This window comes from Lichenostomus cassidix, chromosome 10, assembly GCF_008360975.1.
Source record: "Lichenostomus cassidix isolate B80296 chromosome 10, HeHo_3.0, whole genome shotgun sequence".
NCBI lineage: Eukaryota > Metazoa > Chordata > Aves > Passeriformes > Meliphagidae > Lichenostomus > Lichenostomus cassidix.
This window is the reverse complement of record NC_139491.1, coordinates 257,718-519,415: the sequence shown is the minus strand read 5'-3', so window position 1 is coordinate 519,415 and position 261,698 is coordinate 257,718. Positions and strand designations below refer to the sequence as shown.

Here is a 261,698-nt window from a genome sequence, read left to right as displayed (position 1 = left end):
GCTTCAAACTGACAGTATTCAGTGGGATTTTGGGAAGAAATTCCTGGCTGGGAGGGTGGGGAGGCCCTGGCACAGGGTGCCCAGAGAAGCTGTGGCTGCCCCTGGATCCCTGGCAGTGTCCAAGGCCAGGCTGGACAGGGCTTGGAGCAGCCTGGGACAGTGGAAGGTGTCCCTGCCCATGGCAGGGGTGGCACTGGATGGTCTCTAAGTCTCTTCCCACCCAAACCATCCCACTCCCTCTGGGAGCTCAGGGCACCTTTCTCGTGCCCCATGTCACCAGCCCAGAGCCCTGTCCCGGCAGGGAGCACATCCTGTCCCTTGGGATCACCTCCCCTGCTCTGGGGGAGTCTCCAGCCCCCCCAGCCCCTCCTGGGACCCTGGGATTTCTGGGCTGCTTATTCCCTGCTGGAAATGAACATTTTCAGGCCCATTTTTGCTCATTTCCTCGTTCCAGAGCTCAGCAGAGGCTCTGGCTCAGTGTGAGGGCTGAGAGCTCAGTCAGGACTTTGCCCTGCCTGCAGACCAACATTAACTTTGTCCGAGGGATGATAAATCCTGGCCTCATACAGCACAATGCCCAACTTGGAAAATGAAGCATTTAAACCACAATATTGCAGTCAAATTGCTGGTGAAAATCTCTTCATGTTGGCAGTGGAGCTGGAGGGTCTTTGATCTCTCCCAGCTCAGATGTTGCTGCCAAAGAGACTTAAGCTTAAACTTCACTTTGTAAAATAGACTTTTTTTGACAGTTTCCTTTAAAAAAATAATCTCCTCCTAAGCTCAGAAAGCAGGGACGAGTGGGCAGCCCACAAGGAGATTTCCAACCCAAATAATGCAGGAAGGAGCTGCTTTTAGCTGCTTCTATTGCTTCTGTAAATCCTGGGCTTAATCTGTGGAGCAGCTGGGGGGGGGACTGTGGTGTTTGAGCCCCAAGAGTGAAAAGCTGTGGTGGGGCTGTGGCTGTGGCACTGTGGGGATGGTGAAGGGGTGGCTGTGCTGTCTGGGGCTAACATGGAGGTGGCAGGTTTGGGTGGCAGCAGTGCTTGGGCTGTTTTGGGAAGAGAAGGTATTGCTGTGGGTTTGGGTTTGGTGCTGTGTGACACCTGATTGAGAAGCTGGAGTGAAACAACACCTTCCTGGCATGTGGTAAATGGTTTGAAAAATTGCTGTGCCACCAATCTGTGGGGCCAAGGCTTTGGGACAGACACAGAACATCCTGCAGTGCAGAGCTGTCCCTGTCCCCAGCGAGTTCACAGCTCTGAGGTGGGACAGGAAGGCTCCTGCCTGAATTGAGCCCTCCATTCATTTTCAGAGCAGCTGCTATTTTTAAATGTCTCTTTTTCTTTTTCTTTTTTTTTTTTTTTTGTTTGTTTGGTTTTTGTTTTGTTTATTTTTCTGCCTGTGGATGACCCTAATTTTGGCTGAGGAGCTTAGAAAAGCAAAGAATGCAAGGTGACTTTAATCTTCTCAAAGTTCAGAAGTCCCCTGAGACTCCGTGTTTGACAGTGCTGCAGGCGCCCATTGCCCCCAGAGCCCTGGCTCTGCTTTGCAGCAAAGCTCTTGCAGTAATTGTGCCAAATTTCAGCATTCTGCAGGTTCACCCTGTGACCTTCCCAGAGGCTGGGGATTGTGTGGTGAGGGCTCTGCATGGGGAGGGAAATGGGATGCAGGTCAAGGGCCAGCAGGGAATCAGGGGTGCTGTGAACCAGAACATCCAGGGTGCTGTGTCAGGAGTCACCAGTGATCCCAGCTGTCCCCTGCAGCCCATGGAACGCTCTGTGTCCCACTCTGCTGTGACTAGTAATGGTGACACAGAGCCCTGCAGCAGCCAGATGTGTCTGGCACGGTGCTCAGCTCAGCTGCACATCCTCAAGGGCTTGTAAGTTCTAAGGCAGAATCACTGAATCCCAGACTGGAATGGGAAGAGACTTAAATCTCCTCCCATCCCACCCCTGCCCTGGTTAGGGACACCTTCCACTATCCCAGGCTGCTCCAAGCCCTGTCCAGCCTGGCCTTGGGCACTGCCAGGGATCCAGGGGCAGCCACAGCTTCTCTGGGCACCCTGTGCCAGGGCCTGCCCACCCTCCCAGGGAAGGATTTCCTCCCAATATTCCATCTATCCCTGCCCTCTGGCAGTGGGAAGCCATTCCCCCTTTTCTGTCACTACACTTCCTGATGGAAAGTCCCTCTCTGGCTTCCTTCTAGGCACCTTCAGGTACTGAAAGTCCTTGGCAGGTGTTGGCATTGGGAGCAAACCCTCAGTGCCAGCCTGGCACGTGGAATCCCAGCATGTGCCAGAGGCTGCCTGTGGTCTCCCCATCAACCTGGGCACCCCAGAAGGCTGACCTCAAAAACCTCCAGACAGACGGGAGTCTCATTTTATAAGAACATATACAGATCCAAACATGGAATATTTAAGCTGGTGTTATGCAATGGGAGCTCTTTTAAGTCGTGATTTGTAAAGGCAGTTCAGATAATTTCCTGAAAGACATTCTGCTAATGATTAATTTAGAATATGTTTAATTCAAGTTAGAGAGATCAAAGAGGGAGCGTTTTCCCTGTAATGCCATCCGTGGTTTCACACTTTCACCACATCCCAGGCACTGGGGGGTGTCTGGTTTGTCCTTCCCTGCAATTCCTCTGTGAAAATTGCAGAGGAAAGCATTCTGCAGGTTCCCTGCTGGTTTGGGGCAGGGAAGGAAGAGGAGCCTCCAGCAAATCCCTGTGAAGCTTGCCCTGGGAGGTGAGGAGGGACAGAATGTTGGGGGATGCAGAATCAGCCCTTCTCCTCCTGCAGCTGTGGCTCCGGGTGGGTCTGACAGTCCTTCGGGTCTAGCTGGGAATAACTTCGGATATTCTTTATGCATTTTCAGTTATTAGTTGTTTTAACCTCCTTGTCTTTGCCAAATGTCCCTTTAGCTCAGCCTGCAGAGTAACCTTTTCTGGGGGAAGAGAACAAACCCAGCATTTATTACTGCTTTATGTGAGGGAAGAGGTCCAGCCTTTCCAGCCTTCCCCACGCAGGTAAAATCCGAGCTGGGAAGGTGATCTGTGCTTGGCAGGTTTGTCCCACTGCTCGGGGTTTGTCCCACTGTTCCCAAGCTGCTGCTCCCACTTGCCTCTTCCCGAGCTCCATCCTGCCGCTTCAGTCCTCATTCTACAATTGATTCTTATCTCAGGAAAGGAAAGGAACTCGCTCTGGCTCAGGAAAAGGGTTTGGATTCAGGTGTGGTTGTTCCTCCCCACCTGAGCCCCTGTCCCGCAGCAGGGCGTGCAGCTGGGGCTGGGCAGTGACAGTGACAGTGACAGGCAGGAGTGGCGCTGCTCCGCGGGGGTTTAGCAGCAGCTCCAAAAGCCAGCGTTTGCTCCAAGAAAGGCCTGGAGGTGCTGAACTGTGTGCAGAGAAGAGCGACGGAGCTGGGCAAGGGTTTGGAGCAAAGGAGGCTCGGGGGGACCTTGTGGCTCTGCACAGCTGCTGCCAGGAGGGGACAGCCGCGAGGTCAGGCTGTGCTCCAGGAACAGGAGGAGAGGGAACAGCCTCAGGCTGGGCAGGGGAGGCTCAGATTGGGCATTGGGAAAATTCCTTCATGGAAAGGAATCCCCATCCCTGGAGGGATTTAAAGCCGAATGGATGTGGCACTTGGGGACATGGGCTAGGCGTGGGCTGGGCAGTGCTGGGGCTGGCTGGACTCGATGGCCTTGGAGGTAGCTCTGGTCACTCGGTTGCTGTGGTCATTCGGTTGCTGTGGTTTACTCCGGCCAGGGCCAGGAGCCAGGCTGGAGCTCGGGCTCCTCCAGGAGAGCGCCAGGGTCATCCCTGGATCTGCGGGCAGTGTCTCCATCTCCCGGTGCCGCTGCAGCGCCGGGCGAGCAGCGCGGGCTGTCCCGGGCAGGGTCTGCAGCCCGGCACGGCACGGCACGGCACGGCACTGCCGAGACCCCGCACGGCATCCCCTCGGTGCCACCAGCCCCAGGGCACAGTGTCCGCAGCTGCACCGCTGCCAACCGGCGCCAAACTCTGTTTAAAACACATTTGTCATGCGGCAGCAAGCCGCAGGAACGGGTTAATGCCACCCCGCGGGGCTCTGTGCCTGCTGAGCGGCTGTTTGATCAGATAATGCACTTATTTGATCAGGTAACGCGTGGGCTCCGTGTATTTGTCAGGAAGCGATGTGTTCGCGGTGTTTGCGGGGAGGAAGGAGGCAGTGCGGTGTCAGCAGCAGCCTTTGATCGGCGGAGATGCGATGTGCTGCAGGAATTGGCTCTGCCAAAGCTCCTCGGAGCTGCGATGGAAATCACACGGCAATTGTGGCTGCGGGAGAACCCTTAACCCAAACGTTAAGGGTTAATGGCTCCCACAATGGGCCATTTGCAAGGCAGCAGGGGCTTTGCAACCCCCAGCCGAAGGGAAGGGAGAGGAGCAGAGGTTTTGGGGGTGTGGTGGCCAAATCTCTGCCTAAGGACAGCCCAGGGGCAGAGGGGATGAGCGCAACAAACGCACCTTTGTTTAGCGACTAGCTGGGTCGGGAGATAAGGAAAGAAGCCGATAAGCAGATCCTGCAGGTAGGATAAAGCTTTTTGTCAGGGCAATGTCCTGCCTTACACAGCTGGCCCAGGTGTGAAACTTCCTCCCGGGGAAGTTTCAGTTTCAGTATCAGGACATTCCCTCGTAGGCCTGGAGGTTTTCTTCCCTTCTGATGGAGCATAACTGGCTCAGCTGCTCCTCGGGTGGGATGGGAGATGTTCCTGAGCTGGAAATGTCGCACGGGGAGGTGTGTGGGATTGACACCGTCCTCGGTGTCATTTCACGAGTTCCAAACCCCTCAAACACACCTTCCCCAAGCTCTGCCCTGCCACCCCCCTCCCGTGCTGTCACTGAGTCTCTTTGTCCTGCAGAGAGATGCCAAGGGCCAGTACCTGTTTGACCTTCTCTGCCACCACCTGAACCTGCTGGAGAAGGATTACTTCGGCATCCGCTTTGTGGACCCCGACAAGCAAAGGGTGAGAGAGAGCCCTTCCTGCCCGGCCTGAGGGAGGAGGGAAACCAGAGTGAGGCAAAGATCTGGAATAAAATCACGTTCAGGCAGTGGTGAGGAGCTCTTCCCTAGCAGCTCTCCCCCTCTCTGCTGCTGGGCCAGAAGTCTCTGGGTGCTCCGACGAGGTCTGTCCTTTGCCCAGGGGGCAAAGGGGTCATGAGCCCCCTGGGGACCCGCCAGGGAGGGTCTGGGGTGCCCCGATGTCCCAGCTCCCCGAGAGTCCCCGGCGTCGGGTGGGATGTGTGAGCCGGAGGGACTCTCGGGTCCCTGCAGGGCTGAAGCATCCCGGAGTGTGCAGAGAGAGATTGATGCTGTGAAGCGATGTGCCCTGGGGCTGCAGGACCACCTCCAGCGCAGATTCACGTTTTAACACCGAGATTAGGCCATTTGACAGCTCTGCGCCGAGGATCCAAACACTTGAGTGTTGCCTCGGGCGATGGAGATTGAGACAAGAACGGGAATGCAGAGCCAGAGCCAGGCAGGACCCGGCCTGAGGCAGCTCCCCTCGGAGCAGTGTCCTGCTGGTCCTGGGCAGTGCAGCAGGGCCAGAGAAGGGGCACAGACCCCAGGGGCACAGAGCCAGGGGCACAGCAAGCTGCAGTCCCAGCCCAGGCTCTGAGCGAGTCCTGTCACTTCCCTGGGGTCACCCAGGGTCGGTGCAGAACAAGCTCTGCCCAGGGTCTGTCCAGTCCCTCCTTGCTGTCAGAGCCCTGAGGCTGAGTGAGAATCACTGTGGGCTCTCAGCATAGCTGTTGATATCAGAGAGTGTTGTGCTCCCCACGGATCAGCAGAAGCCCCAGGACAATTCCTGCTCCCCAGGCTCTTCTGGCACGGCTGCAGCAGGAAGCAGCCAGTGCTGAGCCCGGAGCTGGGCACAGAGCTGCTCCCTCGCTGTGGGACAGGGCTGCTCCGAGCCTCCTGCCCACCCCACAGCTCCCTTCCTGGCACTCAGGTGGCTTTTCTCACCCAGACAAGAACCTTCCTCTTCCTCATCCTCCCCATTTTATCAACTCATGGCCATCAGGCTTTAATTACCTTCTTTTTCCTTTCAGCATTGGCTGGAGTTTACCAAGTCGGTAGTGAAGCAGATGCGGGGTGAGTGTTGCAGGTGTTCTGGGCAGACTCTGTGCTCCTTCCATCTTAGATGTATTCCCATTTTCTCCTGCCTTTCCCCTCTGGGGTCAATTCCCAGCCCTTCTCCCAGGAAAAGGTTCTCCAAAAGCTGTTCTGGTGGGTTGAGAGCAGGATTATCCCCAGCCAGCCCCACGGCAGCCCCCAGCACAGGGCACCGACCTCCATGGACAGGACAGGAATGGTGGGGATGAGGAATGAGGTTTGGGAGCAGGAAGTGGGTTAGGTGGCAGGCAGGTAGAGCCACTGGCACTTCCCCATAGCTTTACCAGGGACATCTGCCCTTGCCATGGTCACTGCAGTGAGCAGTGTGTCCATGCCTGCCTGCCCCCTCCTCTCCAAGGGCAGTCTGGGGGAGCAGGGCAGGCAGGTGGGAGCCCCAGCAGCAGCTGACTGCAGCGGGGTGGTTCAGGGATGAGGGGACAAGCCCTGCCCGTTGGTGACACTTTGTCCTTGCTCTCCACAGCCCAGCCTCCCTTCACCATGTGCTTCCGAGTCAAGTTTTACCCCACAGACCCCGCGGCGCTGAAGGAGGAGATCACCAGGTGAGGATGGGCAGCTGCAGGGGAACAGCCAGCCCTGGCAGGGGGGCTTGGTGAGACAGGAGCACATGGGCAAGCTTTGTTTTGTAGTCAGGAAAGAGCAACAGCCTTTGGGATTGCCCAGCCAGCCTGGATGCTTTGGGATCATTCCTTCTGTGGGGGAAAAGCATGGGAATCTCCACCTGCACTGAGTCAGCACCTGGAGCTGCCATGGTTGGTGGGGAGCACAGGCTGAGGGGGGAGGCCCTGGCACAGAGTGCCCAGAGAAGCTGTGGCTGCCCCTGGATCCCTGGCAGTGTCCAAGGCCAGGCTGGACAGGGCTTGGAGCAGCCTGGGATAGGAGAAGGTGTCCCTGCCATGGCAGGGGGTGGAACAAGATGGACTTCAAGGTCCTTTCCCACCCAAACCATTCCTGGTTCTATGCTTAAAGCCCCTGGCTTGCTCTTTGGGTGCCATCAGCTCCAAACCCAATTCCAGGGCAGAGCGCCCCGAGCATGGCACAGCTCTAACACAGTCACTGCTGCTCAGACTCCTCCACTTCAGAATCAGCCATCTGAGCACTGCCCAAGCACGTCCCTGGCTCAGGGTGTCCTCATTGTGCTCAGTCTGTCGGGGAGCTCTGAGGATCTGCAGGTCCCCTGACACCCCTGAGAGCAGCCAGCCGCGTCCCTCTGACGTCAGGAGCGCCGGGCGAGGAGCTGCGAGCAGAACTGACAGCTCCTCTCCCCAGCTGCTATCTTTAGGGGCTCTTCATGCCACTCTTCCTGCCAGGAGGAGCAGAGGACGTGAGGAGCACATGCAGAGCCATCGCTGCGGCTTGGGAAAACGAGCTGTGGCTGTGCATCTCCAACAGCCCTGGGCAGCTCTGCCTGGGCAGCTGGGCTGGAGCCTCCCTGAGGGCTTCTGGGCTGCCACCTTCTGTGCAGAGACATCTGAGAGCCTCCTCCAGGGCCTCCAGGGGCTCCACAAGATCTGGAGAGGGGCTTTGGACACAAGTCTGAAGCAACAGGCCAAGGGGGAGCAGCTTCCCACTCTCAGAGGGCAGTGGTTAGGTGGGATATGGGGAAGAAATTCTTCTCTGTGAGAGTGGTGAGGACCTGGCATTGGAGCAAGCTGGTCTGGGGTGTTCCTGCCCATGGCAGGCAGTGCAATACAGAGAAGAATTTCCTCCCAGATCTTATCTAACTCTCCCCTCTTTCTCCCCCAAGGGTCCAGGCTGAGAGCCCCATGCAGCTGCCCTTTGAGGTGTGCCTGCAAGCTGCAACCTGGGCTTAAAATTCACTTCTTCCTGGAATGAGTCCACTTTATTACCAGGATTTCTCTTTAATGTATTTTATCTGTGAAAATTAACAGTTTACCTCATCATAAACTCGGATTTGAGCAATGAGGCATGACCAAAGACTGCAGAGTGCAAGTCTGGTTATTTAAATTCATTTCTGAGCGCTCCATTTTGCTCCCTCACTCTATGACTTATGTTTTTCCGGCTAAAGGTTTTCCCAAACGCCACATGACTCAGCCCAAAATGTTACTTAGGTTTAAATTTATTTGAATATGTAATTTTTCCAGCATAGTTTGTCTTTTCCCTGGGCACAGAGACAGGGATGGGGAGTGCAGGAAGCAGCTTGCCCTGGGTGATGCAGTGCCGGTCGTGGCGAGGATGGAGGGAAGTGGGTGCATACTGAAAGGACACAGGAAGTTTGGGCAGGAGAAAATCACATTATGGGGAAGCTGAACATCCAGGGAAATGCAGCAGGCACTGGTGGGCTCTAGATGATGACAGATAAATTTTGCTGAATGAATGGACTCTCCTGCTGTCCCCAGGTACTTAGTCTTCCTGCAGATCAAGAGGGATCTGTACCACGGGCGGCTCCTGTGCAAGACGTCAGACGCTGCGCTGCTGGCTGCCTACATCCTGCAGGGTAGGGCTGGGTGACAGGAGAAATTCCCTTTTCCTGCTGCTTCCACTATTGCACTCAGAGCAGGTCACTGCACCTGCAATGCCCATGGCACCCAGCAGTGCTGGGCTGGGGAGGGTGAGGATGGCTGCTGGGCTGGGCTGGGCTGGGGAGGGTGAGGATGGCTGCTGGGCTGGGCTGAGGAGGGTGAGGATGGCTGCTGGGCTCTCCTTGCAAGGCCACACCTGCCCTGGGGTCACAGTGTCCCTGAGAGCAGCCCTGGGCTCACCCAGCTCCTGCCCTCCTGCCTCTTTTTCCCCCTGCTCCTGCAGCCTGAGGAATTGATAAATTTGGGACAGCGGCCATGTGCTGCCAGGTGATTGCCACATAAACAGCAGAATTAATTGGACTCAGTTAATGCCTGACAAATGATCCCTGGCAGCAGGAGGCACAGCGGGGTTGGAGCAGCATTCCTGGGGTGTGCTGAGGTCTGGGTGCTGCTGGGAAGGGGATGCATGCTGTGCTCTGGCTGTGCTGCTCTTCCCAACTGGATGTCTCTCCCACCAGCTGAGATTGGGGACTACGACCCAGGGAAGCACCCAGAAGGCTACAGCTCCAAGTTCCAGTTCTTCCCCAAACACTCGGAGAAGCTGGAGAGGAAAATTGCAGAGATCCACAAGTCAGAGCTGAGGTAGGGGAGCTGCAGGGTTGGTGATGCTCAGAGCACTTTTGGGGTTTTCACTCGGGCCATGGGCTGAGCCCTCACCCCTCACAGGTCAGATCCAGCTAGGGCCTTGCTCATGCCTCAGCTGGGGACAGCCCAGGGGATCTTCAGCTGGGGACAATGACCAAGCCCCTCATAAACCCCCTCCTGCCTCACCCCTCTCTGGGGACATGGGGTGCAGAGACCATCAGCAATTCCCATTATCCCATGTCACTGCCACATGGAGCTGTGTCCCAAAGGGACTAAGGGTGCCCAGGGAAGGGAGGTGGGTTTAACTTCCCAAAGCCCCATCAGAGCTGTGTCCTTATGTGCCAGGGGCTGCTGCCTTCTGCCCCCAAACTCTCCTTTCCTTTCCCCACGGTGAGGTGCATGTGCTGCAAGTGGGGAATTCATCCCCAAATTTGGCAGATGCCTTTTGGCCCTTCCCAGTGCTGCCAGTTCAGTGTGGCTCCTGTGGTGGGAGAGCATGGGCTGGGCTTCAGTGCTCCTGCTGATCCCATAAAAATCTAATGGGAATGTGCTGTGGCTGATGCTTCATCACTAACAGAATCCCTGTAGTGTTCCTTCACCTTCCTATCTCCCATGGAATATTGTTTTTTCCCGTTTTTCCCTCCTGCAGTGGGCAGACACCAGCTACTTCAGAGCTGAATTTTCTCAGGAAGGCCCAAACTCTGGAGACCTACGGCGTTGATCCACACCCCTGCAAGGTAAAACAGCTCCTACCCCAATTCCTTAGGCTGTTGCTGGGTTGGATTCCTCTCTGCAGCCAGTGATGATCTGCAGAGGTGCCAGGGATTGCCCCAGGTGTGTTTGTCACCTGCCAAACCCCAGTGGTTTGGGGGACATGGTCAGGGGGATGTGCTGGGGCCATCAGCCTTCTCCAGCCTCAGCCCCAACCCTGGCCAGTGTGAGTGCAGCGAGAGCAAACACTGAGCCCTGCCAGGGGTGTCCAGGGAAGCCAAAGGAAAGTGTTTTCAGTGCAGACAGCTGTGACAGGGTGGTCGATCCTCTCCTGCTGAAGCAGGGCTTTGGGAGGCAAGAACAAGGTCAGTGATGTGGCTGAGGAGCCAGCAGGCATTAATCTCTCTGTCCATCGCTCTGCCCTGCCCAGCCTGTAATCCAGTTTGCTGCTGGAAATGCTCTTTATTGAGTGAGGATGTCACTGCGTGTGGCTCTCTGGTCCCTGCTAATCCCATCACATGCAGATGGATGTGGGATATAAACAGACAGAGAATTCTGGGCTCAGGCAGTGCCTGTGCTGGGCTTCCCTGGGACTTTCCCTGCATTGTGCCACATAAACACACAGGTGCAGTAAACTGGGGGGATTCCCTGTTTGGGGGCAGTTTCTGAGTACCCAAAGGGTTGCTTTGCTCTGAATTCTCTCTAAACCAGTGGTCTGGCCAGCAGCCACCCATTTGTGACCTTTGCTGCTAAAGTCAAGAAATTGCCTTCCTTTTCAACTCCAATAACCTTTTGGATGTATTTGAGTTGCACTGAATAATGTTCTCTTAACAGCTAAGGGCAAACATACACACTTGTAGGTCTGTCAGCAGAATTCTGCCTAATTCATCAAGAGCTGCTGTTAATATGCTTGAAGGATCTGGAACCCAAAGTTAAATGAAGCTGATTCTGTTCTCTCTTCTCCAGTGGATTGTGGAAAAGTTTGGATGAGGCATTGTTTCCTCTCAGCAGGCACCCTCAGCTCAGTGTCCCTTGACTCAACCCTGTTTGAAGTTTTCATAGTATTCTCCCCAGAGTTTTCTCCCCAAAATACAAACACAAAGAAAGATCTTCCTTTCTTAAGCCAGGCTCACCTGAGTCCTGGGCTGTCCTTGGTTTATATGTAAATCCCTGTAGGGATGTGTGTGTGGATAACAGGGGTCCCTCTGTTTCTGTGTTTGACAGAATTTCTGGCCTGGCCAAAGAGAACCATGGGATCATGGGTTTGGGTTGGAAAAGTTCTCCAAGACCATCGAATCCAACCCTTCCCCAGCACTGCCAAGGCCACCACTAGCCATGTCCCTGATGGTTAGTGTGGAAAATGCCACATCCATGCATTTTTTTGAGCCCATGCAGGGTCCTGTGCCCCATTTAGTACCCCCAGCCCCTCCCAAGCCTCTGTATCCCCAGGAGTATAAATCCCTCTGCCAAGACTCTGCTGCCTTTCCTGAAGGCTTTCCCAGGTTTGGGAAAGAGCCAAAGCACTTTGGGCAGCCCAGGGCCTGAGCTGGGGCTGTTTTCTGCACAGACACCCAGGAATGTCCCTCCTCTGCCAGCTGGGGCTGCAGCCTCCCCAGGGGGATGGGTTTGGGCTTCTCCCCTTGCCCTGTGCAGGTGTTGGGTTGAGATTCAGCATTCTGCCTTTGGCCATTCAGCCTTGACAGTTGAGATGGACTTTTGTTCTAAGCATCCCTCAAAAGCCCTCTGGCTATCTGCTGGCCAAAAAACCCCCAGGGTGAATCCAGCCATTGCTGCTGCCCCACAAGTGTTTCACGTTTTGCAGTTCAGTCTGTCCCTGGATTTCCCTGTGTGCAGTGCAGTCACCAGTCCTTCCCTGGAGCCCAGTCCTTGGGGTTGGGTTAAAGTGCTGACACTAATTAGTGGCTTTGGACTGGCTGGATGCCACCCTGGGCACTGACTGGGCAGGGCTCCGAGGGAGGGAAGTACAGCCTGGGGTTATCATGTTCTGGGTTAATTGCTATATATAATATATATATATTTAGGACTTGGACGTCAGTGATCCTTGTGGGTCCCTTTCAAACCAGGAGATTCTATGATAGTATAATAAATAATTATAATAAACTATATCTATTATAGTAATTATAGATACTAAATAAGTAGTATATATCTATATAAGTAGTATATCTATATACTAAATAAATAGTGTATTTCTATGTAATAGCTATATATACATAGAGCAGTACAGTTACAATATGTACTATATAAATATGCATTAATTGCAACAATTGCAATATGGTATTATATGAATAGCATAAATCCTATATATGTCAGTATGACATTTAATATAGATGCTAACATATAACTGTCCTGTCCTGCTGGCAGTGCCCCAGCTGTGGGGCTGAGGGGTGGCTGCTCTCCCAGCTGTGCTCTCCCAGCTGTGCTGTGCCAGCTGTGCTGATGCAGCACTGCTGTTCCTTGCAGGATGTGTCTGGGAATGCAGCTTTCCTGGCCTTCACTCCCTTTGGCTTCGTCGTTCTGCAGGGAAACAAGAGAGTTCACTTCATCAAGTGGTGAGTTGCCACAGTTGCTCCATGGGTGTCTCCTGGGCTCATTATTCTCTACATTTTTCCCTATTAAACTTCATCCTCCCTGTCAGCCACATGCCAAATGCCCCCAGGCCCTGTGAGCCTCTCTCAGCTGGTCCTGGGTCACTGCAGGATGTCCAGTTTTGCCAGCGTGTCCCTGGCAGTGGCACTGCTGCCAGCTGTGTCCACGGGATGAGTCCCTGCTGACCCTCAGCTTCCCCCAGGCTGTCCCCCATCCCAGAGCCAGGTTTCTAAGCCAGGGCTGCTCCCACCACCCTGTGGCATCTCCCAGGATGGAAAACAGGGTGTGGAAGCTGCCCTGCTGCCATTCCTAGCACCGACTCTCAGCTCACTGTTATGGGAGCTGGCTGGGCTGGGTGGGCTCTGCACTGCTGTGGGCTCTGCACTGCTGTGGGCTCTGCACAGCTCCCACCTGCCTGTCCTTGTCCCTCCAGGAACGAGGTGACCAAGATGAAATTCGAAGGGAAGACTTTCTATCTGTATGTAAGTCAGAAGGAGGTGAGTGCTTCCCCTTCCCGTGGGATTTCCTGGGCACAGCATGGTCGTTCCTTCAGTGGGTTCCCCAGGAAAAGTGGCAGCAGCATCACCCTGGCCTGGCAGGGCAGGGACATGGGGACAGTGACAGTGGCTGCAGCTCCATGGCAGTGCCAGGGTCACCTCCCTGCTCCTGCTGGTGCCCAGATCTGAGCACTGGATCTGCCAGGCCTCCCCAGCTCCTGGCCATGCTTGCTTTCCCTCAGGATTGTTCCCAGGGTGCTAATTCATTGCTGTCATCCCTCAAAGTCAGCTGGAACTGCTCTGGCTGAACGTGTTCCATCAGCTGGAATTTTTGTAAAAAGCTGTGTTTCTGGCTGTTGCCAAAGGCTGGGGTGGTGGTGTTGGCACTGGAGCACATCTGCCCATCCCTCATGGCAGGTGCTGCACCAGGCTAATCCCTGTGTCCCAAACGGCTCCAGAGCAGGATCTGTCCATGCCAGTGCCACTCTCCAGCTCTGTCTGCTGCAGTCTTTGTGTGTGGGGTGAGCAACACTCCCTGTTCTCCCCCCTGACTCCCTGTCTTTCTCCTTCAGGAGAAAAAAATTGTTCTCACCTATTTTGCCCCGACACCAGAAGCCTGCAAACACCTCTGGAAGTGTGGGATCGAGAACCAGGCTTTCTACAAGTGAGTGCTGCTTTGTGGGGTGTCCTGTAGCCCCCATGGGTTGGTGCCCCCCTGTGTCACTGGGGTTGGTCACTGGCCATGTGGCACCTTGTCCTGGTGGCCCTGGCAGAGCCACCAGCCACCAAAAGCACCTCTGCCCTGCAGGGTCCTTGCTTTGCAGCTCCTCTCTGCTCATCCCTCCTCAGCAAACTTCTATCAGGAAATTGTAACTAATTATTTGGGATGAAGCCTGGAATGCCAAGCAGCACCATCCTGCTCATGCCATAGTTCACCCAACCCGCTTTGTGCTTGGTAATGAGTTTTATTTTAATCAGCAAGCTGCGAGACAGAGCGTGCAATGCATTCCCACCGGGAATTCTGCAATCAGCAGCTGCAATCAGCAGGTTTCGCTCCTCATTACAAGAACATGAAATGAAATTGCAATATTGCTTTACAAATCTCCCTGTGATTAATGGTGGCAGTGAATCACCACCGGGTTGTGCACCCAGCAGGTGGACCATGGGCTGGGCTGAGGTGCTGCTGGGCACTCCCGGGGTGAGGGGAGCTCCTGTGGGATGGGAGGAGATGGGATGATCCCTCTGGGGAGCTCCAACCACCCTGGCCAGGAGGGGCCAAGTCTGTCACCCCAGGCCATGGTGGAGCTCCAGTCCCTGCACAAGGATGTCACTGCTGGCCCTGGGGTCCCAGTGGGAGCTGTGGCCACCTCCAGACGCCTTGGCAATGGGTCCATCCTGGACATGCTGCCGGCAGGGATGAGCTGCAGGTGCTTCTGCCCTGCCAGCCAGTGCCACCCACTGCTGGTGACATTCCTCACCTCAAGGGCTCTGCTGCTGCTGGTTCCCAGCAGTGTGGGACACTCACACCACTCCTGGTGCTGTTGCAGGTTGGAGAAGTCGAGCCAGGTGAGGACAGTGTCCAGCAGCAACCTGTTCTTCAAGGGGAGTCGCTTCCGATACAGGTAAACCTGATAGCAGCAGCAGCTGCTGCATTGGATGCTTTTTGGAAGCACTTTGGGGAGCAGTTTGGGGCTGCAGCAGGCCTGAGACATCACAGAACCTTCCAGAGATCCCCTGTTGCAGTGTTGACCCCCACCAGGCCACTTCCACTGCTGTCTCTGTGTCACAGCTGCCACCCCCTCCCCAGCCTCACAGGACTGAAGGATGGGAGAGGAGGGGGATTTGGGGTTTGAGAACAACAGGCTGTGAAACAAATCACCACAATCCCTAAATTCCTGCTCTGAGTTGCTGGAGTGACAGCCTGGACCTGGGACCTCATATCTGCAGGATGAGACCCCCCAGTGTGTCCCCAGCGTTGAGGTGCAGTGCTGGCACCCTCCTGGCTGGCACAGGAGTGCCGTGTTGTGTCCACCCCATGGTGTCCAGCATCCTGTGTCAGAAGAAGCACAAAATGTAGTGGCAGAGGTGTCAGCCCAGCCCTTCCGAGTTCCCCCATCGCCCCTGTTCCCAACAAACATCTCTGCTTTCCCCTGGAGCTGTGGGGAGACACCCTGGGAAGGTGTGAGGGGAGGGGGCCAGGCTGTGCACGGTGTGACCAGGCTGTGCTCTTGTCCTCACCGCTGCTGCTCTTGACCTGCAGCGGCCGCGTGGCCAAGGAGGTGATGGAGTCCAGCGCCAAGATCAAGAGGGAGCCCCCTGAGATCCACCGGTGAGAGCCCAGCAGCCCCCAGGGTGCCCGGGGTGGCACTGTGCCCAGAGCACTGCTGTGTGCCCGGGGCGCTGGCTCTGTCGTGCCTCTGATCTGTCCCCTCGTGTCCCCAGGGCCGGGCTGGTGCCGAGCCGGAGCTGCCCCTCCATCACACACGGTCCCCGGCTGAGCAGCGTGCCACGAACCCGGCGGAGAGCTGTGCACATCTCCATCATGGAAGGTAGGACTCAGGACAGCTCTGCCACCACACCGGGGCTCAGGGCACAACACGGACACCTCTGTGCACACGTACATGTACACAGACACACACATGTACACACACATGTGCACAGACACACACACACATGCACACATGTCAAGCTGAGGCCTCAGCCCGTGGCTTGTCCCCAGAAAGGCTGGTGTGGTGTTTTGCCAGGCTGGAGGGAGGACAGCTGCTCTCCATCCCGGGGCTGTGTCACAGTAAGATGCACTGGGAAGAAGGGCTGACAGAAGCGAAACGCTGGGAGCAGATGTGAAGCTGAGCTGCCCCATGGGACTGGGGACATGCTGGGGCCGTGGCTATGCTGCTGGTGACAGCAGTGTCTGACTCCCAGTGACATGGCCGTTCCCTGCTCCTGGATAGCTGTAGGGCCAACCCTGCTCAGCACGGCCACTCTGGTCCTGGTCCTGGACTGCAGGCAGGGACAGGGACTGTTTGCCCAAGGGGCAAGATTTAATTCCACCCCGGGATCCCAGGGTTGGTGTCTGTGCCAGTTTTGGGCACGGAAGCAGACAGGGTCACCTCTGCCACCCAGTCACTTGTGACAGTCTCTCCCCCACGTGCTGTTGTGAGGCAGCCAGAGCATTAAATCACCTTTCACCATAAATCACCCCGAGCTGGTACCACCCCTTTGCTTTTGCTCACTCTCACTTCAGCTGGGTCCCGTGGGAATGCGGATGCCCAAAATAGTGCTGACCGCAGGGCTGGTGGCAGTGCCACTCGCAGAGCTGTCCCTGTGCTCCCTGTGCCCCTGGGCCACCATGGTGAAGTGCCTGGTAAAGATTAAAACCAGGGTCAGCGTCCACCTGTGGCTCATCAACCACTGCTGCCGGGAGGTGAGGGTGAGGGTGCTGGCGCTGGGGCCACGGCTGCTCTCCCGGGCCCTGGGCATTCTGCCGCTGCTCCCTGCTGCCCCCAGCCTTGGCCACGATGCTCCTTACGGCCCTGGGGACCCATTTGAGCCAGGTAATGCCGCGCCGCGGGGTCTGGGCTCTTCTGGGGTGTCCCACGGGGTCCCCATAGTCAGCTGGTGACCACAGCCCCGGGAGCAGGCGGGGTGCAGGATATGCGTGGCAGGCAGTGGGCTGGGGTCTCTGGTGCTGGGCTCTCCGGGTTCTTATTGCCACAAAGCAGCTCTGGTGGCAGGGCTGGACACAGATTTCCCAGGATTTTCTAGCTTCTGGTGTCAGTCCTGTGGAAGCAGATGGCAGGAGGGTTTGGGTCTGGGGGGCCAGCACTGCCCTCATTGTGGTGATGAGCAGGAGGACACCCTCAGTGAGTGTCCCCGTGTCGGGGATGCAGAGGGTGCCACAGGGAATGTTGCCATGGGACAGGAGAGCACAGAGCTGGCAGGGGGAGAGCATGTTTCCTCCTCACTGCCCGGGAGCCCCGGAGCTGCTGTGGCACTCACACCAAACGGGGCTGAGCTGGAGGCATCCGGGCAGTGCTCACAAACGAGAGGCTGCAAATCCCCGGGAATGTGGCCGGATGAGCTCCGGGTGCTGCCCTTTGCCCTTCGTGGTGACAACATGCCAAGGTGCTTTGGTGCACTGTGCTCTTCCCATGGGGACAGCTCCAGCCCTGTCCCTCTCCAGCTACCTGCACAGTGGCCCTGGGGACCAGCTGGTCCCCACCATGACCTTCAGACACCCTCCCTGGAGCTAGGGCCACTGTGATGTCAGAGCTCCTATCCCCTCTGCCTGCCAGAACTACCTGAAACAAGTCCCATGTGTGTGGTTTGTTGGAATTTGGAGACGTTGCTAGGGGCAGGAGCTCCTCAGAAGGAAAGACTGTAACTCAGCCTGGTATGGGGCTGGGGGCTGGCACAGGGGGCTGGCACAGGAGGTGGCACAGGGGGCTGGCACAGGAGGTGGCACAGGGGGCTAGCACAGGAGGTGGCACAGGAGGTGACACACTGCACATGCCACAGTGCCTGCTCGTGTGTGAGTGATGTTAAACTTTTGGTTTGTGGTGAATCTTTAGAGCTCAGAGTAGCCTGTGCTGCAGGGCTCTCCTGCACGTGATGAGGAACACGTTAACCCCACCAGAGCAGCACCACCCTCTCTTGGCACACCTCCCACGCTGGGATCTCACCATTCTCACCCCTCCCTGCACCCCCCGCGATGGCTGCACTGCCCAGCTCATTTCTGCTGCTGTCACCCAGCTCATTCCTGCTGCTGTCACCCAGCTCATTTCTGCTGCTGTCCCAGGCAGCTGCCTGTGCTGCCGCAGTGCTCCGGCTGGCTTTGCCAGAGGCTGAGGGGCCCCAGGCACTGTGGGCAGCTGCGAGGGTGACTGTCACTGTCACCTCAGGGCACTACAGCCCGCGGGTTTGTGTGCTCGGCTGCAGATAAGCCCGGGCCCTGCCGGCTAGCAGCCAGCGGCTGTCTGTGACAGTGACAAGCCAGGCGGGTGCCAGAGTGGCACCGCCGCAGTCACGAGTCGCGTTGAGGGGGCTGCAGGTCCCGAAGGACCAACAACAACAACAACAAGCAGCAATCCCTGGCAGCCGTGCCCTGTCCCCCGGGGGACACGGGGCTAGAGCAGGGCAGGAGGCTCCCAGCTGGTGGGAGGTACCCCCTGCACCCCACTGATTGTCCCCCTTCCCCCCTCGCTGTCCCCCCAGGTCTGGAGTCCCTCCGTGACAGTGCCCACTCGACCCCGGTGCGCTCAGCCTCCCACGGCGACGCCTTCGCTGGCCCAGGCCGGAGCGGCCGCGCCGAGAGCAGCGAGAGAGTGGCCGTGATCGCCGACGAGAGCTACAGCCCCGCGGACAGCGTGCTGCCCACGCCCGTGGCCGAGCACAGCCTGGAGCTGATGCTGCTGTCGCGCCAGGCCAACGGGGCGCCGTGCAGCATCGAGGAGGAGAAGGAGTCGGAGGCCGGCACGCCCGCGGCCGAGGCGGAGGGCGAGCTGCGGGCGCTGTGCCCGGGCGCCGGCGGCCTGGGGCCGGCACAGGCCCAACAGGTGAATAAGTTTGTTTTAAGTGTCCTCCGTTTGCTCCTTGTGACAGTTGGACTCCTCTTTGTTTTGCTCCTCCTCCTGATCGTCCTTACCGAGTCCGACCTTGACACTGCCTTTTTCCGTGATATCCGCCAGACCCCCGAGTTCGAGCAGTTCCATTACCAATACTTTTGTCCCCTCAGGCGATGGTTTGCCTGCAAGCTCCGCGCCGTGGTAAACCTGCTCATTGACACCTGAAGGCAGGAGCCACCACGGGGGCCTGGACCTGCCGCCGTCCCCGCGCGGGACCCGCCGGGGCACTCACTAACCCTCCCCTCCCGACCCCGAGCCCGGCCGGCCGAGGAGGCGGCTTTCCGGGAGGAAGAGGAGGGTGGGCGCAGCCCCCGGAGCCTCCTCCTCCCCGTGCCCAGCGCCGCTCCCACCCCCGGAGCCCGCACAGCACCTCCCGTCCCGATCTCACGCGCACGACTTGGGAAGCACCGAGCAGAGAGGAATTCCTTGCTCTGCCACCCCAGCAGCCGGGGCTGGCGGGGCCGTTCCGTTCCGCAGGAGCTTTAGCAATGGTGCTACTGAGGTTTAATTTAACACTCGTGTACTGTCACGGTATTAAATCCGCACTGTGCCCGCCGCCGCCCTCCGCCAGCCGCTTGGCAGAGCCCTCCCTGCTCACCGGAGCCTCCTGCGAGGTGACACAGCCGCCACGCTCTCGGGGACGCCCCGGTGCCCCCCCTCCCCATAGCGCAGCCAGCCGGAGCCCTCGCCCTGCTGCGGATTCGGCCCTTCGCTACCTTTTCAAGCCTTGAAGCATCGGTGCTCCCGGGGGCAGGGGAGCATGGAAGCCAGGGGACGCCAGGGACACGCGGCCAAGCCTGGCGCGGAGTTCTAGTGACTGTCAGATTTATTGGGAAGACCATTACCCTCCACCAGTTGTACCTGTTTTGTAAAAAAACCAAGCAAAAAGAACAAAAAAAAAAAAAAGAGACATTTCAAGGTCTATTTTAACAAGGAAATGCTATTTTGTTATCAAATCTAATCCAATCTTTTTTTACTTGACGGATGGGGTGACCGTGGGTGCCGGTACCGAGCGGTTCCCAGTGAGAAAATGGTTTTAAGAGCAAACACCGGGAGCCCAATGCCAGCTGAGTCCTGCTGGGTTTGGGACAGAGAAGGAGCTCTGGTTTTGGGACTCTTCCCAAGAGGACACAAGTTCAGGAGCACAGGTGACACCGAAGAAGCCGACGGACACCTTTAGCCCAACTGTTGCTAAGTGCAAGTCAATGAACCCGACGCATCACACTGGTGATGACACCTGCGACCCTTGGTCACCAGGAGCAGCAGCCCATCCACAGGGAGCAATAACAGCCAGTTCTGGTTAGGTTTGGGTGAGAAGCTGGACATATCAGCAAAAAAAAAAAAAAATTTAAAAAAAGGTAAAAACAGTTTAGCAAGTTTAATTTCATCTCAGGGAGAGATTTTGCCGTAAGCTGGGGCCATAACTGCAGTTTTACAAAGCCTGATGTCCATGTTGTCTTTGAGCATCCAGCACCGGGCGGGACGGTGACATTGTCACTGCAATAAGGGAGAGGTCCCGTTGGGGGCACAGCCCCCTGCCCAGGTCACGGCTGCAGCCACCTGCTCACAGCACGAGGCCCGAGGAGGGGCTGGGCTCCAGCCCTGGCTCCAGAGCTAGGCAGGACCCCTCCAGGAAGGCTCCAGGAGGTGGAGGAGCGATTTTTTTTACATGATAATCCTGTTTTATGCAACATAGCAAAATTAACTCTTAGTGTAGTGTTCCTACCTCAGCCCATAGTGCTGATGTTTCTATGCAGTTGTGCTCGTCCGGACGCTGACGTTTTTCACCCCAGGTTAGCGCTGCAGTGTCGTCCTTCCTCCTCCTCCTCCTCCTCTCCTCACTGCAATGTTCTGTGTGATGTGTGACAGCACAGCTCCATCCTTTCTGGACACATCCTCCAAACCCCCAGCTGGGACCTTCCACCTTGGCTTTCCTCGGGTAACGCTCTGTGCCAGCCCCAGGTCACCTCTGCCGTTGTCACCCAGCGTTTTACTGCAAAACCACGAGAATTGGTGATTTTTCGTTGTACGTTTTCCCGTCCGTCCCAAATCCTGTTGCGTGTTTCAGGCTGTTAGTTTTACCCGTCTTTCTATCAAAATGTTGTTTCCATAGGTTCTGAGATCAGAAACCCATCAATCTTGTCCTAGCATACTGCATCTTTCGGCAGTAGACAGTAAAATACCTGAAAATGTGAATTTCTTAGTTTTCATAAAGAAAACCTAGAGATTAACCTTTCATGTGCCAAATACTGTAAGTTACATCTTTTTTTCCTTCAAAATGTACCTTTTTCTACATATCCAATACCTTAGTTAGCATAAAATCATTGGTGCCATGAAAAGTATTTTTAAATTTAAATAAATATTTAAATATCATGAAAAGCAGAGTCGGGATGAGCTTTGTTCAGTGATTGGTTTTTCTTTATTTAAGTGAAAACTCAGCTCAAACTGTGAGAAATCTGGTCTTTTAGCAGCTTCTTACTGGAGTGTGGAGCATCTTCGAGCCACGAGAGTTCCAGAGCTGCAGGTGAGTCCCTCACACATCCCTGCACGGTGGGAGCACAATTTTACAAATGCACCCAGGAGTTTTGGGCCCCTCGAGACAAGGAAGGTACTGAGGGGCTGGGGAGTGTCCAGGGAAGGGAACAGAGCTGGGGAAGGGGTTGGAGCACCAGGAGCACCTGAGGCGGCTGGTGGGGCTCAGCAGGATTAATTTCATTTCCATGGAAGACACGGGTGCCAAAGGCAGTTTAAATGATTTATTTTAATTCTTTCAAAAGTACACTTCTGTCCTGAGAAACAACAGTCAGCTTCGGAACTGCTTAATACGGAATGAACGAAGTCAACGCAGAAAGTTACAAAATAATACAGATCTAAGGCACTTCTATTCTGTGAACACATGCAGGCGGCCGCTGGAATTGCCTCCCACCAGGATGTTCTGGCTGGGGTGCACAACGTTAATGGAGCACACAGAGCCGAGGCACTCCACGTTGCAGAAGGAGTGCAGCAGCTTGCCAGTGTCCTGGAAGACCTGGATCTGCCTGGGCTGTGCCATGCTGCCCACCACGAAGCAGTGCTCCTGCTTGGGGTCCCAAATGGCTCTGAAGCGGGTCAGCCAGCGGCCTGTGTTGCTGTTGTGTCTGCAGGGGAGGGAGAAGAGGAACATTCCTTCTCATCAACACAGCATTTCAAATCGTCATTTATATTTGCACCCTTGCCTTCTAAGCCTTCAGCACCTGAGCACTCACACTGCAATGCTCAGATCCCTGCAGTGGATCCCTGATGCAGGATGGGGCAATACCGGAGTGGTTTGGGTTGGGAGACCTTAGAGACCATCCAGTGTCACCCCCTGCCACTCCACTCTCCCAGGTTGCTCCAATTCCTGTCCAACCTGGCCTTGGACACTGCCAGGGATCCAGGGGCAGCCACAGCTTCTCTGGGCACCCTGTGCCAGGGCCTGCCCACCATCACAGGGATGAATTCCTTCCCAAAACCCAACCTAACCTTGCCCTGTGGCAGTGGGAAGCCACTTGCCCTTTTCCCGTCCCTCCAGGCCCACAGGAGTGGCCACAGTGCTGCCCTCAGTCCAGGTGTGCTCTCCTTACCTGATGGAGCTGAGCAGTTTGACAGTGGATGACAAGGACGTGGTGTCGTAGACCCTGCACACAAAACAGCACATTAATACAATGTACCTGAGCTAAAAAGACAGCCCTTCCCTCCCACACCAGGATCAGCTCCGGGGGCCACCCAGGAGTGTGGGATACAGGGAGCAGCACACAGCCAGCCTGGCCACAGGCACCAGCATCCAACTGGAATTATGGATGTGTTTGGTGGATCTGCTTTCAGCTGGAACTGCAGCCCCCTTTCTGGCAGCTCTTGAGGAGGGGCTGGAGAGGCCAAAGGCCAGCCCAGCATCCCACCTGCTCCTTCACCCCCTTGAATTTTGGGGATCCCACCCCCAGGGCAAAATTAAATTGTGTTCACAAAGTAACCAGGACAAAAAGAACCTCTAACACAAACAACCCACAGCACCTTAAATGATAACACGGTAGGCTACTTAGAGAAGAGGTGATATCATCATTATTTCAAGTACCAGCTGCAAACAAATTTAAGTTTCTGAGTATTTAGTGTTTGTGTTCACCAGCCAGGTGTTGGCTGGCTGTTCTTGTGGGTTTTGATTTCATTTTATAAAGATTAACAGAACCTGCATATTTTTACTGTTAAATATCCTGCGGGAAAATGAGAATTAGAAAAAAAACAACCAAACCAAAAAATAATTAAAAACTCATAAAAATGTTAATGCAAATAAATCTTTATCATTTTTTAAAAGTGGTAAAGACAGAAGGTTCTCAATGGTGGGTCATGTGGAGAGGTAATAATAGTAACAGCAACAATAATTATGACAATGATGATAAACCACCCAAACAGTTGGTATTTTCCATGAGGATTCTTCCTTCCACAGCCTTACCTCAGCTTGTCATCAGCACACACTGTCACCACCCTGCTCCCAGTGCCAGGTGAGAAATAGGCTGAAGCCACACTTTTGGTGTGTCCTGTGAGAGAGCTCAGGGGTTTGTTCCCCTTGGCCTTCAGGTAGCGAACGTCGAAAACACCAACGTCCCTGCAACAGGTACCACACACACCTAAATAATTATCCTTCATTTACCTAAAAAGCTCCAGAGGCACAGCAGGCTGTGTGGGAGCTGGCTCAGAGCTTCAATATCTACTCAAATGGTGGCTCCAAGGAATTTTGGCAGCACCAAAACCACCCCAACCAGTCCTCCATCAAGTCCCTCTGTCTGCCAAAGCCCACCAGGCCCATCTGTCCCCACTTCCAAAAGGTGAAGGGAAATAAAGCAAATCCCACCTTAAATTCTGCTAAGGACTGAAAACTTGTTTTCTAAAAGGACCAAGACAGCTTTGACTGTACACTGAGGCTGACAAACTGCTCACCTCCAGCTATCCCCAGCACACAGACCATAAAAGAACAGTTTATTTTGGGCTACGTACACTGAGCCAGCAACCAGGAAGTACTGTTTGTTCACGGGGTGCACGTGGACTGTCCGTGTCCTCCTGAAGCCAATGTCTGCAGAGAGCTCCGAGGACATCCCTGGGGTCCTTCTGTCCACGACAGCCACGTCCCCATCCCACTGCCCCACTATGGCAGTGGAGGCACTCTCTTCCAGGAAGTCGAAGGAGGAGAAGTTTTCCTCACTCCGGCAGACCTGAGCCCAGGGAAGGTCAAATGTCACCAGAACTAAAGGAAACACCCAGTTGTTCCTAACACCCAAACACTCCCTGGGCTATGGGCTTCATGCTTTCCCTTTTTAATTCACTAAAAACATGAGTGCAGCCCATGTGACAGCCTTACCCAGCCAGGCAGATAACCCTTCTATGAAACAGGTATGCTTTCCACAGGGGAAATAATTAGGAGATAATCAACCATCCAAACCAGGCCAGCAACAGCACACTCCAAATTCCCTGTCAGAGCTCCTAAAAGGCACTGTCACCTCTGTGTTCCAGCAATCAAAGGAACACAGAGGAACACTTGACCACACACTGAGCAAGGATTAAGGATATCTTTTCCTTCTCCAATGCTGCAGAAACTTTTAATCATGTGCAGAAATGTAAACTTGGAAACTGGGAGAACCCAGGCTGCCACTGGGTTTTGGTGAGCAGGAAACATCTCCCTCTTTTTGTGATGTTAACTAAAGGTTAATTCACACGTCCTTGTGCAAATAGCACTTGAACTTTCTCGATAATAAAACAAGCAAATGACTTGGTACAAGCAGACTAAACCTTCCCAGCAGTGCCCCAGGGAGATTTCCTCACCTCATCAAAGACAGCCCTGGTGACATCACCACAGCGCAGAGTGTCATTGCTGAGGGACAGCAGGTGAGCAGGGTTGCAGGGAGAGAAGTGCATGCAGTTGACCTGGAAGTTGTGGGGGTTGAAGGTGTGGGCTCCTTCCTCAGACCTGCAGCTCTGCAAAACAACACATCCCACAGATATAGGTGCTGATCAGTACAGTTATTTCTTGTAATTACTACAACTCTTAAAGCCAAGTCTCTGGTTTTTGAACGTTTTTTGGAGGACACAGAAGAAGGTGCTGGGTGAGCAGAGAGAGCAGCACAGGTAATACACACAGTGAGGCTGCTTCTGGTCCCTAATTAGGCAAAGCTGCAACTTCCTGCTGCAGTGGTGCCACTGCAGCCACCAGCCCTGGATCTGGACAGCATCACCTGGCTCACTGTCACCCACAGAGCTGGTTTCTGTTACAGGATGTGCCTTTTACATCAAAATATGGACACACTGAGTTACTGAGAGCTCAAGCTGAATTAGTGAGCCAAACTGCATCAAAGCAGAATCTCCTGTGTCATCTCTTCTAAAGTTTGGATCATTTTGTTATTTTAAAAGAAACTGAACAGGCCATTTTGGACCAAGTTCTGGTTCATTCCACAAATATAACACTGCTCTCAAATGTCAGAAAAAAAACAAGCAAGAGCAAAAGGGAAAGCCATTCTGGCAACTCTAAATTTGACATTCCCCCTGGTATTATCCCTAAGAATGGAGGAAGCCTAAAACACCCTCATGAGCTTGACAAAATGCCACCCCAGGCTGTGCCCCACCTGCACCTGTCCTGAAGCACACACCTGGTTCAGGTGAGGAGCACATCAACCACTCACCACATTCCAGAGGCCAATGTGCCCATACTTGTCTCCAGCTGCCACAAGGATGGTGCTTTCGGAAGGATGGATGGCCATGGAACACACTCGGGCTTTCACCACCTTCCTGATGTTCTCCTCGCTCAGCACCATCCTGCTCAGGCTCTCCTGGTACCTGGAAAACCAAAATAACAACCATCACCAAAACATTCATCAGAGAAGGAAGGAGGGCCAGACAACACCCAGTTTTGGCTGCTCTTTTCACGTTACCTCTTTATGTCAGGTGTGCCCCTGTCAGCATCATCCACTTTCAGCTACAGACAGAAAGAAGATATTTATCAGAATCAGAGCCCAAGTGAAATTACATTATTCAAAAACAACTAATTAAACTAATAATACCTCACTTATCCTCATCCACGTGCTCAGTAAGGCCTCTGTCAATTTACTGTTCTCCACCTGATCCTCTGGAACCATGGGCAAAGGTCCAACTGGAACCTGAGGCTGGGGTGATATTGGCATTTTTTGTAACTCAAACCAAATAAAACCACAAACAGGGTGAAATGGTACTTTCCCCACACCAGATACTTTGAGAACACATCTACAATAGGACAGGAAATAAGCAGTAAAACCAGGTGATATCATAACCTTATTAAAAAGATAAAAAGAATTTCACTGGCAGCTCAGATAAACTGCCTCCCTGGGTTTCTTCCTCTCCTGATACTCCAGCAAGACCTGTATTACAGATTCAAATCTATTCTATAGCTCCGTGGAAGATTTAAATTCCCATCTCTCAGAACAACATAACCTTCACTTGTTGTGCCATCACTGCTTCAAAGAGAAGGTAAATATTCCCCAAGAAAATAAACCAGATCAGAAGTTACAGTGAAATAAAAACCAGAGTAATAAACCCTTGAATTTAAGGCTGCTCAGCTCCATGGGCTGTTGACATGGACTGTTTTACCTGTGCATCCCCAGCTTCACTGTGTCATCAGCCTGGGCCACAGAGGGGCTGGCTTGCGGCAAGGCTGTGGCACCTGCTCGGGGTGACAGAACTGACCCTTCCTTACTGTCCCTGTGTCACCACCTCCCACATGCCTCAGGGTTCACAATGCCCAGTGTCGGTGTCACCAGCAGCGGTTTTGGAGAGCTGCTGTGCACACACACCCCCTCCAGCCTTCCCCATCTCACATATTCCTCCACTGCTGGCCGGGCAAGTGTCTCCACCAAGGGAATGTCCAGTGGCTCCACTCTGAGCAGCCGCATGGATCTCCGCCGGGTTGTTTCCTCCTCCACCTTTTTAGGCTTGCGTCTGTAACTGTAAGAACATTTCAGTTACAAAACATGAGTCCCTGCACTTGGAGACAGACCCAAGGGCACAGCTGGGACACCAGCCCCTCCTGGCCCACTGCTTTTGCCATCAGTGACAGTGAGGAACAACACCCCGAGCACTTTGCAATGCACACACAGGTCCCACACCTCTGTTTTCCACGCAATATATCCAGCTATTGTCTCTTCCCTTCCCAGCTCTCCTCATTTATTATCCATCCTGCCACTCACGCACCAAGCCGGCCTTTCCCACCTCCTCCCATCACACAGCTTATTCTTTATTTAGGCTTCAGCTCATTTTCTGCTGTACCTGACACTGTTTTGGCACTGCCAAAAGTCTTCTCACCTACATTTACTGGCTACCTTCTTCCTTGCACCTTCTTCACGTGCTCTTTTTTCCCACATCTTTTCCCAACATTTGTTTTCATCCCACAATGAAGGATCAAGGATATAAATCTCACTGACTTTTATTTTACCTTTTTGTGACACGAGATTGCCTTTTAGTTGCAACTTGGTTAAGTCTTGCAGCTGACTTAAAGAGAAAAAAGAGATTAATTATATATATAATGAGCATAAAGGATTAACCCGTAAAAATATAATTATCTCAAAGTTGCAACGAACTTATTGCAATTATTTATAATAAGAAAGAGAGAAGCTGTGGCTGCCCCATCCCTGGAAGTGTCTAAAGCCAGGTTGGAAGAGGCTTGAAGCAACCTGGTCTGTGGAAGGTGTCCCTGCCATGGCATGAGGTGGAATGAGAGGCTTTACGGTTCTTTCCAAACATTCCATGATTCTGTGATTTTCATGGCTTTCCTCACACACCTGCCCCAGTGAGGGAAGGGTTTCACACCAGGAGGGATGACAGTACAATTATGACACTTGAGAAGAGCAGACCCTATACAAACCTCATGCAGCTTTAGAGCAGCAAAGAATTTAGCATTTTCTGTAATGTTCTTTAGTCTTTTCCTTTCGTAAGCTGATAGGTGGGAGTATCCATCCTGCAGAAAGAAAAGTCAAGTCAGTTAGTCTGCATCATACAGTTCCATGGCTGCAAGAGCAGTCCCAGGCTCAGGGAATTGAGTCTCTAAACTGATAAATGAGTTTAAAGTGGTTTGATATATTGGTAACAAACACAAAACCATACAAATTGGGGTGGTCACGTATCAGCACCAAAACCTGTCCACATGGGTCCAGTCTGCTTTACAAAACTTACACTGGCATTAACTCTATGAAGAGAAAAGTGTTATCACTTTTTCTTTTTTTATATAATGAAAACAATAATGAAGAGACTCAATAAAGAACTTAAAACTTCAGTGAAAGGGTAAAATGAAGTTGGACACAGCCAGCCAGAGGTTAAAAAGGGAAAAAAAAACTATGTACAGATTAAAAAAACACAACAAACAAACAAACAAACCAAAAAAACCAACAAAAAACCACTTAAAAACTTTACTTTCTGTAGAGATAATAACCGGGGGCGGGTCACTCACCGGAGCCGCGTCTGCCCCGTCGCTGCCGTCGCTGTCCGCATCCCAAAGCCCGTCTTGGCCGCGGGCAGCCGAGCTGGGCCCGGGCGAGGAGCCGGGGGAGGCTCTGGGGCCGCTGATGGGCTCCGGGCACAGCTTCTTGCCGGCCGGGATGCAGCTCTCCGCGGGGCTCAGCAGCCGCTTCTGGGAGCGCGGCCAGGCCGCCACGGGCAGCGGGGTGAGCAGCACCCGCAGCTGCCGCTCCAGCACCGGGGCCGCGCTCGGCCGGCGCTCGGCGGGCTCTGCCTGCGGGGAATCCGGCGGGGGCGAACGGGGCTCGGCGGGGTCTGACTCGGGGTACTCTTGCGGGGGTGAGCGCGGCTCGGCAGGGCCCGACGGGGAGCATTCCTGCGGGGGGAAACGGAGCTCGGCGGGGCGCCGCGGCGGGACCCCCGGCACCGCCGGGCCTTGAACCCTGCCCGCCAGGCCCGAGCCCGCCCGCCCCGCTCCTCACCGCCCCCGGTTTCCCCCCTCACAGCCCAGCTCCTCTCGGCTCTCCTCTCCTGCCAGACCCCGGGCTGGCCCGTGGCCCCCCGCCCTCCTCCTCACACCCCCGCTTTTCCCCGGACCCCTGTCCTCCCGGCCCCTCTCCTGGCAGCCCGGCCATCCCCAAGCCCCGGACCTGCAGCGGCTGCCGGCTGTGCGGTGACGGCTCCTCGGGCTCCCGCGGCCCGGGCTGGGACAGCGCCATGGCGCGCGCGGGGCGGAGCGGCGCTTCCCGCCCGCACGGGGGCGGCCCGGCCGCGCTCCCGCCCTCAGCGCCTCACACCGCCCTCAGTACCCTCTCATCGCCCTCTCACCGCCCTGACACCGCCCTCGGCGCCCTCACACCGCCCGCGGCACCGCCTGGGGCACCGCCCGGGGCACGGGACAGGCGTCACGCTGCCGGAGGCCGGGGGGCGGTGGGCGAGTGGGGAGAAATTCCTCCCTGTGAGGGTGGGGAGGTCCTGACACAGCTGTGGCTGCCCCTGGATCCCTGGCAGTGTCCAAGGCCAGGCTGGACAGGGCTTGGAGCAGCCTGGGACAGTGGAAGGTATCACTGGAGGGGGTGCTTTAAGGTCCCTCCCAGCCCAACCATCCGAACTCGTTGCCCAGAAATAGCGGGTGAAATCCTCGCCTCCAGTCAAGCACGGGAATCGCCGGCCCTGCCCTGCAGGCACGGCTCCTCACACCCGCAGGACACACCGCGCTGGCCTGGGCGAGGCAAGGGCAGATCCCGGGCCCTGTGCCATGGTCCTGACAAGATCACGGCTTAAAAAGAAAAAAACAACTGAAAAAAACCACACCCAGGGCAAGGCTGGGCACTCCCAGTTGCAGGATCTGGAGACTCAAATGGGAAACTGAAAAACGGTCATTACCTTTTGCTTCCCAAACTCCCCTTTCCAGAGGAGCAGCCCAGCTCTCCAGCTCTGGAGCACTGAGGCAGCAGCAAGGCAGAAGGACAGAGGCAGCCACAGCTCGGGCACATGCAGCTCCCAGGATCTGTAGTCCCAAGCATGTCCCTGAGCAGGAGCACAGGCACGAGTGTCACCTACAGGGGAGGGTTTCTAAAACCACTCAGAAGTAGAAAGGGCCAAATAAACTGACAAGTTAAAAATATTTATTTCATGTGAGCTTTTGTACACGACAAATACATAAGTCCCAGAAGGTTCAGCAGCAGCAAATGAAACAAAAATTTAATAAACAATGATTCCATCTGGGAGACTTGCTTTCATCCAGTAACTGCATTTTCCAGTTACAATATGGAATACGAAGGCTGAAGGAAGCTCCTGGATTTGGGTTTGGGCAGTGCCATCATGCCCAGCTTCCCAGCAGCTCCCTGCGTGGCACCAATGCTGCAGGATGTGGAGCTGGCACTGGAGGAAGATGGAGCCTTTGAGCTCAGCAGCTTCTTGGTCCTTCTGTACCTGCTGTAGCCACTGCAAAAAGCAGAGAGAAGGTGTGTGTGACACCTGCCCCGTCCCCTGCAAGAGCTTGCACTCACACAGGCACCACCACTCCATTTTCTAGAGGACTAAACACTCATTTTGTAATTTTTTTAACACACATAGCTGCAGAACTACCTCTGAAATGCAAACAGTAGAGCTGTTGCTCTGGGATGTGCCCAAAGGTGAGCAGCAACAGCGACACTTCAGAGTCAGCAGCAGTAAATGACAGATATTCCAGTAGATGGGAAAGTGCCAAGGGTGGGACAAAACCTGCTGAGCTGGGAAAAGCCATTGGCTACAAAAAACGAGCAGAATGATGAAAAATGGGGCAGGGAAGGGGAAATCTTCACAAAGTGGCAGATCTGCCCTAGAAGCTCAAGACCAACCAACAGCAGATGAAGGTGTTGCCTTGCATGATAAAGTCAGAGGGAGAACTTGAATTAACAAGGAGTTGAAGTTCAACTATTCCACCAAATGTTCAAAGTTTTAAGACCTCTTTATGATTTCAAGCAAGGAATCTGGTCAGCCTGCTTATGCTGGCTAAGGCAGAACACTTAAGTTTAGTGGCCCTGCTTAGCTTGTGGCAGTCAAGTGTGAGGAAAACTGTTAAATATCCTTCCTCACCAGCTTTTTAAACCAAACATGCAGAAAAGCACAGCAGAGCAGTTCTTACCAGGCACCTGGATAATTTTAACACCATTATTTAAGCCGTACTCAAGAATCTGCAGTGGGGTAACTGCAATGCTGGGATCATCACCATGCTGCTGTGGGAAAAGAGAAGTGACAAGTGACCACAGGCACGTACCCTCTGGACTGAAACTGCTGGTTGCCACCAGCACTCGTCTTTTTCCTCTTGGAGTCCCTGGAGTTCGGCAGCCGTTTCCTCTTCCTCCTTTGGTTTGTGTTCTTGCCAAAATAGCTGGAGGTTGTACCTGCATCCTCTGCTTCTGCATCGCTCCCCAGGGAGCCGGTGCTCCCCGTGGCTGTGTCTGCACCCGGGCAGGCAGCATCTTCTAGACAGGCAGGGAGGTAAAACCAGTCAATCAAGGTATCACCTGGGCCAGTCAGACTGCCACCAGAACACACAGATGGTATCAAAACATCTGTCCTGGCTGTTCCACACCTCCTCTGCACTGCCCCATCCACAGGCTTTTGGAGATATACCCTGAATTTAGCTAGTGGGAAGGTAGCAAAGACTTTGGTATGTTCTGGAAGTGATTGCTCCCTTTTGGAATTAATAAAACTCTAAGAATTAGTTATCTGTGATCAAAACAAAGTAACTTCTGAATCAAACATGTGCTAGAGGAGGAGAGAAGGGCACTGAACAGGAAGTACAAGTTGAGGTACAAAGCACACCTGGGATGGAGTGTTCTGAGTACTTATCCATCACTTTAATTATTTCTGCACCATATTTCTCCAGTTTGTCTTCTGTGACACCGTCGATCTGCAGCAAAACCTCCATGTCTGAGGACAAGGTTTCTGTAACATAACAAAGTACCCCTCAGACATGTCAAACAAATAAATTTTTATAAAGATACCCCAAAGGAAATTAATTCCTTTCCATGCTCCTCTATGCAGAAGCCCCAAAGGACTTCTGAGAAACCTGACCTTACCTGCTATTTTCTTTAGGGTGGAAGTACTGAAAATATTGAAGTAATGCACGTCAAAGACTTTGCCCAGCGTTTTGCACGTGTCTGTAAGTTCACTGAGGCACTGCTTAACCACCTCCTCCCGCTGGGACATCTTTGCCATGGAAGCCTTTTGCCTTCTGATGGCACTGGCACTCTCAGTCTCGTGGAACTCCACCTGTTAAAAGGAGTCACCCATAACTCCTGCCAGGGAGTTTCTGCACACCTTGACTGCAGGAACACAGTACAGGAAACAGAAAGTATCCTTTGATGGACCAAAAAAAGCTGTTTACCCAAGATAATTTTTTAAAATAATTTTTCACAGGCTACTTAACAACCCCCAAGTTTCTTCTACAAAGAGCTGGCAGAGTTAGAGAGAAGGAAAACCTCCCATGAGCCCAGTTCCCAGATGGCTTCCAACAGAGGTCACTGGGGTAATGCTGTGGGCTCTGCCCTGCTCCAAACACAGTACTAATGCAGAGGAGGCATTGCCTCGAGAAACCTGGGACTGTTCCATGACCTTCCTAAGTGCATCTTCCATCAGATCTCACCCATGGCTAGGAAAAAATAGAGCAGTAAATGCAGAAGGGTGTGCTGGTCCTTCTTTCCTTCCTAGCCAGTTTTCTGTGGGGGTCAGAACTTTCCTTCATTGTCCAGCAGGAATCAGATGGGTGGGGGAGAAGAGAAAGATTTAAACCTCTCCAAGCCTCTCAAACTGACTTTTTGCCCCACAACATTATTACTGGAATACTGGACTAGGAATCACGTATATTGGATTCTGTTCCATGCATCCAGTAGAGTTACTTCAGGTGGAGGCAAACTGTGCTTAAGCTACCCGAGGGGATATGCTACAGGAAAACTGTGGCACCTTCCTTAAAACAATGCCTTCAAGAAATTGAATGGTTACACACCTGTAGTGAGCCATCCAGCACAGCCTGAGCTCTCTCTCCAAGAATGACATATGCCACTGCCTGGTCATTAGCTGTGATGTACAAATCCTCATCCAGGATCCTGTCCAGGACCAGCTTTCTAAACAGCCTTTCAGCATTGTGCCTTGAATAGGCAGCCCCCTTCCCAAATATTCCAGACTGAATCTTGGCACTAGTTGAACCTGTGCAACAGAAAGAATAAGATGAGCCCATGACCACAAGGCTCACATTTGTGTGCATTTACAGACCTGTGGGAGATTCCCAAGGCAGTCTATTCACATTTTTAAAAGTCTTTAAACACCAGAAAAACACTTATATTATCACTATAGCAACCTGGAATGCATTAAATTTTCAGTTTCATTTATTTTGGATCACTTACCAACAAGAGATTCTTGGGAAGATTAATTTTTCAAAATACATGTTCTTTCAACTGCCGGCTGGCATTGCACAACCCTCCTGATTCCCAGTCAGGGCTCTGTGCACCAGGTTATTCAGGAGTTTCCAGGAGAAGTGACTCACCTAAGAAAATGTCCACCATCATGTTCAGGGTGTACCTGCCAGAGCCTGGATTCCTCTTCCCATTCATCCTCCCCACTTGCCCGCAGTGCTCCCGTACAAACCGCACGATGTTCTTCACATCCTCTGTCACATTCCTTGATTTATAATCCTGTTAAATCAGACTTGATCAGGACGTGCCATTATGTGTTTCTGCCCTAATCCAACCTGACAACCTCAGTTTTCATTATTGAGCTTTTCTCAGCTGTGAATTGAGTTTGCTCCAAATAAAGAAACAGTGATTTCCTAGTTAGTAACCTACAGTGATACAATCACAGGGATTCTGGATGTGATAATACAAAACCAGTCCAACTGATTGTATATAATCTCCATGGTGTTATTTATGTAGAGTAAGGTGCAAGATTGCTGGGTAAATACTGGGAATCAAGGTAAATCATTTGGAAAGCATTCTTGTAATTAGCCTGTCATGCTCTAGAACCTACACTTCCAAAATGCATTTTAATGAGACTGAAGATGTGTTACCCTGGTCAAATTTGGTTCCCATCACAGCTATAATATAAGGGAATGCTTCAAACATGGCAATATCAACAGGTACAAAACTGATCAGGATCCCTCCCCTGCCTGCCTGCCTCAACAGCAGCCTTCCCTTCTGCTCATGCATAACCACAAATGTTTGGATCGCCTCCAGCAGTGCACACCTCACGTGGCCCTCATGCTGCTCTGGCAGCACAAAACTGCCCTGAAAACATTAGAACAGGAGCTGAAGGGATTTCCCCATAGCCATTGCAGTGGATCTGATATTAGGACCATCCTTGTGCCTCTGACAGGAACAGGAGCATCACAAGTCCATGGTTAAACCCTGAAAATAACTAGAAGCATCCCAAGAATATAGGACATTTATTCCTTTTCTCCATTTGCCTTCCCAAAGGTCACATAAGCTCTTTTTCATGCAACTAAATACAAAATCAGTTTAACAGCTCTACAAATAAAACTTGTGGGGTTCACCTTCTTTCTACTGCAGTTATCACAAATGACTTCTGGGTGATCTTTGCAGAAGGTGGGGTTGAAATTGGTTTCCCCGAAGTAGGCGAGCAGCTGGACACGGCGGCACTCAACCACATTCTCACAGTAGTGCACCATGCTGTACAGGTTGTTGAAGTGGGTCTGCCTCGTGTGGCTGTTCCCATCCTTCTCCACTGAAACACAGTAAATTCAGTGGTGTTTGTTAAAGCTGCACCTCTGTGCTTTCATGGACTGTCAGCCAAAACGCAATACTGGCTTTGCTTAAAAAAAGATGAGTGGGTTAGTACAGAACTGATGTAGGACAGGTTTTATCTCTGAAGTTCTAGAAAATGGAAAGGGAAATAAGCCTAGAATGACAAGAGTCAAGAGAAGGGTATGTGTGACAAGATGAGAGGAAGTGGCCTCAAGTTGTGTCAGGAGAGGTTTAGATTAGGTATCAAGAACAGTTTCTTCATGGAAAGCATAGCAAAGCCCTGGCATGGGATGTCTTGGATAGAGTCACCATCCTTGGAAGTATTCAAAAAACATGTGGATGTGGCACTTGAGGACATGCTTTAGTGGTGAACAGGGGGGTGGAGCTGGTCTGACAGTTGGACTTGATGATCTTAAAGATTTTTCCAACCTTAACAATTCCATGATTCTGTGAAGCAAAGTGGTTTTGAGTAAAATTAAGTACAAGTGATAAAAAGCCTGCTGTTGCCATCTGAATGAAAACCATCCAGGTAAAGATTTCCAGTTCTCCCCTCTTTGCAATACTGAACTATCCACGTCACTTGTAAAAGAGAAATAACACAGGCTAAATGAGACTAGTGACAATGTGACTGCTGCAATGTCATCTCCAAGTTCCTTGAGGAGAACTCACTCATGATGAGCCTTCTCAGCCTGGTCACATCACTGTAGCTGTAGAAGAGCAGGCAGTGAGACATCTCTCCATCCCGCCCAGCTCTGCCAGACTCCTGGTAGTAACCTTCTATGGATTTGGGAAGGGATGCGTGGATAACGTAGCGCACGTCGGGTTTGTCAATGCCCATTCCAAAGGCAATTGTTGCACATATCACCTAGGAAGGAAATTATAATGCTCTAGACATACATTATGGAAATTATTCTTGCAGCACTGCATGGAAAGCAGACAAGTGACCTGGATTAGGAAACCTGGAGGACCCAGAATGCCAGTTGTAACAGCGCCAAACAAGTCCAAAACAGCACCTCCCCTCCTGTCCAAGGTGCCACTCCAGACACAGGGAAAACCCCAAATTCCAATCTCTGCACAGCAGCATGCCACTGCACTGCTCAAGTCCTCCCTGCTGGAGCAGCACCCCTTTTATTCATAAAATTCCCAATAAAAGGTGGCTGCTGTGCCCCAGCAGGTCTGCTGGGATCAGTTTCAATACTGCAGATATTTGGTGGTAACACTGCATAACTTCCCTTTCATTTTCCAGGCCAAGAGGGATAAAAGTGCCCAAATTCTCTTCCCAGTTTTCATTCACCTGGCATCCTTCCTGGTTAACCCATTTCTGCTGCACGAGATCCCTGTTGGAATCAGTGAGGCCAGCATGGTATGCCAGGGCAGCCAGCCCCTCCTTCTGCAGGATGGCTGCTGTGGTGTCACATTCGTGCCGGGAAAGGCAATAGATTATCCCAGAGTCATCTGCAAAGAGATGGGAAAAGAAATTTGAGCTACAATACAGCTTTATTCCCTTTCTCTTGCTCAACAATCAAACCTGACAAGCAGATACCGACCTCTCCCTATTGGAATAAAGGCAGAAGTAAGGATATAACTGCTTAAATGTAGAACTCATTTTATTAATATCAGATGGTCTTGATAGTTTTTCCTACCCAAACTTCTGGGGGTTTTGGTGAGGTGGAATAAAGAAATGTTTTCCTCATCAGTATTGTGCAGTCTCAGGATTTAGAATACACTAACAAAAACTATAAAATTCAAGAGTTAGAGCAGTTCAGTCAATGTTCTCTGAGAGTACAGCACTGGAGAAGCTCTGAGGGGAGCTTGGTGTAGTCTGGTTGCAGCAGCAGGAGCTGCAGGACTCCAAAGTGAGCCTAGAAAGAGAGGAATCTCTGAAGATAGCTTCAAGGAGAACTACAGATAAGCAGACCAACACAATTAAACAATTAAGATATTGCATGACCTTTATGCTCTGAAGACATGATGCTAAAAGCGCTGGCAGGCTCCAGAAAGGTTAACTCAAGAGCATCACCATAATTTACTTTTCTATCTTAACTTGAATTCTTATCTTTAGAATGCACATAAATCTGATTCCCATTTTCAGTAATATCACTTTACCTCCAACTTGCTTTTCTTATAAATATATAATTATTACAGCATTATAAAAGCTTTTGCTGCCTTGAGAAGTGGTTCACCAGAAGGCTGTGAGCTCAATACTCACGGGGATGATATTTTTTAATCCATTCCAAGCAATCCATCGCCACCTTCTTTGGCTTCTTGGGCAACACGTCATATTTCAAGTTATGCCTGTTGAAGCTCATTGTAAACCTGAAATGTGACAGTTCATGGTGCTCATCAGCCTTGTGGGTACAGTTATGTTGTGTTAAACAGCTTCCTTCATCATGTGAGGAAAGGTTTGGCAATATTTTAGTTCTTACTTTAACATTTTGCATATACCTCCTATTAAATTCCATGCATGCATTTCATTTCATCAGCTACAGCTACACAAGGATTTCACAAAGGCCTATGATTTTTTTACTTTACTGCGTTTTTCCACTCAGAATTTCTGAGGCACAAACAAACCATTTCAGAAACCTGCTGAGCAACTCACACTTGTGGTTTCAGCATCTCGAGCTGGTTCAGGATGTCCTTCTGCACACGGGGGTTGGCAGTGGCAGTCAGGGCCATCATGGGCACAGAGTGGAACTTCCTGCGCAGCATGTTCAGCCGCTTGTAGTCTTGTCGGAAGTCGTGGCCCCACTGGGTGAAAAACAAAATTTAAGTGTAACAGAGTAAAATGCTCCAACTGAGTCTTTTGGCATTTGTAAAAACAAGTGGAGGTTTTACCTGGCTGACGCAGTGGGCCTCGTCGATGACAAAACGTGCCAAGAGTTTCCTGTCGTAGAGGTTCTCCAGGGTGGACATCAGTCGGCTGCTGGCACACACCTGGGACACATCACCAGGAACATTGGGACCCAAAATACCTGGGCTAAAACTGTCTGGCCTGACTCAGAATACAGAAACAAGTGTCCTATGCTGCAAAATTAACCTGCACTGCACAGGGGAATCTTCAAGGCACGAAGATGATGCCAGTCAGCTGCATTTTAACCAAGCAGCTGGTGTGGGATTCCCACCAGGTTCTGGGATCACCTATCCTGAGGCTCCTCATTCTGAGGAAATTTCAGTAAATTTAAATTACTTATGTCAGTAAACATGGGGAAAGAATGCTGAAGAAAAAAACACCATCAGCACACAAACCAGCCCCCTCTTACAAAGCTCTTGTGCAATAACATATTTTTAAGGCAGCATATAATGAAGCCCAAGGCAAGCTCTGACCATCTCCTATCACTCTGACAGTGCTGTATTTTCCCTGTATTACCCTCTTCAGAGCAGCCTGGATTTAGTATCTGCTGGACAGTGAGTAACACTACTATGTAGCACGATAGATTGAAATAGGTGGGCATGGGAGCTTGTATGAAGAAATTACATTGTACAGATATACTCAGTTCTCATTCTTGGCTAATTACTGACTGAAATTAGCTATATCCTTATAGATATAGCTATATGAATTATCTAAAACTGTTTAACATTTTTTGCCCCAGAAGCCTGCTCTGAGTGCAGCATTTTACACCTGACAGCAATCCCCCTCTCGTAGCCCCCATGGTTTTACACCTGATGATGAAGTACAGACCTTCTCAGGGGTGACATACAGCAGCTTTATGACAGGGTCTTTCTTTGACAACTGCATGTAGATTTTTGAGGCATCAGCATCTGTCCTGTCACCAGTCAGGTATGTTGCAGCAATCTGTATTAACAATATATAAATATATACATATTGAGTTGTAATATTGGCAAAACAGAAGAAGCTCCATATGTAGCCCTGCCTCTCATTACAAACCAGCTCCTAAGCAGTCAGCCTTGGGAACACATGTTTGGGAACACACATGTGAGCACCCTGGGCTAGGGAAAGGTGTCCCCTGGCAAGGGGTGGAACAAGATGAACTTTAAGATCCCCTCCAGCCCAAACCATTCTGGGATCCTGTGATCTGCACCTGCACTTCTGCTCTGTGTATCGTGTTTCCAAATGTGTTTAGCACCTCCAGAACCTCCCTAACTCAGGAACTCTTAGTGCTCATTCCCGCTGCAGTCAGGCTGCTCCATTTAGGTGAGTAATTGTAATTCTCAGGATCTCAGAGCCAGCATCTGCTCTGGAAAACACAGCTCTGACATCCAACACACTGGAGCAGCAATAAATCCAGTGGTCACACTGCCAAGACATCCGAGTTCATCCAATTTAGTTCTTCCTAGGCAACTTTCTGTGATGTTCACAGTGTCCATCTAATCAATTTATGCAGTTTATATTTGAGAGGCACAAGATTTGCTGTAAAAATTCAGATTTCTAATCCAGTTACCTGCAGTTTCACTGAATAAAACTGCTGGAACTTACATCTAAAGTCTTCAGCTTCTGAACCTGATCGATGATCAGTGACCTCAGTGGAGAGATAACAATAGTGACCCCAGCAGACACACAGGCTGGTAACTGGTAGCACAAGCTTTTCCCACCTCCTGTGAGGACGAGACAGAACACAGCAAGTGTTGGATATCAAGAGAAAAGGGATGGAGATCTATTTCTTACTTTCCATTTTACAGCACTTTTGGAAACAATACATTTCTAGCAATGCCTGCCACAAAGTGATGCCTGTAGGATAATGAAGAGTTACCATGCGAATTATTCTGCAAGGCAGAAATTCAATCCCCTCACTCAAAATATCCCAGTGCAACAATATTCCTGAAATCCTGCAGCCCTGGAATTGCAGCAGCACAAGGGCACAGGGGAAGGGAAAAGCTTGTCCCAAAGCTTGCAAAAGAAGCTGCAGGCCTGTACCCTGTGACAGGGGGACATACCTGTGGGCATGAGGATGAAACAATCCTCCCCCAACAGAGCAGCATTGATGGCCTCCAGCTGGTTTGTCCGGAAACAGTGCAATCCAAACTTTTTGTGAAATACATTCTTCATTTCTTCAGAATGGGGAAATTTCATACCTCTGAAACGCTCCAGTGCAGGGTTATGAACCACTGGATCTAGGACACAAAAAAATGTACTTAGAGTAAGTTATGACAGCAACTTATGGAAGGAATTGCTCCCTGTGAGGGTGGGGTGGCACTGGCACAGGGTGCCCAGAGCAGCTGTGGCTGCCCCTGGATCCCTGGCAGTGTCCAAGGCCAGGTGGGACAGGACTTGGAGCAGCCTGGGATAGTGGAAGGTGTCCCTGCCCATGGCAGGGGGTGAAATGAGATGATTTTTAAGTTCTCTTCTACCCCAAAACTTTCCGTGGCTCTGATTTTCACCTCCCCTTTCACCATGTTCCTACAGTAACCCGAAATGACACTGACCAACCCTGGCCCCAAGGGGTTTTGAGTTTGCTTCCACAAACCCATTTTATAACATTATGCAGTGAAAACGATTGAACAGCTTTGAATTAAAAACTGCAGAATCATGATTTAATTAAAACACAGAAACACCCTCCTTTCCGATTTTAGCAGCTTCCTCTTCCAGCAGCCTGAAACCCGCACAAGAAGGGAATATTCAAGTTTGGCATCAATTGGAGAGAAAAAAAAACCAAGATGACTTTGCAAAGAGGAACCAAAAGAAACTTTCACAGAAACAAAAGGCATTGATGTGAGCTGTAGTAGTTACTTGGTCTTAGATTGAAAAAGTAAATAATAATTTAAAAATGGAAAACCCCAAGAATCCTCATATAATTTACCTGGAGGTTTCTTTGTCGCCATCGAGAAACCTGGCTTCAGAGCAGGATTGGATCCCACAGCTGACCCTTTGGCTCTGGACATAATCTTGGACAGGAGGGATCTGGCAGGTGGCCCTTCCCTGACAGGCTGACCCAACGGCGTCGATGGTGCCTCAGGTGCTGAAACAGCCACCGAGCTCTCCCAGTCCTCATCAAAGTCGTCGATGTCAAAGTGATCCAGATCAAAGTCAGGATCATTTGTACCGAAGCTGTTCTCTGCAGGGCTGGCAGTGGGAGCTGTGCTCTGAGCCCTCAGGGTTGTGCTGGTCAGGGGGTGATTCCCAGTCCTCATTCCTGGACTTTTGTCCCAGCTGCTGTCAGAGGACTGCAGGCTGAGCCTGAGGGAAGCTCCCTCCCTACCACTTCCCTTGGGAAAAGGCAGCTCTGCAGTTCCTGGGCAGGGGAGCTCCTCAGCACTTTGCTTTGAGGCACAAGAGGTGTCCAAGGTTTGATTTGTTTTGGCAGAAAAGCTGCTGGAATGGACAGAAAGCACCGATGGGATGTTTGTGGATTTAGGGGAATTTCTGTCAGAACTGAAGCTCCAACTTGGAGCAGGACCTGGACCAGAACTACGACGGGCATGAGGGCCCTGCTCCATGGGAGATGTCCAGCTTCTAGGAAAAGTGGTCTTTATGCCATTTTGGTTCAAACTGACAGAAGCAGCCAGCAATTTTCTCCTGGAAGAGATGACAAGGGAAGGAAGAAGGAAAAAGAATATATTGAGTCACAAGCAATGAGTTACCAAGTTCTACAACATTCATTAAACAGTTTTGTCTCACTGCTATTAAACATATTAACATATGGTGGTTCCATCGTGTTCTGAGTCACCATGTTTGAAAATGATTTCAAACAAATCTAGGGAATAGAGAATACCACCAGAAGAAACTAATGACAAAATTACAACATCATCACTACAGACATAAAAGAACTCTTAAAAGCAAGGAACAGATCCAGGCAAGGCAGAACATTTTAAAAAAAAATCCTTAGAGGCAAAACCAGAAGTTAAAAAAATGCCTGAACCAAATCATAGTTTTAGGTACTTTCTAAAGACTAAGTCTGACTACAGCAATGAGAAATAAAGCAAGTTTTTGTATTGAGAACATTTACAGAAGCTCATAGTCCCAGTCCAGGAAAAATCTAACCAAAATCCCTACTCCTAATACTTTGTCCATGTGTTGTGCCATCAGATGATGCAGGAGGCAAAGCAGCAGGTTGTGGCAGCAATAATTACACTGGAAGATGACAAGTTCAGGGATATTAGGAAATCAACATCCCTGCAGTCAGCAAGAGGGAAGACAACATCAACTGGATGCCTGTGGCACAAGAACCAAGGAGGACACCTGGCAGGTGACATCCCATCACCTGTTTCTCAAAAAGCACCTGGTGCCAGGCACCTCTCAGACTGACTGTGGAACTGGATCCTTCCATCTGGCAGAACATGGTGACCCCTAACACGTGCAGCAGTTTGGGGCGTTTTGTTCCTTCCCTCAGTCAGCAATTTCTAGCTCTTTAACGCCCCTCCTGCCTCGTTCTCCAGTGTGCTGGGGACACCTGCAGGCAGTTCCCTGCTGCACACAGAGCTCTGCCAGCCTACCTGAGGTCCCTGTGCTGGAGCAGGGCTTTGGCACAGCGCAGGGCCTGCAGCTCCTGCAGGGGAATGGCATCCACCAGCTCACAGATGGCCTCCATGACTCCGTACAGCTGCGGGGCCACTGGCACAGCTTCACCTGGCACAGGGAGCAAGGTCAGCACAGGCATTTCCATCAGAATATGTGTCAAGAGGGTACCACGCTCCCAGAGGACAGTACATTACAGTAAGTCAGTCTAAATAATTTACTTCCAATATATTTTTAGTCCCTTTGCATAAAGAAACTATTTCTGTGTGCAGGAACTCAACAAATCTACATATTTTTGTCCCTTTTATTATCTGTCTATAATCCATCTATTTATGTCAATTATCCAGCTATAGATAGTAATTCTCCATCTGTTAGGTAATGCTCTTGGATTACACAGGATAATAAATAGTTGCAAACTATCCCCAAAACTGGAGATATGAAATTCCAAAACATTTTGTGTACCTGAATCCCCTGCACTGGGATCTCCTCCAGGATGTGTTGTTGGAATCTTCTCCTGGCTGGGCTCAGAGCTGCCAGATGTGCACCTTCCACCAGTGGGAGACTCTCTGAAAGTACTGGTAACACCAAAAGAAATTAATTATATCTGTATGTCTCTACATCGGATATCTGTAAGTTGAGGCATTTCCACAGAACAACAGGATTTAAGATGTCTGTGAAATATAAACTCCTGAAGGCTCAGGTAGACCCCAAGAGCTGAGCAGTCACTCATCCTGTGTACCAGTGTGGAGAATCTTGCTCCAGTAATTTTCTCCCATCCCACTACAAAAATAATTCTGCTTTTTTTCTGAAGTGAAAGTCACCTGAAACATCAGCCATAAAATTCATATTTGATAAAACAATAATTGCAACTGCCAACCATTAACTTGCCAAGCAGCAAAGAGACATAAACTCAATCTGTACCTTTTTAACAAGCAGGAGTTTCAGGTCTTTTTTTGGTACTTTGCTAATCATGCAACAGACAGATGGTTTTAGCAGTGAGCTCTGCTCACCTGATGCTTTGCACAGAAGGGGAGAAAGGAGGCAACTCCTCCTCGGGAGAGGGAGGGATGATGTCCAGGTCATCCTCCTCGAGTTCAGCAGCTGCCAATGGCCCGGTGACCTCATCCAGTTTTGAGGGGCTCTTCCCAGCCCTCGGGGGCTCCTGGCCCTGACTGCCTTCAGCACCAGCAGCTGCAAGAGAAGTGGATTAATATTGCTGGGTAACACTGTACATTCAGCCTGCTACAAACAGAAGAGGGGGAACATCAGCAGCCAGTTTTCAAAACACTTGTTTGACACAGTTTCTGACTTTTAGAGGACAAAACTTACTGCTCCCTTTTCTCTCCCTAAAAACAGACAGACAAAACCCCACAAACCCTCATTTAAGTGGAAAAGTGATACAGCTAAACCTACAGTCACCTGTCCCTGGCAGAAGGGAAACACTGAAGAGATCTATTTTTCTCCAATAATTTTCTATTAGAAGTATTTACATAAAAACATATTTCTATAAGAAGCTCCTATTATTTTAAATCCTAGCTTTAAAAGAGTGCAGACTCATCTGCAGGCACAGTCCCTATACTGGAACTGGAAGGTAAATGTACATGAATTGTGTCTTAAAAGACAAATCCTACCAAGAAAGGTCAATATCATTAACGTATTAAAATTAATTTCACAGAGAATGGAAAAGACAACAAAATATTAAGGACAGAAATACAGTTCACAAATCTTTTCACCATTCAGTTTAAGGCAGCATCTAAGAACACTCTTTGATGTTATTCAGTTGCATAAACATGTCAATTTCCCAAATAAAAGTCCAAAGTTTCAAAACACAGCAGGTAAGGAATCTAAAATAGAGCAGTTCTGTGGGACAGAGCTGCCAAAGCAATAGCAAGCAGGATTTTATGATCATAACTGAGGGAGTTCTTTTAGGGTGCTTATTATGTTTGTATTGAAAATGGAGAGAGATCACTTTTTCTCTTTTAATATTTCATTCAGGTATAAGATGACCTTATGTTTCTTCCATATGAATTTTAAAACTGCTTTTCTCTCCTCAACCCTTGCAAGTCATTGATCATTTCAGGAATGCCAGGTGGGAAGTCTTATGACTCCAGCAGACGAGTGGCTGCTACTCCTGCAGCTGCAGAACGCTTGCACTGCTCCCAGGCTGGGGTACCCAAAAGGAAATCCAGGAACCTAAATGAAATCCAGGGCTGCTTGTCAGCCAGGAGCACGAAACTCCCTCTGACTGCTGAGCAGCCAAGCTCTCTGTGTGCAATCACAGGTTTTGTTCCAGCTCAGGGGTACCTTCAATAACCCATTACCTGGGCGAGCCCCCGCGCTCTCCGCATGCCGAACGGGGTCAGCAGGCGACTCCTCCCACAGACTGTCCCCCGCAGCCGCGTTCCCGCAGGGAGCCGAGTCCTCCAGGCAGATGAGGGACTCCTGTGACCAAGGTCGCTGCTCGGCCTCCGGCGATGCCTCCCCGCCGCGGCTGCCGAGCCGCTTGTCCTGCCCCGCGCTGCCGGGCGGGCCGGGCCGGGCGCTCTGCCGCGGGGCATCCCTGCGGGGCACTCGCGGCCCCTTGGGGGACACGACGGGCGGCCGGGAGAACTTCTTTTCAATTCCCGACAGGTCAAAGTCGTCGATATCATCCCACTCATCGCCGATGGTGATAACGGCGCTGGCGGCAGAAGCGGCACCGGCCTTGCCGGCGGGAGCAGCGCTGCCCGCCCTCGCCGCGGGAGCCTTGGACGCCTCGGGAGCCGCACAGGCCGGCTGAGGGCCGGGGCTGCGGGGGGGAACGCAGCCCCATGACGGCGCCTTGCTGTCCGGCAGGGCCGAGGCGGGCGCGGCCAGGGAGGTGTTCACATCCTTGTCCCTCAGCACCGCGGCGGCGGCGAGGCCCCGCGGCGCCTTCCTGAAGGTGAAGCCCCTGCAAAGAGAGGAGATGCCCGTCACTCGCCGGCCGCTGCGGCCGCCCTGCCCGCTGCCCACAGCCGGTACTCACGGCGGGCGGTCGCGGGGCGGTGCCGGGGCGCGGAGAGCCCCGCGGGCCGAGTGCCGCCGCAGCTGCTCCCGCAGGTTGTTCTGCGGCACCGCCGCCATCGCGGGGCCGCCCCGCCGCCAGGGGGCGCTCTGCGCGGGACCCGCGTCCTGCCCGCGCCGCGCGCGCTTTGCATTCGGCGCCAAAACGCCTCTCGCTCCCGCATTGGGTGGAGGCGGCCGGGCGGAAGTGACGTACGCGTGCGCTATGGCGGAAACAGGCGCATGCCTCGCCCCGCCGTTTCCGGGCAAATGGCGGCGCTGCCTCAGGCCGCGCCCCGCCTCGGCCCCGCTCCGGAGCGCCGCTCGGTAACCCCGGGGAGCGATCGGCGCCTCACGCCGTCCTGGGGCGCGCTGCACTGCGCAGGGAGGCCGGAGCCCCTCAGCGCCCCCGCTCAGAGCTCACACCACCGCTCCTGTGATGAGGCAGCTTTATTGTCAGTGGCAGATTTCAGCGTGAAATAACACAGACGTGCCTCTGCTCAAATCCGGCTTCATTTCCCCAGCGCCTGTTCACACTCAGCACCGAGGTTCTCCCGTCTTCACTGACAGGTTAAAGAAAAATCACCCATTTCTTCTCTATGTGCATTAAAATACCCTATTTTTTTAATACAAAAAATACCAGACATTTCGTGAGAATTGATAAAGTGTACAAATCACAGCACTCATCCTTCCTTTAGAGAACAGGGAAGTTGCCTTCAAAGGAAATTTAAAAATCGATAAAATTTACACCTGGTGAATGCAAAAGAGCCACCTGCAGGACAGGGAGCTCAGTGTGCCCCAAGTCGGTGACTCTCTGGTTTCCCAGCACTCCAGCAGCCCTGCTGCTCCCCAGGTGTCCTGTCGGGACAGGAGGATGGAGCACAGCTGGGCACAGGCTGCCAGCAGCAGGAGGAGCCTGGCACCAGCACAGAGCACGGCTGTGGGGCCGAGGAGAGCAGGCATTGCTGCTGAGGAGGTGTGTGCAAGCCAAGGAAGCTGCCTGCAGGGAACAGCTTTCAGCAGGGAGCAGCTCTCAGCAGGCAGGCGTTCACCTCGCTCTCCCTTTCGTCACTGCAGCACTCATTGCAGAAATCAGAACACCACCAGTCCCTCCAGCCCTGTGCCCCTGTGCACTGCCCTCCTACACCTGAGGAATAGGGTAAGAGGCACACGCAGCGAGACCACACATGTTCTTGCCTCGTTCAATGAGGAAATACCTAAAAAAGAGAGGAATGGGTGTGAGTGAGCATGCCCTCCTCTGGCAGAGCCAGCCCAGCAGGCGAGGGTGGGGAAGCCCTGGCAGAGGAGCAGGCAGGGCATGGTGGGCACCAGGGCCCCCTTACCCCTCCATGCCCCACAGGCGGCCCCAGGAGTTCTTGACGATCCAGTAAGGAGTCCCGTTCTCCTCTCCATAGCCCACGGCCAGGACGGCGTGGTTCACCTTGTCAGGGGTGTGCTCACAGCGTGGGCTGCAGGGAAAATAACAGATGTGTGAACAGCAGCCTGGAATTAGTCAGGGATTAGTCAGGCCAGCAGTCTCGACTGCACTCTGCAAACAGAACTGTGTGATGCTCTGCACTCCCAGCTGTGGAGAGCAGGCAAGGAAGCCAAGGAAAGGAGACACTGCTGTGTTTTCCCACTCTGAAATTACCAGCCATTTCTGGAGTTAGGGAGTCCATGGACTTTGGAGCTCCTGCCCCACCAAGACAAGCTACAGTGAAAACACTGAGCAAAGGAATTTTCCCAATGGAAAGCAGCAGCTCTTAGTGATGGTTTGTTCTGCCCTGAAGTTCAAGGGTACTGTTCCATTTTTTGCACAGGAACAGCAAGCTCTTGGGTCTAAATATGTGTTTCCTCTAAATTTCCAGCTTTTAAACTGCACTTGCTGAAAGCTGCTGCCTGTGGTATGAAACAACACAGCTCATGCTACATGCTCCCACCTCGACAGCATCTATTTTTATACATTTTCAAACTGCAGCACAGGAAAAGATCAATAATCCCCACCTCAGATTTTCTTTTTTTCTACGTGTTAACAGCTGCTCTGGGCTGAAAGCACTGGAGCATCAATTATTCCATGCACTCTGACTTTAAATCCACCTTAGACTGTAAATCCACAGGATTAGTGCTCCTGGCATGTTCTTCAGACCATGTCCCTGCCCTCACAGCCCACACCTGCCCAGGGCTGCCACCTACCTCTGGCATCACTGGCTATTGGTTCAGCACAGCCACTGGAACCACCACCTGCTCCTTCCCAAGATCTCCCTGGGGCAGATCCCTCGGGCTCAGACTTTCATTTTCCCTGCAGTTCTAAGTGACTGAGGGTTCATTACTCCAAAGTATTTTTCTATTTCTCCAAACATGCACTCTCCCCTTTCCTGGGCTAACAGCATCTGTCCTGGCAGCCAGCTCTCATCTTTCCAATGTACAATGATCAGCCTTTTAGGTGGCTTTTTGCCCTGGCCATGGAGCTGACTCCACACTCAGGACTTGCTGGGTCACTTCATGTTGCTGTTTTTTCTCTCTGCTGTTCCTCCTACCTGACAGGACTGAGGTGAGGTGCTGCAGAACCTGCCCTGCAGAGAGCAGCAATGCAGGACCTGTCTAAAAGCTCAACCTGCAGAGGTTCCAGCTCAGGTGTGGGGCAGTGTGAGGGCAGCCATGTTCCTCACCACCACCTCTCTGAGCTCTGGCACTGGAGAGCTCCCCTAATACCATAGAAAATCCACTTTGGCTGGGGTTTGCCCTAAGCAACCAGATGTGTTCAGCTACCACAGCTGGGCTGAGCCTGCCACTATCCCAGCTCAGATATAGATCAGCCTACAACAGCCCCTCCAGTCCTGTGGTGAGCTGCAGAGAGTCTCCCAAGCTCCCTGACTCACTGACCTTCATTCCACCACAATCTGGTCTCCAGGCTGGACAGGTTCCTAGCAAGCAGCCCCTCCTCCCTGTGCTGCACTCTCATCCCTCCTTCTTGGGAACCAGTAAATCAAGGCTCCATTAGCTCATTTTTTTCTATTTTCCATTTAAAAGGAAGTGTGGGAATGCAGTGCAATGTTCCTGCATCCAGCAGGAGAAACAGGGATGCATGTGATTGCAGCCCTACACCTTCCCCTCACCCTCACCCGCCAGGTTCACACACTCACTTGGAATACACTCCTTTCCTGTAGTGCATGAAGTTACTCGTCACCTCAAAGGCAAAGCTCACTGGGTTGTGCTTCCCCACAGCTTCCACCATGCCGTCCTCATCATACTGCAAGAGAGGATCCAGGGCCATCCATCATCTGGCTGTGCTGGGACCAGTCCAGGTGCAGCAGCCAGGGCACAGGGGGATGGGTAACCCTGGCTTCCTGCATGTAGACAAGGAATCAAGTGCTGAGTTGTAAGATGAGAACTGGGACTTTGTCCCAGCAGGGAGGTGCACCCACTGTGGGAAGCAGGCAGAAACCCCGTGCCTGTATTTTGGCTCCAATGCTTCCTTGGTGCCACCTTCCAAAAGGTGTGCAGGAGAGCAGGAGTGTGCACAGGTGGAGCTGTTCTCTCCCAGGAGCACACAGGCTGCAGCTCCAGGTGCAGAGCCCAGCACACCTTGGGCATCCCAGCGCCTTCTTGGCACAGCCTGGAAGTTTGGAAAGGCAGCCCTTGAGGCCTTACCTGCGTGATATTGATGACGTCCTTGACAAAGGCAATGGCTTTCTCTGGCTGGAACTTGCAGGTGCCATTCTGTGGGGACAGAGAGGAGCTGTTGGAGCCTGTGCCAGGCCCTGCTCTGCTGCACTGGCCTGGGCTGCACGGGGAATACCTTGGCCCGGTACGGGTAACTGTCCTCCCCCATGAGCCCTTTGTTGTACAGGATGTACTCGAAGGCTTGGCTCGGCAGCCCCCTGCAAGACACACAGCCAGAGCACAGCTCAGTTAGGATGGCAGCAATTAATTAGGATGGTAATGATGAATTTGGATTGTAACATTCCAGCTTCTGCAGAGCACAGCCATCAACATTCCCCCCTCTGCAGACCATTCCCACCAGCCAGGGAGACAGGGAAGGGCAGTGTCTGCCCCAGAACCTCCAAGGCACAAACTCCACTCTGTTCCTGCAGTGTCTCCCTGCCTGGGATTTAGGCCTGGCCCACCACACTGTCTGGCATGGTCAGACCTCATTCTCCAGGAGCCAAATCCCTGGGCAAGAACACCAGGAGCCCTGATGGCAGGAGATGACCTGGCCCACACAGCACCAGCCTCACATGCTGAAAGGTGTTTTTTGGTGCCCTCTGCCCAGCCTGGCTGGGGGAGGATGAGGGACCCACATCTCCAGCAAGCAGCTGCTCCCTTCCCTGGCCACCTTCCAGAAGCACATCTCAGGAGGGAAGAAAAGAGAGCATAATCAGGGAGTGCTAATGTGGAAACGCCTAAGGAGGAGTCACAAGAAAAGTAAAAAGCACTGGGAGTGGCTTTGCTCAGCTCTGAGCATCTCTCTGGGACTGTTTATCTCACAGAAAACAGAAGTTGTTAAAAAGCTCAGTTCTTTGCCTTCTCTAGCAATGGCAGGAGGAACTTCTCAAAGGGGAAGCTAAGGTTTCTGTGGGTTCTTGTTGGTGCCATGAGATGCACATGATGCAGGGGAAGAAATCCCCTTGCTCTTCCAGAGCCCATCAGGGCCCAGCCCGTGGCTGCTGTGTCAGGAGATATTGAAAAACGTCTCAGATAAAAACTAGCAAATGAGGAACAACAGAGGTTGGGAAATGCTGGAGATTTAGTGAAACATCCTAACCTCTAGGGAGGGTGAAATTAAAATAAGTAACCAAATCCAAAACCGTTTCCCCTGGCACATTGCAGCCAATTCCAAAAGCTATTCCATGATGTGGAAGTATCCTGACACTAGATCTTGAGGAAGGCTGTCAATCACAGATTGTAAGATACTCTAATTTCCGTTTTCTGACCCTCTCTGACTTACCCACTGCAGCCATGGTTGTTGAAAGCCTGAGCACAATCAACCAACTGCTGCTCCGCCTGCAGAGAAGGGTTTTGAGTCAGAGATTATCTCACACCTGCATTCAGAGTAAGTGACACAAAAAGCAACCACAGAGCAGGAACTGAGAATTGATTTATCTGTGCACCTGGCTGTAACAACAACCACAGCACTGGTTTACCCATGCAGCAACTAGATCACCCACTGGGAGTCACCTGGAAATGGTTCCTATGTCCCAGGGAGGTGGACAAGGAAGAGCTGGACACAGCAGCCTGGAATGTCCCAGCTGCCAGAGGCATTCCTCCTCACCCCTGCCAGGAATCTGTTCCCCTGACAGAAGCACTGGCTGAGATTTCTTTCAAAGGTCAGGTTTGTTTTTAACATACCCAGCCCTCAGTCATTCTGATAAATTGTGTAAGTGGCTACTGTCTAGTCCTTCAGGAATATAAATCCTCTGGGAGCTGAAAAATCAAGTGTCCCAGTGTGCTGCCTGCAGCAAGAGGCCCCAGCCAGCTGGCAAGGCCAAGCACAGCTTCTTTCCTCACTCCTGCTCCCAGCAGCCTCCAGCCCCTCTGGCTTCATCCTGCTCCAAAAAGGACTTTGCCCAAGCCCAGGAAAATCTCTTACCAGAGAGAGCAGCTTTCCCGTGGCAATGGCAATAGCAGACTCCAAACAGCCCGTGGTGGAAAAGGTCCAGCAGCTCCCACACACACCCTGTATTAGCAACAGGAGAGGAACAGCTCCAGAATGTGCTGCAGGCTCCCCAGCCTCCCAAAAACACTGAGGGAGAGGGGCACGGCAGGAGTGCAGAGCCTCCACTCCCCACAGGCAGCTGAGCATGGCCATCTGCTCAGCCCTTGCCCAGGGCGCACGGCAGGCATGGAGCAGCTCCAGGGGAGTTCCCCTGTGACACAGGCACCCAGCACTGCTCCTGCCTGCAGCCATCAGTCCCTCTCCTGCCCTGCTCTGGGCATGTCACACACTCCTCACCTGGTTTTTCACGGGTGTCACAAAATTTCCCTTCTTCCTCCAGTCGATAGAGTCAGGATATGGCCCAGAGCTGCGCAGCAAGTTCCCCTTGGTGGCTGAGCAGTTCTGCAAGAGAGGTGGGAGGGCTGTACTCAGCTGCCAGGCCAGTGGCCCGTGACAGCCACCTTCCCCAAGCTGGAGGGATTGGTGACCAGCCTGCACACACTGGCCACTGCAGCAGGGAGCCCAGGGCCAGCTCTGGAGGGGACCACCAGCCTGTAACCCTGGCTGCAGTGCTCCGGCTGCTCAGGGAGCTGACAGCAGAAGTGACAGCTCAGCTAGAGTCAGGGTCAAGGCAGCTGGAAGCCATGAGGGTGGGGAAGAGGGTTCTTCCCTTGCTCTTACCCTGCTTCTGGTGGCACAGGACGTGACCTTATCAAAGTGGACTGCAGGCAGCACAGCGATGGGTGCTGGCCCAGGTCACTGCAGAAGCCCCACTCAGAGAGTACCCTCGACCCCTCCTTCCCTGCCCACCCATACTCCCAGCATTTACCTGGGGCTCACTCCACAGGTACAGCTTTTTAAACTCAGCAAAGGTCAGATCCGAGAACTGGTTCAGGCCCACTAGAATGGGGAGAAAGGGGACACTTTGCTCAAGGCGGCTCTGCGCTCAGAGCCGGCACGGGCCGAGGCCGGGCAGGGATCGGAGCTCATACTCTGGAAGCTGTGGTTGCCGGCGTTGTGCTCCTCGATGTGCCGTTTGTTGTCCAGGAAGATGCGCAGCCGGCGCGGGTACTCGTCCGGGCCGTACCGCCGGTCGTTCTGCGGGGACACGGCGCGTCAGGACAGCCCAACCTCCCGGGGAGCCCCGGCCGGCCCTGCGAGCCTCACCTGCAGCATCCAGGCCTTGAAGAGCTGCTCCTCTGCAGGACACAACGGGGGATCAGCGCCGGCACCGGAGCGGCTCTGCCGCCGCCTCCCCCCCGCACCGGGCAGCGCACGGGTGGCTTGGCCGGCCCGGGGCCGAGCTGAGCGGCACCGAGCCGAGCCGAGCCGGCCCAGGCCAGGCCGTGCCAAGGCGCCTCCTGCCCTCCCGGTGCCCACCTACCTTCGGCTGAGGGCTCCCAGGCGGCGGCGGGGAGCAGGAGCGCGGCCGCGGTCAGGAGCACGGGCCAGCCCATGGCCGGGCCGCGCCGAGCCGAGCCGAGCCGAGCCGAGCCGAGCCGAACCGGGACGGACGGGACCGAGCGGAGCCGACCCAGGACAAGCCGCGCCGAACGGAGCCGAAATAGGCCGAATCCGTGCAAGGGGGCGGGGCAGCGGGGCGGGCGGGGCTATTGAACTGGGCGGGGCAGCGGCACTGGGCGTGGCACTGGGCGTGGCTGTGACTTTGGGCGGGGCTGTGACACTGGGCGGGACACTGGGCGGGGCTGTGGCACTGGGCGGGACACTGGGCGGGGCATTGGGCGGGGCAGTCCCTCCCAGTGTGTGGTGGTTCGGCTTCATCCCGCCCGTAAAACTATCACAAACCTCGGTTCACCCTGAGATAGAATAGATTTATTAGCAAGAGGTAATCAGGAAACATATATTTTTACAAAAAAAATGGAAATATTTTTCCCAAACAAGCTGTAAGTTGAAATAGTTTTAGGGCTTGAAAGAGAATTCCCATACCACGAGGTATTGCTTACAGCAAGTGTTGTGTGAGTGGAGCATGCCTGCCACTGCCGGGGAACCGTGTCAGGGACTGTACAATGTAAAAAACCCAGGTACTATTCACAGAATAAGCACTACATTACTATATCCTGCTAGCGGGTGGTTAGCCAGGATTACAGTAGATGTAATAAAAACACTCGTCATCTCTAACTCTACGTCATGATACTCAGAGTGGGCACAAGGGCACGGATCTACAGCATATCAACAGGAGCTGGATGCAGCGAGGAGAGGCGAGGGGATGCTTCCATCTTCCCAACTTCGGAGGGACCGGGGCAGCAGCCAGGGCTCCCTGTGCCCAGCCAGCACGAGGGTGGCACACACACAGAGGGCAGCTCACACCGAGGGACAACGTTTAATGTGTTCCCTTCTCCCACTTTACAGAGTCTGCCGTGGGATGTCACCGCCAGCACTGTCCAAGGGAGAGCTGCTCTGTGCTGCCCCAGAGCCCCACGGGGACACGGGGACTCACCTGCCCCACAGGGACACAGGGACTCACCTGCCCCACAGGGACACAGGGCTCACCTGCCCCACAGGGACACAGGGCTCACTTGCCCCACAGGGACACAGGGACTCACCTGCCCCGCGGGGACACAGGGCTCACCTGCCCCACAGGGACACAGGGACTCACCTGCCCCACAGGGACACAGGGCTCACCAGTGCCACGGGGACACAGGGCTCACCTGCCCCACGGGGACGCAGGGACTCACCTGCCCCACGGGGACACAGGGACTCACCTGCCCCACAGGGACACAGGGCTCACCTGCCCCACAGGGACACAGGGCTCACCTGCCCCATGGGGACACAGGGCTCACCAGTGCCATGGGGACACAGGGCTCACCTGCCCCACGGGGACACAGGGACTCACCTGCCCGACCACCAGCCCCCCCAGGAGGAACAAATGACAGAAGTAACATCATCGAAAAGAACCCGGGACTCCAGCGAAGTGTCGATGCGTTAAACCTTAACCAGGGCGGGAAATCCTACGCAAGGTCTAGTGCGGCCTGGGGCGGGGGCGGATTGCTCGGAGAAGCACAGACTGGGAGTCACTCCAGGGCGTCCAACGGAACGAAGGGTATGTACAGTATGGTATAGCGAGTGTACACGGGCGGCCACCGCCGCGCTCAGGAAGGCAGTTTGGGCTCTATTCGCAGAGAAGCTTCGTAAAGGGTTTCCTCGTCCATCACAGACGACTGGTCCAGCAGGTACTGCGTCACCTGGGAAACGCAGCGGAGCCATTAGGGGCTGGCAGAGCACAAACCCTAATAACAGGCACCCCAAACCCTGATAACAGGCACCCAAACCCCTGAGAACTGAAGCACCCAAACCCTGGTAAACAAGGTTCCTGCGGCACAGGGTGGCTGAAACCTTTCAGCTCATCACATTTTGGGGGCCACCATGAGGCCAGCTGGTCCTGGTGGTGCCCGTGGTCGGACACACTGCTCCCTGGAGAAGGGGTGTTGCCCCTAAATAGCTCAGAGGGGGAGTCTGCTGGAGCTCCCACAGCTTCCCTCCATCCCCTGCCCCCTGCCAACGGCCTCCAGCCAGACATAGCCACCACTCCAGCATGGAGCTGCCCGGAATTGAAGGCTTTGGCGCTGTGATGGAAGAGGGAGATGAGGAGCAGAGCATGTCTGTAGCTCTGGGGACAGGGCCATACCTTTGGCTGGTGCTCGATCTTGTAAGAGGTTTGCTGGAACTGGCGGATCTCCCTTATGATGTGTGAGATCTGTCCAGGGATAAAACACAGAAGGTGTTCATGGCTCAGCCACTACCCAAAGAACCTGTCCCCATGTCTGGCAGAGCAGGGGCACCCAGCACAGCACAATGCAAAGGGCCTTTTTCTCTCTCCCAGGCATTAGCAACAACCCCAGGTGTCTGCAGGGGACACACATGGCTGTCTGGTGCTGTGCAGGTGAAGGCTGAGGGGACACAGACCTGGCCACAACCACATCACCCCAGCCCGGCCCTGCATGCCCACACCAACGAGCTGGAGCACTCACCATCCTCATTTTGGAGAAGTTCACCAGGCCATCCTCTGTGTAGTTCGGGGTGCCCTCCTCGATGAACGCCAGGTCAGTCAGGTACATGCCCAGGTAGGGGACACATGGAGGGTCACAACTTTGGGAACAAACCAAAAAAATGGAAAAGTGTTCCCTGGTGTCTGGCAGTGATTTTTTCCCTTTGCAGTCCCTTTTATTCCCATCTTTCCACATGCTGCACAAAGGAGCAGCTCAGTCCTGAGGATGGCTTTGCCAGCCACTGTGCTGGCTCAACAGGACACGCTTTAGTGCAGGCTCTGAATGGTCCTGGGAGCCTGCCCCACACCACAGGCCCCAGAGCAGCCAGCAGCAGCCATGGGAGAGGAGGAGAAGCACCATTCACTCACTTTTTCAGTGCCTCCCTCAGGTTCTTGAACCTGCCCTCCGACGACACCAGCTTCTGGAGCTTATCAATCAGAGCCTTCGTCTGCAAGAAACCAAAGTGCTGCTCGGCAGGGCCCTGGAAGAACCCCCTGGCACATCACCCCATCAGCTGTTCCTACACCTCCACAGCTACAACTGTGCCCTGGCCATCACACCTGGCTGCTGGTGAGGAGGCTGCGCTTTCTTCCTCCCCTGCTCCCACCTCTGCCCTCGCCAGCACCTGCTTTCATTCAGGTTTATCATTTTACAGGAAAAATGACTGCTCCTGGCTGAGAGGAGCCCACAGTGGTGCTGGCTCAGCTCCGTCTGGCTGTGCACCAGCAGGAGCCAGCTACTCCTGAACCACATACCTCAAACAGGAATTCATCCTGCTCATCCATAGCAGGGCCAAGGAGCCCAGAAAACCAGTTAAAGAGAGTCTGTGTGTGTGTGCAGCTACAGAGCTCTCTGGGACATGTTTAACTGCACCTCTGACTTGCAGGGTGGGACCAGTCTCTTCTCACAGGTAACAAGAGATGGGACAAGCAGAAAGGAGCTGTGCCAGGAGAGGTTTAGATTGGATATTGGGAAAAATGTTTTATAGAAAGGCCTGTCTAGCCCTGGCACAGCTGTGCAGGGCAGTGGCAGAGTCAATGAAGGATTTAACAAATGTGTGGATGTGGCGCCTGGGGACATGGTGGCCTTGGCAGTGCTGAGGGAACAGTTGGACTCCGTGGTCTCAGAGGGCTTTTCCAACCCAAACAACCCTGTGATTGCAGGAATAAACCTGACTCCAAGGCAGGGTCTGCCTGCCCACACACCACCTCCCTCCTGAGAACAGCCTGAAACACCTTTCTCCATTTTCCAAGTCTTTTTTGATGCCTGTCTCATGCTGCCCCAACACCATCCCACCAACCCTCCCAGAAGGGTGTCACCCCTACCTGCTTGGAGACCTTGAGCCAGGTTTTCTTGAGGCGGAAGATGGCACTGCGGTTGAGGGAGGAGGTGATCTCCAGCACGGCGTTGTAGTTGTGCAGGCAGCGGCAGATGTCAGCCACTGCCACCCACTTCTCGATGGCGCTGACCCGCGCGTTGATCTCCTCGTTCCGGATGATCTCCGACGCGATCAGGTTGCTGACCTTGGGGAGACACGGCCCAGCCTGAGCTTTAGGGTGATGTTGGGCACAGCTCCGTGTCCTCCAGCCTTGTAGCAGCTTTTAGATTTCGCTGCACTGCAGCAGCCCCAGAAGGAGCAACTGCACCAGGAGTTGCTCCAGCTGCCCCGGGTCCCCGAGGCAGGTGAGGCCCGTGGGGCAGGTGACCCTCACACCGCCCAGGCCCTGGGGCAGGGGGCTGAGCTGCCTCCCTGTGCCCATCCCCCTGCGCCCTGCAGCTGCACCTACATCATTGAAGTGCTTGGTGTTCTTCATGATGTATGGAGTCCTCTCATTCTTCTCCAGCTTCATCCAGCCTTGCCCGAAGAACTCTCTGCAAACCACAGTGGTGGGGTCAGCTTTTATTTCCCAATTTTATGGGATTCCTAGGCCCTGCAAGCTCCACTGCATCTGTACAGGATGGGGATCCCAGGGTCTTTGGCCTCCCACACTGCCAGAAAGGGACAATGTGGATGTGGTTGAAAGTGTGATGGCTGTGGGAGGGTCTCCCTGAGCCGATGACCTTGGGGACACTGGCAGAGAAGCCACAGGATCAGGACTCAAATCTGCGCTTGAGCCAAGCCTGGGCTACTGACAAAGCCCAGGGAAGCTTTGCACTCTCTGGGGTCAGCCCAGCCAGGCTGCTTGTGGGGCCCTGAGTGACCAGAGTCACCTTTCCTGACCCACATGGATCACTCACTCATATGGGATCTTCTTGAAGACCAGGTGATCCAGCAGTGTCAGCTGTTCTGCGATCTCCAGGGCTGAGTGGTTTTCAAATGGTTCTGCTTTGACTCCCTCGGCCTGTGACAGAGAAACAGTGGGAGCACAGTGAGAACTTCCACGTGTCATGGACACAAACCCAAGGCCAAGGTCAGGCTTCCAGGACAAAGTCTTTTCACCAGCAGAGCCAGGGTGTGCAGTGCCTGCTGGTCCAGAGGCACCACATCCCACACTGCACCCAGGCCGAGCCGTGTCCTCCCAGCTCCTCCCAGCCCTGCAAACCCCACAGATTTAGTCATGCAATCTTCTGGCTGTTTAATTAACAAAGCAGCCAGGGATCCCAGCTGGAGCACCACTGGCCCTGCCTGCCTGACCCTGCCAAGGGATTTTCAGAAAAGCAGGGGAGCAGGGATATCCCATCCCCACTGCCTGGCTCTGGCCAAGCAGCACTTGCAGGCACAGGGGCACTCGAGGTGTCCCCACATGGAGCCACCTGGGGTGACAGCAAGAGCCTGAGGTCCAGACCTTCACAGAGTCACTAACCAGTGACTGTCCTCAAACCACTCACAAAAACATTGTCACTGAGACCTGATCCTGGGTCATGGCTCAGGCCAGCACCCAACACACCCCCACAGCTACCCCACAAACAGCACTAGGACAAGGCTGGTGCCATTCCCTGCAACACCTCCATCCCTGCCACCTTCAGATCAGCTGCTAAAATAAACAAACCCGACTGACATCCCACCCAAATAAACCCCAAACAGCCCTGATGACACAGAAGAACCCCCCAAAATCAACACCTCCCCACACACAAGAGCCCAGCACAAGGCAACAGCCCACTGCACAATCCCTTGAGACAGGGATTGCAAAAGCTTCAGGGAACAAACACCAGCTGGGCTCCTCCACAGCTCCACAGAACATGCAGCTATGGGCAACAGCTCAAACAAAGCCTGGGGGGAACTGGCCCTGGTCCCCCTCAGAAGCCACCAGCAGAGCCAGGGGACAGAATCTTGGGTGTTTCAGGTGCGCTAGGCCAGTTTCAAGTGGCTCTTGCATTTTTCTGGGAACAGATTTGGGCTGGGTTTGTTTTTTTTCAATGCAGGAAGACAGCAAGTGCTCTGCAGTCATCCTAGAGGTTCTAAATCCATGGCACATTCACAGGGCTCTCTTCCTGGGGTGCAGCACTGATTCTGGCTGAGCCAGAGCGCATCACTTGGAACTGGAGCAGATTTGGGGACACAGAGAATGTGCCAGCCCCTCAGGGCTTTCCCATGTCCCTCCAGCAGGCACAGGGAGGTGTCTCTGTGCCTTCTCCAGCCATTCTGCAGACTGCAGGGGGAATAATGTGCCTGTGGGCTGGTTAGTGTTGCCTCTGCCTGTAACAGATCCAGCTGTGCTCACAGCTGGCCCCTCCCCAGAAAGCCTTTCCCTGCTTTGCAGCTGCACCCCTCACACTGGGCTTGGAGACTCACTGTTCCCCGAGCTGGCTGTGCCAGAGCACCAGGATCTTTCCACCACCTCAAGCTACCAGGGGCAGGGAAAGAGGGAAGGAAGGGATATTTACCATCTGCACAACCTCCTCCAGGGTTATCTGGTTGTCTCCTGGATCCTCCTGCGTCAAGGTCCTATGGCATGGAAAGACAGGATTACTTCTGGGAAGCCACCAGAGCCACACAGCTCCAACAGGGCAGTCCAGCTCCAAGGATTTGCATGGATGAAACACTCGGCCTGTGTTTCATACGAACACTTGAGTTTCATTTCTCATATTAAAGAGAAAAACACTCCTCAGCTGAGGCCACATGGCCCCACCTGTATTAGCCCTGAGCATGGGGTGGCACACACTGAGTGGGCAGAGCCACCCTGCTCAGCACAGCCCCTGCCCACGGGAGCCACAGAGCCACCCCAGTGCCCACCAGCAGCAAGGGCCACCCCAGTGCCCACCAGCAGCAAGAGCCACCCCAGTGCCCACCAGCAGCAAGGGCCACACACCCACTGCGTTCAACACTGAGCCTCAGCCATGCACTCGGGGGGTCACACCCACCAGGTCTGAGGGCTGAATGCAGCCAGCACCACCCATCCACCTCCTTGTCTTCCTCTCTCCTTGGGCACTCCCAAGCCCTGGCACAGTCCCTCCTGGAGCCCTCGTGTGATCCCAGGGGAGAGCAGGAACAGCCAGCAGCTGGCATGGTGTCCAGGAAATGCCACCTCCTGCCCACAGCCCTTCACCTGATGATGTTGGCAGCTGCTTTCCTCTCCTGGGTCAGGAGCTCAGGGTCATGGATGACCTCCTCCAGGAAGCCAATCACCCGGAACTTCAGCTCCTCATTGGTCTCGAAGTCCTGCCAAGGCCAGCACAGCCACGGAGTTACTGAGCTAGGAGTGACATTGATCCCAGCAGAGCTGCTGCCCACATCCAGCTGGGACAGGGGCTGCCTCTTCCCAGCAAAATGCCAGCACACAGGAACCAGCCAGGAAGGCACCAGGCCCACTCAGTTGGCATCACCCAGCCTGGGAGAGCTGCGTGACTTCCCAGTGACAACCAGTATGACACTGCTCCCACTGCCCCCATCACCAGTGCAGGGGGACACAGGGCAGCAGGGAAGGCTCCCAGTGCCCAAGCCCTGAGCCCATCCTGAGCACCCCAACAGGCACCAAACCCAGAGACTCCCCTTCCTCTGCACCCAGCCAGGGGGTGAGTGTGGATCCAGCTCTCCTCCTCTGCACCCTGACTGTGCAAACATTGGGATGTGACCCCTGATCCCCTCCTGGGGGCTCCCAGCTCCTCCCCATGGACACTCCTTTGCTTCATTAAAAACTAAATGCCAAATTGCCTTCTCAGCTGGAGCTTGGCTGAGCCACCCAGCATGCAGCAAGATTCCTGGTGGTAGGGAGGGAGGGAGGGAAGGAGGGAAGGAGCCCCTCACCCACCTGTGAGTGTTTGGACACCCAGTGCCGCAGCACGTTGAGGACACGGTTGGTGGCTGCTCTCCGGATCACAAACTCCTTGTCTCCGTTTCGCTGGTCCGTCGGGAAGCCTGAAACTGCCGGTGGCCTTAGCACAGCACAGCTCCCTCGGGAAGAGCTCACAGCTGCTCTAGGGCTGCCAAAGGAGCATCCCCCCTTCCCTGACTGCTGTGCCAGGAGGCAGTGGGACACCTGGGGCCACCTGTAACCTGCACATCCCTCGGGCAGCACCATGCCAGTGTTCCAGGACACAGCCTGGAGCAGGAGCTGGGCTCTGGGGACTCTGGGCTCCCCCAGCACAGCTCTTCCCAGCCAGGGTGTGCCTGGAGGGAAACCCATCTGGGAACAGTGGACATGGGCACCCCAAAGCAGTCCCTCAGGTACCTGCGCTGGCCAGGGACATCCTGCGGTACTTCTCCTTGGTGGGGGTGCCCTCGTTGGCCCCCGCCGTGGCGATGGCGAAGGCAGAGGTGGCTGACAGGGCGCTGCGGGTGCTGTCCAGGTCCCGGCAGGATGTCATGACCACGCCGTTGTTGTAGGAAAACAGCGAGAAATCTGCGGGAGAAGAAATCCAACATCCCCGTGGGCACTGCTGCTGCCTGGACAGACCCCACACATGCCACCCCCCTGACACATGGGCATCCCCCGGACCAGGACAGGCCTTGGCTCCCTCAGTACCTGATGAATTTTTGCACTTGATGGACTTGGGAGTCGTCGGAGATTTCGTTGGGGAAGCTTCAGCTTCTGCTTCATCGCTGTGGTTGGGATCTGTGTCTGACTCTTCCCTGACAGACACCTCTGAGCCTGGAAGGAACAGGGAATCCCTTTACACATGCTGTCCACAAATACAGACACATTTTAGTTCTTCACAATTTTCCCAACCCATTCCAGCTTCGTATGCAGCCACTATGTATAGGAAAGGTACGGAGTCTCCCTGTTTCTCAGAGATATTTTGGAATGGGTTTTTTCTTTGAGGTGAGGAGGTGTTGGATGGTGGTTTTTTTGGTTTTGTTATTGAAAATTACTGAGTTTTCAGGAGGCAGAATCTCTCCACACATGCACTTAAACTGACCCCTCTGGGCCAGAGCCCCCATCCCTAAACCCACAGGGACTCACTTTGCTTGCCTGGCAGAGACTCCTCTTGCTTGTCTGAGGCTGCTTCTCCTTCATCTGGGATTTTGTTGGGATAGCTACTGGACACGTACAGCTTGTTGATGTCCAGAGTGGTCTTGCTGAAGGGGGCCATGGAGGAGTACACACCAGCATAGCCGTTGGAGGAGCAGCTCAGCGCCGCCAGGTCCAGCGCCTTCCCCCCCGTGATGATGGGGATGTTGAGGGACAGCTTCCTGCGGCGGCTGGGGGACGACGACTTGGTGATGGAGAGCGGCGGCGGCGACGAGAACTTGCGGTTGGCTCTGGGGGACCTGGGGGGCTCCCCGTAGAGCAGCTTGTTGTTCTGGCTGTTGGCAAACAGCAGCTCCAGGGACCTTGGAGAGACAGCGAGAGGCTGAGCTGGCACCTGCCCTGCCTGCAAGGTCGTGGGGATCCCCCCATGGCACTGGGACCCTGGGGCATCCCCTAGGTACAGCAGAGCCACCGTGAGCCCTCACCACCCACCCAGGAGTGGGGACACCTGCAGAGCTTGGGTTCACTTCCTTCCCCTGTTTGGGGCTATCACAGCTCATGGCGAGCAGGTGACACAGTCCCAGGGGGGCACCAGGGCTGGGCAGGTCTGGGGCATGGAGACTGAGGGCAGGGGATGCAGGAGTGGTGCTACAGCCCCTCCAGATGCCACCATTCCTTTGGAGACAGGACAGGTCCAGGGACAGGGCAGGGGTGCAGGGACTGGGGACAGAGAAGGGATGAGGAGCAGTGGCAGACACCCCAGCCCAGGGACAGGACAGCTCCCAGGGAGCACTGCAGCCTCACCGTGCCGGGATGGCACTGATCGGCTTCTTGTAGATGGTGATGAGCTTGTCGAGGACGACGAGGGCAGTGGTGAAGACGCGGTAGGAATGCAGGAAGGTGTTGAGGAAGTCGATGCTCAGGAAGCGCAGGTCGGTCAGCCTCTCCAGCAGCCGCTCCACACTGGCATAGCGGATCTGCAGGACCTTGCAGGAATTCATCGTTTTACTGAACCTAATGTCAACATCATCACAATACAAGCTGGCATCAGACCTGCAGAGAAACAAGATATCTGTGGTTCCAGCCTGGAACGAAACCAAGAGACCATGGAAAGCGGTGCAGGAAGGAGCTTTGTTTGTACTGTGTGTCCCCATGGAAAATGCAGGTGGGAATGCTCCCAGGGGAAAACCTGGAAACCCACACCCTGGAAAGGGTGGAGTGCTCAGTATGCAGAGGGATGTGGACAGGCCACCCCAGGTGCACAGAAACCAAGCCCCTTCCCCTGCCTGGCAGCAGGAATGGGGCAGGGACACCCCCACGCCACCCCATCCCACCAGTCCCCTTATCCCACAGTTGTCCCAGCACAGCCCCTGCACCCCAGCACCTACAGGGACAGCAGCCCTCCCTTCTGGCACTGTTACCCCTTCTTGACCACTGTTATTCTTCTCTAAACTCTCTGTCCCAGGGAAGTCACAGTGGTTCCGAGGCTCCTGGCAGCGTCTGGCTGTCACAGAAGCTGTGTCCTGGCCTTGTCCACACTCACTTGATCATCTGGGGGACAGTGACCTTGGAGTTCTCCTCGAAGGCGTTCATCATCAGGCCGTTGCAGCGGATGTTGTCCACACACTGGAAGAGACACAGTGGGAGGTGGAGGAAGTCAGGTCATGGCTTTACCCAGAGCAGACACATCTCTGCTCCCTGCATCCCCACCTCTGATGGGAGACCAGGCAAGGACAGCCCAGCAGGTGACAGGGGGCAATCCCTACTGAACTGGGAGTTCTGCCTCTTCCTCCCACTGAGACAAATATCTCCAGGGCCTTTTGCAGAAAACAAATGAAGAGCAGGTTGGTGTTGCACCACATGTCCAAGTCAGAGGAGGAACCTTCATGTGCAGGAGGGCAGTGACAGGACAGACCCTGCTGTGTCACCTTCCTGCTCCTCCTCCTCCTCGTCCTCAAGCCACCAGACACCACCATGGCAATGGCTGGGCTCTGGGCACACCCCAGCTCCCAGTCAGCCCCCAGGAGCCTCTCTGCTGCCTCAGATGGGTGCCCAAGACTGCAGCCCACGGCAGGTTCTGACACCCCAAAGGTGCCAGGGAAGCTCCCGGGGTGCAAACCAAGCCCCAGGGCAGGTGGTGGGGCTGCAGTCACACAGCAAACCAGCTTTGGATGCCCAAACTGATGCCAGGGATCAGCAGGGATCAGCCCAGCAGGGATCCCATGGCAGCTCCCCATCCTGAGAACTCCCCAACCCCTCCTCCCTGCTGGGGCCTACCTGGCTGATGTCACTGGTCCATGCAGCCTTCTCCTGCCTGGATGAGGCCACGAGGATAACAGTGAAAGACGAGGCATCTTTCGGCTCCACCACGATTTTGAAGTCAAGGTGGTCGATGTCTTGTCCTGATGTTTTCGCTTTGGAACAGAAAAACGCCACACAGTGATTGGGAAAGCCTTTCCCACCCCCTCTCCCCCAGCAAGGGCTTTAGTCAGGTTTCAAGGAGATTTTCTTCAGCTTTCTGTGGGTTGTTGGCTGCCCCAGGAAGGTCAGGTCTAAATGTGGGTCTGCTTGGTTCACAGTAAATAATTAATCTAACTCAATCTCAGTCGTGGATTCCTTCAATCTATTGGCACCTGAATGTACCCACCCACCACGTACCGTCCTCGTCGGTGCTCTCAGGCTCCTCCACCAGCGTGCAGTCGATGAGTGAGATCACACCATTCTGCAAGGGGGCAAGGGGGGCTCAGCACTGGGACCCCGGGGGCTGGGGATTCCCCCATCCTTGTCCCCCACGCCAGGGATGGGGACAGGTCAATGCCCCCAGAGGACACACAGCCCGTGCCCAGTGCAGCACCTGCTTGCACTGGGAAAAAAAAGCTGTGCCCACTGGGATCTCTCCTTGTCGAACTGATCAACTAATTTGTTTATAAGTTATTTAATAGAAGCTTTAAATTTAATTTTCCCAAAGTCTGTTGTTGCAATTATCAGCTCTTTGCCACGGACTGTAATTCTTCAAACTGATAATTTAATGCCAGTAACAAGCAATTTCTGTAAGGTTCTTGCTCAATTAACTGCCAAACTTCCCCAAATAAACACAGGGGCCCGGGGAGTGACGAGAGGAGCAGGCAGCACTACAGACAGCCCGGGCTGTAATTCCAGTTTCTTCCAGAAGAGATTGTCAAGGTTTTTGCTGTAGATCAGGGTAAATTCTTTTATCAAGATCTTGTAGTTTCTCATCTCTCCCGTGACTCAGCTCTGACAAGGACCATGCGAGATAAATCCATGTGGCCACCAGCTCCCAGCCCAGCACCAGGGGCTGCACCAGGGGAGGGCAAAGCAGCCTCTGGACCCCTCTGTCACCAAGAGCCCGGCCAGCTCGGACCACAGCCAGGCCATCCTGTGTCCCCTCCCCACAGCCAGGGAGCAGCAGCAGCCCCCAGCCCCTCACCTTGGTGAGGTGCAGCTTGCCCCCGGAGCCGCGGGTGCAGATGATGAGGTGCTTGGAGAAGAGGAAGCACTGCCGCTCGCCCTCCTTCCGGAGCGACAGCGAGCCCAGCCGGCCGCGCGTGATCTTCCCCTTCTCGGACATGGGCACCTGGATCAGGGACCCTGCGGGGGACATGCCCTCAGCCCTGCCATCGGAGCACTGCTGGGGCACAGGTGCACGGGGACAGCACCCAGCACGTCCCCAAGTGCCAGGGCTGGGCCCAGACACCCACATTATGGTCGCCCAGCCCACCCTGTACCCCATCCCAGGACATTCCACAGGGACCCACAGCGTGGTCCCACTGCATCCCTGGGTGGGGAATCAGTAACAGCCAAAGTGTACCTCCTGCACCATTATGTGGAAAAGTGCAGTGACAAAACTGCCTAGAAGTGCCAAAACTGCCTGAATGTGATGTGCTTCTGATCAGTGAAAACTCAGAACTGGGTTATATTTTTAAATTTCACACTCACTGGAGTAGGGACAGGGACAGGGACAGGGACAGGGATGTGGGGCTCACGTTCACCACAGAAAGGGAGGGATGTGGCACCAACACTGACCTTGTCTGACAAAGGTCTGGCTGGTGTCCAGCAGGATCTCACACCCCTCGATGATCATCCTCTCTATTGCCAGGTTTTTCCGAATATTTTCAGTCTCACTCACTTCATCATGCATTATCCTGAAGGAAGGAGAGGAGAAAATTTGAGCTGCCATGGGATCTGCACAAGTTTTCCCAACCCCTTTGGCCATATGGTGGGGCTGCACCAGGTAAAACCAAAACTGAAATAATATGAAGGAAATTGCAGCAGTATCTGCCTAGACACAGCCAGGATCTCCAGAGGTGACCTGTATATCTGCCTGTGCCTCCAGGCTGATAAACACTGAAATGTAAGTGCTTGGAAATCACAAAATTCAGATTTAGGGCAGAGAGATCCCCCCATCACCAGCCCCCTCTGATATTCCTGCTCCTTGAGGAGTGGGAAAAGAGATGGAAACCCTTTACAGAAGTTAAAGAGTGCTGGTGAGCTTGGCACTGACACCCAGGATACTCCATTTCATGAGCTGGGGAGGGAGAGGATAAAAACCAGGGAATTACAGCCAATTCCCAAGTGCTCCTGTGGAGATCTGAGAGGCACTCAGCACCTTCCCATGGGGCAGCAATGAACAGAGGGCAGAACCAGACCCTCAAAGCCATCCCAGCCTCCAAAGCCCTCATTTCATCATCCAGGAGCTCTGGGAAACACTGCCTCTGGGCACAAGCAGCCAGGACCCATCCAGCCCCAGGGAGGGATCAGCAGCTCTCACCTGGACAGCTCCTCCAGCTTGGACTTGGCGTAATCCAGGCTGTTCCTCTCCACGTGCTCGTGGGGGGTGTGAGCCAGCAGCTCATGCAGTGTCAGGATGTACCTGGGGATCTGCGGCACAAGGGAGCAGAGGGGAGGTCAGTGGGGGGCACTGGGGACAGCAGAGCTCACCCTGGGCTGCTCCTGCCATGGCTGGGGACACCCTGACCTGAGAGGTTAAAGGCTCAAAGCTCCTTGTGCCAAAGCTGAACAGAGAGGGGAAACAATGCGGGGCTGTGCCCAAGACCCTGCTGCTCCCCATCCCAGTCCCAGAGCTGTGGGGTCACTGGGAAGCCACCAGCACCCAGAGTTGTCCCACAGTGGTGGCCCAAGCAGATCCCAGGAGCAGTGTGGGACACCAGGGTCCAGCCCCAGGCCACCTCCACCCAGGCTTTGCCTCACCACCATAGGATGCCAGCTGTGGGGATGGCGTTTGCATTGTCCATCCCCTTTCCCTGGGCATCCCGGGGCTGATCCTGGCTCCAGTGGTCACCTGGAACATGGGGTAGGTGAGGAAGGTCTCCAGGGTCCTCTCCTCACAGTCAGGCTTGGCCTCGTAGTGCTTGAGCAGCTTGTCGAAGTCGCGGTTCTGCTTGCAGTGGGCCAAGATCTGCAGGCTGTACTGGTGGTTCCTCACAAACTCCTGGTAGATGTTCAGCATGGGCAGCAGGATGTCAAACAGGTCGGCTGCAGGCAGAGCAGGGGAGGTAGGTGGGATGCTCCAGCCCATGCCTCGGGGTTTCTCACAGTGCTCTGATCCCTCTCCGTCACCCAGGGCAACCCCAAAATCTCCTGCTCCTTGTGTCCCCCAGCTCTGCCCAGTTCAAGTTTGAAGAGGGTCTAACAGGACACAGTGATCTCTCCAGCATCAGCCTCCCTGTGCACAGCTCAGCCCCACCTCCCACCGCCCAGCAGAACCAGCAACAGCAGAATTTGGTTACACTGGGATTTTTTACTCTGTGACTGATGTGACCAAGTGAGGACATGGTGGGCAATGTGCTTTGCTGCTGGTTGGCAAATGCCTGTGGAGTTACAGAAGGCGAAGGAGCAGCAGGAGGTGGAGGAGGAGGCAGCAGCACTCACCCAGCACCAGTGTGGGCCAGCTGGAGATCCGTGCCTTCAGGCCTTGGTAGAAGATTTGGTGCAAAAACATGATTGTTTCGCTGGAAGAAGAACCAAGACAGCACTAAGCCAAACCAAGAACAGACAGATGAGCAAGAGGCAAACAATGAGGAATTAGACAAAATCTGCAGCCCTTGGGCTGGCTGGGGGACAGCTGCTCAAAGCAGTGCAGAGGGATCCTAGAGGAACAGGGAATGATGGAGCTGCAGACTCCCAGGGAGCCCTGGCACTGAGCACCCGGTGCCCAGGGAGTGTGGTGAGTGTCCAGAGCTGCCAGGATGCCACAGAGCTCCCAGAGCCCAGGATGGAGCTCACCTGTTGAGGAAAATGCTGCTGACATCATCGTGTGTGATGGGAGGCTTCTTGGAGCTGGCAGCCATCCGCAGCGGCCGCAGGAAGTTGTTGACAAGGATGTGGAGCTGCTGGACATACTCAGCCTCAGCCTCCAGCATGCTGAACACCACCTGGTTCCTCTTGCGCATGCTGTCAGCATGGGGGGACCTGATGTAGTCCTGGATGATGGTCTTCCACTTCCTCCGGCACAGCCAGCCCCGCAGGAAGCTCTGCACCTGGGGGAGCAGCAGCTGGCAGTTAGGGACAGGACTGAGCCAGACAGCAACCCTCACTCGGCACAGGGCAGCTGGGAGGTTCCCTGGCTCTGTACCGAGGTGTGTGTGCTGCTGCCTTTTCCCGGTGCTGCTCTGAACCCTCCAGGCTGGGAATCCAACCTTTCATTTAAATACCTGGCACAGGGTGCCCAGAGAAGCTGTGGCTGCCCCAGCCCTGGCAGTGTCCAAAGCCAGGTTGGATAGGGCTTGGAGCAGCCTGGGATAGTGGAAGGTGTCCCTGTCATGGCAGGGGGTGGAACAAGATGAGGTTTAAGATCCCTTCCTTGTGTAATTTGGCATCCACAGCACATCCCACTCTGTGCCCAGCGCTCCAGCCCCCAGCACAGGGGTGTCCCCAGCACAGGGATGTCCCCAGCACAGGGGTGCCCGGGGCTGATCTGTTTCTCCCTGTGGGAATGCTGCTAGGGTGATGGCTTTTCCTTTGCCAAAATAAAACCTGCGACCACAGCCATGGCAGCAGGAGAAGTCGGAGGGGCTGGTGGTGCAGCAGCCAGCACTGGCAGGGACACCTCGTGCTCCTGGGAATGCCGGGAGTGCCCTGCTAACAGATGGGCTCCCACTGGGGCAGAACACATTTTCCTCCTAAAAAGCCCTGCTGGAAGAGGCACCTGCTCAACACCTCCTTCAGCCCCCCAGGGAACACGTCTGCTGTGCCTGCTGGGACCCCCCGGGTGCCAAACCTCGTCACCACCCACCTTCTTGATCTTCTTGATGTCGCTGTCATCGTCGCTGGGCGCGCTGCTCTGGCTGGCCTGGATGCGCTCGTGGTCCTTGAGCAGGGATGCGATCTGTGGGCACAGGGGTGAGCAGCTGCCCAGCACTGCCCGGGGCTGAGGGCATCCTGAGGGCATCCCACACACTGAGGACATCCCAGGGGCTGAGGACATCCCAGGGGCTGCAGCTGTGCCAGGGAACCACACTGGGTCTGTCTTAATGGGCATCACAGACTCACAGAACCACAGACCCACAGAGCACTTCAGGCTGCAAAGGCCCTCTGAGATCATCAAGTCCACCCAACCACAACACTGCCAAAGCCACCACTAACCCACTACTGTCCCCAAGTGCCACATTCACAGGGCTTTTAAATCCCTCAAGGATGGGGACCCAATTGGTGGACAAAGCAGATGAAGAAACTTGGAAAAGCTGTCACTGACTCCTCAGTACCCCTGAACACAGCGCCAGGACCGGGAACTGGAAATCCTATCAGGGGCCCAATCCAAACTCCATCCCTGTTTCCTGAAAAAGCTTTCACAGCGAGTCAATAAACACAACTTGGAGAGAAAATGGCAGAAAAATCTCGAGCATTTGCACCCCAAAATGTGCAGGCGGGGAGCAGCCTCCCTAGCCATGCTTCCCGCACATGTGGGATCAGAGCCATCAGCTCCTGGGTTTTGGTTTCACTGCTTCTCCCTGCACTTTCTCTCCCTCCTCTGCTCATCGCGTGTCCCACGGCCAAAACTGCTTGGAAAGTGACAGGAAAAGGCAAGAAAGCAGCACATGTGCCATCCAGAACGTGGGAAATTGGGAAAATATGATCTGAATTTTGATTTTATAGAAAAGAACAGAGGAAAACAGCTTGGAAAGAGGGTTTTCCTGGGAGGGGAACAATGTCCCATTTTGGACAGACAGGAGGAAAAAAGTGGGGTTTGGTGTTTGTTTGGAAAACACAGGAGCACAGCAGAGCTGGTGGCCACAGGCTCATGGTCACCAATCCAGCTTCTACACATCTGTTTCACCCCATTTCATTATATGCATCAGATTTTAGAAGAGATTTTAGAGCTTTTTGCTTTCTGTGTGCTCTCCCAGGGAGCCCTGAGTTCCCAGAATGCCCTCCACTCCTTGGGGTCAAGGTTTCAGCCCCAGGAAACAGGGGATACCCCACTGCCGAGCACCCCCTGTGCCAGAGAGCATCCCCCACAGCACCAGGCATCACCTTCACCGCTCAGCATTCCCCCTCTGCCGAGCACCCCCGGGCTGAGGAGCATCGTCCCCACTGCCAGGCATCTCCTGAGCCTCCTCCTCGCAGGTGCCCCGGGGACACACGTGTCCCTCTGCTGAGTCATCTGCGCACCTTGCTGCTGCCTGCCATCCCTGGCCCCGTGTCACCCTTGCACAGCCGAGCTGAGAGGGAACTGCCGCCAGAGCTCCCGGGACACACTGCGGGCTGGGGCTGCCCGGCTGGTCACACAGCACTGCTCAGAGCAGCGTCTGAGTGCTCACAGCACCGAGCACAGCGATCCCCTGGGCTTCGGGGGAGCCTGAGATCCCCCCTGCCCCACTCACATCAAACCCACCCTGCAGAGCTGCCTCCAGCTCTGGGATGCCAGCAGCAGAGGGATGTGGAGCTGCTGGAGTGATTCTGGAGGAGGACGTGAAGAGGGTGGCACAGGATGGTCTGTCAGATCCCTTCCAACCCAAACCCTTCTGGGACTCTGCAATACAGCGACTGTTTTCTTGGCTCACAAGATGCAAGGACCGCTCCCCAGTGTTCCTTGCCAGACTGAACCCTTCCCTGTTGCAAGAGCTTCCCAGCTCCGGGGAACATCTCGAGCCCCCCACACACACAGTGCCAGGGTGCCACAGCCACAGCCACAGCCACAGCCACAGCCACAGCCACAGCCACGGCCACGGCCACGGCCACAGCCACCTGCTGCACCTTTCCTGCCAGGAAAATCCCCACGGGAGGCGATGCCCTCGCCCCTCTGCAGGAGCAGGGCCAGCCCGGTGTCACTGAACGGAGCAGAACACACCAGCCGTGACACCCCCGGCCCCTCGCCCACACGGGGATGCCACCCGCCCGCCCGCAGGTCACCCCAGGAGCAGCGCGGGGCGCTTCACCTCGGCCTTGAGGCGCTCGATCTCGATCTCCCCGTCCTCGATCTGCTGCCGGAGTTGCTTGGCAACAGTCTTCTCCGTCTCCACGATCTGCAGGAGATGGAGGTACTTCTGCATCAGCGCCTCGTGCTCTGTCGCCAGGTTCCTGTAGCTGCAGCAGACACGGCCGTGAGCATCCCACCCCCGCAGAGCTGCCCTGCGCCCCCCGGACACCACCCCACCTCCTCCTCCCCGGGCCCTCGGGATCATTTCCCGCAGGGGGAATGGACCATGAGGCAATTCCTGGGAATGCTGCTGCTCGGACAGGGCCCATCCGGGGAGGAGATGGGTTCCCACAAGGGGCAAACAGAAAGGACAGAGCAAACTTCAATGAAATTGCAGGAGACAGAAAAGACCCCAAAATACCCGTGGCCAAACCTCTGTCACCTGCGACATTCCAAGAGTTTAAGAAGATGAAGGATGTGTGTGGCACAAGCTCTACAATGTCCTGCTCTTGGCAGGGGCTGCAGGGGATGATGTTTCTCCCATTCCCTGCACACAGCTCCCACCTAATCCCACACCTCACTGCCAACCCAGCACTTTCCTTCCCCAGAGAGGCACCTGCACAGTGCTGGCTCCTGACTGCTCTCCAGGGCAGGTGCACTGTGCCAGCACTCCCATGGGGCAGACAGGAGCCTGGACAAACCCCTTCCTGACCAGGTTTGCTATTCCAGGTGAATCCCTTCCCGATGGGCTTTGAGCCTGAGGGTGAATCGGGCATCCCTCTGGCACCAGGCTGGGACAGGCAGTGTCAGTGCCGGGGTGGCCGGTGGCAGGGGACTGGGATGGAAATGGGGACGTGGGGGGACAACTGGACACAGGCCCTGCTCAGCACGAGGGTCCCCAAGAAGTGTCCTGCTCTGCCTGCTGGCAGTGTCCAGCTCAGTACCATCCTGCCCACCCCAGCTGCCCTCAGCACAGCTTCACCTCGACCCCCCATCCACAGGGACACAGGGCACACCTGGCGTGAGCTATGGCTGCCACCCACTCGTCACAGTCCTTGGCATCCTCGGTCCTCAGCTCCAGGGTCTTCTGGTTCTCATGGTTGAAGTTGACGGTGAAGTAATGCTGCAGGGTGAGCACAGGGGTTATGGTTAGGCTGCAGACAGGGCTGGCAGACAACATTTCCTCACCCACACCTGGCTGGGGCATTGAAGAAAACCACATTTAGAAACACCACAAGCCTGGCCACGACATGCTGCCCTCAGCACAGCCATGCCACTGGCGAGGAAAATGTTCTGAGAGGAAATTCTGCTGGGCAAAGACATGGCTTTAGAAAAACCTAAATCCACTAAACCCACCCAAGTTCAAGGAGCTGCAGTCCTGGGCCTGCAACAACTGCACTGGGGATGCCTTCACCTGGGAAATGGGCAGAGTGGCAAGGATTCTGAGCTGGACCTGCATCCTCAGCTGCATCCACAGCTTAATGGTTGGGCTTGATGGTCTTAGAGGTTTTTCTAACTTTAACGATTCCATGATTCTATGATCCTTGCCTGCATCCCCTGCCTACATCCATAGGTTGATGGCTGCACATGATGGTCTTGGAGACCTTTTCCATTAAAGGTTCTGTGATCCCTGCCTGCATCAACAGATCCATGGCTGGACACAACAATCTTAGAGGTCTTTTCCAGCCTTAATTCCTTGATCCCTGCTGCATGCCTGTCTGTGTGGACAGTGAGCCCCTCGGGCACAGGCTGCAGCCCTGCAGCTGCCCGGGAGGTGAGGCCAGCAGAGCCCAGGTCCCTCGTGTGTCACTCCCGGGGGCTCCGGGGGGGTGGCCGCGGCGCGGGGCTATTTTTAGCCTCCCTTGACATTTGCAGTGTTTGTGCTAATTGTGTGCAGTGCCGCCGCCGGGTTTGTGCCGCTCCTCTGCTTCCCCGCAGTCTCCAAGGAAACAGGTACCACGCTGCAGTGCCGGATACTGCCCGGAATAACTGGGCTAAACCAAACCCGCTGGAACGAGCTCATCCTGACATCATCTGCTCCTCTGCTGGCTTTCATGAGAACCTGAATTCACAGGTAAAAACACCTCAAGCCCGAGGAGCAGCAGCCTGGCAGAACAAGGCAGCGGCTGTGCCATGTGTGCCATGAAAACACTGATGGGCACCGCAATGTTGTCCTTTCCCATCCCTGATCAGGCCCAGGGGTGCTGGGGAAAAACACCCCAGATGGGTGCAGGAGGCTCTGGGTGAGCCCGGGATGATGGGGAGATGGGGCACAGCTGGTGCAGCAGCACAGACAGACCCAGCACCCCCAGCCCCTGCCCACCCAGGGCTCAGGTCTCGGGGTGACACCCTCAGAGCTCACCCAGCCCCTCTGGGTGTGGCAGAGGAGAAAGAGGGGCTGGGAGCCCACACTGCCAAGGGGCACAGCAGAGCAGTGCCCTTCAGAAACAGCTTTCACCTTTGGGGAGCAACTGGCTGTTGCAGGGCCCTGGGCAGCTCCATGTCTGCCTTCAAGAACCTCTGGAGCTGCACCAGCTCCCCAGCCTCTTGTATCCCACCTCCTTTCCCTCCCTCTCACATCCCTTCCTTTGTAACTGCATCAAGAAGAGCTCATCAGGTTGGAAAGGCTGGAAATGCCCCCGCTGAGCACCATTGTGGTGTGGGGGAGTCCCTTCTAGGCCCTGGTGCCCCCAGCAGCTCCTGGTGCTGCAGAAACAAACCACCACACATTCCCACCCTGTGATCCAACACCACCAGCCTGTGCTCAGCTGAGTCCCTGTGAGGCCATAAACACAGGGAGATGCTTCCAAGAGTCCCCCAGACTGGTCCTCCCCAAAGGAGGGGATGAGATGGCAAGCCCTGGGCTGTCCTTCCCAGACACTGTGTGCTCCCGGGGTCCTGTGGGGATGACACAGAACTCTTTGTGCTCCTGTGGGTGAGTGCACCTGCTCAGAGCCCTGCATCCCGAGTACAGGGTTAGAGCACCCTGACCTTCCCCAGAGCCCTGGGAAAGCAGCAGATTCAGGGCTTGTCAGAGGTTAAAACAAGGGATGCAGAGCCCAGGCCAGGAATTGGGACAGGGACCCGCAGCAGGTACCCTGGGCAGGTACCCTGGCAGCAGAGCTGATGATGAGGGGTGAAAGCCCCACACTGGACCCTCACAAGGACCCTCAGCCCCACAGCTGCTCCAGCTGTGATCCAAGCCTGGCTCCTGCAAGCACACACACTCCATGTGTCGCTCCAGTTTATCCCCACACGATTCCCAGGAAGTGCAGCGTGCTGGGAAGGAAGAAGTTATTTTATATTTGAATAATAAAACTCCCACCACCTTTTATCTCCGCCTAAATGACGATCCCTCTCTGCCATCACAGTGACACATCGCGCCAACAGCCCGGGAGTGCTTCCTGCAGCACTCACAGGTCAGGGACTGAGGGTCAGATCCATGGACAGGACCAGACCCACGGGTGGGACCAGAGCCATGGACAGAACCAGCACAGGACCAGCCCCTCATGGCACCAGGCAGAGTGCTGGAAGCATCAGGATGAGCTGCTGACTCTATCATGGCCCCAGCCCAGCGTCCCTGGGGCACTTTGTGTGCCCAGGGCAGGGCAAGAGTTACCCACAGCATCACTTTGCTTCTCCTTACACCCATTTTTCATTCATTTGGGACCTCACCAACTCCCAGCCCTGGGACCTGACCCCCCTCATTGTAACCCCCTCCCTCTACTCCTGCCAAAATAAGCAGATGCGATTCCTTGAGGAAATCCCACCTTATGGGGTGTTTTCCAGCCTCCCCTGTTTCCATGGTGCCTTCTGAGCCCCACATCCCCCAGACACCCAAGCCTCGGGGATTTCCCTCAGGAAGCCCCAGGGGACACAACAATTCTGTTCAAAATAATGACACGGGAGCTTTCCAGGTCACTAAGGGAAACATTAAGCTCCTCCAGGGGCACCCACAGCCCCGTGACCCCGCTGGGCCACAGCCACCCAGCTGTCCCCAGGCCACCCACAGCCCCGTGACATCACCCGGTCACCATAGGCCCTCCTTGCTGTGGGGACGAGCCGGGGGGGGAGGGACAGGGATGGTGACAGCATTACCAAGACCCCCGATGTGCAGAAAGACTCTCCACAGCATTTTTTAGAATTTGCAGAAGGGCATTGCTTCAGCCTGAACAACCCAGCAGACCCCTTGGGAGTGGGGGAACCACGAGGGAAATCCCCCAGCAACACCTTTCATCCTTTCCTGCTTTTGTTGTGCCATCATAGGGGTTTTCACCCCCTGTCATCCCTCGGAACTGCCTGCTCTCCATCCTCCCAGAGTGGGCAGATCCGCATCCGCCTGTTTGTGGAGCTGATGGTTATTCCAGCTGACACAAAGGGCAAGAGGAGGAGAATTTTCCTGCTCTGGATGGATGAGTCTAAAAATCCACAGCCAGCCATGGCAGCTTTTAACATCCCTGACCTACATACTATGTGCTCTGGGAAAACAGGACCTCAGAGTTGGATGCTCCAGCAGCTCATTTCCATGCTGACGGTAAGAAAAAATATCCCAGAGGCTGCAATTTCCCTCCTTTGTTTCGATAAGGGCTGTCAGGATATTCGGAAATGGATACTAGAGGTGAGCATCACCTGTGTAGAGTAGGCTCTGGAGTCATGGGCAGAAATATCCATAAAATAATTAAAATAAATCAATTTTCCCCTGATTTTATCCGGTGATGCTGGCAGGCAGGTGTGCAGGCATCACCGGAACCAACACCATGAGCATCCTCCTCACTCAAAAATCCCCACATGGCATCACTCAATACACTAATTAATTTAAAACTCAGTGTTACCTCAACACTGATGAATAGTTCAGGTTTAAGTCAACAAACTATGATTTACAGTCCCAAAACTCAGATTGCATGGAATTACCTTCAGGTAGAAGAATTCTCACTGCCCCAGACGGCTGATGCTCATGGACTTGTGGCCGAGGCTGGGATCTGGGGATCAAGTTCTTGGGACATTAATCCTAAAGTTTGGAATAGCTTGGGAGCTGCCTTGCTCAGGGTGTCTGTGGGTGACCTGCTCAACCGTGCCCACAGATGGGATCTGTGCCCTCTGGCCACCCTCCAGAGCCCTTTTGGGGGTACCCAGGTGAACCCCCGTGCAAGGACAGGCACAGCTGGATCCTGTAGCCCCACTGCTGCACCCTCAGAGAGTTGCCCAAGCTCTGTCCAAGCTCTCCCCCTGCCAGGAATGGCTCCATCAGCAGGGCCTGGCACTTGGCTCTGGGGAAACTGGAGCTGCTGGCCTGGCAGAGGCTGCTGTGAGTCCTCAAGGCACCCAAATATTCCCAGCTCCACTCTCCTCCAGCACTCGCAGTGTCACAGGAATGGGGGCCACAGGACAGGGTGTTCTCAGTGCTCTGTGGCCCCATGCCTTGGAAACACTCCGGAGATGGGAAGGAAATCCCCATCCATGGGCAGCAGGTGCTCAGGAGCACAGCTGGGGGAACACAGCTCAGCTCCAGAGCTGCAGAGCCTGGAGCCAAGGGCTCCTCATAGGGCCACTGCCTGACTCAGCACCATACTGCCTCTGTCTGAGGGCTCCTGCTTAGGAACAACCCATGGCACCAGGAAATGGACCTGGAAACTGGCCCTGGCTGCCCAGGGCAGTGGGGAAGTGCCCATCCCTGGAAATGTTCAAAAGCAGGGTGGATGCAGCGCTTGGGGACATGGAGCAGTGGCAGCCTTGGCAATGCAGGGGGAATGGTTGGACTGAACGGCCTCAGAGGGCTTTTCCAACCTTAGTGATCCTGTGATTCTAACTCCAGCTCCAGGCTGGGTCCACAGAGCAAACCCAGCTGTGATTCCTGCTGCCCAGCTGTGTGCAGGAGAGCCCTGACCTGATGCTGGGGTTGGATCAGCTCTGGACCTTGTGGCTGCCCAGCTCCTCTGCTGGGATCTCACCTGGGCTGTGCACCTTCCCACCTGGGCACCCCAATCCTGCCCACCCACACGGACTGGGAGGGGAGATGTGACCACGTGAAAGCACAGCCCAGCACCGAGACCCTCAGGGGGACAGACACAGCAGAGCCAGGGCACAGCATGGCCCAGGCACCACAGCACCCTAAAAGGGGGGTTCCCCTGCCCCAGCTCACCCCAGCACCGCTGGCACTGCTGCCTACAGCAGATAGGTCACAGCCTCCCCACCCCACAGACCCTTCCCCAGGCCACAGCCTGGCCTCACCCAGCAGGAAAATATCTTCCACATCCAACTGGTTGGAAGGAAAATTCGTTTGTGGAAAAACATAACCAAAGCAGAAAACAAAGTTTCCATAGGCAGCAAATCCCTCTTTGGTGTTCCAGTTTTCCAAATGTCTTTGCTCCCTTATTCTCACATACGCCAGTGCTAAAATTCACTGTGTTCCAGGGAAAAAAATACCCCCCAAGCAAAATATGTGTACACTGAACGAGGGGGTTTGAAAACACCACCTCTTAAAATTTCTCCTTTGCAGAGAATTTGGAGCCTTTCAGGCTCCACTCCAGCAAGGAAGGAATCCAAACCTGGAGCTCCTGTGCTGCAGGGAGCACTGTCCTCAGAGCTCCAGATGGAGCTGTACGGCTAGATAAATACCCTCAGAACACAATTAATTGGGATCACGGGCAATGCTAGAAATTTCCTCAGCACCTTCCCTTTGGAGGATGCTGGGCACAGCTGGGTATCAGGTGAGCCTGAAGCCGAGGCATTCCCTGGAAGCATGGGGAACACAGACCCTTCCCTGTGTGCCGCCCGCTCCTCCCACCCCGGCCAGGCTGCGGATCTGCACCATCAATATTCGCTGCTTATTTCATCCCTGGGCCATTAATTAGCTTGCAGAGCAGCGGGCATCCAGCGCTCTGGCTTCCAGTCCCATTTGGCCTAAGGAATTACACAGAATTACAAGCCAGGCGCTGAACCGCGGCAAATCCACGCGGAGCAGCGGCAGGGGAAATATTTGCCATGGCAGGAGTTCCCTGTGACAGCAGCCCCTCACTCACAGCAAGGATCAACTCTCTGGGTACGTTTTGAACGTGAAAGGGGATGTGACATCCTCCCTGTAGTGTTTGCATGGTGGAAAATCCCTCCTGCACAAACACGAAGACCCAGAGCCTTGATTCCAAGCTTGATTCCAGCCTGGCCAGGAAACTTGATTCTAACCTGGCTGGTAAACTTCATGGAAGCTGAACTAGCTCACAGTATCTGTTACTGAAGGGACAGCAGTGACAACCACAGCAGTGTGACCCCTTGCAGCTACACATGCCCCTTGCTGCCACAACCCCCGAGGTGCTGCACCCCACAGCAGGGCTGTGAGGAGCCCCAGCTGGGCAAAAAACACAGTATTTTCCTCTACACAGGGAAATATTCCCAATGCTCCAAGGCAGGAGGGAGGAGATGTGCCAGGGAGCAGTGGTGCTGCATGCCTGGTTCTCCTGGCAGGGTTTTCCAAGTGCCAGGAACAGCCAGAATTAAGGGGCTGATGTCCTCCCAGGCTGCCCCATGCCCTGGGGCGCCCGGGGGGTGCCCGGGGGTGCCTGGGGTTGCCCCTGAGCCCCATCCCGCAGCCCGCCGGCAGCACTCCCACCGCGTCCCCAGAGCCTGCTCAGGCAGTAATTATGCAAGCCCTGCAGAGCTGGACCCAAATCGCGCCGTGCCTGCCGCACGTGCCCAGCCCGGGCTGGGGGTGCCGGGATCCCCCTGCTGCTCCCGCTGAGGGGCTCTCGGTGCCACTGTGCCACACAGGGCACCCGCAGGGCACCTGCAGGGCACCCGCAGGGCACACGGCCGTGCTCCACACACCGCGGTCAGAGGGTGAATGCAGCTGGCTGCTGTCCACGCTAACGAGGCTGGAGGTGGCTCTGGAAGCCATGGATGGGGATTTGCCCCCCCCCAGCTGGAAGCCAGCCCTTCTCCCCCTACCTGGCACCATCCCACCTCTCCTGGACGCTACAGCACATCCCGACTCCAGCAAAGCACCCCAGACAAACATGCCAGGGGCTGCCAACGGCCATGCCGCGCTGCTCCAGGACACACTGCCCCGTCGGGAAAGGCACAGCTGGGGGGAGAAACCCACCCCGGGCCCGTCGGGGGCTGTGGTGCTCACGCCTGGGACCACAGCAGCCCTGGGGCTGGGGAGATCTGGATTTTCCCAGGGCCTCACAAGGGCTTTGGTGTTGCTGCGCTGATCACCCGCAGACATCAGCAGTGGCAAAGGGCGCTGAAGCCCAGCGCCAGCACGGGGTGCTCAGGGGACCCGCATTCCGCTTGTCCCCCCCGCCGGGGTGGGGATGGAGGGGCAAACCGCACACGTGGCTAGGGGAACAGGGTGAAATCTGCCTGAAAACAAGGCCCTGCGCTGCCCGCGCCGCCCCGCCGAGCACCGCGCATCCATCGCAGGCTTCTCACGGCGCTGGGCAGGGGGAGCTGCCTGGCAAAGCACGGGGGCACAGAGGGGGCACAGGGAGGGTGGGAAACAGCGAGGCCGCCTAGCTGGGGCTGCCCCACGGGAACCCCGGGGTTCCCCGCCCCGCCGGGACCGCTGCACAAACCCCAAACCCCAAACCCCGCCGGGCAGGGGGGACGCGCGGGGCTCTGCAGCGCCAAGCGCGGCCGCTGGGAGGCGCCCCGCAGCCCCGCGCTAATTACCGGCGGTTAATTAGATGGGAGGGGGCGTAGGGGTGCTCCGGACAGAGCCCGACACCCCACAATGAGCCCACCCGCCGCTCCGGCACTGCAGCCCCGGGAAGCATCCCCCTTCCCAAGCACGGACCGGTCCTATCGTCATCCCCCCACCCCGGTCACTCGTGGGGTAGGTCACGGGCGCCGGAAGCTGGGGGGCTGCGGGGCCCGGATCCCCTCGGGGCATCCTCCCTCCCCCTCCGCGGTGCCCCCCGAGTCGCCCACCTGCTTCTCCAGGGAGTCCTTAGCCGAGAGGGGGGGCTTGGGGGAGGGAGCGCGGTCGCAGACGCAGCCCTCGAGCAGGTAGAGCCCCGAGGGCCGGGAGCTGGAGTCGGTTTCGAAGTAGAAGAGCATGTTCTGGAGCAGCGCGAACCACTTGGTGTGCCATTTCGTGTTGTCGGCGCTCCGCTTGCTCAGGTACCCGCGCCGGGCCCCGTCCTTCTTCGCCAGCAGCCCCAGGTGGGCGACGTGCCCGTCATTGAGCCGCATCCCCTTCTGCATCCTGCCGGCACCGCGCTCACATGGCCCCCGCCGCGGGCGGGGCCGCGCCGAGCCACCCCCGCCGCCCCCGCAGACCCCGCGGTCCCCGCAGCATCAGCGGCCCCCGCTGCCCCCGGGGAGCCGCCGGGCGCTCATCCCGCGGCCCGGCCCCGCTGAGCCCCCGGCTGTGCCGGTGAGCGCCGCGTCCCGCACCCGCCGCGCAGAGCCGCGGACGGGCGGGGCGAGTGACGGCGGCGACACCGGGGACCGTCAGCGCCGAGCGGAGCCGAGCCGAGCGGAGCGGAGCCGCGGCCCTCCTTCCTCGCCTCCTTCCCGTGCCTCCTTCCCTGCTCCTTGCCTGCCGCCGGCTGCGGGGGTGGTCGCGCCGCGCTGCGCTCGCTGGGGCCGCCCCCGGGCCGCGGGATGCCGGGGCCGCCGCCAGCACGGTCACCGTCAGCACCGCCACCGCTCCGCTCCGCGCCGAGAGAGACCCCCAGGCCGAGAGGAACCCCAGGCATGTGGGACCCTCGGGCCGGCACGGAATCCTACCCATAGCTGGAGCCCCGGACCGAGAGGGACCCCCAGGCACAGCCAGAGCTGAGAGACACCTTCAGACACACGGAGCCCTGAGACCGAGAGGGACCGCATGGCACATGGGACCCCCGGGAACAGCCAGAGCCTCAGGCCAGGAGGGACCCCAGGCCAGGAGGGACCCCAGGCCAGGAGGGACCCCAGGCCAGGCGGCCACCTGTGGAAGTGGATCCCAGGCCAAAATGGACCCTTAGGCAAGGGAAGACCTTGAGACAAGTGGCACCACCAGGCACAGCAGAGGGACAGCAGAGTTTCTCCGCTTCTGTTTGTCTCTCTTGGTCCCTTTTCTCCATTCTGGCTTTGTGTGCTCTGCCAAGGAGGGGAAAACTGGGTTCTTGGAAAACTGGGCACAGGGAAAACTGGGCACTGGCTGCAGCTGAAGCCTGTGCAGGGCAGGGAGTGCCCTGGTGGCCCCTGTATCCCAGGGGGATGCTACAGCCAGGAGTGCTGGGTCAGCCAGATGCCACAGGGATGGGCACCGGGTGTGAGACCTGTGGTGTCTGCAATATTGCATGTCAGCCCTGACCTGAGCCCCAAGCATGACATACTCCCTACAGACAAGGAGGACAGCAGGACAACCCTGATCATTGGCTTTATTTCTGCTGAAAATGCTGGCAGAGCTCCTAGGAACCCAGTGAGGTCACAGGTTGCCATGGGAACGGGAGGGAACAGGCTGGAATTGGGAAGGGTGCTGGCATTGCCAGGATGGAGCTGCTTGGCCTGAGTACTGCTGGAACACGAGCCCATCAGCATCTCAAGGGACGCAGCCTGAGGCCTGCCGGGCACTGGGTCAGTGCCAGAGGGGCAGAGCAGGAATGGGGCCACCCGCTGCCCTGCCCCTGCCGTGCCCCTTGTCCTCCCACTGCTGTCCCGGGCTGGGTGTGCCCCTGTGCCCAGCTGCAGCCAGCTTTGTAGCTCCAGGGCTTTCCCACCAGCACAGCCAATTCCCCTCCATTGCCAGGGCTCTCCCTTTTTCCATTTGTCCAGCCTCATCAGTGGAGTCCTACATCCCATTTCATTGCTGCAGCCTCTGCTTGGGGTGAGAGGTGGGTCCCAGCATGGAGCAGAAGGTGTTCCCTGCACCAAACCTGCACGTAGGAACAGTGCAGTGGCACAGGAAGAGACCCTGTGTGGAAGCTTGCAAATCCTGCATGAAATAATAGCTGGGAAGCTGGCATTGCCAATAATTCCCATATTGGATGGCAGTTCCCTGGTGCCCTGGGAGCTACCAAACCGTCTGCCCAGACCTGGGGCTGTGCCTGGAGGTGCAGTGTGCTGGGGGTGAGGTGTGCCCAGGAACATGCCCAGCGTGCCCACTGCCTGCGGGGTGAGGCTCCCACTGGCCTAAGGACAGCAGTGCTCCTGGCATTGGGGACAGGAGAGACTGGGCTGTGCTGGGATTGGTACCAGGCACAGCAGCTGGACTTTGCTTCCCATGAGTGTTGGTTCAGTTCAGACTCCCTTTGGAAGATACAGAGGGTGATGGAAACATCACTGATGGCTCTCAAGGCTCAAGCCTTGGAAAGTTTGATTCCTGGAACAAAGCAAGGTTTGTTTCCTGCAGGTGACGTGACATCCATCAGTGGGGAGGTGTTTGCAGTGTGACCCTCCTGGTCCAGTGGAGGGAAGTGTTCATCTCACCTCTGAGCCAGGAGAGTGAGCCTCAGCGTGCTGGCCATGCGACAGGGAGCTTGTCCAGAGTAAAGATTGCCAGGGTTTCCAAGTGCCTTAACTGCTGTGGTTTCTTTGCTCTTCACTGAAGTGTTTAACAAATATGAAAGTGGCTCCTGTGGGCTTCCATCCCGAGCACAACCTGAGCAGATCCACAGGCAGTGGCAGCAGGACTGCAGCAGCACCTGAGGGCACAGGGCTGCTGGCATGGGAGAGCCAGGGGCCTGGGGTGCTGCTCAGGACAGGGGAGGCTGTGGGGGAGCTCTGGAGGAGGACAATGACCAGCACAGAGCTCTGGATGCTCAGAGTTGGGGTGTTAGGAGACCAGGGCAGAGCAGCCACTGGACCAGCAGGGAGGAGGCAAAGGAGTGGGGAGATGACACCCACAGCATGTTAGGGGCTCAGTCAGGAGCCACTGCCCTGATCCCCCAGCGTGGCACAGGATGAATCCCTTGGTGTTCTCACCCAAAACACTCTCTCATCTTGGGGCTAAAACAAAATCTGGTGGTGCAGCCAGGGCAGGGTGGGGGACACTCGCTGGGGTTGGCAGCTGCATCCTCACCATGCCAGGCCAGACAAGTGCCACCAGCATCACCACCAGCATGGGTGTCACTTCCCATCCCTCTAGTCCCACTGGAGCTGAGCAGGCTCAAGTGCCATTTGCATGCAGCGCTGGAGAGCACAGGGATGTTTACCTGAGAGCTCCTCACCAGCACAAGGAGCCCACGAGTTTGTTAGGCCAATTCACCACTGAGCACCAAACCCTGGCTGGGCCCAACCCCCAGGGTCACAGGCAGCCCCACTGCAGACATCACCTCATTGCTGACATCTTTTAACGTCAGAGCTCCGGGACTGTGATCATGCGATGCAAAATTGTTTCAGCAGCCCTTTGAACCGCTAAGCTATTCCCTGGGAATCTCAGCACCAAGGATGACAGCCCGGTAATTTATGCCAGCAGCTCTCACTCCCTCCTGAGCCCATGGAGAGGGCTCTGGCACCACTCCTAGCTCCTGGCTGGGATGCCAGCTTCCTCACCTGGGAGGTGAAGGGGAAGAATTGCTCCCCCATATTGCATCAAGCTAGGGCTTGCTGGGGTCCTTCACCCTGGTGGGGGTATGAGACAGTGTAAGGCACAGCAGCATCCTGAGTGCCAGATCTGCCTTTCCATGGCATTGGGGTGACCCCTGCCTGCTTCAGGCAGAGCACCTCCAAGCAGCACTGACCATGACGGGCAGCTTCTCTCCCCATGGGGACAGCCTGTCTGCTGGGGTCACCACTGCTGTGGGTCTCTGATGGGTCTGTGCATCCCAGCTGGCCACAGCTGTCCCTGTGCCATGCTGCTCCTCTGGGACAGTGACACAGTGACAGTGACACAGCATCTGCCCAGCCCAGCAACACCACCCCGCACCTGGGCACAGAGAACAGCCATCTCCCTTCTGGGGCAGGGGCAGGCAGAGGGGAAAGACACCCCACTGTGCACCCTGCAGCGTCCTGAGCCCCTGTGTCACCCCAAGCACTGTCCCCAGGGCTGCAGGAGGATGCCCATGGCCAGCTTTGCCACGGCCTAATGTGAATTGTTGCTATCTCCACAGAGAGCAGATGGCACTGCCACAGGCTCTGTCCTGCACGGAGCCTCAGCCAGCACTGGGGGCTGCTGCTGGGCACCGAGGGGGGATGGGGAGGGCTCTGGGGACACGAGGGAGCGAGGATGGGGATGGCAACTCCACCATCTGGGAGCATCCGGACTCCAGAGCATCCCCACACTGAGCCACCTGGGTGCCACAGGTGCCTTGAAAGCACACCTGCAGCAGGGATTTGGCAGCTGGGTATTTTTAGGCACTGCTGTGTTTTACAAGCCCTTGGAAGGCATTGTAGCCAAGAGGGGTGTTCTATAGCCGTGTGATGCTGCACTCTATAGGCCAAGGTCCCTGCTGTTACACATGGTATTTGCCACCTGGCAGACAGAACAGCACTGAATGCCCCTGGATGAGGAGACTTTGGGATTTTAAAGCCATTCCCTGTCCCTACAGGTACAACATCGTCAAGCACAACCATCCCCACTCCCCGTGTCTGCCTGAATCACCTGGCCCCGAGCTGGGCCATGCATGCCCAAATGGAAGGCACTGGTGGATCACCTCAGACAATCTCTCCTGGGCTGGACACACCGTGTCCCAGCAGGTAATCCCCTGGGCCACCAGGATTATCTTCGGCGAGCAAGACCAGCACTACAGCTGCTGCAGGCACTCCTGGGAGAGCCCTGCTGGAGTCTTGCACACCTAAATCTATCGTTAATTAAGGATTTAACATCCAGATCTCTGGAACTGACTCACTCCTTACTGTCACTAAGAAAACCTTTCTCCTTTCTCCCAGCCAGTTGGGAAGACAACGAAACACTCTGGTAGCTGCCATGAGGTGATGGCTATAGGAGCTGCAGGAGCCATGGGTCTCGGTCTGGGGGTGAAACAGGCCCTGGTTGCAGATGACACTCAACACACCAGGTGACACAGGAGGCTGTGGCAGCACACAGTGTCACTCACTAAACCAGTTCTTGCCCCACTTGCTGCAGGGCCAAGGCTCTGTGGTTGCTCCCAGCATGAGCTGCTTACCCAGGCTCTGGGATTATCCACCCCAAGGGCACAGTGGGGATGCCCACAGCCACAGCAAGGTCATCCCACATCCCTCGGACACTGGGCCAAAACCAGGGCTGCCAGGAAGGAGCCACAGCCCCATGGAGCTGGCACCTGCCCCAGGAGCACCCAGACAGGGTGACAATCCTGTGGGTGCTGCTCTGCCACAGCAGCCAGCTGCTCCTGGGAAAGGAACTGGACAAACCCCTGCAATCCTGAGAATGGCGAGTGCCAGAGCTGCCCCGGACCCACAGCTGAGCCACCCAAACCCTTCCCTGGAGCCTAGCAGGAAGAAAGTGCTGAAGTTTGGCAGCCGTGGCTGGGTTCCACATTACAGTGGGATTTGCTGTAACAGATTCCCATCAGTCACAGGAAAGTGATGGATTTATTTTTAAACAGATTAAACATCTGCTGCTGACAGAGCACATCTCAGCACCGGCCGGGCAGCAAGCAGTGCCCGTGGGGGAAAGGCAGTGGGAAAACCCCGGGAAGGCAGTGGCCGAGCTTGGAAGGCTCGAAAATACGTTTTAAGATCATTTGAAGCCAGATGTGAGTGTCTTTTCAGGACTCAGGGACACCAGGACCCCTAGGGGTCATACTGGCAGGGCTGGCACCACCGTGGGTGCAGCTGCTGGGCACTGAGGGACGCTTTCCTGTCTGTTATAGAAACAAATAAAACAAAACATTTGCTAATTCAGGGAGATTCTTCTGGATAAGGCAAATTAATCAGCTGTGATTCATTCTGCTCTCTCTGGGACAGAGGCAGGTTGGGGATTAGGGAGCCAATGGGAACACTGAGGGCACTGGAATCAGCGCTGTTGAAGGCTCAGCCCCCTGGGTCTGGCAGGAGCCATGGGCTGCAGCACTCAGGGCAGCAGAAGATCAGTCACAGCCTCGTTCAGGTGTTTTATGATCCCAGAATCAGCCAGGAAACAGGAGATAGTTTCTTCAGTTCCCATTCCCAGGCACAGACCCTCTCCAATGCCTCCCATGCAGCTCGAAGGGAGATTGAGAATTTTTCCTGTGTTACTGCTGGATCCATCACTCACTAAAAATAAAGCTGACTTTCCTGCAGCGGGTAAAAACCAGTGATAAAAATCCCCATGAATACTTCATCAAGCTGCCTGCTTTCCCATGGATTTTCTGTCGCCAGGAGAGCATTTCCAGCAGCCACTGGTGCCTGGAAACCAGGACTGGGGGGAATCCAAATCAATCACGTCTGAAAGAGGGAATTTTCTACTAAATCCTACTGCTCCCGGTGACATTATCCATGTAAGAGCTCTGGCAGCAGCTGGAGGGAGGGTTTTACCCCGGGACAGAAAGCAGGGGGTCAGGGACCTGGGCTGAGGCAGCCCAGCACCTTCACCTCCCCGTCTGGAGGATGTGCTGGAGACACCGGGCAAGGAAAAGCAGCAAGAAGATGAAAATTCGGCGGGGAAGATCCAGCTGCAAAGGCACAGGAAGCTGTCAGAGCTGCAGGGACACTGGAGGCTTTGCAGACCGTTGACCAAGAAGGTTTGGAGAGGTGATCCTGCCGCAGGGGTCAGCAGTTCTCCCCTCCAGGGAAAGCTGTGCCTTGGAGTTCCAGCTCGGGGGAGCCACCCGACCCTGTCCTGTGTCCTGGGGTTTTCCATCTCACCACATTGCTGAGGACACCCAGCACAGAGGGAGGAGGTTTCCCCCTGAAATAAGGCTTGAAGACCAACATCCTCATCGCCTCGTGTCTGCCTGAGCAGACACTGAATCATCCCGCAGGCTGGCATTTAAAATAGCAGAATTCCTGTTTTTAGCAGAGTATTGCTCAGCCCTAAGAGGAGGAAGAGGCTGTAGGAGATCTGGTCGCTGCCTCACCGTGCTCGGCCGGGCCCGACGGAGGCAGCAGAGGTTTTGCCAAGGGTCCCCGGGGGTCTGCAGTGCCGGGGTGAGCACATCCCCGGGGCTTTGCCGAGCTCAGGCACCTTCCCGCACCCTCCGGCCCCGCTCTGGTGCTGCCTCAGGGCTGCTGAGCTCTCAGGAGCCACCAGCACGCTGCCCTGGCGGTGTCCCGGGACAGCCGAGTGCCGTGCCGTGCCGTGCCGTGCCGAGCTGCCGCAGGGGCAGGACAGGTACGGCTCGTCCTGCCTGACCTAGTTAGCACCCGCGGCAGCGAAATGCAGCTCTGGGAGAGCAGAGCCTGCTCAAACCCAGCAGTGCCAGAGCACTCCTCCCTCCCTGTTTCTCTCCCTGGACCCACGGCCAGCCCCGGCAGAGTCCCATTGCATCTCCCGCCGTGCCGCCGGGATGGGGCTGGAGGATTCCCAAGGCCTGTCCCAGGACCCTTCCTGCTCTCAGGCATCCTTCCCGCGGCAGAGGCACACAAAGCCAGACCTGCTTTCCCCAGCAGGCCAGATCCTCCCCAGCTTGTCCACACTTCTCACATACACAGGTTAGCTCTCATCAGCCACAGCATCCAGAGTGATTCCAGGTTTGCCATTCCCTGCTGAGGGATGCTTTCCGGTGCCTCCTGCTACAAGGCACCTTTGTTCCATAGGATCACAGAATAGTTTGTGTGGGAAGGGATGTTTAAGCCCATTTCCTTCCACCCTCTTCCACGGACACTGACACCTTCCACTGTCCCAGGCTGCTCCAAGCCCCATCCAGCCTGGGCTCAAACAGTTCTGGGATGGGACAGCCACAGCTTCCCTGGGCAACTTGTGCCTGTGTCTCACCAACCTTACAGAGAAGCATTTCTTCCTCACAGCTCACCTAAACCGACCTTTTCCAGGTCCCTGCCTCGGTACTTCTCCAAACCACACCACATGTTCAGACAAGCCAGGCTCTTGCACAACCTGGGTAATCCACCAGTGTTTATGTAACCCAGGAGCCTTCAGCAGCAATGACCTGTTTCCCTCTAACTTCCTTATTAAAAAAAAACAAAACAGGACAGCCGTAGGTGCCACCGGGGTGTCAGCTCAGGGCAGGTGCTGGCATCACCTGGGGCACATTCCAGCTGCCCCACCACATCAGCCATGCCCAGCACAAGCATCCTCTGCAGCACACGCAGCACAGAGCTCACCTGGCCTCAGTGGAGATCACCTCCAAGAGAGATCACTGGTGTTCCTGATCATCTTCCCTGCACAGCTGGAGCTGCAGAGAGAGGTTCCCCTGGGAATCCCCAGCTCTTGGCCTAGGTGGTGCCTGTGCATTAGCATCACCTTCCTCCAGGCATGGCTGAGGACCCACAGACCCTACTGCACACACTGGGCAGCATTTTCTCCTTCTATGCCCAAAAATGACCCAGAAACACCCACAGCAATGTGCCTGCACCTGGGGTAACACCCCACATGTACCTGGGAGTCCATTGCTGATGAAGGCTGATGAGGGCTCATGAGGGCTAATGAGGGCTAATGAGGGCTAATGAGCCTTCAGCTCTCACTCCTTGGCTTCCCAGCTTGGAGCTATTCTAGCCCTTGATCCCCCATGCCAGGGTTTTCCCCTGGTACCACCAGCCTGATGCAGACCCTGGCAGGGCCTGGCTGAGTCTCAGGAAGGGAAACCCAGGCAGAGTGGCTGGAGAGAGGAGCCAGTGTTAGGGTGAGATGCTGGAGAGGGTCACAGGATGCACACTGCATCCCTCCTGCTGCATCCCTCCTGCTGCATCCCTCCTACATCCCTTCCACTGCATTCCTCCCTCCACTGCATCCTTCCTGCATCCTTCCCACTGTCCCAGGATGAACCCACGAGAGGCAACTTGTGTGCCAGAGGGAAGAGACCCGGGGGAGTGAGTGTCCCCAGCTGCTGGGTTTGAAGGGAGGGGGGACAAATCTCTGTCCCCTCCAGCAGCAGGTTCTGGGGAGCAGAAGCAGCGCAGAAGGGTGGGAGAATGTGCAGGAGAGAGCTTCCTCCTGCCTGTGGCAGCACCTCAGGGATTGCTGTTTAGTTCAGGAATTAATCCTGAAAAGCCGAACATCAAACAATCCTTTAAAATCTCACTTTCCTGGTGGTTTTGTGTTCAGAACAGTGACACAATGACTGCAGCCTTGGTATCCAAGAGCTCCCCAGAGCCTGGCACCACACGGACAAGCCAGATTTCTGCTATTCCAAAGCCAATTTTATCATTACAGCAGAATTTTATTTTTTCCTGAGCGGGTGTGTTCATAATGGTATGAAACCAGAAAAGCAGGAATTCTTGCACTGAGGAACAGCAGGAAAAATACAGTGCAAAGGCCCTAGGTTTTGCCTGGCAGTGCAATGAAGGAGTTTCAAATGTCAAACCTGCTGAGCTTTGCTGCAGCTGAAGGAGCCCTTCCAAGCCGTCGGAGGTGTTACTGTGTTGGATTTGGTCTCTCTGTTCCATCTGACTTCAGTAAATGGCAAAAATACGCCTCTAAACCCCAGCCGTTGGCAGCGTCGGCTGCACAAATAAATACACTTGTCATCGCTTGATTTTTTTCCCATTTTCCAAGTTAAAAATGTTCTGGATGCCAAATGCCACCCGTTGGACCCATCCCTGGGTGTGCACAAAATTAGCAGGAACACCAGGCCGGAAACAGGATTGGGGGAGGTATAAATCTGACCTCAGCATCCCTGAACCTTGGCTAACTGGATGGGCTTTAAGGTCCCATTTTTGCAGTTTAGAAAAAAGGGAGGATTTAAAAAAACCCCAACAGATTAATCTGCCAAGAGTGAAGCAAATTAAATATTCACTGGAAAAGTGGGCCTGAGACAAGGGCAGCTGAATGGGTAATCACACTGTTAGCAGCATGGGGTGACAGGACCCTAAAATGTCCTGAATGTGCCCAGGATGGACAGAGCCAACCCCAGGTCCTGTCAGAGGAGCTTCCAGGAGTGTCTGTCACCCCTGGCCACTGCTCGTCCCAGGATATGCTGGGGACAAAGACACAGAGACACAGGGGCAGCCTGGCATCCCTGGCACCACAAGGCACCACAGAGTTCCTCAGTGGTCTCAAACACACAGGGGGGGATCCTGAGCTCTGTGAGAGACTCAGAGGAGCTGCTCATGGGGAGATAAATCCCGCCTGCTCCCAGCAGCTGCGCGGAGGGAGGGCAATGGGGAGAGGAGCTGCTGCGCGGAGGGTGAGACCCCTGTCGATGCCCACGGCGAGTGGGGAAGGGGACAGCCCAGCACAGCACAGCACATCTGCTCCCGGTTCAGCGGTCTGGGAGGCTGAGTGATGCCTCCCCACCCAGTGACCATGCCACAGCTGCCCCGGGAAGGAGCAGCAGGAACGTGCTGGGACACGGCATCGGTGGGACTCGGTGTGTGGTGGGCTGGAGAGCACCGCAGCTGATGCACACCATGAGCTGCTAGCTGAGCACACCATATATAGCTTGTCCCCGTCACCACAAGGCTGCCGTGGATCCCGATTTGGATCCGGGTTTGGATCCCGGCATCACTGCAGATTCAGCAGCGGCTGTCAGAGCTCATCCCGGCTCTTGGCTGCTGGGGGAAGCTCGTTAGCAAGTTGTCAGAGCAGGGAGTGCTGGTGAATCTGAATAGCAGATCAGGTGTCGGAGCTGTTTGTTTTGGGGATGGATTTGGGAATTCAGGAGCCGTGTCTGTAATGAGCAGCGTGTGATGTCGGCCGTGAAGTTCAGGCGATTAGAGCTCATGATTTGACAAAGCTGCTCCTGCTCCAGCCCTTACATCGGATTCCTTCAGCCAGGGCAAGGTCACTGCAGAGCAGCAGATCGCTCCTGGCTCAGGCAGGAAACAACTGGAAAACTGAACTGTGGGTAAAAGCTCTTCCACCAGCTGGGGATGGCAGTGCTGGAATGCTCAGGCTCCTCACAGGGATGTTCCAGTGCAGTATTGGATGGGCAGCCCCAGTGGGCTCCTGCTCCATCCCTACTCCATCCCTGCTCCTCCCCACTTCCTAACACCGGTGGTGAATATAAAACAGCAGCAACAGCTACCACCCTGTGATCTCATTTGCAGCCCTCAGTGACAGCACTGAATTAGCAAAAAGAGGGAAAAAAAAAAAAAAAGGAAAGTGGTTTTAATTAAAACTGTTGCTGGAAGAGAATTGTGATTAACTGATGTCATGCGTTAAAATTACAAATCCCGGGAGCTTAAGTGACAGATAAAATAGCACAAATTGTTTACAAATTAATTTACTTTAAAAAAAAAACAGCTGGAAACAAGCACATGGCTTATTACTACAAATTAATTAGTTATAGAGGGGGGTTCACACCGAGGTGACGTGGTGCCAGCTGAGGTGCTGGACATGGCTGTGCATGGCTGTGCCCTCAGTCGAGCTGAAAATGTAGGACTCAGGTCCATGTGCTGGTGAGGAGCTGGAGGCTGCCCATCTGATCCGGAGGGACCAGGATCCACTCTTGGATGCTCTGGGGGCACGAGACGCCCCAAGTGACAGCACGACTTGGAGCTGGTGGTGGCACCACGACCACAGCACAGGAAGGCTGCCGAGGTGCAGTAAGGAGCAGCCCCAGGAAGCTGCAGTGTTTGCCCACACCACGCTGAGTTTCTATTTTTTGTAATTCCCCTCATTTGACACATTTTGATGATGTTTCCATCCCAGTTGCCATGGTGACTCACGTCCACTTCCCCACCGCTCTCTACATCCTTCTCTCCCAAGTGCTGGCACAGGAGACACAAAGGCCTCGTCGTGTTCTCAGCAGCCTGGTGGGGCCAGGAATGGCTTTTCTCCTTCAGCTGCCCCCAGCCTTTCCACCCCCAGGTTACCTAATGCTTGGGAAGTTTCATCGAATCCCAGATTGGTTTGAGTTAAAAGGGACCTTAAAGCCCATCCAGTTCCACCCCTGCCATGGCAAGGACACCTTCCACTATCCCAGGCTGCTCCAAGCCCTGTCCAACCTGGCTTTGGACACTGCCAGGGAGCCAGGGGCAGCCACAGCTTCTCTGTTGTGGATGAAAACTCACGCCGTGTGTCTGAACAAGGACTGCAGCCAAGCCCTGAGCAATCCTGCTGGGACAGTGCCCAGTCTCCCAGGCCAGCATTGTCCCTGATCTGACAGGATCACATGCCGAGGAGTCCAGTGACACTTGGGAGCAGTCAGTCCCTGGCAGCTGAGCCCTGCAGGCAGAGCTGCTTGCCCACTGCGTGTCTCACTGCCTGTCTCACTGCGAGTCTCCTGCCTGCCCATTCCCCAACAGCGCCTGGGGATGCTCCTGAGGCTGCAGATGGGAAGCCCTGACCCAGATAAGCCCAGCGGGTCCATCCATGTCACCCACCCACCGTGCAGGGCTCGACTGAGCCTCTTGTGTCTCTGCAGGGTGGTCGGGGCAGCGCCCAGCGGTCGGAGAGTGCGGAGTGCAGTTGGTGCGCTCTGAGTTCAGCCCCAGCAGTGCCCCACCTGCTCTAGCGGGTGAAAGGAGCCGTGACGGGGCAGCCTGGAGCCGAAGCCCAGGAGCAGGGAGCACTGCTGGCCCTTGCCCGGACACGGGAGGGCAGCCGGGCGCCGCTCACCCTGCCCCGCCACCTTCGGGTGCCCCGCGGCTGCTCCCGCCCGGCGCTGAGCGCTGGCTGAGCTCTGGCTGACGGCGATTCCAGCTGGCTGAGCACATTCTGGTGCAGATTACATCGATGTTCCCAGGAAGATGGGCTGTCAACTCTCATCTCGTTCCGCATTCCTGCTGTGCTCTCCGCACACCCTGCCCTGCCGCCGCAGCACAAGGGTGCCAGCGCTGTCCGGCTGCACGGGCTGTGGGAAAGGGTTAATGCACCCCGGGGTCAGTGCACCGTGGGGGCACCCCAAAGCCACCGCCGTGCTCGTGGTCACACCAAGGTCACCACAAGGCTCAGGGTGCCACCAAAGCCACTGCAGCACCCGGGTTTGGCTAGCAGTGGCTGGAGGTGCCAGGGCAGGAGAAGAGCAGCTCAGCTCACAGGCATATCAGGCACAGCCACTGCTCTCCAAACATCCATGGATCGGGAAAGCACAAGAGAGCTGGAGAGAGGCTTGGGACAAGAGTCTGGAGTACCACGACAAGGTGGAATTACCTCTCATTCCCAGCGGGCAGGGTTAGATGGAATATTGGGAAGAAATTCTTCCCTGCGAGGGTGGGGAGGCTGGGATGGGACCAGCTCTCCCCTGGACAGGGAACTGTCAGTGCAGGTAGAGCAGGGAGAAAAAAGGATGCACCTCCCCACTCTGTTCCCAGAGCAGTTCCAAGATTCATCCTTCCCTGGCTGGCTCTGCTCATGAATAAACAGCACCACTAACAACCCTTTACCTCAGCCCCGGGGAGGCATTTTTGCAATTTCTTGCTAGAATCCCTCTAAATGCATCACTTCCCTGATCCCCCGTGGAGATGTTTCCACAAGCAGAAACCACTGGGCTGCGGCATGTGAATGTCACCAAGTGAATTGGTTAAAAATTCCATCTCGCTCACCTTCCCACGGCACACGGCAGCAGGAGCTCGGCGCCAGGCACCAGCTGTGCTGCAGCCTGCAAAATGGCTCTGCCTCCCAGCTCTGTCCTGGGAGCAGCACTCGGCCTCAGCCTGTCAAAGGAGCAGCAGCAACAGGGAAAAGATGAAGAGACAAGTGGCATCATCTCTGTGCTCTTGCCGGTGGGAAATAACACCATGCTGCTCCTGCACAGTGGCATCAGGGAGGCACTGGGAAATGTGGTTCACTCAGCCAGGCCACAGTCTGGGTAGCACCCTGGGGCAGCAGGAGTCTTCATCCCACCCCAGCATCCTGGCTGAGCCCCCAGCCCTTCCCCATCACCAGTGATGCACCCTGGCACAGGCCAAGAGCTGGTGACAGTATTCCATTCCCTCAGCCAGGCAGGAAGCACCTGGGTGTCCAGGGGTACCAGGAAGCACTTGGGCACTGGGATGCCCTTTGGTCCCACGATGGGCTCAGTTACTCTCGTGCTTGGACATCACATCACAGTGAGGGAGGGTGGTGCAGCCCCTGTGAGCCCCTTTTCCCCGTGGGCCAGGCTGGGACTGGGGGTCCCTGGGGGATGAGTGCCCGTGGTTTCCTCCCTGCTCCCACAGCCAGCGTGTTTTCCATGCTCTCCCACATCTCCGGGTGCACAGGAGCTTGGCTGCAGTGCGTTAAACAAGCAGCCTGGATCTGCGAATAACCAATCTGTCAGGCTTCTTCACCGGCGGTTTTTGGAAAACCCTGCAGGCAGGTGCAGGTGCCACATCAATATGTCAGCACTCTGATGACGAGTTCATAATATTTTCTGCTTGCATTCCACTGTCTCCGTGTATTAGCAAACAGGCGTCTCCCAGCTCTGCTCGCCGGAGCCAGGGGTTGCGGATTTAATAACAAAATCATCGTGGTAAATCATTAGTTGGTGATTCAGCATGGAAATGCCTCATTAGCACTTCAGCATGTGCAGTGTGTGACTTACGAAAACCTCTGAATTATAACTAATTAAGTGCAGGCCAAAAAAAAGCCACCGATCAGAACAATAGTATAAAATAAAGTAAAATAAAATAAAATAATAAAATAAATAAGAGGAAAAATCTGTGAGGCCACCAGAAGTGGTGCACACTGGGAGGAGAATCCATGTGCACAAGAATGGAACAGGACATGGAGAAAGTGTGTTGCTCGGGAAAGATTCCTCCATCAACAGGGTAACATCAACCTCTAATTAACAGAAGTTTTAAAATCTTCAACATGCTAATTGATTGCTATATTAATCACAAGAAATTCAAGCACTGGCGCATTCAAAGCCATTTCAAATCAAACCTATTTTGCTTTGCCATGTCTGATCCCAAGAAGCTGGTAACTGGGCACGCTGTGCCTGCTTGGCTCCTCTTGGCATTGAGAAACAGGGGTTCTGCCGTGTCCCCCACCCAGGCCATCACCCCCTCGCAGCCCCACGGTGCTCAGTGGGGTTCCCATGCTGGTCTCAGTCCATCACTGGGGAGCAAGTGATGCTGAGTGAGCCTCTCACCCTAAGAAAGGCTCTAAAAATAAGCTCTTGATACACTCTTGCATCCTGTCAAATCTTTAAATAGCTGTTTGGAGTTCAAATTTTAAAAACTGTTGAGCTCAAATGATTTATGACAACTTGGGAGCCAAAAATAAATGGGAATGAGGAAAGAGGAGGAGCCCGTCCCCCGCCGGAGCTACCGGAGAGAAGTGCCGTGGGCTGAGCCCAAGCACAGCCGGAGCCCCTGGAGCCTCAGGGGACCAGGGGAGCAGGTGGGCTGGGGGGAAGGACTTGTCCTACGGTCACCCCAGCCTGGATGGTGTCACTGGCCAAGCCCTGTGCCCAGTCGGAGGGGCAGGCAGTGTTTGTCCCGTGGGGCAGGGGAACGAGGGGGCTTTGACTGGGAAATGGAGTCTAAGTGACTCACGAGCCAAAGAGCATCTCTGAAATGAGGAATTACAGAGCCTGATTGCGCCAGGTTCTCGTGATGTGGATCCATTGCCAAGATGTTATTTTATCCTATAGAATATTAGACCCCACTTTAATCCAGTTTGCAATTAGAAAAGTGCAGGGAGAGCTCACTCAGCTCTGCTCCAGAGACACCTGCAGCACAACTGCACACTGGCTCTGCCTGTTAGAGACACACTGAGCTGTTGGGACAGGGGGAAACAGTCTATATCAGAATCCCAGAATGGTTTGGGTTGGAAGAGATCTCACAGACCATCTCATTCCACCACCTGCCATGGGCAGGGACACCTTCCACTATCCCAGGCTGCTCTAAGTCCTGTCCAACCTGGCCTGGAACACTGACAGGGATCCAGGGGCAGCCACAGCTTCTCTGGGCACCCTGTGCCAGGGCCTCCCCACCCTCACAGAGAAAAATTCCTTCCCAGTATCCCGGCTGTCCCTGCCCTCCGGCACTGGGAAGCCATTCCCCTGTGTCCTGTCCCTCCATCCCTTGTCCCAAGTCTCCCTCCAGCTCTCCTGGAGCCCTTTTAGGCACTGGCAGGGCCACTCAGCTCTCTCCAGAGCCTTCTCTTCTCCAGGTGAACACCCCCAGCCCTCCCAGCCTGGCTCTGGAGCAGAGGGGCTCCAGCCCTCGCAGTGTCTCCATAGCACCACCCGGACTTGCTCCAGCAGGTCATACCTCACTTTCTGAATGCCCACCCGAGGCTGGGGATGACCCCTATGTGACCCAGGGCTGTCCCCACAAGCACTGCCCACTCGAGTGGGGTTGCCACTCACGGTGTGGGGCAGCCCTTGGCCATCACCCTCGCACTGCCAGCCCAGCCCAGCCCAGCCCAGCCAGAGCCGGCCATGTGCGCCGGGCTGTGAGCAATCGCCGCTCCCGGGCTTTCCAGAAATACTCTGCTCTCCTGCTCACTGACCTTTGATCCTTTATTCAATTTCCATTCTTCTGGAAAGCCCAGAAATGCGGAGGATGCCCTGACACTCACGTCAGGGAGGAGGCTGGGACAGTGCTGGTGATGCCTGCCCGTGGCAAACACCACCGGGCTGTGCTGGGAGGGGACTCCGAGAACAGGGTAGGGGGGCTGTGAGTGCAGGAACAAGGCTTTGAGCACAGGGACAGGGCTCTGAGCACAGGGACAAGGCTCTGAGTGCAGGGACGGGGGGCTCTCATTTCTCATCCCCGGATGTTCCCAGAGCAGACCCCTCTGCAGTCACGATGCTCAGGCTGACTGGGGAGAGGGGCAGTCGGAGTGCTGGGCACGCTGCAGCTTCTCACCCTCCTCCTGCAACAGCTGAGTAGGAGGTTATGGAAAAAACATGTTTTCCCAAATCCCAGCACTTTCCGCTGCAGCACTTGGCTCTGGCTCCTCCTGCATCTCACCGCGCAGCTCAGCGCCGGCCCAGCGCCTCTCCTCTCTCTCTCCCAAAGACCGTGGTACTACTTTCACTCCCTTCCCTCACACAGCATCTGCCCGGGAGCCTGGGGAGGAGCTCTCCATGCCCCCAGAGCAGGTTCCTGGTGCCGCTGCCGTGCTGCCGCCGCTGCCCCGCTGTTCCTGCCGGCACTCTGCATCCCAAGCCGCAGCCTCCCCGCGCCCGCGGGGAATCCCCAGCTGTGCTGAACCAGCGCTTTCCTCGGTCATGCTGGAAACCCGTCAGGAGCAGGATTTCTCTTGTTTCGGTTCAGTTGGGAAAAAGCAAGGAGCAGTGATAGTTTGGCATTGGGGGTGCATTAGCTCTGTTCCCTCGGGCTGGTGGGTACCCTGTTGGGATGACACTGGGCTGGCGACCCGCTGGGCATGGACAGGTTTGGGTCAGATCTTGGGATGAGATTCTTCCCTGTGAGTGTGGGGAGGCCCCGGCACAGCTTGCCCAGAGAAGCTGTGGCTGCCCAAACCCTGGAAGTGTCCAAGGCCAGGCTGGATGGGACTTGGAGCAACCTGGGATAGTGGAAGGTGTCCCTGCCCATGGCAGGGGTGGAACGAGATGGTCTGTGAACTCCTTTCCAAACCAAACCGTTCCAGGACTCTGTGATTCTCTAGCAATTCCCAACCCTGGGAATTAAAAGGCAGGATCCCAACACACCAGAACAATGTGGATGGGAAAATGAACCTTAATAAGGAATAATTTGCTCTCTAGGGAAATAAAATGCCAAATGCAAGCATATTGTATTCCCAGCCTGTGCCGTTGCAGTCAGTGATGTTGTAGTTCTCACTCACCCCACATGCAAACAGCCCCCTGAGCCACCGGGGCAGAGCCCTGGGAAACGCGACTGCCTGCCCTGGGGCTAGCAGAGGGTATGGGAATCCCAAATGGGAAGTCCCAGATGGGAAACTCGTCGGTGGGAACAGAGAGGCAATTCCAAGCCAGGACCAGTCGAGCAGGAGCCGAGCCTCATGAAGTGAGTGTGGTGTGGTGTGATGAGCGGCGGGAGGAGCACTGAGATGCGCGGTGTCTGAGCTATGAGGGGTCAGAGCCGTGCGGGGTTAGGGCAGTGCGGGGTTAGGGCAGTGCAGTGTCAGGGCAGTGCGGGGTTAGGGCAGTGCAGTGTCAGGGCGGTGCGGGATTAGGGCAGTGCGGTGTCAGGGCGGTGCGGGGTTAGGGCAGTGCGGTGCCAGGGCAGTGCGGTGCCAGGGCAGTGCGGTGCCAGGGCAGTGCGGGGTTAGGGCAGTGCGGGGTTAGGGCAGTGCGGTGTCAGGGCAGTGCGGTGTCAGGGCAGTGCGGTGTCAGGGCAGTGCGGTGCCAGGGCAGTGCGGGGTTAGGGCAGTGCGGGGTTAGGGCAGTGCGGTGTCAGGGCAGTGCGGTGCCGGCTGCGCACAGCCCATATTGCAGGTGACATCCAGCGGCTGCGGGAAGCAGTGCAGCGCCACTGCCACCGCGGGCACCGCACCCCGGCACTCTGCCGCCGACCCCCAGCACCGCGCCAGGGGAGAAGCTGGGGCTTCCCCTTCCCTGCAAGCGTTTAAGGCTAGGTTGGACAGGGCTTGGAGCACCCTGGGATAGTGGAAGCTTTGGGTTAGATCCTAGCCTTGTCAGGGGCTGGAACCAGATGTCTGTGAAGCTCCTTCCTAACAGTCGAGTAGAGACCTAAGCTGGAGTTTCAGGGAGCTCAGTCTGCTGCCAGACGGGGACAGCTGCCAGACATCATCCCCAAGTGCCCAAAGCACAGCAGGCTGCTGCAGCCTGTGCAGCCAGGGCCCTCCATAGCCTCAGGGGCACCAGCCTGTGCTCTGAGCAGGGAGCACTGGGACAGGGATGTGTTCTGAGATATTTGCAATTTCCTCCCACCTCAGGGGGATTTCCCCATCCCTCGGCCAACCCTCCCTGCACTCTCCAAGGGCAGCGGGAGGACACTCAGGCTTTAATAACAGAGGTATGTGGGGGGACAGGCAGCACAAATAAACCTGCTGATGGGAGCAGCAGTGACAGACCTTTGCTTGGCACCCAAGGCACCAGCCCCTCGTGGCTCCCACAGAGCTGGGACATGATGGGACAATCCCAGCCCTGCAGATCTGGGACTAGATGGGACATCGTAGCCCCACCTGCTGAGCCCCCCAGCCCCATTTCTGCCCTGCTTTGGGGCAGCAGCCCCTCTGCCATCACGGGAACGAGCAGCCTGTGCCAAGCAGCCCATTTTGGGAGATGGCCTTGTTTACTCTGGACTGAATGTTCACATCCCGGGAGCTGCTCAGCTACATAATCACCAAAACCAACACGGGACCTGGGGCTGCGCCGTGTTTTTGTGCTTGTCCAGTAGCCGCTCAGGGACATCAAAGCCTTGGCTCTGGCTGCAGCCAGCCCCCGGGCCCTGTCTGGCTGCTGCCATTCCCACCGTGCCGGGGAAGGACTCAGCAGTGCTGGGGCAGGTGGGAGCACCCTGAGAGCAGCCAGCGATGCTGCGGGACAGGGGCTGCTCCCTGGAACACAAGGCTCTTCCAAAACTGCCCGAGACTCATCAGAGCTGGGAGGAGAAGGGCTGTGGCCATGGCCTGGCTTAAGCAGGGTGTGCTCGTTGGACATGGACCCCTTGCACCAGTGGGTTGCTCTTACAGCCCTTTGGTGTTGCACTGGTTTGCCTGGTTTACCCTCTCTCCCACCATCCAAAACAGAGGGGACATGATTGTCACCATCACCCCATCTCTCCTACCGTGTGGGGTGGCTCTGGTGGGGCAGATCCCAGGTCAAGGGGCAAAGGTCAGTGTCACAGCCCAGCTGGCACCTGGACATGTTCCCCAGCAGAGCAGTTGGGGTATGCAGGAACAGGGTGCTCCTCCCCGAAATCCCTAGCAGGCTCCACAGGGCCATGCAGGGAAACATCTGTGTCCTCTCCTCCTCCTCTCCTCACAGATGTTTTTGATGGGGTAGTTTGTCCCTTCCAGCCAAGGCAGATGCTGAATGCTGCCTCATCCAACAGCCCAAATTCCGCACAGCCAGAGCCAGGGAGGCCATGGCTCCCCTTGGTGCACTCCCAGCTGGGAGTAAGGGTCTCCCTGGCACACAGCCTGGCAGTGTTTGGGTAAATCCTGTCAGTGAAACATGCCCAGCAGTGCTTTCCATGGGGAGAGCAGCTGGAGCACAGGGGAGCTCCTGTGGGATGTGTGTGCAGGACCAGCTCGATCCCGCGCCTGATGCCAGGAGCTCCAGCAAATGCAGAAGTGCTTAACAGGGCCCTGGGCACTTGGGCAGTGTCCATCCCTGAGGGAGTCAAGCTGGACACCTCCACGTCCTGCCCACAGGATGGCTGATGCTCCCCGGGGTGATGGCATCAGATGAGCCCCCCAAAAAGTGCTGAGAGACTGAGGGATGGCAAGTGGCTCCAGCTGCCTCCCTGCACCGTGTGCCAGGAGCAGTGGCCTCAACGCCATCTTTTGTCCTTTGAGCAGCAAATAAACCTGGACCAAAACCAGAAGGAATTGCAGCCACAGCCACTTGGAGCCCACAGCCACAGGGAATACAGGCCTTGATGTCCTGCACACACAGGAGCTCCCACAGCTCACTCTCCTCCAACAGGAACTACAGAGGTGTTTTAGTTTGGAAAAAAGTAGGCTATTTCCACCTGAAATGTCATCCTGTGCTCATTCCATGCTGGGGGAAGGGTGGCAAAGCCCCAGGAGGCAGCGAGTGAGGGGGAAGGAGGATGACAGGGAGGGCATAGGGCACCTGAATCAACACAAGGCACTGGTATTGACAGCTGCTTTACAACCTCCACCCTTCTCATCACTGCTGCCAAACCCTGAGTCCATCCAACCAAGGATAGGAGGTCCGTGGCCATAGGGCAGCTGAGCCAGGACAACCCACCTGGCACCACCCTGAAGCTCTCTGGAGGTTCATGTGCCACTGACTCACACCAGGAGAATCTCTGGCCCAGCCCAAGTCCCCTCACGCCCTGGCACAGGACAGTTCCTGCTGCTCGCTAACACCTGCACAGAGCAGCCCAATGCCATGGCAAGCTCACACATGCCCAAGACATGAGTGGAGATGGGGATTTCTTGGCTGCAGCCTCGGCTGCACTGGAGCTGAAAACAGTGGGGTTGGAGTGCTCAGGAGAGAAGGTGCTGGTGACCTGGGCTGGTCATGGCCCCACAGATATCCTTGGCTCCAGCACGTGGCATGGACTGCCCATGACTGACCAGGCTCAACCGCTCTCCTCGAGCATATGTTGGGAGGAACCACTTAGGAGAGATGTGGAGGACAGTGTGGGAACATGGTGGCACAGGAGGAGCTGCTCTGGGGCACAGGATGGGGTGTCACCACTGGCACAGGGGCCCAAACGCCGCTGTGGGCAGACAGAGCAGGAACAGTGGTACCAAACCCTTCGCCTGTCACCTACGATGGGTTTTCCTGCCCGTCGGGAGTGGGGCACCCCCAGCCCCGGTCCCACGGCACGGCGGCAGTGGTGGGCTGGAGACCGTGGCGGCTGTGGATGCCTTTCTGCAGCGTCAGACGAATCCGCCCGGCTGCACCCCCGCGATTTATACAGCTTAATCCGGCGGCGGGCAGGTCCCGGGTGCCGGCTCAGCCCCGCGGCCCGTGGGGACGGTCCCTCCCCGCAGGGAGGGGACTGAGTTATGAAAGTTGTGAATGGGGAGTGTCCGGGGGGCTGGAGCACAGCGAGCCCAGGGGCGCAGGGCACTCGCTGCGGGCAGCGCGGCCAGGCTGGGCTGCGGCACCCCGAGGTCCCCAGGACGCCTCCCGCCGCAGTCCCACAGCGCAGACACCGCCGAGCAGGAGAAGAGGCTCCCGGTGATACCCCAACCTCCATCCCCCCACTACCGCACCGGCTGGCTTCCTGTGCTTTACATCCCACTGCTCCTGGAGGAACGTCTCCTGAGGCCACTCTCGTGTCCTTATCACTTTTCCAGCCCAGCTTCTGCACTGTAACTGTTGGACGGAGAACTGATAAGGGTATGCGAGTGACACGAGCGACCATCCCGACACGCCAGCCCCCGGCGCCCCGGGGTCATCCCGGCTCCGTCTGCGGCTCCAGCTGCAGCAGACATCCGTGCCTGTGCGTCTCCAGATGTTGGCTCAGCATAAACCGACCGCAAAGCAAATGCAGGGGATACAGAAGTATCTTTTTCCACTAAAACCTGGCAAGTCCCGTCACTCCAGGACTTTCCCTTTCAGCATCTGCAGCAGGTCTCCAGCAGGAAAGTGCATCATTTTGGAAAAGGTCTTGAAATTATTTTTAATGCGTTACTGTTTTCTTGTGTTTCAGTGGAGTTAGCTGGGAATTCTTTGGGATCAGTGTAAAGAGTAATTATAAAACTAAGAAATGAGTGTAAAACTCCTGTGCTTTCCTGTGCCTGGAATTGTTCCCATTAAATGCTTTTTATTCCAAACATTTCCCTGATTTTCAAGGTGAATTCCTGCCAGCCATCTCCAGCCACAGCAGATGAAGGGAGTGATAGGCGCCCCAGAGGGACAAGGGCAGCAAGACCCAGCATGAGGTAAGGGATTTTCTGCTCGGCAGAGCCCTGTGCTTCCATCCAGCTTGGGGTGCTGCTGGGCACAGCCCATGTCCTGCCCAGCCTGGAGTCGCCGGGGGTCCCACAGGGGCTTCCCCTGCATGACAAACCAATGCTCAAGAGCACCCTGGAATCCCTCCACAAGTCCATCCTCTTTCCCAGTTTTGCAGCTATTCCCATCAGTCAGATCTTCCTTGCCTCGCTAAAGCGTTTTGCAGAGTGTGTCTGAGCACGCTGGTGTTCTGGGCTGCTTGCTTGTGGATCTAAGGCTGGATGGAGAGGGAAGAGCCAGCAACAGCACAGGAAGGGTTCTTTCCATAGGGGACACAGCCTGGCCTGGCCAAAACCCACCGGCTACATGGCCCATGCCCCAGGGCTGCCCTGGCCCCATAGCCAGCGACTACTGTAGCCCCACAGGGTTCCCCAAAACATTGCCACCCCACAGGGACTCAGAACTCCCCTGCAGCTCCCTGCACACCCTGCTGCCCGACAGAGGCTCGAGGGGGATCCCAGAGCCCCACAGGGGTGGGTGCCCCAAATCCCCTTAATTTCCAGGTGCAGGCGGGGAGGCAGGGACCAAAGAGGAGGAAGAGCTCCCTGTCAGGCACTGCATGCACAGGCTGGCCTGGAGAGGAGAAGCACCCCCAAAACCCAGACCCTGCTGCTCCTGAGCTTGGGCCCATGCTGGCCCCCAGCCCAGCCCCTGACACTGACCTGGAGGCACAGACCCAGTGTGGCATTCTTGGCCCCCCAGGCTCATCTGGTGGCCACATTGCTGTGTGCCCAGCACGGCTTCCTTCTCCCGCTGCAGCCCTTTGGGTGCCCTGGGTGCTCCCCACGACTGCAGGTGGCCCCACAGGACCCTTCACCACGGCCGGGGGTCATTGGCTCTGCCACAGCCAGCCCCACCCTGAAACCCGAGCATCCTCTTGGTGCAGGCAGGGAAGTGTCAGTATTTGAGACGGGCTCTGTCACTCCTCACCGATGGCTTTTTCTCCCCCCCCCAGTGGCTCCGGGCCCAGGCCAAGGGGGGCAGGATGTGGCACCTGTGGGTTCAGAGCACTTGGGGGTCCCAGGACTTCCCACTCATCCCCCGGCAGCCAGAGGGGCAGAGCACTGCTCTACACACAGCCCCTCCGGCCGTTCCCGTTGCTCAGGGAGGCGTGGAGGTGGCAGAGGACCCACAAAATGAAGTGAGGGAAGAGGAGGGTCTTCCCTACCATCCTGCTGTGAGCTGGTCCAGGATGAAACTGGAGTGCTCATGACATCCTTTGGTACTGGGGGACTTCTGTGGGGAGCACCAGAAGCTTCCAGGAGCCCCAAATTGGCCAGGGCGAGTGCCTGAAGCTACCAGGAACCCTGAAATGGATGGGGTGAGTGTCTGGAGCCTCCAGGAGCCCCAGGTGTGAGCTTCTCACAGCCAATTCTGCATGAGGGGTTCAGCGGGGGGCAGGGACCTCATCTGATCCCTCTGCAAACAGCCGCGGGCGGATTGTCAGCGCGTGTGTATTTGGCTTTCCCCCGCGGCAGGTGGGGTGATCAGCCATGAAAAGACAGCTTAGCCACACTGGAAAACTCCTGAGGCAGCCGAATTCCCAGCCCAGCCCAGGCCGGGGGCAGTCGGGGCAGGGGGATGGCTGAGCCAGCGCCGGTGCTGCTGCCGCTTCTCGCCCTGAGCACGTAGCGCCGATATTAAAGTCCTGAATAGGAAATTCCACTTCTTCGGAAAAAAACGGAATCCGGATATTTCATAAGTGTCCCGGCGGACATGAAAGCCGCACCAGGAAATTTCACTCGGCAGAGATATTAAAGTTGGTGCAGCCCTTGGGGCAGCCGAGGCCAAGCACCCGGAGCCCGGCACGGGGCGAGGGATGGCTGCGGGGACACGCGTGTGCCACGGCCACGGCACGTCCCAGCGTCCCTCGTGTCCCTGTCCCTGCCAGCCCTGCCTCACCCCGGCGCTGCCAGGGAGTGCCACCCCCACAGGCACTGCGCAGAGCTAATTGCAGGTTATTGCACTGCTCTGTCATTAAATACGGATCAGTTCTCTTCCGACACGCACTGCAAGGAGTGCAAACTCGGATCCTCTCCTGCCTCCGCTCAGCGCCTCTCCTCACCTGCCAGCAGCCACGGGAGCAGCATGCACCGTGTCACGGCGGTTCGGGTTGAGAGGGACCTTAAAGTTCATCTTGTTCCACCCCACGACAGGGACACCTTCCACTGTCCCAGGTTGCTCCAAGCCCTGTCCAGCCTGGCCTGGAACACTCCCAGGGGTCCGGGGGCAGCCACAGCTTCTCTGGGCAAGCTGAGCCAGAACCTCCCCATCCTCACAGGGAAAAATCCCTTCCCAATACCCCACCTGTCCCTGCCCTCCGGCACTGGGAAGCCATTCCCCTTTGTTTTGGCCCTCCATCCCTTGTCCCAAGTCCCTCTCCAGCTCTCTTGGAGCCCCTTTAGGCACTGGAAGCAGCTTTCATGTCTTCCCAGAGCCTTCTTTTCTCCCAGCTGAAGATATTTCATCTCTCAGCTTTGGATGAGTCAGGATCCAGCTGCCCAGATCCTGGGCTTTATCTCTAATTTGCTCTGGAGCCCCACACCTCTGCCATTCCCGGGGACCAGGCACTGACGTCTCCCTGTTGCTGTTCCCTGTGGGGATTCATCAGGACTAGGAGTGAAACACAACCCAAAGAGCATCGTAATGGCTTCTCAAGAGACGAGATTCTAAAATTAAACAAGCAAAATGAGAGAATGGAATATTTTTGCATTTATTTTCTTGCCATGAATATTTATAAAACTTAGTTTTAAAATATTGAGAAAATACAGGAGAGTGCTGGGTGAGAGCTGTGGTCTGCCACCCCATCCCATGGCAAGGTTCACATCAGACATCAGCAACTGTGCCCTGCCAGGATCGGAGCTGCAGCACTGATTGCAGGAGCTCAAAGCAGGGAATCACCTATCCAAAAGCAAGAAAAACCCCAAAAGACCTCCAAAACCACAGGGAATTTATTGCCCATTGCCACAGGCAATAAACACAGTGCCCAGGGAGTCCAAGCATTTTTTTTTCCCCTGCCCCAGCACCACACACTCTCAATTGGTAAATAATCACACAAATTGCATTGTCACTCACTCCCTTGTGTGGCTGCCCCACCCCTGGAAGAGTTCACAGCCAGGCTGGACAGGGCTTGGAGCAACCTGGCATAGTGAAAGGTGTCCCTGAGCATGGCAGGAGGGTGGAATGAGATGAGCATTAAGGTTCCTTCCAATCCAAACCATTCTGGGATTCAGTGATTCACCCATTGCAGTACAAGTGGCCTCATCTTCCACCACCACCCACAGATATTCCCCCCTGCCAGGATCTGGTGATTTCCACCCTGGAATCAAGGGCATTTCCAGCCTTTCAAGCCAAGGGGTTCTCTGCTGCCCCTCTGGAGCACATCCAGGTGAAAAACCCACCGTGGAGGTGCAAGAATGTGCAGATTACAAAGGGAAAAGCATGGAGGAGTGCAGGGAGAGGGATGTGTTGCCAAGGCAACAGCAACTGCAGGATTGGGTGAGAGAAGGAGAGGGGAACAGGGGTACCCCGGGCTCTGCTGATGGACACAGGGACATGGGAAGCCAAGGGCAAGGACAGGGAGAGAAACACTACCCCCTGCCCCTCTGTGCACCAGCACAGCTCCCAGCTCTGCTCCCGGTGAGGGAGGATGATTCAGGGCCCCACAGCATCCCCAGAGCCCATCGGCTGCACCCTGCCTGGTCCCACAGCCCAGCTCCCCAGAGCCCAGTGCTCAGGGCCCAAGGGACAGAAGCTGCTGCTCTCCAAGGCCCAGCAATTGAGCAAACACCACCAGTGACTGGAGGGGGAGCAGCTCTGGCTGCTCAGTGACACAGACCACCACGGTCTTATTTTCAGACCTTTCCACAATTTGTTAGAGTTGGAGTCAAACCAACTCCCCACACCGTCGAGCAGAGTCCAGAGAGATTGCTATCCCAAGCATCTCCAAATCCTCCCACTGACACGAAAGGCTGAAACTTTGTTCATGCCTCAGACAGGCATGGAAGTCCCCAGCTCAGGGAGGGGACAGCAAGTGATGTCCACAGTGGTTGGTGCAGCTACTGAGCTGCTGATCTGACACAGATTCAGCCTTGGATCCAAGGTCACCACGGTGGCAGTGAGAGTGCAGGTGTGATCAAGGCACAAGGAATCCTTCGTGTTGTTCACCCTCAGCCCCTGGTGTGAAAACAGCTGTCACTGTCCCCTCAGTCAGGAGCCAGGACAGGGACAGGGGACAGGCAGGGAGGCAGTGCAGAAGCAGTCAGGGGCTCTGTGCTGCTGTGCTCACCTCTTGAGCCCCATGTCCTGAGCCCCACACCCAGAGCCCCACACCCTGTTCCCTCCTCCCCTCGCCTGTCGAAGGCCCCAGAGCAGCCCTGGCAGGGCAGCAGCTCCTGGCGGCATGAGCCCTGCTTTGTGCTGAGCCCCTGCTCCCCACGCACCCATCCCAGCAGCAATCCCTGCCAGGCCCTGACAGCTCCCTAAAGCTGCTGCACTATTTTTACCCCACGGTTGCTATAGAGACATCAGAGCCGCTCCCCGTGATGATGCAGCTGCTTTTGGGTGATGCAGTCCATTCCAGAAGCACTACATCACCCACTGCATCACCCATTGTATCACCCACTGTTATCACCTGCTGCATCATCACCCACTGCATCACCCACCGCATCACCCACCGCATCACCCACTGCATCACCCACTGCATCACCCACCGCATCACCCACTGCATCACCCACTGCATCACCCACCGCATCACCCACTGCATCACCCACTGCATCACCCACTGCATCACCCACTGCATCACCCACTTCTGGTCCCCTTGGACACCTCTCTGGTCCCAGAAACCTGTGCCAGCTCCCCGTGCCCTTGGCAAAGCCACAGGTTGTGGGGTCACACAGCCACCTGCTCCATGCATCATTCCCAGTGCCCCACATTGGGGTGAGCTGCTGCTTCCCCAGCCTGGCTATGCTGGACAATGTTTCACCACAAGCAGCTCAACCGTCCGGCCAAAGCCAGGGACCAGAGGGGACACAGAGTAGCACAGTGTAGCACTGCATGGCCACAGGAGGCGGCGGTGGCAGAGATGTCACTAAAAAAATGGATTTTAGCTGATTAATCTCCGGCATACCCATTTTTCCAGCAGGAGAAATCAGGATGCCAATTACAGCAGGTGCAAACCTGACCCAGGCTCCAGCTCTGCTCAGGTCTGAGGGGAAAACAAGGTGCTGTGGGCATGGTTGGACCATCTCCTCCATGGAACCCCAGGAGGGGCATGGCAGGGACCCCCTGCACCCAGGGCAGCCCCACTGTGCCCCACTGTGTCCTACAGGTCGAGGGACCTCGGCTGTGCCTCAGCTAGCAGCAGCATCAGCAGCAGAGCCAGTGGTCCCTCCAGAACGCTGAGCTCCCCCATGCCTGCGCTCAGCCCCCGGGAGTGTGGCTATAAACGGTGAAACGGTGGCCGTGTAGGGATGAGCTGGCAGGAGTAGCTCATACAGCCCTCGGCAAAGCACCCAAAATAGAACCTGCCAGCCCCGGGTGCCTCCAGGGAGATGGGGCTGCTTCAGCCCTTGGCAAGGCAGCACTGCTTGTGCTGCCTTGCCCCGTGCCTGAGCTGGGGGTCCAAAGGTGCCAGGAGATGATGCACTGGGACAAGCTCCTTTCCCAGGAGACAAACCCAGCTCTGCTCAGCTCGGGGCTGAAGCTCCTGGGGGACTGAGAGAACACGGAGCCAACAGCCCCTCGCCATCCTGTCCCTGCTCCCGCAGTCTCAGCCCCCCAAGGCGTCACTGCAGCCTCCTCGAATGCCCTGAGGACCACAGACACACCCCACTCAGACGAGACAGGCCTATTACAGTCCCAGAAAGCAGCTTCCCCTTCTCCGGGCTAGGCCAGACTCTAACCATAAACTCAGCAGGCTCTAATAAAGGGGTGACAGCTGCCTGGATGCTCCTCTAGGTCAGATAAATGCCGGGGTGGCCCCACAAAGCACTCAGCATCTCTGATGTTCTCTTCAGTGGCACAGTTCCGTCACCTCTGCCTTTCTCTGTCCTGCCAGGAGAAAGAAGCCCCCTCCCCAGGTGAGGATTCTGGGGACAAGTACCACCCATGCCATAGGGCACTGCTATCACTAGCAGCACCTCCAGGCACTGCCCAGGCCTCCACACCCTGCCAGGGCTGTTCCGTGTGGGCAGAGCACCCCGCGGTGGCACCCAGCCACCTCAAAGCCACCTCGGCCCAGTCTTGTCCCAATCTGGCCATGCCTGGACCCCATCCTGCTGCCCCCAGAGCTGCATGGGCACTGCTGAGATCAAAGCCATGGCTCAGAGCCCTGCACAGAGCTGCAGCTTCTCCAGCAGCCATCCCTGCAGCCCCGTTGCCATGGCATCCTCAGGGATGGCATAGATATTGGCGAGGAAGACCAGGAGGATGAAGATAGATGGACACGTTGACTCTGCAAAGCCAGGGCACGGCTGGGGCAGATCTGATCCGTCTGGAGGTAGGCAGGGGCCATTCCTGCTCCCCTCTGCAGAGGTTCCAGCTCCCCGGAGCTGACATTGCCATGCTCGTCCCTCCCTGCCGGGGCATCTCCCACCCCATGGACTCCTGGAAGCAGGTGAATCTAGACTGGTGGAGCAGGAAAGGGAACTCTCAGCTTTGAACATCTTCAAGGACAGATCTTCCTTGCTTTCCAGCCAGGACCAGCCAGGCTGGGCTCCAACACAGGAGTGACAACTCTCGGGAGCAGTAAGGGGGGCAGAGGAGGAAAGGGCACTTGTAAATGGGGGCGTTAGCTCCCCAACCCTTACTTCCAATATTCTCCTAATTGCAATCACCAGGGACCCAGGACCTTCTCTCTTTCCCTCTTTCCCCACAATCGTCTGCTTGTCACCATCCTTGATCCATCCTGGTGTGCCCTGGGAGCAGAGCAGATCCTCCTCCCCTGGGGGATGCGGTGGCTTCTTCTGGTGCTGGAGCAGCACTCTCATTACCAGGCAGCCTGGGGTCCTCCTACCACCACAGCTTGTCTGTTTTAAGTTTGTGAGTTTCAGGAGTTTATTAAGACCTTTTTTTTGTTAAGGTTTTTATATTATTTTGCTTTTAGGAGTTAAGGTGTTTCTTTTCTACAAGCAAACTGGTGCACTTATGCATCAGAAAATGGACAGAAAAACACGTTTTGGAGGGGTTTATGCCCAGTTTAGGCAGCTACTGCAGAGCATCTCTGTTACTAAGTCAGGAGGAACCTTCCATAAGGTTTGCCAAATGCTCCCTGATGTAATAAGACCGACTTAATTTCTCTGCTGGCTCTGATTCTCATTGTCATCATCATCTCTGAATGAAGAGCTCTGCAACGTTAGATTATATTTTATTAATCACAAGAGAAATTTCCCCAAATGTTAATGCAATCCAGAGGGTGTGATGACAAACATCCTCACAGCTGCGATGGTGTGCAGAAGTACAGAACCATGGGGGTTCGGGTGATGCTCAGGAGCATCTGTGACCATTTCCCACTTCTTCACAATTCCCTCTTTCTGCTGGGACTGCTCCGAAAAAGAGGAAAGTGGAGGAAGCTGCTGGGAAGCAGGTTCTTGCCCAGATGTGACATTTGGGCACAAAAGAGGGCCAGAGAGGCAGCATACTGCTGCTGGTTCAGGCACATTGCCCTGGCACTGAGGGCAGCTCTGCCTGGGGAGCAGACAGACACCTCAGCTTCTCCTGTGCCCCAGGTGTGCCCTCAGGTTGTGCCAGATGTGCGCTCAAATCACGGAGTCATTAACATCAGAGTGGCCTTAGGAGGGCCCTAATCCCCCCTGCTCCAAGCGGGGACAGCTGCGGGCTCAGACTAGTTTGGAGAGCCCCGAGAGCAGGGACAGTCACACCGCAGCCCTGCACGGGTGGGCGCAGACACTGTCCCCTCACAGCCCCGCGCTCACGGTCCCCTGGCACACGGATTCGCTCCCCCCGGCCCTGCGGAGGGACACAGACCACTCCATCCCCCAGCACCCACCCGCCCCGCCGCTCCCCGCACCCACCCGCGGGCGGACGCGCCGCCTCCCCGCGCCCTCCTCCTCGCGCAGCGCCGGGCAGCGGCACCGGGCACCGGCACGGCAACCGGGCACCGGCAGCAGCGATCGGCACCGAGCACCGGCACCAGCCCCGGCACAGGGCACAGGGCACAGGGCGGCGGCACCGACACCGAACAGCGACAGCGCACGCCGACTAGGCACCGGGCAGCAGGTAGCGGGCCGGGGGCAGCGGCCGCACCTCACCGGCATCTCCGCAGCCGGGGGCGGCGGCGGGAGCGGCAGCGGGAGCGGGATGGCCGCGGGGCGGCGGGGCGCGGGGGACACCGGTCCCGGCGGGAGTGGGGGAGAACCGAAGCTCCGGTCTGCCCCCGGGTCCGAGGGGTCCCCGCGGGAAGGCGCCGTGGGGAGCTCACGGGCGGGGAGAGGTACCATCGGAGCATTTGGGAGGGGCTGGGGGCAATGTGGGCACTGACCGCAGGTCCAGGGGCTGCAGAACCCCCGCGGAGGGCACGGGGACTGGGGAAGGGCCGGGAGGCTTGTGCCCACTGCAGGGGCACTCTGGGGGCACTGGCTGCTCAGGGCTCCAGGAACACTCTAAGGAGTGAGACAGGGAGTGGGAGGCAGCAGGAGCGAGTGGCAGTGGGAGCAGGGAGAGGGGCTCAGTGGGGCACGAGAAACAGGGGGCAATAGAAACATAGTAGGCACAGCACGATAGTGGCTGTTCTCCTTCCCTTCAGCAGTGAGGAAGCAGAGATCCCAGCTCCAGCCCAGGAAGCCATGAGGGAAGCTCACGCAGTCTGCAGTGGGCTTCATGTTGTGGACCCCCAGACGTAGCAGGCTGGTGGAGACCATCAGAAACTCTCTGATCTCTTGGGGAAATCAAGGCATTCGGGCAGCAGTCTGCATAAGGTGGGTAGACATGGCCAGAGGGACAGTGGGATGTGGGGCAGTGTCCAGAGCATAGCATCCCAGCAAGGCAGGGATGAAGAAGCAGGGCTCACCTCTTCTCCATGGTTCCCCCCACAGCCACCAGCCACCACTGGCATCAGCAGGAAGCAGCAGCCAGTGCCATGGATGAGGTGATGGAGCTGGAGCTGGGGGGCAACTCCCTCCTGAAGGCCGTGTGGCTCGGGCGGCTCCGGTTGACCCGGCTGCTGCTGGAAGGGGGGGCTTACATCAATGAGAGCAATGACAAGGGGGAGACTGCCCTGATGGTGGCCTGCATCACCACACACGTTGACCAGCAAAGCATCCACAAGGCCAAGATGGTGAAGTACCTGCTGGACAACAGAGCCGACCCCAACATCCAGGACAAGTCTGGGAAAACCGCCCTCATGCATGCCTGTATCCGTGGGGCTGGAGGGGACGTGGTGTCCCTGCTGCTGGAGAGTGGGGCAGACCCCAGCCTGGAGGACCACTCAGGAGCCTCAGCGCTGGTCCACGCCATCAATGCCGAGGACAAGGCTGTGCTGCAGCACCTCCTGAATGCCTGCAGAGCCAAGGGAAAGGAGGTGATCATCATCACCATGGACACATCGGCCTCCGGCACCAAGACCGCCAAGCAGTACCTGAATGTTGCCCCTGCGCTGGAGTTCAAGGAGAAGGCTCCCCTCAAGGAGGGCACAGCCCCCTCCACTGCTCACCTGAAAAGTCCCATCTCAGCACCTTCCCCTGCCGAGAAGGAGAGCAGCATTGTTACCCCACACCCTTCACAACCCGGGAATACAGGGGACACTGAGCCACCCTCCCCAGGCCAGAGAGCTGGCACTGCCCGGAGAGCCCACCTGCCCCGGCTGAAGCGACTGCGGTCAGAACCGTGGGGTCTGGTGGCACCCTCGGTGCTGGCAGCCTCCATGCACCATGATGACACACAGGTCTGCACTGACCACGAGGTCATCACGGGCATCGGCGACCTCTCACTCTCCAAAAAGCCCTCGCTCACCCGGAGCAGCAGCAGCAGGGGCAGGGACCCCTCTCTCTTTCCCCCAGTGGATGAGCAGGCACTGGGTCCGCTGGCATGGAAAGCCACTCACGAGAAGAGCTCAGGCACCCACCCACGCCTGCCCCGCAGCACCACGGTGCCGGAGGAGCCTGAAAGCACCAGCTCGGCTGCCAGGTCAGCTGCAGGGATGGACACTCCACACTGGTGGAGGCCGGGCACTGAGCACAATGGAGACTCCCAGGGCACCGAGGCAGGGAAGGGGCCGTCAGAGAGAAGGAAGCTGAGCGGGTCGCACCTGGCCTTGCTGGATGGTTGCTCTGAGTCTCCCTCCAGCAGCACCAGCACTTCACCCAGCACCGGCCGGCGACGGCCGCCCAGCTTGCTGGAGAGGCGAGGATCTGGGACCCTCCTGCTGGACCACATCTCCCACACAAGGCCGGGATATCTGCCCCCCCTGAACGTGAACCCCAACCCCCCAGTTCCTGACATTGGCTCCAGCAAAGCCCCCTCCCCGCTGGCTGCAGGGCTGAAGCCCCTGGTGCCCCTCGCACCCAGCTCGCCCAGGCGGGGTGATCTGAGAGCCCACAGGAAGCTCCTCCGCAGACATTCCATGCAGGCAGAGCAGATGCGGCACCTCTCCGATTTTGAGGAGGTCGTGGCGCAGTAGCCATGTCACCATTTGTTCACAGGGAGATGGCCAAAGCTGTGCTGTCCCTGCAGAAACGGGACGGCTCCCACACAGAGTGGGCACTGGCTCTGGGGACACACTGGTGGCCAGGGGGGTAAGCCCTGAGCCCAGGGGCTGAATTGGGAGCGATCACCTGGGAGATCGATCCCAGACCATCCTAGATCAACGAGTTCTGTGCCAAGAATCCCACCTGCAGTTCACTTATTCCTCACTAGTTACAATCCTCTTTTCTTCCATCCCTCTCGTTCTCTCACCGAATCCCCTTCCGGAGTCCCCAGCGATCTCTGGGGCCGAGACGTTCATGAAGTGCCTTCCAGGAGGGGAAGGTGCTCAGTCTGCGGGGGCTGGAGGAACGGGAACACTCCTCCAGCCACGGACCATGTCGGTGCTCTCCCGAAGCGGGAGAGGGAGACAATCCTCCACCTCCGAGATCCCCGAGCGCTCCAGAGACCCGGCGGCTGAGCTCCCCCGGGACCACTGCAGCCTCTTCGGTTGCGGGCTGGGATGGGCTTGTCTCGTCTCTGAAGCACCCGAACTTCAGGGGGTTCATTCCCCACCACGCCGAGGTGCTCTGAATTCAGGAAGCGCTGAACTCCCGGGCAGGACGGGCAGGCTGAATCCCAGCCTGGCTGCCTGGGAAGCCTCTGCAAGCGGCGGGGCAGCCGGGATGCCAAATCACCGAGGGTGGCACGGGCTGACCGCAGGGCTTCATCCCACGACGAAAGTCGCAAGCACTGCGCCACAGCCAAGACCTCGCTTTGCTCCCCATCCCGTTGGGAGCTTTCCCAACCCCGCGCCTCACCCCACGCACCGTGTGCCGTGCACCGACAGACTCGATGACTCCATGAATGCGTTTATTTAGGAGACTCTGTGTGTGTAGGGGTGCAGGGCCAGGTGCTGGGGTGGCGCCGTGGCCCGGCGGAGACTTTTGCGCGATCGCTGCGTTAATAAAGCGCTCAGTTTTGGACGGAGGCTGATCTCGCGTGGAGCCGACAGCAGCCGCCCGGCCCGGGGGTCCCCTGGAGTGCCGGGGGGATAGCGGGGTTCCGGAGTGCTCAGCCCGGAGATGCCGGGGGGTTCCCAGGCTGCCGGGGAAGGTTCCCGGGATCGCTGTGGGCACCGCCCCGGGGCCGGAGGCGCCGCGCCGCCCCGCCCTGCCCGCAGCGGAAGCGCCACGTCAGGGGGGCGGTGCGGGGGCGGTGCCGGTGGCCGTGCCCGGCGCGGTCCGTGTCGCGATGCCCGGCGCGGTCCGTGTCGCGATGCCCGGCGCGGTCCGTGTCGCGATGCCCGGCGCGGTCCGTGTCGCGATGCGGACGCTGTGCCTGGCCGCGCTGCTGGGCGCGCTGGGGGCTGGCGGGACAGAGCTGACGCTGGAGCTACCCGACAGCGCCCAGCGCTGCTTCCACCAGGAGCTGGAGAGCGGCATCAAATTCACGCTCGACTATCAGGTACTACCCTGCCTGGATCTGCCTGCAGCCCTGCATGCTTCCTGCCTGCACTCTCTGCCCATACCCCTGCCTGAGCCCTGCCTGTGCCCCATTTGTGCCCCATCCGTGTGCCCCTGCCCATGCCTTGTCCGTGCCCATGTGCCTGCCTGTGCCCCCACGCCCCTGCCCACATTCCCATCCGTGTGTGCTGCGGAGCCCCACGCAGGGCTGCAGTTCTCTTCTCCCCTGTACACCCCAGGTCCCTCCATGCTGCACTAGGAGTTGTTCCCAACCCCAGCCCCATGCCCGGCAGTGTCCACCCGAGAGCCAGGTCTAGGATGTGCCCACAGCAGCCACGGGAGCCCCTGACCTGGGCTGTGAGGACTGTCCCTGTCTCCAGGCACCTCACCTGAGCTGTGGGCACTCCACCTGAGTTGCTGGCACAGTGGTGCACAGCTTCCCCAGGGCTCCCCTGACCTGGGCCTCATCCCATGGGCATGGTGCCTGCTGGCCTCACACAGCTGTGGCGCTGGGCAGGGTCAGGGGGCCCTTGCCACGTCGCTTGGTAGGTGCCACCATCTGAGGTACATCTCCCCGGGCAGGTGATCAGTGGAGGACACTATGACGTGGACTGCTATGTGGAGGATCCTAACGGCAAGACCATCTATCAGGAGACCAAGAAGCAGTATGACAGCTTCTCGCACCACACCGAGCTCAAGGGTGTTTACACCTTCTGCTTCAGCAATGAGTTCTCCACCTTCTCTCACAAAATTGTCTACTTCGACTTCCAGGTGGGCGATGAGCCGCCCATCCTGCCTGACATGAACAACCGCGTCACTGCCCTGACACAGGTGCGTCCCAGGAGGAGAGGATGGAGGGAGGGAGGGAGGGAGCAGCCCCCAGGCAGCCTTGCAGGATGGCAGTTTGGGGCTTGTCCACATCCTCCTCTGCTGGATGCAGAAGTGCCAACTGCCAGCCAACGGCCCCACCACACACCACATCCTCTGCCTGGGACAGCAGCCTGTGTCCATCCCGTGTGAGGGAATTGCATCAGCCATTCCATCCCTCACTGTGAGCCTCTGGGTTGGGCATCTCGGTGCCCTTGTGCGGCGTTCAGCTCTGTCTCAGTGGGGAACCATCCTGGATGGGTTCTGGCAGGGGACCTACAACACAGGCACTGCTGTCCTGCTCTTGGGTGCCCTGGCACGGTCCTGGGCTCCCTCAGCTGTGCCATGTCAGAAGTGACAGAGTGCCCTTGTCCTTGTTCCCCAGATGGAATCTGCCTGTGTCACCATCCACGAGATGCTGAACGCGGTGATCGACTCCCAGACCCACTACCGGCTGCGGGAGGCGCAGGACCGGAGCAGAGCCGAGGAGCTCAATGGCCGCGTCTCATACTGGTCAGTGGGGGAAACGCTCATCCTCTTCGTGGTCAGCATCGGGCAGGTGATGCTGCTCAAGAGCTTCTTCACTGAGAAGAGACCCAGCAGTGGCGGAGCTGGCACCTAGAGCCAGTATATCTGTGCCTAAGTGGAGCAGGGAGTGGGACAGCTGTGGCCCTGGGGTCGCGCTTTGCCTCCGATCTGTGCCGTGGGCAGGCGGGGGTGTGGGAGCAGGGGTGGCATGGCATTGCTGAGCCAGGTGGACGTGGTCACCCAAGTACAGGCATCCCCCCAGCATCACGTCTCACTTGCCATTGCTCGACCTGCCGCCTCATCCCCTCAACTGGCTGTCCTGTCCCTGTTCTCTGGCTCCACTTGTAACCTGGACCAGCACCAGCATTGATACTGTGGCCCCCTCAGAGCCCAAGGTGACTGCAATGGCCACGCACTGCCCCTCGGAGCCCTGGGCAAGCGCCGAGGGGGTGGGGCAGCGCTGGCCCACCTGGCACCCACCAAGTGCCATCAGCCCGAGGAGAGCTGCCCATGGGCTGGGGGTCGCCATCTGCACCCCAGTTATCCTGGGGCAGGCAGGGTGCTCCCAGCAGCAGCAACAAGGGGAGGTTTTTTTCTGGGTTGTCCTGTGGCTCTACCAGCTCCTCCCCTCACAGCATTTCTCAGGCTGGCAGCAAATGGTGTGCCAGTACCAGGTGGTATTTTCATACTCACATGAGTCCATGCCTGAGGCTCAGCCCCTCACACATCCCACCCTCACGCTGTGGACACATGCCAAGGAAGACCCATCCCTGCCCCAGAAGCATGGAGGACCCCCATGCACCTGGGACTGCAGCCCCTCATTCCCTGGAGCCCCACAAACTCGAGACCCCCACAAGAGCCTGGGGTGACCCCCTGCACAAGACCCCTGGAGTCACTGGTGTGCTGACCCTCCAGCCCTCAAGAAGGTGTGAGATCATTTTTCAGAGCTGAAACAACTCCACCAGACTTTGCCACCTTCAAATAAACCCCTGCAAGCATGGCTGGCACTGCCGTTATTTGGGCACAGCTTCTGCCTGCTCTCCTGCCTTGTCCCCCTGCCCACTCCAGCTGAGCCTGCTCCTGCCACAGGAGCATGTGCTGGAACCAGAGACACCCCTGCGCAGGAGCAGCACCCCTGTGTGTTCCCCAGCATGGGGCCGCACTGTCAGTGGGTTGTGATGGGGTTCCCACTGGGCAGTGGGGACTGAGAAGCCAAGGGAGCCCAGTGACCATCCGCGGCAGAGTGGGGACTCCCAGGCAGAGCCCAGCTCTGTGGTCCCTTCTCCGAGGCTCGGGGGAAACCAGGGCAGTTCTTCTGGGCTATCCCTCATTCTGGCATCACTCCTGGTGCTGGGGGGAGAGAGGAGCCCAGGCACCCACAGCCCTCTCCCACCTCTCCAGGCCCCAGCAGCCATGCCAGCTCCGCTGTCAGCGCTGGCCTTGGGGCAGCTGCCACAGGCAGGAGTGCTGGCCCTGTGTGCCTCCCAACAGCCTTGGGCAGGAGCCAGGAGCTGCTGTTTGGAGCAGAGCCCACATCAGCAGAGCCCTGGGACTGCCACCAGCCCAGCGTTGGCTGGCAGGGACCAGCCCTGCACCCACTGGGACCCAGAGCCCTGTGGGGATGAACAGGAACAGCCTGACCAGGCTGTGGATGGCCTTGGATCTGCCCCTTCCTGGGGACTCTTGAGCCATCCATGGTGGGGACAGGGACAGGGGCAGCTGTGACCCCAGTGGGTCAGGGTGCTGGCTCTGGGGGTGTCAGCTCAGCTCCCAGCTGGGAGACACAGGAGGGACAAGAGGTGGCCATAGGACACTTTATTGCTGTGCAGGGCACAGAGAAGGGAGATGGAACAGTGGCACCCCTACCAGTCCCAGGCCCACAGAGGCACTTCAGGGTGGGGGAAGAGATGGGCAGTGACTCCATCCCCACTGCTGCTGCCAGACCCCCTGCCCTGAGCACCCCGGCAGTCGTGCCAGTGTCACAAGGAGCTGCTGTGACAGGAGGCGTCCCTGGCAGCCCCTCGGGAGTGCTGCAGCCCCAGGACTCCCCGCTTGGGTGGCAGGGAGGAGGCTGAGCAGCGGAAGGAGCCAGTGGCTGGGGAGGGGGGCTGGGCCAGGGGGCTGTGCCTGCACGGGCAGCCCCAGCCCCTCCGGAGGGGGATGGTGAAGAGCCCGTAGGTGATGGGGTCCAGGCACGCGTTGAAGAGGCCAAAGATGAAGAGGATGTGGGTGAGGGCCGGCGAGACCCTCTTCTCCACGGCGCGGGGACAGAACCAGTGCCAGAGCCCCAGCAGGTAGTAGGGGGTCCAGCAGAGGATGAAGGAGGAGACGATGACCAGGCTCATCCGCAGCATCCGCAGTCTGGCCCGTGGGATGTTGTTCCTGGAGCACCGCAGTGACGCGTCCTGTGAGGAGACTGGAGGGGCACAGCCCGTGAGGGGAAATGGGGCTGGGACAGGACCCCATGCCCTGGGGGTGAGCTGGGGGGGTCCCTACGGAGCTCCAGCCAGGACTTCCCCCGGGCATGGGGCTGTGTCCCGCGGTGCCTGGCACTCACAGAGGCCGGAACCCATCCGGCGGGAGATCTCCAGCAGGATGCGGGCATAGCAGCAGACCATGATGAGCAGCGGCAGCAGGAAGAGGCAGGCAAAGCCCACCATGTTGTAGAGGGTCTCGTGCCAGGGCTGGGGGAAGCTGCCGCGCGTGGTGCACTGGGTGAAGTTGTGCGGGGGGCGCAGGGTGACGGTGTGGAACAGGAACAGCTGGAGATGAGAGGTGGGATGGTGGTGATGGAGGTTTGCACCTCCCGAGGAAGGGACTCCTGGACTCACAGGGACAGAGCCAGCCCGTGGAGTGGGGTCTGTCATCACCCCTGCACTGGCTCTGCTCCCCAATGACAGTGGGCAGAGCTGGATGGAGGGGGATCACTGCTACAGCCACTCTATCACCATCTCTCCATCCCTATCCCACAGAGCTCTCCAGCCCCTCTCCCTCCCCACCATGCAGGTCACAGTGGCACCAGTCCTGGCAGTGAGCCTGGACAGTGTCACCAGACCCCTGGGAGCACAAGGGCTGGATGGGGGTCTGTCATGAGCTGGGGCCAGAGGGGCCCCCGGGGTCTGTACCTGTGGCACCGCCAGCCCCGCGCTGAGGATCCAGGCCACGTGCAGCATGGTGCGGTTGCGGGCGCGAGCGCGAGTGATGGCCAGCGGGCGCAGGATGGCGGCCTGCCGGTCCAGGCTGATGACCACGGTGACGAAGGCAGAGGCGTACATGGCCAGCAGCCGCAGGTACATGAGCAGGCGGCAGGCCAGGTCACCAGCCCGCCACTGCAGCGTGATGTTCCAGACCGCGTCCAGCGGCATCACCACCACGGTGACCAGCAGGTCCGCGGCGGCCAGGTGCCGCAGCAGCAGGCGGATGTGGGGGCGCCGGCCGCTGCCCCGGCCCCCCACTGCCCACAGCACTGCCAGGTTGCAGCCGGCCGAGAGGGCGAAGAGGCTGAAGGTGACAGCCACACGCACCTGGGCAGCAGTGGAGAAGGTGGGCAGCCGCAGGGGCTCCTCGCCGTTCTCGCTGGGACGGCTCCAGGCGCAGCCCCACCCGGGGGGCACCATACTGGGGGGCTCCACACTGGTGTTTCCCATCGCAGGGCCCTGCTCTGGATGGCCCCTACCTGCCACAATAGGCAAAGGGGCAGCGGCAGCCCTAAGGTGGGGGCTCTGGGGGGAGCAGGCCACACTTAGCATGGCTCCTGTCCCCTAGAGTCCCCTGCCCAGGGCCTCAGTGCTGGCACACCACATTCCTGAGCCCAGTTCCCTGTCTTCTGTCCTTGTCTTCCCCCACCCCGAGAGCCTCCTGCAGCCCCCAGAGCACCTCCTGTCCCCCGGAGCTATGGAGGTCCCTGGCACCAAGCAGGGCAGAGGAAGGCAAGGGCACTGACACCAACACTTCACCCACCCCAGGCCATTACTGCTGTGCCCCCTCCCTGCCCAGAGGATCCCTCATGATCTTGCCTGGCATGGTGACCCCCCTAGCCCGACAGTGACACCCAGAGCACCAGACACCCCACTCCCCCCACCTTACCTCCATCCGGGGTGTCCTGCCCGGCATTCCCCAGCCAGGCCATAGCAGGGCCGATGCTCACAGACTGCCGAGGCTGCAGGGCTTCTGCATCTGCCCTGGGGCACGAGGGGGAGCGGGGCAGGGCGCAGGGCGGGGAGCAGGGCAGGTACCGTGCAGGTAGTGCCGAGCACCAGCACCTGCAGCTGCTGCCGCAGATGCTGTGGCGTGGGCGCCCTTGGCAGCTCTCAATGGTCCTTGACGTAGCCCGCGGCTAGGAACAGCACGCTCCTTCCCCTGCCACCCACAGCACATGGACACACACGTAAGTGTGTGTGCTGCTCACGCAAAGGAATGGGCAGTGGGACATGCCCCACATCTGCGGGAGGGACACCCCAGCCCTGCTCCAGCCTCCAGCCTGTGGGGGATGCTGCCAGTGCACTCCAGACATGGCACTGCTGCTGCCAAGGCCAGGTATCAGGGCACACGAGGGCTCCTCGTGTTGAGGTGCAACATTTGGGGAGGGCAGAGACCCACAAGTCTCTCCTCCCAGCCCTGTGACTGCCAGATGCTCCCCCAGACTGTGGTCATCCCATGGCAGTGTCCCCATGGCTGGAGCACATGCCCAGGTCCCTTCAGCCCTGGCTGGAGAGCAGGGATTGCAGCCAAGGAAGGGCAGGGGAGGGGACTGCTTTACACCTCAAAGGCTTGTGTCCCATTCTGTCACCCTCCACCTCAAACCCAGCACAGGGAATTAACCTCATTAGAGAGTCCTTTCACACTCCATGGGGTTCATTAAAGGCCCGCCTTTCACCCCAGACCCCAAAGTTGGGGAGATATTCCCTTGACACATTAGCACATGGCTGCCAGGTCCTGACACCCTCTTGCTAATGGGGACCCCAGACTTCGGGGAGCCACCAAGGGGGCTGGGGACATAGGGTCCCCATCACAGGCCCCACACTCTGCTCCAGGCAGGGTCTCCAGCCCCATCTCCACACAGAGCTGAACCCCAAATCCATCAATTTCACCCTGCACTGGGGTGCTCCCACAGGGGGGAGGGCTGGATCTGAAGGGTGCTGGGAATCCTCACCCCACCCCACCCCCAGTCAGGCCCCAGGGCAAGGGGAGTATCTTTGCGGATACCCCCCCCAATTGCTCTCCCAGATGGTTCCTGGCTGCCCCACAGCCCCCAGCAAAGAGACCCTGTGGGGCACACGGGACCCCATTCCACCAGACCCCTAGGCATGCCAAACCCCATCCATGCCCAGCTCGCGGGAACAGCCACACTGACACACAGAGAGGGCACAAGGGTTTATTCACATCCAGATGCTGCCACCCGGCGCGTCCAGCACGGCTCCAGGCTCTGACAGGGCAGCTTGCTCTTGCAGCTATCCCAAGGGCTGCACATGTCCCTGGGCTGTGGGTGTCCGGAGAGGCATCGTGGGGCTGTGGGTGCTCCAGATCCAGGGACTCATCCGGGTCAGTGCCGGGGCTGTGGTGGGAACAGAGCCTCCAGCAGTGAGAGCAGGTCTGCAGAGAGGTCCTGGGGAGCAGATGGTGAGAGGGTAAGCAGCCAGACAGAGGTCCAGGCAGGGCCGGGGTTGTGGGGGTGACAGGCCACCCACTAGAAGGGCTCCTGGCCAGGGACAAGCAGGACAGCAGACTCTGTTCTGTCCCCACTAATGGGATCTCCACAAACGCGAGGAAGGGAAGCACCAGGAAGGATGGGTCAGACTGGGGGACCCACCTCACCCACTGCATGGGGCAGGCTTACCTCTCCATGCCCTACCCCAGACAAGGCTGTTGTTACCCCAAAACCAGTTCCTGCACTGCCCCCCACCGAGAGGACTCTGAGGTTACCCCAAGGGGTGTCACACCCTGCCCCTTGAGAGCCCCTGCTCAGGGTCACCCCAGTCCGCATCAGCACGTACCTGGGTGACTGTCCCTGTGCCCACGAACTCCGACAGCACCAGCCCCGTGTCCAGGAGAGGGTCACCAGGGAGATCCGGGGGGGCCCCAGCCGCTGCACAGTGAGGAGGGGTCAGCCAGGGGGACGCAGTGGAGGCGACAGCCTTGTTCAGCTCTGAGGAGGTCCCTGCCGCAGGGATGTAGGGGGGTGACGCCCAGGTCTCCATCTCGATGTTGGCAACACCAAGCACCTCTGGAGCCATGCTGTTTGCAGGGATGTGGGGGGGAGATCCCCAGATCTCCATCCCGATGTTAGGACCCCCAAGTACATCTGGGAGGGTTCCTGTCACAGGCAAGTAGGAGGGTGACTCCCAGGTGTCTAACCCCACCTGCGGACCCCCAAGCACCTCTGGGGGAGTGCCCGCAGCAGGGCTGCAGAGAGGTGACCCCCAGGCCCGCGTCCCCATGCCGGGAGCGCCGTGCAGCTCCAGGGGAGTGACCGCCATGGGCGGTGACCCCCAGCCCGCAGCGCCAGGGAGGGAAGCATCACGGGGGTCCGTGTCCTGGCAGCACCCCAGGCCCCGGGGGCAGAGGGGACAGTGTCGGGGCGCCGGCGCCCCCCGGCCGAGCCCCAGCAGGGCGGAGAGGTGGGCGATGTAGCGAGTGGCGAGGCGCAGGGTCTCGATCTTGGTGAGGCTCTGCCCGGCGGGCGCCAGCGCGGGCGGCAGGTAGTGCCGCAGCCGCAGCAGGGCCTGCGCCAGCCGCCGCATCCGCAGCTTCTCCCTCTCGCTGGCGCTCTGCCGCGGCACCCCCGAGCCCCCGCCGCCCCGCACCCGCTGCCTGCCCCTGGGCCGGGGGGCAGCGTGCCCGCGACAGGGTCCCCGAGCAGCGGCGGGGGACGCGAGGCCGCAGGAGTCGGGCGATGCTGCGGGTGAGCTGCTGCTGTAGCCGAGGGGGTCTGGAGGTCCGGCGTCACCCCAGCTCTGCAGTGAGGCCGCGGCGGGCAGCGAGTGGCCGTGGGCTGCGGAGTGGGCCATGGCAGGGCCGGAGGCTGGGAGCTGTGTGCCGGAGCCTCCCGGCTGCCCCGGCTTTATGCCGGCCCGGAGGTGTGAAGATGCACCTTCGTGGCTGCAGCGGCAGCACTTCAAAGGCCGGGGGCTGGGGGGGACCGGGTGCCGCGGCTGTGAACACGGGGTGACAAATTTCACCCCAGAGGTGTGAGGCTGCTCGGTGCTGCCCCTCGGCCCCGCGCTGCGCTGGGGACAGGGCTGGGACCCACATGGGAGCTGCACTGAGCTCTCAGTAGGTCTGCGGCGGGGGGAAGCTGAAGCAGGGTCTGCAGTGGGGGTGTTGTGGGGCTCTGATGGGGCTTCAGTGGGGTTTGCAGTAGGTCTGCAGCGGCGTGTCCCTGTGTCTCCCCCCGCAGCATGACCCCAGCCAGGGATCTGCCCCTGTGGCTTTGCGGGACCCCCTCCAGCCGGTTTGGGGGTGACGATCCCCCACCGCCCCCGTGAGCTCAGACCCCGCGGGGCTGCCCGGTGCTGTCAGTGGCAGGGGAACCCCCACGGGCGGCGGGTGCCGAGTCCAGGGTCCGGGCTGGGAGGAGCCCTCCCGCCGCGTTCCCAGGACCCGCAGGTGTTGGAGCCGGCGGGTGCGAAGGTTTCCCGGGAAACGGCCTCGCCGAGGGACGGAAAATCCATCAGCGAGCGAGGGGACTCTGGCACGGGCACGGGCTCAGACCGCGTGTGCACAGCCTGGCCTGGGGGTCCAGCTGGAGGCACAAGACCCCCAAACCGGGTGTGCACAGCCCGGTGGTACAGCGGGGTGCAGGAACACCCCCAGACCGGGTGTGCACAGCTCAGGGGAACACGAGGGGCACAAGATCCCCACAAAGGAGGGGAGCACAGCTGAGGGGGTACAGCTGGGGGCACAGGACCCCCAAACCGTGTGTGCCCATCTGAGCAGTGCCCAGCACTGACCCAACCACAAGGAGGCCGCCAGTGCCAGCCCCATTCCAACACCCAGCCCCAGTCTGGGGGTGCAGGGGTGTCTGGTGGGAGATCTGCACCCCACAGCCCAGCCTCGGCATGGCCCCCTCCTCACTGCCCGGCCCCCTCCTGGGTCTCATTAGCTGATGAGCTCCCGGATAATGAGTTCTGCACCCGCCGCAGCCGCTTCCCACCTCCCTGTTTGGACAAGTGCTGGAGTATGGCTGGGCTAGGGCAACACTGGCCGTGGGGTCAGAGCCCCCGCAGGGCTGGGAAAATCTTTAATTGTAACAAATAGCGTTTAAGTCTTGTGAATTCCTTTAATTTCAGCAAAAGTGCTTAGTCCTGGATTAATGTGTGCAAGTGGTTATCTTAGCTTTAAAGACTGTGGGCCTGAGGAAAGCTGATAAGACAATGTATCTTGGCCAGACCACAGAGCTGGGATTTATTCAAAGAGAAGAAACTTATTTTGGAGGCCTATGACCAAAACCAGATAATTTGACGAATGGCATGTTCCCCAAATGACCGCCAGAGACCCTCAAAAGAACCCCTACTCTCCTGTAAATAAGCTCTGAAGTTACATAAATATGCAAAACAATTTGCATGAATGTTTAGCCTGCATGTATGAGTTTTGGGAAATTTAATAAATAAGTTACCAAGATTTAAGCTTGTCTGTTAGCCAGCTGCAGTGTGTGTAATAGGGGGAGATATCCCTTGCACACCCAGCACTGAAATAAAGTAATGCTACTTTCTAATATTGAACTTGCAGTGTTAGAGGGTTTTATTCCTAACTTTCAGTGACAGTGGGATACCCTGCAGCCCCTCAACCCCCGGAGAAGGAGGTTCCCCCCCCATCATTTCAGCCCATAACAGTGCAGGGCCATGGGACAACGTGGCCAGGGCACCACAACACAGTTCAGTCACTGCCTAGCTCAGGCTGTGCCCCCAGGAGGCCCCAGCCCTTCTGCTGAGAGATCCCTGACCCTGCTGGGACCCTCCCAGGACATCTCCTGCCCACTTGGAACCTGCCATCCCTGCTACAGCACCACCCGGGTCAGATGCCTGTGTGGTTTACGGTGGTCATGCTTGTCCCTCTGTCTGGGATGGGCACAGATCACAGGGACATTGCCCAGGGCTGTGTCTGGTGCAGGGGTCAGTGCCACCAAGCACCTGGCTAACAGCTCCCCCCTCCCCCTTAGCCCACCTGCACGGGGGTCCCCTGCCCTCAGCACCCTCAGGAACTTGGCACCCAGCACAGTACACCCCAGTGCCCTGGGGACCCCAACTCGCAGCAGCGCAGAGACCCCCAGCCCGAGCAGGGGCACAGACTGGTGGCTCCCCAGGTGCCTCAGCTCATCTGGAGCTGTCCGGGGCTGCATCCCATCGGGTGGGAAGACAGAAACACGGCCACTGCAGGGATGCCTCTGGGAAGGGAGCACCCCGGCCCCCCACCCAAGCATCCTGCGCTCCCTGCACACCCTTACGGCTGTCAGTCTGAGCCAGAGCCCACACAGTACCCCCGGAGCAGGGGCTGGCAGCTGGACAGAGGGCACAGAGCTGTGGGGACCCCGCTGGGTGCCAGGGCTGGCGGCTCGAGGTCCCAGCGTTAGGAGGTCAAGTCCCGGGGGCTGCAGCCGGCAGAGTCGCTGCGGGGAGGTGCGGTGCAGGGGGATGCGGTGCGGTGCAGGGGGATGCGGGGCTGGCGGCACGTTAGCATCTCTCACGGCCGTGTGAATGGGTCTCTACACACTTCCCAGCGCCGGCAGGACCAATTAAGGACCAAAGGAGTCAGATCTGACACCTCTGCAAATGGGTCCGGCATTCCCAGGCTCCTGCCGCCCGCCCGGAGCGGGGGGAGGCTAGGATGATTCGACACCTGCAGATGGGCGCAGAGGCATCGCCCCGCGCCCCCCGCCCAAATAAACCCGGGGTTACCCCAGACGCGGCCAGCAGAACAGCCTCCAACCGTGGCAAGACACAACACCGCATCCCCAGCCCTTCGGCAGAGTCCCCGGTGTGTCGCTGTGTCCCCTCGGGCAGGCAGCGGGTGCGGGGCGGCGGGGGCCCGGGGGTGCCGCGGCAGAGCGCCAGCGAGCGGGAGAAGCTGCGGCTGCGGCACTACCTGCCGCCCGCGGGGCAGAGCTTCACCAAGGCCGAGACCCTGCGCCTCGCCACTTGCTACATCGCCCACCTCTCCGTTCTGCTGGGGCTCGGCCGGGGGTCCCCACTGTCACCCCTGCCCCCGGGATGGGGACGGGGCCTGGGGGTCACCTGTCCACAGCCCTGCTGCGGGCACTGCCCCAGAGGTGCTTGGCGGTCCGGAGGTGAGGCTAGAGACCTGGGGGTCAACCCTTACATCCTTGCTGCAGAGACACAGACATGTCACAGCCACGGGTAATAGGATGGCTGCCTCCTGCTGCTTGGAGCCTCCCAGGGCAGGACTGATGGACACGGGGCACCCCAGGACCCCCATGCATGGCTCCCAGCTGCTCACACACCCAAAGACCCTCCCCAGCTCAGCCCCTGCTCCTGCAGTGCCTGGGTTGGGGTGGAGGACAATCCTCGTGGACTGGGTGGCAGGAGTGCAAGGTGGGATGTCCCACAGCCACTCACCTCACACAGCTCAGCAGCCCCTCAGCCCCGGACAGGCTCATCTTCCCAGCTCCTGCCACGGCCTGTCTGCTGCCCAGCTGCACCCCCGTGCAGCACTGTGGGGACAGGAGCTGACCTGCACCCCTGGGCACAGAAACCACACAGGCACGGTGGCATGGCAGTGGGGCAGTGGCCTGGCCATGAGTCAGTGGTGTGGCCATGCCACAGAGCTGTGCGATGGGACAGACACCAGGGTCTTCATTAAAGCTGCACCCCTGCTCCTTACTGTGGGACCTGCTGGCTGCACCCCAGCATGGGCAGGGCTGGTAGCACCCCTCAGCCTGACACCCCACACACACAGCCAGGTGCTGCCCCAGGCCAGGGGCTCAGTGTCCACTCCCAGGCTAACCCACAGCCCAGACGTGTCCAGGGATGGGCTGGCAGAGGGACCCACCACCCACTGGTCATCCCCAGCCCCACTGACCCCCAGCTCTCACCTACTGGGGCGTTCCGTCCCTTCTCTGTGCCCAAAGACAGCTCCACCCCTTCAGGGTCCAGGGTAGCCCATGAGGGACAGTCCCTCCTGCCTGTCACAGCCACCCCCACGGCCCCTGCCCCAAGCCTGCAGCACCTGCCCGGAGCAGGGCAGGCAGAGGGCTCCTGTTGGCAGTCTGCAGAGAGAAGGGCCCAGCAGGAGAGCTCACACGCTGCTGTCAGACAGAGGGGCCAGCGGCTGGCGTCAGCAAAGCCCCCAGAGCCACTTAGCACCAGGCTCCTAACAGCCCGGGGGGCTCACAGCCCCGGCCCTGCCTGCCGCAGCCTCCCTGTCGCTTCCTCCCCGGTTTGTTGCAGTCTCCACAGCATGGCCCCAGCACCCAGGGTGTCCATGGAAACTGGCAAGTCTTTATTTACACCCCCAAAGCCACATCAGCCTGATGTCCCCGCTCCCAAGTCCCCATGTTCCCAGTGCCCATTATCCAGGCCCCAGGCCCCTCACTGGCAGTGCAGGACTGGGGGGCACAGAGGCCTGGGGGCTGTGAGGATGGAGTGAGTGGAGTTGGGAGTGGACGAGGATCCATCCTGGCGGCCAGGGGAGTGCAGGCTCCCATTATCGACTCTCACGCTTGAACCACTCCAGCACGGTGCCCCGGTTCTCCTTCACCCAGGCGATGTTGGCGCGGGTTCGCTCCAGCGCCTGCTCCAGCGCCCGTGTCCCTGACCCAAACCCGATGTCCTGGTTGTCCTTCTTGAACTGCTCCAGCTGCCGGGCAGAGATGCGGCTGGAGCAGGCAGGGAGTGGCAGTCCCTGGCAGATCCTGGCAGCTCCCAGCACTACTCGACACCACCAGGAACACCCCAATCGCCCCTGACAGCCCATGTGAGCACTCCAGCACCACCCCAGCAGCTCTCAGCTGCTCCCTGGCCAGAGCCCCAACAGCCTCCAGCACCACTCCAGCAGCCACCAACACCACCCAACATCATCCTGACAGCCCCAGTAGCACCCAACAGCCTTTGGATGGCCCCTAGCACCACACCAGCAGGCCCCCAGCAGCCTGTGACAGGGAAAGAAGCCTTTGGATCCTTGGGCACACAAGGGGCAGGAAAATCCTTCTCAAGGGCTACTGGCAAAGGGCAGCTCTGCCAAGGCTGGGGTCCCTGGTCCCCTGGCCTCTTCCAGGGTCCAGCCTCACCTGCTGCAGCTCAAACTCAGAAGAAAAGCGCTGGGTCACAGATAAAATCAGGCGGGAGAAAGAGAAGGAGCCGCCCCCATACCTGGGAGAGGAGAAGTGTGCTGAGCCAGGGGTCCCACAGAGCCACAGGGGAGGGGTCAGGGGAAGGGACAGTGCCACCCGCAAGGGGCACGGCAGACAGGGGTGTCCCCCGTCCTCTGCAGTGCTCACTGGCTGAAGAGTGTCCTCCAGTTGCCACGGATGAAGTCCCAGGCCAGGGGCTGCCCCACAACATTGCTGGCGATGCTGTTGATTGTGGAGGTGGCATCCTGCTTCCGGATCTTTGTGGGGTCGAGGGTGTACTCCAGGTACCTGGAGGACCATGATGTGGGGGTGAGGGGCCAGCAGGGGCAGCGGACGTGACATGGGTGATGACGGGCTGGTGGGGACACACCACGGTGCCAGCCAGACCCCACACGCACCGGTTGAGGATCCAGGGGATGCGGCTGCAGGAGAGGGCTGTGCGGAGCTTGTCAGCCTCAGACACCACAGCAGCTTCCCGGAACCTCTCCCAGAGAAAATTCCAGGCTTCCTCCCCACCTGTGGCCACCATGTTGCAGTAGATGGTTGAGCGTAGGTTTGGGGGAACCCTGTTGGGGTAAGAGCCATCAGTGCCAGGAGCCCCTCTCTGTGCCCATCCTGACCACACAGTACCAGGGCTCCTGAGGACTCACGGGTTCTTGGAGGCATTTTGCTGCCACTGGCGGAAGTAGTTGGTGGCCAGCTCCTGGCACTCAGTGACATTGTAGGAGCAGGCAGTGCTGATGGCATTGACCTCGTTGTACCTGGGGGGAGACAGGCCGTGAGGGCTGGGGCTTGGCACGGGGCACCCACCAGCTGGTGCTGGCTGGAGGCAGGGCTGTGCCCTCTCCCAAGTGGGGTCAGGAGGACCCCAGGGGTCCAGCCTAGCCCCGAGGCCGCAGTACTCACTGGTCCATCAGGCCAGTGGGAATATTTTGCCAGTTACTGGTGATGTTCTTATAGTAGTTGAAGAGAGGGGTCACCTGCTTGTTCATGTAGCTCTGGGGGAAAGAAGATGTCAGTGTCCAGTGGCACTGGCAGCAGCCCCACACCACTGTGGGGGCAGCCCTGGTCCCTCACCCCCAGCACAGGGGGTGGTACCACTCACCGACATGGGCCCAAAGACCTCACTGCGGTCAAACATCTGCTGGAAGTACTGGAGGCTGCTGAGTGCTGCCTGCCAGGGCATGTATTCCGTCTCCCCGCTCAGGAACCGTGTTGTGCTCAGGGCCAAGGTCACGTTGATGTACTTGGCCCTGTCAGGGGTGAGGGCAGCATGACCTCCCCAGCCCCACTGTCAGTGCCCACCCCAGAAGACCCACCCCCCACTGCCCCTCACCCCAGTGGCCACCCCAGACCATCTGGCGGGGCTCACCTGGCCAGGTTAAAGGCATCATCGATGATCTGAGCACGGTTGATCACAGGGAAGACCTGAGAGAGCAAAGTCAGCATCTCAAGGCAGCCTGAGCAGGATATAGGGTCTGTGGAGTGGGGTTGTATGCCACAGCCTTAACCACCCCATGTACCTTGTGGTTAGAGTCAAGCTGGTTGAGGAGCAGATCCCAGTTCTCCTGGTTGTAATTGACACGGAAGTACCCAGTGACATTAAGGTTCAGCAGGAGCCAGCTGGAGCTGTTGACCCTGAACTCATTGTTGGTGTCTGGGAAGGGGACAGGAGGCTCTGTCAGAGCTGCACCCCCACCCACCAGGGAGGCCCAGGCTCAGCCCCCACCACCACTGCCCCGCTGGGAACCCAGACCTGTGCCAGGGCAGTGGAGGTGGCAGCAAGACCCCCACTCACAGCCAGGACACACCATACCTGTGACTTTGGTCAGCCAATATCTTCTGGTCCCAAGACCACTCTTTGTCATCCAGGTGATGGGGATGATCCAGGTGTAGCTGTGCCAGGGAAAGACATATGGTGGAACTGGCCCTCATCCCCTGACCCTCCAGTTCCCCATCAGCCCCCATCCCACTCACTTGAAGGTGGAGGGTCTGTCTACAGAGGATGCAGGGTCCAGCAGAAAGTGGGTCTGGTTGATGGTGCCAGTGAGGGTGTTGACAGTCACCACAGGGAAGCCCATCTGCAGTGTCCAGCGATCCATGATGTTGCTGATGTTTTCAGGCAGTGAGACATTGTTCTTCTCCACCGCCTGCAGGGATAGCAGCGCTGCAGGTCACCAGGGGCATGGGCAGTGTGGGGCTTGGCCAGCACTGCAACCCTCACTCAGCACGTGGGACTCTGTCACACCAGACAGCCCCCCAGAGCCAGGGCTGGGGACACTGCAAGAGCACCAGCTTACTCCTACCTTCTGCAGATGGACCCAGAGGTCAGTGTAGACAGTGTTGCTGTAGGCGAAGGTGTGGAGGTAGGACTGTGGGAGAGCACCAAGAGAGATAGGTGAGCAGGGGCAAGTCTGGGGTGCAGGACACCCCTAAAGCACCCAGGAAGGCCCCTACCGTGGGGTGCCCACCCTGCACCAGCACCTCACCTGAAGCCCTTCCTTGAAGATGTCCTCAGTGAGGAATTCCGAGAGCATCCGCAGCACCGACGCTCCCTGAAGGGACAGCAGGTCAGAGAACCAAGGGACACCCCACAGCCCAACCTCACCTCAGGGGCCCCCATGCACACCTTGCTGTAGGCAATGCTGTCAAAGACTTCACTGATCTGGGCTGGGGTGTTGATCTCTTCCTCGCGGAAGGAGAGCGGGTGGGAGCTGGCGAGGGCGTCTGTCGCCATCACCGCATGCAGCTCATTCAGCACCATCAGGTCTTTCTGCAGAGGGAAGAGCAGCACCCACCTCAGCCCTGGATATACCCGCTGGCACCAGGGCAGCCCCTGGGGTGCCTGTTCCCCTGCCTGCCCCCATGCCCATCGTCTCTGGCACTCACGATGTTCCAGGATTGCTCAGCCGAGTCAGCGCCCAGGTACTCCACATACGAGGCGAAGCCCTCATTCAGCCACAGGTCGTTCCACCACCGCAGCGTCACCAAATTTCCAAACCACTGCAGAGGGCACAGCACCCCCTCAGCTGCCAGCCGTCAGTCAGGGGAGGGGGCGAGGGGAGCAGCAGGTACCTGGTGTGCCAGCTCATGGGCGATGACAGTCACCACCCGCTCCTTGTTGCCAATGGAGGAGTACTCAGCATCGAAGAGCAGTGAGTTCTCCCGGTAGGTCACCAGCCCCCAGTTCTCCATCGCACCCGCATTGAAATCAGGGAGGCCAACCTGGTCTGGGGATGGAGGGGTCCCATCAGTGACAGGGTGCCAGACCATCTGTCCCCTCTGCAGCAGGCACCTCAACCCAGCGCCCCAGGTGCCCGCAGCACCCACCGGATTTTGGGAGTGGGTAGGCTGTGTTGTAATGCTTCTCAAAGAAGCTGAGGATGAAGCCAGTGACATTGCGTGCGTAGTCCCCCTGGCCTGCCTTGATGGCCTCGGGGCGGCCCCAGATGCGAATCTGGAGAGGAGAGATGCAGGGCTCATCAGTGGCCCAGGCCCAGCCACTCAGGCAGGCAGGGGGTGCACGCCACCCCATCCTACCAGTGTCTTCCCCGTGTCATTCTGCACATAGGTGAACTGGCTGACAATGAAGGCCAGAAGGTACGTGGACATCCTGGGGGTGGTGTTGAACTCAGTTACATTCCAGTTCTTCCCACTGATCATCTCCTGCCTGGTGCCTGTGGAGATCAGAGGGTCACCCCACAGCCCTGCCAGGCCCACCAAGGTCACCCCACCAAGGTCCCCCCATCCCACTCACTCTTGGCAGGCATGTTGGAAATGGCCTTATAGTCAGAGGGGTGGATCAGCGTCACTGTGAAGTTGGCTTTCATGGCAGGCTCGTCGAAGCAGGGGAAAGCTTTGCGTGCATCAGCTGCCTGCATCTGCGTGGTGGCCACCACCTGCCTGTGAGGCAACCCCATCAGTCCTGGGGGATCCTACAGAGCCTGCAGCCCCCAGTCCCCCTGCTCCCATCCCTACTGGGGCAGCATGAGGATGCAAGGGGGGCACAGAGGCTCCACACACCCAGCCCACTGTCCTGGTAGGAGAGAAGCCCCAAAGCTGGCCCATGCCCTCCACTGCCCTGTGTCAGCCCTGTGCTCCCCATTCCCTTTCCCACCACATCATGCCAGCCCTGTGGCCTCCACCCCGTCCCTGGCCCTCCACCTACTTGTTGCCCGAGCCATCAGTGTACTCGCTGCGATAGAAGCCAGCCAGATCGTCAGCCAGCTCCCCGGTGAAGCTGCTGGACAGCCGGTACCGCTGGCCCTGCTGCAGGGGGCTGGCCAGCTGCACCACCAGGTACTGGGTGGGGGTCTCCAGCCAGGTGCGGGAGATGGCAGGGGCGCTGCCACCACCCTCTGCCTGCAATGTGGCATGGAAGGAGCCCTGCATGGTGTAGTTCAGCTTGTTGCTGTGGATGAGGATGAGGTCGGTGGCTTCCACGCAGACGAAGATCACACTGCTGTTGCCCTTGAAGATGTACATGTTGTTGGCGTCGGGTTCCAGGAAAGGCTGCAGGGACACTTCATAGCTCTCCGGCTTCAGCGTGGCTGGCAATCTCCACTGGTTCCAGGGGTTCTTGGGGGTGGGGGTGGTGGCAGTGGTGGCAGTGGTGGCAGTGGTGGCAGTGGTGGCAGTGGTGGCAGTGGTGGCAGTGGTGCTGGGGCTAGCCGTGCTGTCGGTGCCCACATCTGATGTGCCCTTGTTCTTTTCCTGGGCATACACCACCGAGAGTGCAATGATGGTGGCCACGGCCCCCAGGCCCAGCACGATGGCCACGATGCCCACGCTCTTGCTGATGAAAAAGCCAGCTGCCATGGTGGGCAGCAGGAGCGGCACTGGTGGAGGCAGCACTGGCGCAGGCACGGCTTTTAACCTCTCGCTCCCACGAGGTTTATTAGTCCAAGTTAATGGGTGAAAGATTAAATGGCCATGGGGCTCAGGGCGGTGACAGACCCTGGGATGAGCTTTCCACCCACCTGCCCCGCAGCCTGGTGAGAGCACCAATGCCCAGTGCTGCTGCTGCAGAGGCAGAGCTGGCTGGGGGCAGTTGCACCATTGGGGGTGTGTGAGGGCTGTGGGCCTGGACCCTCACCCTAGGGTGAGGATGGGCTCTGTCCTTCCCCAACACTTGCCCGGCCCTGCAAAAGGAGGGACAGAGTGGGTGTTTACAGCCAGCAGCCATGTCCCCACCATGCTGCAGGGCCCAGCATGTGTCCCCATCAACCAAGCCCAGATGCAGTCTCAGTGTCACCTTGCTTACCCTCGAGTGACAGGGTTTGAGCCACTGTCAGAGGGTCCAGGCTGCCCTTGCTTGTGAAGGGCACAGTTCACAGGCTGCCCCTGTATCAGGGAAAGCGAGGGGTGTGGGGTGCAGCACAGGGGTCTGGCAGTGGCAGAGGAGGGGGGTGGGAAAATACCCGGGAAGAGCTCATCCTGCCCACAGCCCTCTCAAAGTCCAGGGTCATGAAGCCAGAAGCACCAGGGTCAAAGTCCATCCTTGTGACCCTACCCCAGTGGGCACATGTGAGGTCCCCACCCAGGGCAGGGTGGGGTAATTGACTGGGAATATCCTGTTTCCAAGATTTGATTGATCTCTTCATAGGGAGATATGGGCAGGTGTTGCCAGGAGCCATGGCTGGGGCAAAGGGCAAAACAGGACAAGGTGAATGGTGTCCCCAGGGAGCCCTGCCCTGTCCCTGACAGCACCCAGCTGCACCCACCAAGGCCACCATGCCTGGCACAAATCACTCTGGATGCTGCTGGTGTCCCTGGCATTCCCTGTTCGGCACAGCCATCCCCTGCCCCAGGGGCCACTGCTGGCTCCCTCAGCCCCATCCCCACCCTGGCTCTGGCCAAAGGCTGTGGCTTTGGGGACAGTCCCCCACAGGATCAGGGGCACAGCTGGCTGGGAGGGTGCCAGGCACTTTGCATCCCCTCCATCCCACAACAACGGCCCTGCTAGCCCTCCCCACAGACCCTCGGGCACAGCACGCAGGCATCCCCCACTGGCTCGCCTAGGGAAGGGGCTGGCTGGAGTAAACGGGAGGCAGCACTGGGGCAAGACACATCACCCACACCCCTAGTCCCCCAGCGCCTGCAGGATTCTGTCCCCACCCCCAGAAGCCCCCTCTCTGGAGCCCAGCCAGTAGCACACACGTATCCCACATCCCACAAACGGCACAGATGTTGGGTGTCACCCACGTGGGTCCCTTGAAGCTCTGTCCTCACACACCCCGCAGCCTGGCCACTCCCAGAGCCCTCCACACCGTCATGCACCCCCACAGACCCCCCAAGTCCCCCCATTGCATGTGGGCTCCCTAACCCCCATGTATTCTAACCCCATTGGTAGCCCCACACTCCACAGCTCCCGCTGATCCCCACATATCCCCACCGCCCCTTCCCCTGCTTGGTCCACTCCAACGCACCCCGCGGACCCCCGGCTCGGGGCGTGAAAGACCCCGGAGCCTGCGCAGCGGCAGAGCAGCCCCCTCACCTTCCTGCGCCAAGCCGTGGGCAGCCAGGGGCAGCGAGGTCCTGCCCGCCCTGCTCCCGCTCCCTGTGCTCTGCCCGCGCCCCACGCGTCCCTCTGCCTGTCCTCCTGCCTGCGCCCAACTGTCCTCTCAGCTCCACGCTCTCAGCTCCGCGCCCTCAGCTGCAGGGGGAGGAAAGTTTCCTCCGATGCTCCTCGGCAGGAACCCGCAGCTCTCGCCCCCTTAACCTCATGTTTGCCGGCCGGCGGGATAGGGGGCAAGCCCCGGGACAGCGAGGGGCAGTGTGGGGGAAGAACCCCCGGCATGCACCCACCCCACACTGGGACAGGGCGAGGAGGCAGTTCTGAGGGGAAAGGGCGCTGGGGAGGGGCCTGGATTTGGGAGCACGCTCCCGCATCAGAGCTGAGCCCAGCAAAGCCCGGCACCCATGGATGCCACAGCACAGGCCAGCTGTGCTGTGGGGGGCCAGGAGCCATCCCAGGATGCAGCCCCATCTCCATCTCCGGACCATGCAGGCAGCTCGGAGGGGGAGCGCTGAGCCCCCAGCCAGCCCCTGCCCTCTCCAGCCTGCACATGCTGTATTTCCCGGCTCACTCGGGATGTGGAGGGGTCTGGTGACCCACCCAGCGCAGCCCATCTCGGCACAACGCGGGGTCACCACCAGCGCCGGGCACTCACAGCTCCCTCACAACCCACCGCCACCGGGACTGGGGCTGAAGCTCACCGGGAGGGACAATGCCGGGCTAGATGTTCACCCCGGCTCATCCCAGACTGAACCAGGGCTTGGGAAGAGGCAACAGTCGGGAGCGGCAGAGGGGCTTCCCCGGCCCCAGCACGGTCCCTGGCCCCAGCCTCCCACGTTCTGCAGAGCTGCAGGGCTGAGGCTCCAGCGAGACGTAGGACAGGGCAATGGGGCTGGAGCTGTTAGCAGAGGCTACGGCAGGTGCAGAGGAAGCACATGTGGCCAGATACACCCTGCGGTGGCTGGGGGGTGCTGTGGCATGGGGCTGGACGCAGGCACTGCCCGCGGCAGCTGACCCCCCGGACCCCCGGCCTGGCCACAGCAGCTTGCCAGCACCTCGCCAACTCCCTCGCCATGGCGTGAGCCGGAGCGTTCCCCTCTGACCGTCTCAGTGCTGCCAGACCCCGAGTCCCAGCCCCAGGACATGGCCCGGGCACCATGGCTCACCTGCACCCTTCGCAGACACCTACAAGAGGAGGAGGAGGAAGAGGACGAAGAGGAGGAGGCAGAGGAGGGCCAGCAGAGAAGAGGACACAGCAGGTTGTCCAGCTCCCTGACCTCCAGGAGCGCTGATGTGGCTAGTGGCCAGCTGGGGAAGGGTTAAGCTGCAGGGAGGGGAAATTCCTTCCAGGCAGAGTCACGGTTTCCCTGCCAGGGGAAGTGGAGGCAGAACCCGGAGCACAGCTGGGGAGCAGAGGAAGGGCCCCTGGCCAGCCCCAGGGGCTGGTGGCCAGATGGAGCTACGGTGGAGCCAGGGGCAGGGGGCACATGGCTGACAGAGTCCCTCAGGGTCACTGTGACCCCCAGGACCAGCCGTGCTCCTCCCTAGCCTCAGGGGACCCCAGCCCCACAGCTCCCACACACCCAGAGAGCTGTCAGAGCTCACAGCTGCCCTGCCCTGCAGCACGGAGAGGGCAGCAACTGGCAAGGGGTGACCTGCCCAAAGCTAGGGACACCGCTGTCACAGACCAAGCAGGGCCCTCGCCCTCCACACACCTGCTCCAGGAACAGAGGGTGCAGCTGGAGACCCTGCCCTAAGCCCCCTGCCCTTCTCCTTTCCCACCCCCTGGACCTCCACCAGCCAAGAGCCCCCCCCGGAGAGCTGCCCAGAGCCCCCAGCCCCCTCCCCATCCAGCAGCACCCACAGCAGACACACAGGTTTAAGGGTGGTTTATTGGGACATAGGGACACAGGGACACGCTCCAGCAGACCTAGCCTAGCCTGACCCTGCAAGCTACCACCTGCCTGTTCCCCCACATCAAACAGCTCCCGTCCCTCTCACTGCCACATCCCCACTCCAGCAGGTCCCCCTCACACTGTCCCTGGGGCACACAGCAGCTCTCATGACTGACCCCCACAGACACATTTTCAGCACTGGGAATCCCAGGAATCTCGGGAGAGGCAGGAGACGGCTCTTCCCCACAGCAAGGAGAGGCTGCATGTCTGCAGGGAGGGGAAGGAAGGGCACCCTCCTTGTTGGGGGACTAGAGAGCAGAACTGAGCCCATGTCCAGGGTGAGGGACCCCCCCAGCCCGTTCTCTGAGCCCTGTCACTGGTCCCTGCCCTCAGCCGGCCTGGGCACCACCAGTCCTGCGTGCTGCACAGGCAGAGCTCTGGGAGGAGCCGGGGACCCCAGCTCTGCTCAGCGGGCAGCCCCCCGCCATGGGCTGCTCACATGAACTGTGACAGATTGGGCACTTTGATGTTGATGTCCCCGATGTTGATGTTGCGGGGGATCTCGGGCAGGTTGATGTTCTTCACGGCCGACACAGCACGGGAAGGAGCAGCCGAGAGGCCTCCCTGAGGACAGAGGGACAGTGACCATTGGCCCCCACCCCACAGCCCCTCCACAGCTGCATCTTCCCAGTGACAGTGCAAATAAACCTTTTACTGCCTGAGGTCAGTAACCTTGACAGAATAACCACTTCCACACTCTGGCAGCTCCCTGCACACCTGAGCAGCACCACTGGCAGGGATGTTCCCAGCCCCATCCCAAGGGCTCAGGTAGGCAGAGACTGGGAATACCCTGGACACACCCCCACATGCCCACCCCAGACCCCAAGGCACAGAGTCTGTCAGCTCCTGTGGGGCAGAGCCACAGCATCACTGCTCACCTCTGCCTTCTCCAGCTTGCCCTGGGCCTCCACCTGCGCCACGATCTCATTCATATTGGTCTCCAGCACCATCCCACCAATCACCATCTCCTGCAGGATGTGGTGGACCTGCCAGGGAGGAAGAGATGGAGGGAAATGCTGAGGGCCCAGTACTGGTCTGGCAGCTGCCACAGTGCTGGCATGGAAGTGTGTCAGGGCCCAGCATCTCCCCAGCAGACACAAATCCAACCCTGTCCCTTCCTCAGCTGCCCAGAGAGCAAAAGGGTAGCCAAGCTCCTTGGCACGGGGAGTCCCAAAGCCCCGTTTACCACCTGTATCCCCACCTAGATAACACCCAGCCACCCTCTGGGTGTAGGGCAGCCTCCAGAGCAGCCAGATGCAACCCAGCCTCACTGTGCCACCTCTAACACTGCCAGTTGCTGCCAATCCACTGCAACAGCCAGCGAAGTTTGATCCCTCCCTGTGCCAGAAGCCAGGTCACAGCAGGAATGTGTCCTACAGAGGACCCCAGCAGACAGCAGGGACCTCACTGGGCAGGACACTTCTCCCCAGGAGAAGCTTCTTTTCAGAAAGCCAGGCCTGTCTTAGGAAGGTCAAGACTGTGACACAGGCAAAGAAAAAGCACAGAACTGCCAAGGGAATCTGCTGCTTTCCTGGCATCCCTCAAGTCCAAAGATGAACAGCTAGGGAGGACCAGCAGAGCCACTCAGCAACAGCAGGGAAAGGGACGCTCCTGAGCTGCTGCAACCCCAGAAATTGCACCCAGCCCTGGGGTGGCAGCCAGGCTGTGCTGGTGGCTACAGCCACCCTCAGCTCCAGCGCCTGGCTCAGCCTAGCATTCCCTGCACAGTCAGCAGCTCCCGATGAGCTCCCAGCACAGATAATGGATTTATGGGTCCCAGTCACTTCCGTGAAAGAGGCAGTGCAGGGGCATTGTCAGGTTATGAGATTGTTTTATGGTTTCACAGGGCCAGGCTGCACTTGTAAACACCTGGTGAAAAGTGCTGCCAGGACAATCCTGGGGAGAATAAAGACAAGGGGACAATAAAGACAAGTACATAGAAATCTACTCTGAGGAGAATCCCAGCTCTGTGAGGTGATCCCAGACAACAGTGACCAGAGCTCCCCAGAGGTCCTGTCCTGCTCCAACAGTGCCTGGAGCAGCACAAGTTGTGTGGGATCAGCACGGCACAGGGTGAGCCGCAGGTGACACTGGGGAAGCCTGAGGCAGCTCCTGGGACCTTGCACAGCCCTGGAACCCCCATCCCACAGCCCAGCCCCAGTGCACGCTGAAGCAGCTGGAGCGAGTGACTCCCATAGCCCAAAAGGATCTGGGAACATCAGGAAACATTCCTTCAAGATCTGGCTTTGGCCCAAGTTGGCTCAAAACCAACAGGACAGAAATCCTGAGCAAGCTTTGTTTTCCAAGCCAAAGCACAGCACTTCCTGAGCAATCCGTGTCCCCTCTGGGACCACACAGCTGCTGAGTGCAGCTCACGTTCCCCTCCAAGGTGGGGAGCATGACTGGGAGCTGGGAATAGCCCACCTTGAGCCTCCCTTTGTGACAGGGAATCCCTGCAGTGCTGAGGTTAGGGTTCCCAAAGCTGACAGCCAGAAGCACTTGTGTCACTGGGGCCTGATCAGTGTCCTCTCCATCTGCCCACGGCAGAAGTAGGACCCCAGACCTGCTGCAGCTCTGGTCCCATGGCCCTTGTGCTGCAGGTAGTGCAAAGAGGATCTCAAGTCAATGAGAGAAATCACAGCATGCAGCCAAACTTGCACCTGAACCCCTGCCAGCCCCTGCCCGGGGAGACATTCACAGCCCTGCCTGGGGAGACACTCATGGATGCCTGAGCATCCAAAGAGGGGCAACCAGGGCCCAGCAGGACACAGCAGCACATTCCCAGCACCCCAAACACTGTCCTTCTGCAACCAAACTCCTGGAAGCACAGGAACATGAGCACATCCAAGACATAAACATGTGCCAAATATAGAAAGGGACCAGAGGGCCAACTGATAGTGGCCAAGACTCGAGTCAAAGCTGGGAAGCAGCAGGAGCATCAGATGGGAAGTAAACACGGCTTGGAGAGCCTGTGGTGACCGAGCTGTGGTCTCCACTATCAGAATCCCCCAATTCCTGTCTCCTGAGAATGTTCTTCCAGGCAGGAGAGGTCAAAGGAAGGGTGACCCCACTACTGCTGGCAAAGTTGCACCCTGCCTGAGGGCTGCAGGCTGGCTGTTAAGGCTCAGTGTAAACTGAGTGTGAAGCTGTGTGTAAGGATGAGAGTAAGGCTGAGAGAAAAGCTGCTGGGCCCTGGTCACACCACAGTCAGCACCCACAAGCATGTCCTCCCACAGCTGTGGGCAGAGGTGACCTGGGCAGCTGCCAACACCTCTCCCACAGCTGCTCAGCCTTTCTTCCTCCTTTGATAAGAGTTTTGATAAACACTTTTGCTGACAAGATAATCATGTTGTGGCATTTTGAGAAGTTTACAGCCAGAAAAACAGTGAAACCAAATCCCGACCTCAGCAGCTGGTAATGCAGAGACCCCCAAGACCTGCTAGCTCCCCTTCCCTGCCAGTTCCCCAGTTGGAATCACCAACGGAAAGGGAGTATTTTACACTTTTTTTCCCATTGCTCTTTTTTGTTGACATGTTTTTGTCTTCAGCAAAGCAAGAAAATCTTGATCAACAGCAACGCAAGCCCAGCACGCTCAGCCAAGCCTGTCCCTGCTCCAAGCCTATTCCTGGCTATCTATTCCCAGCTATCTTCAGTCTCATGACCCAGATGATCAAAGGGGACGGGTTTCTGCCCAGGAACTCAGTCTAGCTCAAGAGGAAACATTACAGGGTGTGGCTCAAACCAAAGTTTACCCAGCACTTTGAATTCCAAACACTCCCATTGTTCCTTCCCTTTTTTTTCCCTGCAGCCATTGTTCCTTCCCTTTTTTTCCCTGCAGCTGCAGCAAAATGTTTACAACTCCCACGGGTAACACAGCTTGGAGCAGAGGCAGAATGCCCCAGCATCAGGCCAGTCTGCCCAGTTGCACCCGTGCTGTCCGTGGAGCACAGATCGGTCACCCGGCCGGGGTCACCCAGCTCCGGGGCAGCCACAGGCTGGGCACAGCTCCCCGCGGGCTCCGAGCAGGCCAGCACTCGGGGAGGTCATGATACGGGTGGCTTTCAAAGAACACAGGCTGAAAGCTTCCCTCACAGGGTCTCAACCCCTCTCAAAGTGACCCCTGCCATCCCCTCAGTCTCCTGGCAAGCCCCAGCCCAAGAAATGCAGGGTCTGCAGCAGCCCAGAGCCCACCACCCACCTTGTCCATGTGGAAGATGAGGTCCAGTTCACAGACGTTCTCAAAGCACTTGTCCAGTGTCTCCACAAACACCTGGGGCAGGAGAAGGGATGGTCAGCACAGAGACCAGGCAAGATGGCTTCACCAGCCCTATGGAACACTCCAGGCGTGGGACAGAGTGACTGGAAAGCTGGAAAAGGACCTAGGGATGCTGGTGACTGTGGCTGAACACGAGCCCTGGTGTCCCCAGGTGGGCAAGAGGCCAATGACACCTGGCTTGTGTCAGCCCCAATGTGGGCACAGCCCTGGGGCAGTGCCTGTCCCCTGAGGTGGCACTGCTGGAACACCTCCAGTGCTGGGGGCAGCTGGGGGCTCCTCCCAGCAAGAGACACCTGGAGGGGCTGGAGGTGTCCAGGGCAGGGAACAGAGCTGGCAATGGGTCTGGAGCACCAGGAGTGCCTGAGGGAGCTGAGGGGGCTAAATCTGGAGAAAACACCCCATGTCCTGGTGTTTAAAGGGTGGCTACAAAGCTGGAAACGCCCTTCATACAAGGAGTCACATGGAAAGACAGAGTGATGGGTACAAGTTCCTCTTGGGGAGATTCTAATAAGGCACAAGAGGAAAATTTTTTTCCGAAGAAAGCATCCATTGAATAATCTCCCAGGGGAAGTGGGGGATTCCCCAACACTGGACATTTTTCAGATGCCAGGGTGCTGGGCCTTGTCTAGGCTGTGCTTTGTCAAGAAAGGTTGGACCAGACAATCCCAGAGGTCCCTTCCAACCTGGGATTCCATGATTCTGGGATTATTGGTTTGACTTGATGCTCCTAAGGGATTTTTCCAGCCTAAATGATTCTGTGCTTCTATTTTTAAAATATATTCATCACTCAGATTGACTTCCTGTGCTGCTCCCAGGTGAAGAAGCCATGCAGAAGTTCAGGGAGTACATGGGGCCTCCTTCCCACCACGGCCTCGAGTGGCTTCTCAGGCCTTTCAGAAAGGCTGGCACAGGGATGCCACAGGCACGAAATGCCCCTGAACGGTGCCAGGGCTGGGCCGTGCCCAGGGAACAGGGCCCTGCAGGGACGCACCTGGATGAGGTCCAGGATGCCCAGCTCACTCTCCGAGGAGTCCACGCAGAACACGAAGTACAGCGTGGCGTAGTGCCGATAGATCAGCTTGTAGTCCGAGCCGCCGAACAGGCTGTGGGAACACGTGGAGAGTGAAGGGCTCTGTGGGGACACCAGGGCACCATGCAGCGTGAGGGGACAGCCTGGCACGGCCCCTCACTGGCCAGTACCTGCCGCACTCCAGGAAGTTGCAGATGTGGTCATCCCGCTTCAGCACCAGGTGGAAAGTGTCACGGATGATCTGCTGCTGGACCTCCTCTGCCTGCCAGGAGGAGAGGGTGGCTGGGCACCCATGGATGCACTTCCCATCCATGGAACCCACGTCCCCCGCTGTCCCCTGCTGACCCAGGGAGGCCGAGGCCAGCGGCTTCGGGCCCCGGGCCACTGCCGGTGCCACCCATGGGTGACCCGGGGCATCCTGAAGGACGCGACCATGGCACCGGCAGGGCTCCCCCACCTCGCAGGGACCGCCCCTGCTCCCGGGACACTCCCAGCCCCATCGAGCCCCACGACGCCCTCAGCCCCGCACTGATCCCGGTCCCGCAGCGGGCTCAGACACCCGCTGCCGCAGCCCCACCGGCGGCCCCGGCCCGGTCCCGGTCCCGGCCGCGCACCAAGTGCTGGTAGAAGCGGACAAGCCTCGGCTTCCCGTGGTTGTTGAACACCAGGATGGCGTTGATCATCCCGGCGGCGCGTCGGGCCGGGCCGAGCCGGCAGCAGCACCGGCAGCAGCACCGCGGCGGCAGACCCACCGCAGGAAGCCCCTCGGCCGCCCCGGAAGCACAGCGACGGCGGCGCTACGGCCCGGCTCCGGTGGGCTGAGCCCTGCAGTGACCCTGCGGAGCCGCCGGGGCGCGGGAACCAGGCTCGGGTGGACGATAAAAGCCTCTCCTGGGCGGGAGCTTCCCGGCACCCCGAGGCTGCACCGGGGCCTGCCGCCGGGGCCGTTCCTCGCAGCCCGGCAGGGCAGGACGGGCAGGTTAAGAGCCGGGATGCGGCCGCCGCTGCCGGCGCCGGGACCACCGGGACCACCGGGACCACCGGGACCCGCCGCTGCTCCCCGCACTCGCCGCCAGGGGGCGCACCAGCACCGCCGGGGCCGGAGCCGCGCGCAGGGGGCGGGGCCAGGAGTTAGGCCACCCCCTTTCTTAAAGGGCCAGCGGCTCTGCCTGCCCGGAGGGGGCGTGCGCGTGGGCACCGGCGGGGTCAGAGCTCACCGGCCCCTGCCCGGTCCCGCTTGCCCCCAGCGCGGGTACACACCGGCCAGGACCCGCAATAACGCCTCTGCTGGGGAGTGTGACAAAAGGGCGGGGCAATCCCCCGTGGCACCGGGGGCTAGCCACGGGCCCTTGCCCGGAGGACACGGACACGGTTCGCCGGGCACGGCGGGGGACATCGAGGGCAGGGAGACAAGGGTCAGTGTGCGCCTCGGTGGGCTGGGAGGAACGGGGAGGGGAAGGGAACAGCAGCGGAGTGACCAGCGGCAGGAGACCGCGCGTCCTGATTGGCTGAGGCGGCTGCAGCCGCGAGCCTCCACGTTCTGATTGGCTGAGACAGCCGTCTCCTGAATCCGCGTTCTGATTGGCTGAGACAGCCGTCTCCTGAATCCGCGTTCTGATTGGCTGAGACAGCAGTCTCCTGAATCCGCGTTCTGATTGGCTGGAGCGGGCAGGCAGCTGCTCCCTGACAGCTGAGCTGCCGGGCCGGTGCTGATCTCGGCCGCGCCGTTCCGTGCCGTTCCGTGCCGCTCCGTGCCGCACTGTGCCACACGGTGCCGCTCCGTGCCGCACTGTGCCACACTGCCGTTCCGTGCCGTTCCGTGCCGTTCCGTGCCGCTCCGTGCCGCACTGTGCCACACTGTGCCGCTCCGTGCCGCTCCGTGCCGCTCCGTGCCGTTCCGTGCCGTTCCGTGCCGCACTGTGCCACACTGTGCCGCTCCGTGCCGCTCCGTGCCGCTCCGTGCCGCACTGTGCCGCTCCGTGCCGTTCCGTGCCGCTCCGTGCCGCACTGTGCACGCCGCTCTGTGTCCTGTCCTGTCCTGTTCCCCGCTCTGGATCCCGCTCTGTGCTCTTTGTTTCCCGTTCCGTGTCCCACCCTCTGACCTGCCCCGTGCCCTGCTTCACGCCCCGCTCTGTGTGCCACTCGGTACGCCGCTCCATGCCCCGCTCTGTGCCCCGCCAGGTGCCAGGCCCAGGCATACCCCCTGGCTGGGGCACCCGCGGGAATTTAAAGGAGTGAATCTATCTCCCTGCGCCTCGTCTGTCCCCGTCAGTATTGGCAAATATTTGTGCAGGCAGAGCCGTTTCCAGGCCAAGTGCGGGGCGAGGCTGGGCTGGGAATGTGAGGAAGGAAGTGGCAGTTTGGGGACCGGTGGCGCCGCTCGGGTCCGGGCTCCAGGCTGGGCCGGCGGGCAGCAGCGAGGATGTGAAGGGATGCTGAGCAGCCCCCAGAAAGGCGTGGGGAATGTGAGCACCGGCAGTGGCAGTGGGGACAGAGCAGGGAGCTCAGTTTTCACCAAGAACACAAAAAAAACCCCAGAAAAGCAGAAGTAAGCCCAGACAAAGGGCTGTGTGTGGAGACAAACTCTACTGCGATTAGTCCGGCCGGCGCCACCTGCTTCCATGGAGATGAGAATCGCCCGACACACCAGTCGTATACCGGCTGCCTCCGCACGCTCCTTCTTCCATGGGGAGGAGACCCTCCTCCTCCTCCTCCTCCTCCTCCTTCTCCTCCTCTTCCTTTCCTCCTCCTCACGATGGGAGCCAGAGCCTGCAGCCCGCAGATCCTTGGCTGTTGTTACCCACTCTCCTTCCCACACCTCATCCCATCTCCATCCCTCCCTTCTGGGGAGCAGCTGCCTCCTGCTACCACATCCCCACAGACACATAGTTCAACCTCTCCCTTCACTTTCTTGGGGGAGCCAGCAGCACCTCCCCTCCCAAACCCTCCAGTACCTGGACCACCTGCTCCCCTTCCTATACCACATCCCATCTCACTTCCTTCCTTTGGGAACCAGCCACCTCCTGCCACCCGACCCCTGCACACCCTGGCCTCTCCCTCCACCTCTTTGTGTTGGGTGAACAGCATCCCCCCCAAAGCCCTCCAATTCCTGTAACATCCCTAATTCCTCTCATCCCATTTTTGGGGAGAGAGGGGTCCTTCTCATCAATCCCTACAAAGCTTTTTAGGGTGCACTGACCTTTCCCACCACCATAGCAGAGGAGAGTGATGCCCAGCTAGGATATTGGTCCCTTGAAAAGGTTGTCCCCCCTCAGCATCATTCTATGGGGTCACAATCCCCCAAAATGAAGATGAGGTAGAAAATGACCCCTGTGCTGCTGGAGGGGACATCATGCAGAGACAGTGTGGGCATAGGGTCCTCATCGACCACTCCCACCCTCATTACCCCCACTTCTGACCCCCCAAACTGGTACCGAGGACAGCCCCGGCTCCGGTGGAGGATGCTGCTGAACCGGGGGGGGTGTTTCGCGGTGGTCGGGCAAGTTGAGGAGGGGGAGGAAGATGAAGGGCGGGCGAGTTAGGAGGAGCTGCTTTGCATCCCTTCACGTCAGCCCTGCCTCATTCCCTCCTTCTTCCTTCCTGCGCACCCAGCGCCGGGCCCGGAGCCGCCGCCGCCGCCCCGTGGAGCCGCCGGTGAGTCCTCACCGGGCCCCCCCGTGCCCCTAAAGCCCACCCACCCTGCCCCGCTTCCCACGGAGGGTACAACAGCGGGGACACCGGGATGTCGCCGCCTTCCTGCCCCGCGCGACGGAGACGGGAGCGATGGCGGCGGGAGGGACCGGGAGCACGGGGAGGACGGGGGGATCCCGGTTCCGTGCGTGGGGCACCCCCTCCCCATGGAACCCCCCCGAGAAGTTTCCCCGTGGCCGCGCGCAAACTTTCTCCTCCGGGAAAGTTGCGGGGAGGGCGCGGGGCGGGGGGCCCTGACCTGTTGCGGGAGGGGGACCAACGCAGCCAGGGACCCCGCGGCCGTGTCGCGCGTGGGAGGGATGCTGGGGGGATCGGGGGTCGGGCGGTACCGTGGGGTGCCCCGACTCGCGGGTTTGAGGGTCACGGCGGGAGCTGGGCGGTCCCCGCGCACCGTGCCCGAAGTTTAGGGAGTTTCCTGGTGTTTGGGACCGGCCAGCCGTAGGGGTGCCGGGTGGGGTTCCCCGTGTTCGCAGCGGCAGTGTGCTCCGGGGGCCTGAATGGCAGTGGGGAGTGGGGGTGACACTGTGGGCTGATCCCACACCAGGCAGGTCTCGCTTTGCCTTCAGTCCCGGAACACCCCGGGATTTCCCACTGTGGGACCCGCAGGGACACCGTGAGGGCTGCGGGGCTTTGTGTTCTGCACCCCAGCAAGGGACCGAGGGGAGCTGCTTGAAAGACCTCTGGATCTCTGGTCATAACACTGTCCTGTTGCTATATTAGTTACAATTAATTAATTAATCAAGCATTAGGATTTTTCTTGTGAGCAGCCGTGTAGGAAGAGGAGGATGACATGGGGGAATGGGGGCAGCCCAGACCCTGACCTCCACTGGAGTGGAGCCTGACCCACCCCCAGCTCCAAAGCCTGATTGTCCCCAGGTCTGGAGCCTGGAGCCCTCCAGCAGGTCCAAAGCCTGCAGCTCCATCAGCCTCCTACATCCCACACCATGATCCTGCATCCCATGCCACACTCCTACTGCCCACACCCTGCTCCTGGCCTTGCCTTGGTAGCTCCTCTATCCCAGGCTGGAACTGGCCCCACCAAGCTATGGATCCGAGTGGTTCCCACACGGTGCAGCTGGGTCCTGTGGGTGTTCAGGGCTGGCCACAGGACTGAACAAACATCTTGGGTTGGAGGGACACTCCAGGCATGAATCTCACAGGGACCCTGCGAAATCACTGGGAGGCCCCAGGGGTGTCTGATCCCTATCTGGCCATGGGGAGCAGCAGCTGGGGCAGCACAGGCCAGGCAGTGACCATCCCCTGCTCCCACCCTGGGTGACAATGTTTTCACTGCAGAAGCAGCTGTGGAGCAGGCACATCCTCCTTGCCTGGTCAGAGCTCCTCTCCTGCAAGCAGCTTTGCATCAGTGCCCTCTTTATGGGTTGCACTGTATCCCTCCAAAATGGGAAACAGGAGCTGAAGCTCTGCTACACCCCAGGACACATTCCCACCCAAACTTGAGGGTGACTCTTAGGGTTAGACATGTGTCCCTGCAGCAGTGGCAGTGGAGCATCTCCAGTGGTGTGGGTCACAGCTCATCATGTTGGCATCTTGGTTTTGGTTTATACCCCAAGGAAGTGTTTGTTTCGGACAGTTTTATTGGGTCATTTTAGTTTATCAACTAGTTTGGGAATCACAGTGTGGAGAGGGAGGAGCACAGACACTGTCCTGCTCTGCTCTGCAGCTGGAAATGCTGAGGAATCAACAGAGCAGTGGGTTTGTACTGCCAGGAACATGCCAGCATCACAACCATGAAGGAGGCTGCCTGTGCTCCTTTATTTTACAGTTATTCCTTGTGGAGAAGTCAGCTTCAGCTCAGCCTCTGCTCGAGCCCAGTCTCACAGAGCCCACCTGTCTGGTCTCAGGTGGCAGCTGCTGGAATGTCCCAAATACCTGTTCAGGGCACGTGTGCCACAAAGGTGGCATAGTGAGGCTGGAAGAATGCTTCAGGATGGCTGGGATGCAATGTGCCATCAGTGCCCCAGTCCCATCCTTTGTGCTGCCTGTGCCCAAAATCCTCAGGATGAGTCATGGTCCCTGCTGAGCCCTTCCCACAGGGCTTGACCTTGGGGACAGGGACCACGATCAGTGACAAGCGTTGTCCCTTTGTTCCTCTGTCCCACATTTTCTCCTCAGCCCTGTGCACACCCTCCTCTCTTGTTGTGGCAAAAGGCTGTGGGTTACAATGGGATTGGGGTGGGAGAAGACCCAGCACAGCCTGTGCCCAGCATGGCTTTCCCTAAATCCCAATTTCTACCCAAAGCACAATGAAATGTGGGATGTCAGTCGGGAAGGAGGTGCTCCTGCTGAGCCATGGAGGAAGGTCGGTGTTTGTGGATTTGAGGTTCTGTATTCAGACACCAGGGAGGCTGTTCTGCTCACCTGGCTTCTGCAGAGGAACAGGGCTCTCCCCAGTGAGGGAACAAGGAATGATGAACTTTCCCAAACTTTAAATTAGAGGGGAGAAACATGGGTTTTGACTTTTCCTGGCCTTTCCTTGCATCTGTCCATCTGTCGTTTGAGTGCCAGTTGAATATTTGTAGTGAAAATTAACAGGTACAATATGTCAACACCTGCGGGTGGCTCCGTGGTGTCCCTGTGCTGTCACCTCCTGGTTCTCAGGGTGTTTGGACAATGTTCCCTGCAGACTATCACAGATTTTAGTTAAAGGAGAAGTGACCAGTGTGTGGGTGTTCTGTTGTGCAAAGCAAAGACAAACTTGCAGAAAGTTCACCTGAATCTTCTCCAGATTGGCTCTGGGGATAACCCAAGGGTAACAGGGTGCCGAGGAGCACCACAGCTGTGCAAGGCAGGGAGCTCTGGTAGGACAAGGTACATCTCATGGCCCTGGAGCTTCAACACCAGGTTGCTCCAAGTCCCATCCAAATGGACCTTGAAAATTTCCAGGGATGGAGCAGCCACAGCTTCTCTGGGCAACCTGTGACAATTCCCTGCCCTCTGTCAGTCTGACACCATTCTTCCTTGTCCTGGCACTCCCAGTCCTTGTCCAAAGTCCCTCTCCAGCTCTCTTGGAGCCCCTTTAGGCATTGGAAGGAGCTCTAAGGTCTTCCTGCAGCCTCATCTGCAGCCACTGGCACAGTCTGGGTTTGGCAGAGAGGCCATTCTGGGCAGCATGGCAGTGCATCCGTTCAGGAAGAGTGGGCTGGGAGGAGGAAGCAGCACACTGACATGCTCATTGTTTTACTTCCACTTCTCGTCCATGGGGACTCATGTTGGTGCCTGGGCAGTGCACACCCCAACGTGCTGTGCTGGGGAGCTGCAGCCAGGGAACAGGAATTTCCTGGGGACTGCAGGTGGGAGCCACGATGGCGCTAGGATGGGATGGTGAGGCTCTGCTCATGCTCTTCAGGGAGCCTTTGCTCAATCAGCCCCGTGGCAGGGCTGGGGTCCCTCCCTGGGCACAGTTGGGATTGGCCCACGGCCATCAGAGCCACACCAGGCTGGAGCCTTTATCTTGCCCGTGCTGGGGGTGACCTGGTGAAGGAGAGGAGGGGGAGGAAGGACAGGCAGAGCTTCCAGAGGAAGAGTGCTCGCCACTGCCTCTAAATTTATCTTTCCTGTTTCTCAGCAGCAGCATCATCTCATTCCATTCTCTGTGGTGTCAGGCCATTCTTCCCTCTCTGCCTCTCTGCTGGCACCCTGTCCCTCACCATGTTATCCCGGTTTAACCAGTTCTGTCTCTCCTTTGCTTTTGCTTTCAAGTTTTACTTCTGGTGTGCTCCCTGGTAGCTTTTCCTTTCCCTCACCATTGATCTGTTCCCACACCCACTATCCCAGGGCCCTCCCCATGTCCCACAGCACCAGCCCCTGGCTTGGGGGTTAAACTGGGGGCTGGGCAGGTGCCAGTTCCTCTGGGCTCAGGACTGGGAATCCATGAGTAAACTGGAGAACAGCTGCAAGGCTTCCCTTGAGCAGCCCTGTGTCCAGCCCATGATGGGCTGCTTTCAAGGGAGAGCTTCTTCTTTGAACCATGGAATCATTTTGGTTGGAAAGGACCTTTGAGATCACAGAATCCTCTGGGCAGACTGGCCTGCTCATCCCAACCTCCCCAAGAGATGCTGCTCATGACCAGGCAGATCAGGGCCATCCCGGACCAGCCAGGAGAATCAGGGACATCCAGTACTGGCTGGGTGCATCAGGGATGCCCAGGACCAGCCTGGCTGGTGGCTGCTGTTGGGAAGAATTGCTTTTGTGGTTAGGATGGATGTTCCAGGGAGCTGCTTCCCTTCCCAGTCAATCCACAGGGATTGTGAGGCTCTCATTCCTCATAAAGGACTTTCTGCTCTGAGTTCTGACCCCTCTGCCATCCAAAATGTAGGCATCTTAAACTCGCAGCTCAAACACCTCCCTCCTCCATGCCAATCAATTCTTTGTTCATTTACTGAGCAGCTCAGAGTTGCCCTTCCCAGGCACAGATTGACCTGCCCTCCTGGCTCTGCTGTTGGGTTTGCTCCAGAGCCATTAGTTTGTCCTTGCCATGGCCATTCTGTGCTTGCTGTGCACAAAGTCACCAGCCCTGGAAGCGTTCAAATGCTGTGTGCACATGGCACTTGGGGACATGGTTTAGTGGTGGCCATGGCAGTGTTGGGGAATGGTTGGACTCCATGAGGGCTTTTCAGCCATAGTGATTCCATGATTCCAGCCCTGACTCAAGTGTCCCCATGGCTGAGGGGACACAAATTCACTGGGAGCTAATGCCTCTCAGAGGAGCTCTGCCCTCAGCCAGGGGTGCCCTCTGGAGATAAAGCACTTGCTCAGAGGCAGAACCGTAGGCAGAGCTGGATGAACCTCCTCCATCAGAGCGCTGAGTTCTCTTCTGAATCCATCAATTCCCTTGCCATCCATCCCTGTCTGTGCCTTGGCCTCTCTGCACACGCCAGCAGACCCGGCTGGGCCATCGCCGAGCTCGCCTGCCAAGAGCCAGCCCTGATTTATGGGGGCTCCAGTGGTTTGCTTTGGTTTTGTGATTATCAACAAGGGACACATAGAAGGAAATTATTTCAACAGCTGAATATTGTGTGTGTTTATGGGACTTTCTGGCTGTGAGAAGGAAGGGCACAAAGTACAGGGGTTGTGCAGATTGGGATGAAAACGGGGAGGGGAAGTGGAGCAGACTCCAGGGTGAGCCAGGGCTGCCAGAACCAAAGCAGAGACAGCCCAGCCTCACTGAGACCTTGGGAAATATTAATTAGGATGAGTAAATAGTGCAAATATCCCCACCGTCCTGCTCACAAGCAGGGTTTGCCCACTGCATCTCCCTGTATCACCTGACAAGCCCTATCATTGCACTTTACACCAGGCAGGTGATCCATCCCCCAGTGCCCACAGCAGCTCCCAGTCCAGGTTCATCCAGCATTGGCTCTGTTTTCAGGGATGGGACAGCCATGAGCTGCAGAGCCCTGGGCATTGCTTCCAGCCAGCTCCCGGTATGCCAGGTTGTGTCCATGTCAACTGTCCAACCACTGCGACACGCTCCAGACAGCAGTGCCAGACCCCACTCTTTCAACTCCATTTCAGAAGATAAATGTGTGTATTTTTGTATAAAATCCTGGACTCTGCCCAGGGTTAGGAGCACTACAGGAGCTTTCACAGCACGATGACACACAAGAACATGCATGCAACAAGCAGGAATTGCATTTTACCCTGGCCCTGTGACCTGGCAGCAGCGTGCAGCTAGCATAGCATCTCCAGACCAGAGATCTCTGCCTTCCCCCCAGAAAAAGCAGCCGAGTCCTCTGCTGCTTTGGATCTCAAAGACATGGGCCATACAGGCAGGGTGGTGCTTGGGGGCCAGCAAGCACAGCTGGCTTTGGGCCATGTGGGGATACCATGTCTTGCATGCCTGGCTTGGGTCAGTCCTGAGCTGGGAATTCATGAACTGCCACCAGTAGGGGCCTTTGTCCAGTGCTTCCTGCTCCATCTGTCCACTTCAGCCTACCAAAAGCTTGTCCCTGACCTCTCAGCTGCACAGAAAAGGATCCGAAACTTCCCACCTTGGGGATCTGAAAGTAGAAGTGGCATTGGAAGCTGCACAGCTGTGCTTGTTCCTGTAATTGTGTGACACATTGAAGAGCCATGGTATTGGAAAACTGGGAGTGAAACGTTCCCAGTTGGTGTGGTCCAGTGCATGGTGTGGGTGGAAGGGGGCTCAGTGCTCCCCAGTTCCTGTCCTGCCCACGGTGGACAGCTCCAATTCCCTCCCCTCCCTTCACCTCTGGTCAGTAGGAAATGGCACTCGCTGTGTTTGTGACTGGGCTGAGTTCTGCAGTGGATTCCTTGTGCTGGAGGTGATTCCAGAGCCACAGAGCTGGAGGTCAGCGTCCCCCATGCAGGTTCAGCTGTGCTTCACTCACCGGGACCTTTGCCATCACTGAGGCAAACCACAATTGCTTGTGCTGTGCTCAGGGATGTCCAGGGGACTGTGGCACACAGGGGCAGTTTCTCCAAGGCAGAACAGCCTCAGAATCTGGAGCTGTCAGAGCAGACAGAGCATGAAGTGTCCCCTCACCTGTGCCCAGCACAGCTCTTGCCCAGCTGCCAAAGCTGGGAGTGGCTGCAGAGTTATGTGTGGAAGATTATCCAGTCGAGTGTAAATTACCACACTCAAATTAGAACCCCTCAGCTATGATTAACTTCTCACCCAGCCCTTCAGGGGGGATGGCAGATGCAGGGACAGTGGCAGAGCTCAGTGATGCCCAGCCATGGTGGGCACAACATCCCTGTGGGGAGCAGGCAGCCCCCAGCCCTGCAGGGCGCCGGGACTGCCTTGCTTCCTGCCTGGGATAAGCTGTAGGAGGGCAGTGGGGAGCTGTGTGTGCCCCTGCTGGGGGACAGAATGGACAGGTTCCATACATGGCAATATCACAGCTGGATTAAAATTGTTCCCAAGGATAAGGGCAACAATGCTCTTGAAAGTTAGACCCTTAAGTTAGACCCTTCTCACTGTGGGGATCTCCCCTCAGTCCTTGCACCTGAGCAGCTATTTCACATCCCACCGGGCAGCCTGTTCCCTTTGGGGTGAAACACATCTCCCATTTGTACCGTTTTGTGTTGGTTTTCCCCTTTTACAGCCAGCTGGGTCGCACACACCAGGGTGCCTGAGCTCCTCCTGCCCGTATGTTGTCTCCTCAGACCTCCAGCCACATTTATGGCTCTGCCCCAAGGCCCTGGCAGTTTATGATTAACCCCAGACCCGGGGATGCTGAGCAGGAGCTGTGTCAAGCATGAGTGATGCCACATGGGCTCAGGACATTCCTCCTCAGCCCGGGACTGTTTGGGGTCAGATGGCATCACACCCAGGTCTCTGCAGGACCCCAGGGTGCCTGTTGCCTCTGTTCCAGAGCACCTGGTGTTCTGGTGAGCTCCATCTCCAGTGTTTTGTTCCCCCTGGGTGCCACCTCTTTGTCCCACATCCCAGTGCTGCTCTCCCCCTGCACTTTGGTTCATTTTGGGGTTGTTTGGGCTGTTTGGTCCATCTCCACAAGGGCCTGTTAACCCCCACCACTGCTGAATGTGCTGAATGAACCGGGGCAGTGCTGGGACTCACAGACCCAGGTAAAAGCCCTGTTGGGTCTTTCCAGGCAAGGGTGGGTGCTGGGGGGTTCCTACAGATTTATTTGCTCAGGGTGTTTGCTGCCTCATTTTCCAGAGGAATGGTGAGGTGGTGAAGGTAGTCCAGCCGAGCACTGCTCAGTCCCATTTCCTTTCTGTCCCCATCTGCATGTGTCAGTGCTGGGAGCAGGTTTGTCAGCGCCTCGGTGCCTTTCAGGGACTTCGCAAAGAGCAGATTTATTTTCTGCTATGCTGAGAATTAGCTCCCCTTTCTTCCTCTTCCCTCTGCCCCCGCTGGAAAGAGAGAGAATGCAGGGAAGAAGAAAGGATTTCCATCGCGGCGGTGATTGGCACAGCCCTGAATGAGAGGTCATTCCAGCCGGCTCTTTCTTTTCAGGGCCCTTTTTTCCTGCTCCCTGTATTCAGGCTGGCAGCATTCTTTCTTTTCAAAGCTCTTCTGTCTGTCTCTCTCTTCCCCCTCCTTTATTTTTCATCCCTTTTCTTTACTTTTGCTGTCTTTTCATTCTGTTTTTCTCCACCCCCTTGGGGCTCCATTTTTTTCTTTCCCTTTTCCTCTATTCAGTTCCTTTTTTTCTTCTTGCATCTCTTTTGAATAGCTCGGCTATTTTCGGAGAGGAAAGGGACTGTGCTGGGGAGAAGCCGTTGCAGCAAGGAGGAACTTGAAAGTCTTTTCTTTCCCTGTTTATTTCATTTAAAAGCAAAAATTGTTTTTCAAGGCAGAGCGAGGGTTCTGTGTGGAGCCTTTGAAGCCAGGCTGGGACAGCAGCAGGGCTGGGAGCCTTCCCTGCTCCTGGCAGTGCCACATATGCTGCCAGTCCCAAACCACTGACAAACCCCTGGAGCACTGGGGTTGGTGCTGCCTTGGCTGGGCTCTGGGTGCAGGGTGTGCATTGGTCATGGTCAGCCTCTGCACTCAGATCTGAGGGATGCAAGGTGCCAGGGTTTGGTCCCTTCCACAGAGGAATGACAGGAAGGTCTCACAGACATCCATAAGGTGATTCCAGTCAGTCTGAGGAAAACCCCTCACTCAGCAGAGGCTTGTCCCAGCGTCACTGCTCCAGGTGCCACCAGCAGGCCAGCTCACTGTCACAGCTCTCCTGTTGCCCTGGTGCCATGCTCCGGGAAGGGCTGTGAGGGCAGAAGGGCTGGAAAATCAGGCCTGAAGCATGATGGGTTTGGTTTTCTAGGGAGGAGATGATGTGCCCTGTGGCACAGCAACAGAAGCTCCTCGGGAAGGCAGGTGGGGCCAAGAAGAATCCTCCTCCCAGAATGCTCCCTGCCCAGGCACCACTCTGGGCATGAACCATCAGTGGTTTTGGTGTGGTTTTGATACAGCTTTGGTGAGGTTTTGGTGCAGTTTTGATGCATGCCTGACTACTCAGAGAGCACAGGTTTTCCATCCCTGGCTAGAACAGAATGCCAGCTCCAGCATTTGCTTGGCCCATCCGTGAGCAGAAGTTCCCTAAAGAGACCTCCCCAGAGCAGGGACAGTGCTGGTGGCCACAGGCCTGATCCTCTGGGCTCCTGGCTCTGCCACAACATAGGGGTCCCGTGGAAGTGACCCTGAGTCAGAGCCAGGCTCCCTGCTGCTTCCCACTGACCCCAGAGCCTGGAGCAACCTGTCTTCCTCTCATGTTTCCATTACCCCCATGGCTAAATGGATGCAATCAGGACTTTAATATTCAGGAAACACCTTTTCCCCATGAATTTTAGTCTCCCCTTATTCTGGTATAACATAAAAGTTGAGGGTGATCTGTGGCACAGGAGCTGCTGGCTTCTGTGCTGGCTGTGTTAGCATCGTGGAGTCATGGAATCCTGGATTTGGAGAGACCTCAAGGAACACCTAGTCCAACCTTTTTTGGGGAAACTGGACAAGAGGGTCACGTGGCTGGAGGTCAGTGCTGTCAGATGCTGGAGAAGGGGTGGCAGGGCACTGTCACCCCATTGTCCTTGGCCAAGAGGCACTTTGGGGTGTGAGCAGGGGTCCCGTGCTGGGCAGATAGGCTGCGGGAGGGCAGGAGCGGGGCCAGGGCCCAATGGTTAATTAAACAGATCATTTCTTTAAAGTGAGATTCAAATAATTGTAACCCCGAGATAGAGAAGGCATTGGAGGAGATGAAAAGGGAGAGAGAGAGAAAGGAAGCAAAGGACAGAGGTTCAGAATGGGGAGGGAGATTAGGAGAGAGATGAAAGAGAGAGGAGAAAGATAAGAGGGAGAGAGGGGACAGATCTCGGCGCGAGATGGGCGTTGCCAGGGAAACGGGAAGAATGAGGGAGCAACTGGAGGGATGGAGGAGCAGAGGATACTGGGGGTGGGGAGCGAGGGATGGAGGAACAGAGGGCTGGAGGCTGGCAGGATGGAGGGGCAGAGGGATGGAGGAGCAGAGGGATGGAGGAATGGAGGAATAGAGTAACAGAGGGATAGAGGGTTGGAGACTGGAGGGGTGGAGGAGCAAGGGATGAAGAAGAGGGATGGAGGAGAAAAGGGATGGAGGCTGGAGGGATGGAGGAGCAGAGGGATAGAGCCTCAGTCTCAGGAGGAGGAAAAAGTGGATTTCCAGCAGAATGAGAAGCAGGAATGGGATGTCACAGCTCAGCATAGGTGCCTGTGTGCTGGGAGGAGCATTTGGGATGGTGGCTCTGTCCCTCTGCAGTGAGTGGCCACAGCACTTGCTGCTGTCCCCAGTTCCCCCTCTCACCCCAGTTCCCACTGGTGGGTCCCATATCCCTGGGCTGATAATGGAGGAACCGGGCAGCTCTGTGCTCCACACACTTTTATTCTGCAGCACTGGTAACCACTGGTTATTTGAAAGCCATTCCCTTTTCCCTCCCAGTCAGAGTTTGTCAATAACCATACATCTTCAGAGGGGTAAATATTTACCTCTGATCGGTGGGCACAGTGGTCAGAGTGAGAATACCCCAATTCCATGGAATATGTTCAGAGGAAGCTCCCGTGGAGAGGCTGGGGAGGGTTTGATGTGCTCTGGTCACATCCACTCCTCCCTGAGCCCTTGTCTGTCCCAGGGCCTCACCTTCCCCGACTTGGTTTTCCACCTGCTCTTATTAAAAATACTGTCAACATCCTGCTGCAAATCCCAGGTTGTGTCCTTTGTTTTGTGAAGCCAAAGCCCCCAAAGACTACTCTTCCTCCACCCAGAAGCACTTCAGTGACACTCGTGATGTCACGTCTGTCACCGGTTGGAGATTGCAGGGAGCGGCTGCTCTCTGATCTGCTGACAGTGGAGGTTTCTTTTTTCTAGAGAAGTTTTCCTTAAAACAAAAGTTTTCTTTTAAAAATGTAGTTTGACAGCATCTAGTGTGGAGGCACCAACTGAATTTAAACATGTATTTATTTGTTGTCTGTGGCAGCAGCACCTGGCCCCGCATGGCTCCTGCCCATTTCTCAGAGCTTTGGCTCATTTTTACAGCAGTTTCTCTGCATCAGGGTCAGTTCTGGGGAAATAAGTGCCAGAAGTGCCAGTTTTGGTTCTGCCACGGTGTCTGAAGCCACTCTGTGTGTCAGCCCCTGACACACACCACCAGCACAGAGCCAGGGCTGGGCAGTGCAGCCGAGGTGACCCCCAAATCCTTGGGCTGGTGCAGGACAGGCACGCAGGGTCAGGTTTAGGAATAATTTTAGTTGTGATTTTAAGGAAAACAACATTTTTCTGTTTGGAATTGTGGGGGGTTGAGCAGCTTTATGTGAAATCTTCAGGCAACATGAAAGCCTGTTTTCCCCTTTATTAAATTTAAATGAAGGCTGCTTTTGAGAAAGAAAGGAAAATAAAATCAAAGGTTTTCTCGCAAATATCAGATCCATTATCAGACATTTTCTGGTAAAAAAATCTTAAAAAGTTTTACTGCCTCCTTCCCCAGTGAGACACCCACCATGCCCAAGGTCCCACTTTGTCCTGGGGCTCAACCTCGTGCCTTGGGAGCTTTTGTCCCAAGGTCTGCACCACCACATCTGTGTCAGGGGAACCTCCTGGCACCCTTCAGGCACTGGGAGCAGAGGGTGTGCAGAAGGGTCCTGCAGGGAGCCCTGTAAAGGAGGTCTAGCAATGGGGGTCCCACAGAGGGGACCTGAAATAGGAGTCCTATAAAGGGGGTCCCACACAGGGTCCTGCAATGGGGGTTCTGCAAAAGGTTTTACAAAAGGGTCCTGCAATAGTTGTCCCACAATGTGGGTCCTGCAAAGGGGATAGCCAGGAACAAGTCCTAAATGTCGTCTTTAGTATGGCACCATGCTTGTCAGGCAGCCTGGGAGCCTGTGCAGGGGGCCAGGTGACTTAAACTGCTACTGCTAGGTGAGGTTTCTGTGGAGCAGATGTAATGTTTTCGTGATGCTCAACTGAGGATTTACCAGGTTCTTATCTCTAGAGTGATGGTGCTGGCAGAGGGGCCAGGTGGGGTGGTGGCACAAGTGATGGGGCAGGTGGGGGAAACCAGGGGAGGTCAAACAGCAAAGGGAAGGGAAATGTGTTCAGAGACACAGCTCTTAGCCTGGTGGCTGGAAAATCTGGAATCCAGCAAGGAATGTGCTGGTAGTGGAGAGCCTGTTGTGCAGATGCTGCTGCCAGGGGGACCCAGTGAGAAGTGAGTATTTGAGGGGCTAATAATGGAGCAAGACAAGAAAATAGAAGTAAATAGCACAAATAAGTGAAAGCTATGAAGAAAACCCTACTTTAAATGACCAGGTGGTGAGTGAGGAGCTGGTGGAGGCTCCAAGGGAGGCAGCCAGGGCCAGGGATGGCAGGGTGTGCAGGATGTGCCAGGGCAGAGCCTGGATCTTCCCAGATGTGTTGGGAAAGATGGGAGGAGAGATTTCATCAAAACTAAACCTTGGGGTGGAAGGAGAAATGATGAAAGAAACCCACATTTCACAACCCCAAAGGATCAAGGACAGCTACCACCAATGTTGGCCCCAAGTGCATCCATCCTGCAGTGTTGGAGACAGGAGAGTGGTGATGGGGAGAGACGAATGAGTGGACTGGGAGCTCAGCACACGCCACTGGCAGAGGGGACATGGGCAAGTGTATCTGTGTGACCCCCTGTGAGGGAAAGGGATGGGTGGGTGAGGGTCTGCATCAGGAAATGAGCTGGAGGGACCTTGGCCCGAAGGACTGGACTTGAAAAGTAAAGATTATTAAGGTCTGGAGGAGGGTTTGGTTCCCAGCAGCAGCACTGGACAGGGACCCTGAGCTTGGTGGGTGAAAGCCTGTGGGTGCAGCCACAGGTCTGGAGGTCTGAGCTGATGGGGAGGAGGACTTGGAGGAGGTGCTTGTGTCACTGTTGACATCAGCCCTGGGACAGGAGTCTGCATGGTGTTCAGCTCTGCGTGCTTCAGCCCTGGGCATTGTCCTGCTTCTGTGGAATGCCCACTCCCAAAGAGAGCAGCTGTGGCAGGACTGTGCTCCATCACAGCCTCTGTTTCGGCTGCTTGAGCAAGGCTGGAAGCAGCTCCCTTGGAGCTGGCAGTGCTCTGCACTCGGGGCTGTTGGGAGTTTCCTGGGGGACCTGAAATACATGACCTCACCTCACTTGCCAGTGTGTTGGGAAATGGTGTTTCCAGCTGCCTTGGCAAGTCCCGAGGCGTGAAGAGGGAAATGAGAGCGGGAAGTGAAACAGCTGCCTCTGCCCTGTTCCTGCTTCCCTGTGTGCTGTTTGTGCAGCTGCAGCTCCGCAGTGCTGTGGCCTGGGACAGCAAATCTTCTATACCATGTCGTGGGGCTCATGTGTCCGATGGAGACAAGTGCAGAGAGGTTTGTGCAGCACAAGGCTTTGCTTTTCCTGCAGACAAGGAGAGCTCATCCTCTTTCCCAGTGCCCAGGGTAGGAATCCACACTTACTTTCTGCTAAAAGCCTCTGGTTTGAGGTGGCTGTAAGACTCCCAGTACCGGTCTGGGGAACATGTGAGTGTGTTGGTCTTGCAGCTGCCTCATCTCATGGTTCTTGTTTTGGGAAGCAGAGACCCAGCACCATGCAGGGGGGCCCACTGACCCCTCTGCTATGCTGGGGACATGGAGAGAGCAGCTGGGTTCCTCTCCCATGTCGCTTCTCCTCTGCCTGCAGTGGGCAGCTCGGGGGCCCCATGGAGCCCCACGGGAAAGAGGGTCGCAGCCGGCGGGGTACAACCCCGGGGCTGTTCAGTGCACGGCGGCAGCCACCTCCCTTAGCGCTCCCTCTTCTTCCTCCCAGCCCTCCTCCTCTTCCCGCCACCGCCCTCCCCCACTCCTTGCTTTGTTTCTCTGCCTCCGCACTAGTCTTCCCCTTATCCCCTTCCTCCTCCTCCCACCCCCATCCTCTTCCTCTCCATCCCCTCCCTGCAGCCTGAAGACGCCCCTCCCCTCCATTCCTGTCCCTCCAGCCCCTGATCCCTGCCCGCTGGCTCTCCGGGGTGCCCGGGCAGATGGGGGTGCTTGGCTGAGATATTCCTCCCGCCTGCTCCCACAGCGTCCCCCTGGCAGCTCAAGCCTGGGCAGAGTCCCCTCACTAGGTGTGTGTCACCGTGGGCCAAGAGTCGCCAGTGCTGTGGCCAGTGCCAGCCCCGTGTTGGCACAGCAGATGGGAGAGAACTGGAGGGACTGGTACCCCCGATGTCTGCGGGCAGCCAAGCTCCTGTGGTTGGTCTTGCTCCCCTTCTCTGTCTTTTCTTGTTCTCACACTGGTTCTTCACCTTCCCCATCATCGTCATCATCCTATCCTCTTCACCATCCCATCCCATGTGTGTGGTTGGTGTTTGGGTGGGCACAGTGCTGGCATGAGGGGACACCTAGGGCCACGTAGGGATTGGCAGGAGCAGGCAGCTGCCTGCAGCAGAGAGAGGGCAATGTCCCATCCATGCTCAGTGTCCTGTAGGTGACCTGGCTGCAGGGATGATGCCCAGGCACTGTGGGGTTTCCCTGCTCCAAAGTGGAGGTTCATCCCACGATCTCCTCATGCTGAGCAGGTTCTCCTGGGACTGTGACAGGATCTGGCTCAGAGTTTATCCCTGTTTTACCTCCCCCACAGGATTTCTTTGTTGTAGCTGCAGGAATAATTGTATTTAGGAGAACACTCTTCAGCAGTAGGAAGCGGCAGCTCTCCAGGCACATCCCTGCCTGTCCTTGCTGACTGCTGGGGGGGAGGATGCTGTGGTGATGCTGGGACTCCCAGGGTGAGTGTGCCAGCCACCAGTACTGAGCCCAGCACAGCCTCTGCCTGTGCCTAGGCCCACTGCTGGGTGGTTCTGGTGGGTCTGGGCCCCGTCTCTCCTGCTCCCTGTGCTGTTGCTGCTCCTGACAGAGCTCAGAGCCACACTCAGCTGTGACCAGTTCCCAAACTGTACAGGCTGAGAACTCCTGTTCTCAGGAGTCACTTCTGGGAGCTTGAGGGCATGCAAGCAGCCAAACCCCAGCCCCAGGAACTAACAGCCAATCCAGTGAGGCTGGCAGTGCACACAGATCCAAGCTTCCCTGCTCCTCCTTACAATGGAAACCCCTGGGGCCCCTGTGTCTCTGCATCCTGGGTCGTGTGGTGCTGGGGACCCACACTGGACCTGCGTGTCAGTCTGGGGTTCACTTGGAAGAGTGCTAAGGAAAGAAGTGAGAGCAGGAATGAGCCCCTGCAGTGGTGTCAGTGGCAGTGAGGTGCAGGGGGCTCACAGCCATGTCTCTTCCTCCTCAGCTATGACGGCGTAGGTCGGCGGCGAGAGATGGATCGGTTCAGCGAGTGCGGGACACAGACAGACGCCGTGGTGGTGCTTTCCCTGGCACAGGCTGCAGTCCTAGGCCTGGTGTCCGATAATGAGCTGCTTGGGGCCACCATCACCCCCACTGGCTTCTTCCCAGGGCTGGCTGGGGAGCAGCCGGACAATGCCACCACAGAGCCTGGAGAGCCTGAGGGTGAGGAGCAGGGACCTGGGGATGGGCAAGACGAGGACACCCTGGAGGCAGAGTCCTCCCTGGAGAAGCATGCCCGGAGGAGGAAGAGGCCACCTGTGAGGCTGCTGCCCAAGGTCAAGAGTGAGAAGGCAGACCTGGAGGCTGATCCAGCATACAACGCGTCCGTTCCTGGGGACAAGGAGGGTGAGGGGCAGCACGGCCATCTGCCCCAGCCCCCAGAGCCCAGCCAGGAGCCAGCGGTGCAGAGCGGTGCCATGAAGATGATCGACCTGGGCACCTTCAGCAGGAAGCCCCGACGGCTGCGGCACCTGCGCCGACATCGGGAGCTGGAGGGCAGTGAGCGCCGGCGCAGGGCTGGTGACCTGGGCAGCAGCACTGCGGGGGCCCCGCGAGCCGCGGGCACCTTGGATGTAGGCGCCCCATCCCCTGAGGAGGCAGAGGGCCCTGCACCAGCATCCCCCGAGCAGGTGAAGAGCGAGCAGGGCTGTGGCTGGCAGGAGCCGGGGGAGCTGGAGGCAGCCGGCGGCACCAGCGAGCACAGCAGGAAGGCACAGCTGGACAGACTGGACATCAACGTGCAGATCGATGACTCCTACCTGGTGGAGGCGGGGGACCGACAGAAGCGCTGGCAGTGCCGCATGTGCGAGAAGTCCTACACCTCCAAGTACAACCTGGTGACCCACATCCTGGGCCACAACGGCATCAAGCCCCACTCCTGCCCACACTGCAACAAGCTGTTCAAGCAGCCCAGCCACCTGCAGACCCACCTGCTGACCCACCAGGGCACACGGCCCCACAAGTGTGGCGTGTGCAGCAAAGCCTTCACCCAGACCAGCCACCTGAAGCGGCACATGCTGCTGCACACCGACATCAAGCCCTACAGCTGCCGCTTCTGCGGCCGTGGCTTTGCCTACCCCAGCGAGCTGAAGGCGCACGAGGTGAAGCACGAGAGTGGGCGATGCCATGTGTGCGTGGAGTGCGGGCTGGACTTCTCCACGCTCACCCAGCTGAAGCGGCACCTGGCCACGCATCAGGGCCCCACGCTCTACCAGTGCCTGGAGTGCAGCAAGTCCTTTCACTACCGCAGCCAGCTGCAGAACCACATGCTGAAGCACCAGAACGTCCGGCCCTTTGTGTGCACCGAGTGTGGGATGGAGTTCAGCCAGATCCACCACCTCAAGCAGCACTCACTCACGCACAAGGTAGGGGCTAAGGGTCCTCCTCTGGGGTGCTGCCCTCATCATGCCCAGAGGAGATGTGCCAGCTCAGGATGTGGGTGCTGGCAGAGGAATGTCCCAGTGCCCCCAGGCCTGGGAGGAGATGGGTGGTGCTGGTGGGCAGTAGCATCTGGGGCTGGCATTAGCTGGGGTCACTGACATGCAGTGAGGGGGTCCCTAGGACCCAGCCCCTGCCCTTCTGGGGTTCCCTTCCTCAGAAAGGGAGTTTTAGACCTGCTGCAGGGTAACCTGGAGGGCCCTGTCCAGGAGCTGTCACAGCTCCTCTAGGCAGGCTGTATGTGGGTGTTTGCCCTTTTCCAAGGGCTGTTTAATGGGGAGCAATTGGGCTGAGCCCCAGAGCAGAGCTGGCACTCAGATCCGCTTACAAAGCCTGTCCAGCCCCCACCCACAGCCACTGCATGCTGCTGGGCTCAGGCCAGGCCAGGCTCTCAGATACACCCCTTGGACTGAGCACAAGAATCCCATCCCTTGCCCATGGGGTCCCTGCTCCATTCTTGGCACTGCTCGTGTGTCCCCAGCACCTGGGGGTCTGCCCAAGCTCCCCCCCACCCCACAGCTCTCCCACCCCTGGCAGGGCGTGAAGGAGTTCAAGTGCGAGGTGTGTGGGCGGGAGTTCACGCTGCAGGCCAACATGAAGCGGCACATGCTGATCCACACCAGTGTCCGGCCCTACCAGTGCCACATTTGCTTCAAGACCTTTGTGCAGAAGCAGACCCTCAAGACCCACATGATCGTGCACTCACCAGTGAAGCCGTTCAAGTGCAAGGTACCAGCGGGACTGGGGGGCTGATGGAGCTGGGGATGGGGGGCACAGGTTCAGCTGTGCTGTGCCCCCAGGAATCTGGCCAGGCTGAGCTCTTGAGCATGGAAGTAGCTTTGTGATGCCTCCCCTGCTCATTTGGGTGCAGAATGTCTGCTCCAAGCTGTGGTGAGAGCAGTGCTGTTGCTGAAATGACAACCGGTGCCTCTCTCTGACCAGTGCTGGATGCTCTGGAGGTCCCAGCAGCATCAACACTGCATCCCTAAGCCTCCCATACAGAGCAGGAGAAGGGAGGGAGCCCCGTTATTCTTGGCAGGAGCCACAAGGGACTCCAGGAGAGCAGCAGCCCCATTACTCGTGGTGGGAGCCCCAGGGGAGCCTGGGGGCCAGGCCTGCTGTGCAGAGCCTTTGGCAGCCCCGGGGCTGACCGTAGGCACGCTGCCGGCAGGTCTGCGGGAAGTCCTTCAACCGCATGTACAACCTGCTGGGGCACATGCACCTGCACGCCGGCAGCAAGCCCTTCAAGTGTCCCTACTGCTCCAGCAAGTTCAACCTGAAGGGCAACCTCAGCCGGCACATGAAGGTCAAGCATGGGGTGATGGACATCAGCCTGGACAGCCAAGGTGGGTCCCTGGCGCGGATTGGGCATCATGACTGCCCCCAGCAGGGTCCATGGCATCAGGAACTGGGCTGTGCCACGGTGGCTGTGGCAAATTCCTGTCTTCTCCCCCAAGGGCTACCCCCACAAGTAGCCCAGATCAAGCAAGGCTGTGGCTCCCAGGGAGTTTTGGGCTCCAAATCCAGGGCGGGGGGGAGCTGCTGGTCCCAGCCCTCACCACAGGTCTGTCACTGTGTGTTCCTGTGCTGACTCCTAGATGCCATGATGGAGCTGGCTGGGACTGACCACGCCGAGCTGGATGGCCAGCAGGAGATGGATGACTTCGAGGAGGAGAATTACAGCTACGAGGCTGTGGGCAACCCCCCAGATGAGCACACGCTGGCCGAGCAGGCCATGAAGGAAATGGCCTACTACAACATGTTGTAGCCAAGGCTGGAGGGGCTGTGGGGGCCTGGTGGGGTTAAGAGGGGCTGCAGCACCCAGCCAGGCCCTGCAGAGCTGGAGGGATGGTTTCCACTGGGCTTGTGAAACACAGGGATGTCCAGAAGCCTTTGCTGGACCTGCCTTGGCTCTGTTGCTGCCTGCCTGCCCCTGCCTGCACCCTGCATCTGGTGACTTGAAGCTGCAGGCAGGGGAGGCATGACCCAGCAGATCACTGAATGAGTAAGGATGGAAGGGGCTGCAGTGAATCAAGATGATGAGCATCACTAATTATTCTACCTCCTGGGTCCCCCCTTGGCTGCACAGGGGCTCCCCCTGAGCCCCTGGCAGGCAGAAGCCCCTGCCTGCAGGAGGAGGTGGGTTTGCATTCCCCACTCACCCTGGGGCTCCCTGTGCTCCCTGGAACACAGAACAGAGTATTTTCGTAGAAGCTCAGGGCGCAATCAGCACCCATAGCTCCCGGTCTGGAGCTGCAGCTAGCAGTGGATCTGGGGGAGGCAAACCCAGTCCAGCCCCAGCAAATGATGGTATTTTGAAAGTAATTTATTTTTTTCAGATGTGCCGCATGGTTGGATCTATCTTTTCACGGAGTTCAGTTCCCTTCAACCAATGTGCTTTGTAAACCTGTGTAAGCTGTGTGGTCTGTGTGGGGAGAGGGGGTTGTGAGGGGCTGAAGGACCTAAGCAGGGTCCTGGGCACAGCCCCTGACTGAGGTGCTGGCAGCCCTCCTTGCCCCCCAGCTGCTCTGGGGCTTGAGAAAAAGAGACTCACTGGGGCAGCCTGTGAGCTGGGGGTTTGCCTCCTCCATGCCCAGGGATTTGGCAGAGAAGCAGCTGGGCACTGCTGAGTCTGGGACCACTATCTGTGCTCTTCACTCCCTGCTGTGGGGCAGGGGACTCACAGCACCCACAGCATTGCCCCCCAGGTGTGTCCAGAGCTGGGTAGGGTCCTGGCAGGCATTAGGAGCTGGGGTCCAGCCAGGGCACAGGGTCTGAAACACCTGTCCTGACCCTACACACACCTTACACGTCCAGTCAGTGGCTGTGTTCCCTGGGGCAGAGCACCACCTGCCCCATCCCCACAATCCCCAGGGTGGTTCTGGGTGTGCCACCACTCAGTCCCCCACAAGGCACTACCTCTGCCACCCACCTCTTCCTCCCACTATTGTCCAGCCTTGGGGCAGAATGGATATGGCCACAGCCTTGGCCAGCCCTGACCACTCCTCAGCACGGCAGGATTGTGGACTCCTATATGCTACCTTGAGGCCAATGCCACACTGCTGGAGTGCACAGCCCACCTAGGCTGGCAAGGCTGAGCTGAGGGGTCAGGCTGCCCCCCTGCCCGCACTGCAGAGCTGTGCCATATGCTGGGGAGATATTTAATGGCACCACACCGTTATGGAGTACATGAATCAGGGCAAGACCAAGACACACCCACCCCCCCACCCCCCCCACCCCCCCCTGCCCCTAGCCATACATACCCTTGCTACAAAGGCTTTAAAAACACTCATAAGAAAACTTTAGAAAAATGATTCAACTGTTCCTGAGCTGTGTTGGAGAGCTGGGGGGAACCGGGCCCTTCCCAGCCCCATCCAGCACGGAGACAGTGAGGCTGTCCCCTACTTCTTGCCCAGAGCCTTGTCCAGATTGTTCTTGATGGCATCGAGGAAGTCGGTGGTATTCACAAAGTGTTCATTCAGCTTCACACTGGGGAGAACAGAGAAGGGTTGGTAGGGGTCCCTGCCCACCTCCTCCCACAGGCAGCACAGCCCTGGGTATAGGATATGGCCCCTGCCCAACCCCCTCAGCTGTAAACAGACACCCCGCGGTCCTAGGGACTGCCCAAAGGCCAGTAGCCACCTGTGGTCACTGTGCACAGCCAGCTCCAGGTCAATTTCCCACCCTTGTGGCTGCCCCACAGGGCCAGCTCATCCTTGTGGTCACTACACTGTTCTTGTGACCACCCCGCTGTGTCATTCTACCCTCATGGTCACCCGTGCAGCCACGTTGCCCTGGGGCAGGTGGCTGCCCCCCTGCTCTGCCCTGAGAGCCACCCGTACTTGGCAAGGCCGTGGATGCAGCCAGCGAGGTCCTTCGTCATCGTCCCGCTCTCCACTGTGTCCACACAAACCTTCTCCAGTGTCTGTGCAAACCTGGGGATGGCAGCACTGTGGCTCCAGCACAGCTGGCGCCAGGGGCCCTGCCACAACCGCGACTGGAGCAGCTGCTGGCAGGGATGTCACCCGGGGACCCTCACCCCACCCTGCTCACTTGATGAGGTCAGGGTTACTGTCCAGCTTGCCCCGGTGCTCCAGGCCACGCGTCCAGGCGAAGATGCTGGCAATGGGGTTGGTGCTGGTGGGTCGTCCCTGCGCAGAGAGAGCGGTCAGCTGTCTGGTGTGGGCACCACACTGTGGGCAACCCAGCACAGGCAGCTCACGCCAGCAGAGCATGCCCACCTTCTGGTGCTCCCGGTAGTGGCGGGTGACAGTGCCATGGGCAGCCTCGGCCTCGATGGTCTTCCCATCCGGACACACCAGGACGGAGGTCATCAACCCCAGGGAGCCGAACCCTGCGGTAGGATAGGGGTCAGGACAGCCCCCAGGGGTGATGATGCAGAGTCCACCCCACCCCACCCCACCCTGCTCCACCTTGGGCCAGGATGTCTGACTGGACGTCCCCATCGTAGTTCTTGCAGGCCCAGACAAAGCCACCAGAGGATTTCAGCATCTGGGCAACCATGTCATCGATGAGCCGGTGCTCGTACCAGATCTTCAGCTTGTCAAACTCCGTCTTGTAGTGCCTAGGAGCACAGGCCAGGGGTAAGCCATGCCCACACCAGGCAGGTCTCACTGCCAGCACCCCCAGGACAGCCCCCTCAACAGACCCGAGTCCCCCCCCCCCCGGTCCATACTTATCAAAGATCTCCTGGAAGATGTCCTTGAAGCGCCCATCATAGGCCTTGAGGATGGTGTTCTTAGTGCTCAGGTAGAGCGGCCACTTCTTCTGGACAGCATACTGGAAGCAGCTGTGTGCAAAGCCAGAGATGGACTGCAAGGGAAGCATGGGAACCTCATGGGATCCTGTCCCTCAGCCTGGCATTTCCCCCAGGCTGGCAAGGCACACTGCCCTGCAGGCACCCCTCGAGCCCCACCAGTACCTCATCCGTGTTGTACATGCCCATGCCCACGCCGCCGCCGGGGAAGTTGAACACCTCCCACTCCTTGGACCCACTGCCGTCCTTTGGCGTGAAGACCATCTTGAATGTCCCGGACTTGTTCACCACAAAGTCAGTGGCTTTGTACTGTGGGGGGCCAGGCAGAGCGTCGGGCAGGGACTGGGGGAGCTGCTGGCCAGCCCCACGCTCCAGCCACTGCGCCAACTCACCTGGTCACCGTGGGCATGGCGGCCAATGGTGATGGGCTTGGTCCAGCCGGGTACCAGACGGGGGATGTTCTTGCAGATGATGGGCTCCCGGAACACCGTCCCACCCAGGATGTTTCGGATGGTGCCATTTGGGCTCTTCCACATCTTCTTCAGCTTGAATTCTGTGGGGCATGCAGAGGTGGGACCCCTGAAGGACCCCTTGGGCCCCCTGAAACACATGGCCCATGCCAGCACCCAGCTCCGCTGTACCACGTGCTGCTGCCAGACCCTGCTGCAAGGCTGGCCAAGGGGAGGGACAGCCAGCATGAGATCATGACTGGCACGAGACAGAGGTCAGTGTGTCCCCAGGCCCAGGCCCGGGGAGAGGGGCACAGCACTGAGTATGGTGCGGCCTCCAACCCATCAGAAACCTGAGCTGGCAGTGGGGACACACTGCTGACCCCAAGGGGCTGTGCACGGACAGGAGGCTCAGCACCCCATGGAGCTGCCAGCAGCCCCACACTGTGCTTGGGAGCTCAGCTCCTCGCCCCTGCCCACCTTCCACCCTGGCTTCATCAGGCGTGATGGTGGCACACTTGACAGCCACGCTGTACTTCTGGGTAGCCAGTGCTGAATCAATGGTGACCTGGTCATCTGTCTTGTCCCGGTGTGGCAGCCCCAGGTCGAAGTATTTCAGCTGGACATCCACATTGGGCAGGATGAGCTGAGGAACCAGGAGAGTGTCAGAGTGGGGGGACAGTGCAGGGTGCCCCAAGAGCAGCACCACAGCATGGGCAGCCCTGGTACCCACCCCGGCCCAGCCTGGCTGCCTGCCCAAGATGGTTCCCCTGGCCAAGGTGGTTCTGCTGGCCAGGATGACCTCCCTCCCCTGAATAGGCCTCCCTGCATGGGACAGCTCCCCCTGCCCAGGACTGCCTCACTAAAAGGTCCTCACTAAAAGGTCCTCACTAAAAGGTGCCGATTTTACTGCCTGCTTCCTGCAGACACAGGGACAGAGGCAGGAGGGATTGACAAAGGGCAGTACAGGGATCAACCTGTTCCCCGTACAACCCCCCAGCTCCACTTGCAGCACACCCGCCCGTTCCTGGTGATGGCAGGACCCCGTCACCTTCTCCTTAATGAAGGCCCAAATGATTCGCGTCATCTCATCCCCGTCCATCTCCACCACCGGGTTTGCCACCTTGATCCGCTTGTCGGCATCTGGAGAGCAGTGGGGAAGGGGGGGAGAGGGGCATCAGGGGTGCACCCCTGGTCCCCCAGCTCCACACCCTTGTGCAGGGCCCGGGCATCCTTTGGGGGCCACATGGCTCTGTCCAGCCAGGTGTGGATGCCACCCTGGCTCAGGGACTGGTACAAGTCAGGGGCAAACCCCACTGGGGTCTGGGCCAGTTACTGGGGCCACTGCTGTGGTGGGGGTCAGAGTGCAAAACCCACCATGTGAAGGGGACAGGGACAGGTACACATTTCTCTCAGAGCAGGACCCGTGTGCAACACCTCGGTGAGATCAAGAACAGGACCAGAACCAGGAGAAGGTGCAGCCCCCTGGGGCTAGACCAAGGCACAAATCAGGATGAAAATCCCTGTGTGGATCCTGGACCAGGAATAAACCCCTCTGGGTGCCAAACCTGGCTGTGGTTCAGGCTGTGGTAAAAAACCCCACGTGGTACCGAGAGCAGAGCTGACCCCTCCCTTGCGTGGGACCTGAGCATTAACAGGCAGCAAAATTCTGCGTGGCGCCAGGAGCGCGAGTGAACCCTCCTGACGGGCAAAACCCCGCCTTGGTCCGGGACCGGGAACGAAGCCCCCCACCAGGCTCAGAACAGGTACGAGCTGGAGTGCAAAACGCCACGTGGAATCGGGACCAAATTCCCCTGGGACCAAACTTATCTGTAAAACCGCTCGTGGAACCGGGACCAAACCCCCCCAGGACCAGACCTAGCTACGAAACCCGGCGTGGGTCCGCAAATCGGCGCGGACCGTCCGTAAGCGCGAATCCGGATCCAATTTCAGACACCGCCCCCCGAAAGAATCCGAGCCGCGCCCCCCCCGTGGGTCCGGAGCACACCCCCCACGTGGCGTGCGCAGCCCCAAGGACACGAGGGTTTCCTCCCACAGCCCCCCGAGGTCCCCCCACTCACAGTGCCGGCGCTGCCCCACGCAGGCGGCGGGGAGCGGGCAGCGGGGCAGGCGGCTGAGCGCCGGGGCAGCGCGAAGGTAACGGGCGGCCATGGCGTGGGCGGACACGACGGGGCGGACACGAGGGGGCGGTTCTCTCCGCCCCGGGGCGGGACAGAGCCCCCCGCCCCCCCGTGGGGCCTCGCGAGGGCTCCGGAGGGGCCCGCCAGGGGTCCCGCGGTGGGGCTCGGGCTGTTGCTACATCCCTCCCCGATGCCAAAGCACAGGATAACCGCGATCCGCTGCGGTACCCATTCCCATCAAAGGGATGTTGCATCCTTGGGTACATCGGGGTTGCGGATAGGTGGCCAAACCCCACGAAGAAGCAGGACCATAGCCAGCTGGGATCAAACTTGGCTGTAAAATCCTCTGTGGAATCGGGATCAGGCTCCTCTGGACCAGATCCAACTGTAAAACCTTGGGTGGGATCTGGACCAAACCCCTATGGAACCTGACTTGATTGCCAAACCCCACAGGGATCAGGGACCAAACTCCCTCAGGACCTGATCCGGTTGTAAATCCCCTAGTGGAACCGGGAACAAAGCCCCGTGAGACGAGACCCAGCTGCAAAACCCTGCATGGGACCCCAAATGGAACCTGGGGATCACACCCAGCTTTAAAATCCCTCGTGGAACTGGGAATGGTCCCACCCCCCGGGACTAGACACATTTGCAAAACCCCTCGTGAAACTGTCATCAGACTTCCGCAGGATCAAACTCAGCTCTAAAAAGCGTCATAGAACTGGGACCAAATCTGACTGCAAAACCCCGTGGGAAATTGGGGCTAAACTGGGGTTGGGGACATGCGGGCGTAGCCTGTCCCTACATGGAAGTCCCTGCTCATGGCTGTCGCGTGACTCGGCAGCTGGATCCAGCAGGACAAGGGCAGCTGCCACTGTTTCACCAGGGACCTTCACCTCGCCTGGCCCCGCGTGGGGAGGAGGAGAAGGAGGAGGACGACAGAGGTGATGCACACCAGGAGCACCCTGACAAGGTGCATGGAGTATGCCAGGGTTGCCAGGAGGCTGCTCGGGCTGGGAATTTGTCCCGCTGTCCCAGCCAAGCCGATGGCTTTTTTTAGCCACATGGGACGGGCAGATCCCGCTCCAGAAGGAAAAACAGCCCTGGAGCTGGCAGCCTCCTGCGGAGGGGCTGAGGGAGCTGTGGCAGTCGTTGACGTCTGCCTGGTTTTAACATTAACCAGAGCAGGAGCCGCGGGACTGCAGTGGCAGGGGGGCAGGGAGGGGTCAGCATCCAGTGGTCCGGAGTCCTGGGTGTCCCCACTCCCACTGCCCTCCCCGTGGCACCCCGTCCTGCCGGCAGCCCTGCGGCCAAACGCCAGCACTGCTCAGGGGCTGCCTGGCCGCCGCCCCAGCTGCCCCTCTGGCTGCCCTTGCCCTGGCCCCGCGGTTGGAGCCGCCCAGTGACCGCGGCGCTGGCAGGACGAGGTCAGGCCAGCGCGGCAGCAGTCCCCCTGCAAGGAAAGGACAAGAGCAGCCATGTGGCACAGGCCCAGGGAAGGCCCCAAACAAAGGCACCACCCGTTCATCCCTGGCCGCAGCCCAACCACCCGCCCTGGCTGTGCCACTCCTGTGTCCCCAGCGTGGCCGCCCTGGGGACACCAGAGTGCTGGCAGGGCTGGTTGTGGGGCCGGGACCTCAGGGAGTGACATGTCCCAGCCAGAGCATGACCAAGGTCATGGTGGGGGAGCTGTGTCTGGCCGTGGAGGGGGAACTGATGGGCTGACAGGGGCCGTGTTTCCTTGTGCTGCCCTCAAATGCAAGAACCCCCAGCACTGGCCAGAGCTGCTGGCCGGCAGGCTGGAATGGGGGCTCTGTCCCCCCTTCGGCAACCATCAGACCTCCTGGGGCTGCCAGCATGACCCTGCCCGGGACTCCCTGGGGGACTCCTGCCTGCCCAGCACAGTGTTTCGGTACTCATGATCACAGCAATTCTGGGTACTGCTGACACCCAGCCGCCAGCCACCAGCTCCAAGTGTGCCACTGAAGGGACACCCATGGCCGTGGTATCCCTGAACCCCGCAGAGCCACATGTTGCCGCGAGGTGCCCAGACCCATGAGTTACCCCAAAACTTCCAGAGCTGCCTATCACCACAAGGATCTCGCCATGATGCCTGGGGCTGTGTGCACAGGTACCAGCGCCATGCAAGAGCCCCCAGTGGGTGCTGCCCCCCAAACCATGCTCCCCAATAGCCCCACGATGCTGGGAGCCCCTCAGTGTGCTGGGGGAGCTGAGACACGCAGTCCTGGGCACACCAGCATGACCCCACTGGGGCCGGTGTCATCCCAGAAACCGCAGGGGGGCACAGACAGGCCCCTCCAGAACTGGGGATGACCCGCAGCCAGGAGCAGCCGCCCCCAGCCCTGCTTCCCCGGGGCCCCCGGCGCGGTGGCGGTGGCGGGGCCAGCGGCGGTGGCGGGGCCGGGGCGGGGCAGGACGGGGAGGGGAGGGGCGGGGCGGCCCTTTGTTGTGCTGCGGGCGGAGCCCCCCGGAGCCGCCCCCGCACAGCCTCGCACCGCCGGGGGGGGGGAAACACCCCGGAGCCGCCCCCGCTGCCGGCGGCTCCCGCCGCGCTTCGCAGCCGCCGAGCGGGTGAGCAGCGGGGCGGCACCGGGCACGGGCAAGGGATGTGTGTGAGAGGAGCGAGTGTGCAAGGGGTGTGCGGCGGCTGCGTGCGGGTGCGCGGATGTGCGGGTGCGCGTGCACAGGGGCTGTGCGAGGGGCGGCGTGTGCACGTGCACGGAGGTCCCTTGGGCGCGGAGGGTTGCGGAGGGGTGGGAGTGCATGTGGATGTGCGTGTGTGCATGTGCGAATGTGCGTGTGTGTGACTGTGTGTGGCTGTGCGTGTGAATGACAGTGCGTGTGCATCGGCGTGTGACTCTGTGTGTGTGTGTGCACCTGGGCGTGCCTCTGTGAGTTTGACTCTGTGTGTTGGTGAGTATGCCTGTGTAGGCGTGTACGTGCGTGTGCAAGCGTGCTTGTGTATGTGTGTGCTGTGTGTGCAGGGTGCAGGCACACCAGGGGCCGTTCCCACAGCCTGTTCCCAGACATGTGTTTGCCGCCCAGGGCGTGAACACCCCGTGACCTCGCTGCGTGTGTTTACATGTGCCGGGTGTGCGTACGCCAGGGCTCGGCCGAGGGTGCGGAAGCACACGCATGGTGCTCGGGACAGGCATCACAGGCTGCTCACAGGGAGGCATGTTAGTGCATGCTCAGGACTCGGACACGCGTGTGTGCAGCATGTCCCGTGTGTGTGATGTACACCTGGACACCTGTGCAGTGCACGTGTGCTGTGTGTCCCAGACATGTGGCCACAGCACCTGAGGAGGTGTTGGTGCCCAGGCAGCCCCTGGTCTTTGGGCACAGGGAGGGTCAGGGTCCCATGAGCTTTTGGGTCACCCCATGGGCCCTGCTCCAGCTGAGCCTGGGGCTGCTTGGGGGGCTGGCAGCCCCTCTGACCCCAGGGAGCACTGGGGTAAGGGTAGCAAGGGTGCCACAGGACCAAGGGTGATGTGGAGCTGAGGAGACCAGTGCTGGTTTGGGCTCTGCAGAGTCATGACCAGCTGGGAAGGGGGCATCCATCTGTTATCCAGAACCCCCCATTCCTGCGCTCCAGGGAGCCAACATGCCTGTGCTCAGAGCCCATTACCTCGCTGCCCCCCAGGGGTGGTCACTGGCTGGGCTTCCTTCTGACTCTTCCCTGCCCTGTGCCAGTGCTGCCCAGCAAGGAGTGGAGGCCTAGGGCACCACCCTGTGTATCCTGCAGCACCCCAGGCAGGCAATGCGAGGGTGCAGGCAGGTACTGGCACCCTGGGGGACAGCTGGACTGTGGGGGATACCCTGTGGTCCTCAGAACTGAGTGTGAGATTGTGCAGGAGCAATGGGAGCAATGAGACAGGCATGTGCTGTGGGGTGCTCAGTGCCCTGGGTGCAGGTCTCCCACAGTGCCCTGCCGGGGGAAAGGGACGCTGTGGGGCAGTAGGGGGCTGGCTGTGTGCTACCATCGGACAGCACCAGCACCCCAGCCAGGAGGTCCCCAGCCGACGGTGGGCCAGAGGTATAGGTGCAGCCCAGCTTGGCCCCGTGGGAGGCCCTTGGTTTGGGCAGGATGTCACAGCCGGTGCACATGAAATGGGGGATGCTCCGGGGCCCCATCGGGAAGCCCTGTTAGGCTGCGGGCCAGAGGCTGCCCCAGCCCCTCGTCCTGCTTGAGGCTCCTCCCAGGAGGCTGTCGGGTCGCAGCAAAGCGGAGCCGTGTGCTTGCGCCATGCTCCAGCCGCGGCCATGCCGCTGGGTATCCCCGCTCCAGGAGACCCGCAATCGCTGAGCAGCCGGCGCTGAGCAGCTGCGGCTGGAGCATCTGTGTGACAGTGCAGGGCCCGCAGCCGCACGCTGCAGGTGTGCATGCATGCGTGCTCGCATACTGTGCGTGTGCACGGCTGAGAGGAGGGACTGCTGGGTGCTGTCTGGCAGCTCCCAGCAGCCAGCCGAACCGGGGGCGTGTGAGCCCTGGAAGGTGGGAAGAGCCCGGGTGTGTGGGCTTGTGTGCGAGCCGGCTGTGGGTCTCTGAGCAGGGGCTGTGCCCGCGCTGCCAGCCGTGCTGGGGCAGGCTGTGGAGGAAGGTGGGAGCTTGTGGGCAGCAGCAGCGTCGAGACACACACAGCCCTGTCCCCGCTCTCTGCAGGCAGCAGCAGCATCCGGCTCCATCACCACCTTCCCAGGCACCTACTGCCGGCAGGAGCAGGGTGGCAGGTGCTGGCGTGGGAATTTGGTGCAGAAACCACCGCCCCACCTGCCTGCTGACCCCAGGCCACAGGTTTTGGTGCTGCCCAGACACCCAGAGAGGTTTCCCCGTTGCCAGCAGCGGGCAGGGAGGGTGGCACAGCCACCTGGCCCTGCCAGTGCCTGCAGCAGGGCGTGGGGCGTGCACAGGCCTGCGCGGGTGCAGAGCAGGGCAGGGTGCTGCGAGTGCCCCCGGCGCTGCCCCGCTGGCAGCTGCGTGGGCAGGACAGGAGATAAATGGGAGTTTGGCGTAAACAGCACTGGCTGCCAGCAGCGCTGGAGCAGCACTTAAAGGCACAGGCTCTGGCCTGGTTCTGCTGCCTGTTCTTGCCCTCCCTCCCTGCCTGTTCCTGCCCTCCTTTTCCTCCCTGCCTGCCCCTTCCCTTCCCTCCTGCTCCTGCCCTCCCTGCCCACCCCATAGCAGCTGCCCTCCCCTCCAGGGCTCCTGTCCTCGCTGCATGCCATCACACTGGAGTGTTGACACAACACTCTCACGGCCATGCACAGGTGACAGCCAGGTCCCTGGAGCCCCCCAAGATGCTGTGAGGTGGCATGGGGCAGGATGAGTGCCTGCTCCCACCCTGCAGGGTGAGTGCCTGCTCCCATCCCATTCAGGGTGACATGCTTGGTTTGGTGACTAGAGTCCTGTCCGTCTGTGGCACTTCCCGGGCAAAGGGTGCTGATAAGGCTGGGGTGGAGCTGTGGGGCTGTCCCAGGCCTGGGAAGGAACGTTGGGCTCCATCAAGCACAGCGGGAGCAGTGGGAACAGGAAGGGAGCAAGGTCGAGGTGGGGTGGAGGGGCACCCCACAGCTCCAGCCCCTGGACATCAGGTATGACCTGTGAGCGGGCACTGTCTGGCAGTGCCAAGCGGGCAGAGCATGGGAGTGTGGGCACAGCTGTCCCAAGAGTGTGGGCAAAGACATCCGAATGTGGATACAGTTGTCCCAAGAGTGTGGGGAGTGTTTCTCCCAGGCAGGGGGCTCAGAGTGGGTCCCACCGTTGGGGTCCAGGGCTAGAACCTATCGAGAAGGACACGGGAAGTTCTGCCCCGCATTGGGAGGGCAGTACTGGGTACCCAGGCCCTGGAAGAACTGCCTGCTGCAGGGGAATCCCCTGACCCCAACCCTCTGTCCCCCTGTCCCCCTGTTGCCATGGCAATACAAGGAGTTGTCATTGATAACAGTTGCATGGGAGCTGCCCAGGTGGGCAGTGCTCTGAGGGCTGTGGGGGCTGTGAGCCCTTCCCACACCCCGACCAGGGAGAGAGCCCACTGAGGGCCAGGCAGAGGATCTTGCCCAGCACTAGCTGCTTGGTGGCATGGCCACACCGGGACCCCTGGGATGGGCACAGAGGCTGGCAGGGATATGTTGCCGTTGCTGGGTGCTGCCGGTGTGGACATTGGTACCGGCCAGGTCTGCCCGTGGTGGGGCTGGCACAGGCACCCCGTGGTACCCCATGGCTCCCGAGGGAGGGCAGGGAGCGCTGGGCTGTGCCGGGCAGAGCCCCCAGTCACAGCAGAGTGGTCATGGGGCACAGCGTGAGCTGAGGGACTAGGGGGCGGATCTGGTAGTAGCCATGGGGCCGAGCTTTCCCGGGATAGACAGAAACCTCCGGGACAGCCTTTCCGGGGACTGCCAGATACTCCCAGCCAGCTCCTCCCGGACCACCCCCTGGGATCCCGGGCCCACCGGCATTCCCTGCCACGGGGATGGAGGAGGATGCAGGGAGCCCCCGGCTGCCGCTAGCGCCGGGGACAAAGCCCCATCCCCTCCGGGCCATGACGGCCGCGGGGCGGGGGCTGGGGCCGAGTCCCACTGGGGCGGGGTGGGGGCGGTGCCGACGGTGAACCGTCCGCCTCCTCTTCCGAGCGGCCCACCCCGCCGGGGGCACCGGCGGGGCTGGGGCAGCTGGAGCGGATCGGTACGGCCGGGAACGGGAACGGCTCGCTACGGCTCGGGGACAGATCAGTAAGGTTCGGTCCGGTCTGTTCGGTCCGGCAGGGCGGGGCTCCGTGCATGGCTGCTACGCCCGGTGCCGAGCGGCGGGCGGGCAGCCCCGGGGCCGGGGCGGGCGGGGGCGGCGCTGGGCGGGTGAGCGGCGGGGTCGTGCCGTGCCGTGCCGTGCCATACCGTACCAAGGCTCTGAGCGCCTTCTCTCCCCGCAGGTCTGCAGCTCCCGGGCGGCTTCGTGGCCTCGGCGGAGCCCCGCGGCTCGGTCGGGATGGCAGCGCGGCCAGTGCTGCCGGTCCTGGCGGCGCTGCTGCTCTCGGCGGCTCCGGAGCCTGTCCCGCGGGTCAGCCTGCCCTACGGTGAGTGTCCGCTGGCCTTCGGGGGGTGAGGGTCCGCGGGCTGAAGGGCGGTCAGCCCCCGCCGAGGGCTCGAGCTGGCGTCTCCCCTGGCGCGGCGGAGCGTCCCGCGTCTCCCTGGGCTCTCCACGCCGCGTGGAGAAGCCGTGTGACAGTGCCGAGGCTGCAAGCCCGGCCAGTCCCCGGGACGCGGGGAACACCCTGTCAGCGGGACATGGATCAAGGGCTGGGGCAGAGCACCGGGGATGCTGCGGGGTGTAGGGACACGCACCCCTGTGTCCAGACCCGCACCGACGGTGGGCGTGTCTGGGGCACCCGGGGGTACTTGTGCCTCCGCACGCAGGGCAGTGGTGGCAGCCGTGTTGTGTACAAGATAGGGTGGGCTGAGCCGGCCGGGGGACTCTGCCCGTGGGCTTCCTTCCTGCTCAGCATGTCCCTGGGGTGGGGGACATGCCGCAGCCCCTTAGTGTGCAGTGCTCGGCTCCGGACAGCTCTGAGCCCCCATGCAGCCACTCGTCAGCCACATGGCCCCAGAGTGCTGTGGGCTGTACTGGGCAGGGGCCAGGGAAGGACATCCGTGAGGGTGCTTGGCCAGGCAGAGCCATCACGAGAGGGGGGCCTGGTTGCAGCTCCCTCCTGCCCTGCAGAGACCCCCCAGCCAGCAGCTGGCACAGGGCGGATGAGCAGTGGGGCACCCTCCTTGGGCTCAGCCCTGGCAGCTGTGCCATGTGTGGGAGCTGCCCACGGGTGTCTGGGCTGGCTGTGCTGCCAGAAGGTGGCTGGATCCAGCTGCTGCCGGCCAGCGAAGCCCATCCTGTCCTGTACTGAGTGGCCTGGGAGGGTGCCATGGTTTGGGCAGCTGGAAGCACTCCCTGGCTCAGCACGCTGCGGCTCACTGGTGTAGATGTGGCCCCACCACGTGCTCCCGTGACTGACGGCCACGGCCGTGGTGGCACCAGCAGACGTGGGACCCAGTGAGCTGGACAGGAGGCTGGGACCCAGTGAGATGACCAGCTTGGCATCGTGCCATGCCGTGCTGGGCTGTGTTGAGCCATGCTGCCTGGCCCTGCCTGCACAGACCGGTTCTGCCCGTGCTCTGCACACCTGTAAGGCTGTGGGAGCTGTGGGGATGCAGCCATTGGCAGTGCCTAGGGATCCCGGCCTGGACCCCAGCAATGCAGGAGGAGCTGGGCAGGGAGCACAGGCCAGTGGCTGGTGTGTGCCTGGTGGTGGCTCCCATGGAGTGTGGCCGCATGGGGCTGCAGTTGGTGGGAGGGAGGAGCTGGGAGCTGCTCCCCTGGGAGCACTGGATGTGCCTGCAGCAGGTTTGTCTGGAAGAAGCAGGTCGTGTCCTGACAGGTCTCTGGCAGCCACACCAGCAGCTCTCTCCCCATGCCAACACAGCTCTGCAGGGCACAGGGGCCCTGCTGCCCCTCCGCTGCCATGCCCACCACTCGCAGCATCACCCCACCACTGTGGTGCAGGACCCCTCTCACGGGGTGCCCCAGGGCTTTGGCTTCCTCCTCTCTGCACCACTGTGGGAGAGCTGGGCTGGTGCTGGGACAGGGGCCAGCTGAGCCCCCCGGAATGGGGGAGATTCTGCCCCATCTAGAGGCATGGGGGGTTTGTGGATCAATGGGAGGTGAGAGCCACGGGGTCCCACCCCACAGCACCATTGCCCCACAGCTCCTCGAGCCCTAGGAGCCTCCTCTCACTAGGCAGGGCCTGGCAAGAGCTCTTGGGCTATCCTGGGGGGACTCTGGGAGCAGGTAGGGGGTTGGGGGAGGTGTGTGAGTCCCCAGAGTGTCAGGGGTCAGGGAGTTGGCAGCATGAGTCAGCCCGACGTGTCCTGCTCACACAGCCAGGCCCATCTGATTCAGAGCAGCGGTAGGAGAGGAAGGGCTTCCGGGGCCAGGCCACCCACGCGGGACAGGATGGGATGGGATGAGACGGATCAGGACAGATGCTCCCTGACTCAGCATGGCCACTGCCCCGTGTCCAGCATGGGCTGAGCCCCAAGGGCCAGGGTGGACAGCACTGGGCTGAGCCCCACATCCAGCTCCCGCAGCACTGGGCTGAGCCCTGTGTCTGGCAGAGGCTGAGCGCTCTGGGCTGGGGCAGGAAGATGCTTCCAGCTCTCATTTGTCCCTGCTGATCCCTGTGGGCCTAGGTTGGGCTGAGCCTCCCATGCTGCAGGGCTGAGCCCTGGGACTGTATGTGGCTGGGCAGCTCCCCCAGTGCTAGGCAGGGATGTTGTGGCAGTCCTCGGGGCCAGGATACGGACACAGCGGTGCCTCGTGGCTGCCCTTGTGCCTGCCCTGCACAGTTTGCTGCAGCTGGTGCAGTGCCACGTGTGTCTGGTGGTGTGGACAGAGCTGGATCTGGCCCTGGTTGCTTCGGGTGGGTGGTATGGCCAAGGTGCTGCACAGAAGGTCCTGGGGGTCAGGTGCCAGTACAAGGCTGATGCCTGTTGCTCTTACCCCACAGACTCAGCCGAGAGAGTGGTGCGACGCTTTGAGGCGCCTGGTGTGTCCAACTACACAGCCCTCCTGCTGAGCTTGGACGGTGGGACCCTCTACCTGGGGGCGCGGGAACTGCTCCTCACACTCAACACCAGCAACTTCCAGCCTGGTTTCCCAGTTCGTAGGGTGAGCCAGGGATGGGCTGGGCTGCCCTTGGGGAGGGAAGGGGCACCCAACTAGCTGGAGTCTGAGGTGGGGAGGATGTGGTTGCTGTTGACAAGCCCAAGGAAGGTGTGTGTGGACCAGCAAGGGATGGGGGGGTTCCCAGTGACTGTCCCTTCTCCACAGCTGGTGTGGAGTGCAGATGAGGAGAAGAAGAAGCAGTGTGTGTTCAAGGGCAAGGACCCCCAGGTGAGCCCCATTGCCAGCAGGCATCGGGGGCTGTGGTGGGAGTGGGCAGTGCAGGGTGGGTCAGGGTGAGATACCTGAGCCAAGGGCTGAGTTGGGTCCTCTGACCCCCACAGAGGGACTGTCACAACTACATCAAGCTGCTGCTACAGCTGAACAGCACCCACCTGTACACCTGTGGGACCTGCGCCTTTAGCCCGGCCTGCGCATACATTGTGAGTACAGGAACAGGATCTCCTGCAGGTCCCCCCACGCCATCAGGACCCTCCAGTGGGGTCCTGGGCACTGGGACAGGTGCTGCTGGCTCACAGCCTCATCTTGCTGCAGAATGTGCAGCACTTCAGCCTAGAGCGGGACGCATCGGGGAAGGTGGTATTGGAGGACGGGAAGGGACGCTGCCCCTTTGACCCAGAGTACCGCTCCACAGCTGTCATGGTCGGTAAGGCACAACAGCCTGGGACCCTCAGCCTTCCTCCCTGTGCTGCTTCAGGATCCTTGCCCTCCCTGTGCCACCTTGGCACCCTCACCCTCCCTGCAGTGCCCTGGGACCTTTGCCCTCCTCCCTGTGCCTCCCCCTCCCTGCATCTGACCAGCCAAGCTGAGCCAAGGCCAGCCTATCACAGACCCCAGCAGGAAGCAGGGCCCTGCTGGTGGCACGTGGCGGGTCCCAGCGGGAATATGTCTTTGGCAGATGGCGAGCTCTATGCTGGGACTGTCAGCAACTTTCAGGGCAACGAGCCGACCATCTCTCGCAGCCAGGAGAGCCGCATCGCCCTCAAGACCGAGAACTCCCTCAACTGGCTACAGGGTGAGTGCCAGGGCTAGTACAGCTGGTCGGGTCCCTGTCCCCACGGTGTGGGAGGCAAGGGACAGGGCCAGCAGTGCTGAGGGTCCTTGTGTTCCTAGACCCAGCATTCGTGGGCTCAGCCTACCTGCGGGAGAGCCTCCCTGCCGGCAACCCTGAGGGCGACGATGACAAGGTCTACTTCTTCTTCAGTGAGACTGGGAAGGAGTTTGACTATTTTGAGAACACCATCGTCTCCCGCATCGCACGCGTGTGCAAGGTGGGCATAAGGCAGCAGGGGGGCATGGGGCTGTGCCTGGGCTGTGACTTGCTGCTGGGGTTGGGGGGGTGTGGGACCATCCTGCACATCTCCAACTCTTGGTGCCTGGACCCTTGCTCCATTCACTCAGCCCCTGGGGTTCCCTGCGGTCACGGCCAGGGCATCGCACCCTGACCCGCTGTGCTGTGCAGGGGGACCAGGGCGGTGAGCGTGTGCTGCAGCGGCGGTGGACAACCTTTCTGAAGGCACAGCTGCTCTGCTCACACCCTGAGGATGGGTTCCCCTTCAACGTGCTGCAAGACATCTTTGTGCTCACCCCGGGTGACCTGCGCTGGAGGGAGACGCTCTTCTATGGTGTCTTCACCTCGCAGTGGTGAGTGGTGGGGGACCCAGGGCAGCACGGGGGGCTCAGCAGAGCCCAGGCCTAATCTTGCCACGTGCTCTGCCTCTCGCCACCAGGAACAAGGGTGGGCTGGGCAGCTCGGCCGTCTGCGCCTTCCCCATGCGTAGTGTGCAGCGTGCCTTCAGCGGGCTCTACAAGGAAGTGAACCGAGAAACGCAGCAGTGGTACACAGACACCGGCCCTGTGCCAGAGCCTCGGCCAGGCATGGTAGGTTCTCCCTTGGCACCTGCCTGAGCACAGGACACAGCACTGCCCCGTTGCTTGCCCGGTCCCAGTGGCTGCCACAGCATGACACCTGCCCACTTCCCCAAGCCCTGCTGAGCACCTGTTCCTCTCCCTGCAGTGCATCACCAGCCACACACGGCACCTGAAGATCAACTCGTCGCTGCAGATGCCGGATCGGGTGCTGAACTTTATCAAGGACCACTTCCTGATGGACAGCCCTGTGCGCAGCCAGCCACTGCTGCTGCAGAGCCACCAGCGCTACCAGCAGATCGGCGTGCACCGTGCGCAGGGCCTGCACAACACCTACGATGTCCTCTTCCTGGGCACGGGTGGGTGCAGGTGGGCGCTGATGGGGCAAGGTGTATGCCATGCACCCCGGCCCTGTTCACCACGACCCCTCTGATTGCAGATGACGGGCGGCTGCACAAGGCTGTGAGGGTTAACCACGGTGTGCACATCATTGAGGAGATCCGCCTCTTCCCTGCTGGGCAGCCCATTCTCCAGCTGCTGCTGGACCAGGACCAGGCAGGAGCCAGGGCAAGGGGGGGACACTGGGGGCTCAACCTGCTTGGGGCAGGTCCTGTCTCTGGGCTGGGGGACAGAGACCTAGGAAGGCAGAGGTGTGCAGGAGCCGACCTCACTGTGTTACCCCACTGTGTCCCCTCCTACAGGGCCTTGTCTATGCAGCCACCTACGCAGCAGTGGCCCAGGTGCCCTTTGCCAACTGCAGCCTGTACCGCAGCTGTGGGGAATGTGTGCTGGCACGGGACCCCTTCTGCGCCTGGAGCCAGGGTGCCTGCCGCAGGGTCGCCCCACACCCTCCAGCACACCCACGGTAAGTGCTGCACCCTCCTCCATCCCCCTGCACCCCACAACACCCCATTGCCCTGCCCTCACTCTGTTCCCAGGCTCTGGGCTCAGGACATCGAGGATGCTGACACAGAGCGGCTCTGCCAGCTGGCCAATGCCTCCCAGCCCCGTCCCCGCATCTTCCTGCCCCCAGGTGAGCTCCCGCTGGTGCTGCTGTCTGAGTGCATGTCTGGGTGACCCCAACACATCCCAGACTCCTGCTCCACCACCCTCCCATCAGGCCCCTACCCACAGCTGATGTCCCCTCCCTGATGTCCGCATGGGTTCTATCTGCAGCCTCAGGCGCCCCGTGCCAGCGGATCCAGCTGCAGCCCAATGCAGTGCGGCCGCTGCCGTGCCGGCTGCTCTCCAACCTGGCCTCACGGCGCTGGCTGCACGACGGGGCATCTGTCAACGCCTCCTACCTGGTGTTGCCCGATGGGGCCCTCATCCTGGTGGGCAGCCCCGAGCGTGCAGGCACCTATGAGTGCTGGTCACTGGAGGAGGGATTCCGCAAGCTGATGGCCACTTACTGCGTGGTCGTGCAAGAGCCAGCCCATGGGCCACCAGACTCTGGCAGGAAGGTGGCTGCTGGCCGCGATGCCCTGGAGACGGTCAGCACATCCCGGAGCACCTCAGCAGTGGGCAATGCTGCGGCACGGCTGGATGGCAAGACCTACTGGACTGAGTTCCTGGTGATGTGTGTGCTCTTTGCTGCTGCCGTCCTTGTGCTGGCCCTCTTTGTCCTGCACCGGCACCGCGATGGCATGAAGGCTTTGCTGGAGCCCAGTGACCCTAGCAGGCACCAGAAGCCACCCCGCAAACCAGTGGAGAGCCTGCCTCTGAATGGCAGCAGCCTGCCCAGCACAGCTCCTGAGCACAAGGGCTACCAAGCCCTGCAGGACAACTACATCGTGAGTACGCCCGTGCACGAGCCCCCAGGCCCCCCACGTACCTTCTCTGAGTCAGAGAAGAGGCCTCTCCACGTCCGGGACAGCTTTGTGGAGGTGTCTCCTGCCTGCCAAAGACCTCGGGTGCGCCTGGGCTCCGAGATCCAGGACTCGGTGGTGTGATGGGGATGAGAGCCAAGCCCTCACCCACAACTGCCTCTGCTCTGCTGAGCCTTGCCAGACCATGCACCGCAGCAAGGGTCCGTTGTTGTCTGTGTGTGCATGCCCAGAGCCTGGCACCTGCTCCCTGCAGCAGCACCCACTGGCCAGTGGGGTCTGGACTCCCTGGGGCTCCCTGGGCATCACCTTGGTACTGGTGGCTGTGGGTGTGAGGGGTGTCCAGCCCCTCCAGCCCAGTGTCCCTTCTGCAGGGATAGACATGGTTCATGGCTGAGGCTGCTGGTGGGGCCCCGGCTCCATGGGGCCCTGACCCCCTCTATGCAGAGGGCAGGAGGGGGCGGCCACAGACCCCTCGTGCCCCAACTCACTGTGACGTCCCACTGTGGGACCCAGGACCACGTGTGCGGCTGGACAGTGCCGGCCCCGCAGCATGTGCTGTGTGTCTGTGCTTGGTTTGTTTTTAATATGTGGAAAATGTGAATTGTGTCTGGGGAGGGGAAGCCGGGAGCAGCTCCCCACGTGCTGGGTGGGCAGGGACATCCCCGTGGCCCCATGTGTGTGTGCAGAAACGTCTGTTGTTTTTACATAAAGTCCTTCGGACATGTGTGTGTGTGGCAAGGCTGAGTGCCTTCCTAGGCCAGAACCATCCCAGTTAGCCCCATGGAGAGGAGATGCATCTGGCTCTTGCTGCAGTCGGAGGAAGATCTGCCCATGGCTTCAACGGGGCTGGAGGACTGTGCTGGCCATCGGATCTGCAGAGTCCCCTCCTCGTGCACTTGGCTGAGCGCTGGGCCAGGGCACACGGGGCCCTGCAGAGGCAATGCCTGTGTGCCTGTGCAGGGACACTACCCGGGGCTGTGCCCGTGGTCCCTGTGATTTGCTGGCAGGCTGTCACTCGGGCAGCCCTCAGCTGTCCTGGGGCCATGCCTGGAGGTCCATGTTGTGGCAGTGTGGTACAGGCAGAGCCCCTATGGTGGGGGAGCAGAGAGGGATGGGGTGATGCCATCCTGGCACTGTGAGAAACAGGAGAAGGCCGAGGTGACCAGGAGCAAGAAAATTTGGTGCCTGGGGCTGGGAGGGAGGCAGCCCACAGCAGGAGAGAGGCTGTGACAGCCCCCTTCATAAGGCAATAGTGTTGTGCTGCATGTGGGACCCAGTGCCCATGCAGGGAGCAGCAGGTCCTTGTCCCCATCCCACCCTGCTGTGGGCAGACCGTGGACACTATGCCAGCAGGACCTGACTCTGTGGTGACTGAGGGCTGTGTCTGGGATTGTGGTGCAGTGCTGCTTCTAAGCCCTTGCACACCTGGGAAGCACCAAGAGTGCCAGGACAGGGCTGGGGGAAGTGGTGAGTTCCACAGAGCTGGCATGTCCCAGCAGGATCGCCCCGAGGGACCATCACTGCCTTGCTCCCAGCTGGACCCATGCACTGAACTTCCTGCACAGCCTGTTCTGGGACATCAAAAAAGCCACTGGAGGCGTTGGCTGGTGAGCTGCCAGCAGACATAGCCCTGGGGCTGCAGGGGCACAGGCCTTGGCGGGCAGATACCATCAGCACCATGGGGCAGCAAGCTGGAAGGGCTCGCAGCGCCAGGAGCAGGACCTACTGCATGAGAAACAGCCATGCCAGAGCCCTGAGAGCCGTCGGCTGCCTTGCCCCATCGTGGGGGCTCCAGTGAGCTAGCTGGACCCCAGGCCCCCCACCGGTCCTGGCAGGGCTGTTGGCTGCAGGCCAGGGCAGACACGATGCCTGAACAAGCACAAAGGACCCTGGTGCTGCCCACAGTGATGGTACTGCTCGCCTGCCCAGGATTTCCCTTGGTGCCTCTGGTCTGAGCATCAAGCTCTTTGTGCTGCCCAGAACAATCCCAGTGTGGAGGAGGGAGGGAAGGAGGTGGTCCATGGAAAGGGCTGTCGTGGAGCAGGACGTGGAACCTGTCCCGTGGAGAGGCGGCTGGCACGCAGGCAGAGGGGCCTGGCAGGAGCCCATGTCCCCAACATCCTCGTGGCACCCGTCCCACAGACGGACAAAGGCAGCAAAGAGCAAGGGTGAAACCAGAGCCCTTTAATTGTCCTCACAGGGACTGGGGGAGGAAGAGGCCAGGATGGCAGAGCAGCTGCTGGGCTGGAGCCAGAAGAGGGGCAGAGAGGGAGAGGCTGGAGGAGGAGGAGAGCAGGTTCTGAGCACAGCCGTGGGGGAACAGCTTTGCTGTGGGGTGGCACCTGTACAGTGACACTTGGGTGACTGCTCAGAGAAAGCACCCCTGTTTGGGTTATTGCTCATGAAAAATGATCCACATTTTGGTTATTGCTCAGAGGATCCATGTTTGGGTTATGGCTCAGAGAAATGGATCCATGTGGCTGCAGGGAGGCTCCCAGAAATACAGGAGAGACAGGAAGAGGCTGGCAGGGGAGGCAGCTCCCTGCCTGCTGCTGGAAGGCACAACATAGGAATTGGTCCTGAGGTCAGAGAGGGGCTGTGCTGGTGCAGAGTGGCCCTAGGCAGGAGCAACTCTTTCTTCCTGACCTGCAGAGTTGCCCTTGGAATGCATAAGGATTCAAACTCTAGTGCTGGGAGAGCAGAGGGGCTGCAGGAGAGGCAGATTCCTCGGACCTGAGAGGGGAGCAGGAGGGTTCCTGCCCACAGTATTGCAGCATAGCTGGGCCAGTGAGGGGCTGGGCCTGTGCACCCTGAAAGAGAAAATGGCTGAGCCCACAAAGAGCTTTAGGAACTGGAGGAGTGCTGGAGGAACTGGAGGAGTGCTGCTGGACAGCCACAGGGCTCACAGGACAATCTTGAAGGAGCTGCAAGAGACATGACAGGTTCAGCACCTGCTTGCTACATTACACAAAGAGTTCACAAGCACCCAGCACTGCAGGGACCAGCATCCCCGTGTGGGAGAGGCTCTGCAGAGCCAGCCTGGGATGCAGAGGCAGCATGGGATGCAGTTCCCTCTGCCTTTACCACAGACTTGGCACACAGCAGCCCTGCCCTCCTGCCACCACCAGCTCTGCCCCAGCACCAGCTCAGCAATCAGGATGATGAACCCCCACATAACCCCTGGAGACCACCACACCTGGCAAAGTCTGGGGAGCGAGAGACAACGTGCTGGAACTCAGAGAGGTTGATGGTGCCATCCTGGTCGATATCAGACTCCTCCAGGATCTGTCGGGGAAGGCAAGTGGTGAGCTCTTTGCCTAGGGCTGTGCAGTGCCCCTGCTCTGGCCAACGGGCCTTACGTTTTGGATGAGCTGCTCCATCTCTGCGCTGTTCAGCCGGGACTCCTCGCCCTGCCCTGTCAGGCAGTTCACCAGTTGTTCCAGGTCCTTCCTGTTCAGAGTTCCATCATCATCAAAGTCTGTAAAGAGAGAAAAGGTAGGTTTTGGCAAGGCCACAGTGACCCCGGAGAGTCACACACACTGGCACTACACCGCTCCATGAACCTCACCAACCAACCCACAGGGAGTTCCTAAAGCCACCATCCCCGTGGTTGCTCCAAGGGTACTGCCAGCCCTCCTGAACATGGATTCATCACCCCACTCTTGCTCCCCTAAGGTGCAGGGATCCCAGAACACGGCACCCATCCCCAGCCTTACCAAAGATTCGGAAGGCATAGTGGGATTTGATGTCAGAGGTGGCAGAATCACTGAAGACACTCAGCATATCAAGGAAGTCTTCAAACGACATACTGTCATCCCCAGTCTCTGAGGTTGAGAACACATGGCAGATCCGGTGCTGGAAGGGGTTTGCCTGTAGACACAGGAATAGCTCAGGCAGGGCTGGGCCATGACGGCTTCATCAGGCATGCAATGGATCTGGCTGCTGCTTCAGAAGGTGAGCAGGTGCCCCACTGCCACCACTCCATCACCTGTGGCACAGCCAAACCTGTCCTGTGCCTCCTGGGATGCAGCCCTGTGCAGCAGAGATCTGCGGGATCCTTTGTAGCACAACAGGAATCCTCAGGATCCTCCACAGCAGGGATCCTTGGAATCCTCCATGGTACAGCAGGGATCCCTGGGATCCTCAGTTGCTCAGTAGGGATAAGGAAGCTCTTTGTTGGCACAGCTGAAGACAGCGCACTGGCACAGCAAGGCCATGATGGGTACATGTGCTGCTGCCCAAACACACCCCTAACCTAGGAGCAGCAGTGTCCCGTGTCTGCCAGGCACCATACCCGCAACTCAGGCAGCATCAGCATGTGGCTCTTGGGAACCCGCACGGAGCAAGTGTTCTCCCTCTCCTCCTTTGGCAGCAGTTCACTGAACCTCTTGTAGGCACTTAAGAGGCAAGAAAAAGAGCGTCTCTGTGGTGTGAGTGGGGTGGCAGCAGCCCCTCTGGGCACCGGCGGCACCGGCAGCACTTCCTAGGGCCCGGTGGCCTGTTCCCACAGCTCCTGCCAGCTCCGCCGGGCGGAAGCGTGTTGGCCGGGGGTCCCACAGCTGCTCCCAGGACCAGGGAGAAGAGCCGATCTGGCTGCTGCCCACCCCGAGGTCCGGGGCTTCAGAGGGAGCACCGCGGGTTCGGGCCGGCCCCCCAGCCCCTACCCCGCTGGTCAGGGAGTCACTGGCCCAGCCCGCGCCACCAGCAGCACCCGCGGACCTTCGCCCCGTGACACCCAGCTGTCAGGGAGTGCCACCGGCACCTCCCAGCTCAGCTGGGCGTCTCGGCGGAACGGGAGCCCCGGGGCAGGGCCGGAGCTCTCCGTGCCCCGCGGCAGAGGGGCCCGGCGGGGAGCCAGGGTTCGCGCCTCCATGCCGCCCCACTTACGGCATTCCGCCCGGCCGTACTTACAGCAAGATCTCCTGCTTGCTCAGGAACGTCAGCTCCTGCGGAGAGAGCACGGGTCAGCAGGAGTACAGGGGCCAAGGCCTGACCCAGGGCACCCCAGCCATGCGTTCCTTGGCCTCTGGGCACCTTCCGCGTCGGGGCCGCGCCACCCTCCCGTGCCCCCCACTGCAGCCGCCCGTCTCCCGCCGTGCCGGTGGGGGTACCTGGTACTCGCCCAGCGCGTCCCGCGGTAACAGGCTGGCCGAGCCGCCCATGGCGCCGCTTCCCGACTCACGTCACTCACCCGATGCCGTGGCAACGGCCCGCCCCGGGGCGGGGAAAATGCGTCCACACTCGCTTCCTAGTCCCGCCCGCGTGCGGCGGACTCTCGGGCCTGCCGCTGTGCTCGCCTCGGACTGGCAATGGCGGAGACGACGGCGGGAGGGGAGGCGGGCGAGCCGAGCCTCGAGGAGTTCGTGTACGGCGAGGAGGACTTCGTGCTGCAGGCGGCCGGGTGGGCCGACCCAGACTCCGCGCCCTCCCGGTTCGACCAGGTGCTGCTGGCGGGCTGGAGCGACCGTATGGAGCGGGGTCTGTTCCGGTACCGGCTGGGGCCGCTGCCCACCCGCGTCCTGCCCGGCCCCGTGCGCCTCGTGGCACAGCTGAACGAGCAGCGCAGCGCCGAGCGCCGCCCGCCGCAGCCGGTCCGTAGCCTCCGGGACCCGTTCGACCCCGGCGCCTTCAACTTCACCCGGCTGCGCCCCGCCGAGCTGCTGTTCCGCCTGCGCCGCACCGGGGGGCCGGAGCCGCCACCCGACCCACTGCTGGTTGCCATCAACGCCAGCCCGCTGGACCGGGGACACGTCCTCCTGCTGCCCGAGCCGGCACGGAGGCTGCCGCAGGCGCTGACGGCCCCGGCGCTGCACGGGGCGCTGGAGGCGGCGCTGCTCAGCGCTCACCCGGGATTCTGCGTGGGCTTCAACGGGCTGGGCGGCGGCGCCTCGGTGAACCACCTGCACTTGCACGGGCTCTACCTGGGCCGCCCGCTGCCGCTGGAGGAGGCGCCGGCCGAGCCGCTGGGGCCGCGCCTGGGGCTGCTCCGCGCCGGACCGGCCCCCGCGTTTCTCTTCTTCGCCGCGAGCCCCGTGGCGCTGGAGCCGGTGTCGCGGGCCGTGTGCCGGGCGGCGGAGTACCTGGGCGGTGCTGGGCTGGCCTACAACGTGCTGGCCACGCGGGGCGACCCCCCGGCGGGGCCCGGGGCCGGAGGCGGCCGCGGGCTGCGGGTACTGCTGTGGGCGCGCCCGCCCCGCTTCGGCCCCAAGGCGGGTGAGCCCTTCGTCGTGGCGTTGTGCGAGCTGGCGGGGCTGCTGCCGCTGCCCGCCGAGACGCTCTACCGAGACATCACCGAGGTGCAGGCCCTGAGCGCTATCCGCCAGCACCTGCTGCCCGAGCCCGAGCTGCTGCACCTCGGCGGGGAGCTGGCGCGGCTGCTGGAGAACTGATGGCACCGGCGGTGCTGCCTCCGCGCCGCACGGCAGGGGCCGCTGCGCTTTGGAGGACGCGGAACTGACTGTCACGTGCCCTCATGGGGCCGCTCTGGCTTGCAGTGCCCTCGTCTCTATGGCCCGGTCGCCATGGGAACGCGGCGGGTCCGGCAGCGGCACGATGGCGGCGGCAGGCGGTGGCGGCGACGGGGAGGGCGTGGGCCCGGACCTTCCCCCGGGAGCCCCTCCGGGCGAGGAGGCGGCCGTTGCCGCTGCCCCCCCGCACCATCCCGCTGCCCCCGCCGAACTCGAGCCGCGGAGGAAGCGCAGGCGAGTGTGGGGCCACAGCCTCCGGCAAGGCCCGGAGGGAGCCCGTCCAGCCACTCCCGGGGGCGCCTCCCGCTGCCTCACTCGCGCGTGGTCCCGGACACAGCCCGTAGGACAGTGCCCAGACAGTGCCCGGCGCTCCCCAGCCCTCGGGAGCCGGTCCGGGGCCCCGCTCACCCAAAATAAATAACGTTCCCCTGAAATTGCCCCACGATCCCCTGTGTGACGCACCCAGGCACGGCTCCATGCTCAGGACCAGCCTGCCCGTCTCCAGGCCCGAACCCGGCCTGGCTGTGTGTGTGTGTGAGAGATCCGGGCTGTGTCCCCACTCCGTCCCGTGCCTGGTGCCTCACTGAGCTACTGTCATCTCATCTCTCTCTATTCCAGTGTCCCCTCCATCAACCTGAGCGGCTGCAAGTACGAGAGTGGTAAGTCAGAGCAGTTGGGGCGTGCCTGCAGGCTTCCAGCTCACACCTGGAGGCTCCTCCAGGTGCCCACACAGCCAGGTGCAGGGCTGGCATCCAGTTCCCACTGGTTTATTTACTGCTGCCAATGACTGGCACAGGGCACCTGTGTTAGTGGGGAGCTTGTCACACTTCGGATTGAGATTTCCCCTGATTTAAAATGTGCAACAACAGTGTGAGCCCTTGACAACCCCCCCACTTACATTTGCCAGCTGTCAGCTAAAATGGGCAAGAAGGGTTCCATCAGGTACAGTGCAAGGGGATACCTGGGTTTGGAGACAGGACCTGAGGGTTCCCAACTGTTTAAGGTAAAGTTGGTAGTGGAACAGGCAGGATCTGTACCTGGAAGTTCTCTCCCTGTACTGTCCATCCATGGTGACTCCAGGGAGCTGGTCCACTCTTCTTTCTTTTCACAAGCTGGATCTTGAAAGAACAAACTCCTGGCCCTTGAGGGGTGTTATTAATCTACTTTGCTAAGGGATCTTGGTGTGCATGGACCCCCATCACCTCCCCAGCCCTGCCAAATTCATATTTGGTAATAGTATGAACCATCCCAGCAGAGACCTTTTGTCACAGAGCTGTCTTCTGCTACCAAAAGACCTTTTATTTGGGAGATTAAATTCACACCTTCCCAAGATTTGTATCTTCCTGTGAGGTGTAAGACCCGTGGTATGTTCAACCTTGCTGTTGAGAGGCCCTGGCACCTCAAGACAGGCGGAATTAGAGGGTTAAGAGCTCCCACAGCATCTGCAGCCAGAGGCTTGTGGCGTTGGCCAGATAAAACTGGTGTTCCTGACACCTCCCAAGGGATCCTGCCAATACTTTATACCTCTGAGAAGGGAACTGTAGCCTGGAGAAGCTGTTCCATACTCCAACCCTCATTATTTTGGGGGATGTCTGTTCCTGTATGTGGCTTCTCAGACCAGAGATTTGTTTCACATTCCATCCCTGGTTATTTTGGGGGTTTGTCAGTCCCTGTACATGGCTCCCCTGCCTGGCCCCTGTCACCACTTGCCTTGGCACAGTGCGGCGGGCGGCGCAGCAATGCGGGCTGAAGGAAGCAGGAGAAAATGAGGAGTGGACTGTGTACTGGACGGACGGCTTGGTCTCTTTGGAGCGCCTCATGGAAATGAAACGGTTCCAGGTAAACAAAGTGGCTGCCCAGCAGGAATTTCTCAGGGAGGAGGGTGACACAAGGCTGTCTATGGAAGAGCATGTGGCAGAGTGAAACAGAAGCATCTAAAGCAGTGTCCTGTGCCAGTGTGCCTCAGCTCCAGGATGCAGTGTCAGATGCCTTTCTTTAAGCCATGTTCCTTGTTGGTGTCACCAGCAGCATTTGGCAGCTATGGTGGGAGCAGGAGCATTCCAGCCCTGTAACGTGCTGTGAAATAAATGTTCCTTGATGATAAACAGCTCTTATGGTGCTCCAGGACTGAGATGGTATAGGCAGATAAATCACTAGTGAAGCTCAGATAAAGCAGCGATCTCACCCCCCAGCAGCAGTTCAAGGCAGCCACACACCTGGCTTCCCACTTGCTGCTGGTTCTCCAAGCACACAGGCTCCCCTCGGGGCTGGGAGAATCCATCCTCGCAGGGCCTCTGCTGATGTGGGTTTTTCTGCCCCACTTTCAGAAAATCAACCACTTCCCAGGCATGATTGAGCTGTGTCGTAAGGACCTGCTGGCTCGCAACCTGAACCGCATGCTCCGGCTCTTCCCGCAGGAGTACAGCATCTTCCCCCGCACATGGTGCCTGCCAGCCGAGTGAGTGGTGTGGGACAGCGCCGTGGGGAAGGGGGTGATACAGGGAGGGGGAGGCTGCTCGCCTGCTCTCTCTGGGCACCAGAGCTCAATCTTACTTGCACTGGCATGGGCCGTAGTGACCTCTTCTGCAGACTTCCCAGTACAGGTGGAGATGCATGAAAGGAAAAGGTAGGATGCGGAGAGCTGGGTCAGGTCACACAGGGACCAATCTGTGACTCCTGTGGATTAGGAATGGGCATTCTATTCCTCTGCTGCAGAAGTTCAGTGTGTGCTGGCATGCAGTGCCATGGTTTCAGTACTCAGCTGTTAGGAGAGAGTTCAGAGGGGTGTTTTTTGCAGCTGGTGATAGTCACCCCTTCCTTGCACAGCTACGGAGATTTCCATGCCTACAGATCCACAAGGAAAGTAAGAACATTCATCTGCAAGCCTGACAACAGCTGCCAGGGAAGAGGGATCTTTATAACCCACCACCCAGAGGAGATCAAGCATGGGGAACGCATGATCTGTCAGCAGTACATCTCTGAGGTACTGGGACAGTCCCGGAACACCGGGTTAGGGTTCCTGCCTCCTCACTCTGCCAGCATCTCCCATGCTCCCCGTGTAGCCTCAGGTCTGCTGGAGGTGTGGGTGTGGCTACAGCACATCGGGGACACAGACAAAGCTTGCCGCTCTCTGCTGAGCAGCACAGGTAGATGGAGCAGTTCCTCACCTCACTCTTGCTCCTGCCTCTTTCCTCACAGCCTTTCCTAATCGATGGCTTTAAGTTTGACATGCGCATCTACGTGCTGGTCACATCCTGCGACCCGCTGAAGATTTTTCTCTACAAGGAGGGCCTGGCCCGGTTTGCCACCATGAGGTACATCGATCACAACAGCAGAAACCTGGTAAAAAGGAAGTTTCAAGAAAACTCTTATAGTATCTGTAGGTGTCAGTCCTTAACTTGTCCTGGGGGCATTCCAGGCCTTGAAAAGGCAGGTAGTGGGGGTTTCAGGAGTCCCATCTTGCTGCTTTCCTCTTCTTCCTCTACACCCCTTCCTCCTCCTCACAAGAGGTATCTCAGGAGGGATAGTAAATTTACCCAAGGCCCCACATTTGGGCTGCTTACTGGCATTACCACAGAATCATTGAGTTGCTTGCTTGGATGGAACCTTGGAAGGTCTCCAATCTCTTGCTCAAAACCTGGTCAACAATAAAGTCAGATCTGGTTTCTTGGGGTCTCACCCCATCAGATTTTGAAAACCTGCAGAATAAAGCCCCTTTGATGTCTCTGGACAGCACGTCCTGCTTCTGGCCTAATGAGCATGCTCAATTCCACACCATTCCTATTCTGCCCGTGCTTTGTGCAGAAAAGAACATGGGAGTATCTGGTGGGGCTGTTTCTGCTCTTGCTCAGTGGTTCAGAGTGAACATGTCTCTTGTGGTTCCCTGCCAGGGTGACATCTGCATGCATCTGACCAATTATGCAATCAACAAACGCAATGAGAACTTTGTCAAGGATGACACAACGGGCAGCAAGAGGTACTGGCATGTCTGGGCACTGCAAGAACACTGCCTGGGGACACTGGTTTACCCCAGCTTTGTTGGGGTGACACAGCTGAGCCCTTACCACCTCCTGTCCCCCCCACAGGAAGCTATCCACTCTGAACGCCTGGATGGCAGAGCACAGCTATGATACAACAAAACTCTGGGCAGATATTGATGACATTGTCATAAAAACACTGATTTCGGCTCACGCAGTGGTGAAACACAACTACCAGAGCTGCTTTCCCAATCACACTACTGGCTGCGCCTGCTTTGAGATCCTGGGCTTTGACATATTGCTGGATAGAAGGCTGAAGCCATGGCTGCTAGAGGTGAGGATGGAGTGGAGAGCTCAGAGACAAGGGAGTCACAAGGACAGAAGGGTTGGTTGGGATGAACGGGGCTTGTTCAATTTGAAAGGGCCAACTTGCTTACAGAATTAACCAGGCTGTGAAGCCTAACACCCTACTGTGAGCAGGATCCAAGAGAACCCATTTCCTGCACACCCTCTAACAGGGAGTTTCCCAAGCCTTCAGACCCCTTGTCCTGTTAGCACCCTGAATTTGTGACAGCTGCCCCCTGCCTGCCCCCTGGTGTGGGATCCAGGTGACCTGTAGTACAAGTGGGCACCACACTGCAGGAGAGTGCGCTGCATGTGGCCTCCTATTTCCTGTCTCTGACACAGGGAAGAGCATCCATGCGCAGTGTGGGGTGTGGCTGGGGCCATGGACTGGGAGCTGGAGTGCCAGGTTAGGTTACCTGCTTGTTTTGGCAGGTGAACCACTCTCCCAGCTTCAACACAGATTCTCAGCTAGACCATGAGGTGAAGGATGCGCTTCTGTGTGACACCTTCAACCTGATCAACGTGCATGCCTGCGACAGAAAGAAGGTGCTGGAGGAAGACAAGCGACGGGTAAAGGAACGGCTCCTTCAGGCCATCCAGACTCCCCGTGAGTCCAGGTATTGCTGTTCCCCCACAGTGCTGCAGGTCCCCAGTGAGCAAAGACAGGGTATGACAGAGCAGGATAACATGAGGGCTGGCTGGTAGAAGCTCCCAGAGGCCATGGCATTGTGCAGCCTCTGAGCTCTCCCAAGCCATCTGCATCCTGCAAGGAGGTGCCAGAGCTCCTCTCTGGGTGCCAGGAGATCTGTGACACCTGGTGCTCTGGGCCCTGACAGAGCTCTTCCCAAGCTGCACCTGCTTGTCATGTCTTTCACTGGGGATAGGCAGTGCCAGCATCCTGGGCAGGCAGGGATGCTCACATGAGGGACCACAGCCCTGTCTCAGGAACTGGGAGTTGCCAGGGCATGGGCCCTTCTCCAGGGCAGGGGTCCTTTCCAGGGCTGAGGGTTTCCCCTTCCTCTGTTTGCATGTCCCTTCACAAGCCTGTGTTCAGTGAGCCTGCTGCCTTGCAGGCAAGGCGGGGCTCTCTCCAGCTGCTGTTTCCATCAGGAGTCCTGGGATAACCCCAGGACATGCTGAACATATCAGCCCTAAGCTCTGCCTGCCCCAGAGCCTCCCTCCACAGCTCCCTGTTCTCTCTCCTGCTGTAGGCGCAAGGAGCAGGAGAGCAGCCAGGCTGCCTGGCTGGCACAGGCTGAGACCTATGAGAACGAGCACCTGGGTGGGTTCCGGCGTATCTACCCAGCACCTGGGACAGAGAAGTACGAGCCATTCTTCCAGAAGGGCAGGTCCCTCTTCCAGGAAACAGTAGCATCCAAGGCACGAGAAGAGTATGCCAGGTACACTGCTCCTGTGGAAACCCACTTCTCACAGGTGGCATGGAGACCACTTGCTTCTGATGCCTCCTTAGAAACAATTCTGCTGCTTGGCAGGTGTAAGGAAGTGGGGAAAGTGGGAGGGGAAGGGAAAGAAGTGAGCTTGTATGTGCTCTGGCACCACAGCAAAGCAGCTCCTTTTGGATGATCCCCAGAGAGGCAAGGGGACTCCAATGACTTTTGGATCCTGGAGACACCATTTCCCAAATGTTCCCCTCCTGTTTGGCAAGCACAGCCTAATCCGAGGGCATTTCTCTCTTTAAAAGTCTCTTTACAAGCATCCCTGTCCCATCTCTTGGCACACTTCTATTATGGGATATTCATACAGAACTTCAGCCTGCAGTAAATGTCCTCAGGTTGAAGGCTGCCCCATAGTCTTTTGCTATTGTGGCTCTGAGCCAGCGAGTGACTCTGCTGTTCTGTGTCAGGCAGCACCTGGAAGAGATTCGCCTGAAAAATGAAAAGCTGGAAGCTACCACCAGGAAAAAGAAAACAGGGAGGATCCAGAATAAAAGCACAGCTCCTACAACCAACAGAAGCACTAAGACATGGGATAGAAAGGTACCTCAGTGTCAGCATTGTCCATGGGCTCTCCAAGCCACTGACATAGCTCCAGGAGCTATGCTGGGCAGTGGGTGCTCCCACTGAGCAGAAATTCCAGGTCTGACTCCCTGCATGAAGTTCAGAGTCGACAACTTGTGTTGGCAGTACTTGCAAACATCAGTGTTGTCCCTTCCCACTGTGGCTCTCACTGGGATCCCTGTCCCACCCTGAGACTGTAACTGTCCCCAGGGCTGGAGCAGCTCATAGCTTTGTCTCACCTGTATATTATCCCAGCTTCAGCTTTGCTAGAGCTCAGGTGTTTCTCTGCCGAGGTGCAGTACAACTCCATGCAGCCCCAGAACATTGTGGAACACGAAGAGAGGAGGAGAGTAAATGCTCTGCTGCAGCGTGAGAAGCTGATCCGAGACCTGGGCATCACTGACCAGCTTTCTCGGCTGCTCCCCACAGCTGACACCCAGGGATCCCACACCCTCAGAAGCCAGGTAATGGGATTGCCCAGAGCCACCCCACACAGCCGAGGCAGAAGGATAGCAGGAAGTGGGTTGGGCACTAAACATCTCTGGTGGGGCAGGGTGAGGGTCCTGGTTCTGGTGCAGGCCGATCAGGTGCCGTGCCTCCAGCATGATGTGAGTCTGGAATGGTTGTGGGGGCATACCTCAGGACAAAGTGTGGGGGGATGCTTTAGTAAGCACCTGTGCATGACTAGAGAAGACTTCTCCTTCCCATCTCCTGCCAAGGCCTACAGAACTAAGTCGTGGCCATTTTCCTTCCCTCCTTCCAGCTGCAGTTTCCCTGGGATGTCCTCGGGGACCATGACACCCATGACTTAATGATGCTTCTCTCATTCCTGGGAGTCCCAGCTCAGGCCCTGGGACACAGGGTCATACACAGCCCCAGAGCCGAGGCCATGCTGCCGAACATCCCAGGCCCAGATCCCAACAACACGGACATGCTTTGTGTTCGAGGCCGGAGCGTCTTGTACCATGTGCGGCACGAAGGCCCCCGGGCGCTGGGCAGGGGCTGGCTGAGGGGCAGGGCAGCACGGGCAGCAGCCACCCGGCCCTGTGCCCACCCCAAGGGACTGCAGCTGAGAGAGCAGCAGCTCTGTGGTGCTGGAACCCAGGCTGAAGACTGTAAGTACACATCACCTTCCTATGGATACACCTGGCCTTGCCAGGGTGGGAGGAATGGGTGGGCTGGATGGAGCTCTCAGGGATGCAGGGACATGGCAGAAGGGTCACCATGCTCTGCTTGGGGCACTGGTAACTTCTGGTAGTGTCTGTCTGAGGCTTGCAGCACCCCATTGGCAGGGACAGACAAGAACCATGAGTAGTTCCCCAGGTCAAAGAGTTGATGTGCAGGCAGGGGGGAGTGTGAGAAGCCAGAAAGTCAAAGGGGTACGTTAGCTGCTGTGGGAGGGGACATGGTGACACAGCACAGCGCCCAGCCTCTTCCCAGGCCTCACTCCCACCACACAGCCCCCTGCCCATGCTCTCACCCTCCATCCTTGCCCAGCCCTGCCCGGCTCCCTGCCATCGGCTTCATCCACTTTGCAGCCTTTAGACCAGGGGAGCAGAGGCAAAGGAGGGATTGCCAGAATAATGTCCCACCAGGAAGGGTAGTGGGGGGCTGCTGACCTGCAGAGCTGCTGGCTCTGCACAGATCCACATCTGTTTGTGCTGTTCCAGGTGATGCTGGTAGTCTGTCATCCTCCCATGGAGGCAGCTGTCCCCCAGCTTCCCCAGCCAGCCCAGAGCAGGCCACAGACAATGGCATTTTCAGCGGTGCTGTGGTCCAGGAGCTTCCCATTGCCACTGCCATTCACGTGCAGCAGGCACATGCCTCACACCATGGCAGAGCCTCACCGTGCCAGTGTGTCACACCATGCCAGCAGCTTGCACCATGCCAGTGCCTCACACATCCACAGCATGAAAAGCACAGGTAACGTGGCCGAGGCTCAGCCTTCCTCCCATCTGTGCTTGCAAGACAACCAGGACTGCTGGATAGTTGGCTACCTCCATCAACTCTAGGGCCGGCTGCTGAGACTCCGGAACAGAGCCTGGGCCCAGCGCATGGCTCTGGCCGCCCGCCCCAGCTAGCTTCACCTCTGCCAGGAACGAAGGCTGGTCCTTGTGCCCCTGCCCGTGCCCTGCTGCATTCGTGTCTGCGATCCCCCACCTGCCTGCAGCGAAGCCCTCCAGCGGCCGCCTCGCTGTGGACCCGTCAGACCCACGCTTCCCCAGCCAGGGCCGCCCCCACCCGCCGACCCCGCCCGTTCCTGGGACTGTTCCCGGCCATGGCGGCGCTGCTCCAACGCGGCCTGCGGGCGGTCCCGCTCCTCGCCGGGGCCCCGCGGCGGGCGGCGGCGGCGTGGCCCGGGGACCCGGAGCAGCCGGACCCGGCGCTGGAGGAGACGGAGAGGTGCGGAGCGGTCAGCCCGTGGCCGGAGCCTGTGCTGGCCCGGGCGCTCACGTGTGTCCCCCACAGGGCACGGCGGCGGCGGGCGGCGGCGCGGATGGAGCGGCTGCGGCGGGAGCTGGGCGGGGGTCGCGGAGCCCCCGATCGCACCCTGACCTGGCAGGCGATGGAGCAGCTGCGGTGAGCGCGAGACCCGGCGGGCCGCGCCGCGCCGCGCCCAATCACCGCCCCGGTGACCGTGCCCACGCCCGCAGGTTCCTGCGGCAGGAGCTGCCCGAGGAGTGGCCGTTGGAGCGCCTGGCCCAGGGGTTTGGCGTCAGCACCGACGTGGTGCGGCGGGTGCTGCGGAGCCGCGGCTGCCCTTCACCGCGCCGCCGCCTGCGACAGGACCAGCGCGCGCAGAGCGCCGCCGCGAGGACACCGAAGGCGGGACCGGAGCGGAGAGCGGGGGACGGGCGCGAGGTGCGCGCTCCCGACGGGACGCTGTTGTACCGGCTACCGCGGGGGTGGGGCGGGTCGGAGCCCAGCGCGCAATAAACGGTGTTGGGACCCGCCTCCGCCTGCGGTGCTTCCGTCGCGCCGGACACGGTCTCCGAGGCCGCGGAGATGGGCTCCGAGGAGCCGGCAGTGGGTTCCGAGGTGGCGGCTATGGGCTCCGAGGCGCCCGCCCTCGGGTCCGAGATGGCGCGGCTGCTGGAGGCGGCGGACTTTGCGGCCAGGAAACACAAGGCGCAGCGGCGGAAGGATCCCGAGGGCACGCCCTACATCAACCACCCCATCGGTGCGGAAACCCCCCGGCACCGCGTCCCGCTCCCGGGAGACCCCCACGGCCCCTCTCCCAGAGCACCGCTCGCTCTTGGGACCCCTTCCTGCCCCCGAGCGCCGCCAACTCCCGGGAGCCCCTCACCCTGGCCCCTGGAGAGAGGCGAGTCCCTTCTCCCTTACCACGTTCTTCAGCCTGATTGGGGCAGAGGCCCTGGAGCACTGCAGCCCTCGTCCCTGCCCCAGCGGTGTGTTTGGCTGTGGGGGCTCCCCCCACACTGTTGCTCTGCTGTGGACGGTGCCCACGGGAGCTGCTCAGGCCCATGCCTGCCTGCCCGCAGCTCCCCGACTCTGTCACAGTCGCCCTTGCCGGGACTGGGGACAGCACCCACCTTGGGGGCAGTGCAAGCCCCCGGGACCTTCCTGCCTGCCCAGCCTAAGGATTCACGGCGCAGGATGTGCCCGTGGGTTTTCCCCTGCCCATGATCTCGGGGAAACCTCACTGCCCACCGTGCAGCACAGCTGCCCCTTCTCCCCCGGGAGCCTCTGTCTTGGCCCGGAGCTGCTGGTCTTCCGGTGCCACCTGCCACCTTTCCACTCTCGCTGCAGGCGTCGCCAGGATCCTGGCGCATGAGGCCGGCGTGACCGACATAGTGGTGCTGCAGGTAACGCCCTGCCCTTCCCTGCCCGTTCCCCGTTGCTCGGCCCGGACTCCTGCAGTCCCCCTCCTCGCCGCAGGCTGCCCTCCTGCACGACACAGTGGAGGACACGGACACCACGTTCTCCGAGATCGAGGAGTGGTTCGGGGTAGAGGTGCGGCGGGTGGTAGAGGAGGTGACCGACGACAAGACGTTGCCGAAGGCAGAACGGAAGCGGCTGCAGGTCGAGCGAGCCCCCGGCTGCAGCCGCCGGGCCAAGCTGGTCAAGCTGGCCGACAAGCTGTACAACCTGCGGGACCTGAACCGCTGCACCCCGCAAGGTACCGCCCGCGGTACGAGCCCAGCCGATCCCAGCCCGCAGCACGGCCGGTCCCGTTGACTATGCTGAGGGGCTGAGGGACAGAGGTGCCCAGTTCCCGCTGAGGTTGCCCTGGCCCTGGGATGGGTGCGGGTGCTGTGGGTGTGTGGGTGCTGTGGGTGTATGGGTGCTGTGGGTGTGTGGGTGTGGGTGCTGTGGGTCTGTGGGTGTGTGGGTGCTGTGGGTGCTGTGGGTGTGTGGGTGCTGTGGGTCTGTGGGTGCTGTGGGTCTGTGGGTGTGTGGGTCTGTGGGTGCTGTGGGTCTGTGGGTGTGCGGGTGCTGTGGGTGTGTAGGTCTGTGGGTGTGTGGGTACTGTTGGTGTGGGTGCTGTGGGTCTATGGGTGCTGTGGGTCTATGGGTGCTGTGGGTGTGTGGGTGTGTGGGTGCTGTGGGTGTGGGTCTGTGGGTGTGTGGGTGCTGTGGGTGTGTAGGTCTGTGGGTGTGTGGGTACTGTTGGTGTGGGTGCTGTGGGTGTGTGGGTGCTGTGGGTGTGTGGGTACTGTTGCTGTGGGTGCTGTGGGTGCTGTGGGTCTATGGGTGCTGTGGGTCTGTGGGTGTGCGGCGCCGTTTTCGATGCAGCGGAGTCGGAAGTGACGTTCTGTGTGTGTCCACGCAGGGTGGTCGTCAGAGCGCGTGCATGAGTACTTCCGGTGGGCGGCGCGTGTGGTGTCCGGGCTGCGCGGGACCAGCGCGGCCCTGGAGGAGGCGCTGCAGCGCCTGTTCGCGGAACGCGGCGTGGCCACGTGACCTGCGGGGCTGCGGCCGCTTCGGCCAATAAACGCGCTGAGAGCTCGCGTCCGTGACTTGCTATGGTACCGCGCTTCCGCCGCCGCGGAATTCCGGTCGCGCTGCGCCCGCGCTCGGGCGTTCCTGGTGCCGACCCGGCCCCGCCATGGCCCTCGCCGGGCGACGCGACGCGCCCGAGCCGCCGGACTTCGGGATCCTGAAGCGGCTGGCGCGGGACCAGCTCGTCTACCTGTTGGAGCAGGTGCGGGGACCGCCCGGGGCAGGGATCCCGCACCGGGACGGGCGTAGGGAATCGGCGGGATCGGTGTCGGCCCTAGGGTAGGGGATCGGGAGTCAGGGCTGGCCCGGAAGGGGACGGCACGGGGCAGCCCGTGGGTGCCGGCCCATGCCTGCCTGCCCGCAGCTCCCCGGGAAGAAGGACTTGTTCATCGAGGCCGACCTGATGAGCCCCCTGGACCGCATCGCCAATGTGTCCATCCTGAAGGTACAGTGGGGTCCGGTCGGACAGCCGCGGCCGCCCCTGTCCGCCGCCCTCGCCCGCTCTGAACCCGCGCCGAACCCGCGCCCTGTCCCCGCAGCAGCACGACGTGGACAAGCTGTACAAGGTGGAGACCCGGCCGGCCCCTGGCGCCAGTGACCAGTGAGTGCCCCGGCGCCGACGATGCCCGCGGCCGGGCGTGCCTCTCCCAGCACAGAGCGTGTCTCTGCTGGACCTGCTGGTGCCCGAGCAGAGCTGCGGAGAGACGGGTCCGGGGCACGCAGGGAGGGGTACAATGAGCCCCTCGGTCCCCTCTGTGATGCAGGTTCTGCTTCTTGGTGCGGCCGCGGGTCAAGACGATGAGGTTCATCGCCGGTGAGTGTGGCCCCAAAGGCAGGTGCCCCTCACCTGGGTCCGGTGCTCTGGGCTGCCACTGTGCATAGGCCTGAGAGGGGCTCTCAGCGAGTCCCGTGCCCGGGGTCTCACTTGTGCCTGGGGTGATCAGGCTCTGTGAGCTGAGGGACCACAGGCCGAGGGGAGCTGTGCCTGGCAGGGTGGGCAGCTGTGCAGGGTCTCTGCGGGGTGTCCACAGATATTGTCAACGCTGACAAGATGTCAGGGAGGAGCAGGAAGTACAAGATCATCTTCAGCCCCCAGAAGGTCAGTGGGACCCATGGTGCTGCTCATTCCCCTGTCACTCTGTGCCTGCCTGGCCTTCGCACCTTCCACCCCATCTGTAGGCACCAAAAGTGATTAGTTTCTAACCCAGAAATGTTTAAGTAAATTCAAGTGTTGTGACATCTGGGAAAGAAGTGGGTGCCTCCAGAGCTTTTCCTGCTCAGAGCATGCCGGGCCCTGAGGGTTTCCCCTTCCCTTCCAGTTCTATGCTTGCGAGATGGTACTGGAGGAAGAGGGGGTCTTTGGTGGTGAGTAAAACCACAGTGCTGGCTCAGGGTAGCTGGCACCACAGAATCCCAGTTAAATCCCAGTGCTGGGATCCCTGTGTGGGCAGGGACAGGAAGGTGGGCAGGGAACATGAGTTCTCTTGAGGCTGGCTCCTGGCCTGCAGGCAGGTGTATGTCTTCCACATCATCGGTCCCTCTCTTCTGCCTGAAGAGAGAGGGTTCTGCCACCCATCCTGGCTGGAGCTCCACATGCCCTGTTTTGGGACTGCTGTGATTCTTGAGGTTCTTCCTGCCCAGGGCTGTGTAACTGTCCCGTAACCCTGTCCCAAACCCAGATGTCACCTGTGATGAATGGTCCTTCTACCTGCTGCCTCTGGATGAAGACATCATCAGCATGGAGCTGCCTGAGTTCTTCCGCGACTACTTCCTGGTCAGTGGGACACTGGAGGAAGGGTGGCAGCCCATCCTGTCCCCTGTGTCTCAGTGGGGTAGGGACAAGGTGCTGTACAGGTGTGTGATGTGGCAGGATGACCTCAGCCCCTCAGCCTACACTTTGAGCCCTGTCTGCTACCTAGGGGTGGCTTTTGTTGGGGAGTGGCTGTTCCCTGCTGAGCAGCTTCAGAGCATCCCATTACGTTCCTCCTAGAAGCTCCCAGCACAGCGCCTGCTCCATTCCGAGCCCAATCCCCTGCTGTGACAGTCCCTCCCAGCCAGCTGCCCACACTCACTCCCTGGTCCCACAGGAGGGAGATCACCGCTGGATCAACCCGGTTGCCAGAGCCCTGCAGTTGCTGAACTCCCTGTATGGGCCTTTTGGGAAGACTTACGGCATTGGCCGCTGTGCCAAGGTGTGGCTTGCACCGGGGGTCCCTTGGGTCTCCATCAGGGGTGAGGTTTGCAGGGACCTGGATCCCATCAGCTGGGTGGCAACACATCACCACACAGGTGGCACCATGTTATGCCTCCTCCTGGGCAGGTTTTTGGGGGGGTCCCATATTTCAAGATGGGCAGCAGAGTGGAAGCTGCTGCTTGCTGGGGTGTGGTGGAGCCCCCCATGCCCTGGAGCGGGGAGCAGTTGTGTCTGCCCTTGGTCGTCAGCCCCACAGTGTGGCATGGCCTTTGGTGGGAGCCTGGTGCTGCTCCCCAACCCTGGCACCTCTGCTCCTCACAGATGAGCTACGAGCTGTGGCGGGACTTGGAGGAGGAGAGTGAAAGTGAAGGCCAGGGCAGGAGGCCTGAGATTGGACATGTCTTTCTCATGGACAGAGGTGGGCTGGGGCAAAGCCAGCGGCCAGGGAGGAGCAGTTTGGGCAGCACGTCTCCCAGAGGGGCAGGGAAAGCCTGTGTGGGATGGCAAGAGGAGCGGGAGGGCAGCCTGGTTCTGGCTCTTGTCCTTGCAGACACAGACTACGTGACAGCACTCTGCTCCCAAGTGGTCTACGAGGGGCTTGTGGACGACACCTTCCGCATCAAGTGTGGTAGGTGACTGGGGACGGCAACAGGGCAGCAAGGGGCTCTGCATACAGCTGGCAAACCCAGCATCTGCAGGGTTTGTGCCTGGCATTGCCACAGGGGCAGTCCCAATGTGGAGTGCTGCTGGAGGTCTTCCACAGGGGCAGCCCTCACTCTACTGTCTCTACTGCCTCTTATAGCAAGGCTTGTGCATGTGGGAATGTTGTTGTGTCTGGGACAAAGCAGCTCTTCACTTTCCCCTGCAGGCAGCGTGGATTTTGGGCCGGATGTCACCTCCTCTGACAAGAGTATTAAGGTGTTGCTCAATTCCCAGGACAAAGTGAGTCCTCACAACCCCTGGAGGAGTCCCCTTGGTGCTCCCACCAAGGAGGCAGAGTGGATCATTCCCTCCCCTAAGCCTGAGCAGGAGTGGCTGGGGGCTGCTGGGTCCCCAGAGAATGGGTTAGGGCATAGAGATCAGACAAACCTGGTCTGCAGGTGCAGCTCTGCTTCTGAACCTGTCAGAGTCCCTGCATGCAAGGCTGTGCCACTAATGAGTATTTAAAGGTTGCTTAAGGAAAGCGACCCTAAGTGTATTGGCTAAGGTATCGGCAAGAACAGGTTTAATATAAGAGCTGCAGCGTGACAAAATTTGCTGGCAAAGTTTTAAATGGTTAAAGCACACAGACGAAAAGCAAACAAAAATTCCAAATCAATCCGAACCAAAATCAACCCAAAAATATCTACGTGGCGGTGGAGGTGGAGGTGGGGAATAAGGGGGGAATGAAAAGTGTAGGAAAGGGTAAGGATAGAAAGCAGTACTGAAGACCCTCCTGTTGAGTCACAAGGTTCATAGTAATTTTCCATCCTGGCCACAATTCAGGTTGGTAACTAACTATGGAATTTCATAATGAAAATATTATTCCACTAGGGTTTTTATTCAGGTTACAAAAGTAAGTTTCCCAGGCTGTTCATTAAAAAACAGAAGCTCATTAGACAGTACTAGTTCCTGGGAACAGAGAGGGTTTCTGCTAAGCTGGAGAGGAGCTCAGTCCAGGTGCTGTTCATCAAAGCTGATCCATTAGGAGCATTTCTCAGATTATGGTGTGGCCTGGATCAGAGGTATGCATCAACACAGGCCGCAGTGCCACCAGCCAGTGTTTTGGGGCACAGTGTGCCACGTGGCCAGCATGCTGTGCAGGTTGCTGGGGAGCATTGGCCCTGTGGTCTGTGTCTTCAGAGCTGCAGCTGGCTGGGCCTTGACAGCTGCGGTGCTTCCACAGGTGTTCAGCCAGATTCGGAATGAGCACTTCTCCAGCGTGTTTGGCTTCCTGAGCCAGAAGTCACGGAACCTGCAGGCACAGTATGATGTGAGTGCCACCCTGGTGTGAGGGATGCCTGCAGCACTGTCCCTCTGCAGCCAGGCCACCACACCCGTGCTCTCCCTCCCGCAGCGGCGCCGGGGCATGGACATCAAGCAGATGAAAGACTTTGTGTCCCAGGAGCTGAAGGGACTGAAGCAGGAGCATCGCCTGCTGAGTCTGCGTAGGAACCTGAGGGGAGGGAGGGTCCCCCGGCTGTACTGCAAGTGCTGGAGTTCCAGGGAAAACAGGGGGTCGGGGGACCTTATATGTGCTCAGGAGAGGCGGGGCAGGAGCCACTGGTGTGTGCCAGTGCCTGCAGAGCCCTCTCCCCTCCAAAGCCGCTGTGTCTCTTGGTTGTGTAGATATTGGTGCCTGTGAGTCTATCATGAAGAAGAAAACCAAGCAGGACTTCCAAGAGACCATCAAAGCTGAACACTGTGAGTGCTGCTCCGTGCCCCTATCTATGCCTATCCCCGTCCCAGTTAGACCCATGACCTCGCTTGCCCCAGGCCCAGGCAGTCTCATACCTGGGTGTTCCCCACGTGGCAATCATCCTCCCAGTCCCTTTTTTTGGGGGTGTCTCAAGATCCTAGTAGGGTCAGGCTGCACCCTCTGTGTGGTGGGGTGAGGACACCATGCCCTGGGGCTTTAGGAGGGCTGCTGAGCCCAGAGCTCAGACCCCAGCTCAGTGGGCTGGCAAGAGCCCTGGGGTGACACTGCCTGTGCCCCTGCCACAGCACTGTTGGAGGGCTTTGACATCCGTGAGAGCACCAGCTTCATTGAAGAGCACATTGACCGGCAGGTGAGACCGTGGGGGTGCCTGCTCCAGCTGCCCCACTCTGCCCCAGCTCACTGCCTGCTCCCCACAGGTGTCCCCCATCGAGAGCCTGCGCCTTATGTGCCTCCTGTCCATCACAGAAAACGGTAAGTGCCCAACTGTGCTGGGCCAGAGTGGTGGCTCTGAACCCCAGCCCTGGCACAGGGCTCACCTCGTGTTCACCACAGGTCTCATCCCCAAGGACTACCGCTCCCTGAAAACCCAGTACCTGCAGGTGAGAGATCCAGGGAGTCACTGCAGAGCAAGAGCTGTGTCATGGGGGTTCCCATGGTTCTGGCCATGAGGCGCTGGGCAGCAGCACTCCTGGGCATGGGCCCTGCCTCCACAGGCTCTTCATGAGCCCCATAATACCCAGGCTGTCTCTACAGGACAGACTCTGCCTCCAGAGGCTCCACATGAGCCCTAGACTCTACCTGCCCCTGCCCTGTGCGTGTCACAGGGCTCTGAGCAACCTGTGCCACCCTGCAGAGGGGACACACTGTCTGCTTCCCGTGCTCGCAGACGGGGCTCTGCACTGATCCAGCTGCCCCATTCCCAGAGCTACGGGCCTGAGCACTTGCTGACCTTCCACAACCTGAAGCGCATCGGGCTGCTGACGGAGCAGTCAGCCGGGGAGACCCTGACGGCCGTGGAGAGCAAAGTCAGCAAGCTGGTGACAGACCGTGCTGCAGGTGAGCCAGCCCACTGCCCCATGTCTCTAGGAACCTGGGAAGGGGAGCTACTGCCTCAGATCTGGCTGGAAGCACATGGTTAACGTGTGGGCTGCAGGCAGTGTCTCCAGTGCTAGTGCTGCAGGCAGGGCAGTGGGCTTTGCTGTGGGGGCACCAGGGCTGGCAGCCACCACAGCCATTCTCCAGAGCACACAGCTCTACCATCCTGGCTTTGGGATCCAGACAGCCTCTTAAGATGTTTCTCCTTGTCATGTTTTCCAGGAAAGATCACAGATGCATTTAATTCTTTGGCCAGGAAGAGTAATTTCCGAGCCATAAGCAAGAAGCTGGGGTTGGTACGTCCTCGAGTGCTGGCTGGCCACAGTGCCCACAGAGCAGAGAGCTCTGCTTAGCCTGTGCCTGTGCCCAGGCTGCAGGCTTGGCACCTCAGGGACACACAGCTCAGGGCCAGAGCTGCTTCAGCTGCTACAGGCAGCCTGGGGGCTTCTCCCGGCTTGGGGTCACTGCCAGCTTCCCACTCTGCCCCGACCCTGAGCCCTGCGAGTGCAGTGCAGACTTGGGACTTTCCTTGCCTCCTTCAAACACAGCAGTGGCAATGAGCAGGCAGCCCTGTGTCCTCCATCCTGAGGTAATGAGAGGTCCTAGGGTGCTGGCAAGGTGACACTTCTGTCCCTGGCCCCTGCTGCACAGCCCACCCAGGCCATGCAGTGCTGGCCCTGGCTCTGGTGTGGGGGGGCAGGAAGTCAGGACAGAGCTGTGCTCCAAGCATCTGTCCCTCCTGCCCCCTGCCTCTGGGGGGAGCGGTTGAGGCCCCAAACAGCCTTGTCTTGTACCCCTGGTGTCACCCGTCCCTGCAGATCCCTCGGCTGGACGGCGAGTATGACCTCAAAATGCCTCGGGACATGGCATATGTTTTCGGCGGGGCCTACATGCCCCTGAGCTGTAAGATCATTGAGCAGGTGAGCTCATCTGCCACTCAAGAGAACAGGGGGCATCCCCTCAAGCCCCCACTTCCTTTTGGGGAGTCCAGCAGGGGTGGGGCTGATGGGGTTCATCTAGTGCTCTGAGCCTCCTGAGCAGTGCCTAGCACCCAGCCTGACACCCCGCCTGTCCCTCAGGTGCTGGAACGCCGGGGCTGGCAGGGCCTGGAGGAGGTCGTGCGGCTGCTCAATGGCAACGAATTCGCCATCTCAGGTAGTGGTAGGGATGAGCTGGGGACAGCGCGGCTGGCGGTTGGCACGTCCTATAGCACTCTTCTCTATACAGACAGTGCTGTGGAGGACAACCCTGCCTGGGAGTCCCAACGTGTTGTCCTTGCTGTCTTCCTGGGGGGCTGCACCTTCTCTGAAATTGCGGCCCTCCGCTTCCTGGGGAAGGAGAGAGGTAGGAGCAGCCTGGGAAGGGCAGGGAGCAGGCAGGAGCCTTGGGGATCCTGCCATTGCAGCATGCAGCCAAGTCTGTGCTCTGGGACCAGCACTGGCTGAAGCCCATGGGGAAGAGGGTGGTGAGGTACACAGCTCTCCTGGAAAATGGCTGGGGACAGGGCTGGGATTGTCAGTGCTCCCCCACAGCACTGCCGGGGCACCGACGGGCCTCTCCTGCAGGGTGCAAGTTCATCTTCCTGACCACGGCCATCACCAACAGCGCCCGCATGATGGAGGCCATGATTGAGGCCAAGGCCTGAGCCCCGCAGGGGGCCGAGAGAACTCTGCCAGTAAACATCTTTGCTGAACAACGACCCGGCCTAGGGCTCTGTGGCGGGGGGGCGGGAGCGCTGCCCCCGGGAAACTGGACCGGCGTTGAAAGGCGGGGGCGATGCGGGACGGGGCGGGGGGCGGTGAGCCCCTAGCGCAAGCGCGGAGACGCGCAGGCGCGGCCCGGGGCGGGGTGCGCGTGCTCCCGCGCGAGGTCACGGGGCCGCTGCCACATCGTGAGCGCGCGGCGGCGCCGTTAGACGCGGCAGGACAGCGCCGGTCTTGCTCCGGATTGGTTGGAACCGCCGAATGCTCTCCGCTACCATTGGCTGGAGAGCGGCTTGGGGCGGGGCGAAGGCGCGGGCGGGCGAGTGGGGCGCGGCTCTGGTGGCGGTTGTGGGCGGGGCCTACATTACGCAGCAGCCAATCAGCGCGGCCGGGAGGGGAGTTCGAATCGGCGGAGCGGCGGCAGCGCAGCACGGAGCGATGAGGAAAAGGTGCAGGAACGGGGAGCCGGGGGGAGCCGGGAATTGGGGCTGGGGGGTACGGTTGGACGAAAAGCGCCGGGAACCGGGATGGGAAGTGTCGCCGGGACGGGCGGCGGCGGCGGCAGGTGGGGTGGGGTGGGCTCTCTGGCCCTGAGCCTGTCCTTGGCCGCTGACGGTCCGCGGTGCCTTCAGCGAGGTGCTGGCGGCCGAGGCCGCGTCCTGCCTGAACCGGGCCATGGCGGCGCTGCGAGACATCTGGGAGGAGATCGGTATTCCCGAGGAGCAGCGCCTGGAGCGCACTGAAGTCGTCAAGAAGCACATCAAGGTGAGGGGCGGGGTGGGGATCCCCGAGGTGAGGGCGTCACCGGCTGTTCTCTTGAGCCGCGTACCTGCTGCAGCGGGACCCCCTCGGCCCGGGACGTGAGCAGCTCAGAGTGAGCTCACCCAGGACTTCTCTCTCGGAGCCCCAGGATGGGGCGGGCCAGGTCTGCTGGGAGCACCCGGGGGTCTCTGCCCGGCTGTTACCGCACCTCTGCTCTTGCCCTGTGCAGCCCCATCCCACTGGGCTCCCCACACTGTCCACACCTCACTCGTGCCCAGCAGTGGGTCTCTAGTGGTCGTCCCGCTGCCCTGCCTGCTCTCCCTGCATGTCCCCTGCCCACTCTCCACTCCCACACCCTGCCTCTAACCACACCTGTGCTGCAGAGTCTCCTGGACATGATGGTGGCAGAGGAGGAAAGCCTGAAGGAGCGTCTCCTGAAGAGCATCGCTCTGTGTCGGAAGGAGCTGGACACCCTGTGCAGGGAGCTCCAGCTGGGCCCTTTTGAGGTGAGATCTGGGATCCTACAGGCAGCAGTGCTGCTGCCTGGCCTCTGCCTGGGTGTCTCGGGAGGCCAGAGCTCTCAAGGCAAATATCTATTCAAAACTGCCTTTCTGAGTGCTTTGTGGCTCCTCACAGGCCAGGCATTGGTGGGTGGTTGTGTGGTGTTCTCCAGCACCTCGTTTTGTGTGTTGCTGGTGTTCCTGCACCTTCCTGGGGAACATCTTGCTTAGAGCCAGGCCTTGTGGCCCTGGTCTTTGTTTAAGAAACCTAAAGCATGAGCCAGGTGTGGGCGAGGTGTGGGACAAAGCATATTTTTGGCCTCTTGCAGACAGAGGAAGAAAGTACCATCCTGCAGATGGAGAAGAACCTGCGCACACGTGTGGAGGTGCTGCAGAAGCAGAAACGGGACCGCAAGCAGGAGCTGAAGGCCCTGCAGGAACAGGACCGAGACCTGTGTGACATCCTGTGCACATCTGCGTTCAGCATCGACAGCGGCAGTGTGCCCAGCCTGGAGGACCTGGATCGCTACCGGCGCCACGTGGCCTCCCTCAATACCCTGAAGGTGAGCGTGTAGGGTGAGGGGGTCGCTGAGGGACCTGTGGGGGACCCCTGGTTCCTGACGCTGCCTCGCCCCCAGGAGCAAAGGCGGGAAGAATTTGTCAGCAACAAGCGTCAGATCATTCTGCTCATGGAGGAGCTGGACCATACCCCGGACACCAGCTTTGAGCGGGATGTCGTGTGTGAGGATGAAGAGGCATTCTGTTTGTCCAAGGACAACATCGTGGCCCTTCAGAACCTGCTGCAGCAGGTAGGCCAGGCTCTGAGGCAGGATTGGGGGCTGTGTGTCCTGGCAGCAGCTGCCATCACGATGTAAGAGCAACCACTAGGTTTTGGGCAAGACTGTGTGCTAGAACACCCTTTTTGGGGGGGTTAAGGAGATCTCGTGTACCAAGTGTGTGACTTTGTGGGTGCAGCAGAGCTAAAGGCTGTGCTGATCCCCTGCTCTCCCTCCATCCAGCTGGAAGCCCGGCGGGCCCTGAATGAGGCTGTGTGCGCTGAGCTGCGCGCCAGGATCATCGCACTCTGGGAACGGCTGCAGATCCCAGAGGAGGAGAGAGAATCCTCGGCCGTGCACCTGGCTGGGTCCAGAGTCAAAACTAGGAGAGCTGTAAGAGCTGCACTCGTGGTGGGAGGGCTGGGGGCAGCAGTTCCTGGGGATCTCATGCTCCTGCTTGTTCAGTCAGGGGTGAGGGGAGCAGGCCAAATTCTGCCTTCATGGAGGGAGGAGCTGGAGGTTGGCGCTGGCAGCTGCCTTGTTCTAGAAAGTGGCTCATGCAGAATATGAATCCTGTTCTCCCTGTCTTTCTCCCTGACCTGTGCTCTGGTCCCGGGGGCAGTTGCAGCTGGAAGTGGACCGTCTGGAAGAGCTGAAGCTGCAGAACATGAAATCAGTGATCCATGCAATCCGGGCAGAGCTGGTTGACTACTGGGACAAATGCTTCTACAGCCAAGAGCAGAGGGAAGGCTTCAGCCCTTTCTATGATGGTGGGTGCTGGCTGGGCAGACAGTTTTGGGGAGGGATCCCAGGGGTTCCAGCAGCCCCCTGACCTGGCTGTTGTGCTCTTCCAGAGGATTACACAGAGACCCTGCTTGAGCTGCATGATGCTGAGGTGGGCAAGATGAAGATGTACTATGAAACACACAAAGATCTCTTTGAGGCTGTTCAGAAGTGGGAGGAGAACTGGAAGCTGTTCCTGGAGCTGGAGGTATTGTCCAGGCAGGAGTATGTTGGCTCATGGGTCAGTGTGTACCTCTGCACCCATGGGCAGAGTGCTCTGGGAAGAAGCAGGAAGGCACTGGGAAGTCACGGTGGGCCAGTGCAGGGATGGGGTGCTGTGTCTCGAGTACTGGGGTGTTTGTGAAGGGCTACCTCCCCTGGGGCCTTCACCACATGAGGCTGAGGGGACTGTGTGGTGTATTTGTCTTTCTCCTGACCCCGCTTCTCTACCAGAATAAAGCAACTGACCCCAGTCGCTTCACCAATCGTGGAGGAAACCTGCTGAAGGAGGAGAAGCAGCGAGCAAAGCTGCAGAAGACACTGTCCAGGGTAGGTCCAGCCCTGGGGAAGGACCTGTGGTCCCAGTGACAGAGGAAAAGGAATCCTTGGGTGTGGGGACACCTGTGTTCAGGGCAGCCCCAACACTGCCCTCATGTCCTGATCAGCTGCAGGAGGAGTTGGAGAGAAAGGTTCAGACCTGGGAGCAGGAGTTTGAGGGAGCTTTCCTGGTGAAGGGGCAACAGTTCATGGAGTATGTGTCAGAGCAGTGGCAGCTGTACCGTCTGGAGAAGGAGAAGGAGAAGCAGGAGCGGGTGAGTACAGAGCTGAGCATGCTGGTTCCTGCCTGGGGGTGTCCCTGCTGGACCCCAGCCACTGCCCTGGACTCTGCTTGCTCATTCCCAGCCTGGAAGTGGCAGGCAGTGGGGCTGGTGCCCATTGCTGTCACGTCCATGTGGGCCGAGCCCCTTTTTGACCCCCATTGTGCCAACGGTTACACTTGGCTCTGGATACCTGTAAATCTCTGATGTAATTCCTGATGTGTGGATGTGCCAGGCTGTCAGCAAGGCAGTGCCCACTGGCAGTGTGACATAGGTGCACCAGCTCCGTGGTGCTTAGGTGTAAGTGCAGGTGTCTCCCACAGCACCTGAAGAAGAGCCGGCAAATGGAGACAGAGATGCTGTACGGCAGCACCCCACGGACACCCATTAAGCGGCGCCTGCTCAGCCCTCACACACCTGCCAAAGTAAGCAAGGTAAAATGTTCCTGCAGAGCAGTATATGCTGGGGTTCTGCCTGGAGCACAGCCTTGGGCTGGCCTCGGCCCCGTGGGAGGTGTGGGGAGGGGTCAGGGTGCTGCAGCCCCATGGGAAAATGTCCTGTGTGATGTGTCCTGCTTTCTCCTCAGCTCCATGGCACCTCCATCGCCAGCGCCACCCCCAACAGCACCGTTCGCTCAGCCCTTGGGGGAACCATCTCCCACTCTCCCACATCTCGGCTGCCACCCTCTGGGAAGAAGGTAAGAGGCCTTGGGGCAGTCCCTGCCCAGAGCTGGGCTGGAAGGGACAGGTGAGCTGAGATGGTGCGGCTCTTCTTGCTGTCACCTCATCGTTCACTGCCTCCCCTGCTGAACTCCAGGTGGACAGAAACCCCTGTTTGTTCACGGTTTGTTCTGTGGGGCTACTGCCATCCCACTGGGGTATTTCTGGGACCTGAAGGAAGAGGAGGGTGGCAGAAAATCTTCCTCCAGCTCAAATTTCTAGTGTACTTGTTCCTTAGTGCTGAGCCTGCAGCTTGGGGGACCTTCAAAATGTGTGTGTGCTGCTGGACAGGTCCTGAGGGCCCTTGGTCTAGTGTGTGGCAAATCTGCCCATGGCAGGGGCATGGAATGAGATGGGCTTTAAAATCTCTTCCCACCCAAACCATTCCAGGATTCTGTGATTCTGTGATGTATGTTTCAGGGACCAGAATTGGACCCTAGACTCTGGAGAGCTCCTGGAGCCTGACACTGCTCTGGCTCTGCAGAACAAAGGGTAGCAAAGCTGCTGCAGCTCTCCATCCTCTACTCCATTCCTGCATCCCCATAACTGTCACCTCCTCCCACAGTTTGGCCGAGCCCGGACCCCCAGCCGTGCAGCAGCGAAGCCCCCCCGACCCAGGCTGAGGGAGCGGAACAAGGAAAACATGTCCCAGCTGGATGGAACCACCCTGAGCGGTGGGTGCACCCCCACAGCCCCTGCCCAGCGTAACCACAGCGTTAGTTCTGTTGCCAGCACCTATTCTGAGTTTGCGGTAATTCACCTCTTCTAACCCCACCCCCTCACTGTGCAGCACAGGACCTTTGCTTCCTACTTATCCAAGCACCCCGTGGGGCTGTGTCCTCCCTGGTGTCCCTGCACAGCCCCACCATGTCCTCTCACAGGGCAGCTGCTCCTGCCCCTGCCTGTGCCTCCCTGTGGAGAACTTCAAACTGAGAGTTGGTGGTGGAGGGCCATGAGCAGCCAGTGGGGACAGACCATTGGCACAGGGGACAGGCTGGGCTCGTGGACACACCTGTGCAGAGACAGACCCAAAGCAGAACCCCTGAGCTGAGCCCATGAGTGGATCCTACTTCAGTCTTACCTTCTCCACTGCTCTCTGGAGTGGTGGAGTGAGCAGAGGCTGGAGGGGTGCTGCCCCAGCTCTCTGCCAGTGGGTGGGGCTTTCCTCTCTCAGGCTGGGGGACCCTTGGGGGCCCCAGGCAGGGAAGCCTCTGGCCTCCCATCAGGCTAGGCTGAGCCTGAGCTTTACCCTTGTGTGACATTGCCAAAAATTTTTTATACATTTTAGCAAACAAAGGTGTTAATGTTCATTGGCTACAAGTTGCACAGTTCTCATATTTATTTGTATTCCATCGCCTTTTGGCAGCCTGGCTTGCCCTCCCTCTCTGATTCCCCACTGAACTGTGAGGCAGGAACCCCCTCCCTGGTGTCCCCTCTCTTCTCTCATCCCCCTCTCCCACTTCTTGTTCCCACAGCGAGAACTTTCAAAGGCTTCCAGCTTTGAAAGCACCTCTCGTGTCCTCAACTCCACCACCAACAACGCCGTGTGATGAGCACCTGCTCCTGGCATGAATCCCTGCTCTGGCAGCTGTGCAGGGCCCGCAGCATCTCCCACTCCTGAATAACCCTCCCCTTGGTTACCCCTTTAGAAATGTGCTTTTATTTAAAAAATTTTTCTAGATGTTGTGAATAAAGTCCCTGTACAGCCCCTACCTATGATTGTATTTGCTGGGGTCGCTGGGTAGAGGGAAAAGGCAATGGAAGGGTTGGGGAAACCAAAAATCTCAGAGTGTGGCTCTGGGGAGCCTCAGGCAATCAGGAACTCAGTTGAGGCTGCAGCTTTTTGGGCCAATGAACAGCACCTCCAATCCACATCCTGATTATGCAAAACAAATGGAGCTTCAAATACATGTCCACAATGGCTAAAAAAGCACCCGCTTATTTCCACATCCTGATTGGCTGAAAAACCTGACACATCAATCCGCAACCTGATTGGCTGAAAAAGGTTCCATTTCAATCCACACCCTGATTGGCTGAAAATGGTGCAATTTCAATCCACATCCTGATTGGCTGAAAAAGCATTAATTTCAATCTGCATCCTGATTGGTTGAAAATGGTTTAATTTCAATCTGCATCCTGATTGGCTGAAAAAGCATTAATTTCAATCTGCATCCTGATTGGCTGAAAAAGCATTAATTTCAATCTGCATCCTGATTGGCTAAAAAAGGTTCAATTTCAATTTGCATCCTGATTGGCTGAAAAAGGTTCAATTTCAATCTGCATCCTGATTGGCTAAAAGTGGTTCAATTTCAATCTGCATCCTGATTGGCTGAAAAAGGTCTAATTTCAATCCACATCCTGATTGGCTGAAAAAGCATTAATTTCAATCTGCATCCTGATTGGCTGAAAAAGCATTAATTTCAATCTGCATCCTGATTGGCTAAAAGTAGTTCAATTTCAATTTGCATCCTGATTGGCTAAAAGTAGTTCAATTTCAATCCACATCCTGATTGGCTGAAAAAGCATTAATTTCAATCCGCATCCTGATTGGCTGAAAATGGTTTAATTTCAATCCGCATCCTGATTGGTTGAAAAAGGTTCAATTTCAATCTGCATCCTGATTGGTTGAAAATGGTTCAATTTCAATCCACATCCTGATTGGCTGAAAAAGGTCTAATTTCAATCCACATCCTGATTGGCTGAAAAAGCATTAATTTCAATCTGCATCCTGATTGGCTGAAAAAGGTTCAATTTCAATTCGCATCCTGATTGGCTGAAACTGGTTTAATTTCAATCCGCATCCTGATTGGCTAAAAGTAGTTCAATTTCAATCCACATCCTGATTGGCTGGAAATGGTTCAATTTCAATCCGCATTCTGATTGGCTGGAAAAGGTCTAATTTTAATCCGCATCCTGATTGGCTGAAAATGGTTTAATTTGAATCCACATCCTGATTGGCTGAAAATGGTTCAATTTCAATCCACATCCTGATTGGCTGAAAAAGCATTAATTTCAATCCACAACCTGATTGGCTGAAAAAGCATTAATTTCAATCTGCATCCTGATTGGCTAAAAAAGGTTTAATTTCAATCCGCATCGTGATTGGCTAAAAATGGTTTAATTTCAATCCACATCCTGATTGGCTAAAAGTAGTTCAATTTGAATCCACATCCTGATTGGCTGAAAATGGTTTAATTTCAATCTGCATCCTGATTGGCTGAAAAAGCATTAATTTCAATCCACATCCTGATTGGCTGAAAAAGTTTCAATTTCAATCTGCATCCTGATTGGCTGAAAATGGTTCAATTTCAATCTGCATCCTGATTGGCTGAAAAAGCATTAATTTCAATCCACAACCTGATTGGCTGAAAAAGCATTAATTTCAATCCGCATCCTGATTGGTTGAAAATGGTTCAATTTCAATTCGCATCCTGATTGGCTGGAAAATGGTTTAATTTCAATCTGCATCCTGATTGGCTGGAAAAGGTCTAATTTTAATCCGCATCCTGATTGGCTAAAAGTGGTTCAATTTGAATCCGCATCCTGATTGGCTGAAAATGGTTTAATTTCAATCCGCATCCTGATTGGCTGAAAAGCATTAATTTCAATCCACATCCTGATTGGCTGAAAAAGCATTAATTTCAATCCACATCCTGATTGGCTAAAAATGGTTTAATTTCAATCCACAACCTGATTGGCTGAAAAAGCATTAATTTCAATCTGCATCCTGATTGGCTGAAAAAGGTTTAATTTCAATCCGCATCCTGATTGGCTAAAAAAGGTTTAATTTCAATCTGCATCCTGATTGGCTGAAAAATCTTTAATTTTAATCTGCATCCTGATTGGCTGAAAAAACTGGCACTTCAATCCACATCAAGATTGACCAAAAAAGCAGGAGGCCCAATCTGCATCCTGATTAGCTGAATGAACTGAAACTCCTATGTTAAATGGTTGAAAAAGCTGCTGCTTCAATCCCTACTATGCTGATCAAAAAGCTGCATTCCCACTCCCCAGATTGCTCTCAGCTGCTTTCCACCACTTGTTCTCCCCACTTACCCCCTTGAACACCCCAGCCGGACTGTGAAAGCAACCACATGGTGAAAGTTGGTAAACTTGTGATATGAGACAACAGTTCAATGTGGGAAGCAAAAACCACACAGAACAAAACAAAACCAAGAATTCCTTTCCCGTTCACCATCCCCAGGGCAGGTATTCAGCTCCCCAGGGGCGCAGGGTCCCATTGTGGTAATGGTAACTTGGGGCAAAACCACTATTGCTCTGAGCATCCTCCCCGCCTCGTTCTCCACTTTCCACACTGGCCATGATGCCACATGGTATGAGATATCCTTGGGGTCAGCTGGGGATCCCCTGGTCCAGCTCTGTCTGTCCCTCCCCCCCTGCAATTTCCTCTGCACCCCCCTGGAGGAGAACCAGCCTCAGCCAAAACATTCCTGAATTACCACCATGTTCACACAAACCCCCAACCACAGCCTCCTGCAGCCCCTTGCCCCAGGATGCCTTCACTGGAGCCATATGTGCTGGACCATCTCTCACACACACAAACACTGCACCCATTATGGAAAAAGTTAATTTAATAAACACATCCAGCCCTTTCCAGGGTTTCCCTGGCCCTGGTGCAGCCGCAGCCCCACTCCAGAGTTTGAAGTCAGGTCACTGTGGGCTAAATTAAGCCCCATCCTGTGCCGTGCTGGGGCTGCCTGCCCTGGCCCTGAGGACAGAGTGGTCCTGGGGCTGGCTGGTCCTGCAGAGCAGAGTTCACCCTCATCCTCCTTCTGGCAGCAGCCATGGGTTGCAGTTTGCAGGACTCTCACAGCTCCAGCACACGTACATAGGTGGTCCAGGGCCCACATACCACCTCCTCTGCCCTCAACCCCTTGGCCACCAGGTGCTCAACACGGCGTGCCTGGTCAGAGCTGGTGCTGTCCCCATGTCCCAGCTGTCCGTATTTACCTGCAGACACAGTCATGACACAGTGTGGCCCTGGAGCCTTGCAGGGCAATTGCTCCTGGAGTTTGTGGGGAGGGAGGAAACACAAGAGTCCCAAGTACAAACAGGATTCATACAGTGACAGAAGAGCCAAGGGTGAGAGAAAAGGAACCAGAAGCTACTCCTGGGGAGGTTGTATGGTCCCGAAGCAGAAGTGTCACTTACCCCAACCCCAGGTGTAGAGATCCCCACCTCCTGCAACAAGGACAGCACCATCAGCCAGCACCCGGTGAGTTCTAACCCTAACCCTGCCCCTGCTCCCACAGGTGCTGCCCACCAGGTCCTGGTAAACCCTGGCACCACTCAGCCCCCTTGCCCCCAGAGGCAGTGCCCCCTGTCCTGCTGGGCACTCACGTGTGATGACAGCTGTGTGTCGGGACCCACAGCTGACTGTGCTGACCTCCAGGCCCTGTGGCAGATCCAGCAGCGCTGGGAATGCCTGGATGGAGATGAATGCAGCATCCTCAGCAGCCGACTGCTCCCAGCAGGGCATGAGCTTGGTGTTCCCTGGAGAAAAGCCAACTCCCAGCTCCCAGGAGTGACTAGGTACCACCAGCATTGCTCGCAGGCTCGAACCACACTAGCCCTGCACCAAGCTGCTGGGGCTATGCAGGAACCCAGCCCACCCTGCCCTCAGCCTGGCCAGCAGCACTCACCTGCACCTGTGTCCTCATCATGCACCCGCTCCTCTGCCAGTGCTTTGGAGGGCAGAGCCAGCTGCCCCGACTCGTTCCAGCCCCACACGTACAGATCTCCTGCCTCTGTGGCGTGGGGGTAAAAATGCATCAGGCAGAGCTTAGCCCTGAGCCCCACTAGGTGGCAGCACTGGGTGCTCCAGGGACACCAACACCACCTATTCCCCACGCCAGGTCCCACCAGGGCCACATGTTGCCAGCAGCATCCCAACCTCCCAAGCCCGGCCCTGTCCCTCACCGCTAACGCTGGCTGAATGCCACCCGCCGGCCGCCACTGCCTGCATGGGCACCCCGGCCAGCGCCTCCACCAGCCGTGGCTGCAGCTCCGACTCCAGCATCCCATGGCCCAGCTGCCCATGCCTGCAGGGACACAGAGGGACAGACAGACACCCCATATCTCAGTGCCTCCAGCTCCCGTGTCTCCTGTCCACAGTCCTCACCAAGCCGTTCCTGCTGCCACCGACCCAGCCCCAGGCCGGCAAGGCCTGAGCAGCTGAGGGAACAATCACAGCTGAGCAGAAGAGCTGACTCTACGGATAGGGAAAAGCCAAGTGCCAGTGGGAGAGTGATGCCCAGCACCAGACCACCAAGTTACAGCCAGGGGTCAGTGGAACACAGCAGAGGGACACAGCACCAGGGTTTTTAATTGTCAGAGCTGGGGCAGACACAGAAGGAGATGGCAGGAGCTGTTAGGGGTGAGAGGAGCAGTTCAGCCATGGAGCGGTGCCTGTTTGGTCTGGGGAACTTCACTGTGACAGCTCAGGATGTCAACAGCTGTGCTGATGCATGGCACTGGAAAGCCTCTTCACATTCCATACAGGAAATCTGCAGAGACTGAGGCAAAGAGACTGAGGGCTGAAGGGCAGGGAAGGGCATGCTGCAATAGGAAAGGGGCTCTGGACACACCCTCACGAGAGGACAGTGGTGACCACAGCCACCAGTAAGAGAGGGGCTACAGAGGGCTGAGCTGGGCCAGCACTTGGCTATCACACAGCAGAGCTGTCACACTGCAGGACACATGCTGGCACAGGCATGGGTGAGAGGATTCTCAGCTGTGTTGAATGATCAAATTCCGAAAATGTTAATCCTCAAGTACACATCCCCACATATAGAAACCTTTCCTCTAAAGGGAATGACCAAATAATATAGTGTCTGCAAAGCAAAAAATGCTGATGTAAACTGAGTGTTGTGTTTGCCATCAGCTGTGTTTGCTACCTGCTAGCCCAAAGCCAGCAACCAAGGAGCAGGGACTGGGTAGTGAAACACCTCTGAGTGACAAGGAACAGGGAGGGCACTGGCCCAGGGCACACAGTTCTGTGAGAGTGACTGATGATCAGTGCTGGGTCTTTCTTCCATAAGTAGCAAAGAGGAACACAGCAACCCTTCCACACTACAGATGAGAACAACTAGTTCCTGTGGCCAAGCCTCATCATACACCAAAAGAATTTGGGGATCCAGGGCAGGGGGACCTGTGGCTGGGCTCTTCAGTGCCCTCTGGGAAAACCTGACTGGGGCAGCAAATGCAGAGACAACCCCCTAATGAACAACAAACACCTTTGTGAGAATAAACTGAGTGATGCTACCAGCTATTAAACGCACGCAAGTTCCGCTGCTGGGAGGTGACACTGGGCACTGGGGCTGGAGGCTTTTCCCAAGGGCACTCCTCTCCCACAGGCTGTACCAGAGGGATCTGGCACTGAACTGTCACAGAGTGATGGAATCAATCTCCAGTTCAGACACACAAGAGCTTTGCTGACAGCTGATGCTTCTGTGGCAAGGTGCACAGAAGCAGGGAGAGAGCAGGGACCTTGATGGTCACACAGAGACCCAAGTGCCCTTGGAGACTGCCCTGAGGGAGCCAAAAGTCAGAGCCCCAGCACCTTCAGAGCAGATGGGGCTGCCCGTGGGGCCAGCAAGGGCAGACCCTGCGGAAAAAGGGCCACAGCCAGGTCAGCACTCCCCAGGAGAAGCCATGAGCTGGGATACCCATGTGGGGGGTGGACCTAGCTCAGGCGAGGGAGAGATGCCATTAGCATAGGGGTGTGCATTGGGCACCTGTGGCTGGTGTCCCAAAACTTGTCTCAGCTATAACCACATATTATTCCCAAGCCCACCCCTACGGGAAAGTCAGGATGGATATCCTGGCCCCAAGCAGTATGTGCAGGCCATTGCGGGCTCAGCCCTTCAGGTGACCCTCATTCCAACATCCTCTCACCTGCACACCCCCAAAGGAGTCCCGGTATCCCCCATGCCCCTTCTGCACCCCCATCAGTCTCTCTGCATCCCAACAGCACAGCGTTTGTCCTGGAGTTCCTCAACCCCCAACCCGCTGCCGCCCCTCTCCTGCACCCCTGTATCCCCACAGCGCCCACTCACCTGCCACCGCCCCAGGAAAAGACCTCCCCGGCGGCGCCCAGTGCTAGGGCATGCTCCATGCCCAGGACCAGCCGCCGAGCCTGCACGCCAGCCGGCAGTGCGGTGAAGAACGGCGGCCGTGGCGTGGCGAAGCCGCCGTGCAGGAGCGGCAGCGGCTGGCAGGGCTCCGGCGGCAGCGCCCGGCTCCAGGCGGGCTCGTCCTGCAGCGCGCCCTTCACCGCCGCCTCCCGCGGCCAGGCGCTGGCCGCCGCCGGGCCCCGCAGTACCAGGTGCGTCTCGGAGGGCAGTGCCTCGGTCCAGCCCGGCAGCCGCCGCCGTAACCCCGCGCTCCGCACCTCCAGCCCCGCGCCTGCCGCAGCGGCATCTCAGCGACCGGCACTGGGGACAGCCCGGGGTGGGGGGGACAGCCCAGGGGTCTGGGGGGACCGGAGGGGAACGTTACCGGGGAACTGGCGCGGTGGGAGGGCTGGGAGGTCCCATACCGGGGAAAGGGGAGGACAGGACGGACCGGGGGGACCGGGGCGGCAGCGCAGGGTGGGAACGGGACCCGCCATCCCGGGCAGAGGCAAGGGGAAGGGGGCACGAGCCGGCGAAGGGCCGCGCTGGCCTGGCGGAGGGACTGGGACGGGAGCTCCGGATGGCCTGGGGGCGCTCACCCGTCTCCACGACCACGTAGCTCCAGGCAGGCCACACGCGGGAGATCCCCTCGGGGCCCGCCTCCAGCCGCCACGGCCCCGGCCCCGACCCCAGCTCCCCGGCCGCCTCTTCGGGGCTGAACCCGAACACGAGCCAGGTGCAGGCGAGCGCCGCCATTGTAGGGGCGGGCACCGGGAGAGGAGGAACCGGAGGTGATGGCAGAGGGGCGGAAGGACAGACGAACGGAGGCCGAGCCGTGGTCCAGGAGCAGCTTTAGTGTCACCGGATGGGCCCATTCCCGGCGCGCCGGTCCCACCCCGGGCCGGCCCTCCCGGCTAAGGCAGACGGTGGCAAAGGCAGCGACAAGCCCTATCTTCCCCCTCGCCCCGGGGCACCGGGCTGGAGCCGCCGGGGGCAACGCGGCCCCGGACAGTGCTGAACCAGCCCCGCGTGTAGCTGGGACACCGCCAGGGCCACGCTGAGAGCAGCATGTGAGCACCGGTCCCAGCAGCGTGTGCGGGAGCCCCGGCAGCTTGTGCGGGAGTCCCGGGAGCATGTGCAGCATGTGTGGGAGCCCCGTGGGCCCTCAGGCCTGGCCAGGGTTGGGCTTGATGAGGCCATAAGCCACGGCCTGTGCAAGGCTCTCCTGGGCCACCTGGGCCACCCGCGCCTTGTCCTTATCCTTGGCAAGCACTGAGAGGATCTCCAGCATCTCACTGGCGATAAGCTGCTCAGCCACCTCCCGTGCAGCTGCCATCATGTTCATCACCACCACGGCACCACGGTGCTGCAGCTCGGCATTGGGGCTCAGCAGCAGAGCCTGCAGGATCTCCAGCCAGTGCACCGTCTGCAGGGGAGTGGGGCCAACATCACCACAGACCCTGAGAGAAGAGACCCAGCTCCCGCGCCACAGCCCCATTTCAGAGTCAGGCCAACGTCAGGACAGGCTGCCCTGTCTTCTGGGGCCAGAGCTCCAGATCACCCCAGGGAGGAAATATGGGACATGAGGTGCTGTCCCAGAGTCCCGGGTGCCCCCGGCCCACCCTGGGCACTCACCACCTGGGGAATCCGCTTGCAGATGGGGGGGTGCAGGGCAGTCAGCATGGCCAAAGTCCCTGAGGCTGCCCGCCGCAGTTTCTCATCCTCCTCCCCACTGTACAGGACCATCAGCTTCAGCCGGTCGCTGCCCTCAGCCAGGAAGAGCTCCTGCACCTGCACAGGAAGAAGAGGAGGGAATGAGTGGGGGTGTTGTGGTCTGGCAACCCAGCACAGACCCTAGCCCAGCCTGGTCTTCACCTCCTTGCTCATGGCCATATTGCACATGCATTCAGTTGCAGCCAGCCGGATCAGCTCGTGCTCTTCAAACATGTACCCCTCAATCATGGGCACAGCCCGCTCTTTCAGGATCTTTTGCCTGGGGGGGTGGGGGGGCACAGTGAGTGCTCCCTGCCAGGGGCAGCCTGCCAGGCCCAAGGGGACAGCCAGCCCCGCTCTTCCCCTATTCCTACCGCAGCCTCTCACTGATGCCAGCCAGGTTGGTCAAGGCCATCAGCCCCTCAAAGTTCTCCAAGCCTGTGCGCTGCAGGTGCAGGAGGCTGACCAGCGGCCGCACCACCTCGTAGATCTGTGGAGACAGCACACATGGGACCGAGTCAGTGCCCACTGCTGCTCCCACATGAGCCCTTGCTTGGCAGACCCAACCCCTAGCCCCAGCACTCACCCGCTCCCCAGGAAATGCCATCTCTGGGTTGGAGGTGATAGTGATCTTTGCTAGGGCTTGTGCTGCCTTGGTCTGCCCCACCTCAGTGCCCTCCAGGGACAGTGGGATCAGAGCCTGGGGGCAGAAACAGCAGCTCATCCTGCAGCCAAGGCCACAGCATCCGGAGCAGCCACAGCTTCCTACAGCCTCATGTACAAGGCAGCCAGTGCAGCCCCTGCTAAACCACAGATCCCCAGCACCCACTGGAGCAGTGTAGGGCAGCAGCACATGGGGTCCATGCCCTCACCTTGCCTCCTCCCTGCGCAACCACGCCACCCCGGTCCTCTGCCTCCTCCACCAGCGCCAGGAACACTCTAGGGACCAAGTGGGAGTAGTTGGAGCACTTGGACAGTCACAGTGGGCTCAGGCTGCACCAGACTCCTGGACATCCCCACTACTGTCCAGGAGATGGCCTTCACCACAGACATGTAAGTTCACCAGCAGGATGCTGGCAGCCTGGGAACCCAGCTCCCTCCTGTCCCCAGCATGCCCGCACCTGGAGATCAGCTCCCGACAGGAGTTGGTGAGCGCCGGGTTCTCGCTCTTCACCATGCAGGCCAGAGCCGACACCACGCCAGCCATCAGCAGCTTCCGCACCCGCCGCTTCACAAACTCTGGCTTGTCCTGTCCCACGAGCAAGGTCACACTTGGCTCAGGAGCACCAGCTGCCTGGTGAGGTGCCTGACCCCATCCATGTGGGCCTCAAGGACACCCTGTCCACACCTGGGAACCCAGGCTCTGTCCCACCCACCCACTCTCCTCCCAAGCACAGGCGTGAGGCGTGCCCTGCTCACCTTGGGGTGCTGCTCTGGGATGTGTTGCTTGGCATACTTGGCCAGCTCCAGCATCTGTGGATCTGGCTCCTCATGGTCATAGCTGTTGGTGCAGTTCACCAGTGTGGAGGCAACAGCATACAGCACACTCCTATCCTCAGACTGTGGCAACAACGGGCACCCGTCACACTCACAGCAGGGAGGAGTGGCCAGGACTGGAGCCCACCCAGCATCTTCCACACATCCCACGCCACAGCATGAGCCCCACACCCACCCCAGCACATTTCCCTGGTGCCAGGATGCCCACCCCACAGCTCTTGGTACACACCTTGGCCAACTGGAACATGGCCTGCATTGCTGCCTTGTCCTCCACAAACTCCTCCTTAACATCCGCATCAAAGGTGAGGTAGGCCAGGCCCTCTACAGCCCAGCGCCGCGTGCCTGCATCAATCGCCTCATTGCAGAGCCACCTGGGAGAGTGGTCCCTGAGCCTGGCTGTGGACAGCTCAGCTGCAGGGAGCACAGCCATGGGTTGCCTTGCCCAACCCTCCCACACCTGGCGCACTCACTTGCGGCACTGCTTGGCCAGCTTCATGGTGGATCCCTCAGCAAACTGCTTCATGCTAAAGTCAGTGCCTCCAGCAGATCCCAGCTTGCAGAGGCCCTGCAGCCGGGAACAGAGTGTGGGAGCAGGAATGGGCATAGGCACCCTGATGTGCCTCCTGGACCCCCAGCAGGGAGGGGCAGCACTGTGACTGGAGGTCCCACACCCACAGCCTACCCCAGGGCTCAGCCCCACCACACCCTGTCCCACCATGCTCACCACGAGTGCACGGATGCGGATGCTGTCCCTCTCGCTGTGCTTGTAGATCTCCTTGAGCAGGCTGACGCCATTGGCCGTGATGAAGGAGGCACGCTTGGCCTTGTCAGCCGCGTGGATCAGCGCCTCCACCGCTACCAGCTGGTGGGCCTCACAGACAGAGGCACAGAGGGACAGCACACTGTCCATGATCCCCTCCAGCTCTAACACCCTGTTTCCTGCATCTGAGGGACCCTGCAGCAGGCACGACACCGTCTGAATGGCCCGCAGCTTTCCCGGCAGCTCATGCCCCTCGAACCAGCTCCTTCAGGGAAAGACCACCAGAAAGGGTCAGGTTGATCCCACCTGCCTCTTCCTGCCCCATCTGCTGAACCTCCCCCACAGCAGTTCCCAGTGGGTCTGTAATCAGCTTTAGCACTGAGGGTGATAGGTGCTGCCAGGCTACAGGTGACAAAACCTCCATCACCCCCAGGACACTCTGGCTTACCTCACATAGTCCTCACACAGATGGTGGAAGTTTTCCCTCTCAGCATCGCACTTCAGGTCCTCATACAGTTTGCTCAGCAGAACAGAGGTGCTCATCCGGCTGTTCTCTGTCACAGGCAGGCTGCCCGAGCTGCCACACACTGTACTACCCACCTCCAGGATTTTCTTCAGGCCTGAGAAAGGTCAGACACCACAGTGAGGGGCACAGTTGAATGTGCAGAGCCAGGGCAGAGGGGCATGACGCCCCAGCAGGATGTTGCTGGCCATTCCACTCACCCTGGTCAATCACCCAGAGGCTCAGGCTGTTGTTGGTCTCCTTTGGCGATTTCCTGGGCACCACCTTGATGAGCAGGTTGAGGGCATTGTCACGGCCGTGCGCTGAGGCCCCTTCCAGCACTAGCAGCTCCAGAAGGTGCTTGATCAGCAGTTTCAGGTCCCTGGAGGAATCTTCCGAAAAAGACAGTGTCCAGCAGTCAGCACCCTCAGCATGACCTCACCCCTCTGTGGTACAGCTGGCAGAGATGTGTTGGTTTTGCTTGGCCCAGTTTTTGGTAGTGTGGGGGCCACAAAGATGATTCCTGTGAGAAGCTTCTGGAAGCTTTCACCATATCCAGCAGAGCCAATTTCTGATGGCTCTGAAGATGATGGACATGCCGCTGGCCAAGACTGGGCCAATTAGAGATATTGGTTACACCTCTGTGATAACGTATTTAAGAAGAAATCAAAACAATGGGTGCACACACTTCTTTCTAACCACAGAAGGAGGAGGAGGTGAGAACATGTGAGAGAAAGTAACATGGAAACACCAAGGTCAGTAGAAAAGGCAGGGGAGGAGGTGCTCCTGACTCCAGAGCCGAGAATCCTCTGCCAGCCATGGTGAGGACCATGGGGAAGCAGGTTGTCCCCCTGCAGCCCATGGGGTCCACGGGGCATGCAGAGATCAACCTACAACCAGGTGGATGCCTGGAGGAGGCTGTGGTCCAGTGGGAGTCCCAGTGGAGAGAGAGGCCTTGCTCCCAAGATGGAACAGCCTGGCCTTGGAGGTCTGCACCCCATGGACGAGGGACTCGTGGGTGCCTGGTGTTTGGCCAGGGTCAAACTATGACACATGACCACAAGCTTCTGCTTCTCCTGGACCAGAGCCCGGTTTTGCTGCAGGGAGCAGTGACATGGCAACAGCAAAAGAAACCATGAGATCTCTGCACCTACCTGGGATTCTCCCCCTTCAACAGCCAGCCAGGGCGGCCCACACTCACCCAACACCACCGCATCCTCCTTTCCGCGGAAGTCTTTCTGCAGTCCCTCCTTCAGGGACTCAAACATCACGTGCAGCAGGTTGCAGGCAGCCAGGGACACCTGCTCATGCTCCACACCCAGCACCGCAGAGAGACGGGGGGCCCCCAGTTCCTCCAAGATGGCCATGGTCTGCAGGTACAAGCATATCTGTCTTCTGGAGGCCTTGGGGAAGCCTTAGCATTTCCCAGCCCCTTATCAGGATGGCTCCCTCTCACAAGTTCAGGCCTGGCAGGTAACAGCTCAGAGCTCCCATCTGACACTTTGCAGCCTCCCCAGCACAGCCCTCCCCCGGGCCCAGCCCTGGGGTGTGGTGGGACCTACCCGAGAGCGGTGGCCGGAGCACAGCCCTACCAGCGTGCGCAGGGATGCCAGCATCAGATCAGCCTTGGCCGTGTCCAGCAGCTGCATCAGCAGCCGCACACCATCACTCTGGAAGATTTTCTCTGCTCCAGCCTCTTCTCGTGCCAGCACTATCAGGTTCTGCGCAGCCTGGAGAAGGAGAGTTTGGTCTGGGTCACAGCAGCACATAGTGCACAGGGAACTGCTGGCAGCTGCAAGCACCCACCTTCCACCCCTGCCTGGGGGAGCATTCTGTGGCGGGGCAAGCCCAGCCTGGCCAGGCATCACCACTCAGCCATTACTGGCCTGGGAGCACCAATCCTCCCCTCCTCTCCTCCCAGCCACAGCCCTGCATCCTGCTCCCTCAGCTCAGACCTTCTGCTTCTTGTCCGCATCCTTTTCATCAAGATCCAGCAAGATCTGAAACATCTGCTCTACTTTCGAGTCTGTGCAGGACATAGTCTTCATCTGCAACAGAGCATAAAGTGTCTCAGTCCTCCCCACCTTCCCCAGCCACCCACAGCCACAGGGGGCCTGGCAGCCCCCGCTGCCCCTCCACCGACCTTCTCATGCATGCTGCTGCCCAGGGCACGCAGGGCCTCTTGGAAGGCCTTGTTCCTGGGCTCTAGACTCATGCATCGCTGCAGGTCACTGACAGCTTGGTCCAGACGGCCCAGCTGCTGAAGTGCCTGGCTGCGGCGGAACAGCGCCTTCACATCCCGGCCGTCGGCCTCAATGGCTGCACAAAGGGGGTCTATTGCAGAGCCCACAGCCTACCCCCACCTGCCCTGATGGGCAGTGCAGAGGCTGGTTCCCCACCCGCTGCCCCCTCACACACACACACACCCTCACTGACAGTACCTTTAGTCGCATCAGCCTCTGCCTTGGTGTAATCCTCCTGTGGAGAGAGAGGAGAAGGAAACGTGTGAGCGCTGCCCATGCAGCCTACATCCTTCACTTTGGGGACTGGGAACAGGATAGGAACAGCAAAACTGAAGACAGCAAGCCAGCCCGGTAGGACGCCTTGTCTTTCCCAGAACACAACCCTCAGAGGGTGTCCAGGGAGCCTAGAGGCTCTGATGCTTTTCAGGCACTTCTGGTCTACTCAAGCCCCTGAAGTTCCTTGTGTTTGCCCCTTATCCCAGGTAGAGATCCTGTGCGGGACACCAGAGACACTGTAACTGTTTGGGAACATCCCCAGGGTACACTCACAGCCCAGGCACAGCCAGGGGTGCCCTGGCCCACACAGCCCACCCAGAAGGTGGGGCAGCAGGGAACAGCAAGCAGAGACAGGGAGAAAATCGAGCAGAGACAACAGCTGCCATCAAGAGCATCCTGCCCAGGGACTATCAGAGCCCCCAGCGCAGAGATCACCTGGCCAAGTCAGACAGGCCAGGGCGGGCGGCAGTGAAACCCCAGCCAGCCGGGCAGGTTCCTGCAGGGCCGTGGTGACGCACCCGCCCAGCGCTCACCAGCTTCAGGTAACACGCGGCCCGGTTGCGGTGCAGAACGGCGCGCTCCGACGCGGCGTCGCTCAGGCTGAGAGCCTCGGTATAGGCGGCGAGGGCGGCGCCGTGATCCCCCGCCTGGAACAGCGCGTTACCCCGCGCCCGAAGCTGCTCCGCCGTCACCTGCCGACGGGCACCGGCTGGGACACGGCCCTGGGCCCCGCACGGGCGGCTGCCCAGGGACGGACCCAGGATAGGGACCCTCGGGGACAAGGACCCCCGGAACAGGAACCCGCCCGTCCCGGTCCCGTCCGTCTCGGCTCACCGGCTCCTCCATCGCGCTGCACCCGTGACGTCACCGCCGATCGCCTGGGGAACCCGGACGCCACCGCCCCTGTCACGTGACAGGGCGAGCCCGGAGATGGGCGGGGCCGAGCCTGCAGCGCCGCCCCGCGGAGCGGCGGTACCGCTACCGACCACGTGCAACCTCGTGTGTGTCCCCGCGTGTCCCCGTCCCGTACACCCCCCCCGCGCCCCTCTCTACCTCGGGGTGCGAGTGTTTCCCCCCGTACAGCCCCCCGTGCTTCACCCCGGGGTGCAAGTATCCCCCCCCCGTGCATCCCACCCACGCCCCGCAGCACCCCAGAGTGCAAGTGTTCCCCAACGCGTGCGCTCCCCCGCGGTGCGAGTTCCCCCCCCCGTGCTGCACCCTGGGATGCGAGTGTCCCCCTTCCAAGTGTCCCGCTGTACCCCGCTGTGCAAGCGCCCCCCCGGGTACACCCCCTGCCCTGCCCGTGGCACCCCCTCAGCAGCCCTGCCCGGGGCGCATCCGTCTGGGGGCACCGTGAGAAGGCCGGGTGCCAGCCAGGTGCCCCCCCGAGGGTCCACAGGGCACGCGGCAGGCACGCGGCAGGAGGCGGCTGAGGTGGCAGCGTCGGGTCCGGTAGAAGTGGCAGAGGTCGATGGCCATAAGCAGGAGGACAAGGAGCCCGTAGAGCCCCACGAAGGGCAGGGCGAGCGGGTTCCTGCGGGGTGGGGCACCTCAGGAGGGGCCAGCAATGACGGCCCCACAGCACAGTGGTACTGGCCACCCAGGGCCCACTGTGGGCTCCAAAGGACACCACAGCCCCTGCCCCAGCGGCCTCAAGAAATCCCTGGGGATGTGCCAGGAGCCCCAAGGCCCCCCCCTTCCCACCCCATCCTCAGCAGCACACCGGTTTGCAGTCCTGCTCACCGGAGTAGATCGGGGCTGGCCAGGCTGGAGAAGTTGACTCCAGTGAGGGCTTCCAGAGCCAGTTGAGAGCAGCAGGACTTGAGAGCATCCAGGCTGGGCTGGCAACAGTATCGGTGGCCGGGGGGGTCCGTCAGCCGCGGGCAGTAGAAGCCGGGGTGGGTGTGGCCATCAGGGCCCACATAGCCCTCGCAGAGGTGCAGGTTCTGCACCAAGACTGCAGTGGGAAGCAGGGGCTTGGAGAGGGCTGAGAACAAGTCCCCACTGCGGGGACCACAGAAACTGTACGGTGCCTGTAAGACAGGCTGCCAGCTCCAGAAAGATGGTCCTTGTCGTGATGCTGCAGAGCAGAGCCCTCCCACTCCCAGCAGTGCTGAGCTGGTTTGGTCTGAGAGCTCACCAGCCCCAGGGGGGCTGGCTAACACCACACAGAGGGCCCCCACCTCAGCCCTCAGAGCAGGCTCCAGCCCACCAGGCAGCACCAGCAGAGCTCCCCCAGGTCACTGCGTTCTGGCAGCCATGGCCCCATGCATGCCATGACCTCCAGTGCTCACCATGGCCTCGGCAAGGAGAAACACGAGCAAGGAGGGTGATGGCGGCAGAGAGGAGGGGAAAGCCCCTGGGACATCAGGTTAGCCCCCATCCCCCACACTGAACTCCCTCCCTATTCCCCATCACCCCACAGGGACAGCACTTACACCCTACAGATGTGATGCAATGGGAGTAACCCCAGCACCACCATACCTGGACCACTATCCCCAGTATGGACTACCTCTCTCAGTGCAGACCACTGCCTCCCTGCACAGACCCCCCAACCTCCATTCTGGGCTGTCAGGGAGCAAGCCTCAAGGGACAAGGCCCCATGAGGGATGGGTTCAAAGGACAGGAGGGGCAGGAATGGAGCTGTACCTGTCCCAAGGATGCCGGGGAACAGAGCTGTGGTGAGGAGCAGCTGGAGCAGGAGCCCATCCAGCATCTTCCCGACCAACCCTGAGCAGATGCAGCTCTGGCTCCAGTGGAGGCAGAAACCACAGCCCCTCCTGCTCCCGCCTCCATCGTGGCCTCCACCAAGAGCTGCTCAGAGCCATTAGAGCCTCCTGCACTTGCTCTGTCCACAGGGACCGGGGCGGAGGCGGGAGCATCAGTAATGAGCTTCTGGGGCCAGGAGCAGGACAGCAAGCTCCTTCCCCAGCTTGATGCAAGGCATCAGCTGCCAGATCCAGGATCACATTTGGGCATCTGGTCCCATCCTGGGATCCTGGAGTTACAGCAAGGGCAGTGGACCAAGCCAGGGCACAGTGCAAGCGCCGCAAGGTGCTGAGTTTCCAGGAGCCAAGCCCATGGGATGTGGATGTGCTGGGGGTTGGGCAGGAATCATGGAATCACAGAATCATTTAGGTTGGAAAAGACCTGTAAGCTCATCGAGACCAACCCAACCAAGCCAGAGCTGAGGCAGCTCTCCCACCTCGTCCAGTCCTTCCCAATGCCCCCTCCCTGCTGGCATCCTTTGGTAGCAATTAGCCCCAGGGGGCCAGGAAGTGTGGCACTGTGGTTCCCACAGCAACCAGGAGGATGCCCTAGTGACATGGTGTAATTAGCTTGGCACTCAGCAGATGCAGCTCCAGCAGAGAGTGGACTGCTAAAGGCTCTGGAATTGGGGGAGGCACTCCCATGCTTCATCCAGGCATTGCTGCCCACACAGGGAACTGACTCTCATCCCCCTGGGTCCTGCCAGCACCAGGCATTGCTCGCCCCTGAGCACGACTGGGCCTGACCATCCCACCAGCCTCTCCCAGGTGCCTGGGGCGCCTGGTCAGATCTTCAAGTAGGCCTCCCTCTGCCTCGGAGTGCTGCCCTGTCTCCCCACAGCACACTGCTCCCCCTCACCTGAGTGAGAACCACAAACCACACACAGACCAGGGCCCTTGAAAAATCCTTGTGTTTCCTATGAGCTCCAGGCAAGCTCAGTCCCTAGTCCACAGCACCTCCTCGGGCAGCTGCCCAACACCACCAGTGCTCCTGACCTCCCCTTGCTGCCCTGCCTCTGCCCAAGCCGTTGGGGTGGCCACACTCCTGGGCAGCCTGTGAACATGACAGGGCAGCAGTGTCTGTCCCACCAGCAGCAGCAGAGCCCAGCCTGCTGCCCTCCCCAGCCATGCTCAGCCCATCTGGCACCGCATCTGGCAGCCTCTGTCCAGCCCTCCCACAGCAGTTCATTCAAAAATCTATCTGAGAACATGGAACTAATAAATTAGAAGGCGACAGGAGCAGCCTCTGCCAGTCCGGCCCCTCCTGCCCATGCCTGCCACAGTACTGCTGGCCCCACTCTACTGCTGTACTGGTACTGCTCCTGCGCTGTCCAGCCACTCCACTCCTCTCCCACTCGACACTACCCCAGGCGGACGCGGAACGTGGCGATTTCCATGGAGTCCAGGTGGATGTTGGTGCTGTTGGAGGCTGTGCCCAGTGGGTACATCAGTGTCAGAGAGGTAGGCTGCAGGGATCCCAGCTCCAGCCCCTGGAACAGGCCTCCCAGAGCCAGCTGGGGAGAGAAGAGAAAGAAGAGGGCAGGCCCAGGTGACGATGTGATGCCTGGGGGGCAGCACTATGCCCAGGACAGCCTGACACAAGCCATGCCAGCTATGCCAAGGTCCCAGCCTAGCTCTGACCCAGTAGGGGTGTGGGGGTAGCCTGGTCCCACCTTGCCCTGGCTAGTGGTGCAGTTAAAGCCCAGGTTCTTGGCCTCCAGGCTGCAGTCAAAGCCTTTGCGGTGCAGGATCAGTGCTGCCTCAGTTGATGGTAGCGAGTCATCCTGCAGGGAGCCGGAGTGTGAGGCACAACACTGGGGACAGCAGGGGCAAGACCACCACCAGAGTCCCACCACCCCTGGGCTGTAGCTCACCTCTCCCTGAAGCATCCGCAGGTTGAGGATGTGGAAGTCGCAGGGAAGGGTGGTGGCAAGGGGAACAAAGGAGCGCAGGGCTGGCAGGGCTGGCTTCTCTAGTGCCACTGGCATGACCAAAACCTCAGCATTCAGGTGCATGGAGGTGATGTGGCTCAGCAGGGAGGGGAAGCTGATGGGGCGCTCATCCTGCACCTGCCAAGGAGCACATGGGTCAGCATGGGCCCAGGAAGCCAGGGGACCAGGCAGAGCCTGGGCGAGTCCCACAGAACAGAACCCCCTCTCCAGCAGTGCCACGAGACCAGGCGCCTGCCAGCACAGGGCACACAGAGCTGCCCCTGCCCAGGCAGGACTCCCCTCCCCAGCGCCCAGAGAGGACCCCGGCTAGCTGATGGTCAGGCTACAGACCTGCTACAAGCCTGGCTAGACTAGTGGCTAACAGCTAATGCACAAGACAGGGAGAGACAGCAGGGCCAGGCCGGCCATTACCTCGGGGCTGCCAGTCCTGGTGCCAGGGAAGCTCAAGGCTTTAAACATGGAGATCAGTTTGGAAAAGAAGCTGGAGCTCTGAATGGGTGGCACAGCACATGCATAGAGGGCAGCGAGGGGATGGGACAAGAACACTGTGATTATGAGGGCAACATGGCTCCACAGGGACGACCCCACTGCATATCCCACTCTCCCCATGCCCCCTGCTCCAGGCCTATCCCTTCCCAGTGCCAGTGCAATGGGACAGGACGGAAGACGACACTCCATCCCATCACACGTGTGGCTTCCTGCAGATGCCTCCACCCTGCTCCATCCCAGGCAGGGCTGGGCTTGCCCGTCCTGCAGCCTCACAGCCAGGGCACCTTGTTGGCAGTGGAGCGGCGCTCCAGGAGGAGCCGGAACCGGTTGCAGGTACGCTTGTTGTCCTTCAGCCCCTGGCCCAGGCCTCGGTTGTCGTCCTGCATGAGACGCCGGTCCAGGATCACGTCCAGCTGGCCTGTGGAGAATGAGTCCCTGCACCCCAGGCTTTACCAGGCACCAGCCACCCCACACAGCACAGAGACAGCAGGACCAGGGCACCCTGCCTAGCCTGAAGCATCCTCCTCCCCTGCTTCCCCTAGGGAGAACAGCTCCAGCTTCACAGCAGGTCCCCAAGGCACAGCACCCCAGCTCACCGCTGCGGAGGCTGGAGACCCCCAGGGCCTGGGCTGTGAGCAGTGTCAGGCGGCTCTGCATGTCCTGGATGTAGGCCATGGCAGGCATGGGGTAGAAGTTGGCCTGCAGTGGCAGCTTCCGCTGGTACCTGCGGGGCTGGATCTGCCAAGGGACAGAGATCAGTGGCCAGAGGTGGCTCCCACAGTGCCTGGTGCCAGGGCACTGTCCCTCTGTGTGCAGCTGCTGTCCCTCCCCAGGGTGCTGCATACCTGGAAACCATTGAGATCCGTGAAGAAGGTGTCATCGCTCTCGATGTCAGTGCTGAAGCGCAGGGCCAGCTCCTTGTTGATGTGGTCACGAATGTCCACCAGGCAGGACACGTCCAGGGACAGTCCCTCCACTCCTGTGGGTAGGCAGTGAGGGGCTGAGTCCCACAGGCAGCATCACCCAGCTCCCTGGGCCAGTGACCCCCTGGCACAGCTTCAAGATCTCACCTGGCACATTGTACAGCCGCACCACGGTCTGGACGTGCTGGTAGTAGCTGGCAACCTCTGAGAAGAGGGGTCCCTCCATCACCCGCACCACTGGAGGTTCCTTAAGAACATAGGGCTGGGGGGAAGGATAGCTGCATTGAGGCCGCTGCCTGAGGACAGTCCTGCAGGCACAGCTGCCAGCTGGCTTCCAAGGGTGGACCCTGTACCTTGGCCTCGCCGTCAGGCAGAAAGAGATAGGCCCCACTTTTGTCCTTGGAGGTCCTGGTGCCGTAGACAAGGAACTCACTGCTTACCCTGTGCCCCTGCTCCTCCCCAGCTTGGCGCAGGCTCTGCAGGTTTGGGCGGGCAGAGCAGTAAGTGCATGAAGCAGTGCAATGTACCCCTCCCCTCCTCCACCCCACACCCTGCACTCACCTGCAGCAGGCCTGAGCGCCCCGAGAAGCAGGCCTGCAGGTGCTGGTTCTCCAGGCAGAAGTCATCAGCAGCAGCCGGGAAGATGTGCAGGGGCACAGCCTTGGGCTTGTGCACAGGCCGGTCCCGGCCATGCAGGTACAGGCGCGTGGAAGACCTTGGCGTGGCGTGGCCATCCAAGGACTTGTGCAGCTGCAACACACGCAGCCCCAGTGCAGGCAGGCGGGCCAGGACAGACACCTGCAGGCAGTGTGAAGACCTGAGCCAGTCCCCCGTGTCTGGGGGATGGCTGGGGGTCAGTGGGGCAAAGACCCTGCTCAGCACTGCAGGGCCTCTGCTGAGGGACATGTATGGGGACCTGTGGGTTTGACAGCTGTGGGATCTTGCGTTGTGGGGCAGGGACAGAGCAGGGCTGCTGGTGCGTCCTGGTAGTGTGTGGAATGAGAGGCTGGCACACACAGGCTGTGGGTGTGGGGCACTCCATACCTGGTAGACATCAGGCACCACATCAGTGGCAGAGCTCCAGGTGGCGCTGAGCTGGGAGGGCAGGGGCTGCCCTTCCTCAGAGAGCACATGCACGTGCGGGGAGTCCACCAGCACTGGCACCACGCTCAGGCGCTCCTGCTCCAGTGGGTTGAACACCACCAGGAACCTGTGGGGGGTAACACAGGGATGGCATCCCAGCCTCACAGCATCCCAGATGTCCCACGCCCCACACTACCTACAGATCCATTGCACCTACCCACAGCTTCACAGGTACTCCCTCACTGCCTCCCCACAGTCCCATAAGTCCCCAGAGCAAGGCAGGAGGCCCTACCGAGGCGAGATGTCCAGTTTGACCACTGTCCTCTCTGGGAGAGAGTCTTGGCTGGAGCGTGTCTCATCCTGGGGAGGAGCAGTAAAGAGTTGGGATATGCCCAAACCCCCTGTGAGCTGGGCCCAGGGACATGGGCACAAGCTGGGGCCCTTTTCCTGGCCCCTGCAGCATGGAGTTGTTCCAGAGGCATGGGGGTAACATGCCAGGGTGCAGGGGCTGGCACTGCTCACCATGCCAAGGAATGGTGCAGCAGGGTCGTGGTGGTACATGTCCTTGTCCCCCAGCACAAGGTAGTGTGCGGCATTGATGATGACGCGCTTGAGGTTGGTGAGAGAGTGGAGCAGCCTGGGGCAGAGGCAGAATGAGCCACCCGGGACCATCATCCCCATCTATCCCAGCATCCGCTCAACACCCTCCACCTCTCCGCATGAGAGGGAGGATCCCCCCACAGGATTCCCATACCTAGACACTCTCCCAGCCCTAAGCCCACCAGCCCCACTGAGACAGGCCCTGAGGGTGCCCTGGCCCCTACACGCACCGGACTCCATAGTCCACAGCCACAGCTTCCTTGGCGGTGCCAGCGATGGCATCATGGTGCTGGAAGAGGCCCAGGTTGCGGCGGGCATTGCTCAGCAGGGCGTAGTCAGAGAGCGGGTACCTGCCATCGGCACTGGCACGGCGGGCGTGGGCTAGTGCCAGGCTATACAGGATCTCTGCCCCCCTGTGCAAGGACAGGGTCACTGAGGGTCCCTGCCCCAGGGACAATGCTGGGCCAGCTGGCCTGGGGGGACTGGCAAAGGCACACACTGCCCTGGGGCTGGGTGAGAGTTTGGTACTGCCTGTGCCAGCCCAGTGCATTGGTGGCTGGCACAGACCAGGGGCTGTGGGGCTCCTGGGTACTGCCCAGCCACCCCTCACCCATGCCCCCCACATGCCCCCCATGCCCCGTGGCCCAGCCCACTGCCCCTCACCGGAGGTGGGACTCCAGCACCCGGTCCAGGCTCTTGTAGAATGGCCGGGAGGTGAAGTATCCTGTCCAGTAGTGATCCTCCCGGTCCGCATAGGAGAAGAAATCCCCAGTCAGAACCGGGAACCCAGGTGGCCTCATCCCCGGCACGATGCCCACTTTCTTGTACAGGGCATCAAAGTAGTCGGAGAGCGTCCCAAACTGTGCCTGCAAGACAGCACATACAGACCTGAGCTGGGGCTCCCACACTGGGGGTTCCTATCACCCCTTCCAGCACTGTTCATCCCTCCAACTGCACTGCAGTGGCCTCCAGCTGCCCCCAGCCCCACAGAACTTTCCACATACCTGGACATGGAGGTCAGGCCGGGAGTTGAGAAAGTCAAAGATGCGCTGGTAGTTGAGGAATTGGGCGTCCCACTCCTGTGGCTTGTCATAGCGGAAGTCATCTCCCAGGGGCACCAGCAGCACTTTGCTGCGGTACAGCTTGGACTTCTTGCGGTACTGGTCCAGCAGCAGCTGGGCTCTGTGTGGGGGCCAGGACATGAGGCTGGCCCCTGATGGGCCACAGGGCTAGCAGTTGCATGTCCCTGCCCCTGCCGCACTCACCGCTCTGCCACATTTGCATCGGTGATGGCGCGGGGAGGCACCTTCCAGGGGCAATTGATGCGGCCTCCAGGCAAGCGCTTGAAGTCAAACTGGCAGCAGATCTTGGGATCTGGGCCACAGGTGTGGGGCACGTCATAGCTGTAGAAAGGCATCATGTGGCAGAAGATGTCGGTGCTGGCATCTGGATCTGTGGGACCAAGGACAGGTGAGCACCAGCAATGGCTCTCCCCCCTGAGCAGGGGGGCCCAAGGACAGCTGTCCGACAGAGCAGAGCTGGGAGCTCAGAGGTCACAGCAGCCTCCCACAGTGTGTTGCTGGGCATGGGGAGTGGGGAGTCACCCTGGGGCTGTGCCAAAGGGCAGACATCACCTCCCAGTGCTCTGCTCATCTGCACAGAAAAGCAGCTGGTAGGCATTCTCTGCTGCCACCTGCCCCACAGGGTCCCCTCTACAGTCCCGTCCCAGCAGCCCCTCACCCCATGTCTGTCTCCACATGAACTCCAGGTTCTGGGTGGCAGCAAAGTGCTTCTTGATAGCATAGTGCACACGCTGGATGAGCATGGCTGTCAGGTTGGAGCGCTTCAGCAGGTAGGGCATGGTGGAGCTGTACCCAAAGGGGTCTACAGCCCAGCCTGACCGCGGTGTCACACCTGGGGGCACAGAGATCTGTCAGCCCCGTGCTGGGCTGGCAGCACCTCCTGTGAGGAGGGTCTTGTCAGGGCCAGCATGCCTGCAGCACATCAGGCAGGCCCCTAGCCAGCATCTGCCCTGCTCTCACCAATGTTCTTCTCCAGCCACTGGTGCCCCTCAATCAGCTGATCAATCATGGCAAAGTAGTGGGAATTAGCCTCGTCAGCCATCACCCAGCCGCCTGTCACCATCTCCAACTGCCCATTGCCCACCAGCCTGTGAGGGGGACACCCGAGATGTGTCAGAGCCCTGCACAAGCCACGTGTCTGTGGCAGAGTCCCCCCTGCCCTGAGCCACTTACAGCCTACCTGCAGCCCCCACAGCCACCGCTGCCATTCCCCCCTTGTCATGCTGTCCCCACAGAGAGAGTCATCCCTCCACAGCCCAAGCCAGCCAGAGTCCATTCCCTCACAGGACAACACCCTCCACTGTGTCCTCCATCCCCAATGCTCTCAGGGCAGGGGTCAGACAAGGGGGCCCTGTCTAACCATACAATCCTGCTCTCCAGGTCTCCCACCCTTCCATGGTGCCCTGGGCCTTGCACACAAGTTTCCAAGCCCCATGAGCACAGGGAATGGTCCAGGGCAAGATCTGTCTCCCCCACCTCTCACCCTACTCAGCAGTGGCTCTGACATCTGATGGCAGTGGGAGACTTCTGGCAGTTCCAGAGCACCCCATGATGTGCAGCGCAGGGCCCACAGCCACTGCACTGCAGCCGAGGCAACCTTCCAGTCCCAGGGCCCTTCCCTCACACACCCCATGCTCTCAGCCTGCCTGGGAGCTAGGTGGGCAGTGGGGCCAGGTGGGCAGCCCTACCGGCGCACAGCAGCCCGCTTCTGGGCACTGATGTTGTCCCACCACTTGGAAAAAAAGGAGATCTCGGACCAGATGAAGCGGCGGCGTGGGTCCTCCTGCATCTTCAGCACCATACTGTTGAGGATGTGCTGTGTCTGGTCGTAGTAGTATTTGTCGAAGGTCTTGATCCAGCCTAGCAGCACAGGTAGGGGTCACTGTGGGGGGCCCAGCCCTTCCCTGCCAGCACTGCAGGGTAGCAGGGGCTGGGCCAACCCTACCACTCCCCTGCTTCTCACCAGGGTCATTGTGGGAGTGTGGCACCACAAACACCTGCAGAGGCTCTGTGTCCCACTCGTTGGGCTCATAGGTGATGTCGAAGCCCTGCTTCCAGACACCACCATCCTGGTTGTCAAAGGGAAGCAGGGAATACACAGCCAGCATCTGTAGGTAGGAGACAGGGCTGAGAGACCCCCAAAAGAGTAGAGCCAGGCTCCCACAGGTGTCCAGGTATAGACCACTCACACTAGTAGAGCCACCAGTCCCTCACCTGCAGGTCTGGGCTCTGTCCCTTGCCCCCCAGAGCAAACTGGCAGTCTTGTGGGGACACGGAGAGAAAACTTGGGCGACTCTCAGGAGGCAGCACCCAGGAGCCATTCGGGGGGTGATTGGGCAATGCTGGCTGCCCCTCTGCATGGGCTGTCAGCTCCAGCACCGAGTCCTTGATGTGGCTGATGATCTCATGGTTCTCCTCCAGCAGCTGCTCCAGCTGTTCAATCCGGTTCTGTAGCACCGAGATCTGGCTCTGGGGACACAGAGGCCACAGCAAGGGGCAGAAAGTCACCCACAGCTGTGGGGAGCCAGCCCTGGCCCTGGCAGCTTAAAGGCCAGAAGCCAGGGCTGGCTCCCCATGAATTTCCTTGGCTGAATGTCCCTGTTTGCCATCCCAGGACCCCTCTCACTCACCCCAGACCCTCCAAACTCACCCTGGGGAAGTTGCCCCCGCTCTGGTGTCGTGCAGGGTCGTGTTGTACCCGGTCCAGCATCAAGTAGAGGGAGAAGACGGCCACACAGAAGATGGCAGCTCCACACACTGTCACCTGCTTTTTCAGCTTCATCCCGGAGGGATGCAAAGACTCACCTGTGTCGGGATACGGCGAGAGCGTCAGACAGGGTCCAGGTCGGACAGCGCAGCCCCTCACCGCGGCCTGCCGCCTCCTCCTCCAAGAGCCCTCACCGCGTCCTACTTGGCTTAATCCGGTGCTGGATATTTATAGCTGCTGATGGGGCTGGGGCCGGGGCCGGAGCCGGGGCCGGGGGCCGCGCCCGGGACAGGACAGGACAGGCCGCGCGGCCCCGCAGAGCTGGGCAGCGCCCGGGGCCGCCGCGCTGAGGCCCCGCGGTGACGGGCCGGGGCCGGGAACGGGACGGGGGCGGCTGGGCCAGCGCCGACGGCGATACCACAGCCACTCCGCTCTTACCCCGGGTGGCTCCGCGGCCCGGCCAGGCTCCTCACATCGTCCGCCCGGGCCCGCCGGGATGGGCCAGGCCAGGCCCCGCCCACCGCTCCGCCCGCCCGGGCGCGGCCCCGGAGGAGGCGGCACTGAAGCGACCGCGACACGCCACCCTCAGGGCCGGGACACCCCTCTCCGGGGCCGGGCTGGGCACCCCGTAGCGCCGGGGATTGGCCCGGCCGGGACACCCGCACAGCCCCGCGAACGGGCCCGGCCACCCCCCGAACCCCGGAGCCGAGTCGAGATTGCCGGTGGCCCATCTCGGTACCCTGTCCCAGTGTGCCCCATCCGGTTGTCCCATCCCGGTACGCTGTCCTAGATCCCTGTCCCGGTGTCCTGTCCCAGTAGGGACTGCATGCCAGTTCCCTATCTAAATGCACCCCGTCCTGCTGCCCCATCCTAGTGCTTCATCTTGGTACCCTATCCCGGCGCACCGTGTCCCGGTGTGCCCTGTCACAGTGTCCTGTCATGGTGCATCATTACAGTGCCCCATCCCAGTGCCCCGTCCCAGTGCCCCATCCCAGTGCCCCGTCCCAGCACAGTGCAAGTCTGTGTCCCCTTGAGCTGCAGAGCTCAAGTGTTTATTGTGCACGATGAAGTGGGGCAGGAGCCTTGGGGCATGCAGGAGCCCCTGCCCTGGGGCTGGGAAAGGGGCACAAGCACCCACAGCCACCCCGCAGCATCCGCCGCCCAGACAGGGCTCTGCTGTGCCCCCAGGTGTTGCCATGGGATGGATCCAGGACCCCTGGTGCTCCCTGTCACCGGTGCCTCTTGCGGATGGCAATGAGGTCCTGGTGGATGGAGCTGAAGCTGGGCCGCTTGCAGGGGTCATACTCCCAGCAGCGCTGCATCAGCTGATACACCTCCTCAGGGCACTGCTCGGGGGGATCCAGCCGCACACCTGGGGCAACAGGGATGGGAACATGGTAGCTTGGATCTCCGGCCCCTCCCACCCCATAACCCCATCCTACAGACACAGCTCCACAGTGCTGGACCCACAGGTCACGGTGGCCCTCAGGAGCCAGCCCCAGCTGTATCCCCTACCCTGCTCCACTGCCTCCCGTGTCTGCTGGTTGCTGAGATTGGCATAGGGGACAGCACCCAGGCTGAAGGCTTCCCACAGCAGGATCCCAAAGCTCCAGACATCGCTCTCTGAGCTGTATCGGCCTGGGGACATGGGGCAGGATGGATGTTGTTGGCAGGGGACACCCATACCCAGCTGTGCCCATGCTCCTGAGGGCTGAGGTGCTCTGGGTCTCTGCCTCCCTCCCCAGGACCAGGTGTGTGGGAGTGGGACAGTGCCAGACTCCTGGCTCCCAGTTGAGCTGCGGGGTGCCAGGCCATGCCCAGCTCCATCCTGTACCATAATTGAGTGCTTCAGGGGCTGTCCACTTGACAGGAATTTGCTTCATCCCCCCTGTGGAGGCATAGATGCCATCCTCCTCCTCCCGTGACATCCCGAAATCACTGATCTTCAAGGTGTTCCTCTCCGTCACCAGGCAGTTGCGGGCAGCCAGGTCCCTAGGATAGCCCCAAGCAATCAGCCGTGTGCCCAGCTGCCCCTGGGACTCCGCCTGGCATGGGATGGGGCGGTGAGGGTTCCAGGGCTCTCCTTGCCCTGCCAGGGCCCACCTGTGGATGCAGTGCTTGCTCTCCAGGTACTCCATGCCAGCGGCAGCATTCTCCGTCATCTTGACCAGCTCCTTCACCCGGAGGTGGGACCCCTCACTGCGCAGGAAGGTCAGGAAGTCGCCCCCTGTGCCCAGATTGCAGAGCTGGTGGGTGCCCAGGCACAGCTGGTGAGCTCACCCATACGTGCGTGGGGCCTGCGGGAATGGGGCTGCTCACCCTGCACCAGCTCCATGACAATGTAAATGGGCTGTTTCTGCGTGCAGACGCCGATGAGCCGCACAATGTTTGGGTGCCTATACTGTTTGAGAATCCTGTGGGGACAAGGATGGGCACTGTGAATGTATGGGGACCCGGCTGGCCCTGGCACAAGCCACCTGATGCCATCCCCAGGGTGCTCAGCCCAGCCAGCCTGGGAACACAGCCCTCAGCAGGAGGGTGCTGCAGTCTCAGAAGTGTCAAATAGCTGAATGGACAGATGTGACAGGACAAGCACAACGGCCACACAGACCTGGCTTCCTGCAGGAACTTGGCCTTGAGCTCAGGAGGAAGGGTTTCCCGGCAGGATTTCACAGCAACAGGAGTGTTGTCAGCACGCAGGCGGCCGCTGAACACCTCCCCAAAATTACCCTTCCGAGACACAGGTGCACCGGGTTCAGCTCACCATGTGGCCCAAGGCAACACCTGTCCTCCTGCAGACTCTGTGGGGATAGTCCTGGCCATCCGCAGACCCCCTGGTACAGCCCTGCCCTCCCGCAGACCCCACAGCACCCCATCTCACCCGGCCAATGCGTTCCCCCAGAAGCACGTCCTCATGGTTGAGCACCCATTTGTCCTGTAGCAAGCAGACACCAGTGAGCTGTCCTCTGGCCCACATACCCCTGCAGCCCCCTCGCAGGCAGAGCCCCTGGTCTAAGTCCCCCTGTCTAGCTGGAGAAACACGTCTGTGGCTCTCAGCCCAGCCGTTGACAGGAGAAAGGGCTGGGCAGATTTGCCCCTGCACACAGGGCCCCATCACCCACCCCACTGCCTGTGTCACCTTGGGCACAGCCCTGGCCAGGACAACGCCGCTCTTGCGGGTGATGGGCTGTTGGCTCTGCAGGAGGTGCTGGATGAGCAGTGGAATGGTGGGGAAGCTGTCACCCTCCAGCCGAAACATGTTCTGCAGGGAGTGGGGCCGAGGGGTTGTGATGGGCAGGAACCTCTACCTGCCAATGCAAGGCCACCCCAGCTGCCCCCATGCTCGTGGTCACTCACATTGACAGCTTGGATAATGAAGTGCCGGGGCTGCCCATCCCAGAGCACACTGAGCACGTACTCCTGCTTGCCCTGGCTCTCCCGCACCAGGAAGTCCCCACTGCAGGTTAGCAGCTCCTGTACCTCCGAACGTGGGATGGCCCCATGGTACCAGACCTGCTGGCACAGCGGCTTCTGCACGTCTGGGATTAGGGGCACAGGGGGCGGCAGCTGGAAGGAGACAAGGTGAGTCCAACCATGCACACTCCTGAGTTGTGCCAGAGGTGGGGCAACAGTGTCTGGAAGCTGTGCCCTGGGCACGTGGGAGCAGAATCTGGAGCTGCTGAAGGGCGGGGGGAGGGGGCAGAGCGTGGCTGTGTGGCCAGAGGGGAGAGGGCAGGCTCAGCAAGGCAGCTGGGTGGAGAGCAGGGTGGCTGGAGGTACCCAGGGACTCACGGAATACTTAGGGCTGAAGATGCCCGTGATGTGGTTCTTGAGGGTCTCCAGTGCACTGGCCCCACTTCGCTCCTGCTCCTGGAAGGAGGGATGGGCTGTACACCAGCTGGGGGGGATCCCACCCCTGCAGCTTCCAGAGCACGGGAGGCAGGACTGACTCACTGTGGAGGAGATGGACCGCCGATCCTCCGTCAGAGGCAGGGCGGGCAGGGGATCCCTGACCCCCAGCTCTGCCAGCTTCCTGGCCAGCAGGTCCCGCTGCGCCCGCAGCTTGGCCTGGGCACAGAGGCAGCCCTCGAGTTGCTGCTGTGCCTCATACAGCCCCTGCCGCCTGCCCAACAGGTGCACCCTGGGGAGGGGATAGGTTGGTCATCACCTGCTGCCCCAGCCCCTCACCCCCCTCTGCCACACCTCACCGCTCCCCGGGGCTCCGGCCCTGCTCCTCATCCTGGATCTCTGCCTTCAGCTCCTGCATCTGCTGCTCTTTGATACTCACAGCCTCCGTGGCGGCCACCAACTCCTCCTCAACCGATGTCAGGCTGTGAGAGACATGTGCCAGCAGAGGGTTGAGCCCCTGCCCCTCACGTGGCCCTGCCCATGGCTGGTCCCACTCACCAGTGCTGGACACTCTCAAGGGTCAGCTCATTCAGCTGCAGCTCCCCTGGCACCAGGCTCTCTGTGTCCTCCAGCAGGCTCTCATCGAAGGACACCGTTGGTGGCACCTCAGAGTCATACCTGTGGGCACCCAGCACAGCTCTGCTTCCACTTGCCTCATGCCAGCCACTGCCACCCATGGGCAGCAGGTCTGTGCTCAGCAGAGAGGCTGTGATGGGATGAAGCCATACCGGTGGTTCTGGATGAAGCTTCTGTACTCAGTGGCAGGGTCAATGGCCTGGATCGCACTGGCAATCTCCTGATGCATGGCCAATATATCCTCCTGTACCAGGCTGCTGATGCTGCAGTACTCCCTGAGGATCTCCTTTCTGTGGGAGCACTGCTGGTTCTGGGGGGCCACGGGGGTGCCCAAGGGTTGGCAGTGGGGTGCAGGGCTGGCAGTGGGGAACAGGATGAGCAGTGGGGCACGGGCTGGGCAACAGGGCAGGCAGGGCTCTTACAGGATGAGGACCATCTCCTGCTGCAGACTGTAGAGGGACTGATGCAGGCTGGGCAGCACACGCTGGTAGTGGTGCTGGTGGTGCAAAGCAGCCGCCTGCACAGCCAGCACATACTGGTTGTGCAGGGCATAGAGCTTCCATAGGCTGCGCACATACTTCTCCTTCGCCTTGTCCCGCTCCTTGTCTGTGGAGAAAGGCTGTGGGAAACCCCAACTGCCAGCACATCACCTGTCTCAGGGGCACGGGTCAGGGGGTCAGGGGGTGAGGGCTGGGAGAGGGTCCCAGGGCAGACAGGGGGAGCAACCCTGGGGCAGTTACACTGTGATACAGGGAGGCTCTTGACCCACAGCGTGGTGTCCCAAGGCCCCCAGACTTTTGCCTGGCTTCTTGGGGGCCCAGATGGGCTCTCCTCTATGCTGCCCACCCCCCAGAATCCCCACCCTCTCCAGGCTGGGCTGTAGTTTCCACAGAGTGTGGAGCGCTCCAGCCATCCTTGACCCATGAGGGAAGCTGGGAGGGCACGCAGGGGACAGGGGCCAGGCTGGCACCTTTGCTGGCCTCCTGGTACTTGCGCTTGGCCTGGGCACTGTCACGTGCCAGGCTGCGGTACTGCGCCTTCAGCTTCTCCATCTCCTGCTGTGTCGTCTGGGGAGGGACATGGTCAGTGAGAGGGTCCAGCACATTCTCTTGTTCCCCTGCTGGCTCCAACATACCCGGCTGTACTCCTGGCTGAGCTGTTGCCACTGCTCACTGAAGGCCTTGCGCAGCTGCTGTTTGTCACGGATGAGAAGGCTCATCTTGGCCAGTGGCCCCGCTACCAGCTCCTCCGCATGCCGCCGCAGGATCTGGCTCAGTGTCTCAGTCCGGCTCACCAGCACCCACCAGGACTGCAAGAAAGGGAGTCAGGGATGGCACGGGAATGGCATCCTCCAGCCCCACAGTGGGCTCTCCAGGGCACAGTCCTACTCCGGGGCATCCTTACCTTCTCAATCTGACCACCATGGTCACTGCAGAGCTGCCCAGTGCCCTCCTGCTTTTCCAGCTGGGAGAGCATGTGGTGCAGCATCCCTGCATACTCCCGGTCGCTCTTGGCCCGCTGTGACATCCATTTCTTCATCAGCTCGAGGAGGCGCAACTCCCTGTCCTGCAGCCGCAGCAGTGCGCTGTGCCCCTGTGGGCACCACAGCTCCGGCCCAAAGCCCATGGCACCACAGTCCAGCCAGAGGAAGTCTGCAGGGCACCAGGACAGCCTGAGCCATGGCTGCTGCCCTGCACTGCCTATACCAGTGCATTTCACACCCTCCTGCCCCATCACTCAGTCTGCACAGCAGAGATGACCCTCTCTACCCCCTGCAAACAGCTCTGCAAAGTGCATTCAAAGCAGCAGGATGAGTGCTCCAAGCCCTGTGGGAGCTGGGGCCTGTGGGGATGGCTCTGGGAAGGAGGAAGTGTGGGATCATACACAGCAGTGTAACCTCTGCTGTGCACAGGGCTGCCATGCCCCCCAGTCCACATCAGGCAGCGGCCCCTCCACTCTGGCAGCTCCATCCCTGTCCTGCCCATTGGCACTGTCACCCCTGTGCCCACAGTGTGGGAGCTCCCAGGGGCCAGGGCACTGGTGGGAAGCCAGCAGGAGCAGAAGAGGGTGCTGAGCCCTGGAGAAAGGTGCTGAACCTGGACACATCCCAGCACACAGGACTCCAGCAAGGCCACTGGGAGCCAAACTCATCCCAGTGGCAGTCCAGGGTACCCTGCCCTGAAGCAAGAGTGCAGCAGGAGCAGGAGAGTGTTGGGGCGCCCTCCCTGTACAGGGCAGGATGTCTCTCAGCACAGCCCTTGACCTCACCAAGACCCACCCCAGCCCTACAAAGGAGTCCCCTGTCTCTGCCAGTACCCCACCAGGCCACAGTCCCTCCAACCTACGTCTGTTGCGAGGTCTTCGTTGTGAGGCTGCTGCTGGCGTCCTTCTGGGGCTGGGACTGGTGTGGTCTAGACCCGGTGCAGCTCTGGCTCCTGGGGAGGAACAGGAAACCCAGCGCTGACCATACAGCCATTGCGAGATTTCCTGTGCTTCCTCCCCTCCCTGCCAGTCCGGGCGCCAGCAGCCGACGCCGGCACACAGCTCTGCTGCAGCTGGGCAGCTCCCAGTGCCACCACCCCTCCCAGCTGTCTCCCACCACGGCCTGGCACCACCAGGTCCAGCCCTGTGTACCTAGGACTCCTCTGCTCCTGTAGAGCCTCCACTCAGCACCAGTCCCCACAGCAAAGCCCTTTCAGCTGTGCCTGGTCCTGCCTGACTCCCAGCCCTGCTCCATGCCCCTGTGTTTCCAAGAGACTGCAGGGCCTCGGGGGTCCTGAGGATTCTGTGCAGCCCCACTGATGGGTGGCCACCCTGTCACCATCCTCAAGCCTGGCCCTTGTGACTGTGAAAGGCTGCAGGACAGAGCACTCACTGCACGGGCACCCCCAGTGCCATGCCCCAGCCCTTGCTGCCAGCCTGCATCCACATAGCTAGGACCACACTCCCTGTGACAGCCCTGGGCACCTCCAGCTCAAAGGGCTTCACTGGTGCCACAGTGGCATTGCTCAGCCCTGGCAGCTGCATCACACAGAGGCAGCTGCCACCACCACTGCCACTGCCCAGTGCCACCACACGTGTTCTTATTGCTGGCACAGCCCCGGTCAGCTCCGCTCAGCTCAGCCTGGCCACCACCAGAGTATTTTGGCCTGAGCCCGTTCCTGTGACTGGCATGGAGGCCCTGGCCCCAGAGGAGTTTCAAGGTCACCTGCAGGACACTGCCGGGACGATTCCACTTTTAGAGGAAGTTGGGGTAAAAATGTGTCAGGCGGGAGCTTTGCTGACTCACCTTCCCATAGCGGAGCAATTTGGGGTGGTCATGCCCTGGAGCAGCTCCAAGGCATGGCATGACCAGGGGCTGCCACGGTACTGCTTCTCCCACTCCCAACATCCCTTCAGCATCCCCTCGGGCAGGATGGGTCCCCTCCCCGCCTGCGCCAGGCTGCTCCCGGAGCCCTGGGCGGTCAGGACTGGGCGGCTCTGCATGTGACCACAAGTGCAGCAGCTCCCTTCCCTGGAAGCCCCGATTGCTGCCCGTTGCCTCGTGAGAAGAGGAAGAGCAGGGCGAGTGCACTGCAGTTCCTGCATGCCGCGGGGAACTCGCTCCTGACCACAGGAAGCCGCTGCGGCCCCAGACACAGCGAGGCCGACGGACTCAGCAGAGAGGAGCTGCCTCTGCGATGGAGTGTGGCCTCAACAGGCTCTCTTGCAGAGGCCGGGACGCTGTGGGATGCTCTGTGAGGCGGGGGTGGGCTGTGTCTGCAGCTTGGCCACAGCACGAGTAGGTCGCATGTCCAGCCTGGCCAGCCCTGCACCAGGGGCATAGTGCTCTGGCTGCAGGGTGGTGCTAGACACAGGGGCTGCAGCTGGGCCCCAGGCTGTGGTGAAGAGGCTCAGTCTACACGTTGTGGGAAAGGGGTGCAAGGTCCCCAGACTTTTGACACACACTTTCCCCCCTCACCCCTCCCGCTCTCCTCCCCGCCCCACTGCAGCCAGTTTCTGAATTACCTGCCCTCGCTGCAGGTCCTCATAAGCAGCTGCTTCCCCTTGCTCAGGTGAGGGACAGTCCCTGCATCTTGTGCCCAGCACTAGCTAAAGCCCACAGCCAGGCAAGGACAGTCTTTGGCTCTGGGGGAAGGTCTGCAGGCAGGGCTCCAGCCCACCTCCTGCAGCTGCAAAGCAGATGTGGGTGCCCCTGAGGCCCGCAGTCCCCACAGTGAGGCGGCTGCCCCGGCCGGGGCACCTGCGGCACACAGAGCACAGGCAGCGGAGCTGATTTGCATAGTTCTGAACATTTAATAACTCAGTCTCTCTAGCGTTATATCCACATCCATTAAATTAAAAACAGGCTCAGGAGGCAGCTCCCAGCTGATTAAATTACAAGAAAAAATTACTGTGCACCAAAAAGTTGTTATAGAAAAATAGTCCTGTGGCCCCCAGCCAGCGGCTCCGTCCATGGCTGGCGCAGGTGGGAGCCTGCGCCATGGCCCCAGTGTGCGGCAGTGGACGGCAAAGGGGCTCGTGGCACTGGCCCCCAGCCCGTGGGGAAGGGGCAGCAAGGGAAAGGGCTCCAGCGGGGAGCAGAACGGATTGTCACCAAGTGGGGGCAAGGCACGTTGGGGGGCTAGGGCTGCAGGAATGCTGGGCGCTGCCCAGCACAGGCAGGACACAGGCAGAGCTGGGGCAGTGCTGGCACTGACACTGAGTCCCAGCCAGCAGCACCTACAGCCCTGCCCAGGGACAGAACACAAGGGGCCCAAGGCAGCCCCCCAAGCAGGGACTGTGCAAGGGGTCCCTGCCCAGGCTCTGGGCTGTGCCATGGGCACAGGGGCAGGCAGTACCCAGCCCGATGCTTCCGTGCCAGGGCTCCTGCCCACTGCAGGCAGCCACAGTGAGATGGGCAGGCAGTGGGCAGCAGCAGCTGAGGCCTGGCCATTATTGCTGTTGAAGGGCATGAGTGGAAGCAGACAGGCCCAGGGGAGATGGCAGGGAACTGGGACACAACAAAGTCAGCCTGGGATGCAGCTCCGCAGTGGCTGAGGGGGGCAGGGATAGGCACAGGCTGGGCTCAGCCCTGGGGGGCAGAGCCACCCCTACCCAGCCAGCCCTCCTTGAGCCATGGCAACCCACGGACCTCACACGCTGCCCACCCTGGAGAACTCACAGGACCCCAAGCAGCAGCTATGTACCCAGAGTGGGAGACACTGCTGCCCATGCAGGGCCAGCAAGTAACAGAGGCCCCACTGCCACCAAACACCCCAGCATGGGGCACAGGATGGACACAGGGCCAGGAGAGATGGTGCAGGACTGGGACCGTGCTGTGCTGGGGATAGTGCCTGCAGGGCCATGCCTGGCCACCCAGACTGGGGCTGAGGGACGGTGCCAGTGGTTGGGAGCCCCAGGCTGCTGCAGTGCAGGAAGGGGACAGGGGCAGAGTCCGGGGCCCCTCAGCCTCACCTGCCCCGGCGCTGCAGTGCTGGGCAGGGAGGAGGGAGGGGCAGGAGGGCTCATCAAAGGGCACTTTGGTCTCTGATGAAGGCAGTCCTCTCACTGTGGGCCTCATAATCCTCACCGTCCGACTCAGAGGGGCCCTCTTCCTGCCAGATGTCAGAGGGAAGCCCCTTGTAGGAGATGATCCCGCTGTCCAGGGCATACACCTTCACACCTCGCAGGCTGAAGCCTGAGCGTGCTTGCAGCACCAGGAAGATGGTGACAAAGATGATGACGATGAGGATGCAGCTGAGGCTGGCGATGAGGACGGGCAAGTTGACTGGAGGCGGGGCCTCAGCCGGTCCCTCGCCATCTACCAGGGCAGGGGACGCACGGCTGCTCTGTGTCTGATGGGAGCAGGAGAGGTCCAGGCTGCTGAAGTGGGAGTGTGCGGGACAGGTGAGGCACTGGTTGGGGCCAGGTCCCGCACAAGTGGCACAGGAGGGGTGGCAGGGCAGGCAGAGGTGAGGCGCAATGGGCTCCACGCTGTTCTCCAGGTTGTAGTGCGTGCTCTGGACACTGGGCGCAAAGCCAGGAGGGCAGCGCTTCAGGCAGCTCTTCTGGTGCAGGTAGTACCCCTCCTCGCAGACTGTGGGACAGGCAGAGTCAGCATGGGCTGGGGGCTGCCTGTGCCCCCACTACCTCCCTGCCGTCCCCACACTCACCCACACAGGTCTGGCTGGGGGTCAGGGTCTTGCAGCCACTGCTCTCCAGCTGGTTGGAGAGGCTCGGGGAGTCGGTCGCCGTCCCGTACAGCACAAGCGTGAACTTGGTCAGCGTGCCTGCAACAATGCAGGGTGAGGACCACAGAGGTGCCCACAAGACCACCCATGTTTGGGACAGGCACAGGGCTGTGCCCACCACCTGGGAGAGCACCTGATGTGGGGCCATGCCCCTGCACAGGGGTCCCAAGGGCCAGGAGGGTCAAGTGAGCTGACATGGGATCTCCTGCTGCCTGGACTACCGCTGCCCAGAGGGGCTGCATCACCATCCCACGTACCCAAGCCCAGCCTCTCCCCAGCCAGATCACCCAAGACCGAGATGTTACCGGCCTCTCAGCTTAGGAGCAGAGTGGGGGGAAGCTGGGTGACCACGCATTTCCCATCCGAGACTCAGAGGGAGGCAGTGGATGGGGAAGGCCACCCCTACCGTAGTTGTTGGCATCACTGGTGTTCTCAATCTCTAGCACCCACTCCCCGGAGGGGTCCTCATCCCATGAATGCGTCGTCATGAAGGCCCAGTCATTGAAGCCATCGGCTGAGAAGTCATGGGGCCTGAGCACCAGAGGCAAGATGTGGGTGTCAACATATCCCAAACTCACCCGTGCCAGCCTGGGCCAGGGGCCAGCCTGGGGCACCACAGAGCCCAGCACCTACCTGGCAGCCAGGAGGGTGGAGCGGGTGCCCATGGGGCTGACCAGGTGGATGGCCAGGTCCCCCCGCCGGTTGTAGGACAGTGTCAGCCTGGCCTGGGCGTGCTCCAGCCGGCTGATGTAGTTGGCTTTCCCCAGGCAGGCATCCACTTTCCGCCGTACTTCAAGACGCTTCCCGATGTCCCTGCCGAGGATAGGCACGAGTGAAGCCAGTCCCAGACCAGGGGAACATGACACAGCCCCTTGCTGTGGGGTTCTGCAGCTGTCCTGGAAACTGGGCACCAGAGCAGCTAGACTGGGAATCAAACCCGCAGTGGGTCGGAGCAACACCACCCCTGTGCCATTCCCAGACAGGCACAGGCAGCAGAAGGGGTGCCCCAGCTCTTGGGCATGAGGGGAACTGTGCTGCCCGCCCCCAGCTGCCACTCCATGCCAGAATAGGCCGTTTATTCACACACTGCAGGCCAGCTACCCCTGCATGGCAGGGCCAGGGCTGCCATGGGCAGTCATCCCCATCCTGCTGCTAGAGTGTGGCCACTCCCCACAATACTGGCTCTGGTGTCAGCACAGGATGTGCCTGCTGTGTCCACACAGGGCTGGCTCCCCACAGGGGTCAGGGCAGGGCCCAGCCCTGACTCCCTTCATGCACAGGAATGTGATCCCCCTATCCAGGAGCCCCTAGGGAGTGCCCTGGCCAGCAACAAGACTGCACACATTGCGCTGTGGCAGCAGCGGCCAAGCAGGAGTCAAAGGAGCTTCTGTCTGCCCCCTGAAAAGCCCCTCTTGTCCAGGATGACTCGTGCTGGCTGCATCCCGACCGCAGCACCCCAGTCTGCCCACATCCACTGGCCCAGCCCCACAGCAGGGAGGCTCAGCAGTGATGTCAGCTGGACGGCTGGAGGTGCCTTTGCCAGCTCTCCCCAGGCTCTCACAGGAGGATGTTCCAAGGGTCTCGGCAGCAGTTTGTCCTCAAGATTCTCCCCACTCCTTGCTCTGGGCCCAGAAGCTCTCAAGCTCCTGTGCAGGACAGATGCTGGGTGATGCCCTCCTGGGCTCACCAGCCCATACCTGGGTTCTGCAAGGATGTCAATGACACACTTCCTCTGAGGTCCCACCGTGGTCCAGTTCTTGGCCAGGCTCACCATGGCGCCAGCATCCAGCAGGCCGTAGCCATACGAGTGGCTGACTGTGGACAAAGAGGGGATCAGCACCACTTCTGTTTAAACCCAGCGGGGGACGTTTGCCTGGCCATGCTGCATGCTCACTGGGGCCTCCTGCATACTTCATCCCACAGGGCTGTGAGGGCACTCTGCCTCAGCACCCCAAGGCTAGTGGTGTGTGTGGGACTGGGAGACCCTGGTCCCATCCCAGCACCCCAGTACCTTTGCGGCCAACGCCATTGGTGACCCAGTCATTGGCATTCAGGTGAGCTGGCTTCGAGGTCTGCACCACCAGGTGCTGCATGTCCCGCCAGGTCAGGTTCTTGCTACAGGGAAATACGAAGATCAGGTCAGTGCCAGCTCCTGCTGGCCCCATGCAGGTCCCAGGCTGGCAAAGTCACTCCCATCCAGCCCCCCTCTGTCCTGCCCTTACTTGGCTTCCAGGGCGAGGGCGATGATGCCAGCAGCCAAGGGTGCCGATGCTGATGTCCCGGTGTGCAGCTCAGTGCATTTCTGTCTGAGGTCAGTTGTCACCTGTAAGGAGGAGTGCCAGGACAGGAGATGCTGCAGGCACATCCCACCCCCTGAGCCCCCAGCCTGAGGACAGCAGCAGCCCCCACTCACAATCTGCTTCTCATTCTGGTTGCCACTGCTGTACGTGGTGGCGAGGGTGGAGGAGCAGGCCTCGCTGTACCAGGGCACATTGCCGTACTGTGTGGTGCTGCTGATGGACAGTGTGTAGATGCTGTTGGTGTAACCGTCACAGTTGCAGCTGTCATGCTCACGGCCACCATTCCCAGATGCCCAGACGAAGATGGAGCCCAGCCCGCCTCGGCCCTAGCAACAGAGGCAGGGTGAGGGCAAGCACCAACACTGCCACACACAGGAAGCCCCAGGCTGGAGCCGAGGACGAGCAGATGGTGCTAGCCCCGGGGCTCCTGCAGCCTGAGTAGGATAGACAGAGCAGATGCAGATGGGGATGCAGCAGGACACCCCAGTCACAGCCCACCAACCTAGGTGCCCTCACCACCAGTATGCCTATGGAGGGTGCCAGGCACCTCAGCAGAGGTTCCAGGGCTGCCCCAGTGGGTGAGACACCAGGCAGCAGGAGGCCCAGACAGTGTGAGGCTTCCAAGAGCCAAAGTCTTTTTCTGCTCAGAAATCATCTGGCCTGATTCTGCATGGGATTGCAGCGCCTGGCAGCGCTGCAGGAGCCCACAACACAGTCCTGGCCATGCCTTGGCATCTAAATGTGGCAGCTACCCTTGCACAGAACACAACAGAGCCAGCGTGGTACCACACACATCTCTCTGCAGAGAATCCCAGGCAGAACATGACACAGCTCCCCAGGTGGGCAACACTGCCAGCACACAGGGACAGTGGGGGAGGAAGGGTGGAGGAAGTGAGGGTGAGCAGCTGGCATTAAACCAGACAGGAACCAGCAGAGGCCTTCAGAGAGCAGGGAGAGAGCATCCCACACAGGAGCCCTCACACCAGTGAGATAACACCACATGGGAGGAGTCCTGACTCAGAGCCATCGCACAGGAAGAACAAGAAAAACTAACAGAGCCTGATCCCAGAGGTGGGCTGGAAGATGGCTCATCCTGGGAGAACCAAGGTAATGCAGGCAGAGGAAGGGAGACCTGGGTGAAGACAGGAGTCAGGCCAATGCTCCCCCAGCAAACCCTCCTGCTCACCTGGCTGACCCCGCGGAAGAAAGCCTCCTCTGCCAGCCGGGCTGGGCCATCCACAGTCTTGCCATCATCCTCGGGGCCCCAGCTGGCACTGTAGATGTGGATGTGGTTGGGGTTCAGGCCCAAGGAATGGGCCTCCACAGCATCGGTCACCTCCCCATCCAGCATGCGCACACCTAGGGCCAGAGAGCAAATGTCATCGGCGACTGGCTGGGGCAGAGTGGCCGTGGTGCTGATGGTGAGAACCCTCCAACACCTACTGCCACCTGTGCCATGGGCTGTCACAAGACTGGCCCAGCCAGCAGTGCCAAGGTCCCCAGCTTAGCCACTCCTGCAGCCACTCAATGCCTGCAGGACCCAGCAGCACCCACCTCCGATCCTGGCATTGTACGCCACGCCAACGCCGCAGATCCCGTTGTTTGCCACAGCAGCCACTTCCCCAGCACAGCGCGTGCCGTGTCTGCAACCAAAGTAGGATGAAGCGTGTTCATATAGGGCATGAGGAGCACAGGGGTGGGTACCAGCTGTAGCCCCAGCAAGCTCCACCTGGGCTGCCTCCTGTCCCCTCGAACCAGGTGGCCAATAAAGGCTCCTCTGTCTGCTCTCCCACTCAAGCCAGGGCACTGAACAGCCCACACTGGCTCTGGGCACAAAAAGGATGCTGCTCATGTCAAAAAAGGAGGTGAAAGGTTCCCCATAGGGCAGAAGTATGCCACCAGCCTCACAGCTTTCAGCAGGCCATGTGGGGTGGCACTGCAGCAAGTCCCTGCCACACTTAGGCTCTGTGTCTTTGCTGCTTCCTCCTGCCTCACCTGTTGTCATTCATCTGTGTGTAGCGGGGCTGAGGATCTGGGTCCTGGTCATTGACATCAAAACTTGCTCCTGGGTCCTGGAAGACAAAGCAGGCACTTGGAAACTGTCTACCTTGGCCACCAAGCCCTACTGCGCTCACTCTAAGCCTGTGCGCCACGGCCTGAGGCTGAGCTGAGCAGGGTAGGCAGGCTCCAATGACACCTCCAGTCCACCACGGCAGGCACCAGCCCCACACATCTTGGTTCTGGGGTTGCCCTGCATGGACACAGCTGCCCAGACCAGCTCCCATGGAACTCCACCCCACACCATCACCCAAACTCACATAGTTGGCCTCCAGGTCAGGGTGGTTCTTTTCAATGCCGTCATCCAGGATGGACACCACGATGCCCTTGCCCGTGTATCCCTGCTCCCAGGCCTGACGCACGTTCAGGTCCCGCTGGTTTGTGTTGTACTGCCAAGAGAAGCCCTGGCACTAGGAGATGCACCCAGCCATGGCCTTCGGTGGGTGTGTGCCCAAAACTCACCCAGCTCTCACCCTGCTCTGCTGTGGGTTGCAATGAGGAACTCTGGGGACCTGGGCACAGTGTTGGGCACAACTAGCTGAGAACAGCTGCTCTGAAAGCAAGACTGAGCCCCGGACTGTGCTTGAGTCCCACAGACACAGCACCCTTTGCAGCAATCAGGCCTGTGCCCAAGCTCCAGGAAGCAGGCATTCCTGGGCCAGGCAAAGGGATGTACCCCCTAGTCCAGCCCTGGGCTCCCCCTAGCCCTCCCAGCACTCCAGCCAGGAGCCACAGCTCTGTGAGCAGAGCCTCCTCCCTGGGGTGCTCCCATCACACAGCACTGGGTGGCTGCCCCAGGCTTTCCCCCCTCCTATTCCTCCTCCCTGCCAGCCTAGCAGCAGCTGCCTCACAGCAGTTCCTAGGCTGCCATATCTGTGTCCCCAAACTCACACCTACTATCATGACCATGTGCCCCTTCCTCACCCGACACTCACCAGGTACCACTGCTGTGGGAACTTAGGATCTGTGGGCTCCATGAAAACGTCTCGCTTGATCCTGCGCTTTGACACCTGCTGCTCCAGCCACTGCACCTGAGAGCAGAGAAGACATGGGGTCCCTCACCAACCCCTCATGCTAGCAATTCCCCGTGACCCTAGCCCCCAGACTGCCTGGAGGGGTTCTCCCTAGGAAGCTAACAATCAGCTCTGGCCTGGCAGAGCTTTAGACCTGTCAGAGCTACTGCTGCCCCCAGCCCATCCTTCCAGGCCCCCTGCCTGGCCGTGCCCTGCAAAGGCTATGCTCCAGTGAAGGGGGATGGTCAGAGCACCAAGCTTCACCTAGAGACGGGCTGCCAAGAGCTGCCACGCCGCACCACATGCCTTCCAGGGACTGGGCTGGAGCCGGAGGATGGGGAAAACAGCAGCCCCCACACAACTGCACTGGGATTTGTTATGCCCTGCACGCCTTGTCCCGCATATGAGGACAAAGAGCTCTCCTGGGAACACAGGCTCTCCTGGGCCGTGGGACTGCAACAACCTACAGGCCAATAATGCTGGCTCTGCCAACCCCCCGACCTTGCTGGACACGCAGTGGGCTCCCACTTGGTTCTGCCAGGGAATGGTTAAGGCAGCTCAGTCCATCCTGAGCTCAGCGCTGGCTCACATGCCCTTGTGAAGTGCCTGGGACCAAAGCCAGGCCCTCCTCCCTCGTACCTGTGGTTCCCTGGCCAAGCGGCTGTGCCAGGGCTGGTGGGGTGAGAGGGAACGCTTCACCACACCGCGGTGCCGAAAGTGGTAATAGTCGCCAAAGATCTGCAACAGAGAAATGAAGCTCATGGGACAGACATGAGAGCCTTGTCTCCCCGATTCTCCATGCCCATCTGCAATCCTGAGCCCCAGGGCTGACACATGCAGGCTGGGCTCCCACACTCCAGAGTGGCTGGTGAGGCTTATGTCCAGGTACACAGGGCAGGACCTCCTGTGAGAGGCTGTGGCAGCTGGTGACAAGGCAGCTGGGAAGACCCTGGAGCAGCAGAAATGCAGCCTCTGTGTACCTCACCCTCCTGCAGGTCCCCACATGGCAGCATGTCCCAGATTGTCCAAAAAAGATGCTACCCCAGCAGGAAGGCCCCAGGCAAGCAGTGGCAGAGAGGGACAGGACTTTCAAAGCCAGCCTGGGAGAGACAGCAGACTCAGGAGACAAACCCACTGCTTCTCTCCCAGTGCCAACCAGCCCCTGCTGGAGGAAGGTCCCAGGGGCTCCAGGTCCTGCACCCCAGGTGGTCCCAGCCAGAGCAGGATCTGCACCAGCCTCTGCACCTCTGGACAGGCTGCTGGCTTCTCCCCACGTGCCCCACTGAAACACCCACCCAGTGCCAACCCCCACCTGGGGCACAGCCAGTTTCAGTGGGGCAGAGCAGGGGGCATGCAGGCATCCAACCCATGTGGGATCCACCTCCCACCACCAAGCAGCCATGCTGTGCTCACCCCAGTTCCACTCCTATGTGGGGACAGCCCAGCCTGGGACTCCAGCACAGCCCTGCTGAGGCAGGATGGGAACCCAGCACAGCTGGCAGGGCCAGAAGGCCATGCTGCCACCCAGATGGTTATTTTTAAACCCCAAACCCTCTCCAGTGCTGTCATTTCCATATCCCCTCCCGCACATCCTGGGGCTAACAGACACAATGGCCCCACCCTGGCTTCGTAGAGCCTCCCAGCCCAACGGCCTGCCCAAACTGCAGAGAAGGGGCCAAGCACCCACCCAGCCCCCTGGGAGTCACAGAGTCTAGGCATCAGACGCAGGCTGTGCCAGAGCTGGTAGGGCTGGGCTGCAAGGGTTGAAGGAATATGAGGACATCTCACCCTCCTCCATCTCAGTCTGCCCCAAAACAATCTGTTTGGAGCTAATAAACCTCCCCAACTCATTAGAGCTCTGCAGATGTGCTGCCAGTCTTTACAGACTGGGCCAAGCAAGGTGCATCTAGCTGAGCAGCACCCTCAGCCTCAGGGCAGCAGCCAGCTCTCCCAGGTGTGCACTTCACCCCAAACCCTGGACCTGTTCCTCTGGCACATCATATTCCCCCAGGACAGCCTGGGGTGCCTGTCAGTTCAGAGCCCTTGGGTAGGTGTCAAGGTACATAAGCCTCTGCACAAGCCTGGTAGGGGAATGAAAACTGCAGGCTGACTGCCCTCCCCCAGCATCCCTCACCACCTCCAGGGGTATGGACAGGGCCCCAGTTGTTCCTGCACACAGATCACAGCTCTGACTGGTCATCCAAATAGATTAGGTCTGCACTGACACTGTGGTGGCAGCCAGAAGCTGGCCAACCCACACACTTCCACCCTAATCCCCACAGTCCCTGTCCTCAGCAAGGGCAAAGCCATCCCTCAGCACCACGTGCCCCTGATGCCAGCTCAGTGCTGCTGCCTGCCCTCTGGCCACAGCTCACAACTACCCCAGCCAGTCCCAGGGCTAAAAGGGTGCCTGACCATGGCCCCAGGAATGGAGCAACATGCTGTACCTGCAGCCCAATGGTGTGGGAGGCAGGAAGCACCCCCTCCCAGGATGGAGCTGTCCTGCCAGCACAGCCCAGGGATGGCACCAGCAGTGCCCTTCCCCAGGGACTTCAACGCCAGCAGCAGGGGGCCTATGGCCCCTTCTCTGCAGAATCCCAGCAGTGCAAACCCCCACATACCCACCTCACTACTACACCCAGCCCCCTCCTCTGACCCACAACCCTCCACTGTCCCCTCATCAAGTTTCCTCATGATGTTTCCTCATCAAGCCCCCTGGGTCCTCCTCAAGGCCACTGGCACCAGTCATGGGCCCTGGCACCCCTCTGCCCAAGGTGACACTGGCTCCCGCTCCCCAGGCAGCAGCAGAGCCAGGAGTACATCAGGACAGCGCAGCTTTGGGGACAGTGTCCAGACCCCAGGCTGAGGCCAGGATCCTCTCAGATAAGGACCCTGGGGGCCTCTCACTGGGGCACTGCCAGATACACCCAGTTTCCCCCCTCCCAGCCTGGCTGCACATCCTGTCCCAGTGGCACGCACCCCAGGAGCAGCAGACTGGAAACCTCCTGGGAGGGAAAGACGGGCTTTTTCCAGCCATGCTCTTCCCACTGGACCACTATGACCTCTCTGCAAAACCCTGGCCAGCCAAACCTCGTCCTGTAGGACAGACACTGGGAGAGGCTCCAGAACAGGAGAAAACATGCCCAGACCAGAAGCTCCTGCCATAGCCTGGGCTGCTGCAACATGTGGGGCTCTGCTTGCAAGGGCAGGCTCACTGCTGCTAGGGGACAGAGAGCCAGGAAGAGGTGCCAGCCTCCAGCCACAGAATCACAGTGTAGGGAGAAGACCAGGGCAGGGCTGACACAGAGCCTCTGTGGCTCACAGGCTCCCGCAGCAGCCACCTTCCCACCACCACTGCTCCCAGCAGCTGCTCACACTGAGGTCCTGACACCACAGCCACCAGTTGTGCAATTTCCTCTGGGATTTCACCCTGCACTTCCTTCCTGGAGAGACAGCTCAATCCCAACACAGCCACGCACACTGCCCAGTCCCTGGCTGACGGCAGGGAGAGCTGAGCATGGTGGGGACCTGCTGACACACCTTCTGTCAAGAGCAGTTTAGGGATAAGGATACACAGCTGCTGCCAGAACCCCTCTGGGGATAGCTCAGAGGCACTGCTGCCATCCTGCTGAGGCTAGGCCATGCAGCACTGGGCAGTTCACTGTGGGGAGCAACAGCAGAATCTGGAAGCCTTCCCATCTTCAATCATCACACAGCACTCCCAGTCCAGTTCCTTCACGCTAAGATGGGCTTTTCCTCCTTCCGCATCCAGCAGGCAGTGTGCTGTGCCATGTTTTGCCGTGCCAGGTCACCACACAGTCCCAGTGACAGGAGGAGGTCCTGGCTCCACCCAGTTAATTGCCACTATCGAGTCAAGGCAGCAGATGCTGAAAGGCCACAGCAAACAGGCACAAACACAGTGGTCCTGCTGCCATAAAGAGCAGCCCTCAAGCCAGCTCTAGGACTAAGCTCAGTGCCTGCCCAGACCATGGCAGAGAACACTAGTTCCATGAGAAGAGGGAAACAGGAAACTTACCGGGCCCAGGTTGAGGAATCCATGCTTCCTGGCCAGCCTGTCAGCCTCCTGGGGTCCTGCAGGGACGAGCACAGCCCAGGTATTGGTGTAAATATGCTGGGCCAGCACCTCCTGGGCCAGGAGAGTGAGGGCAACCACCAGAGTCCAGAGCAGCAGCAGCGAGCAGGGCCTCAGATCCATCAGAGTATCGGGGTTCCTTGAGCTGGGGAGCAGGAGAGTCCCAGGAGCAGGAGGGTCCCAGGAGCAGGAGGTCCAGCAGGCTCCCAGCGTCAGCACCCTGAGGCACACGGGCCTCTCTGCCCCTCTGGTCCCAGCTCAGCCCAAGCCCACATGGGGCCAAGCAAAAGAACAGGAACAGGCTGTCCAGTACAGAAGCACGATCTGCAGAGACACAGGACAGTGGTCAGGCCTGAGGTACCTCTCCTCAGACCTAGGGAGCGTAGGAAGCCATGGCTGAGGCATTGGGCAAGGGGGCCCTGGCACATAGCACCTGCTACCCACCGTGGCACACTGACAGCCAAGGAGCTGCCTGGCTTGGCAGTGTGCCTGCATGTCAGCTCCTGCATGGAGCGGCTGTTTACCTTGCCTGTTACCCAATGTTTGCTTATAAACATAGGGGACCAACCAGGAGGGAAGGAGGGCACCAAAGAAGGGGAGAAGCAAGACAAGGGACACTGTTCCCTGCTGCCACTACCCCTGCTCCAGCTGGGCTGGGACTGAGTAGAGAGAGTACTCAGATACTTGGGATGGGAGGCCTGTCTTTCCAGTCCCAAGGGGGACTGGAGATGACCAAAGGAGATGTCCTCAGGTGCTGTACAAGGAATACCACATAAATGAGAGACTGGAAGGAGGAAAGTCAAGGAGAGCTCCTGATCTCCATCTAGCACAGCCCCAGGCTCACACCTTCACAGCCATCGACCAGGCAGTGCCTGGCAGCCGTGACAAACGCTGTGCTACCTGTCACCAGCAGCAGCTCAGCTCTGCCCTTCCTCTGGAGCACAACATGGTGACACCAGTGTGATTCATCCCTGCAACAGGGTGGAAACCAGGACCAGGAAAAGGGGCAAGCCATCACCTCCAGCATGAACCCAGAGATGCCCAGGAACAGCTCACACCGTGTGGGAGGGCAAACGCAAGAAGCTTGTGGGGCAAGAGCAGGGAGTGACCCACCCAGCACAAGGGAGCCCACGACACTATGGTGCCAGGGCAAGCTCCACACCCGGAGCTCCACAGGGACCCTGGAATATCTGGTCATGCTTCAGAGATAGCTGGAAAGATGAGAGCCAGCAGCACACAGAGGAGCCACATCCCCCTCCATCCAGAAGTGGCCACAGTAAGCTGAGAGCTTGTGGCGCTGCCAGGGGAGGAGAGAGCTTCTGGCAGCTGCCGGAGACCTCGCCGTAGGCTACGGCACAGACAGTGCAGCGACTCCAACACAACGGGATTTCCCCATCAGCGACTGCACCTCGGCCGGCCGCGGGCCGGACCGCGCCGTCGAAGCACCCAGAGCTGCGAGCACCCGCCGGAGACGATACGGGAACTCCCGGCGCCAGACTGCCAAGGCCCACAGCACAGCACGGCACAATGGATAATTATCTGCCATGGTCTACCGGTGTCCGTGACAATACCTGGTCCCCGAGCCGGGCAGTTTCCCCACCTCGCTGGTCCCGGCGCCAGCAGCCATCCCGCTCCGGCGGTGACCGCTCCACGTGGGGACAGCCCTGCCCGCGGGGGAGAGCCCGGATCCCGCGACGCCTCCCCGCCAGACCCGCCGTCAGCGAACCACCGCGTGCTGGGACAGCCCGACCACCGCAGCCAGCCTGGAGCCGCGCTCCCGGCTCCGCAGCGCGGCCTGGCCGGTGCCCGCTGCCCAAGGACCCAGCCCCACACAGCAGCAACCCAGTGGCCCAGGGCCGAGCGGCGGGCCCGGGCCTGTACCCGCGGGGCGGCTCCAGCGGCGGAGCTCCGGGCGGCGGCGGCAGGGGCCGCGGCGGTACGCGGCCTGGCTCCCGCTCGCCTTCCCGCAGCGGCGGCTCCGGCTGCCCCCGCCTCAGCCCCGAGAGCAGCCGCCCGGCCCCGCACTGGATCCTGGGGACCGCCGGGCGCGCACGTCCCCGCCGACAGCGCCCTAAGCCTGGGGCTGCCCAGCAGCCGCGGCCCCGCCGGTCGTCCCGGCCCCAGCCCTGCCGTCGGCCGGGTCCCGTCCGGCAGGGCCGCCCCAGCTGTCAAACCGCGGTCGCCGGCGGGCCGAGCCATCCCAGGCCGATACCGGTCCCGCGCCCTTACCGCGCGGCCTGCCCGCTCTGCTCCGTCCCGTCGGCAGCCGGGCCCGTCTGTCGGCGGCGCCGCGTCACGCCGCGGGGCACCCGGAGCGCCCGCCCCGGAGCCGGGCCCGGCCCAGGCAGGGGCGGCCGGGGCGGCCGGCGGGGCCGCTTGTTTACGCCGCGCAGCTGTCAGCGCCGCCCGGCCCCGCCCCGACGGCCGAGCCACCGGCCCCCGCGGCTCTCTCGGCACGGCCCGGCCCGGCCCGGCCGCCGCTCCGCCGGGCGCCGCCGGATGCCGTCACCGTCGCCCGCCCCTCCCGCCCCGCGCTGCAGCGCCGGGCCCAGCACCGACCCCCGGCAACCCCTCTGCGCCGCCCGCCCGGAACACTGCATGAATAGGGGCCATTCCCCCCAGCCAGTACGGGGCAGG

The 261,698-nt window shown here is 58.8% G+C and overlaps 26 protein-coding genes and 1 long non-coding RNA gene across 71 annotated transcripts in view; 10 read left to right on the top strand and 17 right to left on the bottom strand.

The window, feature by feature from the left end:
• The window catches only part of FRMD5 (FERM domain containing 5), a 62,378-nt gene extending 41,259 nt beyond the window's left edge, over positions 1-21,119 (top strand). For 3 of the 5 annotated variants that reach the window (XM_085070187.1, XM_085070188.1, XM_085070190.1), the window contains 13 exons: positions 4,897-5,001; positions 6,089-6,131; positions 6,634-6,712; positions 8,531-8,628; positions 9,172-9,295; positions 9,948-10,035; positions 12,491-12,579; positions 13,050-13,113; positions 13,686-13,777; positions 14,661-14,735; positions 15,374-15,442; positions 15,556-15,662; positions 18,328-21,119. In XM_085070187.1, the coding sequence (XP_084926313.1) occupies positions 4,897-5,001; positions 6,089-6,131; positions 6,634-6,712; positions 8,531-8,628; positions 9,172-9,295; positions 9,948-10,035; positions 12,491-12,579; positions 13,050-13,113; positions 13,686-13,777; positions 14,661-14,735; positions 15,374-15,442; positions 15,556-15,662; positions 18,328-18,902 (1,608 nt within the window). In that variant the 3' untranslated portion in view covers positions 18,903-21,119. Of the gene's footprint in view, positions 5,002-6,088; positions 6,132-6,633; positions 6,713-8,530; positions 8,629-9,171; positions 9,296-9,947; positions 10,036-12,490; positions 12,580-13,049; positions 13,114-13,685; positions 13,778-14,660; positions 14,736-15,373; positions 15,443-15,555; positions 15,663-18,327 lie in introns of all 5 variants that reach the window. The other 2 variants (XM_085070189.1, XM_085070186.1) reach the window with 2 other exon arrangements.
• Positions 21,120-21,479: 360 nt separating this feature from the next.
• WDR76 (WD repeat domain 76) lies at positions 21,480-29,011 on the bottom strand. Its single transcript, XM_085070185.1, has 13 exons — positions 28,871-29,011; positions 28,213-28,596; positions 27,631-27,723; positions 27,202-27,257; positions 26,588-26,714; positions 25,799-25,900; positions 25,670-25,713; positions 25,421-25,574; positions 24,567-24,719; positions 23,745-23,959; positions 23,203-23,355; positions 22,340-22,393; positions 21,480-21,874 (listed from the first exon to the last, which is right to left on the bottom strand). Exons 1-13 carry the CDS (start codon positions 28,937-28,939, stop codon positions 21,619-21,621), a joined length of 1,860 nt encoding a protein of 619 aa, XP_084926311.1. The 5' UTR covers positions 28,940-29,011; the 3' UTR covers positions 21,480-21,618.
• Positions 29,012-29,840: 829 nt separating this feature from the next.
• On the bottom strand, positions 29,841-45,096 carry BLM (BLM RecQ like helicase). Its single transcript, XM_085070171.1, has 21 exons — positions 44,884-45,096; positions 44,198-44,808; positions 42,887-43,067; positions 42,339-42,451; positions 41,855-41,987; positions 40,222-40,937; positions 39,359-39,535; positions 38,901-39,019; positions 38,145-38,258; positions 37,301-37,399; positions 37,065-37,213; positions 36,675-36,781; positions 35,760-35,920; positions 35,135-35,330; positions 34,255-34,445; positions 33,253-33,400; positions 32,716-32,915; positions 31,790-31,982; positions 31,533-31,655; positions 30,982-31,189; positions 29,841-30,167 (listed from the first exon to the last, which is right to left on the bottom strand). Exons 1-21 carry the CDS (start codon positions 44,979-44,981, stop codon positions 29,984-29,986), a joined length of 4,221 nt encoding a protein of 1,406 aa, XP_084926297.1. The 5' UTR covers positions 44,982-45,096; the 3' UTR covers positions 29,841-29,983.
• A 236-nt stretch (positions 45,097-45,332) lies between these two features.
• On the bottom strand, positions 45,333-52,162 carry CTSH (cathepsin H). The gene is made up of 12 exons (XM_085070183.1): positions 51,941-52,162; positions 51,724-51,755; positions 51,549-51,654; positions 51,386-51,456; positions 50,854-50,958; positions 50,491-50,577; positions 49,849-49,904; positions 48,700-48,781; positions 48,552-48,620; positions 48,044-48,150; positions 46,244-46,369; positions 45,333-46,117 (listed from the first exon to the last, which is right to left on the bottom strand). Exons 1-12 carry the CDS (start codon positions 52,011-52,013, stop codon positions 46,042-46,044), a joined length of 990 nt encoding a protein of 329 aa, XP_084926309.1. The 5' UTR covers positions 52,014-52,162; the 3' UTR covers positions 45,333-46,041.
• Positions 52,163-52,367: 205 nt separating this feature from the next.
• On the bottom strand, positions 52,368-79,588 carry RASGRF1 (Ras protein specific guanine nucleotide releasing factor 1). 11 transcript variants are annotated; one of them, XM_085070173.1, is made up of 29 exons: positions 79,233-79,588; positions 71,327-71,433; positions 70,330-70,477; positions 68,187-68,279; positions 67,178-67,431; positions 66,824-66,903; positions 66,234-66,427; positions 65,703-65,812; positions 64,958-65,076; positions 64,362-64,522; positions 63,572-63,635; positions 63,191-63,327; positions 62,457-62,539; positions 61,718-61,966; positions 60,905-61,275; positions 60,467-60,592; positions 60,173-60,343; positions 59,753-59,895; positions 59,051-59,163; positions 58,389-58,449; positions 56,802-56,905; positions 56,351-56,435; positions 55,889-56,086; positions 54,932-55,011; positions 54,546-54,663; positions 54,203-54,271; positions 53,280-53,759; positions 53,170-53,225; positions 52,368-53,115 (listed from the first exon to the last, which is right to left on the bottom strand). In XM_085070173.1, exons 1-27 carry the CDS (start codon positions 79,506-79,508, stop codon positions 53,667-53,669), a joined length of 3,807 nt encoding a protein of 1,268 aa, XP_084926299.1. In that variant the 5' UTR covers positions 79,509-79,588; the 3' UTR covers positions 52,368-53,115; positions 53,170-53,225; positions 53,280-53,666. The 11 variants fall into 11 exon arrangements, with proteins under 11 accessions (XP_084926299.1, XP_084926300.1, XP_084926302.1 ...); XM_085070174.1 differs by having other exon boundaries at positions 53,306-53,759; XM_085070176.1 differs by having other exon boundaries at positions 52,368-53,014; positions 53,121-53,759.
• A 30,239-nt stretch (positions 79,589-109,827) lies between these two features.
• On the top strand, positions 109,828-113,381 carry ANKRD34C (ankyrin repeat domain 34C). 2 transcript variants are annotated; one of them, XM_085070169.1, is made up of 3 exons: positions 109,828-109,990; positions 110,520-110,688; positions 110,806-113,381. In XM_085070169.1, the coding sequence occupies exon 3, from the start codon at positions 110,850-110,852 to the stop codon at positions 112,386-112,388; it is 1,539 nt and encodes a 512-aa protein (XP_084926295.1). In that variant the 5' UTR covers positions 109,828-109,990; positions 110,520-110,688; positions 110,806-110,849; the 3' UTR covers positions 112,389-113,381. The 2 variants fall into 2 exon arrangements, with proteins under 2 accessions (XP_084926295.1, XP_084926294.1); XM_085070168.1 differs by having other exon boundaries at positions 110,517-110,688.
• A 202-nt stretch (positions 113,382-113,583) lies between these two features.
• TMED3 (transmembrane p24 trafficking protein 3) lies at positions 113,584-116,251 on the top strand. Its single transcript, XM_085070170.1, has 3 exons — positions 113,584-113,857; positions 114,439-114,687; positions 115,109-116,251. Exons 1-3 carry the CDS (start codon positions 113,645-113,647, stop codon positions 115,343-115,345), a joined length of 699 nt encoding a protein of 232 aa, XP_084926296.1. The 5' UTR covers positions 113,584-113,644; the 3' UTR covers positions 115,346-116,251.
• A 938-nt stretch (positions 116,252-117,189) lies between these two features.
• LOC146432490 (gonadotropin-releasing hormone II receptor-like) lies at positions 117,190-119,549 on the bottom strand. 2 transcript variants are annotated; one of them, XM_085070080.1, is made up of 4 exons: positions 119,338-119,549; positions 118,377-118,927; positions 117,809-118,013; positions 117,190-117,667 (listed from the first exon to the last, which is right to left on the bottom strand). In XM_085070080.1, exons 1-4 carry the CDS (start codon positions 119,378-119,380, stop codon positions 117,231-117,233), a joined length of 1,236 nt encoding a protein of 411 aa, XP_084926206.1. In that variant the 5' UTR covers positions 119,381-119,549; the 3' UTR covers positions 117,190-117,230. The 2 variants fall into 2 exon arrangements, with proteins under 2 accessions (XP_084926206.1, XP_084926205.1); XM_085070079.1 differs by lacking the exon at positions 119,338-119,549 and having other exon boundaries at positions 118,377-119,072.
• Positions 119,550-120,611: 1,062 nt separating this feature from the next.
• MESP2 (mesoderm posterior bHLH transcription factor 2) lies at positions 120,612-122,493 on the bottom strand. Its single transcript, XM_085070167.1, has 2 exons — positions 121,245-122,493; positions 120,612-120,856 (listed from the first exon to the last, which is right to left on the bottom strand). Exons 1-2 carry the CDS (start codon positions 122,256-122,258, stop codon positions 120,794-120,796), a joined length of 1,077 nt encoding a protein of 358 aa, XP_084926293.1. The 5' UTR covers positions 122,259-122,493; the 3' UTR covers positions 120,612-120,793.
• Positions 122,494-126,684: 4,191 nt separating this feature from the next.
• Positions 126,685-135,372, bottom strand: ANPEP (alanyl aminopeptidase, membrane). Of its 2 annotated transcripts, none has more exons than XM_085070165.1 (21): positions 135,239-135,372; positions 131,724-132,696; positions 131,313-131,458; positions 131,096-131,232; positions 130,886-131,012; positions 130,631-130,785; positions 130,445-130,558; positions 130,185-130,328; positions 130,045-130,110; positions 129,862-129,927; positions 129,533-129,705; positions 129,372-129,451; positions 129,079-129,212; positions 128,928-128,983; positions 128,661-128,808; positions 128,462-128,553; positions 128,206-128,316; positions 127,954-128,121; positions 127,703-127,843; positions 127,493-127,574; positions 126,685-127,062 (listed from the first exon to the last, which is right to left on the bottom strand). In XM_085070165.1, the coding sequence occupies exons 2-21, from the start codon at positions 132,371-132,373 to the stop codon at positions 126,910-126,912; spliced, it is 2,943 nt and encodes a 980-aa protein (XP_084926291.1). In that variant the 5' UTR covers positions 132,374-132,696; positions 135,239-135,372; the 3' UTR covers positions 126,685-126,909. The 2 variants fall into 2 exon arrangements, with proteins under 2 accessions (XP_084926291.1, XP_084926292.1); XM_085070166.1 differs by lacking the exon at positions 135,239-135,372 and adding an exon at positions 134,052-134,182.
• Positions 135,373-135,946: 574 nt separating this feature from the next.
• AP3S2 (adaptor related protein complex 3 subunit sigma 2) lies at positions 135,947-142,064 on the bottom strand. Its single transcript, XM_085070163.1, has 6 exons — positions 141,948-142,064; positions 141,504-141,595; positions 141,295-141,406; positions 140,226-140,297; positions 136,906-137,013; positions 135,947-136,591 (listed from the first exon to the last, which is right to left on the bottom strand). The coding sequence occupies exons 1-6, from the start codon at positions 142,014-142,016 to the stop codon at positions 136,463-136,465; spliced, it is 582 nt and encodes a 193-aa protein (XP_084926289.1). The 5' UTR covers positions 142,017-142,064; the 3' UTR covers positions 135,947-136,462.
• A 548-nt stretch (positions 142,065-142,612) lies between these two features.
• Positions 142,613-164,201, top strand: ZNF710 (zinc finger protein 710). Of its 5 annotated transcripts, XM_085070150.1 has the most exons (6): positions 142,627-142,748; positions 144,946-144,987; positions 160,303-161,722; positions 162,315-162,524; positions 162,967-163,141; positions 163,394-164,201. In XM_085070150.1, exons 3-6 carry the CDS (start codon positions 160,331-160,333, stop codon positions 163,561-163,563), a joined length of 1,947 nt encoding a protein of 648 aa, XP_084926276.1. In that variant the 5' UTR covers positions 142,627-142,748; positions 144,946-144,987; positions 160,303-160,330; the 3' UTR covers positions 163,564-164,201. The 5 variants fall into 5 exon arrangements, with proteins under 5 accessions (XP_084926277.1, XP_084926276.1, XP_084926275.1 ...); XM_085070151.1 differs by lacking the exon at positions 144,946-144,987 and having other exon boundaries at positions 142,613-142,748; XM_085070149.1 differs by lacking the exons at positions 142,627-142,748; positions 144,946-144,987 and adding an exon at positions 157,099-158,399.
• Positions 164,202-165,092: 891 nt separating this feature from the next.
• Positions 165,093-169,261, bottom strand: IDH2 (isocitrate dehydrogenase (NADP(+)) 2). The gene is made up of 11 exons (XM_085070160.1): positions 169,103-169,261; positions 168,073-168,164; positions 167,502-167,667; positions 166,965-167,125; positions 166,738-166,881; positions 166,492-166,628; positions 166,229-166,380; positions 166,037-166,149; positions 165,849-165,946; positions 165,638-165,730; positions 165,093-165,284 (listed from the first exon to the last, which is right to left on the bottom strand). Exons 1-11 carry the CDS (start codon positions 169,191-169,193, stop codon positions 165,197-165,199), a joined length of 1,335 nt encoding a protein of 444 aa, XP_084926286.1. The 5' UTR covers positions 169,194-169,261; the 3' UTR covers positions 165,093-165,196.
• A 2,365-nt stretch (positions 169,262-171,626) lies between these two features.
• SEMA4B (semaphorin 4B) lies at positions 171,627-182,954 on the top strand. 5 transcript variants are annotated; one of them, XM_085070144.1, is made up of 15 exons: positions 171,627-171,751; positions 176,107-176,250; positions 178,735-178,895; positions 179,058-179,120; positions 179,234-179,332; positions 179,445-179,556; positions 179,809-179,925; positions 180,024-180,181; positions 180,373-180,554; positions 180,641-180,791; positions 180,928-181,138; positions 181,219-181,334; positions 181,481-181,644; positions 181,718-181,812; positions 181,956-182,954. In XM_085070144.1, exons 2-15 carry the CDS (start codon positions 176,163-176,165, stop codon positions 182,729-182,731), a joined length of 2,493 nt encoding a protein of 830 aa, XP_084926270.1. In that variant the 5' UTR covers positions 171,627-171,751; positions 176,107-176,162; the 3' UTR covers positions 182,732-182,954. The 5 variants fall into 5 exon arrangements, with proteins under 5 accessions (XP_084926270.1, XP_084926271.1, XP_084926272.1 ...); XM_085070145.1 differs by lacking the exon at positions 171,627-171,751 and adding an exon at positions 174,510-174,529; XM_085070146.1 differs by lacking the exon at positions 171,627-171,751 and adding an exon at positions 174,639-174,772.
• A 1,818-nt stretch (positions 182,955-184,772) lies between these two features.
• On the bottom strand, positions 184,773-187,811 carry CIB1 (calcium and integrin binding 1). Its single transcript, XM_085070164.1, has 7 exons — positions 187,720-187,811; positions 187,520-187,554; positions 186,903-187,005; positions 186,325-186,478; positions 185,968-186,086; positions 185,805-185,893; positions 184,773-185,532 (listed from the first exon to the last, which is right to left on the bottom strand). The coding sequence occupies exons 1-7, from the start codon at positions 187,768-187,770 to the stop codon at positions 185,511-185,513; spliced, it is 573 nt and encodes a 190-aa protein (XP_084926290.1). The 5' UTR covers positions 187,771-187,811; the 3' UTR covers positions 184,773-185,510.
• A 59-nt stretch (positions 187,812-187,870) lies between these two features.
• GDPGP1 (GDP-D-glucose phosphorylase 1) lies at positions 187,871-189,509 on the top strand. Its single transcript, XM_085070161.1, has one exon. It carries the CDS (start codon positions 187,918-187,920, stop codon positions 188,995-188,997), a length of 1,080 nt encoding a protein of 359 aa, XP_084926287.1. The 5' UTR covers positions 187,871-187,917; the 3' UTR covers positions 188,998-189,509.
• LOC146432480 (tubulin polyglutamylase TTLL13-like) lies at positions 189,005-198,369 on the top strand. 2 transcript variants are annotated; one of them, XM_085070140.1, is made up of 16 exons: positions 189,005-189,309; positions 189,694-189,734; positions 190,796-190,914; positions 191,403-191,533; positions 191,902-192,058; positions 192,274-192,417; positions 192,966-193,051; positions 193,161-193,386; positions 193,830-194,014; positions 194,609-194,797; positions 195,262-195,394; positions 195,709-195,879; positions 196,179-196,530; positions 197,086-197,338; positions 197,512-197,818; positions 197,885-198,369. In XM_085070140.1, the coding sequence occupies exons 1-16, from the start codon at positions 189,116-189,118 to the stop codon at positions 198,350-198,352; spliced, it is 3,156 nt and encodes a 1,051-aa protein (XP_084926266.1). In that variant the 5' UTR covers positions 189,005-189,115; the 3' UTR covers positions 198,353-198,369. The 2 variants fall into 2 exon arrangements, with proteins under 2 accessions (XP_084926266.1, XP_084926267.1); XM_085070141.1 differs by lacking the exon at positions 197,885-198,369 and having other exon boundaries at positions 197,428-197,567.
• On the bottom strand, positions 190,354-195,795 carry LOC146432481 (uncharacterized). Of its 4 annotated transcripts, XR_014854211.1 has the most exons (5): positions 195,655-195,795; positions 195,399-195,504; positions 193,814-195,268; positions 192,243-192,414; positions 190,354-191,836 (listed from the first exon to the last, which is right to left on the bottom strand). It is a non-coding gene; the product is annotated as an uncharacterized LOC146432481 (long non-coding RNA). The 4 variants fall into 4 exon arrangements; XR_014854213.1 differs by having other exon boundaries at positions 190,354-191,919; positions 193,814-195,504; XR_014854210.1 differs by having other exon boundaries at positions 193,814-195,504.
• A 52-nt stretch (positions 198,370-198,421) lies between the features above and the next one.
• Positions 198,422-200,388, top strand: HDDC3 (HD domain containing 3). Its single transcript, XM_085070162.1, has 4 exons — positions 198,422-198,596; positions 199,187-199,242; positions 199,316-199,556; positions 200,211-200,388. The coding sequence occupies exons 1-4, from the start codon at positions 198,422-198,424 to the stop codon at positions 200,339-200,341; spliced, it is 603 nt and encodes a 200-aa protein (XP_084926288.1). The 3' UTR covers positions 200,342-200,388.
• Positions 200,383-207,787, top strand: VPS33B (VPS33B late endosome and lysosome associated). 4 transcript variants are annotated; one of them, XM_085070158.1, is made up of 23 exons: positions 200,383-200,582; positions 200,745-200,825; positions 200,923-200,981; positions 201,145-201,194; positions 201,412-201,479; positions 201,700-201,745; positions 202,060-202,154; positions 202,468-202,572; positions 202,896-202,992; positions 203,125-203,202; positions 203,443-203,516; positions 204,460-204,546; positions 204,631-204,721; positions 204,903-204,977; positions 205,278-205,342; positions 205,410-205,464; positions 205,546-205,592; positions 205,917-206,049; positions 206,311-206,384; positions 206,907-207,008; positions 207,168-207,246; positions 207,316-207,432; positions 207,654-207,787. In XM_085070158.1, exons 1-23 carry the CDS (start codon positions 200,487-200,489, stop codon positions 207,731-207,733), a joined length of 1,854 nt encoding a protein of 617 aa, XP_084926284.1. In that variant the 5' UTR covers positions 200,383-200,486; the 3' UTR covers positions 207,734-207,787. The 4 variants fall into 4 exon arrangements, with proteins under 4 accessions (XP_084926284.1, XP_084926282.1, XP_084926285.1 ...); XM_085070156.1 differs by having other exon boundaries at positions 200,920-200,981; XM_085070159.1 differs by having other exon boundaries at positions 200,384-200,582; positions 207,168-207,243.
• Positions 207,788-208,115: 328 nt separating this feature from the next.
• On the top strand, positions 208,116-213,861 carry PRC1 (protein regulator of cytokinesis 1). 4 transcript variants are annotated; one of them, XM_085070153.1, is made up of 14 exons: positions 208,116-208,240; positions 208,424-208,556; positions 208,937-209,059; positions 209,383-209,616; positions 209,692-209,862; positions 210,073-210,222; positions 210,452-210,599; positions 210,684-210,820; positions 211,066-211,161; positions 211,278-211,424; positions 211,754-211,855; positions 212,017-212,127; positions 212,715-212,900; positions 213,625-213,861. In XM_085070153.1, the coding sequence occupies exons 1-14, from the start codon at positions 208,230-208,232 to the stop codon at positions 213,697-213,699; spliced, it is 1,824 nt and encodes a 607-aa protein (XP_084926279.1). In that variant the 5' UTR covers positions 208,116-208,229; the 3' UTR covers positions 213,700-213,861. The 4 variants fall into 4 exon arrangements, with proteins under 4 accessions (XP_084926279.1, XP_084926281.1, XP_084926280.1 ...); XM_085070155.1 differs by having other exon boundaries at positions 211,754-211,864; positions 212,715-212,823; XM_085070154.1 differs by having other exon boundaries at positions 211,754-211,864; positions 212,715-212,864.
• Positions 213,862-216,723: 2,862 nt separating this feature from the next.
• RCCD1 (RCC1 domain containing 1) lies at positions 216,724-221,428 on the bottom strand. 6 transcript variants are annotated; one of them, XM_085070137.1, is made up of 7 exons: positions 220,884-221,156; positions 220,228-220,576; positions 218,090-218,211; positions 217,813-217,917; positions 217,511-217,663; positions 217,322-217,351; positions 216,724-217,120 (listed from the first exon to the last, which is right to left on the bottom strand). In XM_085070137.1, the coding sequence occupies exons 1-7, from the start codon at positions 221,038-221,040 to the stop codon at positions 216,978-216,980; spliced, it is 1,059 nt and encodes a 352-aa protein (XP_084926263.1). In that variant the 5' UTR covers positions 221,041-221,156; the 3' UTR covers positions 216,724-216,977. The 6 variants fall into 6 exon arrangements, with proteins under 6 accessions (XP_084926263.1, XP_084926262.1, XP_084926261.1 ...); XM_085070136.1 differs by lacking the exon at positions 220,228-220,576 and having other exon boundaries at positions 217,511-217,698; positions 220,884-221,428; XM_085070135.1 differs by lacking the exon at positions 220,228-220,576 and having other exon boundaries at positions 220,884-221,428.
• Positions 221,429-221,449: 21 nt separating this feature from the next.
• UNC45A (unc-45 myosin chaperone A) lies at positions 221,450-228,300 on the bottom strand. 2 transcript variants are annotated; one of them, XM_085070128.1, is made up of 20 exons: positions 228,110-228,300; positions 227,809-227,967; positions 227,198-227,234; positions 226,900-227,075; positions 226,712-226,804; positions 226,319-226,486; positions 225,958-226,126; positions 224,978-225,148; positions 224,703-224,874; positions 224,219-224,519; positions 223,965-224,059; positions 223,724-223,886; positions 223,417-223,557; positions 223,119-223,246; positions 222,870-222,936; positions 222,584-222,697; positions 222,372-222,487; positions 222,160-222,277; positions 221,920-222,075; positions 221,450-221,710 (listed from the first exon to the last, which is right to left on the bottom strand). In XM_085070128.1, exons 1-20 carry the CDS (start codon positions 228,119-228,121, stop codon positions 221,450-221,452), a joined length of 2,817 nt encoding a protein of 938 aa, XP_084926254.1. In that variant the 5' UTR covers positions 228,122-228,300. The 2 variants fall into 2 exon arrangements, with proteins under 2 accessions (XP_084926254.1, XP_084926255.1); XM_085070129.1 differs by having other exon boundaries at positions 223,724-223,865.
• A 183-nt stretch (positions 228,301-228,483) lies between these two features.
• Positions 228,484-230,649, bottom strand: LOC146432474 (protein shisa-like-1). The gene is made up of 4 exons (XM_085070139.1): positions 230,245-230,649; positions 229,925-230,123; positions 229,019-229,232; positions 228,484-228,809 (listed from the first exon to the last, which is right to left on the bottom strand). The coding sequence occupies exons 2-4, from the start codon at positions 229,989-229,991 to the stop codon at positions 228,590-228,592; spliced, it is 501 nt and encodes a 166-aa protein (XP_084926265.1). The 5' UTR covers positions 229,992-230,123; positions 230,245-230,649; the 3' UTR covers positions 228,484-228,589.
• A 287-nt stretch (positions 230,650-230,936) lies between these two features.
• MAN2A2 (mannosidase alpha class 2A member 2) lies at positions 230,937-239,454 on the bottom strand. Of its 3 annotated transcripts, none has more exons than XM_085070125.1 (24): positions 239,318-239,454; positions 238,823-238,977; positions 238,387-238,641; positions 238,136-238,280; positions 237,861-238,032; positions 237,133-237,260; positions 236,831-237,004; positions 236,356-236,542; positions 236,095-236,272; positions 235,754-235,956; positions 235,321-235,503; positions 235,013-235,127; positions 234,783-234,850; positions 234,452-234,617; positions 233,975-234,205; positions 233,761-233,889; positions 233,555-233,669; positions 233,330-233,463; positions 233,081-233,222; positions 232,769-232,902; positions 232,407-232,484; positions 231,918-232,112; positions 231,717-231,827; positions 230,937-231,557 (listed from the first exon to the last, which is right to left on the bottom strand). In XM_085070125.1, exons 2-24 carry the CDS (start codon positions 238,952-238,954, stop codon positions 231,405-231,407), a joined length of 3,528 nt encoding a protein of 1,175 aa, XP_084926251.1. In that variant the 5' UTR covers positions 238,955-238,977; positions 239,318-239,454; the 3' UTR covers positions 230,937-231,404. The 3 variants fall into 3 exon arrangements, with proteins under 3 accessions (XP_084926251.1, XP_084926252.1, XP_084926253.1); XM_085070126.1 differs by having other exon boundaries at positions 239,084-239,396; XM_085070127.1 differs by lacking the exon at positions 232,407-232,484.
• Positions 239,455-239,904: 450 nt separating this feature from the next.
• FES (FES proto-oncogene, tyrosine kinase) lies at positions 239,905-245,796 on the bottom strand. Of its 2 annotated transcripts, XM_085070132.1 has the most exons (19): positions 245,710-245,796; positions 244,769-245,016; positions 244,500-244,673; positions 244,335-244,431; positions 243,787-243,970; positions 243,517-243,654; positions 243,287-243,406; positions 243,088-243,210; positions 242,834-243,020; positions 242,672-242,749; positions 242,237-242,446; positions 242,019-242,141; positions 241,761-241,814; positions 241,491-241,609; positions 241,199-241,293; positions 240,983-241,106; positions 240,714-240,871; positions 240,395-240,517; positions 239,905-240,251 (listed from the first exon to the last, which is right to left on the bottom strand). In XM_085070132.1, exons 2-19 carry the CDS (start codon positions 244,988-244,990, stop codon positions 240,109-240,111), a joined length of 2,472 nt encoding a protein of 823 aa, XP_084926258.1. In that variant the 5' UTR covers positions 244,991-245,016; positions 245,710-245,796; the 3' UTR covers positions 239,905-240,108. The 2 variants fall into 2 exon arrangements, with proteins under 2 accessions (XP_084926258.1, XP_084926256.1); XM_085070130.1 differs by having other exon boundaries at positions 241,761-242,141.
• A 1,841-nt stretch (positions 245,797-247,637) lies between these two features.
• FURIN (furin, paired basic amino acid cleaving enzyme) lies at positions 247,638-261,426 on the bottom strand. The gene is made up of 16 exons (XM_085070121.1): positions 261,291-261,426; positions 259,005-259,385; positions 255,608-255,706; positions 254,891-254,986; positions 254,216-254,344; positions 253,893-253,969; positions 253,452-253,540; positions 253,084-253,256; positions 252,011-252,223; positions 251,820-251,920; positions 251,609-251,712; positions 251,295-251,412; positions 250,231-250,410; positions 250,004-250,128; positions 249,520-249,636; positions 247,638-249,443 (listed from the first exon to the last, which is right to left on the bottom strand). Exons 2-16 carry the CDS (start codon positions 259,182-259,184, stop codon positions 248,875-248,877), a joined length of 2,370 nt encoding a protein of 789 aa, XP_084926247.1. The 5' UTR covers positions 259,185-259,385; positions 261,291-261,426; the 3' UTR covers positions 247,638-248,874.
• Positions 261,427-261,698: the final 272 nt, after the last annotated feature.

Bases quoted from the DNA above. Each gene is read 5' to 3' on its own strand.
- ANKRD34C (XM_085070169.1), top strand. From the start codon at position 110,850: ATGGATGAGGTGATGGAGCTGGAGCTGGGGGGCAACTCCCTCCTGAAG.
- GDPGP1 (XM_085070161.1), top strand. From the start codon at position 187,918: ATGGCGGAGACGACGGCGGGAGGGGAGGCGGGCGAGCCGAGCCTCGAG.
- PRC1 (XM_085070152.1), top strand. The intron at 208,557-208,936 runs GTGAGGGGCGGG...CCTGTGCTGCAG, and splicing joins TCGTCAAGAAGCACATCAAG to AGTCTCCTGGACATGATGGT. The intron at 209,060-209,382 runs GTGAGATCTGGG...GGCCTCTTGCAG, and splicing joins TCCAGCTGGGCCCTTTTGAG to ACAGAGGAAGAAAGTACCAT.
- RCCD1 (XM_085070133.1), bottom strand. From the start codon at position 221,428: ATGCTGCACATGCTCCCGGGACTCCCGCACAAGCTGCCGGGGCTCCCG. The intron at 218,212-220,883 runs GTGAGCGCCCCC...GTGTCCCTGCAG, and splicing joins CTACGTGGTCGTGGAGACGG to GCATGGGCAGCTGGGCCATG. The intron at 217,918-218,089 runs GTGAGGGACAGG...CCCACGCCACAG, and splicing joins GCATTCAGCCAGCGTTAGCG to AGGCAGGAGATCTGTACGTG.
- MESP2 (XM_085070167.1), bottom strand. From the start codon at position 122,258: ATGGCCCACTCCGCAGCCCACGGCCACTCGCTGCCCGCCGCGGCCTCA. The intron at 120,857-121,244 runs GTACGTGCTGAT...TCTGCTCCCCAG, and splicing joins GCACAGGGACAGTCACCCAG to GACCTCTCTGCAGACCTGCT.
- TMED3 (XM_085070170.1), top strand. From the start codon at position 113,645: ATGCCCGGCGCGGTCCGTGTCGCGATGCCCGGCGCGGTCCGTGTCGCG. The intron at 113,858-114,438 runs GTACTACCCTGC...CTCCCCGGGCAG, and splicing joins AATTCACGCTCGACTATCAG to GTGATCAGTGGAGGACACTA. The intron at 114,688-115,108 runs GTGCGTCCCAGG...CTTGTTCCCCAG, and splicing joins GCGTCACTGCCCTGACACAG to ATGGAATCTGCCTGTGTCAC.
- CIB1 (XM_085070164.1), bottom strand. From the start codon at position 187,770: ATGGGCGGCTCGGCCAGCCTGTTACCGCGGGACGCGCTGGGCGAGTAC. The intron at 186,087-186,324 runs GTAAGGCTGGGG...CTCTCTTTACAG, and splicing joins CTATGCCTTCCGAATCTTTG to ACTTTGATGATGATGGAACT. The intron at 185,894-185,967 runs GTAAGGCCCGTT...CTTCCCCGACAG, and splicing joins TGGAGCAGCTCATCCAAAAC to ATCCTGGAGGAGTCTGATAT.
- VPS33B (XM_085070156.1), top strand. From the start codon at position 200,487: ATGGCCCTCGCCGGGCGACGCGACGCGCCCGAGCCGCCGGACTTCGGG. The intron at 201,480-201,699 runs GTCAGTGGGACC...CTTCCCTTCCAG, and splicing joins TCATCTTCAGCCCCCAGAAG to TTCTATGCTTGCGAGATGGT. The intron at 205,593-205,916 runs GTGAGAGATCCA...CCCCATTCCCAG, and splicing joins TGAAAACCCAGTACCTGCAG to AGCTACGGGCCTGAGCACTT.
- FURIN (XM_085070121.1), bottom strand. From the start codon at position 259,184: ATGGATCTGAGGCCCTGCTCGCTGCTGCTGCTCTGGACTCTGGTGGTT. The intron at 253,257-253,451 runs GTGGGTGCTGCT...CTCTGGCCCTAG, and splicing joins GTACAATGCCAGGATCGGAG to GTGTGCGCATGCTGGATGGG. The intron at 249,444-249,519 runs GTGAGTGTGGGG...CCTGTCCCACAG, and splicing joins CCCCAGCCAGACCTGTGTGG to TCTGCGAGGAGGGGTACTAC.
- AP3S2 (XM_085070163.1), bottom strand. From the start codon at position 142,016: ATGATCAACGCCATCCTGGTGTTCAACAACCACGGGAAGCCGAGGCTT. The intron at 141,407-141,503 runs GTACTGGCCAGT...GTGTTCCCACAG, and splicing joins AACTTCCTGGAGTGCGGCAG to CCTGTTCGGCGGCTCGGACT. The intron at 137,014-140,225 runs GTGGGTGGTGGG...CCTCCCTGGCAG, and splicing joins TCATCTTCCACATGGACAAG to GTCCACCACATCCTGCAGGA.
- ZNF710 (XM_085070147.1), top strand. From the start codon at position 158,371: ATGTGTCCGATGGAGACAAGTGCAGAGAGGTTTGTGCAGCACAAGGCT. The intron at 158,469-160,302 runs GTAGGAATCCAC...CTTCCTCCTCAG, and splicing joins CCTCTTTCCCAGTGCCCAGG to CTATGACGGCGTAGGTCGGC. The intron at 163,142-163,393 runs GTGGGTCCCTGG...GCTGACTCCTAG, and splicing joins CATCAGCCTGGACAGCCAAG to ATGCCATGATGGAGCTGGCT.
- LOC146432474 (XM_085070139.1), bottom strand. From the start codon at position 229,991: ATGCTGGATGGGCTCCTGCTCCAGCTGCTCCTCACCACAGCTCTGTTC. The intron at 229,233-229,924 runs GTACAGCTCCAT...TTCCCACTGCAG, and splicing joins CCCCGGCATCCTTGGGACAG to TCTTGGTGCAGAACCTGCAC. The intron at 228,810-229,018 runs GTGAGCAGGACT...CCCACCCCGCAG, and splicing joins GCCAGCCCCGATCTACTCCG to GAACCCGCTCGCCCTGCCCT.
- UNC45A (XM_085070128.1), bottom strand. The intron at 224,060-224,218 runs GTGAGCATGGTG...TCCCGGCTGCAG, and splicing joins TCCGCATCCGTGCACTCGTG to GGCCTCTGCAAGCTGGGATC. The intron at 223,558-223,723 runs GTGTGTACCAAG...TTGTTGCCACAG, and splicing joins CCATGTTCCAGTTGGCCAAG to TCTGAGGATAGGAGTGTGCT.
- FES (XM_085070130.1), bottom strand. From the start codon at position 244,990: ATGGGCTTTGGGCCGGAGCTGTGGTGCCCACAGGGGCACAGCGCACTG. The intron at 244,674-244,768 runs GTAAGGATGCCC...CCTTTCTTGCAG, and splicing joins ATGGTGGTCAGATTGAGAAG to TCCTGGTGGGTGCTGGTGAG. The intron at 242,750-242,833 runs GTGAGTCAGTCC...CCCTCCTTCCAG, and splicing joins GGCGGTCCATCTCCTCCACA to GAGCAGGAGCGAAGTGGGGC.
- CTSH (XM_085070183.1), bottom strand. From the start codon at position 52,013: ATGGGCTGGCCCGTGCTCCTGACCGCGGCCGCGCTCCTGCTCCCCGCC. The intron at 49,905-50,490 runs GTAAGAGATTTT...CCTTCTCTGCAG, and splicing joins CGGGAAAGCTGCTCTCTCTG to GCGGAGCAGCAGTTGGTTGA. The intron at 48,621-48,699 runs GTATTCCCCGTG...CTGTCCCCACAG, and splicing joins GTTACCCGTACCGGGCCAAG to AATGGCACCTGCAAGTTCCA.
- MAN2A2 (XM_085070125.1), bottom strand. From the start codon at position 238,954: ATGAAGCTGAAAAAGCAGGTGACAGTGTGTGGAGCTGCCATCTTCTGT. The intron at 235,128-235,320 runs GTGCGTGTAGGG...CCTCTGCCCCAG, and splicing joins GCTGTGGACTATGGAGTCCG to GCTGCTCCACTCTCTCACCA. The intron at 233,890-233,974 runs CTGCAGGTGAGT...GCCCGCCCAAAC, and splicing joins TCTCGGGGCGCTCAGGCCTG to CTGCAGAGCCTGCGCCAAGC.
- HDDC3 (XM_085070162.1), top strand. From the start codon at position 198,422: ATGGGCTCCGAGGAGCCGGCAGTGGGTTCCGAGGTGGCGGCTATGGGC. The intron at 199,243-199,315 runs GTAACGCCCTGC...TCCTCGCCGCAG, and splicing joins CCGACATAGTGGTGCTGCAG to GCTGCCCTCCTGCACGACAC. The intron at 199,557-200,210 runs GTACCGCCCGCG...GTGTCCACGCAG, and splicing joins GAACCGCTGCACCCCGCAAG to GGTGGTCGTCAGAGCGCGTG.
- IDH2 (XM_085070160.1), bottom strand. From the start codon at position 169,193: ATGGCCGCCCGTTACCTTCGCGCTGCCCCGGCGCTCAGCCGCCTGCCC. The intron at 167,668-168,072 runs GTGACGGGGTCC...CTGGTTCCTCAG, and splicing joins GGGCCTTCATTAAGGAGAAG to CTCATCCTGCCCAATGTGGA. The intron at 166,381-166,491 runs GTATGGACCGGG...CTGTGCTCCTAG, and splicing joins TTCCAGGAGATCTTTGATAA to GCACTACAAGACGGAGTTTG.
- RASGRF1 (XM_085070176.1), bottom strand. From the start codon at position 79,508: ATGCAGAAGGGGATGCGGCTCAATGACGGGCACGTCGCCCACCTGGGG. The intron at 59,896-60,172 runs GTACCTGAGGGA...GCTCTTCCCGAG, and splicing joins GATGTCCCTGGCCAGCGCAG to GGAGCTGTGCTGTGCTAAGG. The intron at 58,450-59,050 runs GTGAAGGGCTGT...TCCATGCCATAG, and splicing joins GCAGCTGCCAACATCATCAG to GACCTTGACGCAGGAGGATC.
- WDR76 (XM_085070185.1), bottom strand. From the start codon at position 28,939: ATGGCGCTGTCCCAGCCCGGGCCGCGGGAGCCCGAGGAGCCGTCACCG. The intron at 27,258-27,630 runs GTTTGTATAGGG...TTTCTCTTTAAG, and splicing joins CTGCTCTAAAGCTGCATGAG to TCAGCTGCAAGACTTAACCA. The intron at 26,715-27,201 runs GTAAAATAAAAG...ATGTTCTTACAG, and splicing joins CAATCTCGTGTCACAAAAAG to TTACAGACGCAAGCCTAAAA.
- LOC146432480 (XM_085070140.1), top strand. From the start codon at position 189,116: ATGGCCCGGTCGCCATGGGAACGCGGCGGGTCCGGCAGCGGCACGATG. The intron at 193,052-193,160 runs GTACTGGCATGT...TCCCCCCCACAG, and splicing joins GACACAACGGGCAGCAAGAG to GAAGCTATCCACTCTGAACG. The intron at 195,395-195,708 runs GTACCTCAGTGT...TTCTCTGCCGAG, and splicing joins CTAAGACATGGGATAGAAAG to GTGCAGTACAACTCCATGCA.
- BLM (XM_085070171.1), bottom strand. From the start codon at position 44,981: ATGGCGGCGGTGCCGCAGAACAACCTGCGGGAGCAGCTGCGGCGGCAC. The intron at 38,259-38,900 runs GTAAGTTCCAGC...TTGTTAATACAG, and splicing joins AGAAGCTGAAGACTTTAGAT to ATTGCTGCAACATACCTGAC. The intron at 37,400-38,144 runs GTCTGTACTTCA...GATGTGTCCCAG, and splicing joins TGTATGTCACCCCTGAGAAG to GTGTGTGCCAGCAGCCGACT.
- LOC146432490 (XM_085070079.1), bottom strand. From the start codon at position 119,000: ATGCTAAGTGTGGCCTGCTCCCCCCAGAGCCCCCACCTTAGGGCTGCC. The intron at 118,014-118,376 runs GTACAGACCCCG...TCTCATCTCCAG, and splicing joins CGGGGCTGGCGGTGCCACAG to CTGTTCCTGTTCCACACCGT. The intron at 117,668-117,808 runs GTGAGTGCCAGG...GTGCCCCTCCAG, and splicing joins CCGGATGGGTTCCGGCCTCT to TCTCCTCACAGGACGCGTCA.
- ANPEP (XM_085070165.1), bottom strand. From the start codon at position 132,373: ATGGCAGCTGGCTTTTTCATCAGCAAGAGCGTGGGCATCGTGGCCATC. The intron at 130,559-130,630 runs GTACCTGCTGCT...TGCCCTCTGCAG, and splicing joins CCCATGAGCTGGCACACCAG to TGGTTTGGAAATTTGGTGAC. The intron at 127,844-127,953 runs GTGCGTGTGGGG...ATGGTCCTCCAG, and splicing joins ATCCCCTGGATCCTCAACCG to GTACCTGGAGTACACCCTCG.
- SEMA4B (XM_085070144.1), top strand. From the start codon at position 176,163: ATGGCAGCGCGGCCAGTGCTGCCGGTCCTGGCGGCGCTGCTGCTCTCG. The intron at 178,896-179,057 runs GTGAGCCAGGGA...CCTTCTCCACAG, and splicing joins CTGGTTTCCCAGTTCGTAGG to CTGGTGTGGAGTGCAGATGA. The intron at 181,645-181,717 runs GTAAGTGCTGCA...CTCTGTTCCCAG, and splicing joins CACCCTCCAGCACACCCACG to GCTCTGGGCTCAGGACATCG.